Source organism: Hypomesus nipponensis, chromosome 14 (genome assembly GCF_054491055.1).
Source record: "Hypomesus nipponensis isolate SF chromosome 14, ASM5449105v1, whole genome shotgun sequence".
NCBI classification, from domain to species: domain Eukaryota; kingdom Metazoa; phylum Chordata; class Actinopteri; order Osmeriformes; family Osmeridae; genus Hypomesus; species Hypomesus nipponensis.
The window spans coordinates 19,145,001-19,392,677 of record NC_140374.1 but is presented as its reverse complement, the minus strand read 5'-3'; the positions used below and the strand labels follow the sequence as shown (position 1 = coordinate 19,392,677).

At 44.8% G+C, this 247,677-nt stretch overlaps 21 protein-coding genes and 1 long non-coding RNA gene across 33 annotated transcripts in view; 12 read left to right on the top strand and 10 right to left on the bottom strand.

The window, feature by feature from the left end:
• The first annotated feature begins 18,693 nt into the window (after positions 1–18,693).
• Positions 18,694–58,766, top strand: syt7a (synaptotagmin VIIa). The gene is made up of 14 exons (XM_084671875.1): positions 18,694–18,733; positions 22,140–22,243; positions 30,223–30,302; positions 32,668–32,802; positions 36,804–36,971; positions 39,682–39,866; positions 39,918–40,089; positions 44,519–44,647; positions 54,189–54,297; positions 56,595–56,859; positions 57,072–57,241; positions 57,530–57,644; positions 58,212–58,411; positions 58,662–58,766. Exons 1-14 carry the CDS (start codon positions 18,694–18,696, stop codon positions 58,764–58,766), a joined length of 1,977 nt encoding a protein of 658 aa, XP_084528001.1.
• Positions 58,767–70,012: 11,246 nt separating this feature from the next.
• On the top strand, positions 70,013–73,086 carry saxo4 (stabilizer of axonemal microtubules 4). The gene is made up of 12 exons (XM_084672674.1): positions 70,013–70,121; positions 70,426–70,614; positions 70,791–70,908; positions 71,017–71,161; positions 71,337–71,397; positions 71,492–71,592; positions 71,728–71,793; positions 72,087–72,173; positions 72,304–72,375; positions 72,520–72,614; positions 72,699–72,800; positions 72,904–73,086. The coding sequence occupies exons 2-12, from the start codon at positions 70,500–70,502 to the stop codon at positions 72,920–72,922; spliced, it is 981 nt and encodes a 326-aa protein (XP_084528800.1). The 5' UTR covers positions 70,013–70,121; positions 70,426–70,499; the 3' UTR covers positions 72,923–73,086.
• Positions 73,087–75,066: 1,980 nt separating this feature from the next.
• On the bottom strand, positions 75,067–76,537 carry lrrc10b (leucine rich repeat containing 10B). The gene has a single exon (XM_084672296.1). The coding sequence runs from the start codon at positions 76,417–76,419 to the stop codon at positions 75,211–75,213; it is 1,209 nt and encodes a 402-aa protein (XP_084528422.1). The 5' UTR covers positions 76,420–76,537; the 3' UTR covers positions 75,067–75,210.
• A 4,732-nt stretch (positions 76,538–81,269) lies between these two features.
• Positions 81,270–85,492, top strand: fads2 (fatty acid desaturase 2). 2 transcript variants are annotated; one of them, XM_084672294.1, is made up of 13 exons: positions 81,270–81,360; positions 81,776–82,091; positions 82,318–82,428; positions 82,611–82,808; positions 83,019–83,120; positions 83,260–83,385; positions 83,685–83,745; positions 83,844–83,920; positions 84,017–84,114; positions 84,218–84,314; positions 84,402–84,481; positions 84,742–84,867; positions 84,995–85,492. In XM_084672294.1, the coding sequence occupies exons 2-13, from the start codon at positions 81,876–81,878 to the stop codon at positions 85,044–85,046; spliced, it is 1,344 nt and encodes a 447-aa protein (XP_084528420.1). In that variant the 5' UTR covers positions 81,270–81,360; positions 81,776–81,875; the 3' UTR covers positions 85,047–85,492. The 2 variants fall into 2 exon arrangements, with proteins under 2 accessions (XP_084528420.1, XP_084528421.1); XM_084672295.1 differs by lacking the exon at positions 81,270–81,360 and having other exon boundaries at positions 81,762–82,091.
• Positions 85,493–90,808: 5,316 nt separating this feature from the next.
• eps8l2 (EPS8 signaling adaptor L2) lies at positions 90,809–108,299 on the bottom strand. Of its 3 annotated transcripts, none has more exons than XR_014729822.1 (22): positions 108,021–108,299; positions 104,006–104,056; positions 103,324–103,370; positions 98,383–98,447; positions 97,504–97,665; positions 97,062–97,100; positions 96,763–96,912; positions 96,589–96,668; positions 96,372–96,481; positions 96,119–96,195; positions 95,818–95,944; positions 95,414–95,502; positions 95,074–95,148; positions 94,036–94,184; positions 93,702–93,864; positions 93,573–93,607; positions 93,348–93,453; positions 92,956–93,087; positions 92,746–92,809; positions 92,469–92,549; positions 92,107–92,239; positions 90,809–91,985 (listed from the first exon to the last, which is right to left on the bottom strand). XR_014729822.1 is itself a non-coding variant. In XM_084673194.1 (22 exons), exons 2-22 carry the CDS (start codon positions 104,038–104,040, stop codon positions 91,908–91,910), a joined length of 2,103 nt encoding a protein of 700 aa, XP_084529320.1. In that variant the 5' UTR covers positions 104,041–104,056; positions 108,021–108,296; the 3' UTR covers positions 90,809–91,907. The 3 variants fall into 3 exon arrangements, 2 of the variants coding, with proteins under 2 accessions (XP_084529320.1, XP_084529321.1); XM_084673194.1 differs by having other exon boundaries at positions 92,363–92,549; positions 108,021–108,296; XM_084673195.1 differs by lacking the exons at positions 97,062–97,100; positions 104,006–104,056; positions 108,021–108,299 and having other exon boundaries at positions 92,363–92,549; positions 103,324–103,432.
• LOC146259038 (uncharacterized) lies at positions 97,854–98,216 on the top strand. The gene is made up of 2 exons (XR_014729657.1): positions 97,854–97,964; positions 98,061–98,216. It is a non-coding gene; the product is annotated as an uncharacterized LOC146259038 (long non-coding RNA).
• Positions 108,300–109,129: 830 nt separating the features above from the next.
• tmem216 (transmembrane protein 216) lies at positions 109,130–111,720 on the bottom strand. Its single transcript, XM_084672511.1, has 6 exons — positions 111,601–111,720; positions 111,222–111,238; positions 110,975–111,068; positions 110,788–110,880; positions 110,221–110,422; positions 109,130–109,625 (listed from the first exon to the last, which is right to left on the bottom strand). The coding sequence occupies exons 1-6, from the start codon at positions 111,617–111,619 to the stop codon at positions 109,613–109,615; spliced, it is 438 nt and encodes a 145-aa protein (XP_084528637.1). The 5' UTR covers positions 111,620–111,720; the 3' UTR covers positions 109,130–109,612.
• Positions 111,721–113,679: 1,959 nt separating this feature from the next.
• myrf (myelin regulatory factor) lies at positions 113,680–132,782 on the top strand. The gene is given in 28 exon segments (XM_084672171.1): positions 113,680–113,725; positions 120,994–121,084; positions 121,194–121,451; positions 122,264–122,325; positions 123,258–123,321; positions 123,323–123,478; positions 123,754–123,854; positions 124,039–124,153; positions 124,803–124,998; positions 125,096–125,172; positions 125,275–125,385; positions 125,545–125,635; positions 126,460–126,660; positions 126,865–126,973; positions 127,167–127,276; positions 127,358–127,518; positions 127,677–127,749; positions 127,854–127,936; positions 128,102–128,170; positions 128,313–128,396; positions 128,652–128,707; positions 128,892–129,002; positions 129,079–129,309; positions 129,503–129,593; positions 129,679–129,741; positions 129,882–129,987; positions 130,105–130,179; positions 130,264–132,782. Coding segments are annotated over 28 exon segments (3,081 nt in total). The 3' UTR covers positions 130,354–132,782.
• Positions 132,783–133,210: 428 nt separating this feature from the next.
• On the top strand, positions 133,211–134,832 carry tmem258 (transmembrane protein 258). The gene is made up of 4 exons (XM_084671591.1): positions 133,211–133,367; positions 133,889–133,998; positions 134,343–134,471; positions 134,678–134,832. The coding sequence occupies exons 1-3, from the start codon at positions 133,365–133,367 to the stop codon at positions 134,467–134,469; spliced, it is 240 nt and encodes a 79-aa protein (XP_084527717.1). The 5' UTR covers positions 133,211–133,364; the 3' UTR covers positions 134,470–134,471; positions 134,678–134,832.
• Positions 134,833–135,208: 376 nt separating this feature from the next.
• On the bottom strand, positions 135,209–138,656 carry tmem138 (transmembrane protein 138). Its single transcript, XM_084671590.1, has 5 exons — positions 138,505–138,656; positions 137,220–137,799; positions 136,829–137,000; positions 136,426–136,501; positions 135,209–136,316 (listed from the first exon to the last, which is right to left on the bottom strand). The coding sequence occupies exons 2-5, from the start codon at positions 137,345–137,347 to the stop codon at positions 136,204–136,206; spliced, it is 489 nt and encodes a 162-aa protein (XP_084527716.1). The 5' UTR covers positions 137,348–137,799; positions 138,505–138,656; the 3' UTR covers positions 135,209–136,203.
• Positions 138,657–138,791: 135 nt separating this feature from the next.
• On the top strand, positions 138,792–146,069 carry cracr2b (calcium release activated channel regulator 2B). 2 transcript variants are annotated; one of them, XR_014729674.1, is made up of 19 exons: positions 138,792–138,995; positions 140,667–140,917; positions 141,006–141,117; positions 141,245–141,401; positions 141,507–141,653; positions 141,754–141,844; positions 141,975–142,070; positions 142,261–142,448; positions 142,532–142,603; positions 142,719–142,773; positions 143,610–143,689; positions 143,789–143,915; positions 144,087–144,219; positions 144,301–144,382; positions 144,481–144,595; positions 144,937–145,044; positions 145,164–145,240; positions 145,343–145,839; positions 145,929–146,069. XR_014729674.1 is itself a non-coding variant. In XM_084671579.1 (18 exons), the coding sequence occupies exons 2-18, from the start codon at positions 140,669–140,671 to the stop codon at positions 145,428–145,430; spliced, it is 1,977 nt and encodes a 658-aa protein (XP_084527705.1). In that variant the 5' UTR covers positions 138,792–138,995; positions 140,667–140,668; the 3' UTR covers positions 145,431–146,069. The 2 variants fall into 2 exon arrangements, 1 of the variants encoding a protein (XP_084527705.1); XM_084671579.1 differs by having other exon boundaries at positions 145,343–146,069.
• A 136-nt stretch (positions 146,070–146,205) lies between these two features.
• On the top strand, positions 146,206–150,812 carry cd151 (CD151 molecule). 2 transcript variants are annotated; one of them, XM_084671586.1, is made up of 9 exons: positions 146,206–146,369; positions 147,584–147,665; positions 147,835–148,026; positions 148,771–148,845; positions 149,215–149,235; positions 149,608–149,712; positions 149,849–150,004; positions 150,089–150,175; positions 150,273–150,812. In XM_084671586.1, the coding sequence occupies exons 2-9, from the start codon at positions 147,585–147,587 to the stop codon at positions 150,330–150,332; spliced, it is 777 nt and encodes a 258-aa protein (XP_084527712.1). In that variant the 5' UTR covers positions 146,206–146,369; position 147,584; the 3' UTR covers positions 150,333–150,812. The 2 variants fall into 2 exon arrangements, with proteins under 2 accessions (XP_084527712.1, XP_084527713.1); XM_084671587.1 differs by lacking the exon at positions 149,215–149,235.
• Positions 150,813–150,918: 106 nt separating this feature from the next.
• Positions 150,919–153,346, top strand: gatd1 (glutamine amidotransferase class 1 domain containing 1). The gene is made up of 7 exons (XM_084671588.1): positions 150,919–151,142; positions 151,515–151,591; positions 151,702–151,807; positions 151,954–152,061; positions 152,199–152,290; positions 152,594–152,687; positions 152,776–153,346. The coding sequence occupies exons 1-7, from the start codon at positions 151,094–151,096 to the stop codon at positions 152,889–152,891; spliced, it is 642 nt and encodes a 213-aa protein (XP_084527714.1). The 5' UTR covers positions 150,919–151,093; the 3' UTR covers positions 152,892–153,346.
• Positions 153,347–153,429: 83 nt separating this feature from the next.
• chid1 (chitinase domain containing 1) lies at positions 153,430–156,633 on the bottom strand. Its single transcript, XM_084671585.1, has 12 exons — positions 156,191–156,633; positions 155,845–155,988; positions 155,522–155,654; positions 155,376–155,420; positions 155,147–155,253; positions 154,960–155,021; positions 154,790–154,879; positions 154,585–154,686; positions 154,335–154,484; positions 154,155–154,235; positions 153,989–154,031; positions 153,430–153,885 (listed from the first exon to the last, which is right to left on the bottom strand). Exons 1-12 carry the CDS (start codon positions 156,296–156,298, stop codon positions 153,787–153,789), a joined length of 1,164 nt encoding a protein of 387 aa, XP_084527711.1. The 5' UTR covers positions 156,299–156,633; the 3' UTR covers positions 153,430–153,786.
• Positions 156,634–156,637: 4 nt separating this feature from the next.
• ighmbp2 (immunoglobulin mu DNA binding protein 2) lies at positions 156,638–162,555 on the top strand. 2 transcript variants are annotated; one of them, XM_084671572.1, is made up of 16 exons: positions 156,638–156,722; positions 157,135–157,217; positions 157,326–157,495; positions 157,634–157,829; positions 157,925–158,019; positions 158,224–158,387; positions 158,800–159,000; positions 159,132–159,279; positions 159,389–159,563; positions 159,674–159,856; positions 160,159–160,277; positions 160,419–160,513; positions 160,609–160,732; positions 160,970–161,839; positions 161,968–162,167; positions 162,269–162,555. In XM_084671572.1, exons 2-16 carry the CDS (start codon positions 157,141–157,143, stop codon positions 162,461–162,463), a joined length of 3,012 nt encoding a protein of 1,003 aa, XP_084527698.1. In that variant the 5' UTR covers positions 156,638–156,722; positions 157,135–157,140; the 3' UTR covers positions 162,464–162,555. The 2 variants fall into 2 exon arrangements, with proteins under 2 accessions (XP_084527698.1, XP_084527699.1); XM_084671573.1 differs by having other exon boundaries at positions 156,657–156,722; positions 157,139–157,217.
• Positions 162,454–164,683, bottom strand: LOC146259027 (zinc-binding protein A33-like). The gene is made up of 6 exons (XM_084671583.1): positions 164,221–164,683; positions 163,951–164,046; positions 163,617–163,847; positions 163,498–163,520; positions 163,268–163,386; positions 162,454–163,176 (listed from the first exon to the last, which is right to left on the bottom strand). The coding sequence occupies exons 1-6, from the start codon at positions 164,620–164,622 to the stop codon at positions 162,617–162,619; spliced, it is 1,431 nt and encodes a 476-aa protein (XP_084527709.1). The 5' UTR covers positions 164,623–164,683; the 3' UTR covers positions 162,454–162,616.
• Positions 164,684–164,925: 242 nt separating this feature from the next.
• Positions 164,926–171,750, bottom strand: rapsn (receptor-associated protein of the synapse, 43kD). Its single transcript, XM_084671584.1, has 8 exons — positions 171,112–171,750; positions 169,969–170,307; positions 169,086–169,244; positions 168,131–168,229; positions 167,895–168,017; positions 167,732–167,785; positions 167,225–167,424; positions 164,926–167,016 (listed from the first exon to the last, which is right to left on the bottom strand). Exons 1-8 carry the CDS (start codon positions 171,334–171,336, stop codon positions 166,944–166,946), a joined length of 1,272 nt encoding a protein of 423 aa, XP_084527710.1. The 5' UTR covers positions 171,337–171,750; the 3' UTR covers positions 164,926–166,943.
• A 200-nt stretch (positions 171,751–171,950) lies between these two features.
• On the bottom strand, positions 171,951–175,564 carry kbtbd4 (kelch repeat and BTB (POZ) domain containing 4). Of its 2 annotated transcripts, none has more exons than XM_084671580.1 (5): positions 175,515–175,564; positions 174,748–175,229; positions 174,447–174,588; positions 174,222–174,328; positions 171,951–173,961 (listed from the first exon to the last, which is right to left on the bottom strand). In XM_084671580.1, exons 2-5 carry the CDS (start codon positions 175,207–175,209, stop codon positions 173,101–173,103), a joined length of 1,572 nt encoding a protein of 523 aa, XP_084527706.1. In that variant the 5' UTR covers positions 175,210–175,229; positions 175,515–175,564; the 3' UTR covers positions 171,951–173,100. The 2 variants fall into 2 exon arrangements, with proteins under 2 accessions (XP_084527706.1, XP_084527707.1); XM_084671581.1 differs by lacking the exon at positions 175,515–175,564 and adding an exon at positions 175,375–175,514.
• Positions 175,565–175,726: 162 nt separating this feature from the next.
• On the top strand, positions 175,727–176,922 carry LOC146259024 (protein FAM180A). The gene is made up of 3 exons (XM_084671589.1): positions 175,727–175,977; positions 176,171–176,250; positions 176,354–176,922. The coding sequence occupies exons 1-3, from the start codon at positions 175,875–175,877 to the stop codon at positions 176,687–176,689; spliced, it is 519 nt and encodes a 172-aa protein (XP_084527715.1). The 5' UTR covers positions 175,727–175,874; the 3' UTR covers positions 176,690–176,922.
• A 136-nt stretch (positions 176,923–177,058) lies between these two features.
• Positions 177,059–180,136, bottom strand: ddb2 (damage-specific DNA binding protein 2). The gene is made up of 11 exons (XM_084671582.1): positions 179,984–180,136; positions 179,723–179,851; positions 179,524–179,639; positions 179,232–179,423; positions 178,959–179,125; positions 178,685–178,784; positions 178,312–178,489; positions 178,018–178,163; positions 177,754–177,909; positions 177,621–177,666; positions 177,059–177,511 (listed from the first exon to the last, which is right to left on the bottom strand). Exons 2-11 carry the CDS (start codon positions 179,844–179,846, stop codon positions 177,255–177,257), a joined length of 1,482 nt encoding a protein of 493 aa, XP_084527708.1. The 5' UTR covers positions 179,847–179,851; positions 179,984–180,136; the 3' UTR covers positions 177,059–177,254.
• A 141-nt stretch (positions 180,137–180,277) lies between these two features.
• On the top strand, positions 180,278–188,315 carry kif23 (kinesin family member 23). 4 transcript variants are annotated; one of them, XM_084671575.1, is made up of 24 exons: positions 180,278–180,429; positions 180,674–180,740; positions 180,914–181,042; positions 181,123–181,228; positions 181,320–181,456; positions 181,556–181,668; positions 181,914–182,084; positions 182,341–182,385; positions 182,667–182,779; positions 182,885–183,006; positions 183,128–183,230; positions 183,496–183,575; positions 183,695–183,814; positions 183,930–184,089; positions 184,349–184,507; positions 184,607–184,773; positions 184,898–185,071; positions 185,188–185,373; positions 185,662–185,991; positions 186,334–186,567; positions 186,676–186,764; positions 187,417–187,498; positions 187,595–187,665; positions 187,766–188,315. In XM_084671575.1, exons 1-24 carry the CDS (start codon positions 180,416–180,418, stop codon positions 187,779–187,781), a joined length of 2,988 nt encoding a protein of 995 aa, XP_084527701.1. In that variant the 5' UTR covers positions 180,278–180,415; the 3' UTR covers positions 187,782–188,315. The 4 variants fall into 4 exon arrangements, with proteins under 4 accessions (XP_084527701.1, XP_084527702.1, XP_084527703.1 ...); XM_084671576.1 differs by lacking the exon at positions 182,341–182,385; XM_084671577.1 differs by lacking the exon at positions 185,662–185,991.
• A 44,774-nt stretch (positions 188,316–233,089) lies between these two features.
• The window catches only part of tle3a (TLE family member 3, transcriptional corepressor a), a 20,718-nt gene continuing 6,130 nt past the window's right edge, over positions 233,090–247,677 (bottom strand). The window contains exons 6-21 of one of the 2 annotated variants that reach the window (XM_084671495.1): positions 245,681–245,743; positions 245,359–245,463; positions 240,426–240,630; positions 240,011–240,018; positions 238,256–238,378; positions 238,105–238,155; positions 237,788–237,940; positions 237,194–237,326; positions 236,907–237,076; positions 236,684–236,757; positions 235,674–235,923; positions 235,283–235,530; positions 234,946–235,093; positions 234,706–234,856; positions 234,474–234,550; positions 233,090–233,644 (exon numbers count right to left, since the gene is read on the bottom strand). In XM_084671495.1, the coding sequence (XP_084527621.1) occupies positions 233,537–233,644; positions 234,474–234,550; positions 234,706–234,856; positions 234,946–235,093; positions 235,283–235,530; positions 235,674–235,923; positions 236,684–236,757; positions 236,907–237,076; positions 237,194–237,326; positions 237,788–237,940; positions 238,105–238,155; positions 238,256–238,378; positions 240,011–240,018; positions 240,426–240,630; positions 245,359–245,463; positions 245,681–245,743 (2,067 nt within the window). In that variant the 3' untranslated portion in view covers positions 233,090–233,536. The remainder of the gene's footprint in view (positions 233,645–234,473; positions 234,551–234,705; positions 234,857–234,945; positions 235,094–235,282; positions 235,531–235,673; positions 235,924–236,683; positions 236,758–236,906; positions 237,077–237,193; positions 237,327–237,787; positions 237,941–238,104; positions 238,156–238,255; positions 238,379–240,010; positions 240,019–240,425; positions 240,631–245,358; positions 245,464–245,680; positions 245,744–247,677) is intronic. The other variant, XM_084671496.1, reaches the window with a different exon arrangement.

Here is a 247,677-nt window from a genome sequence, read left to right as displayed (position 1 = left end):
AGAGAGAGAGAGAGAGAGAGAGAGAGAGAGAGAGAGAGAGAGAGAGAGAGAGAGAGAGAGAGAGAGAGAGAGAGAGAGAGAGAGAGAGAGAGAGAGAGAGAGAGAGAGAGAGAGAGAGAGAGAGAGAGAGAGAGAAAGAGAGAGAGAGCAGCTGACAAACTGGCTGCCTACCTGCTCGATCGTACTGGGGGGATAGGCTATAGAAGCACGCGCGCGCACTCTCGCTGAGCAACAAGACAATAAACAGCTACAACAAACGAATTCAGGAGTTCACAAGACGCAAGAGGAGTAATACTTATTGACACAACGCCATCAAATAGCCAAGAAGTGAATTTATAGCCATGTATTTAAATAGGGAAGAGGACGATAGCAAAGGTAAGATATTATAAGAATGTCCACTCTTTGCAAAGAGCATCCTAACAGTTTGAAGGTGTGCGTTTGCCTATACGGTATTACCCCGTTTATGAGGGTGGTTAACAGTTTTTCTTTTCTGTCTTCATCATTGGAGGGTCATTGTCACGGACATTTGCCGATTTAACATCCAATTGTCAATGATATTAATGATATAGGCCTCGGTGGCGATTCGTGAGTTACTCATTGTATACTCTTGTCAGTGGAAAATCATTTTGGGGATGCTTTCGCAGTAGCCTAATTACAGCATTCCTTTATTGGTCTATGATAATAATTCCTAAATATATACTAGCTACTTGTTGTTCGGAAATAACCTACCCTTTATGCTGTTGTGTCCTTTGAAATGGTGACATCTGGCTATCCAATTGTAAGGGCAACAAAACACAAGGTCACAGCCTCAACAGTAGCCTAATGACTTTCAATGTTTAGACTATCCATGACTCCTCAACAATCAACATTCGCCAAATGTATTATGTATTCCGATATAGGCTATTGGGGGGATAGTAGGGATACTAGTAGTGTGGGGCAAAGAGGATGGGCGACAGGCATTTATTTGAGAAATCTCTCCCACGTGTTGTTAAGGCATGATTGGGTGTCCAATGCTATACCCTCTACTAGTGTCCCCTGCTGTTCCTATAACATGAATTCGCTCTGGGGCCAGGGGTGATTGTAATTACCACCTAAACCTCCAGGTTACGAATAACACCTGCTGCTACCCAGGGCGATGGAAACGAAGAGGAGGGGCGATTTTTTTTTTGTTCATTTCCTCCTCCTGATGTGAGATAATGGTCCCTTGCAATATCATGGATATAATACGTGTGTGAGCAAACACCGGGCGTGATAGTATAGCAAGGGTCTGTGGATTCTATCTTCTATCAACGAATGATAGTATATCTTTGCCCGACTCGAAACCATTGTGGGCATGTGCCAGATACCATTGTTAGCCAAGTAGTAGAAAACCCCTCGCGGAAATGTTTGAGCGCAAGTGATAGAAAGACTATTAATTGTACTATCATTAAAGCAAATTGTATCTTATTTTAAACTTTTAAATAATACAATACGATACTTGCCATAATGCACATATAGTCTTTGCACCTGTGGCCAGCGACGAAATTAGTGACTCCGGATTGGATAAATATGTTAATGATCCTACGTGGGTGATCGGTGGTTCCCAGCCTTTCCACGCGTGCTCTGCCTTTAAAATGATCGGTGCGTCTCAAGGTGGACTAGGGGAGAGGTGTGGGGCATATCGATTATGGCCCCGAGAGGATAAAAAGGGGCTGAGGACACTGGGGTTGGTCATGTGTGAGACTGACAATTTTCTCTCGACCAGTGACAAAGAAGTAAATGAAACCTCCATAATATGTTTGAGAGAGTTAAACAGAAAATCATCATTGAATTCACAGAGACAAGGTTGGGGTACACGAGAAAAGGAAGCTTATTAAACTTACATATTTTATGAAAGGATTTGAGTTAAGGAAAATATTCTTACAAAACATCTTAATCAAGGAGATTATCAAACAAACTGAAATAAATTGGATATTATCAGAGATAGCCTTCAGAAGCCACAATATAAAAACTATAATTACTTGGAGCAAACTATTAATATTCAACCTGTAACTCAGGGTTTTAGAGTAATGGATTTGCTGACGATTTGATGCATTTGTGTGGTCTGATGTCTGTTATAAGTATGCTTTTCTTTGACATCAATGTAATGTGTGAACATTTGGAGTTGTCTGGTACGCATTCCCAAAGGAGAATGCCTCTGTTCCACTGACAGCCAGATGGTGGTACAGCTATCAAGACCAAGATGTTGAGCTCGCAAACAGCTGCAAATGTGCTGCTGAAGCTCTCCAGAACCATCCATTGATGCATTTTCACCAACCGATTAAGATGGATTTGCTTGACAAGAACAAGTGACGTGAGGGAAGACAGTAAGGGTCATGGAGAAGGACGTTCAGGAGGACAAGATGGGTCAGGGACGTTCAGGAGGAGAGCCCCCCTTGTCACTTGTTGAGGCGAGGGCAACGCAAATGATTGACTGATCATGTTTTATTTATGTAATCACCTTGATCCTTGTGAGTGAATGGTGGTGTTGTCCAGAGGGACTAGTAACAACTTTATAGCCTCTCAGAATGGAGGCTGATCAAGCGAGAACTCAAAAGTAGAGTTAGCCTGAAAACCAGACTAATCTGTGAGCTCATGGATTATTTGCGCTAGCAGATGGATCTGGCCACCCTCCAACTTAAACAGATTTCACTCTGGCATGAAAAGTGGCGGGCCAATCACAAACTGTTTATCTGACATGAGGCGGGTTTAATAAGATTAATATACAGAGGAGCATTGGTGAGACACAACAACCAAGAGGATGTTTAGTTGCTCTGCTTGGTTGTGTACAATTTTTGTTCTGCGCCTATTGATAACGCCTCTTGGACTAGTGTTTGAAAATGATAATTCTGTGGTTAGCCTAGTCTAACCTTGAATCAACATATTGTGTTTTAACTGGCAACAATCCATCCTACCCCAACATCAGTTGGCTCTCTCTTTCGAGACTGATTGCCTGGATCAAGGATCAAATACCCTGCACTCATGGATGTCAGTAGTCCTGTGTTTTCAGTTTAAAGTCTGTCAGTCTTAAATCAGCTTCATTCACTACCAGAGAGTTGTAGAGTGATACTGCGTGTAATAACAAGGTCAGGTGGTTCAGCACTGATCTACTTTTATGCTGCGCTTGGGTTCAGGCGTGCATTAAAGCTTTGGCCTAAGCCACTAAACAAAATGACAAACTGGTGTGTAGAGCTATTGTAAATTTGCAGCCTCTCAGGTATGTCGGAATGTTTTTCTTAGATGGGTCTTAAGTGATTCAGCCAGCTTTGTTTATGACTGTATAGGCTATATAATGTGGACCCCCCCCCCCCCCCCTCCCCGCATTTTTTTGTTTGTTGAGTAGACGCAACAAGTAAAACATATTTCTGGATTCAAAGCAATCATGTAGTATTTGCTGTGCATGATTACAATAGCATGGTGTATTTTGACTGGTTATGATGATGTCAGTGTACAACCAACACATCAAAGGATCTTTCTTGTTAAAGGAACAAAATGGAAAAGAGAAGAGAATACCGGAGGAGCTTTAATACAGTGTGAAGCCAAGTGTCAGCATAGTGTCAGCTGAAGATGAAGAGTCCTTAACCACTTAGTTATTATTGCCCTGTAGAAATTGATGACATCTCTGTACTTCATGGTTATTTTGCTAATGTGGAAAAGGAAATAATTTGAGGGATAGCAGTGCCGGTCTTGTAATGTCCATGTCTGTTTGGACAAGATTAGTTGAACTGGGGCTGAGGGGACAAGAGACGGGATTTTGACTTAGAAACTCTCATTCACTAGTAATTATGTGGTTGAAGTTCAAATAGTAAAAAAAAAAACCATTGTTATTATTTAGATATTTATAATTTACTATATATATGAATGATAGAATGATTAGGTTGATATGTACTGGAGTGTCAATGGAGGATCCAGACCATTCAGATTCAATATGACGGTTTGACAGTTGTTAAAAATTGAGTTTTACAATTTCATCATGATTTATCAAGGCAGAAGAGTTAATGTGTTGGTCCCTAGCTAGTTTTCCTGTGACATTGGTGAAACTATAGTGATGGTGCTGGCCTTCATGGTGTGCTGCTTCTCTGTGTCTAAAGACAGACAGAGGAGGAGAAGTCACTCACTTTTCCTTATTCTGCCATCTTCTGTCCCTAGCACATCCTTTGTGTCTTCTGGAGAGGAGAACAGGATTGTACCGTAGAAACAGCAGGAGAGGGACCAAACAAGGCTCGAATGAGAGAGAGAGAGAGAGAGAGAGAGAGAGAGAGAGAGAGAGAGAGAGAGAGAGAGAGAGAGAGAGAGAGAGAGAGAGAGAGAGAGAGAGAGAGAGAGAGAGAGAGAACGAGCCCTGGAGTGCTAGCCTGTCAAGGTCACACAGAGGAGAAGAGGCCCCTGCGTGTGCGTATCTGGATGTGTGATGGAGGGAGAGGGAAAGACACAGAGGAAGTGAGCCCTACATAGTGAGGGATAAAGGGGAGGTGACAGCTGATTGGTTTTGGTGTGAGATATTTTTATGGAGAGGGAGAGAGGATGAAAAGGAGAGAAGGTGGGGATGAAAAGGGGTTCGGTAATAAGGTGACATAACACTGCCATAACGCTTCATATTACGCTATTACACCTTTTTATTGAGACAAAGAAGGAATGCCCTCAATATGGACTGCCTCAACTGTCATGCTGAACATATTTGAGTTTGAAGGATTGAATGAGGCAGGGGTATTGTAGATGTGTATGTGGAGAATAAATGTGGGCATGTATGCTGTTACGTAACTATTCATTTCCATAGCGCTCCATGTTCTCCTTGCCTTCTCTTAGACTCTGTTGTTGATTTTCTTCCTACTATTCTTGGACTTTGTCAGTCCACTGCACAACATTTTCACTGTTATAGTACATTGCAACTTATTTCGATACATTTCACTGCGTATGCATGTTGTTTTTAGCAGTTGAAGGGTTAGTTGTTGCTGAATTTAACATAAGACCTGGAATCTGAATGGAGTTAACTTTCAGCAAACATACTGTCAACATACAAACATAAGTCTAATATAGGCTACTGTACATTACAGAGTTCAACTAATAGGCTTTGATTAGGAATATCGTATCAAGCAGAGTCTGGCAATCGTATACTCTTGCCATGTTAGGATCAAGAGCTTTTGGAAGAGGGATCAAGATAGGCAAAAAAAATATTGAAATCAGTTTGCGTGGGGAAAGTGCAGGGATGTCTAGAGAAGTGACTGATCCTGAAGGGTCCCTTTGAATGTGGAACTCCAGCTGCGTGCATCTCATGCCTTCCAACTTGATAGGCATGTGATATATAGTGGCAGTGTGGAGCAGGAGGGGGATGATATCCACGATCTGGTGTGGCTCCAGTGTAATCTCTGTTGAGCAGAGTTGGGTCGTGAGTTATGCCTGAAGGGGCATTTGTGGGGGCGGGGGATGGGGGGGGGGGGGGGGGCGTGTGCTGACTTATTCTTCAGGGGGTTAAGGGTTAAAGCTGTTGGTGGTAAGCACAGGTCATAGCCTGACCTTTTTGTTCAGACTGTTGAAATTTAGAGAGTGTGTGTGTGTGCAGTATGTACAATATGGAATATACAGAAGTAACTGCTGAGGGTCATTATTAATATATTTTCTTTTTTTCGTTTTGACATTTGATATTGTATTTTGACATAGTACATATACAGTAGAAGGTAATGTCCTCCAATCAACCAGACACACAAGTAAACTGCTTGTTTCGGGACTGTGTGTTCAAGCATTTGGCTTGTGCGTTTGTTTCTTGGTATTTAGTTTTTAAAAAGTGTGCAGATCTGTATGTGTACCGGTATCTGGCAAGGTAGTGAGACTGACAGATTGTGCTGTATGAATGCCATCTCAGCTTGGCCTCCCTCCCTCCCTCCCTCCCTCCCTCCCTCCCTCCCTCCCTCCCTCCCTCCCTCCCTCCCTCCCTCCCTCCCTCCCTCCCTCCCTCCCTCCCTCCCTCCCTCCCTCCCTCCCTCCCTCCCTCCCTCCCTCCCTCCCTCCCTCCCTTTCCCCTTCCATTTCATCTCTCCCCCATGCCTCACTGATGACCAGCAGACCAGGGGAACTAGCCCCTTCTTCCCTCCTATCTAACAACAAAGCTTGTCTAGGCTACCTTCTTCCTGACCACAAAGCTACCTGATACAGGCGCCTGCCAGCAGTCTCCTCTGTACTGTGCCTGTCTGAGAGAGGGGGTGCTGGCTGTGACAGTATGAGGCTGGTCCCCCCCATAGACAGCATCCCAGAGCTCTACGTGGCTGTGCATCACACCCCTTCATTTGGGTTGTCTTGAGCTCAGATCACGAGTGTTTTTCGAAAAGAAGAGACTGGGTAGCAGTGGACATAGTGGAAAGCCTGTTGGCGACGAGAGCTTTGAAAGAGAGTGGGTTCATGGAAAGGTGTCAATTAGGGATGGGTGGAGGTGGAGGGGGGTGGAGGGGTGTGAGGAGACGGAGTGAGAGGGGGTTGTCCAGACGGAGCGTTTTCACACTCAGAGCTTTGATCAGAGCCAAGATGGCCGCACGAGAAAGAGAACAGAATTTCAGTTGAACATTGTGGTAGGCTACAGTATATCACAACCCCTGCATTCTAAAGTAGATGTTTTTCAAAATAATCAAATAAACAAGTGATAGATGTTAAATTATATGTTGAATTTAGTTAATATTAGGGGAACAACCAGCTGTCTTTTTTCTCAGGCGGTATCATAATCACAGCTTGAAATTTAGATAAATGAGGATTTTTTGCCTGCTGCCAATCTGGCTTTCTTGTGGGGACTTGCCAGAGTTCCTCTGAGAGATATGGATGCAGGAACAAAGGGAGCGAGGAACGGATGGATGGAGGAGGAGGATGAGGAGGAGTAAGGTGTAATGCTCCTCGGCTGGAGGAACAGATGATGTGTGAAAAGCTGACACGGGCGACAGCAACACAGTCACACGTCTACAAGCACATACGGATCCACATCACTAGCCAGGAGGAGGAGATTGTACAGCTGGATGGAAAACCCACACCTTTTACAGGGATCTGGGAATCTATGGGGGTCAGATGGCTGAGCGGTTAGGGAATCGGGCCATTAATCAGAAGGTTGCCGGTTCAATTCCCCGCCGTGCAAAATGACGTGTCCTTGGGAAAGGCACTTCACCCTACTTGCCTCGGGGGGAATGTCCCTGTACTTACTGTAAGTCACTCTGGATAAGAACGTCTTCTAAATGTCTAAATGTAATGTAAATGTAAGTGCCTACGGTGGGGAATCAGCCAAGGCAAACCTGTGCGTCCAAAGCTTTTCTGTTGTGCGGTGGGTAAAAACATGTCCTATCATGTACCATCACAGGCAGTAAGGGAATACATGAACAGACGTTCTGTCACAGATGCATGCAATGGAGGGGGTGAGACCTGGTGTGCTATGGTTAAAGCTTATAGCATCGGACCCTTGCACCTCAACACAAGAATGAAAGATGTCAAATATAGTAGCTTGGTTGGTTCTTCAGGAGGATCAATGGGAATAGTCTTAAACAATGAAAACACATTAAATCAATGAAAGCAGGGGCTGCCATACTGTTGAATGTACCAAAACAAATGGCTCTGGCCAAAGAGCAGTTTCTCAGTGATCCAATGAACCAGTAAAATGCACCTGTAGCATCAGAGATTGGGCTCTCTCATTGTCCATCTCCTGTCCCTCCCATCTCTGACACTGTTCTGGATTGCTGTTTTGGTCGCCCTACTTGATCCCCCCCCTCACTTATCATCTCACTTGCGGGGTTTCAAGCTTATCGTCTGGTGTTTGCCTTGGCAGCCGTGTGACTTGGTGCAGCCGGGAAAGCACTGTGAATTGGAAGCTGAGCAATTGTGCATGTATGAGAGGTAGCCGAGGGAGCTTAGCCGCGGACCCGGTCGAGGCGAGACACACCAGATTGGGCTGGCTCGCGCCAAGCTGTATATTTTTGATTGGTCTGGGTTTTAAAGAAGAAGCATGCCTTTTGTAGTACCGTTCCACACATCTGGTGTAAACGAGACATCCGTCATGAGTGTGTCTCTGAAGGCTTCCTTACGGCACGGCTCCTAGGCATGACGAGGATCAGATTTCACGTGTGCTTATCTGTATCCGTTGATTAACACCAGCCAGGCTTTGACCCAGCCCGCTGATTTAGGCTGCTGTTCTCTGAATCCGCTACTGAAACCGTCAACAAGTCACAAGGAGAAGAATAATGCGTTCGGACAGCTTTGACATCGGGGGCAATATTTTACTATTTGGTCATTCACTGTGGGGTCTATTTTCCCCATGAGCTGACACAAACTCAACACGTCCACGTAGACATGCTTGCACAAGCAAACCGTGTAGTCTTGACTCTCCAGTCCCATGGTGTGTTTCACTGGCTCCGGATGTTTGGAGACAGGCTGGATCCTGCTGCACAGGCTGGAAAGACAAATAGACACGTCAAACATGGAGCTCCCAGCATGCTCTGATTCAGACCGACTCCCTCGCCATCTACATAGACGCTTGGATTACATAACCACTCTGAAGGATGAAAAGCCTGAATCATTCCATGCAAATATTTTTGGGGCAGTGACTCCTCTGAACATTCTCGTGTTGTGGCTTTCCTCGTAGTGGGACAATGATGTGTGTGTGTGATGGTTTAAGATGGATGGTTTGTTGTTTATGCGTAACGTAAAGTTAATGTAGTTAAATATACATGGACAATGTTGGACAAGGAGTGCTTTGTAAGTGAATACTGCACTAGCTGTGTGTCAACCACGCCCTGATCATGTAGGCACATAATCCACACACAGAAAGTTGGAGGTCAGAGCTGCTTCTCTTATTCTCTCCTTTAGGAATACACATTCCTCTCCTGTCTTTCAGTCCATTGCATTCTCAACTACTTAATTACGGAGAAAAAAGGAAGAAGACGGAAGGATAAAATGAGGGAACCAAGCAAGGCAGAGAAAAGGATGGAGAGGATTAAACCCAATGGAATGTCTGGGCAGGGATAGAAGGAAGGCTTATAGCCGGGAGAGAGAGGGAGAGAGAGGGAGAGAGAGCTAGCTAGCGAAAGAGAGAGTGGAGGAAAGCTTTAATTAGGAGTGTTTTTAGCAAGTGTTTATTCTTAAGAAAACACAATTAATATTTGATGATGACCGCACTATGAGAGCCTCTATAGAATAGCGTGGCTGACAGTAGACGGCTACACACCAGACGGTGCTGTTGACGTGGTTGACAGGCATGTGGCTTCCAGCTCCTCTAGACAACCTTCTCCTTCTCAGCCCAGCTGACAAAGCTCATTACAGTTTACATGCATAGGCTCTCCACTGAGGCCTTATGGATGCAGGACATACTCAGAACAGTCATGTATTAAACATTCATCGCCCAAGGTCACACCATGGACCATATGGATCTAAATTTAGCTACGCACAAGCTATAGGCTTTTGCTATACTGTTCAAGTAAAGTCACTGTTGCACGTGACATCCAGTATTACTTGTGTAGTCCTTGTGTTTAATCACACCAGATGCTAGGTCTTCTAGATAACTAGACATAATTAGCTTTCTCTTTAACATCCTTTTTTTCTCTCAAACAATTAGCTGACTAGTGAAGTGCCCATGGTATATATTTCAGACTGTGACTGGTTGCTAGTCCTTCTAGCTCTTGTCAGTTGTTGTCAGTTAACTGCTAGCCCCTACTACAGTTATCTAGCTAAACAACCTGTGGGTAACTAGCTAGCAAACGTTAGCTTCTGATATAGGTATAGTAGCTGCTGATGGATGTTTAGCTGACCCATGCTTTTCAATTGTAGCGGTAGCCTATTTGTTGTAGCAGTGTTGCTTGCATCTAAATGTCAGCCTGGCATGTTTTACCCTTCTATGATGTTTTAATCTGAAAAGGTAGCAAACTTTGGAAAAAAAACATTGACTGTTAATTTGCGCAATAAACAACAGCCCTGGATTCTCAGAATAATAGTTAGATACTAGTCTATGACCTTGCTGTCACTTTAGTGAGTAATCTTTTCTTTCCAAAGGTTGTGCTTAAGAGAAAAGCACCCTTCTTTAATGAGTGGAAATATTAACATTGAGTCAGACAGCTTTTTGCTCACGGCTCAAGTGCTGGGAGCTAGAGACAACCCCCACACAACATTTTATTTCCGTCCAAATCCCAGATTCTCGTCACCCCCCCCCCCGCCCCCCTCTCTCCTTCACTGCTCTGAAATATTAATACATTGTAATAGGGCCATGTGTATTTAATACTTAACGCCAAGGTAATATTTGCACTTTATAAAGCCTTGATCAGCTTTAAGCTCTTTCGCCTTTAAAAAAAGAAATATTAAACCTTATTTTGTCTGAGCATGGTAGACTGAAGGATGGCTGTGGGTGGGAGTGGGGTGGGGAGACCCGAGGTTGGCTGGAGGAAGAGAGCTAAAGGACAGATGGGAGGAGGGGAGGTAAAAAAGAGAGAGATTCCTAAAAGGCAGTTGGTGCCCTGCTGGTTGTTCCACTTTCCTCTTAAAGCATGCTTTTATTCCCCTAACTCTTTATCACCGCCTGCTCCCTCTGTCTGCCACTTTCTGCCGATTACCCACTGTTTTTAGAAGCGTGGTTTAAAGTACATACAGACAAAGCTCCATCCGCCACCATAAAAAATCTGATTTGAGCATTCTCTACTGCCATGAACACCATGACGACCAGGAGCAAACCAGGAGAGACAGGAAGTAGACCTGGAGGAGACTGGAGAATACACTAGAGGATACTGTTGAAGTGGAGGAGGTTGTAGAAGAAAACATGGCGGGGAGTAGGACTACTTAAGATAGAAATAAAAGTGGATGTTGTAATTAACCTATGGAATCGTTTGTCGGTAAATGAACAGTGTGACATATGCGTGCATGTGTTTCAGGGACGAGGCATAAAATACTCCCGTCTTGATTGTGTGTCCTTGGTTGAGTGGCAGTATACCAGCATTCCTCTGATCATCTGGCCTTGGTGTGGAGCTAATAAGAGCTGAGCAGCCCTGCAGGCCAGCACGTTAACGCCCCCTTCCACCCACCCACCCCCAACAAGCCATCACAGACACAGCCAGTGGTGCTCACAGTCTCCCTTGTCCTCTCCCCTGTCCCCAGCCAACATGGCCTGGAGGTTGAGCACATCGGCACTCCCCTCCGCCTGTTGTATTTGTGGATGCCCAGGACTCATCTTATTCCAGGGTGCTGCTCATAGAGCAGAAGTATGCATAACTGCTCAAACCCAGCTGTAAGGATTGAGGGAAATGTTTTTTTATTATTTTTCTTGCCCATCCCCCTTTTACATTATTGCATCATTTGTGTGCTGTCGTCCAACCGTACATCATTCAGGAACATTGTGGTAGTATCACTGGTGACATCATTTGATGAAAGAGGATGAAGATAGTATGAATGGGTCAAGTCGAACCCAATCTCCCTACGGTAGCATGTACTCTCCTCCTTCCTGTCCTATCCGTCCTCCACACACAGTGAATCCTCCGGAACAGCCGGGTGAATCACCCTGCATTCATTGGCTGAGCATGCTAACAATTACACATGCTTGGGGCTCTTGTTGTGTCGCACTGGTACACACACACACCCACGCACGCACGCACACACATACACACAGAACATCCAGTTTCCCCTGTATATCACTGAGTCTTTAGAGGTATAATAGAGTTAGCCACATTACACATCCCCATTAAACTTGAGAAGGGGGGACTTGGCCCCAAAAAAGGCCATTAGCCTGAGAATTGCTGTCTATTTCCAACCAGAAGTGGTGTATATAGCCTCTATATTGCCACTCTTTGTTAGCATGAAGTGATGTGTTTGACCCAAATATTTACCCGTCAACGTTTTCACACACGTTTAATTTCATCAGGGACATTGTTTCCCTGGCAGCGCCAATGACTTGGTGTTTGCTGTCCCCAGAGGATAAGCACTGTCTTCCTACTGTGGCCACATCCTCCTGGGTGGTGAATTGGCAGCAGAACCCTAGTCTCCAGAACCACAGGTCCCGCCTGCTGGTGAAAACAGAGGAAATCTCGTCTATTGCAGATACAGCAACTGCAGCATCTGTTTGGAAACATTTCCCAGATAACTCCATGTTTTAGAGACCCCTTCAATGGACTTAAAGGTCAGGCTGCATACAAATCACATGACTCTCCCTGTTTGTACTGTTTGTGGCTGAACAGGTGTTGAGGGCTGGGTGAAGAGACACCCCCTCAATAGGATCATAATTCTTTGCTAATTCCATTTGCTCCATTACACATGGTGAGAATTATAGCTTTTAGGGAGGCCGATTAATCAATCGACAACCAGGTTAGTCCTACAGTACAGTAGATCTTTTTTTTTGTTGGTTCAAATCTCAATCTGTTTTCATAACCTGCATCATACATCATGGCAGCATTACTGATTTATAAAAGGTACAATTTAGAGTGTAGGACGGTTGGGAAGTGTATGCCACCATTTTTCTTTTTTAGAAATGGCGAGCTTCCTGAAATGACATGTTTTTAGCAGACATCTTGAATGATTCCATATGACACCTAGATCTTGACTTCTGTTCTGTCGTCTCTCCCAGTCGCTCTCCAGAGTCCATCGCCAACCCCCTCCACCTAGTCCACTCTCAGTCATGTCCACAGCAGTTAGCCAAATGACATCCTCGCCTGGATGCTGAGGTGAGAATGTCAAGTAGGTGTGAGAGCTGTACATGTGTCACTCTGCCTAATGGTACAGGCGAGCCCTGCCACTAATTCTCCTTTGCCCCGCCATCCAGACAGATGGAGTATTTCAGCAGGTTTGTCGAGGTGAGCCCAGCGACACGTTTCTGCTTCATGACTGCTACATGCATGGGATGCCGACTGCGGTAACAGCACGCTGGCATGAACGACGCGCATGTGTCCCTTTTTCCTTTTCTTAATGTGCTCGTGAGGATGCAAGAAAAAATCCATTGTAGTGTGGAGCCGGGCTAACATGTCCTCAGGTTGAAAGCGATTGAGTTCATGTGGACGGAAAATCACTGGCTCCTACCGAACATGCAGAAGTGTAGACTATGGGAGGCAATGGAAGGTAGGTAGGAAATGGAAAACTATGTTTCCCATGTGTACTGTACCTATCCTGCTGCAAGCCACTAGCTAGGCTGCATTGTCAATAACTTTCAGACAGCTGGGTGTTGCCCCAGCCCAGCTGTATATTTTTTGACAGTTATACACGCAAACATATCAAAAGGCTGGGAAACCATATAGGAATGAAGGGCAGCCCTGCTCCAAGATGGCCGTGTCTTTGTTAAGAGCACGCCACGTTGGGCTGGCTGCCCAGCTATACTGTCTCCTAAAACCAGGGTCGATTTTGCATGGTGCAAGTCCAAGTCGGAATGAATACATTTCTGAAACATAATTATGAGTCACGCACAGGGAAAGGGGGGAATATAATTGAGGAAAAAATGATGCCACGTGTTTCCTTTAACCTTCCTTTGTCCTCCCTGTGACATTAGCCGGTTTAAATGAGGGCTTATTTCTGTTGCTCCTCTCCTCCTGGAGCCAGGGCTGAGAGGGGTGTAAATTTCTCCCAGATTGGGAGGCTGAGTGCCGCTGCCCCTGGGGGGGACAGGACAGGAGAGGACAGGGACAGGGTTGACCATAGGGGAACTATACTGTTAATGCACAGACACTGGCATGAGAGGACACCTGAAGGGAGCTGAAGGGTCAGCACAGATGTGTGTGCTCGGGTGCATCAGATGGCAGCGCCACTGAACAAATATAATGCATCACCCGAGCAGATAGACCGGAGCTCTGCTCCTAGCTACAGTTCTGTGTCAGAGTAAATTACAGTTTTGCTGCCTTTTGTACAGACAAAGAGCATGAGCACCAGGCCTATCATTTCTTCTCAAAAGAAGCTTCTCTCCATCCCCCGCAATAGCTGTCACACACACTCGCACAGTCTCACTTTCTCCCCCGGCTCCTGATGCCAGAGAGGGCTCAGGGTGGATATTACTCTCACACCGAAAGCACTGTGATCCGTCTGAACACTAGTGACAGGAGCAGGTAAAACATCTGATCTGTCGCTGAAGCCTTCTCCGCGGTCAGGCAGACCGACGGACAGAGTCGCAGACAGAACCACAGACACATGGAGTCACACCAGAAGGGTGTGCCTTTTACAGGCTGCTTTATGGACTGAAGAGGCAGGCAAGTCGAGTTGGGCTGTGGCCCAGTCAATACTCCATCCTTTAGCTGGGGGCCGGGGTTAACTGCATCCTGGGTTTTTACTGCCTAGCCTGTCCGTCCCAGTAATAAAGCGGTCTTTACAGGGACTCTTTAATTGAATGAGGGAGGCAGAGGTAGGGGCCTCCAGGTAGCCATGAATCTACAGTAATTTGTTTATGGCAAGTGGAGTCTGTCTGGCTTTGAAGTCAACTCTGTGGGCGTGTATGTGTGCTTGTATTTTTCAGGAATTGAAAGTGATTGTTTGTGCAAAAACACATTCATGATTTCAGTTGGCAGTGTCTGGGGTGACATTGTTATGTATTCAGTTGGGGTAGAGAACTGGGAATTTTGTTCCACCGTCCGTATGCCCAGACCGTCTGAATCTCATCTCAGTCTCACTTTTTTAACGAAAAGACCTGCTATTCAATTAAAGTTGCACTTGTGCTGCCAATATTTTAATTAGTTGCTCAATAATTGTTTTTTCCGTTTTTTTCTGTGGAGGGGAGGAGGGTTGGGAGGAAGCATATTCAAGGAAGACCCTCCGGCGTGTGTATACAGTGTGTGGAAGGACGAGGTTCAGAGGAGCCACCTAAACATGCGCTTAGCCACACAGAGGCCCGACTCTGCCCAGGCCTCTCCGATTGACTTTGACTGGGATTAGATTTCATAATGCCACCCACACCATACATCTGGAGCACCAGAGACATCTTTGTCTTCGTTGATGTCACCAGCGCTGAGCTGTGGATGTGGGCAGATGGGGATGTTGGCCTGTGTGCATATGCACAAGCTTCACAAATTGTTCTTCAATAGCATTACGCTTGACTCTCTCTTCCTTCACTCCCTCCGTTTCCCTCCTCCCTCGCTCCTTCTTTCCCCTCTCTCCTCCCTCGCTCCTTCTTTCCCCTCTCTCCTCCCTCGCTCCTTCTTTCCCCTCTCTCCTCCCTCGCTCCTTCTTTCCCCTCTCTCCTCCCTTGCTGCCCCAGGGCTTCTGTACAGCGCGTGTTCCCACACACACACACACGTGTCCCTGTGAAATCAGTGTCAATGGGTAGAATTTATGTGTTTGTGGGTGTTTGTCTGTGTGTGTGTGTTTGTGTGTGTGAGTGTGTGAGTGGGTGTGTACTCCATTTGGAGAGGCAAGGACAAAAGTATCAGATACAACCCAGATAAGAGAAAGAGCAATGAGGTAAGTCATATGCAGTCCCAGAATAAGGCCGAGAGCACAGATAACCAGAGAGAGCCAGACACGGATGAGGCCAGGGAAGGTGAGGCGGGGAGGAGAAGACGTGGACCCTTCAGCACAATGACAGATCGTGGCCATTTCTAGACCTTTAGGATGCAGACTTTTGGAACAGGCTTGAGAGTGGAAGAATTGTGACCTTTGCAGCCTCCACTAATTAGGGCGCTAATGGCCGTAATGATTGCCATGGACAGGAGGAGGGGAATGGCTTTGAGAGACACACCATAAACACTGAGGTTTATCTCTGTAGTGTTGGCATGTGACCAACGTCCTCAGAAGCACACGTCCGTCGACATCCCTGTGTCTTTGACCGGAGGCTGGACGTGGTGCGGTTAGTCCTGGTACTGTACCCTGGCTTAGGTCTGACTGATTAGCGTTACTTAAATGCTACTTTGTGACACACATCCAGCTGCATAAACAGACACCATGTGGATGCTAAGTCAATAAAGTCAAGGGCGTGAGGGAGGCTGGGGAGTAATGACTTGTTTGCTATGGTGGGAAGCAGACCTTCCACTGCTGTGGGCCCGCTACACTCGTTCAGCTCAGTCAGGTACCCGCATGACACGTCTCCTAGTGAGCTCCTACTGAGCAGCGTTGGGTTTGGCCCAGGACTGGGATTAACAACGGCAGGGCAGGAGAGTTGTTCTGAAGACGTTGCTCATTCCCTGAGGGACTGAGCTCCAGTACATTGACAGAGACACAGAGAGGTCTGTCTCTGGGAGCACTTCAATCACCGATCATCTGACACAGCCAGACCATAATAGAAATCCTGTGACACTTCATTTTTCCATTCTGGTCCTATCACAATAGTCTCGACATGTAATTATCTGACCGGGCGAATTGCCATGGTAATGACCGGTATATATGGAACTTGCATCCGCATCTACTGTAGGCGATTTGGTAGCAGTTCAGATGAGCTAGCTTTACTCAGAGGAGAGCGTTTTGGAATCATCCAGCTTCCTATGAATATCATCCATTATTAATATCGGTTTTACGGTAGAGTGGGAAAGAGGGATGGAGAGAGATGTATAAACTGGAGGCACGGCTGTCTCAAGACAGGGGAGACTGTCCTTGGTAAATGTGTTGAGGTCCTCCCATGGCTTTCATATGAAAGTCATCCATTTCAATCTGACCAGTTAATTCAGAGTGTGTGACTATTGGCTTGGTAAGGGAATTACAAGCTGACAGTGACAGATTGCAAGACACATGTAGACCATACCTACTGTTTAAATTCTTCATCAGTGATCTCAGAGGGAAAAGATGTAGCAAAAATTGCATTTTTATTGCTCGTTTAATCAAATAAAAAAAGTGGAAGAAATGAAATACCGTTCAATCTCCCTATGAAATGATGAAATGATGGCCTTTAAAATTGAGGAATATTTTCAATCTTTCACCGGCCACATGCTGTTATGTACGACAAACACATGCAGTGTAAACAGCTGTGCACGCATGTTCTACAGACAGAACTCTGGGAAACTGTGATGTCATCACACAACCTCTCACAGTACTGGGGGAAGAAGTCTCTTGTGTGTGTCATGGATCTATTCTCGATGATCAAATCATGATTTACACAAAACTATATGATGCATCGAGGATTTTTGGGGTGATTACTCTGGTAAAAGGTGTCCCGGCAATAGAACCTTAACTCAATCATACATAACAAAAAATCCTCTCAAAGGTAGAAAAGTAATAAAGCTGTTGGATGAAAATAGCCTCTCTTCCATCACGTATTTATTTTTAAATTTGCCATTTTCTGCACCATGTGGATGTAACAAGGTTTAGTGCTGAACTAATCACAAGATCACTCCTCTGCAACACGTCTTTGTTGATCGGTAACAGCAGCAGGAAACCTGAACCTGCTTCTAGGCTAACATCTCCATTAGACACACACACATTTTGTTGGCTCTGGAGGTTTGTTCCTGGAATGTCGACGGGCGTAAGATGACAGTGTCATTACGATAAGTGACACCAGCCATGTGTCATATGCGGGGTTGTTCCTGTAGCTTCAGCATGGCTGTCACGAGGCAGGACATGGATGTACTTCCCGGTCAGGCCCCACTGACCCCCTGGGGTTCCCCACAGAGAACAGGCCATGTGTGGGTGGCAGTCTTCTCACTCTCCAACTATGACCCATCCACCCACCTATCTATTGGCCCATCCAGCCAATGGATACAGCCCTGCAGCCTGGCCACAGAGAACCACAGAGCTGCAGTGTTGTAGCCCCAGAGACCGGTGTTGGTCTTGAGACCGGTCCCTTTTGAAGGTCTCGGTCTTGCCTCGGAATCGACTGCATTTTTACTCTGCCTTGTCTCTGTCTTGGACAAACAGGACTTTATTGGTGTGGCTCTAGTAAGAAAAGTTGAAAATATATTTGCGATTTTTTTCAAAAATAGTTATTAAAGTCTACTGTACTCTATTGTACTCTGCTCGGCTTTACTCTACTCTGTTTTAGGATTCTCTGTTCTGCTCTCCCCCTCCTCCTCACTGTGTGGAAAAAAAGTTTTTAAAAAAGTTTCTGAAGGTTTAAAAAAAGTTTTCTGTAAAAACCTTCAAAAGGTTAAAAAAAGATTTTCAAAAAAGTTTTCGAAAATTGTTTTCAAAGATATCACACAACACCCAGACATATTTGTAATTGTCACTGGTACAACGGGACACCGTTAATTTTAAAGCCCTTGAGGTTCACACCACCTGGACCTGAAGACCCCTGTGGACTGCTGTGCATCACAGTACGGTGATCAACCATTCACCATACACCCCCCTTTAACCCTTCCACTGGCACCGCCACTAGTAATTGGCAGCCCTCTGTTCCCTGTCCCCTGTCCACTTGCTGTAAACACAGTGAGATGGAGGACGAGCAGATTAGACAGTTGTGTGTCTGCAGCGGTGAAAGGCCAGGCTGCCTCTCAGCTAGCTTTGGGGGCAGACGGCTAAGCGGTTAGGAAATTGAGCTATTAATCAGAAAGTTGACGGTTTGATTCCTGGCCGTGCCTTTATGACATTGTGTCCTTGGGCAAGACACTTCACCCTACTTGCCTCGGGGAGAATGTCCCTGTACTTACTGTAAGTCACTCTGGGTAAGAGCATCTGCTAAATGACTGAATGTAAATGTAAAATGTAATGATCCTGGAGGTTGAATGGAGACTCCCTGACCCCAGTGGAGCCTGGAGCCCGAAGAAAGCAGAAAGGAGTGGTGTTTGATGTCTCCACCACCCCTCTCCTCACCTCAGCCTGGCCCAGTTCTGTGTAGGAGCAGGCATGGGATCCTCCGTGGTCTACAGCGCTGTGTTACTCTCAAGTAGACAGACACAACAGGCTGACACTCCCACTCTTTAGTCAACATAGTCTCTCCACCACCATCTAATAACATCTTTCTCCTCACACCATGAAATGTCACAATGCCGCATATTCCCCCATCAATTGATTAGACAGTTAGACTATTTACCTGGAACCAAGTTATTATCTCTCTCCACGTCGAGTCCCTCCTGCTCCTTTTGTCTGTCTTCTCACTCTCATTATTTTGCTTGATTAATTATTTTTAGAATGAACTGAAAAGAGAAATGGGAAATATTTTCTGCTCCGTGACTTGCCTACCGTACAGGTACTGCAACAATAAAGTATATGAAATCTCAAAATTGACTCAATAAATGAGTCAATGAGCAGAATAATGCATATTTATTGTCAAATTGAACATTTGTCATATCAAAAAGGCCATATCAACAAGCTGCCACTAAAGCCAACATGGTATGAAATTACCAACACAGTCCACTGGACAGTCCAAAGACGGTTAGAGTGACCCGTGGATTAACCTTAGGCTGGTGACAGAAGCAAGTACCTGGCTATAAGCCTGGGGAGTTGAACTCTGACTCAGAGAGTCTATGAAGACTAAACTTCTCTGGCCTCCCCAGCTCAGGTGGATCAGAGGGATGTGGCGTGGCAGCTTTGCTGACTGGACACTGCTCCAGTTACGCCTGTCTCATTAGCACTTTGGTTTCGCCCCCGGAGGACCATCCCCCTTTCTGCCCGGCTTGACTCTCATTGCATACGGGCCAAATCACCTGCACGTACAGTACGTCCTGGGTCTATATTGGGTATGATGCCCCCTGCCTCGCAGGCTATCCATACTGATGTCCCCCAGCCCTTGCCTTCCATCACTACTCCTGCCGTCTCTCCTGCTCAGACACCAGTTTCACGAGAGACTCTCTCCCATTTTCATCCAATCCCGAGACAGTCTTTGTTGTTCTCTTTTCGCGAAAGGGCATATTACAAGCTCATTTACACACTGAATCTCCTAGCTCTGCTTGCTCCCTTGTGCCATTTATTTTCTCTTTCACCGCAGATAAAAGAGATAGGCATAGAAATCTAAAACAAACAAGCCACTTTCAAGTTCAAGAGTGCTCGGATTTCTGAAGGCCTCTGATCAAAAGCCTCAATGGCTTGTTCAGCTCTGTTGTCAGTTTTAATGAGCGCTGCCATTTTGGAAGAAGTGCTTTTCCACTCTCCATTTTGAAGTAGTTTTACTGCTTTACCTGCTACAGTTGATAACGATACATGAAAAATATTTTTGTCATTTACATTGCCTTTGTTCATGAATAAATCCATGATATAAATGAAAGAAATGCATGCCACACAGAAGTAAGGCTTCTCTCAAGTGCAGCTATTTTGGGCCATACTCATAATACATGAAGACTCTCCCTACAAGGGCTGTTACAACTGATAATCTGCATTATGTGGTACTCTACTACACAATACATCTCAGCAATAAAACCTATTTATTTTTATCCAATAACGTTGTATAAAATGGGGGTGCAGTCTTGCCTGTTGTGTCTGCAGCCAGAACAGTATATCTCCCTTTGACTCATTCCTATCCATTCCCTTACTGTTCTATGGCCAAGCCCCGTTGCTGCTCATGTTGCCTTGGTGAAGCTCAGGGAAGCTGTTGTGAGCGTGTGGGTGGAAGCCTCTATTTATCCATTCCTCCGTGTCGTAATGTGGCCTCTGTGGATGCCGCTCTCTGTTTAGGAGCTTTTTATCCTCCCCAAGCCCCTCTGACTGACACAGATCATCAAACACACTTTGCCCCCCCCCCCCCCCTCAACACCCTCCCCTTCTCTGACCTTCAGAGGGAAGACACGAGGTGCAGCTTTACATCATCCCACCCCCCAACACTACTCTAGAGGGGGTTAGGCTGCCGTTATGGTCTGTCATGGTCATCTGTTTGGGCTCCGCTACCTGAATCCTTCATCCTCACTGAGCTCCTGACGAGGTATCCATCACTGACTCAGCGTCTCCTGACCTGAGCTGCCATGGTCGCCCTTGGCTGGACACCACTTCTTTGCTGCTAGGTTCCATCGCATGCCAAGCCATTGTTTGTGACACCTCTTATCTCATGCCACACCTCCACGTATAATATCGCCATCTTCATTTCGGAAACGGCTCCGACTGAAATTACTCTGTAACTGTGGAGCTGTAGGTGTCCCTCTGACCTTGTCATCAGCGTGTTTATGAATAGCAGCAGCTTGTCCCTCACCACTAGTGGGCACCAGTAGCCAATCAGAGCTCCGGATCTACAGCGGCGGGAGCTCCTGATAGGGTCTGGTGTTTAACACACAGGTCGACTGAGACACTCGGGGAGAGGCTGCCAGCGGATTCTAGGAAAGCAATGTTGATCACTTTCCAGTTTTACATATGAAACAAGCCTACCCACTGTTTCCCATCTCTGAACCAGCATGTTCCCTGGGGATATGGTGAGGCAGAGTACGGAAAACAAAAGTAGGTTGGAGAGTGAGATAAAAAGGTCTGTAATGACAAGGGGAGGGATAAAGACAGGGAGAAAGTATAATTGGAAAGAAAAGATGTGTTTTTGTCATATGCCCATTGTATGTGTCGTTGTTTTTGTGTCACCTATTTATCATTTCATACTCGGGGAAGAGAATGGTGGGAATCACATCAGAGATATGAATATATTAATGTATTTTCCTTGCGGTGAATACGAAGGCTTCATGGTGCTTTATTTAGTTATGTTGACTGATTGGAAGAACCCAGCGTGCCTCAGGGCATTCTCTCTCTAGTGACGATGGTGCCGTGTGAACACACATACATGCGTTGTGTCTCTCCACACGCAAACACAAACACACACACTTATCAGATAAATAAATCCTTATTTTACCACCCTCCCACTTCTCTCACTGGGCATCCAGTAGGATGCCCATTAATCATAGCTCTCATGTATAGTCAGCCTATCCTCCTCCCTCCCTCCCTCCTCCCTCCCTTCACTCCCAGTCTGTCAGTAAACAAGCTGTGACACCATGACAATGATATGTGTGAGTGGGGATGTGAGTGATGCCTGCCACCCTTATTGAAAATATATTGAAATGCCCGAACTCCACAGTGTGCTGGAGGAATTGTATTTTATTTACACTCACAATTGAATAGGTTTTCTGAGGTTTAGATGTGACAACAGCATTTTGTATGTCCTTGGGCAAGGCAGTTTACCCTACTTGCCTCGGGGGGAATGTCCCTGTACTTACTGTAAGTCGCTCTGGACAGGAGCGTCTGCTAAATGACTAAATGTAAAATGTAAAAATGTATGGTTTACGAAAAAATTGCATATAGGGCATTATGGGAAAAGTAAATGGATGTGATGTGGTGTCAAATGTTACTCACTTTTCTGTGTGTGTGTGTGTGTGTGTGTGTATCCCCAGGCTCAGTAACCCTCAGCGTGTTCCTGGTGTCTCTAGCAGTGACAGTGTGTGCTGTTTGGCTGGTGGCTCTGTGTGGCGTCTGTGGCTGGTGTCAACGCAAGCTGGTGAGTTTGAAACATGCAAACACTCACACTCTCACCCACACACTCTCACCCACACACACACCCACACACACCCACACACACCAGACACACTCACACACACACACCAGACACACACACACTCTCACCCACACACACACACTCTCACCCACAAAAACGGACACACACACACGCATCATACTGCATTATTCCATTATGTTGGCGGATGAAAAGTATAAACACTGAAGAGTGGATAATAATAGATAAAGGCACATTGAAAAGAGGAGAAAATATGTTCATAATTCACTCTAATTTGCTGCGGAGAGCTGGGTCTGTCATACCACACATCAAGAGACATGGCCCGATGATTTTACCAAGGCATTTTAGTAATGACATAGAAGAGAGCCAGTCCAACAGTCAGAGTGCTTGTTGGTGGACTAATATGAGGAAGATTGTGGAGTTATTACCACATTTTATTATATGGCAACGACGGCTAATGGGTAGTCATGCCAGCCGCGTATTGACTGCGGTCTGATAAGTATTCTTATTGCCCTCTGACGTCATCTTCAAAATGAGCGATATCGACGAGTCAGCTGCTGAGTTTTACTATCCAGATGATGCTGAAAAGATTTGTCATCGAAAGTGAGGATGAAGACTAGACTCTTTGAATCACTTGTGTCGTTATTTTGTGTTGAAATTAAAGCCATTTTAGCAGAACCATGTTGTCCGCTTTCTATCAAAAGTAATGAGTTGCTAGGCAACACATGAAACACACTGTGAGAAGACTTGAGAGCTAGCTACAATTATTCTAGAGGTACCATTTATTTTCGTTTAAAAAATGGAAAGAAGCTAAAAATGCCATATAATAAACTACTTACTAACCTCGACCGTTTGGTCATGCCGGGATAAAATATATATCAAACCCCGGCTTTGCCGTATCAACCTCGCTATCGCTTGGTCGATACGTTCCAGCCTCAGTTTGATATTTCCCGGCATGACCTCACTCTCGGTTAGTAAGTAGTTAGTATTCTCTCTGTGTGCTCTCAGAGCCTGTGTTGTCTCTGTTTAACACAGGGGAGCAGGCAAAAGAATGACTGGAGTGACCTCTCTGAGGGCATGCCCAGGCTGATTATGTGGTATGAAATGTGATTGATTAAAGGGAGGCAACCACTCATTAGGCAGATAAAGCCATACAGCCGAGTGCCACTTCACTTGACTGATTCTTTTAGATTTGCATGCGTTCCAAGTTAATTGATTCCTGATTCATCCTGTGCTTGTAAGATACTCAGGAACACAGATCAGTGATTCAGGTTTATTTGCGGTATGACAAAGCTAGCCTTCTGACTGAACGCCCCCCACCCCCACCTCCCTCTCCATCTACCAGTGTCAAAAGTGACAGGACTAATGATATGTTAGAGTTTCTTAGTTAGCTAAAATAACAGTTATTTGTGCTGAGAGATTCATTGTCTGCTCTGGATTACATACTTATTTTAGAGTCAGATACACGCGCACACGCGCGCACACACATGCCCACACACCCACGCATACACATGCATATGCAGTACACACCTACACACACTCATTATTCTCCGCAGAGCAGACCCACTGAAGACTCACTATGTCCTTCGCAAGATTCATTAGGTTATCATAAGTGTTGACCCTCGGTGGACTCACTACTTTGTAATTCAGTGGGAGTTCTCCGAGTCCTCCTGGTGCAGTTGTCTTGACTCACCGAGCAGCTCCTCTGAGTCTGACTGGGACAGTACAAATGACCGGTCTCCTCATTACAGCCAGCTGCATGCACTGGGGTCTATTTAGACTCACCCTCCGTGATTTATCACCAGTTAGGCTTTTCTCCACCCTTGATCAACTCATTTATGCTCCCAGAATGTCAAACAAAGCAGGCATGGGGGGGGGGGGGGGAATGGTCTGTGTTGAAATGGACACGGGCCACAACTCAGTCCCAGACTGTTTCCTTCATCGAAAAACATCTGAAGTTACATTTGACATTCCACATTAACGTAAATGGAGCAGTGAATCCACCCTGGTTCCACCTGTTGGGAGGAAGCTGGTTCTGGTGCCAGCCCCTCAGAGGGCCCCTGAGGTCTCCGCTGTAGCCGCAGCGTAACGGGATCCTCTCTCCATCCTGTGACAGGCCGGGGCACAGCGACAGGGGCTGACACCAGGATATGGTGACACTGTAGTGGCTTAATGACCACGCAGAGGCCTCACTGTATCAGAACCACGGCCACAACCGAGATGACGTCCTCTAGTTCTATCTCCCGATTGGCTTTTGTTTCGACCAATGTAAAAAATACTTTTGCATTGATTGATAAAATATTTGAGTACTTAGGTGTGGTTCTTGTGGAAGGTCTTAAGTGCCAGCAGAACTTCAGTTAAGAGTGTGTGCAGTGTCCAGACTATCTAGCTGTGGAGAGATTTCAGCCAATCAGGGTGGAAAAATACCTTAGATTACTCAATTAAAACCATTGGATGTTATTAAAAAAGGATATACATGGATTGGTAGTTATTATTTCAAACCATCAAATCTGATCTTGTCCAGCGTATTACTGTAGATGCAGATTCAATACGCCTATTTCATGGACATGATATGTTTTCAGCAGTCAGCTCTGAACCAGGACCACAGTGCTGCAGAGGCACGTTCTCTCCTTTCTTCCTCGGATAGAGAGAATATGGAGGAATACAATCACTCCATTTCCTCCCTCAGAATTCTCCCTACCTCTTCATCCTCTTTCTTCCATGGTAACACAATCTATTCCCTCTACACATGATTAAAAGGGTATATACTGTTTCATTTGCATAAACATGCCTACCTTCTCTCTTTGTTCATTAGTTACATCATACATTGATACTGTAATGCATATTCATATATGCTGATTGATTGTGCACCTGTAGAAGCATGGGAAGAGACGCATGGTACTGGAATGGAACCTGGTGAAAGTAGATTCACCATAAGCTTATGTGTACATGTTTGAAGTGAGGATTGTTTTTGGAATTTCAAACCAGTCTTTGGAATGAGCTTATTACAAACACTTTGTTGCTCCAAACTGCACATGCTCCTTCCCTGAAGCAAGTGGGACCATGCCAGCTCTGGCTGTGATTCATAGGTTAGTAGATGTATGACATTCGGATGGTAAGGCATTTGGGAACTGGTAACAGGCACCTCAAAATTATTTAAAAAATGGGGACGCTTGATTGGGACTAATCATGTTGAAGCCTTGCTGCTGCTCAGAGGTATTTCCTTTAAGCCCTTTTAAGTATGAGTACCAGAATAGCATCTATCCCTTCTGCTCTCTGCCATGATGGTGATGTCACTGCGCTCATCGCTGGGAGGCATGCCTCTACCTGACTGGGATGAGAACATTGGCAGTCAGTGAGTGTCTCTCGTCCCGTCTAACCGTGCAGTCAGTGAGTGTCTCTCGTCCCGTCTAACCGTGCAGTCAGTGAGTGTCTCTCGTCCCGTCTAACCGTGCAGTCAGTGAGTGTCTCTCGTCCCGTGTAACCGTGCAGTCAGTGAGTGTCTCTCGTCCCGTCTAATCGTGCAGTCAGTGAGTGTCTCTCGTCCCGTCTAACCGTGCAGTCAGTGAGTGTCTCTCGTCCTCTCTCTCCTGCTGCTTGTCGAGGCACCAGGAGTGCCTGTGACAACAGCTGTCAGAGCAGCAGCGTTGAAACCCACCCGTTCGGAGGAACCTGCATGGTCCGCCTGGTTCTGAGAGTCCTTCCTGGTCCGTGACATACAGCTGTGAGCGGGGAGGAGATTGGGCCCGGTGAGAATCAGGGTCACGCCTTGACGCCCCTCTGCAGATTTATTGTGTGCACAGCGTTCATCACCAGCTACAGATGTTTCTTTATTCTACCAAAATCAAAGGTTCAATGGTGTTAGAATGATGGTGATGATTACGTTGATGAGCGGCCGTAACTGAGCAGGATGATGGCAATTATCTAATTTCAAGAGGACGCTGCCGCCTGTAGCCAGTCTGTAGTCAGTCTGTATACGGTCTGTGCAGACACGTTGCATCATCAAAACACCCTGCATTAGCAACACTTTGTGCAAGTGAACATTTCCATTCGGTGCACTTACGCGTAAGTGGTTCACAATAGTGAATAATGCCATGGATACAGGTAAGAAATTGTTTTGACTGATCCTAAAAGGGACGTTAATTTGAATGATCGGTTGATGATTTAGTTGGACGATGATTTTAATGGAGCACTCTTGAGTAATTAGGGTGCGACGCGGGTAATATTGAGAGAGCTTGGAGACCCCTGATGCCTGCTAATTCACCACAAACAAACACAGCTGGGTGGTAAAAGCCTGAGCGCTGCCAACTGAGAGTGCCAGTCCTGTTCCCCGTCTCCTCTCTGCCGTTATCCTCGACGTCACCTGACGCAGACTCTCAGAGCGGTACCGTACAGCACCTCACCAAGCCTCCCGCTCCGTCTCCCAAAACTGCTCTGACTGTATATTGCAGTCATGTCTCTTCATAACATGCTCCATTGGGCTTGTGATTGTTTAAACATGTGAGAGGATTTTTTCGAGACATCGGTAGCTGCAATTTGGTTTTGTCTTGTAATTGGTTTATCGCGGGAGCTATTTTGAAATGGATGGCTCCCGGCCAGACGGGAGCGAATAGTAATCGTGTGAAACCCTTTGTCTCGTGACATGAAGACGACTGGTTTAAATTAGACTTAAGTGGTTTCAAGGGTATTGGAGGGGAGGATAAGGGAGCAAAGCGGCGTCTATATCGGCTGAGCTGCAAACCTCTCACTGTCTCGTGTACAGAGGTGACTGTCCCCTAGCCAGTTTCCCCACCTTCCTCCACCTGGTGACCACTGTCAGTTCCTTCTCTCCCGGTAGTCCATCCATACCTCCCTATAAGATAAAGAGACAGACCCTCCACTCACATTCATCAGCTGTGAACCAAGCCAGAGCACAGGTGTGAGTTTGTGCTTGGGAAGCTGTCTAGGCATGTGCAGCCGTGCTGAAGCCATGGGGCTTGATGCCCATCACATTGCGTTTGAAGCAGCCCCCCCGAGCCCCCAGAGAATGGGTCGGTTTTCACAACCAAACCACCTGGGACTCCCTGTCACTCATCCTCACTTCCTCTCATCACCAGCTCACACACTCCGTACCCCAGCTCCTCCACTCCTCCATCCTCTCCCTTTGTCTCGCCAGCCATCCTCCTTCCTCCTCGGATTTCTCCTTTCGTCTGTCTCCCTTTTCATTTGGAATTCTATTTTAAACTCTCTCACTCTCTCTTTCATTTCTCTTTGCCTTGGACTCCCGCTCATTTTCTCTCTCTCTCTCTCTCTCTCTCTCTCTCTCTCTCTCTCTCTCTCTCTCTCTCTCTCTCTCTCGCTAAAAATTTGATGATGGTGTTGAATGATACATGAGTTTCCCTTGATAGCTTGTTCTTGCCTGTCAGAAATTGAGCCTGTTTTGTCTCCCCTGGAACTGCTGTGTGCGAAAACAGCCGAGTCTGTTGTGCGCCTATGCATGTGCGTGTCCATGTGTGCATCTTGTGTTGAAACGTGTGCAGCCACGTCCACGGTGAATATCTTAGCGCTCAAATGAGACTGTGCCATTGCATAGGTGTCATGTATGCATCGTTGACTACGCATGATCAAATATGAGTGATGATTGGCCGCGCCTACAGCAAAATGCCATCCACGACATGCAGTCAATGTGTCACAAATGCAAAACAAATGCAGCGAGCAAAGCATTGAAATGGCATATTGGAGGCCACGTGTGTTGCATATGGCATGTTGAAGGCGTGTTGCGTGTGCATGGGAGTGAGATGGCTGAGCGGTGAGGGAGTCGGGGTAGTAATCAGAAGGATACCCCGGGGTGCCAAATGACGTTGTGTCTTTGGGCAAGGCACTTCACCCTACTTGCCTGGGGGGGAATGTCCCTGTACTTACTGTAAGTCGCTCTGGATAGGAGCGTCTGCTAAATGTAATGTAAATGTGCAGCCATTGAACAAATATATCACTACCAGTCTAGTTTCAGTCTGACTGCCTCAACACAACTGAGAGAGTTCGGTTTGAGCTGAATCATTATGGGCTGTTTAGGAAAATATGTTTTTGACATCGCTCACACTCCTGAGTGCTCATGAATGTTTTATGAAAAAATGTATTTACCACAACCATTTCGCAGCCTGATTTAATCGCAGACTTCACAATGTTTTTTGGGAAAGAGCAGATAACAACAGCCTGTCCGTGCAATACCCATGAGAGGCATCCGTAGCACACTGCTTTCTGCTCCTGAAAGTGAAAGTCATTGTCCAAATATGATATATTAGCGATGGTTCTCAGTCTGCAGCTGTTCTACACTGTCCATTGTGTGCTTTCCCCTGGGTTTGTGTTGACTCATTTGTTGACTGTTCTATTTCAGGTTAGTTCTGATTAAACAATTCACGGTCTGCTTCCTTGCTTTGTCTGTTCGTGTCAGATGGATATCGTTTTTGCCAGGCTGCACTATTGTTAGCGTTGGTCTGTTTGGCAGGTGGCTTACCCACAAGCACCCCGAGCTCCCATGCAGCGCGTGGGCCGTGCTGAACAGGGAAGGCAGGCGTGTAGGCCTCAGTTAGCCTAGCGACTTGGGCCCCTCCCCGCAGGACTCAGTGGGACCCACGGCAGGCGGGAGGTTGTTGGGCACCTGCACCGCCACATCGCCCACTTTCATTATCTCCATGTGGAATCAGGAGTGTGAATCACCACCGAAGGATCTGAGACGCAGTCTCTTGTCTAAACACACAAACGCCCTTGAAAGATTTCCATATGTCTCGCTCTGCATGCTGTCCTGAGGTTGTTGGCCCTACCAAACAAAAACAACATTTCCTTCCTGTTTGTATTTATGTGTGTGTGTGCCTTTAAGTTTGTGTGTACACGAGTTGTTGCTTGTGCAGACTGTCTGCGTAAAAGCCACAAGGAAGCCCCTTCCATGGATCACACTGAATGGACTTGTGTTGGGTCGAGCTTTTTGTGACGTTGGGTTTGGGTGACCGTTAGTAGCAGCTGATCCACGGTAGCTGGCACTAATGGAGGGGCAGAGCCTGCTTGCTTCCTGCTGTTTAGTGCAGTCAGAGCGAGCCAACCCCTCCTTCATAGCTGCCATCAAGGCGGATCACCTCCAGGCCTGCCCAGTCTGTTCCACAGAGAGAGAGGCGAGGCAGACAGGGCCATACACAGCCCGGCCTCCAGCCCCCTGGCCCCAGCTCCCAGGCCTGCAGCCTCCCCTCTCCAGCCTCCAGGTCTGCTCCCAGCTTCCTGAAACAAGCAGCCCCTCAGCAGGAAATATCCTCTCAGCCAGGAAAAAGATCCAATTGGACAAGCAGAGCCGAGGGAGTCGCTCAGTGTGTGTTTTACTTCATCTATTTTCCGAGATGGAGGATCCCAGCCAATCGTAGATGTGTATCAGAGCATCACTTTCAGCGGGAGGAGCGAGCAGTAGACGGGGGCAGGGCAGCCTAGGAGTGAATCCTTGCATGCTGTCCTCCTTGTGTGAAGTGTCAGTCGAGGCCCACGTGAATCACCTGGATCCGTAATGAGATGGTCTTCTAGAACGCCCTCAGCGGAGCTCCCTTCACACCAGCTCCAAATCACCCTGATTTCCATGGTTACAAGTCATGCGCTGGCTGTTTAGAAATCAGTATGACAAAAGAGCTTTCCAGGGTATTCTCCACAGAACCAGGCGGATCGCCTTAAATAGTCAATTGCCATCTACATTCCAGGGTTGTGTGAATGATAATCATAGTCAGGAATGACTCTCTGCAGCAGATTTGATTTGACTTTGATGAGCATAATCAGAAGAGCATGAGGTAAAGTGCTTGTGGGAAGGCACGCAATTCTACTGATAATAGGATAGGCATTTACACTGGAAATTAGTATAGCACAAACACAGCTTGGTCTAAGCTAACCTTTTCTCTCTCTCTCTCCTTACCCCTCTCTCCCCCCCCCCCCAACCCCTTCCTGTGTGAATCAAGGGAAAGAGGAATAAGCCAGGGGTGGAGACGGCAGGTACTCCAGACTCTGCGCGTGGCAGAGGGGAGAAGAAAGCCATCAAGTAGGTGCCTGGTAAATGGTTTTAGGTGGAGCCGAAAGCTCCCATAATGCTTGTCTTTGTCTGGTTCTCCTCTCAACCCTCCTAGAAGTGGGAACTCTGTGCCCCCGCACCAGGACCTAGCCATTTCCCTAGTTCGTGTTGGAGGAATGCCCCCTTTAAACACATCCTAAAACACAACGAGAAACTCGTTATTATGGTTTTGACTCGTTTTGTCGTGCTGTGTTAAGAGCACTGGGAAACCAGCAGCGGGGGTCATTCCCTGTGAGATGTCCCTTCGAGGCCAAACAGCGGGAGTCATGGACAAAATGTTTAAATGTGATCTAATCAGTATAGATTGGCCCTGCATTATCTTACCTGTGCAAGTTAATTTTTGTCTAGGAAATTGCACAGCACACTCCTGTTATCTCTGAATGAGATATCTCGTGGCGATAGGACGTGCCCCTAAGTGCAGGCCGTCAGCCAAAGGTTTTTATAATGATGGGTCCTCAACTTAAATCAGTACTGGTGCAAACTTGGGGTAAATGCAGGTCTCCGGTAGAGCATGTTTGAACTGAACTATAGTAAGGTTTTCATTTGATAACCTTCACTTTGGAGTTCCTCATGTGTTATGTAGGTCAGTAACAATGAATCCCAACACTGCAATGTTCCTTGACTTTGTCTATGCTAGACCAATTAACCCACAATAACCTGTCGAACCAGCCTTCCTCGGAACACTGGTATCTAGCAACCACAGATATCTAGTGATGTGTGCATATACTGTGTTTACATATGATTTGAACTCCGCTATGAGAACGTCTCAAGCCTCAAGGATGGGTCTCTGTATTCATGAATGTGTGTTCACTTGGCTCCCCAAGTCCCCCTCACATGTTCACAGTTCTTCCTCACGGGTAACAGCAGCATGATCTGCTCCCTCATCATCTCTCCAGCTTACAGCCCTCTCTCTCTCTCTCTCTCTCTCTCTCTCTCTCTCTCTCTCCCTCTCTCTCTCTCTCTCTCTCTCTCTCTCTCTCTCTCCCTCTCTTTCTCTCTCTCTCTCTCTTTCTCTGTCTTTCTTTTTTCTCTCTCTCTCTCACTCTGTCTTTCTTTTCTCTCTCTCTCTCTCTCTCTCTCTCTCTCTCTCTCTCTCTCTCTCTCTCTCTCTCTCTCTCTCTCTCTCTCTTTCTCTGTCTTTCTTTTTTCTCTCTCTCTCTCACTCTGTCTTTCTTTTTCTCTCTCTCTCTCTCTCTCTCTCTCTCTCTCTCTCTCTCTTTCTCTGTCTTTCTTTTTCTCTCTCTCTCTCACTCTGTCTTTCTTTTTTCTCTCTCTCTCTCTCTCTCTCTCTCTCTCTCTCTCTCTCTCTCTCTCTCTCTCTCTCTGTCTCTCCCTCCCTCCCTCCCTCCCTCCCTCCCTCCCTCCCTCCCTCCCTCCCTCCCTCTCTCCCTCCCTCCCTCCCTCCCTCCCTCCCTCCCTCCCTCCCTCCCTCCCTCCCTCCCTCCCTCCCTCCCTCTCTGTCTCTCTCTCTCTCTCTCTCTCTCTCTCTCTCTCTCTCTCTCTCTCTCTCTCTCTCTCTCTCTCTCTCTCTCTCTCTCTCTGTCTCTCTCCACTGTCTTTCCTTCTTGCTCTGTATTTCTGCTGTGGACCAAGCTGCTGTTGTGAAGTGGAACGTGCACTAGGGTACATCAGTGATTCGGCGCAGTCGTCCTCTTTCCTCCTGTCTGTAATGTGTTGCTCTTCTTCTGTGCCTCATGTTCTCATGCTTTCTTAATCCCTGGGCCGAAGAACAGGGGGACTAACTTTTTCATCTTGTAAAGCTGTCTTCATCGGTAGTGCTGTTAAATACTGTATATAAACTGCAAGGCACATGCTGGATGTATTCATTACAGTGTGACTTGTTGCCCTTCCTTTGTCTCTATCTCTGTTATACTCTTCCTTTTTCTCTCTAGTTATTGTGTTCTTATTCTTGTATACCTTCGCTCTTTCTCACTGCCTCTCTCTTTCTTTTGCTCTCTGCATCACACATGGCTTCATGAATAGCTGTAATGAATGTATGGACCTGCCTTTTCCCCCAGGCTCCCCCTGTGTTATGTGAAAAACTCAACCAACTTTGACAACTTTCTGACACAGAAACGAGCCGTAAACAGGATGTTTTGTTTCAGAAAAGCCACCAGGTGCAGCTCTCAGATCCGCTGCCTTCCAAACCACAGCCAAGTTCTCACCTCTGATAGGAGGCGCATCTGTTTTCTCCTTCTCTCATCCCTTCCCCCCCCCCCCCCCCTCCCTCTCCCATATCTCCCTGTCATGAGATGGTGGGTGAGGCAGCCTGGTGGTTGGTGCCCTGCCTGTACCTGGTTGTGTTGCTCTGACCTGTCTCTTTCTCTGGCCACAGCGATCTAGACAGAGACTTTTGGAATAACAATGACAGCAGCACAGTGCAGCAGAGGTGGAGCTCCTATCCGCCCAAGGAATTCGTACTAAACATTTGTCCCTATGCCCCATATGGAGATCAACGCCTCACGCTCAAGTGAGTCTTGGTCAAAGGCTGGTAAGAGACCCCCACCCACCCCCACCCCCCTCTGAGCAGGGCTGTAAGGATGCGGGGGGCACCCACCCTCCACCCACTGGCATGCAACCTTTCCTCTGCATATTCTGGCTGGTCAAACTGTATCCCTAAAGGACTCAGATATTGCAGACACACTACAGTATTGGCTGGGTGTTGGTTTGCATCTTTCTCTTCATCTGCCCCAATTTCATCGCACACTATCGCACAAATTCCCCCACACAGCAGTTATTTGTAATGGTTGACGGTTAATACTTTTTTACTTACATGGATCCGTCAAACAATGAATATGAAAGATTAATATAACAGTAGAAGCACATCCAGACATCATGAACTGTGTGGTTACTGTTAGTTGCGTAATTTAGCTGAAGCCAACAGCACATCACGTAATGCTTGTGCAGAGGGGTTCCACTCATCGACACTCATAATCTACCCAGCCACGTGGGTGCAGGAAATGTCACACATGCACATTACGGCACCCCCCCTGACAGACATAGGACTATTACTGCTACAAAACAGCAGAGCTTTCTCCCTCAGGCTAATGCTGCTCTTAAAGTTCCTCTCCTCTTGCCTTCCTCAGATAGAAAACGCCCACGTCAACAAGGCCCCCCCCCCCCCTCCCCATTCCCTACAGCCCTGCCAGTCCAACTAACCCCTTCTAACCTCTAACCTGTCAGCTTTCTCCCATGGAGTGTAACCATGGAGACGGACAACCCTCGTAGCTTTCCCTTTGCCAAATAACCTGGTCACACCTTAACCCAACCTCTCTGCCCCTTACCCCCCTCCCATCCTCTCCCCTCCCTGTGTGAATCCCATTCCCGCACCTAGTCAAGTCTTCTCAAGGAGGGTTGACCGTTCAGCCTGGTTCTGATGTGGTTGCCTGTGTTAAAAAAAAAAAAACTCTGTTCTACAGTCTGCCTTGTGTTCCTGCTCTTCTCACCCATGTGTTTATCTATGTACTGCAACGCTACGCGTTGTAGCCTTCCCCTCAAGCTCCCTCACTTAATCCAGTAGGTTTTGTGCTATCAATGTTTTCTCAATACCAGTTCCATACATGTTGAATTATACTGTGTTGTAAGGGGCTCCTGCTCCTTCTAAGTTACTCACTGCAGCCTTGGGGCATCAAGGCTTCCCTTCATGTAGGACTGGACGTGCTAAGCTGTCTGATGACTAGACCTAACCATTAAGGGCTCTGTCTGGGAGATTGCCTGGGGAGAGGGGGATACTAGTGGGATTAGGAAGGTACTGGGGAGACACTGGACTGTGGCAGGATTACAGTGAAAGCTCTGCCTGAAGATGGTGGCTGCTGAACTCCTGAATTCCTGCAGCACACTCTTTCCTTAGACCTTGAGAAAGTTCTTTTTTTATTTTATTTTTTTAAGCCTCAAGATTTGCTACTTTTAGCTTGCTCTTAGTGCAAGCTTGTCCTCAAAATTGGTGCCTTCTCTTGCAGGGGAGAAACTGACACTGCTGTTGTTCAGTAGCAGTCACTTATTGCTGGATTCATTTCAAAAGTCAACATATTGAAATATGGAACACAATCTTAATCCCTGCCATTGCTTAAGTGCAATATCAACCTAAACTCCTGAGGTAGCACTGTACCTTACCGTACATGCATTAGTGAGATGACTTACCTCTGGATTCATTTCAGATCTGTAGTTTTCAATTTCTGGAATGACTGCAGGCCTCATTTATCAAGGTTGTTAACAACAAGGTATGATCAATCACATGAACATTTCGAGATTTATTGACATTGTCCTGAAACTTAAGGTCAATAGAGAATATATATCAACGTTGACCTCATCTTCATATCTGTATCAGCTACGTACGGCATGACCTTTAGCTAAATAATCATTCTGACGTAGAGCAAATCTCATGACGGAAGTCTCCTTCCTTCATGTTTTTATTTGGTTAATTACACACCTCTATATTTTTGCGGTGTCAGTATTAGCATTTGGCTTTGGAACTCATTATCGCCAATTGAACAAATGGATTGTTCACACAGTTCCAAAAACCTTCAAATCATGAGTAAACGCGCTCGATTGATTCCTGCCCTCTTTCTTTCATGAGCATAGTTTAGTCTGCAGCTAGTATTCTGGTACACAGCTCCATACTCACTGGATATGGAGTTCCTACTGTGACTGTTGTTCTCCCAGTGTGAGCCCTGTTCCCTTGGTGAGTGATGTATTCTGTACGTGTTCAGACAGGTCAATTGGTTAGGATTGGATGTGAGAATAGGACAGTGACCTTCAGGAGGGTGCAGTGCAGTACACACAAGTGGTGTCCCGGTTTACCTCAGAACCCCGGCAACCCTGCTCCCACGATGTTCCTACTTAGTCTCCGCTCCCACCCCCCTCCTCCAGCCCCCCACCCTCCACCCACTCCCCTGCGCATGGCACAAAGACGTGCGTGATGCAACACCGATATGTGCGTGGAGATGTGCACTGCATGTTAATGGGTATGTATTAATGGTCATGTCACAAGAGGGCACCACTGTGCTTCATTTTTGATGATCGCCACAGTCATGGGGGACACTGCTTGGGTTGGGGTGATGCTAACATCTCGGCAACATGTCTCCCTCTCCTGTGCTGACCCAACATGTCTCCCTCTCCTGTGCTGACCCAACATGTCTCCCTCTCCTGTGCTGACCCAACATGTCTCCCTCTCCTGTGCTGACCCAACATGTCTCCCTCTCCTGTGCTGACCCAACATGTCTCCCTCTCCTGTGCTGACCCAACATGTCTCCCTCTCCTGTGCTGACCCAACATGTCTCCCTCTCCTGTGCTGACCCAACATGTCTCCCTCTCCTGTGCTGACCCAACATGTCTCCCTCTCCTGTGCTGACCCAACATGTCTCCCTCTCCTGTGCTGACCCAACATGTCTCCCTCTCCTGTGCTGACCCAACATGTCTCCCTCTCCTGTGCTGACCCAACATGTCTCCCTCTCCTGTGCTGACCCAACATGTCTCCCTCTCCTGTGCTGACCCAACATGTCTCCCTCTCCTGTGCTGACCCAACATGTCTCCCTCTCCTGTGCTGACCCAACATGTCTCCCTCTCCTGTGCTGACCCAACATGTCTCCCTCTCCTGTGCTGACCCAACATGTCTCCCTCTCCTGTGCTGACCCAACATGTCTCCCTCTCCTGTGCTGACCCATGACAGGGACATCCTCTGTGGACATGACCGGACTCTCTTGCAGATTCCTGTCTCTCAATGAAACACAAGCTTATAGAGTAACGTAGGATCATAGCACGATCCACACCTCACGGAGAAATAGACATTTTCTACAGTGAGGCTATGTGTCTTCTATCACTGTATGACCTTCAAGTTCAGAACTAGATTTGTTATACTCGAGTGGTTGCCATTTACTGTGCTGCTCTTGGTAGACATAAAGTGCTGTCACCTCAGGTGTGATGTCAAATGGTTTGTTTGTTTGTGGGCAAATACAATACAATTGACTCTTGCCTCTTGTAAGATGCTACTGAAGATGCCACTGAATTGCTCTGTTGGATAGCACATCTCTGGCAAAGTGCCCACAAATTGAGATCCGAAGAAGCCGCACCCCCCCACCGGTGTGAATGCAGCCACCAGTCCTCCTCCTCCTCCAGCCCAGGGAGACGGGCTCCAGGGTGGTCCTCTCCCCTCCACAGGCTCTCCCCTCCCCACCGCCCCAGCCCGCTCCCCCTCCCCTGTTCCCTCCCACTCCCTCACTGGACCACCGATCCTCTTCGTCCACCTGCCTGTGTCTCCTGACCTGGAAAACCAGTCCTCCCCCATGGCTTCACACACTACACTGATCTGCTCTGCCCCGCTTTACCATGTGGTTGCTCAATCTCTCTCTCCTTCTTCTCTCTCTCTCTCTCTCTTTCTCTCCCTCTCTCTTGTTGTCTTTTTTCTCCACTCCCGCTCCCGTTTCTCTCCTCCTCCTTCCCCTGTCTGCTGTGTTATCTTTTTCTCTCTCCTAGCGGGGCTGTGCCGGGGGGGCAAAAAGGGGCTGCGGGGGGGCGAGGGGATGATGGGGGGGGTCCGTGTCGCAGCGACAGCGTGAAGAGCATGGTGACGGGGGGACACAGGGCGGGGAAGTGGCAGACGGTCCAGAGCCACATGCAGTCCGGAGGATTGAGGCCCAGCAAGTGAGTTATCAGAAGCTTAACAGAGAGTGGAGGAGGACAGGCCTGCTGCCGGTCCCTCTTGCCAATTTTTTCAGTCGGTCAAAAGTCATTACTGTATTACGGAACCATGCCTTCTTATAACACATGTTCATGTTGAATTCTGTTCCGCAATATCCAGTTTCAGGCTTATATTTATGTTGTGAAAGTGTGACAGGGTGCTCGGAGGCAGGGAGACTGGGAGGGAGGTAGGGAAGGAGGCAGGGAGGCTAGGAGGGAGGTAGGGAAAGAGGCAGGGAGGCTAGGAGGGAGGTAGACAGGCTGGGAGGGAGGCTGGGAGGGAGGCAGAGAGGCTGGGAGGGAGGCAGGGAGGCTGAGAGGGAGGCTGGGAGGGAGGCAGGGAGGCTGGGAGGGAGGCAGAGAGGCTGGGAGGGAGGCAGGGAGGGAGGCAGAGAGTTGGGAGGGAGGCAGGGAGGCTGGGAGGGAGGCAGAGAGTTGGGAGGGAGGCAGGGAGGCTGGGAGGGAGGGAGGGAGTTGGGAGGGAGGCTGGGAGGGAGGCTGGAGGATTGGGGGGCTGGGAGACTGGTAGGCAGGAGGCTTGGTGACAGGAAGTGGAACTAGGTGTCAAGGTGAGTGTGTGGGCTCTGAGAGGCTGGGGGAACGTGTTGGAGATGGGGGGTGAACTATGCACACACGAGGAGCTAACAATAGCTACTTTACCATACTGACTCACTCACTGTCTTCAGCTGACACCACCTAGCCTGGCTTACAGTCATATGCTGAAGGAAAATGAATTCTATAGGCATATCTGTCAGGGTTCTCGTTTTTACACATTTAACAGACTGTCAACATACATTCTCCGCTTACGTATATATTGATATAATATCAGACGAAATAGGATCCCCTGTCTTTGAGTTAACCAATTGGCTAAAACCCTTTAATGAGGGGGCTGCAGTTTCATGTGATATTCCCCCTACAGTGTGTCACTGACGGGTTTAGAGCCTCATTTTGAAGTCACAAATGAGGAAGTTAGTTTCTTTTTTTTTTTTTTTTTTGGCACCTCTCTCTCACACCTCACGTCTAAAAAAAAATCTCCCCCCCGCAACACATTCACTCCTTCACTACCACAGTTCTCTTCCTTCCCTCTTTCTCTCCTCTTCTCATCTTTCTCTTTCCCCATCTGTCTATAATTGGATTCTATTTTCAGGCTGCTATAAGTGTCTGTCTCTAGTGTTTGTGTCTCGCACCCCATTTTCTCTCTGTCTCTCTTCCTTCATCACCTTCTCCCTCTTCCTTATCGGTTCCATCTTCCTGCTTCCATCTTTCTCTCTGTGAAGCCTCCATTTTGGTCTGGATGCAGCTCAGCTGCACGGCCTCCTTACCCCCCATTTTACCCTCTTAAGTCGCCAAAGTGATTGATCGGGAGCACTAAGATTAATGTTCGGTCCTGTGGCGTAAACGAATGCAAAAGTAAACTGCATATTAGCCGACGTGAACGCAGAAGCTCTCCGTCGTGACCTAATTTTGATACCCTGGATCGCACAGCTCTCTGTGAAGAGGAGGATATATTTAGAGAGTTGGGAAACTGAACTGAAGGAATTTAACTCTGCTTAGAAACAGTGTGTGTTAGACTAGATACATTGACCAAATTGACCAAACAACGATTGACCAAATAGATGTATGTCTTGCTTCGATCAAAATAAAAAAGCATTGTTTGGAGTAGGAAGTGGACAATTCTTTGAACAAATTCCACCAAATTTGGGAGGGGAGGAGTGGAAAAATGAGTGCATGAGGAAGGGAGGGACGGAGGGATAGAGATGGTTGGCTGCTGTGTCTCTAGGGGTACAGCATGTATTTCGATGAGGGGAAAGACTTGGAGAGAGAAAGGGAGAGAGCCTAATGTACAGATCGGAAAAGTTGCGAGCAGAGAGGAGGACATGGTGCTCTCTCATCAGACCCAAAAGCCCTCGGCAGGACGATCGAGCGGCGGCCGACCGCCGACGCCCGCTCCCAGACACACCCGCACGGCCGGTCGCTCCCGCTCCACACCCGGACGCTGCGCTCTCCTCCGCCCGCTGTCCGCGCGGACCACGCCCACACGCAAACCGCAGGCTCCGGCCTCCCAGCCGCACGCGCCGCCCGCTCACCCGACACCGTCGCACGCGGCACGCTCGCAGGCCGAGCAGGGCTGTCCGTCGCCAGCTCCCGGCGACCACGCGGGCTGCACCGTTTACTGCTACCTCTGCTACTGCTGTTACTGCTGCTGCCTGACCTTGCTCTCCTTCTCTCTCCTCCTCCTCCTCTCCCCCCTCCCCGCGGTCCTGCCTCTCGCTCCTCCTCCTCCTCTCCCGCCTCAAACCCTTCCCCCCTCCCTCTTGTTTTCCCCCCACCATCTCTGCTCCATTCCCTGGGTGTTCCATTTTGCACACATCTCCACCCAAATGGGACTTCTCCTTTGGCCTCTCTGTCATGTCCCGTCTGTACTTGCCTCTCCCCTCGTGATTCATTGATTGACCCCGACCTCTTCTGTTCCGTCTCTCCCGATCTCACCCCTCCCGACTCACCCCTAACCCCTTGTGACGGCGCCTCCACTCCCCCGTCTGTGGCGCCTTCCTCCCCCCCTCCCCCCTCCCCCGTCTGTGTCTCCCTCTCCTTTCCTCCTCCATCACCCTAACCTGTGTCGGCCGCGGCCCTCCCCGCGTTCCCTCCCCTCCCTGCTCCTCTGCCCTCCCAGCTTTGGGGAACCGGCGCTCTCCTCTGGTGACACCCTGGAGCACATCCCTTCCTCCGAGTTGGCCAGGCCCCGTACCCTGCTACGCCAGCAAAGCCTCCAGCAGCCCCTCATCCACCCTCCGGCCCCGAGCCTCACCCAGCTCCCGCCCACCTCCCTGAGCCTTGGTCAGCTGCACACCGCACCGGGCCAGCCGGGCGGGGCCGGAGGCACGGGGGGAGCAGGTGGCACCGGTGGAGGTGGGGGTGGAGGCAGAGGGGGGCCCCGGGGTGTCCGGGGCAGCCCTGCAGGGGCAGGCGCCGCACGGTATAGGGGAGGCGGAGGAGGAGGGCGAGCACGTGGCGATCCCGGCAGCTGGGATTACATGATGGGCCAGATCCGCAATCGAGGTCTGGATATGAAGTCCTTCCTGTGAGTCTCCTGCCTTTCCTGCTCCATGTCTGTTGAGTCTCTTGTGCTGTCAGTGTGCCCACGTTGCTCTACTTTGCTTGGATGTCTTACGAGTTATCCTGGTTAGCGTCTACCTCTCCTTTTGTTGTTTAGCAATTCCTTACCTACTTGCATGCTATTTTCGTACTGTAGCGTTCTGTTCCTTTTCTTCTTTCAGTGGTGTAGTCTTTGACTGTCTATTGGGATTTAGTGTCTTTGTATTCATTCTATTTCCTTTTTTCTTTTTTTGACTGTGCCTCTGCTGCCCAGGGAAGGATATTCTATGTAGTCGTTGCAATATGATGCTTGTGGTTTCAGTAGGTACACGCTACACTAGTGCATGTGTATGTGAGTGTGTATTCAGGCGGGTGTGTATGGGTACGCGTGATGAATTAGTAAACAAACCCAGTACAGAACGAAGTGACAAATGACTTCTTGCACAACATATTGATGCTAATGTTCTCATATAGATGCAGTTGAGCTTCCAAATTCATGCCCCGGCTTATCCCGGCTCTGTCACAGGAAGATGATGATGCTGGGTGCAGGTGAGGGGGGGGTCATAGGTCAGACTTTAGAGCCTGTTTGAAAGAGCCATTCCGTATGTAAATAAGAGCTGGAGAGAAGTGGCTGTCCATCAACCCAGGCCTTAGTGGGAGTGTGTGGGTGATGAATACCCCTCCCATGTCAAATACCTCCAATACATCACACTGATATGAATAAGATTAGATAGTGATGATTTTATTATGAGTGGGTGAGAACATTTGTTTACTTAATACATTTTATGGTCCCTTTTAAATCCCTGGTATTACATCAGAGTGGGTATGTGGATCACCAGCAGGGATACTTTCCTTCCATACTTAATGGAAAACCACAGCTCTGTGTTAAGTTTTAATTACAGCAAGTATCTGGATTTGTAGAAAGTTTGACACCATCTGTCAGAGAATGGCAGTTTCACTCCTAATTTTGAAAAAAATATAAATATATCATGTCATGCCATGACAAAACTGACAGACTGCAGCATGAGTGGAGTTCAACATACTGTCAGCTATTTCCATCTCGTTCGGGGATAAATCGTGCGGTGTTTGAATGCTCTGCTAAACAGAAACATATGTTTGGATGGCATTTAGCCCAGGTTCCGCAATTGTCTTTCCAGGAAAGCGTCTGGTGTTGGTGTTGTAATTTGAATAAGATGGCTCAAAGAGTCATGATGTCTCTGACATTCCTACAGAAACATTCCCCTCAAACACACACAGAATATTCTTATTGAAAATAGAAAAACATGGAGTGTTAAACACCATGCTTCCACATGGCTGGGATGTATATTTCATCAACAAAATGTTTGTTTGTTTTTTTCTGCACCCTTTCGTTCCCTGGTTGGTGAAGCCCTTCCTGTGTGGACTGCGTGTCACTGTGTGTATATCACTGCATGCATGTCACTGTGCATCAGTATGAGAACAAGGGTTAAGCAACTGTGTGTAGATTCATGTTAACCCTGACGCATTGATCTCCTGTCGGCAGCACCATTACTCCCACAATAGATTGTCGCTACAGGCCAAAAGAGGAGGGAGGATGAAGGAAGGTAAAGGGAGAACATAAGAGAAGGAAAGAGAGAAAGAGAGAGAGAGAGAGAGAGAGAGAGAGAGAGAGAGAGAGAGAGAGAGAGAGAGAGAGAGAGAGAGAGAGAGAGAGAGAGAGAGAGAGAGAAAGAAAGAAAGAAAGAAAGAAAGAAAGAAAGAAAGAAAGAAAGAAAGAAAGAAAGAAAGAGACGGTTGGAAAATGAAGAAGGACACTACCAAGGTGTGACACGTGTTAAATGTCCCTTCATACCAAGTCTTTTTTTGCAATTGGTTTTCAACGCTGGTAGTAAACAGCATCAGTGAAAGCTTGTCCCAGCTACGCTCCTTCTGAACTGCTACAGGAGGGAGACACAGATGTGGCACTGCTTGTGGAAGCACACACGGCACCAAGGTCAATTGAACATAACATTTCTTACCACATAATGACGGTAAAAATCTACCAGTCTAAATGTCGAATTGAATTCATTGTTAAAATATTTACTCTAGCACAATAGCAAGGCTGCCGATGATTGATGACAGAGCGGGCAAGTAATAGACATGACCCATTGTTTCAAGCCAGTTAATTTCAATCTTGGCCAGATTCCCTTTTCGGGTGAATCATTGCTCAATGAATCTGTTGGAGATGTCATTGACACAGATAGCTGGCCTTGAGAACCATTTGACCAAATGAATCGCTTGGGAGTCACTCAGGCCTTTTGGCTTAAATAAGATGTTTTATGGTTGCATTGTTAATATACTGCCTCGTGCCAGGGGCTTGAGTTATAGAGTTTTTTTCAATGTTCTCTTGAGTAAACAACAAATGTCCATATTAAAAGAGAGATTAGAGTATATCGGACACATATATGGCAGATGGTGACAGATTGAAGAGGAACGAAATAACGAGATGAATGAACACGGACATCTTAAATGTGAGTTTGCGTCACAAGACCGAGTGTAGGTACAGGTGTACCGTGTTGATAGAGTTAGAGCAGAGGAAGTGTAGGTACAGGTGTACCGTGTTGATAGAGTTAGAGCAGAGCAAGTGTAGGTACAGGTGTACCGTGTTGATAGAGTTAGAGCAGAGGAAGTGTAGGTACAGATGTACCGTGTTGATAGAGTTAGAGCAGAGGAAGTGTAGGTACAGGTGTACCGTGTTGATAGAGTTAGAGCAGAGGAAGTGTAGGTACAGGTGTACCGTGTTGATAGAGTTAGAGCAGAGCAAGTGTAGGTACAGGTGTACCGTGTTGATAGAGTTAGAGCAGAGGAAGTGTAGGTACAGGTGTACCGTGTTGATAGAGTTAGAGCAGAGCAAGTGTAGGTACAGGTGTACCGTGTTGATAGAGTTAGAGCAGAGGAAGTGTAGGTACAGATGTACCGTGTTGATAGAGTTAGAGCAGAGGAAGTGTAGGTACAGGTGTACCGTGTTGATAGAGTTAGAGCAGAGGAAGTGTAGGTACAGGTGTACCGTGTTGATAGAGTTAGAGCAGAGGAAGTGTAGGTACAGGTGTACCGTGTTGATAGAGTTAGAGCAGAGGAAGTGTAGGTACAGGTGTACCGTGTTGATAGAGTTAGAGCAGAGCAAGTGTAGGTACAGGTGTACCGTGTTGATAGAGTTAGAGCAGAGCAAGTGTAGGTACAGATGTACCGTGTTGATAGAGTTAGAGCAGAGGAAGTGTAGGTACAGATGTACCGTGTTAATAGAGTTAGAGCAGAGGAAGTGTAGGTACAGGTGTACCGTGTTGATAGAGTTAGAGCAGAGCAAGTGTAGGTACAGGTGTACCGTGTTGATAGAGTTAGAGCAGAGGAAGTGTAGGTACAGGTGTACCGTGTTGATAGAGTTAGAGCAGAGCAAGTGTAGGCACAGGTGTACCGTGTTGATAGAGTTAGAGCAGAGGAAGTGTAGGTACAGGTGTACCGTGTTGATAGAGTTAGAGCAGAGCAAGTGTAGGAGGGACGGGCAAGAGCAGAGGGCTGGGCAAAAGCTTAAGTGTGAGAAGCGGAGGGGGGTAAGGAGGGGTTGTAAGGGGGATGAAGAACAGGGGATTTGGAGAGGGATGGTAGCATGAAAAGGGAGATCAAACGAGAAAGAGCCAAGGAGAGAGTGAGAGAGCAGTGACCCAGAAAACAGTGACATACACCAGGCACCTCAGGATACTCTGACACTCAAATAGAAACAATTAGTCCAGATCTTCTTAATGAGGCATAATTAAATCTTAACTCTAGAGAAAGAAGACAGGGATGTTGGATGGGAAAGGTGAGTCTTGAGGGAGGGCAGAAGGCAGAGATTAAATGAATAAACTGAATAAATGACTGTGTATGTGTGTGTGTGTGTGGGCTTTCAGAAGCTTTGGTGTACAGTACCTGTTGGTGCAAGAGCTGTTGAATGCCACACTCATTAACAAAGCATCAATTACTAATTAAAACTATTTGACGTGCGAGTGTGGGTACCTGTGACAATCATCAACTTCATTATAATTAGCACATTATTAATGAGCCGGCCTTTCATCTGTGGTCGTATTTGATATCCTTCCCCACATCAGAGCGCTCACTGTTGTACAGTAATAGGTTTGTGGCTCTGCTGTTCAAGCTGAACTAATGTCTCAGACGACTCTTACATTATCTCCTCTGTTTCCCTCTGTCTGTGTTTCCCTGTTTTCAATCTTTTGGTCCCCTCTGTCGCCTTATAAACCTCTGAGTCTCTGACTTTTCTCTCCCTTCTCTTTCCACGCTCCACAACTCCTGACTCCTCGTGTCCCTTTACTTTTCTATTTCTCTTTCTTCATGTCCCCTATCTTCCTCCTGTCTCTTCTCTTTTTCCTCTGCTTCTTTGTACGTTCTGATTTCCGGGGCCACAGTGAAGGAAAGATGGTGGTCCTGTCTCTGGCTATCGGACTGGCTGAGCAGGACGACTTTGCCAATATCCCAGATCTGCAGGAGGGAACCCAGACAGCGCCGGCCAATCAGGAGCCCCCTCCTGAGAAGAGGTACCGGTCAAAGTGTGAGAGGAAATGAGTGTGAGAGAATGGGGGAGGAAATGAAAGGAGGGATTTGGGTATCAGTTGTAGGACAGGTGGTATTGGATTAGAGGAAGCAGTATCTTTCTGTGAGTTTTTCGTGAGATTAGTGAGTTTCTGCATTGTAGGGGTTGTTTACCATTGGCTTGCTTACCTGTAGACACAATGGCAGTTTTTTTATTTTTTTTTATGGCAGTTTGGCGTAGACAGCAGGACAGTGAGAGTTGACTCTGTCGGCAGCCAAAGTCAGGTAGAAAATGTTAAAGAGAATAAGATAAGCAAAGGGACAAAGCAATTTAGGTATTAGTTGTAGAGCAGTAATTAGCTCATAAATCATTATGGTGAGTCTCTCTCACATATCCATGTCACTCCAGCTTTGTGGTTTCAGGGAATATATGGATCTCCCACTCAGATTTCCTCATGCCAGTGGCTGTATTTACCAATCGACGCTACCTAATTATTTCACCTCATGTGATGGCTTTCCCTCCGCCATTTTCATTCTCCATTCGTTTTTTCCTTCCACCGTTTCCCTCCTTGTTTCTTTCCCCACGGCATTTGTAGTATTGCTTTTGGATGTTCATGGCTCCTGTTTGTTCTCCAGCTCATTAGTTTCTACGATCCCCCCTCCACTGCTCAGAGAGTCCCATCTCTGTAGCTGCACCCAGGTTCCTGAGAGAGTCCTCATTATTCTGGAACATGCTAGTCACTTACGTAAACATGCTGCTATAAATAGGCCTTTTACTCTGCTTCCACCTTACACACTAAAGGCACCCAAATATTTTCCCACAGATTTCCAGACATCCAAAGGTAAACACGCTTTCTGTCTCCCCAGTCTTCCACCTAATACAGCTGGTATTGTAGTCTTTTTGTTGTAAAAACAAAAAGCCCTTTTCTGTGTTATTATTCAGGTCTAACACATAAGCCATGTGTCTCTCTCAAAAGTGAGAACAAGCACACGCCGCAGAGCGCGTCTTATTTTTCACCATTTCATCTGTATATCCTGGCTTGGATTTGATTTATTGCACCAGCGTTTCACCATGCGGTGCCTGTACAGAAACCTGAGTGTGGCACAGCCCTGGCTCCTGCGACACACATGACTCCCTCCACAGTCCAATTAGGCCCTTTCAATCTCACTTTGATTCCGTGGCAAATTGGAGATGGGAATGACATATCGCGAGGAAAAATAAAGGTAGGGCAGTTATACTTTACTTCCCCATCAGGGGTGTTGTTGTTCATGCAGATAATGTACATCATCCATCTGACACGTCACTAATAACTTTGAATCTATGAAGATCACCCACGTCTCTGCTACTCCTGAACCTGTCATTTTTAGTTTTAACCATATTTACATTTAGTCATTTAGCAGACACTCTTATCCAGAGTGACTTACAGTAAGTACAGGGACATTCCCCCCCCGAGGCAAGTAGGGTGAAGTGCCTTTCCCAAGGACACGTCATTTGGCACAGCTGGGAATCGATCCGGCAACCTTCAGATTACTAGCCCTACTCCCTCATCGCTCAGCCATCTGATTCCCAGATATTTCACTTCTTCCAGTCTCCCGTTCCCCTAGGATTTAATCAAATATAATCCTAAAGGCAGCCCCCTTCAAACTGCACGGTCAATTGTTGTTCAGGTTTTAATATTCACTTTCATTACTCATAGACGTATCTCTGCTTCAGCGCGTTGCTACGTCATCCACTACTGAGCCGTTCATCTCGGCATTTGTCTTCTTCATTTTAGTCTCCAGCCCCAGAGCCTCTTCTGGCCTTTATGGAGAATCAACACTTCAGACGAAGGAGACTAACACAGAGTACTGGACCAAATGTTTCTGTTCTTTTAAACACACAATTCATGTCTCATAATGACAGCCGTTATTATTCAGAGTTTTCAGATTTTGCTGTATTTACGACTCTTGGCTTCCTACCTTATGCTAAACACTCACCCAAGATCCTTCTTAAATACTCTGTACATTATAACCAACAATAGAAAACACACATAAAACTGGCACCCAACCACCACCAATCCACTAATAGCGGCTCAGAGAATTCTTCAGATAAACCTGAAGTTCATAAGAATTTTCACTCAAAGTTCGAAAGACTGGCAGCTAAAGATGTATTAAAAGAAAGCTAGTGAAAACGATGACGTGGAAAAAAGAATCAGATTTAACTCTAATGAAAGCTCTGATTATCTCGCACTTCTGGCAACCTCTGTCCACCTGTCTCCTCAGCCGTAAACTAATTTCACTTCAGTCATTTATTGTTTGTTTCACGACAAATTACACATTTAAATGTAAATTAATTATTTAGACGTTCTATAATTGGATGCAAAATGTAGTGACTAAGGTATAAAGTCTAAATCCTCTCAGAGCATTAAAAATGCACCGTATGAGCTGGCATGGAGGATTCCATCCGCTGATGGTTTAGTGCTGACTTGACAGATGTCTAGCCGCGATGTCATCAATCACATCTGTGCAACTGCTTATTCCAGAAATGCCTCAGATGTCTTCTTTTAGCTGGTCCACCCCCTTGGCCTGTTTATTTTCCCTCCATCCTCCTACAGTACATCCCTTTGTCGAACATCCGCCCCAGTTCTGCTCATCGGTTACCTCCCTCCATCTCCTAACCACTTCTTAGTGTCAGAACAGCACAGGGCAGACATGGTTTGTATGATATGGTCTACGGACTAACCCTGTCATTAGATGTATACAAAATAAGTTCTCTCTAGTCAGATAGAAGAAAGTAATTAGTTACTGTATTTTGTCTGTAGTGACAGTGAGTGTCAAAAGGAGCTTCCTTCTCAACCTTTTTGAAATACATATTCATGTGTATTGATGACAGTTACCCTTTAGGTTTGTACAGAGTACAAATGACTGATGTCCCATGTTAACCCAAGGTCTCCTGAACAGAAATACGGCTGGCCTAGCACTGCAATTAGATTCAAGGCTTTGGAGACCGTTTATTTGTCAAATGGAGTACACAGGAACATGAGAGTTAGCTAGGGAGAGGGGTGCATATTGCTTCATTATTCTTGGCAGGCTAAACAAACACATATTTATCCCAAACACCAGGACAAGGGTGGGAAAACAGGTCTTGTGAGAGGGAGAGCGGACCTGTGCCCCAGAATGCCCCTGCACTCGAGTGCCCCGGTGAGAGGTCAGAGGTCACCCCCTGGCCATTGTGAGGAGCAGAGGTCAGAGCAGAAAGGGTAGGCACCACGCCAGAGGTTTGGATTGATTGCTTACGGCATCAATAGACACTCTTGTCTTGACGCTTATGTCCACGCATAATGGGATGTTTACATTCAGGCAGCCATAGGTTGTGGATGTTGGACAGCTTAATTAGGGTGCTTGAGTGGCTTGTTAATGCCTCAGTGGGCTTCGCTGATGGGATTCGGCTTCGATTCAGTGAACTTATAGTAGCTCTCACTTCCTGTTACTATAAAGAGAATTCAGTCAGAGTGCATTCTAGACCTCCCCCTCTCCCTAGAACAATTGACAGCCCTGTGGACCAATGAGGGGCTTGGCTGAGTTGAAGTGGGCGGGACATATCCCTGTTGCGCATTTTACATTCAATACACTCGCCTGTGGTCTTTTCAATAATTTAGGCCTGTCAGTGAGGTTATTTTTTTATAAGCTAGTGGAGCGTTTGTAATGTTCTGTAATATTTGTAAACTGACATGTAATGTGTTATTTAATGTGTTATGCCTATTATATATTGCAACATTGTATTTGTATGGATAATATGTGAAGATTGTCATTTGTATGTTATGTCATTGGAGCAACAATAGATGGTGTTACATAAGTTATCTAATTTCAAGACCAGACCAGTCAGTGTTCTAAACACTGGAACTAAGGAAAGAGTGGATGTTTTTTTTTTCTCCTCCGTGGATTAGAACATATATTTCCCCAGTCTTTCTATTTGTGACCATGTGTGACTCAGTGATGGATGAGTTAATCTTAAGTATATGAAAGGACATGGTACTGGGGGACTTGATGTTGGGTCTTTATGACAAACTAGATCAGATGACGGCATACAAGCCCACAGCACATGCGTCCACTACGAATAACCCTTCAGGAGGAAAGGTTAGATGTAATATTTGTCATACTGTCAGTGGGGGGGGGGGGGGGGTCGGAACCATGAGTCTGTTTCTAGGCATGGTTGTTTTAGATGTTATGTGTTTTTGCTCTTGTTAACATGTAAGGAGATTATCGTTGCTTCGGTAGCCCCCACCCCGTGACAGGAGCTTTGCAGGCCTGAGTGATCAGAGGAGCCTCTTGGGGGGGGCTCTCTCTCTAAGCCTGGTCCCTGGAGGGGTCCCCACAACCACGACACACATCAACATACTAAAGAGAGCAGGGGGGAGAGAGCAGGGGGGAGAGAGCAGGGGGAGAGAGCAGGCAGGGGGGAGAGAGCAGGGGGAAGAGAGCAGGGGGGGAGACAGCAGGGGGGAGAGAGCAGGGGGGAGAGAGCAGGGGGGAGAGAGCAGGGGGAAGAGAGCAGGGGGGAGAGAGCAGGGGGGGAGAGAGCAGGGGGGAGAGAGCAGGGGGAAGAGAGCAGGGGGAAGAGAGCAGGGGGAAGAGAGCAGGGGGGGAGAGAGCAGGGGGGAGAGAGCAGGGGGAAGAGAGCAGGGGGAAGAGAGCAGGGGGGGAGAGAGCAGGGGGGGAGAGAGCAGGGGGGAGAGAGCAGGGGGAAGAGAGCAGGGGGAAGAGAGCAGGGGGAGAGAGCAGGGGGGGAGAGAGCAGGGGGGAGAGAGCAGGAGGGGGAGAGCAGGGGGGAGAGAGCAGGAGGGGGAGAGCAGGAGGGGGAGAGCAGGCATGGGGGAGAGAGCAGGGGGAAGAGAGCAGGGGGGAGATAGCAAGGGGGAGAGAGCAGGGGGGAGATGCTAAGCCTACGTGTTCATCAGACTCCCCAAAGTGGGGGGTAGCATAGTGCCCTCATCCACATGTTGAGAGTGGGGGTGAGAGAGTGCCCTCATCCACATGTTGAGAGTGGGGGTGAGAGAGTGCCCTCATCGCTAAGTAATCGTGAGTTGAGTACTCGTCCACAATCAAAGTGAGGTTACTTTGAGTGCAAAGCAATCTCGATCTGCAGAGAGAGGTAGATAGTCCTTATGATGGACGTATAGATCCATTCATGCGTCACTAGAGGCTGAAAGCATATAGAGAGATCCCTAAGAGAAGAGGCTGTCATCTGTCTTGAGCGTAAACATACAAGTAGGCTCCCTTTGTCAGAACAGCAGGTGCAACATCAGCAGCTTATAGACATATCTAATAGACTTAAATATTTGAAGATTTTGGCTTTTCGTAATACTCCATGAATATGGGGTTTAATTGAGTTTTCCGATGACAAAGGCACAGTTGCTAAGGAGCTTAGAATTCTATGAAAGAGAAGGAGAATTGTAGCATCTGAAAAATGTGTGACCTCAGATTTAGACCTGTCATATTTGTTAGACGACAACAGGTTCCTAATTTGAGGCCTGTGAGTCCATTACAGTTTTTCTGATCTCCAGGTGACATCCGTGCATGAACACATGCTTCTGCTCCCCAGTGAATCATACGTCTTTTCTCAAATTTTGAATTTTACTGGAAACTAAAGCAAGATACAGTAAATGATTCTCCCCAAATTGGAGACAGGAAAGTAGCCTCAAACAACCTTCTAAGAGACAAATAGGATTTGAGAAACCAACAGAGTTTTCTGCAGCACCAGCAACATCAACAAATGATTAATTAGTGAATATGATTTGATTTGGTTTGCTTACAAAGCAAGAAGTCAGGGTTGACAGGAGATGGACAGGATGGTGCATACATGCATGATTTGCCAGTGGAGGGCTTGTTATGTAAGCTGCACATTGTTAGAATACTACATCTTCTCTGCTTATGTTAATGTGAAACGTACTGCAAGGCCAGTGAATAGTGTCGGATGTAGTGGAGTGCAGCAGGGATGTGTCCATTTATAAAGTGGTTAGGGGAGTGTGTGTTACTTGTGTGTGTGTGTGTGTGTGTTTCCATTGGTGTGGGGAGTCTGGGTCTCTGAGAGAAGGTGTGTGTGTTGGGGGAGGGGGGAGGGAGGGAGGGAGGGAGGGGGGGGGGCTGTCTCTCTCGCGTCTCTCTTCAGCCTAGAAGTGGAGTGTCTTTTCCCCCCTACCCTCTCTTCGAGCCGCTCGCCCTCGGTCAGGTAACACAACAGGATAGTATCACAGGTCAGGGTGAAACCCAAAGTGGCCCCGCCCGCCTCTGTGTGTGTGTGTCTGTGAGTGTGTGTCTCTGCGAGGCTCTCACCCGTACCTGTCATATATCCTACCTTATCTGCTGTGTTCTCTGTGTTTCGTGTTTGCTGCCCACCCCTCCCCTCACACCCTCACCCCCTCACACCCTCCCTATCTTCCCTCCTTTCGCCCCCCCACCACCACCACCATACCCCCTTCCTCCACTCCCCTCCCCAAATCCCCATATCTATGGTCTATGTTTCTAGAGCCGTTGCTATGCCAACAGCCCACTTTCATTGCTGGAGCTGTGGGAGAAGCCGATCATCCAATAACAACTTTAGTCCACTCTGCCTCCCACTGGCTACTATAGACAACTGCAGGCAACAGCGACACATCCAACTCTGGGTGTCAACCCCCCCCAAGAGTAGGTTACTTCAAAGACAGGATTGGCATGATGAGTAACAGTCAGAAAGCAGTACTAGTATTCTGCCACAAACTCAATTCAGCCCTCAAATCAGCCTCAAACAATGTAATTTAAAAGTCTGTCTGTCAGTCAGTTGCTGTAGAGCAGGGCTGGTAGAAAGGCCATTCCCCTGAATGCACCAGCTCGTACCTGAGAATGTAGCGGATCCCCTGAATGAAGCATGAAGGAGAATGAATCCTAGAAAACTCTCACTCTCCATCGACAGTGGAGCGGAGGAAGAGGGAGGTTCCAGGTGTTCTCTTAGATGTTTGGAGTTTCCCCTCGGAGCCAAGGCTTGTCTCTGTCAAGGCCGACCCTCTCCTCTCATCCTTTCAACCGCCAGTTTAGGGTGTGAATCCGACCAAATGGGCTGTGTCAAAGCAAAAACCCTTCCTTTGAAACTAACAAAACTAACCCCAATTGACAAAACAGATGCTTTCGACTTTTAGAAGTGGTTAACATCCCTCCTCCCCTCTCTCTCTCCGGTTCCCTCGCTGGTCAAAGTGATTGTCTGCCTATCTGTCCGCCTGTCTTGCTTCGCTTGCTTTTCCCGTCTGTCACAAGTCTATGTCAATATTTCTTTATCTGCGTCTGTCTGTGTCTTCTGCAAACTAGCTCACATCACTAGTCTGTTTGATCGTAAATTGTCAAGCTTATACACAAATTTTCCAGTCACTGCACACGTAGTATGTCCTCTTCAAGAAAACACACAGCATTTATTCATTTTTGCTGGCCAGACAGACAGACAGACGGTCATGGGCCTCTTGTGTTCAGCCTGTCATAGGCATTGCCTTCACTCTCAGAGTGACAACTACTTGCATATGTCATATATGCACATGTAGCCAATGCCAGATTTGTGCTTTGGCCCCCTGTCCCCAAACCACACCTTTAGAGTGTTATACTAAATGGGTAAAGTAAGAAGTATAAGTACCCCTGATACATATTTAGTATCTTGTCATGACTGTTACTGTATCTCCCTCTTCTGTAACACTCTAAATGTGTTAATCCTTTTGATTATTATTCCCCTATTATTTTGACATATTATGTTATTGTATAGTATATCTAAATCTCTTCCTCTCTCATTCTGTACCTATCTTTCTAATCTTCTGCTCTCCTGCTGAGGAGCAATGCTTTGAGTTCTCTTTTTGTTTCCGGAGACTAACGTTATTACATGTATTTTTCTTTTCACTCTCGACTCTTTTTCTTTGACATGCGTCGCCCTCTGTCTCCCGTCGGATATACTGTGTGTGCGTAATTCTGTCGTCTTTATCGTTTGATACTTATCAGACTGACCCAACAAAGCTTCTCTTGTGTTTCCAGGCTTTCTCTCCTTGTCTCCTTCCTTGCAGCTCTGTCGTTCTCTAACGTGCTTGGGTGTCGATTGATCTCTCTCTCCTTGTTGTTTTTGTTGGTTCTGTAACCTCACTTTGTTCATGCTATTAATACTTCCTCTTTTCTTATACAGATACATGTAGCACTCTCTCTCTGTCTCTGTCTCTGTCTCTGTCTCTCTCTCTCTCTGTCACTCTCTCTCTCTCTCTCTCTCTCTCTCTCTCTGTCTCTCTTGCTACCCCTATCCCCGCTCCCCCTCTTTCAAACCTCTGCCTCCTCGGCAATCTTACGTATCTGGCGTCGTTGTGAGCTTCTTCCATTGCGTGTCTGCTCTCTGCATCCCCTGTCTGTCTCACCTCTTCTTCTTCTTCTTTTTTCTTCCACCATGTCTTTATCTCTTTCTGTCTGTGTTTTCCGGCCACTCCAGTCACACTTCATTAGTGTTGCCTAACACTGTATCCGTGTTTCTACCTCTCAATGTGCCTTGATGAGTCGTCTATGGAGTGCTCTGTATCCAGTAACACGTGACATTGGCCGGGTCCCCTCGCTGTCTCTCTCTCTCTGTCTCTCTCTCTCTCTCTGTCTTCTCTTTCTCCGTTTTGAAACCTTTCTAAGTTTATATTTCAGTTTTTACCTTATCATTTGGGAAGCGCCCTTTTGTTCTTTCACAGAATGTTTGCCCCTTTCTAATCTTAAAATAGTGTATACTTGTATTATCCTGAGCTAACTCTTATGTGCCGCAAAGGCACTAACACTACCATCTGCTGACATTTGCACTGAAATATCTCCCCTGCCCTGGGAGACCCATGCACTCCAAGACACCCCATTTCATATACAGCATTGCTCCTGAGCCCACACACTCAAATCAAACACGCCCAATCCAACCGAACACTAAATCCGAATCACTAAGTGTCCGAGCATCGTTGACTAGCTGGCCTCAGTCCTCTTGGCCCACATGTTGCTGTACATGTCTGTCTATAAACGTTACTATACATGTTTATATGTGTCTGTCTCATTTCTGTGTATAGGATGGATAGGACATGTTCTATGTGTGTTTTGTGTCAAAACAATGGAAATCCAGGCACATCTATGATGTACCTCAGTTGTGTGACCTGATATAAAAGGCTCACAGTGTGTCCTCTTTGACGTGTCTGTTCTCCATATTGGAAGTACTGCACCTTGCATTTCTGCCAGTAGATATTCTGGATGCTTACGAGCCTTGACATTCCAACTACTTCACTTTGATTGTGCCTATTTAACCTCAGAAAGGCCGAACGTTCAACAGACTAAATCCTGGTGCCGGTATTTCACAGATTGTCTCTGCTTTTTTCTAAAGCGTATATTTAAACCTAGCTTTGCCTTGAGCCCCTCAGTCAGTCAGCCCTGCTCTTGTACCATAGGAAGCCCCCAGGTCCTCAGACTGTGTCCACGCCTGCAGCCTGCCCTGGGCCCTCTGCCTGCCTGCCTGCCTGCCTGCCTTCACCCCTGGTCACCCTGCTCTCTTCCCCACAGGGTTGGGGGCAACAAACCAGGCAACAGCCCCAAGGGCCATCCCCCTGACGCAGATGGCCACTCCTCTGTGACTGACCTGGCCAACTCCCTTACTGGTGACATGGTGATGGTAAGACTACATCACAACCACAGAAACACACACACACACACACACCATTGGGTTGGCCAGCTGTGTTTGAGCTGACCCTCCATCACTGGGGGGAATTGCTTGCCTGTATCTCTCTCTGTCTGCCTGTCTCTCTCTCTCTGTCTGCCTGTCTCTCTCTCTCTGTCTGCCTGTATCTCTCTCTGTCTGCCTGTCTCTCTCTCTCTGTCTGCCTGTCTCTCTCTCTCTGTCTGCCTGTATCTCTCTCTGTCTGCCTGTCTCTCTCTCTGTCTGCATGTCTCTCTCTCTCTGTCTGCCTGTCTCTCTCTGTCTGCCTTTCTCTCTCTCTGTCTGCCTCTCTCTATGTCTGCCTGTCTCTCTCTCTCTGTCTGCCTGTCTCTCTATCTCTGTCTGCCTGTCTCTCTCTCTCTGTCTGCCTGTCTCTCTCTCTGTCTGCCTGTCTCTCTCTCTCTGTCTGCCTGTCTCTCTCTCTGTCTGCCTGTCTCTCTCTCTGTCTGCATGTCTCTCTCTCTCTCTGTCTGCCTGTCTCTCTCTGTCTGCCTTTCTCTCTCTCTCTGTCTGCCTGTCTCTCTCTGTCTGCCTTTCTCTCTCTCTGTCTGCCTCTCTCTCTCTCTCTCTCTCTCTCTCTCTCTCTCTCTCTCTCTCTCTGTCTGCCTGTCTCTCTCTCTCCGTCTGCCTCTCTCTCTCTCTCTCTCTGTCTGCCTGTCTCTCTCTGTCTGCCTGTCTCTCTGTCTGCCTGTCTCTCTCCCTCTCTCTTTCTCTGTCTGCCTGTCTCTCTGTCTGCCTGCCTCTCTCCCTCTCTCTCTCTCTCTCTGTCTGCCTGTCTCTCTCTCTCTGTCTGACTGTTTGCCTGCCTGCTGAGTCACACTGCCGACCATCATGTCTGTGTTGATTCAAAGGCCCACAGGTACACTAGAGAGCCACTCAACACAAGCACATAGGAAGCCTTGTCAGTCATGCGAGACCACTCATTCAAGGTGACTCACTCTGCAGAGCTGTAACTCATAGTGTGGAATCAGACATGCAATATGTACCCGCCTGACCTGGCCCAATCTATTGACGAGCACAAATACGCTGAATGTGGATGACTCATGATGAGTTATCTCTTTGTTTTAATTCATCTGACATTCAAGTCTAAAGGTCACTTTGAGAGGAACCTTGCCCTAGCAAACTCAATGCTGTAAGTGTGTATTCGTATGCACACATCTATGGCAGGCCAGTGAAAGCATTATTACACCAGAGGTTCTAGAACCTGCTCTTCTCAGCTTGGCTGGATGACCTGCTGCTTGTTCTTTATCTCTATCACACTCAGCCCCTCTAAACATCTGCCAACCTGAGAAAGAGAGGGAGAGACATGGGGAGAAACAGAAAGAGCGGCTGCGAAGGAGAAACAAAGGGAGATGGAGAGAGAGAAAAGAGAGAGGAGGAAAGGGTGTAGGGAGAGCCACAGGGAGAATACAATGTGGGGATAATGACGACTGCAAGTGCAGGAAGTCAACCTTGGGCTCTGCCTCTCTCCATTTTCTCTGTGCCCCAAATGCATTGCAAAAGAGAGCTCTCTCTCTCTCTCACTCTCTCTCTCACTCTCTCTCTCTCTCTCTCTCTCTCTCTCTCTCTCTCTCTCTCTCTCACTCTCTCTCTCTCACTCTCTCTCTCTCTCTCTCTCTCTCTCTCTCTCTCTCTCTCTCTCTCTCTCTCTCTCTCTCTCTCTCTCTCTCTCTCTCTCTCTCTCTCTCTCTCTCTCTCTCTCTCACTCTCTCTCTCACTCTCTCTCTCTCACTCTCTCTCTCACTCTCTCTCCCTCTCTCTCTCTCTCTCTCTCTCTCTCTCTCTCTCTCTCTCTCTCTCTGCCTCTCCCTCTCTGATTCTCTCTGCCTCTCTGTCTCTCACGCTCTAGCTTTCCTTCTGTTCTCTCCTGTTTCCATCAGATAGCAGCCTTTTAGGGCTCAGCAGTGATAAAGCTGCTTGGGGAGTGGCTGAGAGAGTGAGAGAGACTGGGGGCACTAAAGCTCCCTATCTCCAATCTGAGCACCTCCTGCCTCTAAGTAAGAACATTAGCGAGGAAATTAAACTCCTTCAGTTTGCTTAATGTCAAATGCATCTCTCTCCATGGGCGCCTCCCACATGACCACCAGAGAATTACAGTCCCCCCCCAAACAGTCTCACTGCTCCCCTCCATCGAAGCGTGTGTGTGCATGTGTGTGTGTGCACTCATGCGTGTGTGTCGGGTCCAACAGGGGGTGCGTGGTATGTGTGTGTACCCGAATCAAGCCCCGGGGCTCACTTCTCCCCATGTACAGCTATCTCCAGGCTCAGACGATGACCACGAAGGACCAATCAGTGAAAAGCTGGGCCGGATCCAGTTCAGTGTGGGCTACAGCTTCCAGGACTCCACCCTCACCGTCAAGGTCCTAAAGGGCCAAGAGCTGCCCGCTAAGGACTTCTCTGGAACCTCCGACCCCTTTGTCAAGCTCTATCTGCTTCCGGACAAAAAGCACAGGCTGGAGACCAAGGTCAAGAGGAAGAATCTCAACCCTCATTGGAACGAGACTTTCCTGTTTGAAGGTCAGTAGTCAACTTTGAAATCAACTCCCAAATGGTAAAGAGTTATTCCTTCCTTAAACACTGTACCGCTTGCTTGGGGTACCTATCTGTGTGTCTCACTGTCCATCCGTCTGTATCTATGTCTGTATCTCTGTGTGTGTGTATCTCTGTGTGTATATCTGTGTGTGTGTGTGTGTGTATCTCGGTGTGTCTCTGCGCCTCTCTCCCACCAGGCTTCCCCTATGAGAAGGTGAGGGAGCGGACCCTGTACCTGCAGGTTCTAGACTACGATCGCTTCAGCAGGAACGACCCCATAGGGGAGGTGTCCATCCCCCTGAACAAGGTGGAGCTGGGCCACATGCAGACCTTCTGGAAGGAGCTGAAGCCCTGCAGTGATGGCAGTGTAAGATACTCAGGCCTGTGGGCCTGCTTGAATGAAACATAAAGGGGCGAGTGCCGACGTTCTCTGGACACACTGGGGCCATGTTTAGGCATTTTAATGGATATCAAGTTCTTTGAATGGGAAAGATGTCACAGTGTTGGATGGTGTTTTTAGACGCTAGGCCGTCACAGAAGGGGGGGGAATTTGATTACCCTGTAGAAACGGGTTATGATGATCGTCAGTCGTGTTGCTTTGTGTGTTTGTGCAATATATAGAGATATATGTGTGTGTGTGTTTGTGTTTCTTCAGGGGAGACGAGGGGACCTGCTGCTGTCCCTGTGCTATAATCCCACTGCCAACATCATCACTGTGAACATCATAAAAGCACGCAATCTGAAAGCCATGGATATTGGGGGCACCTCAGGTACATCTTCCTTTGTTTGCTTAGTCTGCTCTCCTTCACCCTCTCCCCCCTGAGTCCCCCCCCTCCAACACTGGGAGGATCTGGTCTTCACAGCCTACTTTCAGGAGTGTGTTCATACATTTGTTGTCCTGTCCACATAGTGGAAGGTTACCGTCTGGGGCACTAGCTGAATCACGCCACTGACAGGTCCAACAGCAAGGTGACCTTTCATCAGGGTACCCTGCTGCTTATCTACCAGGATCTAGTGCCTCAAGGTTACTAGTGTGTGGCTCAGCTAAACTCTCTGCACAGCCCAATTGCCTCTTTACAGTCCTGCCCGCGTCCGTGTCATGCTCTATCCGTCCTCGTTTCACACTTCCTCCACATAGTATGCGGTAAAGTATATTGTGTTATCGAAAGCATTACTTAAGCGTGTCGAGCCAAGTTATTGTAATTATGGAGAAGAAGACGCGTTGTAATGCAGTGTGTCCGAGCGTAGGGTTGAAGGGGTGCGTGTGTGTGTCTGTGCACGTGTACGTGTGTGTGTGTGTCCTCAAACTAACCCGTGCGGTCGCCTGCCCTTGGCAGACCCCTATGTGAAAGTGTGGCTGATGCACAAGGACAAGCGCGTGGAGAAGAAGAAGACCGTGACCATGAAGCGCTGTCTGAACCCCGTCTTCAACGAGTCCTTCCCCTTCGACGTGCCCGCCCACGTGCTGAGGGAGACCACCATCATCATCACCGTCATGGACAAGGACCGGCTCAGCCGCAACGACGTCATCGGCAAGGTAAACGCACCAGAGACTTCCTGGGTTTGTTCTAATCCGCAGCTCTGATTGGTCGTCTGGGACCTGAGGGGGCCAGCCCTTCAACTTTTCCTGAAACTTTTGGTGTCTCCTCCTCTCCGCTGCCCCCCCTCCCTCTGTATCTCTTCCTCTTTGTCTCTCCCTTCTTCCCCCCTCTCTTTATTGCCCCCACTATGTCTCATTCCCTCGCTCCACCCCTCTCTGTGTCTCCCTCTCTCCCTCCATTTCTCAGATCTACCTGTCATGGAAGAGTGGACCAGCAGAGGTGAAGCACTGGAAGGACATGATGGGACGGCCGCGTACCAACGTGGCCCAATGGCACGCCCTCAAGGCCTGATCACCTCGCCTACTCTCCTTGACGTCCCTCCCCCCTCTGTCTCCAATGTTAACCAGCCCTTCCCACCCTCCCCGCCCCTCCCCCCCACCCCCCACAACCCCTGTCCTTATGCACAAGACTGACTTGCTGCCAGGCTGCGAAACACGGGTACAATTAGCCATCCGCTCTCTTAACCTTTAAACTCTATCTCCTTTCCTATCTCCTCTGTCCTTCTCCCTCCCTCTCCTCCCCTTACTCAGTTTCCTCACCTCCGGCCAGTCTTTCTTTTTGATGTCTGCCACCTTGCCAATGGTCCCCTTGTTTCTGACTGTCTGTCTGTCTGTCTGTCTGACTGCCTGTCCTCATGCGTTCCCCCTGTGGATGTCTGATGTTCTGTTTCTCTTCTCCTTTTTGAATCCCCTTTATGAGACCACCTGATTGAGAACTGCCATGCAGCCCTCTGCTTGCGTAAGGTGCCATTTTGGACACTACAATGATGTCCCTTGGAATAGCTCTGCATCTGAAGTATAATAATTATGGTCTAATCTCATGTAATCCTGCATTATGAATACTCCAGGTGGTGAACTGTCCTTAAACCATAGCCTCCAATCAGTAGCCCCTTGTACTACAGTACCATCGATTTATGTCTTAGGACGTCCTCCTGCCCATTTTTTTATCTGTTGGATTTATCGTTGTCATCTCTCTCTTTCTCTTGTACCATATTCTTTCCATCCTCGTTTTGAACTCACATTTTCTGGAAAGTGGTTAAATGTTCAAGCTGAAGTTGTATAAAGCAATCAATACTGTCTGAAATGACTTACCTGAAGACAGCTTGATGACGAGAAAGGGAATTGTTGAGACTTCATATAGTGGTCTCTCTATCACTTTTCCCCTGTACTTGTTCTCCCTTTATCTCGCACAACATTAGTGAATCCCCCTTTCTGGACCCCTTGTTGTCTGTGTCCTGTGGATAATGTGCTGTAACTCCAACAAGAGTAGAGATTATTTTAAAAAATGACTAACTGAACTGGGATGGCAGGAAAACAATAAACTTCCATAAACGGATCGCTCCTGATATTCCCAGACGAAACCCCTAATGTGGAGAGAGAAAAAAGAAGATAAAAATCTAAATACTATGATGTCATTTTTCATAAAAATCAACAACTGAAGAAAATATTATCAAAATGTTCTTCCAATGACGAGAAAAAGAAGCGAAAAGCAAGCTTCTTGAGCCGTGCCGCGTGTGTGTGTGTGTTGGGGCTTTTGATTCTTTGTGCCGCCCTTTGCTCTTGGGGTCGCCCACTCTTGCTCATGGGAATGTTCTCCAGCAGGAATCCTTGAATTCCGCCTCCAGATCGGCCTTGATCTGTGTGGAGCGTGTGGAGGTGTGCTTATGCGTGTGCATTCACAAGCTCACCCCATTCAGACTGACGCCGATATCTTCTCTTTTCTCTTTCTTATCTGCCGCTTTTGATCTCTCTGTTTACTGCCATCGTGTCCCCCCCCTACCATGTCTCTTTACCGCCCTCCTTCCCTATGAGGGCACGGGAGGAGGGGGGGGGGGGTTATCTGCACTTTTTGAAAATGTAATCATTGATAATGCTAATAGTTTCACTGATGATAATAAGAACGACAATGCTGATAATAATGGTGACAAAGGGAGGAGTGTGTGAAGGGATGAGCAGGACTGTGGGGAGGTCAGGTCTGCCTTGGGGCCCGGGGCCTGGAGATGGAGGGTGAGGAGGACCGTGGGGAGGTCAGGTCTGCCTGGGGCCTGGGGCCTGGAGATGGAGGGTGAGGAAGACCGTGGGGAGGTCAGGTCTGCCTGGGGCCCGGGGCCCGGGGCCTGGAGATGGAGGGTGAGGAGGACAAGGAGGGACTCCAGGGCTCTCGACTTCCTCTCTCTGCTCCCCCTCCTTCTCCGACCTGTGTGTGAGTGTGTGTGTATAGTAGGATCCTGTCTGGAATGTCAGGTCAGGACAGGAAATTGTGTTTTGGGTTGGTCAGCGTCAGCGCGCAATGTGGCCGTCAACATCCCAGAGTTCTGCTACGGTATGGGGTTATTTGACGATTGAGTCTGTTGGTGTTGTGCCGCAGAGAAAGATGAGAGAGAGAGAGACAGAGAGAGAGAGAGAGAGAGAGAGAGAGAGAGAGAGAGAGAGAGAGAGAGGGAGGGGAAGACGGAAGGGAGGGGGAGCTCAGTGTTTTTTTGTTGGGTGAGTGAAGGAAGGCAGCGAAGCGAGGGATTGTCGTACCGAGTCTCCTCCTCCTAGTGAAATCACTAAAATCGTGACATCAGGGTGTCATCCGAGGAGCTGCGCCGTAGCGAGACAGTAGCGGTACAGGACAGGAGGAGCACAGGTATTGCTTTGTTTACGTGTGTGAGAGAGCTCTGGGAGAGGTTCTAGCTCTGCTGGGGGCATTGTGTCCGTAACCTGGATACATGGAACCTATATCCCAGCAATAACAAACTAAAACTACCTTTATGGATAACCTAAGTGCAAGGCAATGGATTCTGTGAACAAATAAACTACAATACCCATAACCCTGCTTTAAATATTAAATGATGACAACTTGTGAATATGTTGTCATCATTTAATATTGTAGTCTTCTTTTTTTTTTTACATAAGTAGCACACAGATTTAGCCCCGTCCCTCTGATATAAAGATTTGTAATTGGCCACACATGACATTTAAGGGAGCTCATGCAGGAATCAACAACCTGGTCTGGCAACTCGTAAGCCAGCCAGACGTTTGTCTAACATGCCTCTTCTGGGGAGTTTGAGGGGTGTCAAGCTGAATCGGTGAGGTCTCCCATGCCCTTACCCAGGGCTGGGATTGGCCCTGCCGCAGTGTGCTAACTCGAGGCGGGAGCGCCCGTGCTCCTTGAGTCCCGCACCACAGCAAACATCCAGGAAATATAGCGAGGACATGAGCCATAACTTTGACTCCAATGGCTGAAACGTAAACAATAAATGTTTTTTTTATATATATATATATATATATGTAAGTTGAAGCTTAAAAATAGGATGGATTCACCAAGTTGCCACTCAGTTAGAGTAAATAACAGTGCTAAGGACATCACTCATTTTGATCATGAGTATGTAGCTTTTTCTGCAAAGTCTTTGTTTCTGTGGTGAGCATTTCCACTTCCTCTGTGCTCAGCAAATGAGGGCTCCCCAAAAGCTTTTCTGGGCACGTTGTATCCTGAAAACACCCCACGGGTATAATTCATGAGTGGGTCGGACAATATTCCACTGAACTTGCTGTCTGTACCCAATTAGAGTTTTCCCAAATGGAAGTGTAGAGACACAGACTCTTAGCATGCACAGTGTGTGTGTGTGTATGTATGTGTGTGTATGTGTGTGTGTGTGGTTGTGGGTCGCATGAGTCTGGAGATGCATGCTGTAATCTGCTAAGGTTCTCCAGCACCCTTCAGAACAATTGGCCGGCCTTGGAACAGGACCCTGTGTTTTGACAACCACTGCCTGGGGTGTCACAGTGCATTATTCTCCTATTAGGCTGTCAGGGCAGAGCGCTTCCTACCCCTGGCCTCAAGGGGTCACGTTATTTTGGAGAGGTGATCTCAGCTAAAAATAATATAGAACAAGGGCATGCTCTCATTACTCATTGGGGAGCTGGGGATCTCTTGACCGGGGGTGGATAGAAGTTGCAGATGCCCAGTGGTTAAGCTACGCAACTCTGAGATTTTCATGACCGATAAAGAGACCTTCATTTAGAATGATAGACCACCAGAGTAATTGCCACTGGGCTCTCCTTATTAGGCTACAGCTTGTTTGCAGTTAGTTTGTAGTTCTTTGGCTGCCCTAAATTACTTGTCGTTTTTCTTATTCTGTGATTATTCTGTCTTTATGTCAAAAGGTACAGTGACACAGTAAACAAAGGAGGATGGCTTTCTTTAGCATTTTGCTGATTTCGCTCGGTCCTGTAATGTATCGTGGTGTATTCTACGGTCAACACAGCCTGACTACTGTATGTACAGTACTAGGAACTTGGACAGAAGTATAGATGAGAGAGATTATATAGTGTTGAGAGTGACAGGCCCTCCCCGTAGACTCCGTTGGCATTGACATGATTATTCACGACGTCCCCCCCAACTGCATCGCTGCCCTTCCTGTCCAAATAACTGAAAGATTTATTGGCAGAAGAGGTCACACCAGTTTGCCAAAAGGATATTATTCTCGGCCTGACTTGGTAGTATGTCCTTGTCATACCCTCTGTCCTCATGTTCTGTCTTTATCGGTGACACCCCTCCTCCTGATTGCCATGGCGATCTTCAGGTGAGTGGCCATGAATCACTGCTCTGGAGAGGAGCCTGACAGCCCTGCCTGCGGGAAACTATTGGATTGGAGGTGTACTGTACTTTGTCCTGCGTGACGATGTACTCTCAGTACATGCTGACTACAGCGGAGCAGTGTGTGTGTTGACTCCAACCTGATGTTTGGAAGTTTTGTCTGTTGATATGTTTTGTGTTCAGCTGGCGACACCTGTTGACATTGAAGTGGATCTGGGCCACAAACGAGCCAATCAGAGGATGTGAATGAGTTTGGGCCATCTCGGTTAGACACTGCCTCCCCTTGCTCATCCGTTCAATTGTTTTAAGCATCTGGTTGAAGACAACCAATGTGACTCCTTCCAATCAGGGTTCAAGTAAGCATTATTCTGAATGATAACAAAATGATTATGAAAAACAATAACAAGTAATAATATTTTTTGTTTACATTTGACTGTTGGTCTGTGTGTGTGTGTGTATGTGTGTGTTTGGTGTCATTGTGTTGGGGTCATCTCTTTGCAAAAACAAATGTGAAAAGAAACCCCTTATTCCGTTTCCAATACTTTTTTCTGTAAATATTGTTGGTGAAAAATTATGAACATTTGTTGTATGCCGAGTTTTCATTTGTCACTTGAAATGATGAAGAAAACCTATATCCATGAAAACCATGGTGTTGACAAAGCTGATTATACCTGCCCTTCTTGAACAAGGGCTTTTGATGTCTGCTGTACTTTTGTTGGAGGTAAATTAAGGGGGGCGAGAGACCAAGGGAGGGAGTGGCATCCACCCTGCAGCCTTGCTGGAGACACAAACACCACGAGTCAACAGATTGCATCACTTCCTGTAAATGGCTGCTGTGTAGAACACCACTTGAGGATTTATGGCACATGACAGGGGAGCTCCCTGGGTATCTAGCTAGAGAGGAAGACAGAGTGAGGGGAGACTATGCCCTCCTCATACCGCCTCGGAAGCTTGGCTCTGCTTCTCAACCCTGTCAGCTCATAGGCTGGGGGGGGGGGGATTTGCTGTAATGCCATTGTGTTAGTGGGGATTGGCCCTAAATTGACACTCTAATATGATGCATTTCCTGTGGAATTTCCCCTCATTCATGGCCGCTCTAGCTCATAGTGCCCTGGCGGTACGCTTCGAGTGGAATTAGTATAGTGAAACCAGTATGTTACGACACATAACCCTATGAAAAGTATTTTTAAACAAGCAATATGAGGTTCTTTTGAAAGTGTGGTTGGTAGGACTGGTACAACTTAGATTGTGCCACGCCTCCTACCTCTCCTACGTAATACATGGTATACAAGAACAGCATAAAATATGTTTCATGCCATTATCTTCCAACAGAAGCTCCCTCTTCTCTGTCTCTGCCTGCTCGCTGGGGACACAGAGGAGTGGAAGTCCCAGTTTATCAGTTCCAACATGTCCCGGTGCTTGTTTACCAGTCCTGTTTTGAACCCAGATTTGTACCCCGAAGAAGTGAAGAGCAGCACTTCAGTCATTTGAGCTGCATACCGTATGTCTGCAGTTTTTTCTTCCCAGTGTAGTGACAGCCGGTGAACAGGAGGGAGTTTATCAATGTCAGACCGCTTGGAGACACTGCTGGTCCAGACCAGAACACACACGCTATGACCCACACAGCAGCTACCCCCTGCGCTTTCCTACAGGAAGGTCAGTGTAAGCAGCCCCTCCCCCTTTACGTAAACTCAACTTTGTGAGCGAGTCCAAGTACACATGAACACGCACAATGACAAAATAACTTTGTCATTGTTATTATAAAATCTGTAGTGGGTTATGGTAAGGTTTCAGGGAGAATAACATCAGCAAAATAATGAATTAGAAAGAACATTATGAAGACATGTACCATTGCTACACAGAGGTGGTATCATCCAATTAACATTTAATTAATGAATTCAACTTCAAGTGTGTTCCTTCAAGCATTTGGGATGTATAACATAACACTCCTGTCTCTGCCCTTTCTCTCTCTTACCCTGACCCACCTCCTGAACAAAGAGTGCTCTAACTTTCAACACAATTGTGATGTGAACAATCTGATTTCATGTATTTATTTATGTATTTTTGCCAACTTTGTATAGTGTATAAATATCTATAAATATATGAAAATGACAGTACTGTATAGATTTTAGCTGCCTGGTAAAGGTTAATAGTATATACTTGGTAGACTAAAAGAAAAAAAAGCGTATAGAGCCGTTCAAAACCCAGTTATTGAGAATATACGTTCTGTATAGTCTGGTGCCACCGGTTCTTTTGCAATTCTATTTTTTTGTTGTTGTTTTTTTTTTGTATCATCCAGTGGCAACAAAAGTGTTTGTTATTTCCTGTTTTTGTTGGTTTGTTGTTTTTTCTTGAAAAGACACAGCGAGGTTCTGGCAGCCAGGAGAGTGCATCGGAACGCAGAATGGAACCCTGTGGCGTTGTTACTGTGGAGGTCTGTCTGTCTGTTGATCTGTCTGTCCATGGTAGTGCTAGTGCTCGTTATAGCTGCTTGTACCTCACCCTTAGTTCTCACTAGTGCTAGTCCTGTCATGTGATGCAACAAATGTTAATATGTGGGTTGACTGTGTGCTGAAGCTGACAGATGCTCTCTCTCACTTCCTGTCCTCCTCCTGTCCGTCCTGCTCCTGTATAATCCCACCCAGTTCAGTATAGATTTACACTTAGTACGTCTCACTGGTCATTTGTTCTCCCACTGAACTGTAACTAAACATATATTGCAGTAGCCCTAGCTAATTATTGAGTCATCCATGCTTTCTCATCTGTGTTTGACCCTACGCATCCTTTGACACTTCCTGGTTGCCTCCCCTCCTCATCCCTAGCCTGGGATTAGAACCCTATCCATTAAGATTCGCAGCACACAATGAGGGCCCCTTGCATTCTCTGACAACATGCGCCAGAGAATGATTAAGTATATGGAACTATTTACACTGGGAAAGAGTTGAACTTAACATCACTGCACGTTGGTACGTTGTCCAACCTGGTGCCCCGCCCCAGTGTTTGTCTTCCTGAGTTATGAACCCATATAGGACCCAGCCCAAAGCTCTTCATTACCCTTCTTCTCTACTCTATTTCCTCCCAGGAGAAAGGCAGCTGTCAGCGCTATGTGCATAAACAGTAAAAGAGGCCACAAAAAGATGGCAAGTGACGCTTTTTGACTCCAGGCAAAATGTTGTGGCGCCGCACGATCATTCCCAACTTTCCACATCTTCTCATAACATAACCACAGCCTTAATGATTGGCCCAATTATGTCAAACACTCCGGAGTGGGACCTGGTATTTGCAATTAAATATCACTCTCCTCTTTCAAATTGCTTACACTGAGCTCTAGTGTGTTGCTTGGTTGTGCTGTACATATCAGTGTAGTGGTTTGTCCATGTCTGTGTGTTAGGATTAGTACTGGGTTCTTGCTGGGCTGGCCCCATAGACTTCTTACCCCCTTCTTTGTCTCCACATTTTCAACAACAAACTTCAAACATTCCATTCAGTAACTAGAACCATGTAGAGGCGTTTGGGCTTTTACACAGATCGGGGAGGAAGCTGGACCACAGCCATACATCGCCACGGTGATGATAATGAACACACCTCGTTGTGTTCATCCCCGTTCCCTTCTGTCATCCTTATGACGAGCAAACTCAGAGGAGCCGTAGACACGCCTCTCCGGTCCTCTGACCCCGCCCTTGCCCTGACCTCCTTGGCTCCGCAAGGCCACTGTGTCACCTGGTTTGGAGGGTCAGGGGTGAGGTAGGGGTGTGAGAGCCCTGGGAAAGGGGGGGCGCAGAGAGGCCTGTCTCTATGGCGACATCCTTCGACAGGAAGGGGGTGTGGGAAAACATCTTGAGGTCAAGCCCGGTAGCACTTTGGTTTTGCGTTCCATGTTTTAGAGCCTCTCCTGTTTTTTTGGCCGAGCGGACTGTGATCTTACTAGTTGATTTCCCTGTCCACCTACACCCATCTGTGTGATTGGGTGAGCCATGTGTGGGTGGAGCCATGGAGCTGAGCTCTGATTTTGTTCCATATTAAAGAATCATTTTTACTACTACTACTCTCACAGAGTCATTCATTTGGTTTGTGTGTAAGCTTCTCAAATACTTACGACATGAATTTATAACATCAACTTGTCAGCTCTCATTTGTTGTCGGCTAAAGAGTTGAATTTCCAAGGCTCACTGCCTTAATCTTCAGTGCAATCTTGCACCAATAATTTATCTGTGGCAGAAGACTTGTGGCCTATAATACCCCTTCCAGCAAGCTGGCAAATGAATCAGACTGTTTAACATATTCAAATGGGATTCACATGCACAGCCAATACAAAGATAAATACAGATATAGATAGACAGAATGGAATACATTTTCACATTTACCATCGTTTATATGGCATTTTGCAATCATCTCAGTAACTGTGTATGTTCATTGTTTTAATCCATTAAGCATCCATTATTATGTTCTTTTTTTTTTACTGATTCAGCGTGACATTCTCATCCTGTCTGGACATGGAATAATGCACATGAAATTTTACACTGAAGACCCAGGTTACCCCTTCATTTTAGCTTGAACATTCCCTCTTTAGTATGGCATGCACAAAGCAAATTGAAAGCCAAAAGGGGAAAGATGACTATGCAATTTACTCCAAGCTGTCTGTGCATGATTTGCCTATTAACTACAGGAGCAACGAGGGGAAGCTTCAACATGATAAGTCTCCGAATAGGCAGGAGAACTGAAAGTACCCCCGGGACCTACTGCTGCTGTAAAGAAAGGCCACTTTACCCAGATCACTCTCTTTACGTTTCCCTAAATGTTAATTCTCCGGTGTTCAGAAAGATGAGGTACCAGAAAGCCTATTAAAGCGACAGAGAAACCTGATGGTTTTGTGCCCAGAGTCAGAGTGTGTTAACGGCCCAGTCTAGAGGGCTGGAGCGGTCACCCGACTGGCTCGCAGACGGAGAGACACCCAGCCAAGCTCCTGCTGACAGGAGCGAGGGTGTTGTCCTTCTCTGAACTGCAACAGACGGCTGCAGGCAAGCCAAGCGCATCACTCGACGGGAGACCCTTGCTTGCATCACGTCAGGCTATTTTTAGGAGCGCTCTGCCCACCTTTTTCATCTCCTACACTTTGTCGCATCCTTCTCTCAGACCTTGCAGGTGTGAATGAGCACATAATAGCAAGTTTAAATATGACCACAGGGTTTACTTGGAACAATCCCTGGTCTGTCACAAATCCATCAACTGTCCATTCTGAGTTAGACCATGATGTAAGTAACAGTGGCGCGCATCAAAAATATTCAGACAGATTCATGTCTGAATCTATAATATTGACATTGAATACGCTGGGAACAATGGGGAAAACCTTTGTCAATCTCAATAATCCAAACACTTCCATTCCAGTGATATGAAAGACATAATATGGATATCCAAGTATTAATATTTAAAGCGATGTTTGGTCTCTTGCACACCGGGAAAGAGAAAGCAAGGATGTCTTCTTTTATGGTACGGCACTGTTCAGTAGAGATTGGCACTGATGACTTGCAGTGCTGGAGGACTGATGGGGAAAGCAAAGAGAAAAGGATGTGACAGAGGCAGAGTGTCACAGTGAATCTGAGGGATAGAGTGGTATGAAAGAAAGAAGTGGAGATGACAATCGACCCTGCACACGTGTGGACATGTCCACTGTAGGCTATAGCTGAACAAATGATGTATATTTCCCATTAATCAGTCAGGTAGTCACCTAAAAAGATATCCCTTATGTTCAATTCAGTGGCATAGGATAAAGAGAATTGTACTGTGTGTTGTGTCCCTCTTTGCATTATGTCTTAACACAATAAATGCTTGACTTGGGACTCGTATTTTGAATGAATTCTGTTTTCTGAAGATTTCCACCTGCTGTAAATGATTTATTCTCTCCACTGTTAATCTTATTTAAGCCCTTCTGTGTAGATCAAACATAGGATTGTTTGTGAAAAGGGTTTTGTACTGTAGTTCCTGGCCTCAATGGCCTTCAGGCAAGGTCTGTTTGTGGTCTGGGTGGGTGGGTGAGTAAGTGGGTGGGGGCGGGGTCTAGTGTTGCTCTCCTATAGTCAGGCAATGAGGCTTTTCTCCAGAACATTCTCTCTGGCTCAGAAGAGGCTGATGTCACCTCTCATCAATCTCAGACAAACCTCAATATGCCATTTTCCATAGAGGGGAAAAAGGGGAAAACTGCCTTGATTTCCAAACAAGCAGTAATGAAACATATAGGCCTGAAATAAATTATTCGATCCCAAATCAGTTTTTCTATAATTGTGGGACTGTTTATGGTGATTGTTGTTCATCAGCAAATAAGCAAACAATTGAAATTATTGGATTTGGGATTATTCTGCTATAACTGCAAATGCAGTAGCACAATGAGGTTTAATTAAATTGTTAATTTAAATTAAATAGGTAAGGTGGGTAAAGAGTGGACCAAGCTTGTTAAATGCAACTGTGGTAATATACTGCCATCTAGTGGTCATGATTAACCTACAACGTGTTTATGAGCACACGGTGGGAGTCTAACGATATTTGATGTCATAAAATAGTATCCATAGTGACCTAAGGAGCAGGGGAATAGTGTTGCGCACATTATTGTTCCCCATTGTTCTGTCTATCAACGTCGTTACTTTAACACACCTACAGTTTTATTGTTTGTAAATGTTTTATTGTTGTTTGTTGTGGCTTTCTTTGTTATGCTGCTGTTTCTATATTGTCTTGGTATGTTGGTTACAAAATGGTGAACAAGGCTTGATTTTTATTATTACAGGTTTTGAATTACAGGTTTATTAATAATGTATTTCCCCTACTTTATATAATGAAAAAGAAAAGGTCATCTTTTATTTCAAGTTATCTTGAAGTGCAAGCAAAGAGTAGCAGTCAATATAAGTTATTTGGTTCAAGCAGTGGGCACGTTCTTGACCCTCACTTGTGACCTCATCTTGGTCGCATGCCCTCAAGTAAAATCTCCGTGGCAACAGTATCACTGAAAAACTTCGTGCCAGAAGCCCAAGCGGTATAGACAGGTGAGATATGTCTCTACCGACTTTAAAGCCAGGTAAGGCGGATGATGAGTGCTTATTAGAACAGCATGATAGGCTCGGGGTATGGCTAAATGTACATTTTTATTTTATTAAAAAAATATTACATTCATTTATCAATTACAAGAAAATGTAGCTAGTCTAATGACTTTAACCTATACAGTATTGGCTACTGTACAAAGTCGCAGTCTTCATAAAAGTAGCTAGCTCTAGCCTCTAGCTACAACAATTCACGATGCCCGTTGGTTGTTTAAAGTGTTTGCATTCGTCAATATGTTACAAGACATGTTCAGTTTACTGCTACTCTCATCTTATTTACAGCACAACCCTAGTTCCTAGGGCTTTAAACCATCCATCACTGTTGTTAGAGGTGGTTTCCATCACACCAGTCACAGATGGGTGGCCAGGTGGAGATAGCCAGTCTTTCTCTGGGAGGAGCTGGCAGCCCAAGGGGCAGACTGACCAATAACTCACTCAACCTTTACTGCACTTCTTATAAAGACTCCTATGGTGAGGAAATAGCTGGACTGCAATGACTTGTGTTACAATAACACCAGTTTTGTAGCTATCTATAGTCACAAATGGATACTCACTTATTATTATTGTGCTTTCACTTTGCTCCATCAAAGCTAAGCGAGTTAAGCTAAGCTAAGAATAAAGTATACTTTCTTCATGGTGTGACACAGACAAGGAAGGATTTGTCCCAACTTTGGGATGTAGCCATGGAACGGGTTACTCTGCTAATCTAAGACCAGCTGTTTCCTACAACCCCAGTCTGGATCAGACTGACAATCCTCAGCTTGGGTAAGACAGAGTCAGGGCTGTGTGTGCTGGAAAGAACTTCTGGACATGAACTGATTATCATCTGTATTGAATGTATCAACACGATAATAGTATGTTTTCATTTTACAGGCATTCTCTGTTGAACAGTTTTCAATCACAGACCAAGCGGCATTTCAAGCCTTTCATTGGCCTCACTGGGTGTGAGGCTGTGCCTCGCCCTAGTGGCAAAGTAAGAGAGAGTGGCTACTTGCAGCTCATGACTCATCCAAAACAGGTACATTGAGAGAGAGAGAGAGAGAGAGAGAGAGAGAGAGAGAGAGAGAGAGAGAGAGAGAGAGAGAGAGAGAGAGAGAGAGAGAACAAGCAGGAGAAAGATTGAATGGTTGGAGAAAAAAAAAAGTTTGAAACACATTCCTAATTGGCTGTGCTTTTTTGCACTTTTGTCCCAGAATGCATTTCTGCAGACAGAATATGAGAAGTGCTTTGTGCCTTATCGTCCTCAACGACCAGGTACACTGAAGGGTACACTGTGTTTTAAACCTTGAGTCAGGTTTCTTTAGTGGCAAAGTGTAAATGACTCATTTCCAATCCCTGTCGGCGTCAGTTTCTCAGAAACACCAGATAGTGGGTGTCAAGGAGGAGAGTGGCTTCACCGAGGCAGTAGATCTTCAATTAAACACGTTTCTACCTCACAACTGCTCTATGGTTCGTAGTGGGCTTAAATGGACATTTTTGTGTCAGTTAATGAAATCATCCAGACAGAATTTAGGTTTGTGGTCAGAAAAAAGCATAGCCAAAAATTACCTCGCCCTGTTGTCATTATACTAGCTTTTCTAACAGGATAATCCTCGCAAGACCAAACAGTCGGTGATGAAAACCGACTTCCTGCCGACAACCTTTCTTCAGGTCGGCATCTCATTTTCACCAAAGTCCTTCTTATCAACCTTTATCTTAGAGGATATTTTTTCACACTCACAACTGCATTCTTGTAGTATACACAGGATATACAGTATATATATATATATATATATATATATATATATATATATATATATATATATATATATATATATATATATATATATATATATATATATATATATATACAGTATGTATGTGTATGTTTGTCTCAATGAAGGTTAAGGTCATTGGTCAGCCTCTAAAGGTTTATATCATCTGTATCCTTGAACATGCCCCAGGGCTCTGATGCATTACCCGGGCTGATCAACCGAGCCCAGAGAGAAACAGCCTTCACCCGAGACAGCCTGGATCCCTTGGCCTGTCCAGTATGTCCAGCAGTCAATTTTCCGTCCCTGATCACACTGCTCCCTGAACTTGTCTACTTGTCGCTGGTAATTGGAATTACAGAGAAAATGTAAGATATAATATTACTTGTGTCCCTCACTTTGCAATCAGGCCTCCCTGCTACCGTCGTCACAGACTCCGAAGGCAAGTTCACCAACTCAGATGAAGTCCTTTGGGACTAAGGTAGGAAGGGTTTACGCAGCCTCCATGTAAATGTTTGGGAGAAGCAGCATTTGCACTTGCAGCCACAATATGAATCATTCAACATATGCTTTTCAGTGGCTGGTCAGAATCCTGAAACATTGAATTATATCATTTTGTTTACAGGAGCCATCTGGGTTTATCCTTAACCCTCCTGACTTAACAACGTTGCCACTCACACTACGTGATTCGTCACGTTTCCTAACTCACTACCAGAGCAAGTGAGTTTTTGTTCAAAGTCAATTTCTTTTTTCCATGCAGTTGGTTAAAGTAAGGAATTTATATTATGGCTATATATTTTCCAGGTTTTGTGACGTTTCTGCATTGAGAAATCAGAGGACTGGCTGGATGACAGGAGGCATACAAAAGCGTAGAAGCGATGGCTATACAGGGCGAGACACTGACAGGTGCTGTGGTTGTGCGTTAATGCTCACACATATTACATCTTTAATTTAATCCACTCTGTCCTATTTATGTTTTCCTTGATCTAATATTACATCTGTTTTACAGGTTCAACCTTTGGGGATAGAGACACATCAGACCAAAAAGTTAAGAAATTCATATCAGGCCGCCATTTTAGTTTGTATCATCAACGGCCTATTGAAGATATCCATACTTACGTGTTCTCAATAAAAAAATCTGTTCTCCTTCTATCACATTATAAAGCCCATTTTGTTCTTAATTTTAAAGTCATGCATGTAAAAGTTAAAAGAAAAAAGATTTCAAATATTTTTGTCTTAATACCTCGAATGCAACTTGAGACCTACTTTAAGATCGGATTAGTATTGTTACTAATCAGATCTTAAGATCTCAAGTAACAAACTAACATTTATAAAGTTTTTGTTATTGAGCAACTGTATGCTTTCTTGTAACTCTTGTGATGGTGAATGGTTATTTCCGACAGCTTACTGACAGACCATTCTTTTCAGTGGACCGTGTGGCAGGTCAAACTGTGTGAGGCAGTCATGTAAGAAATGAAGTGTTGTCGTTTCTACGGGCGTTACGTCCTTGACCTACAGAGAATGAAAGTGTAAACTAATGAGCAAAATTAATACATTGAGACAGAGTTGCAGCATAGATTCTCGTACTTGTTTGGTATTCGTCAAAGTGTTTGGCCTCTCAGTCACAGCTATGGAATGAAGAGCAGAATGCCAACCCTGCTTAGTTTCATGCTTTAGCAGCATCATAGCATGTGTCAAGCTCTACACGTTGACATGGCATTGATCTCATTCTCAAACAGTGCAGTAGTTTTATGTATCTACTGAAGTAAAACAAACGGAGTCCAACTGTGTCAAAACACAAGAAACATAAAACCTAACTCAAGGCTTGCACAGCTTTGTTTCCAGTCAGCTGGTGTTGGACGATAGATCATTTGTTTAATGAGTTTCTGCAGTGCCTTTCTAGACATGAAGTAAGGACCACGAGGATAAATCATCCTGATTGAAACATAAGTAAACAAGACAGAAATCTGAGAGGACCCTGGTCATTGAATTGGGAGTGTAGGTTTCCAAAAATAGTAAACATTTCTATTATGAGCAGATAAAGACTTTACAATTGTTGTCTGAGGACAGACACTGACTAGAGACTCTCGAGATGACTGCCTCGGCTGACTCACATTACTCTACTCATTAATATTTCATCTATTGGATAAATAGTTTACACTTCCAATGAGATGTGAGACACTGAAGACTGAAATAAGGGAACAGCAGGACACAGTGACTCGTCATAGATATGAATACACAGAGGCAGAGAACAAGGTGTAACATGGGACTGAGAGGTTGAACTAGAGAGATGCGTGAGTGCTTGAGGGAAACAATTATGACACAGTAGTTGAGAAAGGTACTGACACAACTGAGGTCGGATGTGATTCTAGCTGACATAGGAGTTCTCATGCTCCTTGGCTTTACCTCCAAAAGGGATTTAAGTGACATTGCAACTTGTGTTATAAGCCTGTCCGTTGACTTGCCTTTTATGGCCTGTTCCATCCCCCTACTTCTTTCTCACTCTCTTGGCACTGACATGCTAAGAGGTCTGCTTACACTCCACGCCGACAAGAGAAATAGGTTGACTGTTTATGGTGTAATGATAATTTACAAATGATTGCAAAACATGCTCCAGTACAACAATCGCAGTTAGTGTGGAAATTATACAATTGTAACACTTACATTCCTAAACATATTCATATACCTAAACAAGTGATAAGAAATATAGAAATCCCTACATTGTGATTTCTACCACTTTAAAACATTTTGAATAATGTATTTTTCCCTTTTTATAGCAGAATTGTTAAAGGTATCTTGCCAGCGTCGATCAGACGAATGATTGACACACACCTGGTAAACTCAATTACTGTTTAATGAGGCAAGATTAAGTTCCCTGTGCACACATCATGGAATTGACAAAGCAGTATCACATTGCAGTGAATGCATACTCTTTGTCCTCTTTTCAAAACACACACGTGCACACACACAGCCACACACATGCAGTCACACACACACACACACACACACACACACACACAGTCACACACACCTACAGAGTCATCTGAGACTGGATCTGACATGCCAGTTTGTATCTGATTGAAATGGCAAAGATGTCCAGTTAAGAATTATTCACAGATCAGTTAAAGATGTCAAATAAATTAGTAATTCCCAGTTTCCATGCAGTCATTCTGGCTCTAAAATATTTTCTACATAGTGTATTGCAATAGCGTACCCCAAACCAACAGTCTCATTTGATAATTACTGGTCCTGTATACTCTGTTCTCTGGGAGGAGGGGTAGATCATATCGGGGTGAAAGGTTTTGGAGGGGAGGAGTCACTGCTGTACCCGCCTCTCTCGATGTTGTAGCTCCTCCTCATACTCATACTCATAGTCCATCTCACCTCTTTCATATTCCAGCCCTCCTCCTTCAAACTCAAAGCCCTCCCCCTCGTATATGAGCTCCTCTCTTTCATATTCCAAGCCGTCCTCGTCATATTCAAGTTCATTGCCGTCGTAGTCCGTAGACGGCCTTTCAAAATCCCCTTCGTCGTCCTTCCTCTCCGAGTCCCCTTCTTCCTCTTGTCCAACCTCTACCAGTAAGTCATCAGCAGTACGACTAGGAGCCGAGCAGCTGTTCTTCAGGATGCCGTGAATCACTGGCTCCTCCTCCCCCGCCAAGGCCCGCTCCTCCGCCTCTTTTGCTTCAGCTAGCGCCTGTTCCTTCCAGTATTCCCGGTCCTGCATGGCCTCCTCCGCCCCCTCCCCCACCAGGACTACCTCCTCGCCCACCCTGGGAGGGCCCTCAACTGGGTTGTGGTCGTAGGAGAACAGGCGAAGGGCAGGGAGGCGCTTCAAGCTGGGGAACTCTGTGATCTTATTCTTATCCAAGTCTAATATCTCCAGGCCCTCCATGCGCAAGAGAACTCTGGGGAATTCGTCAAAGCGGTTCCCATACAGCCATAACCCCCTTAAAGCCTCCATGCGCCACAGGTCCGAAGGTAGCGAACGTAACCGATTGTCCCCCATCTGAAGAGAGCGGAGGTGGGGCAGGTCAAAAAGCTGACGAGGGAAGCGTTGGAAGTAGTTGCTCTCCATCCACAAGCAGCGTAACCTCTGGAGATTGCGCAACTCTGGGGGGAGGCTGATCAGCCGGTTGCTGCCCAGGTAGAGGCGTGTGAGGTTACTCAGCTGACAGACAGCCAGCGGCACATCCTCCATCTTGTTGAAGTCCAGGGCGAGGATCCTCAAACCCTTCAGCTGGGTGATGCTGTCGGGTAAAGTGCGAAGCCTGTTGCCGCAGACATACAGTTTCTCCAAGTGCTCTAGTCCACACACACGTAAGGGTAAGCGACGGAATTTACGGTAGCTCAAGTCCAACACAGGGTCTCCACTGGTCAACAACTCCTCCACTCCAAGGGGCAGCTCCACCTCCTCCTCTTCCTCCTTCTTCTTCTTCTCCTTCCTCTCGGTTATGTGGACTGTCTCGCCGTCCGTCTCCTCCTTCTCTTCCTCCTCCTCTTCCTTTATGGAGGAGTTCCCCATGGTGTGACCTGCCAGCTCCTCACTCCAGGGTGAGTCAGGATGGGGTCAGGTGATGAGGCAGTGCCTGTGGCTGCTCAGCCCTGAGTCTGCAGGCTTGGATCTGGAGCAGAAACCCTGTCACAGGACTAACAGCACTGGAGTGCATGGTGGTTCCAGAGTGCCTATCACTCTCAGAACAGCCGTGGAGCCATAACAAGTCTTCTCAGCACCCACATTTGAGCTATTTATGTTTTAAATTCACATTGTTTTTATTTTACTTCTGACTATGTTCATTAGAATTGATGACAACCTGAGTAATAGTTTACGTAATGTCGATAATAATAGTAGTAATAGTAGTAGTAGTAGTAATAGTAATAATAGTTGTAGTTGTAGTAATAATAATAAGAAGAAATAAAATAGAGATCGATTTTGATATCAAAAACAGTCTGTTGATGTGTGCCTGGAAGCCATCCGCTACTGTCACCGGCAGAAGGTAATGCTTCCCAAGCTCTGATAAAAACTTCGAACTTCGCGCATCCTATTTTTATCGGGCTCGCGTTTGTTTCTTACCCGATACAACTTTTGGATATGTTTGTCAGTTATCCTTACAAAACAGGACTGTAGCAGACCCAAAATGTAGTTTATATTTTCCAATGTAGTTTTTCCACGCCACTGTGTCACCTGTTCCCTAGGCTCAAGACGATCTAACCAAAAAGGCGACGGATGTTCTGCGCATCCAGCTGACAGTTCTCCTCTGTGTCTGTCGAGGACGGCGCGCAGGCTACGCAGCTCAGTGACCTGGCCAGCGGCAAAGTGAAACAGTAAAGAGAAGTCCACTTTTGTAGCGTAGGCAGTTGTGGCGCTCTGGTGACGCTGTTACGCACTATCTCGTTCAGTTGATAATATTTATTTCTCGGTTTCCTATAGTCTCTTCTCTTTCAATTAAGTCGTTTTCATCTTCCGGTAAACTGTTCGTCACTGTCCACTCTTCGCTGATGGGCAAACGAAAGGTTTCACCTCTTCGCGGTCGTAGATTTGCGTAGGCTACAATGTTGCCTAGGACTGTACCCCTTCCCTAGCAACCGGAACAGGGACATTTTCAGACACGTAAATCACATGATACAGGGAGGGAAAGGGAAAGTGGGGGCCGAGGAGAATTGGCAGCCCTGTCATGAGATCTACAGTAGCTACTGTAGGAAAGGGCATCAACCACATAGTTTAATGACGAAATATATTTTGGGGCCTATATAGAGTCTTTACAACGAATTTTGCATAGTCACTATTCAATATATTAAACGATTGCCTGTTTAGCCTATGCGATAAGTTGGGTAAAGCCTACGTCAATTTATATCAAATATAAGGGCAATATCATTTTATACAACAGAGTGGCAGTGTCGCAGTAGGCAATAGGACAAATGAGGTAAAGACAGTAGACATTGACTCAACTGGTTAGTTTTGGCAACAGTTTTGTTTAATAGGCATCCTGTAGCCTACTAGAATTTGCATGCAGCCTTTAAGGCATATGGAGCTATGAATTGTGATATACTTATGCCTTTCAAAACCACAGAGAGTTAGACTATGTATGTCCTAGAAGATTACAAGAGAATGGGATCTGATTCACAACAGAGGCTTTAAATCCACCAGCTGGGGATATTTGTTTTTGTTATGAATCACAAAATTATTTAGTGGCATAAATATTCTCATAATTGTCAATTTATTAACAACAATACTAGTTGCTTGCTATGTGCTATAACTTTCAGCTTACCAGCTCTGCTGTAAGATGGGATGTAATAACTGCACATAGAGATGGTAAAACTTCTGATAAGCACTTGTGATGACACATGTTCAATGCATTTCATTCCTAAGTCCCTCACCACTTATGCTGCAAAATGAGAGTTAGGTAATGCGGATAAGCCTAAATTCTTTGAACAAGCAGTTCAGGATACAAAAAAAGAATGTGATTTGACAAAAACGAGGTGTGTACCAGGTGATTCAGATGTTCTGTGTATTGAGACTTGCATATTCAAAATACTTGGTTGTAGGCAATAACAGCCTTGTAAGACGTCTTCCATAAGGTTGATGGTGAAGTTTTAAGTTTAAAGTTTTCTTTGTCGACAGTATCCATTTCAACGCTGCAATGTTGCTTTACTCATGACTTTAATGTTACCAATGCCTTTGTTGTTTTTATGCTTTGCTTTTTTTGCATGTCATCTTTCACCCAATTTGTTTACCAAGTCCTGTGCATCTGTATGGACTAATGGCCAACTATGGACGGGTCAGTATGTCTATAGCTGTGTTTGACTTCATATCTTAGATTAGGAAGAAATGCATCTGGACCATATATGACAAAGACCGAATTTTTGTGGTTATCTGCTTGCTTTTCTGTATACCAGCTGTTGTATCTTGTCTCTGTGTTTTAATCTGTGTTCACCTTTGAAACCGAGTTGTCTGCCTTAAAGAGACTGCAAAAGACCTTCATGCCTCTGTTATCTTGTCATTATTTATGTTTGATGTTACATCTCACCTCTCAGTTGACTGACAAACTAATAGATCCCAGAACCTCAATGCTACACCATTGGTGGAGACAGAACACTTTCATTCCACAGTGACAAGTGGCTATGATGAGCTTATACCAGATATAAGATAGTCCATTAAATGCAAGGTCAATACTCTCACAAAGCTTAGCACAGGGATGCGGACTAGCAGAGAGACAGTCAAAGACAACACAGAGGTTGAGTATAATGCTGTCTGATATGAAGGGAACAAAAGTGCTGATTTGCAAATTGCGGCAATGGACTGAAATGACCCTGAAAGAGCAACACGAACTGTGCTGCAAAACAAGCTGGGGACTTCAGGGGACAAACGAATGAGGGGGGAGAGTGGAGTGTTGGGTTCCCTTCCCCCTCCAAAGCTGCAATGTCCATCTCTCAAAATGACTCTCACATACTGTACAGTACAGCACTGCAGATGTTACCCATTCACATGACTTGTTGTATATTAACAATGAATTGTTTTTTGATACAGGAACGTAACCAATTTACATTTGTAGGCTTGTTATCCTAATCTTTTCAACACCCATTGGACCAAAAATACCAACATTAGAAACAGAATGAGTAATGCATGATGCCTCTGCTTAACATCACTGATAATTTGACTGACGCCCCACCTTTTGAACAGCTTTGACGCCATCTGCTGGTGAATCTGAGGATTACATTATTTCAGGTACTAAATATTAATGAGGACCACACCATTTCTGTCCGTTAAAGACCGAGGGTGAATGCGGGTTTTATGTGCATGTCTCATAACCAGCAAAAACTGAAACTAGTTCTGGTTAAAAAGGACAGGAAGCCACTGATTGGTTGGTGGACCATGTGATGGGGTGTGTCCGGGATGAATATCAGTGTTCAAATCCATTGTCATCCACCAGACAGACACACCCCTCTCTCCATTGTCTGTGGATCACAAAAACTCACACACATACAGCATACAGCTGAATGTCACCATGGTACATATATTACCTATATGACTAACACCCTCACCCAGACATAATTGCAAAAAAGACATAAGCTCAAAACTAACTTTGGTTAAAGTATTTTACAATAACTATATCCACATGTCCTAGACATTGTAATAATAATCAATAGGCATTTTACTAACTTAGATTTGGACAAATCCAGTCCAATAAAACAAAGAGACGAGCTTGCAGGAAAGTTTGCAGGTTGTGTAAGTTCATTACCAGATGGCCTGAGATACAAATACATCATCCAAAAGCATTGTGAGGAAAAACAATAGGACACATTGACTATGTAAAAGTGATCTTAAAAAAAAAAAAACCCTGTACAGAACAACATTCAAAGGACTGCTGAAAGCAACTGCTGTGATTGTGCCACTGTGATCTTACAGGGTTAACAGATAAGTCACCCCACACCAGTACTACAGTACTTCACCTCCACTATCGCCACAACACTTTCCCAGTCACTCTGAAACTCTACACAGCAAAGTGACACTGACACTGTGAAACTTTAATCTTTGCTATACCATATGAACTGTATCAGCTGTTTACACTGTGTTTCTGTTCATTCTATTAATTGTTGGCAAATCTATCCTTTTATGTCTTTATATAAGCCTACATTAATTTTCATGTTCATTTATGTTTTAGCCCTTGTCAAAGTCGCTCAAATCCTTTGCCCACTTTCCAGTTTTCAAACACATCAACTTTGAGGACAAAATATTCTCTTTCATGCTTATTTCAATGACTGACAGGTGCCATGATAACGAGATAATCAGTGTTATTAAATGTTATGGCTGACTGGTGTTTACAGATGTCCACTGAGTTATTGCTAGTATTGCTACAAGTTAATCATCACATTAAATCTGTTTTCCTTTTGTCTAGGACCACACCTGTCCAGCCTACCTGCCAATTCACCCGTCTATGTGTTGGCCTGCCTGCCTGTTGCCTACCATACCCCATTGCTGCTCATCACTCACTCACTCACTCACTCACTCACTCACTCTATTGGAATATAGCCCTAAAATTATTGTTACAAAAATAGTAGGCCTACTATCTGCCTAGTATCTCATTTACATTTCTTACTAGTACAACCAGTCCAAATTACTATTCAAAGAGTTACTTGTAACAAAAAATAGGAACAAGTATAAATAATTGTTAGCGTACAAGTAGGCAACATTTTGAGGATTAAAGATGAAAACGACTTGCCATATGCAATAGTTGGCTAAAGTTTTAGAACAGCCCATCCGCATGCACGTGCGTATCAACTGTATAAATTCGGAAGGTTTGTTATAAGCCAATTGCAATTGCCAGCAGTGTTGGAAATACGCTGATTGGACCAGGGACCCTCGAATGATCCGCTTGGAATTTAGATAAACTGTCCGTGTACGGTGCACGCTATGAGACACTTATGCTGAAATTTGAGTGAGAGACCGTTCTCCAAGAATAGCGAGGCAAATCTTTTTAAATATTTCTTGTATATTTGTGTAGATTTAAATTCAAAGGCGTTGTGAGAAGTGCTAATATATTGTTCTGCATGTATAGCCCAAATTACAGCATCTGTATTTGTTGAAATCGTACAGTATTGGCATTTTTTTCTTGAGGCTTGATTATTTATCTATATAACGGATAGCTTAAAAGTTATTTTTAATTCGGCTCTATTTTACCATTGGGCTTTTTTTTTTAAAGAAGAAAGTATTTAGTTAAAAACTATCCCATCAAAAATGTCGCGTCTCATTAATTGATGGATACCTTTCCCTTTGTTTATGTTACAAGAAGTCGATAAAGTACAACAGACTGTGAGGACCATAAATGTCCGTGAAAAAACTCAGACTCTGTACTCACATCACGCCATTTCGTCTGACATAGGTGAGTCGTGCAGCTGCATCTGAAATATCTTGACTGCGCCCTGCTGAAGACTGGTCTTAAGAGTGCACGTTACCTCAGACCTGATCCAATACCAGTAAGGATGGGTCTCGGGAAACATTTTAAAGACCCAGACCCCACAGACAATGGCAAGCAAGGAGGTGGTAATGTCTTCACCTGGGAGGAGATACAGAGGCATACGAACAAGAATGATCAGTGGCTCGTCATTGACAGGAAAGTGTACAACATCACCAACTGGACCAAGAGGCATCCCGGTGGAATAAGGGTCATCAGTCACTATGCTGGGGAGGATGCCACAGTAAATATGCTTATTGGTATTTACAATGTTTTCATGCTTTATGTTGTGACCTGACATAGTTATTGGCATACAAGGTTAGTAAACAAATCTTCCATAAAACTCTTGTCCTGTTTGCAGTCTATGTAAAGATCAGTCTTTTTAGTCTGCAAATCTGTTTCGATGTCAAAGCTATAGTATTTTAAACAGGATTTACCTGTGTTTTAATATATATATCCCTGTTCTCTAGGAAGCATTCACGGCTTTTCATCCTGATCCAACCTTTGTGAGAAAATTTCTGAAGCCCTTGTTGGTTGGTGAGCTGGCAGCATCTGAACCTTGTCATGATCACGAGAAAAGTGTGAGTCAATGAAATACTGTAGATTCTCTACTGTATTAAACCTGTGAAATTGCCCATGATTTATATCTATAATTCTCTCTTTCTGTCACCTGTTCCTCTCCCTCCTTAACCACTTCTTAACCCCAATCTTGTTTCCTTGATCCTCACTCAAACACTTTTTTTCTTTCTTTCATTCTATGCAGGCAACTATTGTTCAGGACTTCCATAACTTGCGTGACCATGCAGAAAAAGAAGGGCTGTTTCAAGCCAAGCCTCTTTTTTTCTGCCTCCATCTGGGGCACATTCTGCTACTGGAAGTCCTGGCTTTGCTGCTTCTGTGGACCTTCGAAACCAACTGGACTTCAACACTGCTTTGCTGTGTCATTCTGGCCACATCCCAGGTAAAATGTCTCTATTATAGTAAGTCAGTACCATAGATAAACCACAAGCCATACTGTTATTTGATTATTTTCAGTCCCAAGCTGGATGGTTGTAGCATGACTTTGCTCACCTGTCTGTCTTCAAGAAGACCAGATGGAATCATTTACTTCACAAATATACCATTGGTCACCTAATGGCCATGGACAATAATGGATTTATTTTATTTTCAGTGCCAAGCTGGATGGTTGCAGCATGATTTTGGCCACCTGTCTGTCTTCAAGAAGTCCAGATGGAATCATTTACTTCACAAATTTACAATTGGTCACATAAAAGTAGTGAACAATAACAAAGTTCTTCCATTTTATTAATGTCATGCATAAATGTTTATTTTATTTTATTATTCACCATTAACCATTAGCATTGCGTCCTCTAGCAGACAAAATCTAGTGAACAAAACAATTGTGTTCAAAGGGAGCTTCTGCCTGCTGGTGGAACCATCGTCACTTCCAGCATCATGCTAAGCCCAATGTGATCCGTAAGGATCCCGACATCAACATGCTCCACTTGTTCGTATTAGGAGACACACAGCCAGTGGAGGCAAGTATGAGTGACCTAATAGATTTAATAGGGAGTCAGGTGGCTGAGCGCTTAGGGAATCGGGCTAGTAATCTGAAGGTCGCCAGTTGAATTCCCGGCCGTGCCAAATTATGTTGTGTCCTTGGGCAAGTCACTTTACCCTAGTTGCCTTGGGGGAATGTCCTTGTACTTACTGTAAGTCGCTCTGGATAAGAGCTTCTGCTAAAAGACTAAATGTAAATGTAATAAATAGGAAAAAATGTATCCCATAATACTTGGGCAGTAGAAAACGTGACCATCTGATTCTCCTTCCACTTTAGTATGGAATAAAGAAGCTGAAGTACTTGCCTTACAACCACCAACACAAATACTTCTTTTTGGGTAACCTTCATGTTGATGCTGCATGATTATATATATTTTAGTGTCAAATATTATCAATTTTAAAATATCGACATTCAATTGTTTTCTCTTTCTCTTAGTTGGCCCCCCTCTGCTTATTCCAGTGTTTTACCACATACAGGTTCTAAAAACTATGTTTTCACATCGTCTCTGGGAGGTGAGATTTAATGGCAACTGCTGGGGATCATCATTTTATCATAGTTAATAACTGATTTTCTATAAAAATGTATGTCTCTCCTGCTCCCCTATCAAGGACTTAGCCTGGTGGATAACCTTTCAAATTCGCTACTTCCTATGCTATGTTCCCTTCTTTGGTTTTCTTGGTTCAGTCCTTCTATTAAGCGTTGTCAGGTAAAGAATAATCTGAGATGTTCATCATAGAATATTTAATACATAACATTTCATATAATAAATAATTGTGATGCAGTAATGGCCACATGCTTGATGTATGCAGGTTCCTGGAGAGCCACTGGTTTGTATGGGTGACACAGATGAGCCACATTCCAAAAGACATTGAATATGACAACCACCAAGACTGGCTGACCATGCAGGTACCATTATCAATGAACCCCACATCTATCAGTCTAGGTACATAACGGTGCATGTACATAATGTGTGCATTTCTCTTTCTGGTGTAGTTAAATTCCACCTGCAATATTGAGCAGTCATTCTTCAATGACTGGTTCAGTGGGCACCTTAACTTTCAGGTTGAACACCAGTAAGTGACATTTTTGACACATTTCCATACCAATATCAACTTTGCTTGAAATGAACCTTATTATGATACAGCTTGTCATGTGGATCAAACCTGGTGTCCTAGGTCATATATTGCTAATAATGTCAGATAAATAATCTTTAACCCAGTTTTGTTTCGTTTGTCTGGGAATCTTATACTGTAGTTATATCTAGACACTATAGTGTGAATGGGGTGCACATTTTGGATGTCATGTGTGGTCTCACTTTGTCTTTTTCTCTTAGCCTTTTCCCCACCATGCCCCGTCACAACTTCCATCGGATCGCTCCAATGGTGCATGCTTTGTGTAAGAAACATGGCCTTTCCTACGAGGTCAAGACATTGGGACAAGGTTTTGCGGATGTTGTGAGGTAACAGTTTTACTTTTAACATACAGTACATATTACTGTAGATACAGTATGCTTTAACAATACATGCACAATGCCTGTTGGTCCCTTGGACTCGAATAAAACAGAACTGACCTTCTGCCCCTCCCAGATCACTGAAGAAGTCTGGGAGCCTGTGGCTTGATGCTTATCTCCATAAATGATGAGGAAATAACCGTCTGACAGACTTGAGTTAGTCACCAAAAAGTGCATTTTGTCATTCACTTACTACAGTTGATATTCTTATGCACATAAATGTGCTTTATTTTGTCCCAAAATTGACAGGGTCTAGCTTTCACTTGTATCTGTGAACTATTAATAGTTACAGTATGTGTGTAATTTTGGAGTGGCAATTTTTCAGTTAGAAAATGTATTTTTTTGAATAGTGGTCAAAGTGCAACCAATAACATAATCCACAGCATGTTATTTAGCAGAAAACATGGAACTCTCTCTGTGAGTCTATATGCTTCGCCTAACTTGTATTATGGTCTAATTGTGGGGTGAGTGTGATTCATTCTGTCTGTAAAAGGGAATCTCATCTTTTAATGAAACTCAACACTACTCCCATATTAATCTTTGTTCCGACAAGAATAAAACTATTTCGACTGATTCCTTTTGCTGTTGGCTCATTATTGCCATTTCTTCCTGCAGAAATGCCTCCTCAGAAATGCATGTATGACTTGAAGTAAACATCACATTATATAATTACTTTTCAGATGATTCTGCATTGACATTCACAATTGTTTGTGTTCCTAACTAGAACAAGAAAGCAAATGGTATAATGCACCACATCACAAGTCTTGTTTGCTAATTTCAGTGCTCTAAACTTTTTTACTTGGTAGCTGTCATGTGATGTGATGTGATGCGTGATATTGTTTACGTTCACTCGATGGCCCCTATGCGCATGAACGCGCTTCCACCATTTTGGTTTACATTAAAGAGATGTTCCCGCATGAGTAGGATCCATTCGTTGTTGAACACGATAGGTGCATTCGACTTCATACAGCGCCGGCGTCGCCAGCAGCTCGGCTGACTTGAAGCAGCCAATGGCATTCTCAGCTTTAACGCGGCCGGCTGCAGCCGCCTGTTGGCGGCGCCGGTGTCGCATGAAGTCGATCACACCTATTGACTGAGTCCTGTTATTCATCCCGGCGACAAACGGCACAGTAGCAGTGGTGCTTCCAACTTTTAAAAGTGGCAAAATATATAAGAGCACCCACCACCCAAAGTTGGTCCTAATTCGCGCCAAAGAGTCATTGACGGCTAATATTCCCCGCCGTGCCAAATGACGTTGTGTCCTTGGGCAAGGCACTTCACCCTACTTGCCTCGGGGGAATGTTCCTGTATTAAGTCGCTCTGGATAAGAGCGTCTGCTAAATGACTAAATGTAAATGTAATATCTAATATCTGCATGAAAGGTAAGAACGTAAACAGGCCCCACCGTAAGACTCACGCGTTTCAGCCATTTGATTTGTCACGCTCTCACGCAACAACTTGTTCACACGCATTTTCAACAATTTAGGAGGTAATTAGGGAACTGGTCCCGCAATATACAATTAATGGACGAGGCGCAGGCATAGGCCTACTTAGTTGTCTCAAGTTAAACAGAGTTTAATGCCAATCAGAAAACATCACCAGCACCAAAATGGTGGCAAAATCGAGCCCTGGATTGTTACTGAATAAACGTAAAATGACCGTTGAAGGGAGAACAATATGCTTAAGGGGTACCCCTTGAACATATACGTGTTAAAATGGGTCACAAACAAATATTTACGCATCGCTTATTGATAGAGACATTGCCCTTTGCTTGTGTGATGCAATAAATCGCGTGGTTAAGGAAAGGGTACAACAGGTGAAGACCATTTCCATGAGCCACCTTTTAGACTATGCACTCACATCACACCAGGGGCGTAGCCACGGCTAGGCCTGGGTAGGCACAGGATTACCCAATTTGTTCTAAGGCCTACCCAAAAACATTCGACTTCATACAGCGCCGGCGTCGCCAGCAGCTCGGCTGACTTGAAGCAGCCAATGGCATTCTCAGCTTTAACGCGGCCGGCTGCAGCCGCCTGTTGGCGGCGCCGGTGTCGCATGAAGTCGATCACACCTATTGACTGAGTCCTGTTATTCATCCCGGCGACAAACGGCACAGTAGCAGTGGTGCTTCCAACTTTTAAAAGTGGCAAAATATATAAGAGCACCCACCACCCAAAGTTGGTCCTAATTCGCGCCAAAGAGTCATTGACGGCTAATATTCCCCGCCGTGCCAAATGACGTTGTGTCCTTGGGCAAGGCACTTCACCCTACTTGCCTCGGGGGAATGTTCCTGTATTAAGTCGCTCTGGATAAGAGCGTCTGCTAAATAACTAAATGTAAATGTAATATCTAATATCTGCATGAAAGGTAAGAACGTAAACAGGCCCCACCGTAAGACTCACGCGTTTCAGCCATTTGATTTGTCACGCTCTCACGCAACAACTTGTTCACACGCATTTTCAACAATTTAGGAGGTAATTAGGGAACTGGTCCCGCAATATACAATTAATGGACGAGGCGCAGGCATAGGCCTACTTAGTTGTCTCAAGTTAAACAGAGTTTAATGCCAATCAGAAAACATCACCAGCACCAAAATGGTGGCAAAATCGAGCCCTGGATTGTTACTGAATAAACGTAAAATGACCGTTGAAGGGAGAACAATATGCTTAAGGGGTACCCCTTGAACATATACGTGTTAAAATGGGTCACAAACAAATATTTACGCATCGCTTATTGATAGAGACATTGCCCTTTGCTTGTGTGATGCAATAAATCGCGTGGTTAAGGAAAGGGTACAACAGGTGAAGACCATTTCCATGAGCCACCTTTTAGACTATGCACTCACATCACACCAGGGGCGTAGCCACGGCTAGGCCTGGGTAGGCACAGGATTACCCAATTTGTTCTAAGGCCTACCCAAAAACATTCGACTTCATACAGCGCCAGCAGCTCGGCTGACTTGAAGCAGCCAATGGCATTCTCAGCTTTAACGCGGCCGGCTGCAGCCGCCTGTTGGCGGCGCCGGTGTCGCATGAAGTCGATCACACCTATTGACTGAGTCCTGTTATTCATCCCGGCGACAAACGGCACAGTAGCAGTGGTGCTTCCAACTTTTAAAAGTGGCAAAATATATAAGAGCACCCACCACCCAAAGTTGGTCCTAATTCGCGCCAAAGAGTCATTGACGGCTAATATTCCCCGCCGTGCCAAATGACGTTGTGTCCTTGGGCAAGGCACTTCACCCTACTTGCCTCGGGGGAATGTTCCTGTATTAAGTCGCTCTGGATAAGAGCGTCTGCTAAATGACTAAATGGCTAAATGACGCATCGCTTATTGATAGAGACATTGCCCTTTGCTTGTGTGATGCAATAAATCGCGTGGTTAAAGAAAGTGTACAACAGGTGAAGATCATTTCCATGAGCCACCTTTTAGACTATGCACTCACATCACACCAGGGGCGTAGCCACGGCTAGGCCTTTGTAGGCACAGGATTACCCAATTTGTTCTAAGGCCTACCCAAAAACTAAAGTATCTCCAAAAAATTATATACTGGTTGCACATCGCAAAGCTAATAAGTAAAAAAAAAACTGAAAAAATGCATATCCGTATCTTTCTAGGCCTACCCAAAAATATTTTTCTGGCTACGCCCCTGCATCACACCATAATTTCATGTGACAGATGTAGGGCCTATTATTTAGCAATTTACGGTCCGGTAGGCCTATTAGCCTACTACTCTACAATATTGTCATTCAGTTTATTTTAATAGAACATTTCAAAATTAGTGTGAAGGTGCACGCATAGGCCTATATAAAAAGATATTATAGCGTAAACATATCAAAGCTAAAGAGCACAATTAATTAAAACGTAGCCTGTATAAACATTGATATGTTGGCCTATTGCACCATTTTCTATCGCCAGAATTTGCGTTTTTGTACATGATATACATTTTTCTGTGCAAATGACTGAAAAAAGATATAAAACCCTTGAACATTAATACACTTATAAATGTACTGCTGTACAGGGGAAAATCTGATAAAGTAATCTGTAGAACCATCAAGATAATCGGGACATTACCGAGGATTGTCGGAAGGGGGGAAATCTGCCCAATTATCCTGTGGTGTGTCCCCAGCATTAGCCAATGTCTATATTGAGCTTCAGTACTGTGTATACCCTCTGGTTGATTCACAGTCCACCATAGCAATCCATCTTTCATGAATCACAATTTGTGACATATCCTACTATGATGAACACTGGTCCTTTAAGCTGACTTCTTGGGTTGTGTCTACTGTACTTGGACAGAAAACATACCTGCCTGCCTAACTTCCTCTGCAGTGATGGTCTTTATCCATTGGCTAATGACATCCACCACTTTATTGATTGTGTCTATTGACAGCAGGGTAATTAGGGGTCATCTGGCCTTTGCACCAGATTCATAGTGCTTCTTACTATTGTCTATACAACTGTTTACATGCTGTTGGAAGCAAACATCATATTTGCTAAAGAGTACCATCAATAGGACATTGCCTTGATTAACAGTAGCGTTTTCTAAGCTATAAGAAGCTTATATTTTATCTTTCCTGTAGCTAACTTTAATGACATCCATTGACCTCATGTTTCCTCTTTGGCTCACTATGTAATGGCATTTGGTTGCTGGTGTGGAAGGAAAAAATAACCACTCAGTGTCTTTCTCGTTTGTATCCGCACACAGTGTTGGCAATAATCAGAAACCTCCGTCCAGTCTTGTGGGTGGGGAGACTGGAACCCCAGGTCCTGGAACACCCAGTTCACCTTTTCTGAGACCCACTTTAGTGATTACACAGAATAATAGTTGTACATACCGAATTTGATACACATTGATCACAGCAGACAAAAAGTCTATGTCCGTAAGCTTTACAATCACACTTCTACTAAGTTCCATTACCTGACCTTTCATGCCTCATTTTCTAAAAGGTGGTCTAACCAAAAGTGCAAATGCAAAATAGACAGAACAGTTATCATTTAGTTTTTTTCACAGCAAGTTACCTGTTTATGGTTGGGTATATCTTTGCTGTTGAAAACCTTTGGTAATGGAAGTTTGGTGTTTGTTGAGGATGACAAAAAACATCTTTATATCCGGCAAATGGGGGGAAGCAAAGTAACCAAAACAATCAACACGTGTCTTGCTTGTGGTTCAAGGGTCAAGCAGCTGAGCTGTTGTTGCCAAGCTGTTGTGATCTTAAACTAACGTAATGCTAGTCATGATACTATGCCAGACCATGGTATAAAGACGCTTGACTAGCAGCGTTGATAAAATATATGGTGGGCTATTACTGATAACACTTTAGTGCGCTAATAACATGACTCTTGATTGGACGAATGTCAATCCACTTGGCTGCAGTGGACCCAGTTCTCTTAGTGAACAGTCACACACCACCACCTGGTGGCTCCACTGGAACGTGCTGTGTAGGAGACATGGCTTTTCTTACAAGGTCAAGACATTGGGAAGGGATTTTGTGGATGTTGTGAGGTAAGAGTTGACACTGATATAATATATTACACATGCTCCTACGTGCACAATACCTGTTGGTTCTTTGGACACACCCAACTCTCACACATAACTGGCATTGTGCTCTCTGCTCTGTTTTGCCTGTTTAGTCTGGTTCTTTCTGTCTGTTAAAAAGGAACTCATCAAGTTGACTGTTTGTGAAAACAGTTTATAAAAATATTTTGAATGTTACCTGTTCTAACTATAATTTGAAAAAAGCACTGAAGTTATGTCTGCATGTCTGATGTCCTGCAGGAGGATTTTTGTCATCTCAGTTTAAAGTGTTCCAAGAATTGCTTTTTAATAATACAGGAAGACAGAAAGGTTCTATTTTAGAAAAGCAAGTATAAGAACAGTATGCATTGGTATTTAGCAGGTATATATTTTTTTTATTACCACCATTCAAACTCGATCCCATATTTGTATTTACACCACTATGTGAACTCATTTTACATATAAATGAAAAAGACATTGCATGTAAAATTTATATTTTTCCAAAACTGGAGTAATCATTTATTCTCTGGTTTTGTCTTATAATTAATGAGTTTCAAACATTTATCACAAGGACAATACAGTCATATTGGTAATAAGATCTTACGGACGATTGCATTATACAGAAACTTTTATGGTATAGTATACTGACAGTACATGCAAAGCACTGTTGTCACATTAGTGTGATTACACTGAAATATGCATATGTTTATCAGAGTTTACTAATACATATGTGTATGACATATTTGTAATTACAAAGAACATTTAATTTAGTAGATGCTTCAATCGGATTATAAAAACAAACAAAAAAACGTTGATGCAATAAACAACATTATTCATGTGCGAAGGTATGGTTGCACTTCTAGAGTGACTGTACACATTCTGTAGCAATGTTATGAAACTGATTCATTACATATGTAAAAGAGATTTCATAGAGTCTGGCACAGAGAATTAGATTTTTAGGCTGTTCAGGGTAAGTAAACAAGTTATCAAGTAAACAACTGTGATGAAGACATTATTGAGTGATCATACCCCTGCATGCAGGCACACATACATACACAAATGTATAAGTATATACACACAAACGTTTCCATGCACTAATGAGTTCTCCAATTAAAAGGCTTCTCTTTCACATAGTGCACATTCCATATTGTACACATATCCAGATGCATTGTCAGACAAAATAACAAAAAGCCACAGTTCAGAAAACAACTGAACAAGAAATTACATTTACTTCATTTAGCAGACGGTCTTATCCAAGAAATAAAAATACAAATGGATTTGAAATATAAATAAATATACAATTAAAATGCATATAACAACAAAGCCAACATTATCTTTAGATTTTCAGGCTAAAAAGCTACTTTTGCTGATGCACTACAAGGAGGAGGGGGTGTTTCTGGATAGGCTGCACTGGTTGAATGGTGACCAGCTATGAAGGACGATGATTGGTTGAACGTGAGAGAAAGGATGTTCAGTCCTCGCTGGATGACCCCACCTTATTTTTTCTCTGTTTCATGATCTGTTCCAACTCTGATTCTCCACCAGTCTTCTGTAAATGGAAATTCAATTTTGATCAGAATTCAATTTTATTTAAATAACACGAGGAGAACACAACCTTTTCCCCCATTGTTACTGTCATGTTTTCAGCTGGGTGTGTGTGTATGACTCACCTCTAGCTGAGCTTTCTGCACAGTGACCTGGCTGTAGACACGAGGCCCCTCGTCCCCACACACAGCCTTCAGTTCCTCCTTATTGAGAGAGAAGAGCTGAGCCCCTGTTAGGATGCCCAAACACTCCACAGTCCTACAGAACAACAGACAAACACAGAGACACATTGTAGATTCTTAAAACGACTCAAATAACAACACAGCCTGCACACAAACACACACACACACAGGCAGTGATGTGAGAACCAGAATGACTCACGGTTTGGAAAACCCTTTGGAGTTGAGCCAGACAGAGACTTGCTGGGGATTGGAGTCAAAGGTTAGTGGCACAGTGCTGCCTGAGGGTCGCTCAACACGGAACTTACGGCCCGGAGGCTGAGTCTTGTCAGCGGTGATCATCTTCAGAAGCTCATCATTGACCTCATCCATGGGGTTATTCCAAGATGCTACAGAGCGATTCGGAGACGACAGATTGTTACCAAAGGCTGTGATAGGAGCCGGCTAGATGACAACCAAAGCTGTTCACATGCACGCCTTTCTGTGCTGTGCTTGTCTTAGTTAACATGAACATAAGAACTCTTGGAATCGAATGTGTCGTGCACTGATGAAATGAATGCTGAGGGTGCAGCTCATGTCACTCACAGTGGTTTGGGCGGGCCATGTCAAAGCTCTCCCCGTGGCCCAGGGAACTGCTGGGATGTCCAGGCTAGACACACACACAATTATACCCACGCAGGTCAACATGTGCATGCATGCACACAGGAACAAACGTAAGAAATGGGCAGGGAAGGAGAAAATGAACTGTGTGTGTGTGTAAAGGTATGTGAGTCTGTCTCTGGCTGTGAGGGTCACCTGGCTGTAGAGAGGCTCCGCCATGTTGTGTGGTTCCTCGAGCTTGACCACGTCCAGCATGTTGTACGGTACATATCCTGCCTGACCGCTGCGGTTCCTCAGCTTCCACCACTGCTTGTCATCCTCGATCACCTGCAAAATGCCCCACGCAACGCCCAGGTCAGGTCTTCATCGAAGGTAATCAGCAAACGTATTCTAGTGATCCCTTGGTACAGATTTATGTGCGTTCTGTGTGGAAATCATCAGAATTATCCTTCCTCCCCGCCCCCCCCCTCCTCCCCCCCCCTCCTCCCCGACCCCCCCCCCCTCCTCCCAGCCCTCCCCGACCCCCTCCCCCCTCCTCCTCCCAGCCACCCCCCCTCCTCCTCCCCCCCACCCTGGTCCTGTTTTACCTCTAGAACTTCGTCCTGCAGTACCGACAGCTCGTTCGCGTTGCGGGCCACAAAGTGATAGCGTATCTTGGCGTATTTTCGAGAGGTGGCCAGACCATTGTAAGACCTATTTGAAGACGGGAGGGTTATGTAAAGTTGGACAATGACACACGTTTACGAATGCTAAGGGAAGACATTTGTTATCAGCGAGCAATGGTTGAAATAAACAATGCCATTCGCACTCACCCATTGGATGAGCTGGACGACTGAGTCCCATAGAACTAATAGAGAAAAGACACAAAGGCAAATGTTAGAAACCATGACGACGCTACAGCCAATGAGAAACGAGCCGAGAAACGTGAAAGAACCTTGCACCTCTTCTGAGGGTTTCCTGTAGCTGGGACCGGTGGGGGACATGGGGGGTCCTAAACACTCTGTCTCCCACGGCGATGTCCTAAACATCTCCGCTGGGGGCTCCCAGCCATTCCGAAACTTAGGGTAGTAAGGAGGGGCACACTGTTCCCTGGGCCAGTCCGCCCTGCACAGAGACATAGACCATGTGACCTAGGCACATCCCTTAACAGACAATGGATTGACCATTCATATACAAAAGCCCTGAAGGTCCTGCATTTCCTTCTGGACGAGACCCAATTCATGCCCACACAGTCCCAAACCCTTTGACAGTATAACACCTGGGACCATGCGCTACCTGGGTCTGGTCCAGCCATCTCCGAGCAGCTCAAAGATGGTCATCTCTTTAGGGGAGAGGTGTCCCCTGAGGAAATCCACAGTGTCTCTGGAGAGGTGAGGGGAGATGATGGAGCGAGGCAGCTCAGGACTACCACAGCTCTGGAGCACCTGCAGGTCACAAGCACGCACAGCATTCAAGAGTTATGGAAGATACATCGGTCGGATATTCGAATGCCAGGCCGTTTTTTTAGAATAGACACTGAACAGACGTTTCCTTGTTTCCTCTCTGGGAAACACCTGGGAAATACCTAAAACAGTAACAACGAGATACCTAAGATACCAAAACAAAATACCACAACAAAGGATATCAATGAAAATCACACCCAGACGGTGTTGTGATCAAGTTTCAGTTACATAAACGTACGACGAGCATTTAACATTCCATCCCACTTCCTCCCATCCATGACGCCTGACTAAATGGCACCTTCTGGGGAACATTTCCAGTCACAGTGCTCAGTGTTGCGGTGATGACTTGCAATCAGCCCATGGCCAGCCTGTAGTAGGCAATTTTCTATCATCATTATGTAAGTTTGGCTGCACCTGCAGTGGAGCTGAAAACCACATAGCTCCGGTCTGGTTAGGGCTGAAAGGATTGTGATGACTGTGGGTGTGGTACATCATGCAAAACAATAGAGGGTATATAGGCTATATGACGTCTGATCGGTTCTCATTCTATCAACTTTTACTGATTGTTGAATGAGGAATTAAATGAATGTAAGTATTGGAGTACCATACACACTTTGTAAAGGGGTTAAGTCAACAAAATGATTCCCTTTTCACTTTAGATTTTGTATTGCGTAACACAAACTTACCTTTTTGTAAAAAAAATAAAAAAAACTGTTGACATAATTTCTAGAATCGTCATTCATTCTCATGACAATATAAATTGTCCGTTGAGGCCGCAGAACCCAGAATCTGCCTCTGTTTAATACATCGGCTGTTTGAGGTCAAACACTTTGGCTGCAATGCAACATGTATGGGCCTGGTGGTGACTCACCAGCTCCAGGGGACCAAAGAGAAAGTGAACCAGCTCAGATGCACTTGGATTCTGGATGTGCTTCTTCAGTTTGGCCTGCAGAGGGAGGAAATCCAAACTAAGTGTCAGAGCCAGTTCTCAAGGCACAACAGGTGAGTCAGGTGGCTGAGCGGTTAGGGAATCGGGCTAGTAATCTGAAGGTTGCCAGTTTGATTCCCGTCCGTGCCAAGTTACGTTGTGTCCTTCACCCTACTTGCCTCGGGGGGAAATGTCCCTGTACTTACAGTAAGTACTTACTGCTAAATGACTAAATGTAAATGTAACAGTCCACTGGGCAAGCAGCTGCATAGGGGAAACTCACCAGCAGGTTGAAGGCCAGCTTCAGTTTCTGTAGGCTATCGATGAACTCGGCCTCAGAGGGGGGTTTAGCCCTCAGGGTCAGCATGCCCTCTGTCAACAAGGAGGTCAGAGCAACAGCAATCACCACACACAGCCTCCAGAGTTACACGTCCACACAGTCAGTCCAGTGGGACACAATCAACCCAGTGGGAAACAGTCAGCCCAGTGGGACACAGTCTGGCACGTTTTGCGCCAAACACAAACATCCAAGAGCCTTATTCATTCAACAATCAGCTGCACACATGCGAAGATGGAAAGGCGTTTAACCGTGGGCCTGAAAGAGGAGAGGTCAAACCGAGGCAGAAACAGACAGTGGACAATAACAACTGTATTGTTCCACCTCATAGAGAAGAAAGGGAGACAGACCTGCTGGTCCTTTCTTCTTATTCTTCTTACTCTTGTTGCGCTGGTTTAGCTGAGAGAACGCCTCTGCGGCTTTCTGCAGCCGCGCCACAAAGATCTCGATGTCGTCCAAGGCACTGTTGAGGATTTGCTGTTGAGGAGAGGGTCCGAACGAAAAACACAAATGGACAAGAAGCGGGAAAACCGTGAAAGAGAAAAAGAGACAGAGGTGATTTTTTTAATCAACCCCTTCAGCTGAGCAGCACCGATTCTGGTGCACGGTGAACCAATAATGACAAATCGTCGAAAACATGACAAAACTCACCACGTCCTTCTCAATACGCTGAGCCAGCTTGTCATGTGACTCGGCGTCCTGCTGCGCTGAGCCTCGCCTCTCCACATCTACACAGAGTACACAGAGCCAACCTCAGCGGTTAACAGGTACGTTACCATCGGTCATGTGAACAGAACCTGTACGTTGCAACATTTGCATGTGTGCCTGTATTTAGGGGTCTTTCAGCCAGCATGTGTGCCTGTATTTAGGGGTCTTTCAGCCAGCATGTGTGCGGTGGGCTCACCCTGCGTGCTCGTGGCAGCCACTCGCCCCTTCCCCCTAGGGGGCGGGCCCTTGGGGACCGAGGGAGGGATGATAGTTTCTCGATGCCGTTTCATTTTTTCCTGGTTCACCCTGTGGGGGGGGGGGGGGGGGTGAGGGGGGAGAGGGTGTCAAGAGGTGTCGAGAGGGTGTGCTCACACGTACAGCAGGCAGGTCACTGTGGGAATAACGGTACTCACCTCAATGTCTGTGGACGCATTTTCTTTCCGTGCTTGTTGTCACCCAGAGCACTGTCTATGTCTGCATGAACCATCTCAGCCTGGGACGACAGAAGAAGCATTTAACACCTTCAGACAACCAATGCCCTCCAGCGTGTCCATCTGCTCCAGGGACCCACCTGCAAAGGGACTCACCTCGACCTCGTCGCAGTGGAAGAAGTGGATGTCAGGCCTGTGCTGCTCGCTGTCCTGACACAACAGCAGCAGCACGGAGGGATAGCGCGTCTGATTCAACACGGTCTGACTGTGGTGTATGGTCGCGAGAGGGAAATTTTCCAATTCTTCCTAAAGATGTAGAGAGCGGGGGTAGGATAGCGATTTAGAAAGAGTGGGTAGAACAAGGACATGAAAGATAGAGTACTTGTACCCTTAAAGGCTAAAGGTCTAAATGTAATGCATTGGTTATACATATCTTTTTGCACTACAATTTTTACCCTTTTTCTCCATTCTCCAGTATTTAATTGATGTATTCTCTAAGTTGAACGGACATGGAGCACAAAGTACATGAGCACATGAGTATATGATAATAAACTTGAACTTGAAAACAATGGCATCATCACAGTGTGCTGTTGGATATTATCACATTGCAATAAAACTCTATATTGAGAGAATTGAGGTTGTATAGTGTATGGTGCAACGGCAACCTTGGGTTGGCCTTCGAACCTCTGGGGTCATCTGAACTGGCCGTTGTCATATATTTGAATAGATAACCATTACCGTGTAAGTTATTCACCATCTAGTCATTTACCAGTGAGTAAGTCAGATGGGAATTTTCTCTGAACTATCAAGCGGAATACAGCACTGGGTTCTTTATTCAAGGTCAGTAGTTAGCAGACGAGCTCAAGTCCAAGGCGTAGACAGCCGATTAAGCCTTACCTGCGTGTCACAGTCCAGCAAGCGGACAGCCTTGTCGCTGACCTGTAGCAACATCTCCTGGGTCCAGATCTTGTCTTTAGAGTCCAGGAGGGCCAGCTTTTTGATGGCGTCATCCACTGTGGCGATAGATTCCGCCTTGTCCATCATGAAGGTGGAGAGATGCTGAGAGGGGAGAGATGTTATTGTATATTGTATTTTAATTCTAAATCCCATTAGCATTGCTTGACTATGTACCTTAGTATAGTTAGTCCATACATTTAAGTTCTTAAGATTCCTATATGTTTAATCTATGCACCTTTCTACCAAAGTAAATTCATTGTCTGGGCAAATTTTCATGGCGATTAAAACCCTTTCTGATTCTGAGATGCTGAAGGGCCTTGAACATGGAGGGAGTACTGGTTGACACTGCATTGGTAAAACCCCATCCCAGGGAAGCACTGAAGGCACCTAAAATACAAAAGGTGCTTGTGTATATGGCTGTGTCTCTGTGTGTGTGTGTTCCCAGAACATTTCTGTTATCTATTATTACCGGATTATTAACAACCCTTTCAATTAAGTCTGAACATCAAGTGTGCACAGAACCAAGTTCAACCCGGCGGAGCAAAGACTTGATCTCCCAACCCTGGACTTCAATGTATCCGTGGTAGTATGATCACCCGGCATCATGGCTTTTTTTTTATCTGGAGATAATTAAACATTAACCTGACCACCAACCTTTGTGTTCATGGATCCATACTCGCATTAAACAAGTCCAAGACGTTGTTAAAGGAATGTTAAAGGATACATGAAAGACATTCTTGCTACTATAAGTGTTTAAGTGAATCAAAATGTTTCACTTGGATTCCATGCATCATGACAGAGAGAACTTAAGAACCTTACCTCCACATGGTATTGGGACGTCTCCTGCATAATAACATTAGAGTTGGAGTATTTCTTACGCTGCTCTGTGTGGCCAAGAAGAGAGAAGTTTATGAGCAGCAGTTTAAACAAATGACATCCAAGACATCATTTCCACAGTCCCCCAAAAAAACCTGTACAATACTACAGATTCCGAGTCCGTTCTCCAGTTCTCAGGAGAACAAATATATGAGATTAACTTGGTATGACATTATATGAACAGGAGCAGCAGCCAAGGACAATAAGGAAGTGATCCGAACTGCTCATGTGCGCATGTCCAAGGACAGACGTGTGTGTGGATGCACGCACACACACACACACACACACACACACACACACACACACACACACACACACACACACACACATGCACACACACAGCTAAGTGTACATACACTCTCAGAGAAGATAAAACACCACACTTCACCAGTCAAATGGGCATCCACTGTAACCCTAAGCAACTACAACTAATGGTTCTAAAATGAAGGTGCTGTTGGTACTTTAAAAAAGCTCTTTGGGAGGTTTGTTAGACCTGTATCGCCACATAGACTTCTACTGCCAACATTTTACAAATATCTTTTTCAAACTGTCCAAATCAAACATGAACATTAATCTCCCTTCAGTGGTCCAACTTAAGAATCATTGATATAATGTCAGATAAACCCTTCAGAAAACAGAGGGGTTTATGACATCATGGCTGAAGGCAATGATCCAGTCAGTGCACTGCCCACACAATGACATAGGGATCAAAGGTCACTTTTTATGCACATTCACTTCCTTATGTACTTGCTGATTGGTGTGCCAGTGGGTCAAAGGATCATTGTTTACTTTATGGAGACTTTAAACTAAGGTGAAAGGTTTGATTATGAGCTTTGCTGGGTCAACAGGTAGGGTAGAGGAGGAGAAACAGCAACCGAAATGATGGATTTCTTTAAGTTTCCATAGCAATGGTTTCCATAGCCCTTCCTGTTTTATGCTGTTAAATAAATCTGTTGATAAAAGCATCTGATAAATGTATGAAATATAAATGTATGCTGTTACACTCAAAGAAACATTCTCATTGTGCAAATGAGCAACAGCATCAGTAATGATTACCACCGTCATAGTTGAATACTATGCAATTGAGATACAAGAAATTGAGATTAATTAAAAATACAATTACTAAAATATACATGCATTAAAAAAAATGTTACCTGTCTCTCACTGCAACAGCTTAAGCTGAGGTAATTGCTTTTATGTAGCCCCAATGTTAAAAGCACGTGCCAGTGCATGTGTGGCTCATTGACCTATTCTCCAGGTGAATGGTCTGCAGGTAACAATTACGGGTAAACGAGAACTTGTTCCGATCAATTCTACGGCCAGATCTCATATCACAGCTCTGGGTTCTCTCCCCATACCAACTGAATCAACATTTTTGTAGCACGCTCTGCCCATCTCTCTCTCTGCCTCTGGTAAATAGGGGACTTCAGAAAATTGAAATGTAAAGCTCTTGAAATTAAAGCATTTTTCACAAAATGTAATACATTTTACAAATGCCATGCCAGTCTTTTCATTTGGTTTTCAATCTAACGTCTAAGGACTCAAAAACTTGAGGAGATAAATTAAAATAATAATGTAAGTTTGACAGGATGCAAAATAGATTCCCCATCTAGATCTGAGAGCAACCTAATTTTTATTTGTGTGCCCATCCTCACTCCCAGAATGAAGAAACATGCAGATACTTTCCTGTTTACTCAATTTCTCTCTCTCTCTCTCTCTCTCTCTCTCTCTCTCTCTCTCTCTCTCTCTCTCTCTCTCTCTCTCTCTCTCTCTCTCTCTCTCTCTCTCTCTCTCTCTCTCTCTCTCTTTTGCTCTGCCATTCTCTATCTCTCTCCCCCCTTGCTCCCTTCCTCCCTGGCTCTCTAGTCCTGCTTGGCTCCCTGCAGGTGAAACACAAGCACAGGTGTCTTTGTGAAAGTCGAGCTCGCCCCATGTCTTATTAATGAATGACATTTATGCCAATCAATTCACAGCGCTGTGACAGCTTGCACTGAGAGGCACTTAGCAGGCAGATGGGCAGATCCAAAGACGTCTTCTAAGACTGGGGCTGATAACAAACATGACTGGCTGGCAGAACATCAGTATCCGGATCGTTAGGAGGATTTTAAGTGGCCTGACAACAACTGCCAGTTTAACAATACCCCCAGAGACTCTCAAAACGCACAACACTAGGTTCTCTCTTCACTTTAAATAACCACTGTGTACTTTGTAGATAATGTTCTAGGTATAAAAAAAATGGAATAAGTTCCAACAGTGATACAATCTTGTCATTAATGTCTTCATATTTCCCAGGCTCGGGGAATCAGATCACACATGAGTGTTTAAACATTAACCGATTTTTGGCAAGCTTATGTTGCATGACTGTTGGGGCTCATTGTGTTGTCCAAAAGAAAAACCTCTGCTGTTTGGCTTGGCAGTACAGCAATCAGCTGGAATGTACAGTATGCCTAAAAGAAATGCAGCTGAATCCATGTCGACTTTTATCCACAAAATTTCTGAGCTTAATATCAGCATGAGGGATCCAACATTTCAGTTTGATTTCAAAGGTGTTTACACTGGCCATGATTAACAAAACAGATGGCATTATGTGACAAAAAAAAGATTACAAAGACAGAATGTAGTAGGTAGAACAATGACAAAAGATTACAAACTAAAAGATAATTTAGTAATAGAAAAACATAGGGCTTTACTGGCTTGAACACACATTCAAACAAATAATAAGAAAGCATGATTAAACATTGACAAATACAGAGAGTAGGAACAGAAAGCAGCTTCTCATCAGCCAAGCCTCCTATAGACACACTGAGGTCCCAGCTAACTTTCAATTAGTTGTAGTACCTGATAAAGACATGCTCCCCCCTTGATACCAAGTGATTTAAGAAGGTCTGTTGGTCGTCCGAAGCCCAAGGCAGCTGGGTTCCTTTGTGGCCCCTAAGTCTGCACCCCTTCATCCTCTATTCCGCCCCGATGCTCCTGATAACAGAGCAGGTGGGAGGAGGCCTGTTGCAGATTTGCATGACTTGTTTCCTGCCCTAAATCATGAGTGATTGGAAGATTTTTGCATGAGAGAGGAAAGTGATATAAGCATGGCAGAGATTGGGACGGAACTTTTCCTGTTCCACCTTTACCCTTTGGATTCAAGAGTACTACTACATTTACATTTAGTGATTTAGCAGGCGCTCTTATCCAGAGCGACTTACAGTAAGTACAGGGACATTCCCCCGAGGCAAGTAGGGTGAAGTGACTTGCCCAAGGACACATCGTCAATTTGCACGGCCGGGAATCGAACTGGCAACCTTCTGATTAGTAGCCCAATTCCCGAACCACTCAGCCATCTGACTACTGACACAGTATCAAAATAGCTTCACCGAGGGGCGTTCTACTGCCACAATACCCATATAGATTGACCAAGGAGAGAGTAATACTGACACAACCTCCCTTTAGATTAAACAAGGCACTGACCAGATATCTTTCTACCTCCACAGCGAGGTGATCATGCTGTCCCTGGCCACCACACAGGGAGACTGTCACAGTGACCATCTGCCACACAGGACAGCAGGAGCCAGGGAACATAGCTCCAGTTCCTCACACATACAGCAAGGGATGTCAATAGCCAATGAAAGCTGGATCACAGTGCAATATATAGTAGAGATAGTGTACTATTCATGCTTAACACAAGACACTATGTTATATCCCAATACTGGCAGAACAGTAACAGGGAAAATATTTATAATGAACACCATAACAATTAGGCTATTCTAATTTAAGATGGTGAGGCCAGATATACTTGTCATCCTTGATTTAGTTTGAGTTTGTGATTTGTCCAGTCTGGTACAAGGGCTCTTTATTCAGTCAAGCTGGAAGGTGGTGCTGGAGGTGACCAGTGAGCTCATGTCTGAAGCCTAGTAGGGAAAGGCCGGGGTGGGGCTGTTCCAGACTGACGGGTACAGACCATGCCCCTCGCTCTCCCCTTTTCAATGCCTCTTTCATTCACCTGCAAGACCAGGCTGTCCACACCCTGTTCCAACCACACACTAAAAACAGACACACCCATCCATAGCTGCTAATGTAATATTGTATATTTGGTAACACATGGACATGGGCAAACAGTCTCACCACAAAGCTGTAAAGTTCACAAGCATTGACATTATTTCTGGAGCAATACAGATCAATAGGGACCAGAGACATAGTCTCTCTGGCTGACAATGTAGTACACATGCACATCTACAGCTGCACACACACACACACACACACTAAAATCATCTGATTACATTTTCGACAAGCCCCTAGCGTGTTTTCTCAACCTAGCCCCCTCTAGACCCCCCCTCAACTGGATCAGGAAGCCCTCAGATCTCTAGTCCCTTCCCCAGAGAGACCTGTCAAGCCTATCAGGGCGCTTCAGCGGGACCCCTGGAACCTTGGGCCTCTCTTATCAGCGTGGGAGGGTGGGGTTGGGACAGATGTGGTTGTCCAGTGAAGCCGTGATGGGGCTACGACACCACAGTGCCAGATAATCATAACAGGGAGAGAGCTGTATTTCCTTGCAAAGTCATTTGCCTAGCAAATTGACGATTGTTATGATTTGCCTTGATTACAATACTGTGTGAGCTTGACTTTTTTCAATGAATGGTGTTGCTGCTTAAGAGTAGTACCAATATTATGTTAAGCAATACATCAGACTAATTTATACCAGGTATCTACAGTCCTGTGACTTGATCATTTTTATGAAAGCACTATGAGACAATGGTACACACAGTGTGCATAATGACAGATAGGCATACATGGGTATAAGGAAAACATGAAACATAAAAACAAGAAAATGGGCCCACGTCATACACATGGACTATAAAACAAATATCTCCTCCCCACATTTGTAGAACTTACCGTACAAGGCCTTAGCACTTATCTTGCTGTCCGATCTGGCCACTCCACTGCAATGAGAAGAAGAGGAGGCATGGTTATGTTGCCTTCCCTTCATATTCGCTTGGACTTCCCTAAATGTCAGTGTCTCACTGGACCGCAAACACTGCCAGTGCCTAAATCCTAAGCATGCACAGAGCTGAGTGTAAAATAGTAAATGTGTTCGACCGGACAGGAGAAGACTGGATGAGATTAGCCTGAGATTTGGAGCATATGGACAAGTCTGAGAGAGGGAGGGAGAGACAGAGAGGGGGGAGAGAGGAAGAGAAAGAGAGAGGAGAGAGAGAGAGAGAGAGAGAGAGAGAGAGAGAGAGAGAGAGAGAGAGAGAGAGAGAGAGAGAGAGAGAGAGAGAGAGAGAGAGGGGAGGGGGGGAGGGAGAGGGACAGAAAGAGAGAGGGAGAGAGAGCATGTGGCTTGAAGCAGAGGGGGAGATAGAAAGACTGGAGCCAGGAACGCAGGCAAAGCAAACATTCACCAACAGAGCAGCTCTGTACATGGGGACCCTGACCCACACCACCTCTCACACACGGTTAGCTATTTCTTCCCTGTTTCCCAGTGAGTAACCCAAGTGCTGGCTTAGGACCCTGGGTAATTGATGAAAAGGTAAACGTGCAAGGGGTTAATGCAGTAAGGTGCACCACTTACTTGGCCTGCCTGGTTTGAGGTCCCAGGATACTCATGTTTTAAGACATGCACCTGTAAGAGAGGAATAAGATGGAAGGAAGCGGGGTTAGAGAGGGAGGGCAGGGGGAGCGACACAGTCTAACAGCACAACAAGACATGATGCATTATTTATTTCAAACTACCTATAGACGCCAGCAGTGACAAATCAGCCATTGTTTATTTTACTTTTCCACCTTACCAAATGATGCATCTCTCTGTACTCTACACGGGCAAAGTATATTGGTTCTGTGCCTTAAGGTAACAAAGATATTCTAGAAGTTGCTCGTCTGGTTCAGAGGAGAGTCAGGTGTTTCGCCTGTATTGTTGCTATTTAGGGGCCTGCGGAGGTACAATAGCAAACAGCAGGCTACCATGCACAGGGTAATAAGATCCAGTCTATTGAGGAATATATGAGAATAGCCCCAATTAATTAAAATGTAAGCAGTTTTATACACAGTCTGGTTAACAATTAGGTAATTACTGCGCCTCACAAAAGACATTGTCTGTGACAAACTAAGGGGTAGTAGAGCAGGGCATTGGAATCAGAAGCGCGCAGATTAAAAGTCAAGAAATTTCCCAGAGGAAACTCCTTCTAGACACTCAAGATATTCCCATTTTAGGTATGGTGTGTGAACTATGGCTCACTATGATGTGTTCAAGCCTCCTACACACAAATGAAGGATTATGTAGTGAGAGAAAGAGAGAGCGAGAGAGAAAGAGAGTCTGTTTAAATGATGTTTAAAATATCCCAGTCAGTTGCTAGGATATTAACTGACATGAATGGTCAGTCCTGTCAGATATTGAATGATTGGTATCCTCTGTAGTTCTGGACAAGGAAAATAGAGGGATTCCTGACAATGGGATCAGGAATATTGTATGACAGTATATATTTTTTGAGCAATTAGATCTTGTGAATGCACACATTACATTTAATTACAAAACAATGTTTCTCGTAAAATTATGTTTCACTTCTAATAACCAAAACTGTAAAGTTACAGTTTAGGTAGCTTCAAGTGAACTGATGATAATAACTCCAAGGATTATGCTTTATCTATCCATATCCATATCTACATAGTTAAGGCGGCAGGCGTGTGTTGCTTAGGCGGCCGCCTTAACTGAAAAGTGCTGCGGGAATCCCTGTATAAATGATATCTAAATCATATCTAAGTTATACATTAAATCGAGGCACATAGCTCCACATGATCTTGTAGGACAGTCATTCAGATGAACAATTCCCATTTGTGGTTCTAAAGCATGGACAGCAACAACATGAATTACAAGGTCAAAGGACCCAGGACAGTTGAATACAGCCAGGCGGCACAAATACGGCATTTCCTCTTTTGGTTCTTATCTCTCCAGCCATTTTCTCGGAACCATTGTTCTGGGCACACCTCCAGGTTTCAAGAGGAAGGTGCAACAAGAGCTGCAAAGGGTGTCATGTGTTGTTGCCCCAATGGTGGCAGTGTGTCCCCTGGACAGTTCTGAACAGGTTTGTTGACTATAAACATGTAATTTGTCCATTATTCACTGCCACACAATTGTCATGGTGAGATGATTAGTACTACCCTGGAGTAGCACGTCGTTTGCTGAAGTGGATAACAGCCTTGCGTGACTCTCAACCTCATAAACATCTATGGTCATATTAATGTCTGCGGAATGCCCCGTAAGCATACTTAATCACGCTGATATAAGAATGTAAGCAAACAATATGTAGTGATAAGATAATGATTACTATGCAACTTTGTTTTCTCTGAACGGTATTCAATATAGACTTTGACCGTCAACCACAGTCATTTTACATTACAAGTTGTTAAATTAATGTATTTTTTGTCAAAATACTAGTCATAGTAGAGCATCCAAAATGAATTTAAGGTCATTTACTACCAACGAATCACACACACTAATCACAACAATGGGGGAAGATTTCAAAAGATAGACCTAGTTAAAGAATCACTTAAATGGTTATACATTATTATAAGCACTTTGTATGTCTATCATGTATATTGTGTATATGTAGTATAAGCATACAAATGTACAATAACCAAAGAAAAATTACCAAAGTTCACACAGGTGTCAGCAAGATGTTTTTAGCCCTTTATCATGCCCTTTCTGAAGTAACTGGATAAGCTAACAAGCCAGTTCTGAAGTCACCTCAAATGACACCAAAGTTCAGTCTGAGACTGTAGGGCCTTAATCTTTATAATCAGCTCTGAAGTACTGCATGCTTATTAGAAGCACTGTAGAAATCATTTCATGCGTGTCCATTCTCAGGATTTCTTGGTGTTGTATTGACTTGGCAAATCTACATTTTCAATAAACATTCCCCTGATACCAGACCAACCTACTCTCGTCTGAATTTCCAAAACATTATGACACACCAAACACACGCACGTGGACTGTACACACACCAATGATTTTCTTGTACTGTTATTAATACTAATAGTACAGTTTAACTTTAGACTGTAGATAGACAGAAGTATATTTTCAGTATGTAAATGGTAAACCAAACAGACGAGCTTGTTGTGATAAAGGCCACCTGAATGTAGTCCTGTTTTTATGAATGCACATTTTGGAATAGATAAAATATGTTATTTGGTTCTGTATCACATGTAAGCCTACCCCCATCCAGACTGCAATTGTGTATTTGTGTATATAGAATGGAAAGTAGCCTATGTTTGTGAATCAAGGCATAATGGCCTGATTGCCTTTACTCGATACTAGGTCACATTTCACTGGTTGGGTCAAAATGTTATTGATTTACTCCTGGGTTGGTTGGCACACTTTTCACTGTCTGCTATATTTCTCTGGCATCATTCATGTTAGAATGTTCTCACCAGCAGCAAATCAAATGTTATGGTCTAAGCTATAATTAAATATGTCTAAATATACACAAATATTTTCTAAAATATGGTGACTTGTGATTAAAGTCATGTTGTGCATTTGTGCCATCCAGCCCATCAGGAGATGGTTGCCACACAATATGGGGTTGGTTGGCACAATGTTAAAATGCTATTGAAGCAACCAATAGTAACCATTTGAACATGTAATAGTATATTTTAAGCAATTAATCATTTAATAAAATGTTTTATGCAATTCATTAGAAAGAATGTATATTTGAACCCTAACCCTATCCCTAATATTCAGGATTAGGCAACAAGAATTAAGACCGTAATGTTGACAACATTGTTCTTATTAAACAATATTTAAAGGGACAGTAACCACAACAGGAGCCACACATTAGCCCTCCTAGTAGCCCCCTCCCCCATCACACCTATAATACAGGTTTTACCACTTTTTTATTAAATTCCTATATCTTCAAAATCACGGTGCCAACCAACCTCACTCAAATTTAACCCAACTTTGTGCTGAAATTATGTTGGCCAGCTACCATATCCCTCATTACAGATTTTTACATTTTAAATGAAAATTAAACTCTATTTAACTACACATAACACATTTCCAATATCTTCATCTGACACCATTTTAATACATGTTAGTCCACAGACCACTTGGTCTATCGATTACTTTTGATATTATAAAAGTGAAATGTTTGTGACTTTCAGATGTTTTAACATAGTAGATGAGTGCGGGTTAAGAATGCAAACATTTTGATGTTACAATTTTGTTTCTGTGACTTTCAAAAGAACCGAAAAATGCTGTGTGCCAACCAACCCCTTTTGCCAGCCACTAACACAATATGTCAGTGATGTAATTCCCAAGATAAGTAAAAACATAAGACAACCATTACCATGGCATGATGGGACAATGCTGTCAAAATCAACTGCCCCACTTGGCACATGGATAATAGTTCATCCTTGTGATACGCAAATAAGCATGAATTCAGATGGACCTAATCCTATATTGATGAGCAGGTCCATTCCATTCAGCATTTACTGCACAACGCTGACCCAAATATACCTTGTGAAATGCGTGAAAATAAAAATACATCAAAATATAACACAACATCTACAACGTCGTTCAAAAGTGTCATTCTTACCCAGCGCCGAACTCTACACCGGTGTTTTCTTAGTTTGATGCTGGCAAGGTTACAAAGGTTTTAAGTCCAACGAATTGACTGAAGAATCAATCTTCCATCTCACGTATCACTGTATGTTATTACTAAACTTTGACGCGAGCACTTTTAAGTCAAAAGAATCCAAATAAATGGAATTCAAATAGTTCCTAGTTGATTTTATCGATTCTCTTAATCGCGCGTTCGGGAGACAGAACAGGTGCGGGTATGTGACAGGTGACAGCACAGGCAACGTACACAGCCTGTAGAAAAGGGGAGAGGCAGAGGCAGTGAGATAGTCTGCTCCTGCGACAATCTTCAAGTTTGTGAGGATTTCATTTTTTCAAGAGACCTTTTGCTGCTTTTCTTTTCCATTGTTTCTTGATATTGTTAATTAAGACTATTGAATGTCTGTTATACCAATTATTTGACCAATGACGGCAATAAGACGGCAATCTGACTAGACGACACAGAATATCATCCTTTTTTTGTAAAATACACACAACATCTCAAAAAACATCCTATAAAACTTTTCTATCAGTTGTATTACTATGGGTGGCAATCATGAACTTTAAATTTCTACTATGGGCCATGACATGGGCCTTCCCCAAACATGCACGTTATTGAAAAGTATTGTTCAGAGTTTTGGGTTTAGACAGGTGTTGTCATGTATCACCTAATCACATGTCAGTCCATATGCAAAAACAAACAACCCAGGGTGCATTTTTTTCATACTTGCTCACACACTAACTTAACCTGTGCTAGTGATGCAAAGGTACTTACAGGGATAGCTTAAATACAGGCACAGTGGATTTTAATGTGTTTAGTCTGGTTACTTTGGAAACCTTGACTTTGGGCTGATCATTAACTGCACCTGTCACTGCTGAGAAATTAGTTGTTTAAAGAGGGCATTTTAGAGGGTAGCCGGGGAACATGAATAGTAAACAAAGAATAACTTCTGACACCATTTCACATCTGAAATGATCTGCCCGTTATATCATAGTTGAGGGCTTATGCTTACCAACAAGCCCTTGAGAAGCATGGTTAAATTGTGTACTTTGAGACGATACAAACTTTGAATTTCACACCACCAATTATAAAATTACTTTCACTTTATATAAAGTAAATTAATGTACAATTTTACAATATCAAATCACAGTTCCTACCATTGAAAATGTCACCTTTTCTGCCCTCTACTGGAGAAATTGTATTTTATTGTTAGACAGGCATCTGCTGTCTGCACACACAAAGTCACAAAACAAAGTTGTTCAAGTATAAAATATAAAGGACTCAATGTTTAATAGATCTTTCATGTTTACACTTAAACTACAGTACTAAGGCATACTCATTTTCCTGTTACTTACACCTCAAACCTTTGTATCTTTTAATATCACACATTTAGTAATGTCGTATTCCTATCCTGTTCATTAACCTGAACATCTTCACTGATTTTCAGTCAAACACTGTTGTGGAAAGAATGACCTTCCATTGGGAACCATAGTGACAGTTGTCCTGGATGTGTCCATGGTACAGAGTTGCTGTTATGCACACACAGAGTTGTCCTAGAAACAGCTCCCTCATGTATAGGCACTGCAAAACACAAATCAACATGGAGACACGGGTTAATGTTATACGTTTTAACTTTGAATTCACAGAACATATCCAACAAGTCTTCTCGTCCCTGCGTAATTGAAAATTCTACTTTTCCATGAGCCATCAGATATTTTTAGCAGATTTTTCTCTGAAGGAAATTTTGCAGGCATGACGGCATTGGTCCAAGTATACAGTAACCCTTTGATGAATGAAACCCAAATCAATTATTCAAACAAGCCCTGAAGAACCTGGGCTTATTCATTCATCAACAATGGAGGGTACAAAAGGGCTGTTCAATGCAGTCAGGCCAATCAGAACAAATGTAGACGAGACCAATTACTTGGACAACTCATGTCAATATATAATCTTTTTTTGTTACAGTGTATGCTGACATTCAAACAGTATTCAAACTAAAACCTATAAAAGTACAAGCACCCTAGTCTTTTGACACCCAAGTAATCAAGACATCTGGACCATAAGATTGTAAATGTCCATATAGCCTAAATAATGAATGTGGATCACTGTTTACAATGAAATATGATAGGAAAGGATATGATAAAGGGTAGCTTTAGCTCTGGTATGAGATTCTAACCTGGTGAAGCGAGCCAATGTGATGAAAGCCAGGAGTCCACCTAGCCCATACATACTAAGCAGCAAAGCATTGACTATGACGTCAGCCCGCAGCACGTAGGTTTGCCAGATCAAGAAGTAAACAGACAGCATGACTGTAGGAACAGTCAAGACCATGTTTATCCCGACATAGCCCTCCCTTTCCTGTAGGTTGCCCCTCATACCTGGACGAAGACAATTGACAACAACAACAAAAAATAGGAGGTGGAGAAATTAAGTCATTTTCAAGGTAGTTGTAAGGCAGTTTGTTCAGGGGTATTAACTGATTGAGATGGCATGGTTGCAGACAAGGGCGTAGCCAGAATAATATTTTTGGGAAGACCAAAAAAAATATGGATAGGCATCTTTCCATATATTTTTTTAACTTATTTACTTTGCAATGTGCACCCAGTGCATAATTTTTCGGAGATATTTTCGTTTTGGGTAGGCCTTAGAACAAATCGGGTAGGCCTGTGCCTACCCAGGCCTACCTGTGGCTACGCCCCTGCTTGCAGATCAGATAGGTGACAAACCCCGGTCCCTGGTTTACCAGAGTACAAGCGCAGCATCTCCAGACCAGCCATGAGGAAGAGTAGGCACACTTCTAGGGTGAGGTTGTCTCCAGGGTAGCTGAGGACACGGCCTGGAAGGAACACGGACCAGTATATTGACAAAGGACAAGAAACTGGAGTACAATAAGGTTGAAATGATTACACATGCAGACCACAGGTTCTCACTTTTATAGATGAGCATGCCGAGTGTCGACAGGAAGTAGAAGACATAGTAGACTCCTGTTAGGTACAGTATCAGCTGGAGAGGGGCAGATGATAGCTACAGGGGCAGTTATTAAGGGATATGTGTTATGGTGTTTGACAGTGGCCACTGCTTTTGGTTTATAGTGTAGGTTTACAAGCAAGTAAGAAAACTCTTTGCGTTGTAACTGTTCAGAATGCTTGAATCCCAAAGCATGCTGTCAAAGGATACCACAATAGCTGATTTGCCTGAAAAAGAAACACATAGACATTTACCATGACTACAAGGATAAGAGAAGTTCTATTTTACTTAGCCTCCCTCTTCTTCCCATATTTTCGCACACAGACATACTACAGACATACTGTACAGTACATAGTACAGATTGATAGAGTAGTCTGGATTGCAAGTTGTACTAACAGACGTCGACGCTAGCGAGATAGGCTAACTGATTCAAAAGTTTTGTCACTCATTTCGAGTTTAACTATATAGCTAGATAGTTCTGTGGTCAAACTGTTTGTTAGGTAGCTATGAAGATAGTCAGCTCTATATCCATTTTTTATTAAAATGTACGTTCAACTAAACCCGTGTCTATGGCAACGCGTCCACCAACCTGGTCTGTTCATCGCCATCTTGATTGTCCTTCTTCGCCTCCTCTATGCACGGTCAATAAACCCGATATCAGATATCGCCACATAGTGGATTGGAATAAGAACTACAGACCGAAAGCTCGAGCGCACAATGCAATTGCGCACAGGCAGGCAAACACACAGATGCATTCACACACGCCACTTTCATATTACATACCAGGCCACAACGCACTGCATATTATCAAAAGATAACATACTGAAGTTATCTTTTGGAATGTAGTATGTCCAAAAAAAGGGTTAAGAGCAAAAGCTTGGAGGAAAGTTTGGCTACACAGCTTAAGTCCATCGTTCTGTTGTCAGTCATTTTGAGAATGCAAAACAAAAGAACAGAGAAAGGGCTAGCCACAGTTTTATAATTTTCTGTTGTATTGCAATGTCAATCTAAATATCCACCTTAAATCACATTTCAAACAGAAGATATAGGCTTCAGTAAATAGTTAAAACCAATGTTGTCTTATAAGATGTTCGTGAAGTGTCAACTGACATAAGCATTAGGTATATCGTGTTGTCTGTCGTTCCACAATAAAGGAACTCTACAGATATTATGGACATACAAAATACCAAATACCAAAATGAACCTCATGAACATGCCCAGCTGTTTCATTGTCACTTGCAGCCTCGATTTCTCTCTCTCTCTCTCTCTTGCCTCTGTCCTCGGAAACAATCTGCATAGTGTGGTAGAAATAACGGAGGCGTTGTTTGGGTTGAACAGAGGAAAAGAGGGGAAGACAGGGAAAGAGAGATGCTCCAGCTGTGGGGGGACAAGACAACAAAACAGCATCTCACACGCAGAGAGAGGGACAGGGGGAGGGTCGGGGGGAGGGTCGGGGGGGGCTGCACACAGTGGCTTTGTTTGAGGGGGGTGGGTTGTAGCTGATAAGGATGAGAGAAATGGATCGTCCTTTCCTCCCATGGGAGATCTCTACAAACCTTCTGGAGAGGTGCATGAGTGTTAGAACATGAGGAATTCAATAGACACACATGACCCTGTATGTAAGTTAAATATGACTGAATGTGACACCAAGCACAGTTCCGGGGAGTTAAATGATCTACATGTCCCTCCCATTATTAGACGTATAGCCTACAATAAACACGACTTATTCAAATGTCTGAAGATCTATGGTCACATACAAAAGCAAAGTATACTGTAGTGTAGCTGACTCTTCAATACAATAATTTTACCTGTTTTAATTGTCTTGCACCTCGAAGCGTCAGGACTTGCTTCTCGTGCTAGAAAGAAAAACGATTGAATTGTTGGTGACAAAAAGTTTGAATTTACCAGTTTACTTCCAAGTAATAACTTCCTCACACAGCTTCTCAAGAAGCCAACCATTTAATGAAAGTATGGCACGTGGGCCTAGCAGCATTTTTTTTAAATACACATTTCTAGAGACAATTGATTTGGACCAGTGATTTCCCTCTTAATCAGCTGACGTGTTCACGGCGGGGTACATCTCCATCAGTGGAGGAGGTACACCTGTGCTGTCCCAACTCCTCTACTCCAAGTCCCCCGGAACTCATTGTATGACTCAGTTGCGCGTTACGTCCCATCAACAAGGGAGAGGCGACGAAGGGAGGGAATTGGTAAAGTCGTAATAGTCTTCCAACGAATTACTTCAGTTAAGAACCTCAACTTAAAATATAATTAACCTTCAATACGAAATTGGATAATTAATTGATTAGAATAATACTTGAATGATTTTCGTACGATGTATTTGACCCAAGTGTCATGATGTCAACATAACCTACCTGTTGGGTTTCAGCTAGTAAAATTGTTTTTCTAAAACACCTAACATAGGAGGCGTTTTGTTTCAACACTATTGTAGAGGACGGGAATATTTAGCTCGAAATCGTGAAGCCTATTCATAGGACAAGTGGTCGCCGAGTAGGCTAGTGGATTTCTTTAAGATAATAATTGCACATAAGTCCAGCCACGGAGCCATTTGAATCCGGGATGGATCTGTGAGAATTTCCCCGATACGAAACTATTTCGTTCGGACAAGGGGAGACGTTCATGGATTTTTTAAGTGGGACCCGCTAGGATGGACGTGGTTGATGAAACTGAAGCGTTACAGAGATTTTTTGAAGGTAAGGAAAGTTTCTATTTCTTATCACACATTTTTACTAGGGCCAATGTTAAAACATTGGTAAAAGTGTGCGTTGAATACTGTTATGCGCCTGAATACACACCCTTCTCCCAGAGACTGTCAGTACATTTCAATGTTAAGAAAACGTAGTTTTTTTATGTTTTCTTATTATACAAATTATTTCGATACGTTCTTCATTATTTACAAATCACGAAATAACGGTAGGCATACTATAGGTCAATTCTCTCAATTCTGTGATTGTTCAAAAGTAATTTTTACATTCTTAATTGTTTATAAAAATGTTCCCCCTATTTGCCTACAACCCCTTCATCTGCTCTCAATTGCATTTGAAAGTTGTCCTGCCATTCAAGAGTTGTAGAAGCCTGTGTTAGATTACTGTGATTTACTACTTTGGACCACAGGTGGTTAGCAGCATGGATAACCACTCCAGGACCTCGGTCCATTTCTCCGTGCATGATAAGTTTATTAAGGCATTTGACCTCTGGCCTTGATAGGACTACCACGCTATTGGTCTGTGTTTCAGTTACACTGGGGTCACAGAAAGTTGGGGGTCCCTGAAAGAATTTCTTAAATGCTGAGAAAAACTAAACGAGCGAAAGGAGAGAGGTTAACGGGTAACCTACATGGAGCAAAAGTGATGGTGATGAGTAGCAGAAGTTGGAAGATGGAGTGACTGAATAGTCTTGCATGAATAAGAGAGTGGAGGAAGAGAAAGGGGGCAGGGATAGGAATGCAAGTAAAGATAAATGGTGTGTTTTAAGGGCTATGTAGAGGTACAAGGGAGAAAGAAAAAACCTGAGCCATTACAATTTTGTATTGTCCCTATACATCGGCAGGAGTGTCCATAGGTTGGACACCACTTGTGGTTGGACATCAAATGTGGTGGGTTACACAGCTGTCACCTTTGTGTGTGTTTGTGCATGTATGTGTGTGTGTGTGTGAACAAGTGTTCAAGTGATGGATGTAGTGAATTGGACTGTCTTGACATACCAACAGTGATGGTCTTCTTCTCTGTTTCGTCTTAAACATCCTCCAGAAAACTGGTGCTCCACAGCTGAGGCTAGTAGTGATGGTGCACACCTGAGCTGCCATTAAAATCGATTGTTGTCGAACAAAAAAAACAAGGCAGTGCCACTAACCTTTCCTGATTTATATCACCAAATCATTCCCGTTCTCATTATTTAGTGCTTTGTTGTGACTTTGGATGTCAAGTGTTTAGGCAAAGTCAAGAGCACATAAAGACTGACATTGTGGCCTGCATGAAAAAAAAATGACCTGTGGTGAGACTTAACACTTTGGTATCGTATACACAAACTGTTGACTTGGAATATACACAGCAGTCCATGCCTGTCAAGTGTTCTGTTCCACTCTGACAAGAATTTAGAGTGTTTACATTCTTCCTTTGGGAGTGAGAGAGATGTTCTTTCTTTGGCTTTATTTCAGCCACTCTGCCCGGACTACATCCACGTTCGGAGACTGGCAAATGAGACAGGAGCAGTTAGTTTAGGTGCTGATGTGTGCTGTTTTTTGGCGATGGATGTACTGTCCACGCTTTGATTTTGGCAGGTTTCCTTTGGTTCTTCTGAGTCCAGGAATCAGTGTCTTGATGAGCTTCTTTGTGTTTGTCATGTGTCATCCCACCTTCATGTTTCCCATCATGGTGTCATGCTTCCTTCAAAACTACATGTATTATTTGTTTGGAACTTCGTACTAAAAAAAGCTTACTAGAAAAGCTGACCTAGATGGTCACCTACGTCCTACCACAGTCTCTGCCGGTAGGGATGGGACACCTCACATGAACTCAGAGCTGCTCTCTTGGTTGAGAAACACTGTACATCATCAGTCAAACACCTCTCAACGAGATCACTTAGCTTAAGGTACAGTTCAGAGAACATGTATTGGCTTACTTTTCCCTAAATCCGATGTTGTAAAATATTCTGGAAAACAATATAAGGCCTGAATTACAGAAACTCATCAAGGTTTTACATTTTGAGCAGCACCATTATGCATTTTGCCTGGGACACCAATAAATGTAAAACAATGTCATGTATTGCACTGGTTAACAGTAGTTTGCAAGGATTAGTGAAATATATGTACACTCACGCTAATGCACGGTGAACATTCTTGGCATACCCTTTAGTGGCCGTTAAAACACAAAGAGGTGAGACTGGTGTTTTTCTCTGTGTCTTTCCCTGTTCCTGGGCTCTCTCTCTCTCTGAGTCCATTAGAGTGACAATGTGCAGACAGGGCGAGGAGGAGAGATTGCACAGACACGCTGGGTGGAGGGAGCCTGGGCAGCGGAGAGAAAGACAGCAAGCCCTGGAAAACATGACCTCTCCCTTTCTCACTTGTGTCCTCACGCACACTCACACTCGTTCATTCACTCACACGCACGCACACACACACACACAGATGCCTGCATAAACACACACCACGCAACAATCCACTGTCTGATTATCATTACGATAGTGGCGCATATCTGTCATTAGCATTTTTCTTTGTGAGAGTCCGTGCTATAAGGATGGAGTTTCCTTTTTTCAGCATCCATTTGCAGGCATTTGCATCGGTGTATATCATTGTCACAATGTCATCTGACCAAAGAGAGTTGAAAGTGTATTGAAAGCTTCATGTATGGATATTCATAATAGACTAAGGTACATGAGCTAGCTCCTCAGTAGTACTAAATGACCGACACCACCTTTCAGAATGACCTACACCACCTTTCAGTAGATGTGGTTGGAGGACCCCACCCACACGATGAGTAAACCTAACCCTGAAACGTTGAATTACTAAACAGGGCATAAACCGATACATCATCGTCATCATAACATGTCAGTTTGATCACTGCTGACTGCAGACGGTACTTCGCTGATTTCATGTGGACTTTTACTGGCTCAAACACGTCATCTCATCCAACTGGATTGAGCCTTTTTTATGATAACAACAGATCTTCTGTGAGTTTCTGTAAACTCCCAGTTAAGTCCCACTGTACTCCCAGTGTGTGCTAGTGGATAGGAGATCTTTATTCCAGGCGGGGAGGGGGAGACGTTCTGATGAGGCGGGGGTAGTTTGGTTTAGACACATGATTTACAGCTGTAACAGTGTATTGCTGTTACGGGAATGCATTGTTTTTGACCAGCCAGGCTTACGACGCTGCTCAAAACTTGTTTTATTTTTCATCGTTCCGCCCTGCTCCCATCAGCACCTCATAATCCCTAGCTCACAAACGTTGTTTGTTGTTCTGTATAAGGATGTTGGAATTTACACGTTAATGTCCTATATGGCAACTGATGTGGTTTATGTAAAGTTCTTGTTGCCCTTGTTCTGTGGAGCACTCATTTGAGCAGCGGGCTCTAGGTTATTCAGGGCTCTCGTGTAACCAAGTCAAGATTAAATAGGTCACATCAGAGTTTCCCTCACTAAAAGTAGGGTACTCACTCTAGTTATTTTAGGTTTGAGTTGCTTGGTATTGTTGCTCAGCCACTACTTTGTGGCTTACATACGTTTACTCTCAGTTGAAGTAATCTCAAAAACGCTTTTTTTCTCCTCTATAAATAATAATATTGGATGTTGATTTCTCCAAACCAGTGTTCTTCTTAGGGTAGGTCTTTACACATGTAGACCACAGGTGATGCCTACGTTTATTAATCCGTTATTCCGTCCCCTCCTCGTTCCCTTTATTTCCCTCCTTCAACCTCCATTTCTGGACTGCTCCCTCTCTCTCCCTCTTTCCCAACCTCTCCCCCAAGTGCCAGCCCCAGCCCCATCACTCCCTGTAATCTCCTGAGCTAGGTCTCTCGGTGCGTCCAGTGCTTGTGGGCGACAAGGCTGTGTGTGGTAGCCTGGTACAGCCCTGTCTCATGACTGGGGAATAATCCCCATTACAACACACACACACACACAACTCTACACACGCACACACGCACACCTGCTTGCACATACACAAACACACAGATCGGTAACCCCTACCGGCAATTCTCAGGTCCGAAGAAGAAAAGCATTACGGCCACAGTAGGGAAACATGTGAAAATTAGAGAGGGAATTGCTCTTCTCATCTTCTGGTTCAGGTACACCCACCTCCAGGACTTCAACATGCTGTGGCTACGTGCAGGTACTCTGTTCTGCTGTCAGCTGCCCTGTTCTTCTTCTTTCTAGATGTTTTTCTGCTCCGTATTTAACGTTTGATTTCTCTATGTCATTTCAAAGCAATTCTTCACACACATTCAAAGGATCGTGAAAAGTCTTAGCAAACCTCTCATTGTATCATTTTCTAAATCATATGTTAATGTTTGTAGTTATACAATTTGGAGGCATGGGATAACAAAGTAAGTCATGAATACCTTGACCTCATATTGCCACTTAAATTCATTCTTGTTGTAGACTTAGTTTTTGCGTCTGTGTGTGGACCTGTCTGCTGCTAATGGGTCTCCATGTGTGAAAGGCTTTGTGTGCACCAAAGAGTTGCTAGAGGAAATAGATAGCATGCCAGTGTGTATGTAGTAACAACTGAGCAATTCAAATGGGATTCAAATAAACAGATTATCAGTTTGTCCTACTAAAACTTCGCGGTAGTGAGCCTTATTTTCTATTTTTCATAGTTTACGTACGTGTAGTAGTATTAGATGAATAGAGACCTAGAGTCACTGAGAATTGGGCCTTAAAGTTAGCTAGCTTACCCACAGTCTTCTTAGACATCTGGTATAGCTTCTGGTCCAAAGCCCATAGGTGGCAAGAAGCAACGTTGTCATTTTATGTATAGTCGTTTTTATAAAGTAAATTAAATAGTATAACATTAAAAAAAAAAAACATTATTTTAGCATTGTGATGTTTTGTAGTTGCAACAACATTATTGTCATGTTGTGATTGTATGTGTCTGTGTTGGTGTACTGTATGTGCGGGTGCTTTTGTTCACACCTAAGTGCATGCTGGGTCATATTTACCATTTGATAATTATATGGACTTTGTCCTATCACACAAAGTCACAAAGTGGCACTGTGAGTTTGATTAATTATTAATACACCTTCATACACACACGCAAATGCACACTTGCCCTCGCACACACACACACAAAATAAACAGTTGATTCCATATTTTTTGGGCAGCATTGGTATGTACTGTATAGTCAAAAACGGATCCTTAATTGAAAATAAATATATATCCTATGCTGTTCTCCCATGCATTGGTAACGGCAACAAATGAAAGCATCATATGTGTGTGTGGGGGTGAGAAATGTACAAATATTGGATTTGTGAACAACAATGATACCCATTAGATATACTGATATGAGTCAAACCATGATTAATGAACGTTTTGTCATACACACCCCTCTGTTTGTGTTCATCTTAGGTTATTACACTGCAGACAACTCAGGCATTGAGATGGTGGCATAACACACGCGCGCGCCCTCAACCCCTCTGCCCCCCTCAGTCCCTAATCTCTCAAAAGAGCAGTCTGTATTGGAGTTGGCCTGACAATCATTGTACTGTTCCCTGACGGACACAGCTGGACAGAGCAAGACATAGGGAACAGGGATATTTACACATCCCAATACAAAGCAATTCAAACTCAGATAGCTGTTAAAGTTATTCACTTTCTGCAATTACTGCAGTTTAATTCATAATTAAAACGACAGTCTTTTTTGTTCACAAGTATGGTTTTTCTTCCTTGCAACCTGCTTCTGTTTCCTTCAGTCTCTTTATTTCTCCTTCTATCTCCCCCCTTGCCCCCCCCTCCTCCTATTCTCTATGTATCTCCTCTTCTCTCTCTATCTTTCTCCTTCGATCTCTTACTTCCCCTCTGTCCTTATCAGTCCTGCCAACCTTAATTTACTGCCTATTTGGGTGGGGTGCCAGTGCACATCTGGACCTTATTTAAGGAGAAGCCATCCTTCTCCTCTCCTTTTGGCTCTGGCATGTGTTCACAAACCTTGACTTGGCCAATGTTGTCTGCCTACTAGCACGTATAGTGACCCTTGGAGCCTAGAATTATTTTGGAGGACAGAGGCTCACAAGAAAGAGGACTTTTGGGAATAAGAGAGATTGTGGGCAAAGAAGGAAAATAAACAGAAACTTGATTGATTGATAAGCCACTGATTGCTACTTTTTGTGATAATCTCAGCTGCATGCTGTTATTGCATTCAAATAATTTCATACAGAGGTTTATATAATATATAGTTCAACTATATGATAGAAAAAGTTACATTGAAACATTTGAAGGTTGTCATCACTATGATGGACAAAGTTGCCTACCAGTTGACTTTCCAAGCAGGAACATTCAAGGAAATAACAGGCAGAGAGACGGCGGAAATCCAGACCGTGATTTCATGCCGATTTTCATTTGGAATTTCAAAACGTAGAGCAAAGTTACAGAGATGAGAGAGAAAAAGAGAGTTTTTCCAACACTAACACTGGAATTCTTGGCATTCCGAACTGAGTAGCTGCTTAATCTATCAAAGAGCAGGGAGAGGTTGGAGCCTGAGTCTGGGGGTAACTTGCCCACCCAGTGGATACTTCTTCCTGACCTCCTACCTAACCCCCCCACACCCCACATCTCTCACACCCACTCTGGTAAACCCCCCTATCTGCAGTTTATTCAGCTTCATCCCTACGAAGAAAAAACATTCTATCATGCAGCATACCTTAAATGTCATTTTCTAGCTAAAAGAAAAATGCACCCCTAGTTGACCGTTAATGTGAACGTGTCCTCCATGTTAGTATTTGTGGAGCTTACAGGGGTCATGTGTTGGGGATTGTGGGAGCTTTGCCTGAGAAGGGGTGAAGTTGGCCCAGGGGTGGAGAGCACAGAGAAAGGGGGATTACTGATTTCAAAGAACAGACATATAATCAGAGTTGCAGCCCAAATCATGGACAATGTAAAGATTCACATGTTAAACACAGTTTTATTGCAATAGTTGACAATGATGTCGATGATAATGACTCAGATCGCTTCTTGTAAAGTCAAACTTTCCCAGTGAGGCATTGATTGCCAATGTTTACAAGAAGCCGGTGTCACAATGTTCATATTCAGGCAAGTTTTTTTCTTTGACTTTGTGTCCAATCGCATCATTAAGGATGATTTCTGGTTGAACCTGAAAAACGGACATTATCCAATATTGCCAGATAAAGTTATCCTACAGAAAACCAATAGAACATGTGTCTTTGTTGAAATAAGAGCAGCTGTTATCAAAGTCGAAACACTGAGCATGGCTCCCACTTCCCCTCTACCCTCCTGGCCCCCTCTCAATCTCAGGTCATGATATTACCAGCTCTCTGGAGCCAGCTAACATCGACACCAGTATTCTGGAGGAGTACATCAGCAAGGAGGACGACAGCACTGACATGTGAGTAATGCCTCGAAAAACCACATACCATAACCTAATCAGAACATGTTACTTCACCCTTATCCTAAGTGATGTGTGCCAGTAAGATTCTGCCTCTGTCTATGCCCAGCTGTTTTTCAGAGGTCCACAGCGCCCCACTACCGAATTATTCATCCCCCCAAGCCGGAGTGTCCACATCTGGGGGGCTGCTGTGTGGCGTGAGCCCCCCCATCCCGTTGCGCCAGGGAGCCCCTCCGCCTGGACCCACTCCCTGTCAGACCCCCTACCCCCCTCCTCCACCCCTGGGCCTCCTTCGACACAACTACCCCTGCCTGGGCCAGCAGCAGGGCCACGTCAAGCCGGAGCACAGGGGCCACTACGCCCCCGGGTGAGCAGGGTGCAGGGATGAAGGGGGATTCCCAGAGGGCCTGGGGAGGATCTGGGTATCTTATACACTGACTGATGTGGAGATATGGAGAAGAGTGGTGTGCTAGGTTATCCTGTATGGTATAAATGTATTGGTAGGGACTTTATGTGATACAGTACAAGCATTTAGTTTGAATGAACCAATGAGAACAGGTTTTTAAACAGGGATTGGATAAGCCTCTTTAATGATGTGATAGTTATTCTTTGTCACACAACAAAGCATGATACACACCCAGGTCTGTGCTCAATCCGTGTAGCAATCAGAACTTGATTAAACAGTGCCTGATCAAATAAACACTGGCTGACTGAAGAGAGGGAGATTAAAAGCAGCTACCAGAGTCAAGTTACAAGAAGCACAAACAGATACAAGCTGTAGAAGACCATTACATTTGCAGAGTAAGAATACATACAAATATGAATGCATTTATATTCATCCACATGGAGAAGATAACAAGTAAGAAATAACCTAAAATCATTTTATGTCTATTTATGTCTTTATTTATTATAGTTATGAATGTAATAATAATGTATTAGTTTAGCCAAGACTTTTGTTTTGAGTGACATGCAGTACAGGGGGGGGTTTGAACCTGTGACCTCTTGATCTGCAGTCAAACACTCTAAATACTTCTACTCAGTGGTTAGAGGATCTTACTATTAGTATTAATAATAAAAGTAGTAGTTGCTTTAGCAGTGGTAGTAGTAGTAATAGTAGCATTGCTATGTGCAACCAGAAAAGATGTGCAGAATGTAACCAAAGCAACTGTGTTGTTGCAGGACACTACCTGAGTCTCCTCCAGACTCCAGCTCAGAGCCCTATTCTCCCCAGCAGGTGAATGGTAAGTCACCCAGCCCACAGTGAGAGAGCGCAAACGAGAAAGAGCGAGAGAGAGGAAGAGAGCTAGAGGACGAGAGAGAGAGCTATAGAGTAAGGGAGAGAGAGAGAGAGTAAGGGCGAGAGAGAGAGCATGACTAACAGTCATGAGTAATAACATCTGAGGTGGTTGGAACTTGCTGAAGAACTCTGTCTGACTGAAGAGTCAGACAGAGATTAAGTCAGGGAGGCCGTAAATTGGAGGGAAGGGTGACAGATATGATGTGGATGTACATGACATAATCACTGAACTTTGAGGGAAGGAGGGGGTCGGAACAGACTTTCAGATGCAGTATCCTCAAACAGGTAGGTGTGCTCTTGACTTCATGATGTCCATCCATCCATCCATTCTGTTCTCTGCTTTGTAGAAATCAATAGATGTTACACATTGCCTTCCAATTGAAGAGAGAATGGTAGGAAAAGCATGGTTAATATGTAAACCAATCAATACGTTCTGTACAGTGTACATAGGAAGTAGGACCAGTTATTTATTAAGCACAAGTTCCTTAAATGTTCCTGTGCGCTGATTCAAATTAGAAAAAGGTTTTAACAGCTGCGAAAACCTCTTAATGTTTTCTACAAACGTTCACAAAAAGAGGTTTTGGGATCCTATGTCTCAGCAGTCCAATATAATTTGTACACACACTCACAATGTCCTGTCCCCTTCACACCTGTGTTGGTCTTTCCCATTAGTGAGCAAGGTGTGGAATATTCTTAACTGATTGGCCTTCATCCAGTTTCAAACAATGAAAAGTACCATTAGCTAAGGGTGGAGGAAACTGAACAGATTGTGTACAGCACTAGACATTTGATAGCATGGTGAATAGCTACTTGTAATAGAACGTGGAGAGTGTAAAACATGATGAAGCCATGAATCTATACCTTCCTCTCTTCCAGACACGCACATGCACAGGACCATGACGCCAGAAAACATGTGTCACATGACTCCCCCACCACCCCTCCCCCCACGGGCACTATCCCAGCATGCATCGGGACATGTACCTGAAGCCAGAGCCCATGATATCGCAGTACCCCATTGGCCCAGCCACGAGTGGGAGTGGCGACATGCAGCAGAGTCAGATGATTCACCAGCTACTGCAGCACCCTCCAGGCCAGGAGTGAGTGATGGAGGGAGGGAGGATGGGAGGGAGGATGGGAGGGAGGTCTAAAGAAGTGTATGTGTGTGTGTGGGGGGGGGGGGTGTAACCAAAAACCATGTCAGACAAAAATACTCAGATTCTTTCTGAATGACTGTATCAGTGTTTGTCTTCACTTTGATCCAAACATCTCCAGGTAAATGTTTTTCTCCTGTGTGTGTGTGTGTGTGTATACACACTCTTTTTAATTTCTATGTTCGACTGCGTGTTCGTGCGGTGTGTTCGCACGTGTGCAGTGGCATCCCAGCCCACCAGGCCAAGAAGAGGAAGCACTCAGACTCTCCCAACAGCACCCTCAATGCCCAAATCCTCACAGGTATCATCAAACAAGAACCAGGTAGGCAGGAATCTGTCTGTCTTGATCTCTCTTGCTGTCTCAGTTCCCACTAACTCTCACACTCTCACTACCATGACCTGAGACTTTCATGAGTCATGAATGATGCGCATTCTCATTGGAATGAGGTCTTCTAACCCCGTCTTTTCAATGAGTTTGTGATACTCTCTATCCCTTTTTGGTGCAGGCCTGATGCAGGATGCAGAAAACAGCTACCTTGATCCCAACTACCAGTGTATAAAATGGCAGCCCCACCAGCAGAACAAGTGGACTCCTCTGTATGACTGCAACTGCAAAGAACTGTGGGTGTTGGTGTTTCCAGATGAACTCCATTGATAATTCATATTGTTTTTTGGGGGGGCGTCAGTCGTGGGAGAAAGCATTGTTACAACTCTGAACACGGGCAGAGAGAAACGAGGGAGGGTAAAGATTTATAACGGGGTTGAGGGTATAGAATGATAAAGAGGCAGAAGAGAGAGGGAAGAGATGAGTTGTAGAGGTCCAGGAATTCCTGCGAGGTGAGCTCTGCGGAGGAGTGACTGGTTTTCAGGGTTTCGGTTAAGAAAGAGGCTGAGGGGAGGGAGGCGGATGAGAACACCTACCTATGCACATTGCTATGCCAAACGGAGAAATATGAGTTGTAAGGTCAATAGGATAGGGGAGATTCCGAAAGGCTGCGAAACATCGTATTATAATTTTCGCTTTGTTACCTAGCCTGGCTCTCACAGTCCAAATCAGAGATACATTATGAACTAGGTGAAGAATCTTTGAAGTGTTTTTTCCAGAGGATTTCATAAATTCGGCCTTTTGAGCTTTAATGTGGTCTGTGGATGCACCGTGGCTGGGGCAGAGGCTCCCTCTAGTGTTTCATAATGTAAATAAAGAACCCACTTTTGCTTTGGATTCACATTTACTGTCCAACCCCTCTACCCCTTTCTCCCTGCCATGCAGCCCGATGCCCACCTATCGCGTTGATGCCGACAAGGGCTTTAACTTCTCCCTGGCGGATGATGCCTTTGTCTGCCAGAAGAAGAACCACTTCCAGGTCACAGTGTACATTGGCATGCTGGGGGACCCCAAGTACATCAAGACCAGCGATGGCTTACAGCCAATCGACTGCTTCTTTCTCAAACTCAACGGAGTCAAGGTGAGGGAGGAGAAGTTGGAATGGCACTGTCAACGACTGACTATAACAGACTATATCAGCAGGGGGTGAGCTGACTGGAACCTGTCCTTCCTTCCAGCTTGAGGCCATGAACCAGTCCATCAACGTGGAGCAGTCCCAGTCGGACCGCAGCAAGAGGCCTTTCAAGCCTGTACTGTGAGTCAGAGTCGATGGGGGTGTCAATAATGTCATGTGTGTGACTGTACGAACACATATATGACATATGGGGGGTCTCTGGCTCGTGTGGTTTTTTTTCAGGGTGACTGTTCCGCCAGAACAAGTAACCAAGGTAACGGTAGGACGGTTACACTTTAGCGAGACCACGGCCAATAACATGAGGAAGAAGGGCAAGCCCAACCCTGACCAGAGGTACGGTATGGTGGCCTGAAACACCCTAACGCGCAGTTCTGTTCACAGGTGAATATACAGTCGAACAGCAACAGCTTGAATGTGTTTTGTGTGTGTATATGTGTGTGCTGTCTGTATGTGTGTGTGTGTGTGTGTGTGTGTCTGTGTGTGTGTCATCAGGTACTTCATGCTGGTGGTGGCACTGCAGGCTCAGTCCCACAGTCAGAGCTTCACGGTGGCAGCTCAGGTGTCCGAGAGGATCATCGTCAGGGTAACCTCTGTCAGTCTGGCCGTGTCTGTCTGACCGTCCTCCTCCAATGATTGCCTTTCTCATTGTGACATCATGTGTCTTCCTTCTGTCATGGTCCATGTCTCTAAAGGTCCTCTCTCAAGTTCATCCTGTGTTCATTTGTCAGGATGCTTCGTCTCTCCATCACTGTGTGTCATTACAATCCATTGTTTTGACTGTAAACTTTAATATACAAAAGTATGTCGGATATACAGCAAATATATATTTTTAGGAGCTTCTTTATCTGGTCAGTTTAAAGAAATGTGGCAAAATGGCAATTCACTTACCTTGAATATGTGACATGAAATGCAGAATCCCTTGACTGACTCTCAATTCACATTATAGTTTATAGGTGTTTCACCTGCCTTAAATACAGAATAACATTATTATTACTAATTATATTAATGGTTACTTTTGTAATTATTGGTTGTAAAAACTCGTATTTTTCAGATCTACCATGTCGGAATTAATTTGAAAGGCATCAATGATGACATAATCCTTACTTCTGTGCTTTAGCACTAGATGAAATGCAAACTCAAATTTGCACATTTTGTAGCTCTATTTAGTTGCAATTCAATAATTTCAGAAAACTAAATCGAATACTTTTGGTTGCCTACTCCCATCTCACAAATGTATTAAAAACAGCCTAGTTTCAATTTTTGAATTCAATTAAAACATAAAAAAATGTGGTCCTAGTTGAATGAACTGCAACTAAACTGTTCCTATGTTGTAGCTCTCCATTCAGTCACTGTCATCAGTCCATCTGAATGTGTCCCTGTGTCTCTGCACCCACCCCTCCCCTCCAGGCTTCTAACCCAGGCCAGTTTGAGAGTGACAGTGAGGTCCTATGGCAGCGTGGTCAACTGCCAGACTCTGTCTACCACCACGGCCGGGTGGGCATCAATACTGACCGTCCAGATGAGGCTATGGTCATCCACGGCAACCTCAAAGTTATGGGTTCCCTGGTGCACCCTTCTGACATCCGGGCCAAAGAGAACGTCCAGGAGGTGTGTGTGTGTGTTTTCTGTCTGTTTTGTGTTGTCATGAATCATACAGTTTGCATGTTTGTCATGTCTGACCAACATTTTCAGTATCGCATACAACCGCATATAGTTCAGTAATATGATCATTGATTCATTCATTTCCTGGCCTTTCATGACCCTTCCCCTACACCTGCATGCGTGTCATTGTGTGTCATCCTTTGTGTGTAGGTGGACACCACTGACAATTTGAAACGGATCTCTCAGATGAGGCTGGTTCATTATCATTACAAGCCAGAGTTTGCGGCCAGCGTCGGCATAGAGAACACTGCAGAGACTGGTAACTTAAACAAGAACAGAGTTGTTACTGACAGCCAATCATAGGTTCTCATCTTACCATTCATGCGTGATCTGTCTTACGGAGATCCTTTCATTGTTTGTTTCTCCATATCGTCGTGTTTCTATATATTATTACTGTTGTGGATGTAGAAAACCTGCCTGGTGATCTTGTATGACCTATTTCCTGTCTCCAGGAGTGATAGCCCAGGAGGTTCAACAGATCCTCCCCGAGGCAGTGAAGGAGGGTGGGGATGTGGTCTTCGCCAACGGAGAGACTATCCCCAAGCTGCTGGTGGTCAACAAGGTAGCATATCCCTCGTTGAGTGCCTGAACATGCAGCACGTGTTGGGTGTGGGTCCTGACACCCAGGCCTCCTCTGTTCTAGGATCGTATCTTCATGGAGAACGTGGGGGCTGTGAAGGAGCTGTGTAAGCTCACAGACAACCTGGAGACCCGCATAGATGAGCTGGAGCGCTGGAGCCGTAAGCTGGCCAAGCTTCGCCGTCTGGACAGCATGAAGAGTACTGTGAGCGGAGGGACCGTCAGGTGAGAGGAGGAGGGGGATGGAGGGATGACATGAAGGATGGAGGAGAGAGGGGCGCGGGTCGGAAAGACCCGGAGATTACACAGGGAGGCATTAAAAATTTAAACATTAAAAAAAAAAAGTTTATCACACAATTGACTTGATGTTATTGTCTTTGCAGCCAATCAGGAAGTCAGTTTAGCAGGACAGGAAGCGGCCCACTGAAGAAGAAGATGGTTAAACCAGACAGCAAGGTCTGGCTCTCAACGCTGTAACACCGTGGAGCGCTCGGAAGACATGTAGCCTTGCTGTGTTGTAAAGAGTGTGTTTGATCACTGTGTTTTTGGTGTGGTTGCAGAGCCCTTCTCCAGAGCAAGGTTGCATCAGCCACAGGTTCATGCAGGGAACCATCCTGGCTCTGGTTGTCGTGATGGCCTTCAGGTTAGAGTGGGTCAGGACGAGGGGGAAAAGCAACAAGAATCAGAAAACAGCGTCTTGTTCTTAAAGTGCTTTAAAAATGCATTGTTCATTGTGAAATGGCAGGTACATTAGGGTTGATTTGTGGAAAGGAATCGCTAGAGATGCTCTCTTTGTGTTTGTCCTCAGTGTCATTTCCATGTCCATACTGTACGTGTTGACCCTGCACCACAGAGGAGACGTCACAGAGAAAGACGGGTATATGCTCTTCTTAAACACACACAACCGGACTCTTCTACTGTTTTCTATATTGTCTTTGTGATCTTCACTACTTTACGTCTTACGTCTACTTTACTTTTTCCTTTCTCTCTCTTTTTCTCTTTCTCCTTGTCTGCTGTAGCGTTGTATCATCCTGTTCTCTCTACATTTCCTGGATGCCTATCTTCACTGCTACTGTCACTCTCTGTCCCCCGGTCTGTCCGTGGTAGGCTTGCTCGAGGTTTTTCCGCGGTTCTCTTTGCGTTTTCAGTTTCATGATCTTTCAGTCTTTCTTATCTGTGATTGAAGGATTTGTTATTAAGGTGTTTCTGTTTCTGTGGCTTAAATAAGGTCATGACTCATCTCAGCATAGAAGAATTGGGCTAGAGTTGTTGGTACATGTTAAATACTGATGCTCATCATGTGCATCACTGTCTGTCTGAAACTGTATGTTTCTCTCACTGAGTTCTCTGGTTCTCAGGTCCAGAGCTGCATTGGGATCCTCTCATCAGAGTTCTTACGAGTCCACAACCTTCAGTCCACAAGGTCCGAGGACATTTTACTGTCACATCATTTGTTGCATGTTTGGATAACAAACCATGTTTGTAAGGGGATACTGGGTAATACTGCTAGTAATTGAGCTACATACGTCCAAAAGAGCCCTGGCTCTCCATGTTTCTTGATGAGTATTTATCTCTGTACCTGTTCTGTCCAGACACAGTCCCTTCCTCTCCTTCCCTGTCAGATCATGGGGCCTGCTGCCCACCCACAACTGCCACAAACAACCAATCAGCTACAGTTCTGTCCCCAAGTAACAACCAATCCACATCAGGTCAGTCACTCGTCTAATATGATGGTTAACTATTGTGAGACATCCATGATGCATTACTTACTCATCTCTGCTCCAGATCAAAGCAGCATGGTCCCCACACCCGGAACCATTAACAAGAAGGCCAAGTCCCGCCTGATGGATAAAGATGGTCGCAACAGGAACCGTCTGAGTCACACCTCGACTCCTCTGTACCTGGCCAAGGCTAAGAGACCCGCCCCCTCCGACCTGGGGGGAGCGGGGGCCACCAACCACCTCCCCCGGGGGCAGCAGCCCCCCCCGCGCAGACAACGCAGCACACACACTGCGGGTGACTGGACATGCACAGACACACACACATGTCACAGACGTGCCACCGCACCCCCTGTAACATATCAACACCATCCAGACATTTTCTAGCTTGATTATGGTCATCGCCATTGGGTCCTTTGTATATTTGACGTGGAAATGAATACTCAAAACAAATGCTCAAAATGCCATGACGTATTCTGCCACTTTCACAGGGGAGAGCTTTACTCCTTCTCTTGATCTGCACATCTTGGAAAACGACCAACAGATAACAATGCAGGCCTGTCAGTCTCCTGGAAGATGCAGGTGTGGATTCATTTCATGTTTATTTGATTTGTTTCACACCACTCTGTTACCTAATGTGTTATTTCGGCATTTGTTTTGTTTCCAGCCACATTATATCACTTCTTGGAAACAAGAACTCTTCTTTATCACAAATAACTCTTCACATGAGGTGAGTAGTATACATGGAATCTACTCCAGTAAAAGGGTCTGGATACACACATGGAAACCTTAATCATCCTCATGTTCAGTGGCAATGAAAAGTCTCACACACTTAAAGAATAAATTTGATTGGCCCCCTTACATCTGCAGGTCCAGTGACAGTGTTTGGGTGCGTCAGTGTGGGGCCACTAAGGGCCGCTTGTGTCCTGACCACAGCGAAACAGAACTCTATGGTGGACAGAGCAAATCTTCCAAGGTAAATTGAATTAGCTGCCAGAACACCCATTAAATCATTACTGTAAGCGTGTACCAGGATGAGTAGAGCTAGATTGCTTTACTGATGTATAGACTGATGTATTTTCTCTCTTCAAAGGGGACAGACCATCTGTGGTCAGTACCAGTGCTCACCTTCCAGGATGTCACCTATCACTTCCGTGTCTCTCAGTCTGTGAGTAAAACTCTCTCTTTTCACTTGAAAAGATTTCCTCAAAAGGGTGAACTTTGAATGACCTTTCCTGTTTTGGCTTTACAGAGTGAGATGAGCTGTGTCACAGAGGGAGAGAGTGAAGCTGCGACGTCATATTCCGACTACCATTTTCTCATCCAGAGCAGCTGTGTATGAGATGGGAGCATGTGGAGCACAGTAGTGTGTTCTGTTCCTACTGACCAGGGCCCAAACACAACCCTCTTTCTCCTCTACCACTCCTCCCCACCTCTTCTCAGTAAGGGGGGGGGCAGAAAAAGTTGTTAAGGCTCTCTTGAACTTCATTTTTAAATAGGAACACAGATATATACAGCTCTTCGTGAACATCTCTTTCTATAACTGGATTCATTGTATCCCTGCTCTATGGGTCCTGTTCATTTTATAGCACTGTCACTGAACATGGCTTGCTTGGATGCCAGTGGAAGTCATTGAAAATGACTGATGATCTATCTTACTGCTATTGTAAACAAATAATGTCCTGTGCCTTATAACTCAATGTAATGCTGATCCCACTATGTTTGCCACGTATAACACAAACTATTACTAGATTTTTTTGTAAAGTTTTATTTGTTGGGATTTTTTTATTAGAGTTGGGAATGAACACAGGTTAAGGAATACTGTAGCAATGTCCATTCTACATTATTACAATACATTATCCATTCATTTAACTTTTGATCTCTACACTGTAACTATTCATTATTGACTGTAAACAGTCTCTTCGGATTCACCATTTTATACACTGGAAATTGTCTCAGTTTCTATTGAAAATAATTATAGGTTATTGACTTACCTCAGTTTGCACACAGTCCAGTGTATAATAGAGAACAGTGTGTACCAGGCTGCTGTAATCAATGTCAAACTGATTTACTCGCTGTCTTCAACATTCATTATGGGGGCCACTCTTTGTGGGAGTGACCAACCGTATATAAATTGTAACACAAACAGACTTGTCTGACTGCCAAACCATAGAGCAGAGATTTCAAAGGCTACATCAGTGTAAACATATCTAAAATGCAGCAGCCATTATAGGAGGTCGCCATTTTGAATACATTAAATCTTAGTAGTGAATCCACTTAAATTCAGACTCAGTGGCTGGTCATATAAGACTGAATGTTTACTCAAATGACTGGAAATCATGTGTAAACACTGGATATAACACTGGATGCTGTCAGATGCTGCCAACTGAGTTGCTCATGTTTAACACTGACTATATTTCAAAAACACTGGAGATTTAGTTAATAAACTGTATCTTGTCCATATGTTACTTAACAAAAGCAAAAGTGTACTGTATGTGCACATCATAAACATGTCAAGTGTCCAGTCATTCCTTTCCAAAAGTCAAAAGTAAATCATCTCAAGACCAAGGCAACACTTGGGCTTTAATTCTGTTCATCTAAATTGTGCAGGCATCTTAAGCCATGCACAAACTTCTGGCTCATACACTCTGGAATTTTAGCCTCACTATTTGTTACCTTGAATCCTTTAACTCTCTTATTGGACACCTCTATAAAGTACATGCAGACTGCACACTTTCCCTGCCACATGTATAACATTTTCACTGGAAAATACTGTATTTTTTTTGTGTCTACTTCATCTTATTTCCCTTTCTTTGCTATACACAGTCAGCTTCCATATGTTCCATAATTTGTGATTATTCAGTATTTTTAAATTGCATTATTATGAAGTGATAGAGGAACATTTGTCATGAATTGAATTTCTTTTATTATGATACCCCTTTTTGCATTCAGAATGCAAATTACTTACTTAAATGCTGTTATTTGAAATAGAGTATTAGGTATTAGGAAAATATCAACCCAAAGTGAATACATCTAAAATGGCGATATATGAAACCACTGTATTATACTTTCAATATGAATTATAATTTTTTTCTTAACGTGTACTGTTTTAGCTTATTTATAATGCACCAGCCAGCATAGAGAAACCAGCTTAGCACTTCTAGTTTTGCACTGTATATATGAACTGCTTTTGTTCTCTCCGGGGGATCCAACTGGTTTCAAATACTCTGGTAGGAATGCATTACATTTGACTGTATAGCTTCATTTTGTAACAATCGATGCTCCTTATTATGTTGTTTATTTTATCACATAATTTTTACTGGTACTATTGTTGTATAAATAATATGTTAACCTTGTTTTTGCAATGAAATTCTGTTCCAATCAAATGAACGAATAGGCTTTCACTTTTGTCTTTTAGAAACACATGCTTGCACACACACACACATGCACACACACACACACGCACACACACACACCTACACACACACAGACACATAATCACACACACACACTCATTCTATATTTCATCAAACTATTGTTTGTCTTATCACACCAATCTGCATAAATAAAACATTTCAGAATACTAAATAGCCTATATGAATATCTCATCAATTTGCCACCATCCACACATACAGTTACCTCGATAAACTTACTAAAGCATCCCCTTAACAAAAAATCCTTTATACTTTGATTAGGTGATCATAACATATATTTGGTTGCCTATTTGGTCTTGTTTATTTGTGAAGCGCATGTTGTCATAATATGGGTGCATGCAATGAATAAAAAGAGTGATTCAAATGAACTTGTTTATTTTGGTATGTGAAACTACCACTACTTCACCGGTTGACTTCATAGGGAAACAATAGTTTTACATGCATGTACTGTGTGTGCTATAAATTATGGAACCCGAGATTCATGTAAATTTAACACGCTCTGCACGTGGATTGCTTCATTGCTGCTTTATTCCAGTCCACTAGATGGTAGCAAAGGATTTACTTTAGGACCTGAGAACGTCGCATGAACAACACGGAAGCGCAACACAAAGCTCATTTGTTTTGTATGAAAGCGGAGACTATGTATCACATGCAGGGTAACCTGCGATTTTTTTTAAGTAATGCATTATGGCATTCACAGAAACATTTGGTTATGAAAACAAGAAGCTTTGCAGTTTTGCTCTGTTATATATCAAATTGTCCTTTAATTAAGGTATATACGCACATTCCAAGAGTGCATTCAAAACCGGCGACGTATCCTGGTGCACCGCGGTACGGCCTCGATAATCTTAAGGAATAGACCCACATATCAGTACGTGGCTTTTTCCTCTTGGTTCCGAAGCTGCAGGATCTCATCAAAATGGTAAGCAAGTCGCTGCGTATAATTTCATTCAAACATTCAAACACAATACGTATTGTGTTTTTTTATTTATAATTTCTAGCGCTGTCTTTGATAAACTAGCGTAGGTAAACTAGGTATCGTAGGGCAATTCAGATGGGAGTTACCTTGTCTCAACACAGTACAGCTAGCCTCTAACTCAGTCTTGCTAGCAAGCCCATGATGAACGAACTAAACCTTACCCGGTCTGTATTTCTATCAATAGTGTTTTGGGGTAACGTCATTTGCTAACTATTTCAAGTTGTGTCTTTAGTTAGCTAGCTGGATGGTTTGAAGTGGTGAGGTAACAATTTCACCGTGCCTTGCTGACACAGTGTGTAGTTAGTTAGCTAACAAGTACTAGTTAACAAGCAGGGGTCTGTAGCAATGCAAATGAACCAACATATCTTTTTTTATGTAGAAGGTCATGTCATGAGGTGTATAATGTGGCATGAAAGAGAATGATAAGTGTTATGCTTACTCAACTTTATTGCAATTACCCGCAGGAGCTCGAGGCAATGACCAGATACACCAGCCCGGTGAACCCGGCTGTGTTCCCCCACCTCACTGTGGTTCTGTTGGCTATTGGAATGTTCTTCACAGCTTGGTTCTTTGTGTATCCTTTTCAATCTCTTGGACCTTTGAAATGTTCCGCTTAATTATACAATTCAGTTATGTCTTAATTTGAAGAGAGTAAATCATTTATACAAATGTGTTATCATGTTTCGTGCTTATAAAGTTCTGGATTGTATCTGTTAAAATGTGAGGTCCGTAAATTTGCAAATGAGTGTTTAATCATCGATAGATAAGATGTTGGTGATAGATAAGATGTTGGTGACAGATTACAAATGAATGTATAAGAAGCTGCTTACGTTGTTGGTATATAGGCTAATGATGGTGCAGGACTCAAGGTTGGTAATGCGTTAGACTGGTGTGTTCTGGTCCCTAACGTTCCCCCAGATACGAGGTAACATCGACAAAATACACCAGGGATGTGTACAAGGAGCTTCTGATCTCTCTTGTGGCTTCACTCTTCATGGGCTTTGGTGTGCTGTTCTTGCTGCTCTGGGTCGGCATATATGTATGAGGGTAAGTGAGAAAATGTTTAGTTTTTCAGACCAGTGTGCATTTCAGACTTTGATCTGTCAAATGTCTGAAATACTTTTATATGCTTTATAGATCTGCTGCAATGAAACTAGTCAAGTCAAATCAAATGCACTTCAAATACTTTAATGTATTTTACAATGTTCTTATAGAGTAGCCTAATATCCAATTATGTCTTTTTTTATGTTTAGATTGTGATATGAACAGATGATACAGATGAACATTCCGATGCTACAGATGTCGTGGGCTCCATAATACAAACCTGGTTTGGGATTTATTTACTGCACTGACAAAAGGTCTCAGATTGGATTCTTCATTCACCAATAAAGATGAGTTTGTAAGAAAAGTCATTGACCCATATGGTTTTGTATGAAGCAGTTGGAAATCTGGCAGGACTGGGAAAAGACACTGCTTAGATCACAATAAAGGCAAGTCTAAGATTGTTTTACACGTGCAGCAAATGTTGCCTAGGGGGTGCTATTTTGATTTTCCCTGGTTAATTGATAGCACTGAATACCTAAATAAATCAATGCATATTCATTTTAAATACATTATATAGAGGAGTAGGATTTCAACAAGCTGTCATATTTTCAACCAATCCTAATCGTACGGGCACATTCAACCTTAAATATCTTGATTTCCAGGTTGCCAAGTGTACATTTACTGTGTTTGAATGAAATGTGGCACAAGACACAGCTTTGAGACTGCATTTAAAGCCTATCTTGTCGACTGTGTCCATTTTAATAATGTAATGAAAGACCACTGTACATTCTAGGGAAGGTACTTTGGCTTATTTTGAAACACTTGCAAGCTATTTTCAGATGGTATTCTACTAGTGGTGCCTAAAACCCCAATCCCAGATTAATCTTGGTGAGTAAAAATAGAGTAGTCAGACACTTACACATCCACCTAGTGAACAGGGACACCTTGCCCCGGTGTGTTGAGCTATGTAACTACCAAAAACTGGAAACACAGTGAGGGAACAGAGCAATAACATGGTAAAACCTGGATACAATTTGAGTGATTATCAAAAAAACAATCTCATTATGTAAACAGTTTATTTGGTCTCCAGCATACAAGGCCAACTGAACTTTGACTTTTTTTAAGAAACAACAATCCATTTAATAGTATTCTTTTCTATTCTAATTGCTAGTCTAATTTCAACTCTTAATATATCTGATAATGCATCGCTATGATACAAATAACTGAATAGAAAGACATCACATGTATAAAAAAGTTACATTCCATGGGAAGTAATAACTGCCTTTGAGGTGTCAGAATTACAGTAAGCACAAATGGTGTATTCCACAACTCAAAAAGGGAACATTTCCACTTATGTTTCCCTTGTAAGATGACTTGACGAATTCAGATAAAGATACTGTATCAAACAAACATTACTTATTGTAAAACATAACAACAAAACGTGCAGTACAATGTTATGTATTGCATCATGGGCTGCATTTAGAATTTTTTGACAAATCTGTATTCTACATTCTGGCTTCTAGCTGAGTACAATAGTGTTGATAATTTCCCCTTACTGTAAGAATATGTAGTGTTGCTATAGAGAGTAACATTGTAGTGCAGTTTTTGGTTGATGTCTATCTTGTTAACCCCTCATAGTGTTGCCTTTTTCCTCTTGGTTTAATCCTGGCCAACCTGTCCATGTGGCCTCTTTAAGCAGCACCACACCGCAGGGATGGCTCTATCATCCCCACCGTCACTGACGTGCTCGAGCAAAGGCATCACGTAGCCAGACAGAGTCCTCGTATAACCTCGGGTCTCCCAGGTATTCTGTTGTACGCTTGTAGAAGTAGTAATACAACACGGCAGCTGCAAGAAAAAAAAAAAAAAAAAAAAAAATTTGACTGTAGAAATTGGGAAACGGATTCTACAACCATATTTGTTGTTATGAAAATGGTGAAAGTAAGCTACTTTTTACCGAGTCTCTGAAAGATGAAGAGAACTTGCAGACCGCTGGTCCAAATGAATCGATTGGATTCCAGCCATCTCAGGTTCTAACAAATGATCATTGATTATAATTATCACAATCTACCTACAACATATCATGGATGCAGTGCAGCAACAATTGGAATGTCCCTGTACTTACACATTTACATTTAGTCATTTAGCAGACGCTCTTATCCAGAGCGACTTACAGTAAGTACAGGGACATTCTCCCCGAGGCAAGTAGGGTGAAGTGCCTTGCCCAAGGACACAACGTCATGTGCACCGCTTGGGAATCGAACTGGCAAACTTCAGATTACTAGCCCGACGCTCTACCAAATGACAATGTAAACGTAATGTGTCTGTGTGGCGTGTATGTTCAGTGGTTGAGTGCGTACCACAATCCAGCAGTGGAAGCTGATGCTGAGGGTCAGGTACACTGCAGAGAGCAGCAGGAGGGCTCTGAAGCGCTCCAGGAGAAGAGACACCAAGCCCACCTGGAACACGTAGGTGTTGAACATCATCAGGAGGATGATGATCACATTGAACAGGATGGCAATGTCCTGGATGCTGGAATCACAGCAGAGAGATAGAGCACAAGTCAATGATTGGGTCCAATCCCATTGTACATGAAACTTTCATGCTATAATTTATGAACACCGATAACATGTTAAAGAGCATGACATAAGTTATAAAAGGTACTAAGTAATTAGGTAATTCTAAGATCTAAAATGCACGTCATGAATTTAAGAACACATTTTCAATGACTTGCATGCCACTATAACTTACATGAAAAGCACTAACTGAATGACGGGAGCTGCCCTCAGAAGTTCACTAAAGGAGTTGACAAAGAGATCATAAGCAAGCAGAGCCAGCTGGATCAACAGCACCAACGAGTAGTTGTTGGTCTGGAGCATCTTAGGGAAAAACTTTGTTCTCAGCCACTGGCACCAGCAAGGTCTTAAGGGCTCTTCTTGTACTCTGGATAAACGCACTGCAATTTCCTGGTCCCTTTAAATGACTCTTAATCAAAGTTAGTTAACTTGTTAGTTCCCAGTCATGGTCCTTGTCCAGAATTATATTTGAATGGTCCGTTTTCACACTTCAGGTTGTTGATCGGGTTTAATTCATTTCAAAGTTTGAAATTGAACACTGCTTCTGCTATATGATTTGCCTGGGATATCGTGCCTGTTAGGGAACATAGGCTGTGTTTGTTCTCAAGGAGAGCATCTTATTCCTGGTGGCAGGCATTCTTTGATGATAAAATGTAGGTCTTCGTTTGAGGAACGAGGGCAGAAGTCCTGAAGTCTCATTTCTCGAAAAGGGGCAACTCAGTCACATGATGTCATTCCTCGTCTTTAGAAATATCCTGAGAAAAAGGTAGTTGAAACAAAATAGTTTTAGACCGTTAATAAGTGATGTAGACAGAATGCACAAATTACAAGTATACTGCGTTCCCATTTAGGAATTTATCAATAGGTAAAATATGTCGCGGTCATCATCTTGTCGTGTTGTTGTATGGTACAAATGCGCACAACTGGTAGCAAGTGTCTGGACAATCTGGAGGCTTTTAACTACACCGTATAATGAGCTAAAACTGTTACACATGCAAGCATGGAAAGGTCAGCCAGGCAAAGGGGATTAACTTTAGAGATTAATTCAGTGAGTTTACCCAGCTAGTAGGTCACAAGTTAGCTAACACTACTTAGCTACACTGATGCTAGCTAGCTAGAAAGTCTAACAGAACAAAATATAAGTGAATGTCGCCTTCCCGTAAAACTGACACATTTTAAAATCCGACTTGGGTGTCAGGCAAGGTAATATCGGCTGGCGAAATAACTAGAGCTTGCTCTATACTTGGCAGTACTCAATATGTTGGCGTAACACGTTGTCGTAACTACCGCTCCCACCACAGTAGCTCTAGCTAATACCACAGTACTGTACTGTAGCGAGCTACGTTGTAGCTACTAAAAACAATTAACAAATAAGTGCAAAGCTAGTCTAGTTGGCTGGGTAAGTAACGTTAAATAACAACAATCCGATTAGAGGTTTATTAAACAGCGCTGTTTTATACCTTGTAATATGTGTCAGCAAAAAGAAGCCTGCTGAGTGTACTTTGTTTTCATCCTGTCTTCTTATGTCTTAATGTGCTTGTTGCTAGCTAACTAGCTAGCATGTTAATTAGCGTTGTTTCTCTGCATCCCATGGTAACAGATTTTACCGCAGTTGTTCTAATACAGGACACCTAGGAACATTTGAAAATGAATTCGTGTCATATTGTGGGATTGCATGACATTGAGGGTATACAATTAGATTCAGAAACATGTACTATTAACTTATTAGGTATTTTTTGCACAATGATTACAATTTGAATTCAACAGATTTGTTATTTTTATGAATGAGCTTTTATTTCAAACAGTTCGGTAACACCACTTGCTCTTCATTGACATCTAGCGGGAGACTTTAGCTAGAAGTAGAGTAAGTTATGGGGAGGTGAGTAAACTCAAAGGTGGGTTGACGGCTGGCTCTGTCTGTCGGTGAATTTTTTGGACCTAAAATGTACAGGTATTTATCAAACCCAAACATATTCACCATCAAAGTTGTATTGTAATATAGTTAAAGCTTTTCTTAAGTATATATGTATATATTTAGCAATAACAGGTGAACTTTGTTCTGGGCAATTGCCATGCAATAATGTCATTGGTGGCCTGTTTTGCGTTTTAATAATACATTGTAGCCTACATTGCTTCATGCTACCGTATCGGGTTTCCTTAAGAACAAAACTGTGGTTACTCATTAACTTGGCCCCAAATGTACAGTGCATTTAAGAAATCATTGCTGTTTCAATAGACACAAACTATGTTTCAATACAAGTTTCAATTTCTGACTGACACATTAAGATGTTTTAAATATTTATGGTTGGATGTGTTTGCATTTAAGGATGTGTTGACATAGATATAATATGTTCATACATACAGTTCCTTTTGTATTGGTGTTATCTTTATATCTTACTATAAATTCATACCACCTTGATCCAGTCAAATGGTTGAGAATTTATACCAAGCTGCATGGGAAAACCGATGTTTTTTTTTAGAAGTAACTTCCTAACTCTGGACTGTTGGGGGTATGAGAGCATTAGGCTCTGAAAACATGTTTATCTGAAGGATAGTGATGCCCTCCTCCTAAATTAGGTATTTGAGGTAGTGTTGGAGAGTGAGGAGCCATTTTATCATCAGTCAGAACACCACAACAGTCTACAATATGGCAGGTCTAGTTCTCACTATAATGTATGATGATGCCGTGTCAGGGTTGTGGTATAATCCAAATTATGTTTTTTTTTTTTTTTTGTATTATGTTAAAGTTCTAAAATCTATTTTAGAACAAACTCAAATCACTTTGCTTGTAATGTGTCCTTTATTTCTTTACACCATAATCTCAGGCAGTTGTGGTGGTTCTGCCAATGCAAAACATCTCAAATGCTGCATTTGCATTCAACTTTGCATGTCACCACCACTGACTGCTCACAGGGATTCTCATCACATGATATGATCCTGGTCTCATATAATCCACATCCTGGTGCAGTAGCAGCATTAGGGAGTGATGATGTCAGAGAGCAAAGCAAATACCTGACCAAAAAAATATCACAACTGGATTTTTATGAGAAATTCCCATGGATGTGAACTACAGATTGTTTGTCTAAATCAATGAACATTATCATTGAGTATAATTTTTAAAATTTCAGTTTTGATGGCATAGAATTGAAAAATATAAGGCTCCTTTATTGTTTCATGCAAAGTAAAAATAAATAAATGGAGCGGTTCTCACAGGTTACAAATCCAGTACCCTGTAATAGGACTGGATATCTGAACATGGCCAACACCTGTTGACCACCTCTTCATGCAAGCTAGCTGAGTATCTGTTCTCTATGTTTGTCAAGGGAGGTCCAGCGTTTCCAGCTACCTCACAGTACTACACACACGTAAACAGAGTTGTCAAATAAACCTCACATGACATTTGAATCTGTGTAAACTTGTTGAGGCAGAGAATATTAATAGAGGTTGAAATACACCTTTACTGGAACATGGCTTTTTTTTTTACTAGGTGACTTCTTGAAATGATTAATAAGATCAGTACAACATAAAACAGAAAAACACCCTTTAATGATCAACTAAATATGTGCACAGTCCAAGTAAAATATTCTTATACAGAAATTGCACTTTCTCTCTTTTTCTGCAGTGATGTCTAAGTGGCTGAAGAAAGAAGAGGTGTTGGTGGGGAAGGGCAGTGGCGAGTCATCGCCATGCACCCCCAGGCAGAGGGGAGCCCTGGCTGCAAGTCCAAGGTCTGGCCAAGGCCGAGGACTTATTACGTCACCCAGAGAGGGGCTGTTGGGACTGGTTCAACCACAAACCATGGGAGAAGCCAGGGAGCTGTTTGTTCTGTGTGATAAAGAAGGAAAGGGATTCATTACCAAAAGAGACATGCAGGTGAATCGACAACAAGTGGAATCTAATTATATAAACGCCCCACTGAAAATGGATCCTAACTTTCTTAGTCTCTTTTCCTGGTTGTCAGAGACTACAAGGGGAGATGCCGCTTTCACCTGATCAGCTGGAGTCAGTATTTGAGAGTCTTGACAGAGAAAACAATGGTTTCCTCACTCCTGTCGAGTTTAGCATGGGCCTCGGTATGTAGAGCTTATTTACGTCACAATAACCTGTTTACACTTTGAGACTTAAAGGAAATTGATACAGGTTATTACCTTATCCCCTCATTTGATTTTCAAGGAAATTGTACCTCTCTCCATTTTCTAGGTGAGTTGATGGGTGAAGAGAATGTTGAAGACAAATTCCACGAAGAGGAAGAACAAGAGACCATGGAGGAGGAGGCAGGGGTGGAGGATGTGGATCCAGGGGGCCTTAGATTCACCCAGACGCTATCAGAGTTAGGAGCTGATAAACTATTCAAAGAGTATGTCTATGCCCTACTGAGTTTTATTGAGAAGACATGAAATTCATGAATTCAAATTAATTCAACGTTTCTGTAGTAATGAACTGGTGTTGTGCTGTGTGTCAGTCAGCGGGCGTTGAGAGCTCTATGGTGTGACCTCCAGCAAGAGAGGCCAGACCTGCTGAACATTCTAGAAGATGTTCTGGTCCACACCCTGTCCCAACTGCAGGACTCTCTGAAGGAGAGGGACAGTTTGGAGCAGGCACTGCGCAGGTTCATTTCTCTTTCGTCCTTCTCCAAATCACACATAGTTGCTTCATACCAAAATCTTTCACTCCAATACAAATGTGTGTATCCCTGTGTTTGGTTTCAGACGGGAGAGTGAACATGACATGGTTGTTAGATCAATGTATGAGGAGATGGAGAGTCAGGTCCGAGAGGAGAGAGAGAAACGGTTAGCCCAGGTACACAATGTACTATTTTTCTTTTCATTCTTTAATTGAAGGGAACTAATGGGTAGTAATGGGTATGGATCAGATCTGTCTTTTCATGTATTGTAGATATGATGCTTACAGTAATTCCTATCAACTCAAGGACAGTATTAGACAGTGGGACAGAAGACAACAGCTACAGGAGGAGCTGAAGGCCCGGGAGCTAGAGTTGGAGAGTACACTTGCCAAGATGAGAGAGGTGAATAGAACTGGGACTGCAGTCACAATATAACTGTTGCTGTCTGTAGTAGATATTCACTGATGTACAATAAGTTATCTGTCTCTGTTTGTCTGTCTCTCTCTCTCTGTCTCTCTCTCTCTCTCTCTCTCTCTCTCTCTATGTCTCTCTCTCTCTATGTCTCTCTCTCTGTCTCATATAAATTCACCAGCTGGAGACGAGGGTCCAGCTGCTGAGCGGTGAGCATGGGGACATCAGGGAACACAATCAGCAGCTGCAGAACCTCAACCTGCAGCTACAGGAGCAGCTGGAGGCCAGCAGGGAGCAGCTGCAGAGGGCCCTGGACCAGCTCAACTCCATCCAGGCCAACACAGCGCAGGAACACATAAGCAGACAAATGTACGACAGGGAGGAGGGAGGCGGAGCTTGTCAAAAACTGTAGATGAAATGAGGGTCTGATGTGACTTGTCTTAATCCTCCAGAAATGTGATGAAGGTGTCCAAGAACATGCAGAAGGAGAAGGACAGCTTGACAAGACAACTGGAGCTACTGAGGTTAGTCTGGTGTGGTGGCGTCATGTGTGGAAGCTTGTATCAGTATCTACAGCAAAGTCAATCAGTCATAAAGACAGGGTGCATGTTTAAATGTGTCTGCTGTCTCTCCTCACAGAGATATGAACCAAAGGCTGCGGGATGAGAAAGATGCACATCAGTCCCAGAAGAGGGTTAGTCAAAGGCGATCTGTGCGATCTCCTCTCCCACTCCCGTTCCCTCAATACTTCTGTGGAGACACGAGGTCCTCCTGGACGCACTCCCTAAACCCATTCTAGGTCAACGCATCTCTCAAGATGAAATGGTTTTTATTGACCATTTTGAGGTTTGGTACCCTTCAGGTCTTCCTCTGACCACTTCTTGTTGTTGATGATGGTTATTGTTTGGAAGGATGATGATGTTTACGACACTGTTTTTGTAGCATTCATTAAAATGTCAGTGTAAAGCAGCACTACAATACCATGTGGCTGTACTGAATACATGTGGCCGAGGAACTGGAGAATTTTGCAGAAACTGTAGGTCAATTCAGCTGTAATGTTTCATCAGAAAGGGAAATACTATTTGTAAGTGAATGGAATGCAGCGTTATTTATGGAGATTGAGTGTTTGAAGAATAATATTTTGAAAATTAGAATGTAAAATGTTAATGCTGACACAATTAAGCTCAATTTGCAAGAGCTCGCAAGCTTGATCTTTAGCGGATCAAGAAATTGTTTATTATGAACAAAAAGTCTGAAAATACACAATACTATGCGATGTAGCAACAGTGATACCGACTGAGCTTGTTAGTTTAGTTCTTAGCGAACCTAGTGATTTATCAGCATGTTTTTGAATACTAGTTTGGTGCTGAATAAACCTTATCAACTGTTAATGTCGCTTTTGTTTTACGCTCACCCTTCTCTCTCTCACACTCATACTGCACACACTCACAGAAACAAAACGATTTGTAAACAAACAAAATGACTAATGTGCAACATTTTCTGTCTCATCTCCCATTAACACTTGGATAGATTCCTAATATCAGAAAGCGCTTGCAGAAGAAAGGCTCAATAATAGGTAACTACTTACAAGAAGACAAGCCAATAAAAAGGTCTGTATAAGGGAGGATCTGTTGAGTTTGAGAGTATATTAAATGTGAAAGGTTGGTCTTATAGTAAATAACACATTTTCTGTCCCACTGATTCTAAAGACTGCTCAGTTCATCCAGTCAGTCGGAAAAGGACACAAGTGACATGCCAAACACATCCAAGAGAAGACTACCAGCTGGCAATATAACCGACAGCTGTTACAATGATGTGCAGACTGGTGAATTGCAGGTACATTCTTCGAAACTATGATGGGACACTCCAGACTCACTAAAGCCACTGAATGTCATGAATTGGATCATGGTCTAAATTCTTTCATCAAACGTTCTTGTGTTTTGTGATGACAGTTCAAGGATGTAAACTCAATAATGTACCAAACCAATGTTTATTTTGTTCCCATAGAACCAGGCCAGAATCACCTGCCCTCAGCGAGTATTCAAGGTGGTCTTCTTGGGTAACTCAGGAGTGGGAAAGAGCTCTTTCATCCAACATTACTGTACAGGACAATTCTCCAACACAATGAGAGCTACTGTTGGTAAGTAACATTATGAGAGCAGCATAGTGTGTTCACTGTTGTAGATGGACACAATCTCATTCTGGGCTGTGCTGATCTCAGGGTTAGACTTCCAAATGAAGAGTGTGACTCTCGGTCCGTCCAGCATTGTCCTCCAGCTGTGGGACACCGCGGGACAGGAGAGGTTAGAACCCAATGCACCTCAGAAAGGGTCATGTGACATTTTTTATCTCTTGTCTAAAACCTTTGATGTTACACCGCCTACGTCCTTCTGTCTTTTAGATTCCGTAGCATCACCCAGCAGTATTACCGCAGGGCTGATGGAATCCTCGCCATGTATGACATAACTCACTTTCCCTCTTTCACGGCTGTCAGAGGGTGGCTGGACGAAGTGCAGGTTAGTGTCATGGTGGTCAGATTTAAATAGCTGATTGATGTATGGGTATGTGTGTCTTATATACAGTGTACTCTATAGGTATAATATATCCCTGTTGTTTATTTACTTTAAAGTGTGTGTTTTCGTTTGGCACTTTCAAAGAAAACCTAATGAAAGTAAAAAAAAATTAAAAAAAGAATTAAAAAAATCTGATTAAAGATAAAAATCCATAAAAACAGCAACCCAATGTATTTTGGCATATTTTATAAACTTTTAAATTTATGATTGTTTTTCAAGTTTTGAAAAATGATATTTTGTCATTATACATTCAAAACAATTCTCCCCAACTCCCTCCTCTATAGGAGAAGAAGTCGGAGGGGGCTGTTGTGATGCTGCTGGGGAACAAACTGGACACAGCAGATGCTCACAAGAGAGAAGTTAGCACCAGAGAAGGCCGGCGATTGGCGGAGGTGAGGGGGAACTCGATGAGTTTACGATTTCATTTACTCTGAAGGCCTTTCCTGAAATACTGTCTATACACGACACTGCCTGTATCCTGTTCATCCTGTGCATGTGATGCCTCCTACAGCAGTATCAGGCAGTCTTCTATGAGTGCAGTGGCAGGAGTGGATACAACATGGAGGAGCTTATGACCCGACTGGCTGGGTAGGGCATCCATGCACCTCTATGCAGATGCTTAGTGAATCAGCTATGTGGGAACATTCTTACGTTCCTCCATGAGATGATATATACTGTTTGTTCCTTCAGGTTGTTGGCTACCCAGCAGGATCGACAGTGTCAGGACACGCTTCTGCTGATAGACCCCTCAACCAGCAGGGGGGGCTGCTGTCAATAAGAAAACTAACTTTATAACTCTATTATTTTCATATGGACTTTTTATATTTATATCGATGCAGACACTACAGGTTAGGTTCATATCTTGAGACCCACTTATTCTCCCTAGCCTATGAGGCTATGTAAGTACAGCAATGTTATCATATCCTGTATATATCTGCGTATAAATTGTTTTTATTTTGGTGCCTTATTTCATATCAAATCAAATGTATTTGTATAGCCCTTTTTACACGCATGCATGAGGGCTTCACAGAGGGCTTCACATGCACCCATAGAACTGCCCCTCAACCAACCTGAACCCTCAAGGAAGACAAGGAAAAACTCCCAGAAAAACTCCCAACAGGAGAAAAAATGGAAGAAACCTTGGGAGGAGCAATTCAGAGAGGGATCCCCTCCTCCAGAGACAGTTGGTGAGAGAGAGGAGCAGAACACAAGCTAAACATAGTCATACAGTGTCAATGGGTTTTGAAACACCAAAATCCATTGTTCAACTTTATAGATGTAGGACAGAACCGGGAGACTCGCTGTTGGCCGTCATGGAGACTGGTTCCGGTTGACCCTCGGCTGATTGTACAGCACTTTGTATAAAACTAATTTTAAAACGTGCTATAGAAATAAATTTGACTTGACTTCAATCAGATCTTACCTTTCACTTGTACTTTGCTTGGCCTTAGTTTCTGGTGAAAAGTCAATTACAGTATGTACACTGCATGCCCTGCTGATGGCAGCAATGCACCAGTTTTAGCTTGTGAGACTTGTCCCACTGCTAAAAGCAGAAAGCAGCCCAGGCTTGGGTCTCTGTGTCAGCAGAGAGTTCTCACTGTTGTCCATAACCTTCAGGGAGAGCAGCAGACCAAGCCCCGGGGTTCAACTGAGACTGGAACACTTACTCTGATAAGTTACGAGCTGTTAGGGGTCAGGGCCCACGCTGTGACTGCAGGTAAGAAGCTCATATTTTGGGACACGGAGGTTCAGAGGATTTTCCATGACACAACAGTCGTTTCAAGTTATATTAAGAATATGACGTAGTGAAGTCACTTTGTTTTGATTAGTAACCTCAGTCGTCATTGGAAGTCTTTGTGTTATATTTTTATATTCTCTTGAATAATTATTTTAATCTAATGTCAGACAATGATCCCTGACCAGTAACTTGTGGCACTTTTGATGTGTATTGGAAAATAAAATTGTTGACTGCCATGGGTCTCTCAGGCCCACCATCTATGCTAACTCAGACCATTAACATGAATAGATTTTTAAATAAACTGTTGGTAGGGACATAGAAAAACAATCAAACATGCAGAATTTGACTAATCTTCAGTTAGGACAGGTGGCTGACAGTGTGTCTTCATTTAGTATAAGAGCGTTGGGATGCCAGGTTAAGGTTACTGAGACAGCAGACATATATATATATCGCTGCTGGTTGGCATATGAGACAAGTTGTAAATGTATATATTCCCCTTACAACATGCAATTTATCGGGGCTCACTCCTTTGCACAATGACAACCTTTTGCATGCTTTCAAATACTTCTGATTATGTTTACGGTACGCTACTTAATGATCATGCTGTTAGATGTTTAAAATCAAATGTAATTTTTGTATTTTCACATCTGTGGTCTTCATGTACCATAAATATTTTGCTAATGTATCTTGAAGGCTCTGAGTGCATTCTTGGTTAAAACGTGGTTTCATTTTCTCATTAAAATATATCACTTACAATGTAGATATTGTAACCCAAGAACCACCGTGACCAGATAATTAGACTATTTCAAATAGACTTCTTGTCATGTCCAGGGTAGTCATGCGATCATAATCTTAACTCTACTGTGACTGAACTGGATATGGGTAGAAATTAAAGCATCACGTGTTAAGTCTCTAGAGTGGGCTTCAATATAAACTCAGGTCTGTGAACTGTATTCATGTACCCATAGGCATATGTCTTGGGGTAGACTTAGGGTCCCTATCAGTGACCAGTCAGGGCAGGGGTCATGTTAGCATCCAGGCTGATAACATATATTTGTCTCCACCATCATTCAAACCAAACCTATGCCCTTGCATGTGCCTATCTTTAATTTGTTCTTTGCAACCAGACATTCTGTATATCAACATGATAACCTGATTGTAGTGACTGCTAATGAACATTCTCTTCCTTTCAGGATGGTGCTTGAGGAAAAAACTAACAGCTGTGGGACAATATGTCTAAAATATCTTCTGTTCACCTTTAACCTTCTTTTCTGGGTAAGTTCGCTTCTTTACACATTGCCTTATGCACAGCCTTATTTTGTGTACTTTTAGTGGGGCCAAGAACTGCATGTTCCTGTTATTGCAAACTTCTCTGTGTTTTATGGTGCCTTTCTTCGATCATCTGGTTTGAATTGAACTGAGAGATAGCGCTGTGTTGTGTTAGCTGGCAGGTGGTGCTGTTATGGCAGTGGGAGTGTGGACTATGGTGGAGAAGAGTGACTATATCAGTCTGCTCAGCTCCAGCTACTACTCAATTTCCGCCTACATCTTGATAGCTGCTGGTGCCATCGTTTTAATGACAGGGATTATAGGGTGCTGTGCCACTCTGAAGGAGATGAAGAGTCTTCTGATAGTGGTAAGAAAGTACTCACATGAAGTGTAAACTGTGTGTACCCCAATAATCCCCACACAGTGACACATGTCACACAAACATGATGAAAACAAATACAATTTAACTATCGGAAATGCCAACAATTTAAAGGTATGTGTGTGTGTGTGTGTGTGTGTTTTTATGTATGAACGTATGTGTTTACATGTACACAGTCTGGTTTGAGTTTATACGTATTAAAGGTTAAGCCTTTGGGGATTTTGGGATCCTTGTTGTTCAGAAGTCATTGCTGTGTTGGCTGGTACTCTTGTATACAGTACAGGTAATGCCCCTCAGGTGAGCACACAGTGGGCTCAGACATAACAGAGTATACTGGGTGTATCTTTAAGAGGTCAAATTTAGAAAGTGACTCACGCCAGAGGAATGACCGGCATCACAGGCAGCCACTAGTACTTCTGGGTGGGATTGTGAGAGACAGAAAGAGAAATAGTGATATAAATACTCCAGGCTCTCTGTGATGAATTGTCTATTTTAATATTCCTCATGCCCTTTTGGTGCACATCATCATTTCTGCATTTTTGTCATGGTAGGTACATAATCACAACTCCAAAAAGTGCTCAAAATATCACTATTCTAATTACAATGCTGCAACAATGTTTTTGTGCGTCATTCGAGTATGACTACTTCACTGACACAAACAAACATACAGCTGCTTCTTGATATCGGCATGTTTTATTCAGATCTGCCTGTCACTCTCTCTTTCCTTCACAGTACCTTGTTTTGTTGCTCTGTATTTTCCTGTTGGAAATTACAGCTGGGGTGCTGGCATACATCAACTACCAGGAGGTAAATAAATACAAAATCTCTAATATTCACTATAAATTGCTACATTCTGTCAAATATCACCTCACATCAAATATCACCTCACATCAACTATCGCCCTACATCACTAACTATAAATGTATATAAAGGGTATATAAAATATGGATGTAATTACCTAATTCTACAATCCCTTTGATGTTTAGTACCTAAGCATGTACCTTGCATGCACGAGTAACGATGAAAAGATTCTTCACTCTCCCACTCTAACCCATTGAGAATGTGACATCACAATTCATATGTTCTCATTCCTTCTTGTATGTTTGCATGTTCTCCATTCTCTTTGTGTTCCCTTATTTTCATTATCTTTCTTTCTTCCCCCCTTTCTTACTCCAGTGTTTCCCTCTATGCCATCAGGTAAAATAGTCTGCTGTCACCTCTTTCAACCTGGTGTCAAACTATTTTCTCTGTCATATTTCTTTCTCTTTTTTTTGTGTTCTGTCATTTGAAACTGTGCTAAGAATGTTTATGATTGATGAGGGGTAGGTAGGGGAGGGGAGGGGGAGTGGGATATTTTTGTGTATATATTACCTCATATATTCTGACCCTTTTGTAGTCATTGGACAGGTATGGTGGGTGGAATGGAAATAATAGCAACTTGACCATAAACAATATTTACAAGAGGGAAGGGATGTTGCTTTTACCACTGGAAGGAACATTCAGTGTCAGTATGTATGATGAGTCTTGTTATCAGTGGTGGTAATCGGACTTGTGCCTGTGTCTGCATAGTTGGATGAAGAGCTGAAACAAAACCTGAAGGAAACAATGGTGATGAAATATCATCAGCCCGGTGAAGAGAGCATCACCCAAGCAGTGGACAAGCTTCAACAAGAGGTACAGAGTATTTCACACTATAATTCTTTCAAATTTGAATGTTGAGACCTTAAAACTGCCTGTTTGGCATTTGTTAATGCTAATGTTAATATTTAAATCTAGATATATTCTATCCGTTCTGTCCCATGTTTCTCAGTTCAAGTGTTGTGGCAGTAACAACTCTTCTGACTGGTCCGCCAGTCTGTGGATTCAGGCAGCACCGAATGACAGGCTGGTCCCGGACAGCTGCTGCAAAACCCCCAGTGACCACTGTGGTCGCAGGGACCATCCCAGCAATATCTATAATGTGGAGGTGAGTTGACCATTTGGGATCTGTCAGGTGTTCAGCTGACTTTGAATGTCCTTTTTGACAGTTGTGATTTTTGTTAACTTTTAGGGAGGTTGCATCACCAAGTTAGAGGAATTCATCCTGAGTCAATTGCAAATCCTTGGTGCAGTGGGTATAGGAATTGCTTTTCTTCAGGTAAAATTCCATGTATTGCTTTCACTGTTCTGTATGTGTTGAAATGACAGCACAATTAAATGATAACTGTGGCAATGTGTATCTCTCTGTCTTTCAGCTTGTTGGGATGATGTTTACTTGCTGCCTTTATCGAAATCTAAAGGAGGAGCCGTACTAAATCTGGAAGCATTCAAATGTGAAAATATTTTTGCCAAATGTTTTAGATATTTGTGCTATTGCCAACAGATGGGTTAAGATCAGCAGTGCGTTCCCTGAGTGAATTAATCTCAACCCCACCCTTAACTACATCATCAAATACTGTTATAAAATGATCAAGGTAACCCTAGCTGGCTGCTGGATAGCCAGTGTTCTATCGTGAAATACAGTAGCATTGCATGTTTTCTTTTCCAAAATGTTAGCCCCAACTATCTAATGATATTTTAAGTATGATTAAAAATTGCTTAGTTTTTTCTTGCTCGACGCCTGTTGTGATTTGTCACTAATGATTTATTTTGCAAACGCCTAACCACAGTTTCAAGCAAACCTCCACTTCTACTGGAGCGCCTCAGTTTGAAGCAAAAGGTTAGATTGCATTTCCGATTTGGCACCTGGCCCGTTCCGGTGATGTATTTTATATTAAAAATGTTCTGAACTCGAACATGACTCTTTTTTTTCTGAACTCTGCTGCGTTTGAAACAAATCTGTAATGGGTAAAACTAGCACCTAACTTTTTTTTCTTCTTTTTTTTCGTATGGACTACGACTTTCGTTCCTTACAACCTCTAATCCTCCTTAACTCTAATCCTAACCATAGACTGTTAAATACTTTTATTTTGAAAGGATTCTGAAATTGTTGGATAGTCATGCGACTTCCTGTTTAGTTTCACCTCGGGGGCCTCGTTTGAACCTAGGTGTCCAAAGGGTTTGATAAAATATCAAAATGTCCTCAAAACCCACTTGCTTAATAGTAGGAAGTGCTGCAGCCCAAGGTAAGATTTGCTTCGTAATACGTGCATGATAAGCAATACAATACCTTGCGTGTCACTGTCCCTTATACGCAGATCCATCAAAACTGTTGGGTGGGTGCTTGCTCCTAGCCACATAGCTTTAATTACCCCGAAGTGCTTTTAACTAGATGTATACCGTATATGCATTGTAGGCAAAAGGCATGTATCATGAATTATGGTTCAGCCGGGCTTAACCACTGCTATTATCTTTTGTCGAAGGTCTGATAAAAGCTCAACTGCTTGCCACTTTCAGCTGTTGTTTATAATTGAATACAGTGGTGCAGTTAAATGCTCCTGGACTAACAGATCTTTGCATGTTTTATTCCTTTGATTACCATAGTTCTTTGTCTTTAGGTGTGTCAGCCCGTTCATTCCTTCAGTCATTCAGTCTTTGCAGCCCAGTTTTTAACATACAGACGGCTACACCGGGGGTGAGGACATCACAAAAATAATGCGTTCATTTAACAGCCGCTTTAATCCAAATCAACGTAAATGTATAACAATGTAACAATGAAGTAGTTTCTTGTTGTCTTTGCTACAGGGGAAGCCCATTGACTTTGTTGGGATAGATGAAAGCACAGCTAGATGGGTGCAAGACTTCAGTGCAAAGTCATACGCAACGCCAGCTAAACTAGAGTCAATAGATGGTGAGATTCTGTTTTGATAGGGACTAGTGCTTTAGGAAAGCGGATTTCCGGTATTGATCATATCAATCAGCGTTAAAATCAGTCAACATGGTTTTCGTATTTAGAAGTCAGTGTCCTGATGCCGTGTTTCTGATGCCGTGTTTCAGGTGCCCGTTACCAAGCCCTACTGATCCCAGACTGCCCTGGGTCACTCAACGACCTGGCCCATAGTGGCTCCATGGCAAGGATCCTCACACACTTCACCTCTCAACAGAGTAAGTTTAAACACTGAATGTAACTGTAATTTTAAGAGGATAATATATCCATTCTGTAAATGAATTTCAATGACAATTTCATACCAACAGCTGGATTAAACTACATCATGAAACTGTCCAAACTTTGTGTCCTCCAGAGCCTGTGTGTGCAATTGGACAGGGGGTGTCCTCTCTCTGCTGCGCCACAGAGGGTCAGAAGTGGATCTTCAGCGACTACAGTCTCACTGGGGTTTGTGTTTATGGAATGGGTTGGATCATTCACATTATGTATTTTCATGTGATTTTTGTTTGTTTTTGTAAAATACAGATGTTTTTCCTAGATATTGTGAAGAACAACAAGGTTTATAATGATAATATAATGTTAAAGTGGGTCTTTCTGTTTGGATTATTTTGTGAAACCACTGGAAATCAAACTTGAGTTGGAGAAAAGCGACAAAGTTATAATAAGGAATAATTGGGGGTGCTGTTTCTCATATTTGAATTTGATAATGTTACCTATTATAACTCTTATTGTTCTCTATCCTTTCCACAGCCCTCTGTGTTTGAGCTAGTGCGTAGTCCAGACTTTGCTAACTTGCCACTTATAGTGGAGGACTTTGTCAAAGACAGTGGTGGATCATACACAGGTAAGATAGACACTGCTGGTTTGTTTTTAACTTTGATTATAAAGTTGAATAATTCTGAATATTAAAGCTAGTCTTTTTCCCCCCACAGCGAGTAAAGAAGATGCCATACATGTAGTTATAGATCGACACCTGGTAACTGGTCAGAATATTCAGTCAACATCACTTGCTGTAAATAATCTTATTCTGCTCTGTAATTGCAAGTGAATTTAGTAGCAATATGTAAGGCAAGTTTTAACAGCTAAAAACAAAAGCAACGCATTGTTACATTCCGATCATGTGACAGACACCCATCCAGGAAGCTCCGAGGCAGGGTATATAGTAAGACAGACATCATTGTTAATGGTTGCAAGCAACCCATGGAGCACATTTTGTCACCTTTCACAACCTTTAAATAGATAATTATAAAACAAATTCAGCACTATGAAGAAAAAAAATTATAATTGCAATTTCTCAGATATGTTATGAATGATTCACAATCATGTGCAGCAGCCGTATATTTTCTATTTGTCTTGTACATTTCCTAAATTTCCTCCACTCATAAATGTGTTGCATCCGGTCGCATTTTGCATGCTGACCCACATCAGTGGCAGAAAATATAGTACGCTCGTTTCTGGTTGCATTAACTTTCGTGAAAACTATGTTAAACCATATTTTTAAAATATTTTTGTCAGAGTAATTTTTTACATCCTTTAAAGAAATGACTGTAGAGGAACATAACATCGATTTTTTGGAAAACTTCTAGTTCTGTATTGCTTATTTATTTCCATTGTTTTCCGAAACAAATCCAAGCAGCACGCTCACATTACACAGAGTACAGATCATGAAACTCTTCCATGGCACAGTATAAGAACAGCAATGTTGATTGATAATTAACTGGCCCAGCCTGTTTCTGATTCCAGAGTTCAGTTTCATCTTTTCAGTAAGGACTACCAGCAGAGGTGCTGTGTATAACTCAAGACTCCTGAGATTTTCTTCTTTGCTGATGGTTTAGTAAAAACTACTTGATAGTTGAGAAACAGTAGAACATCCACATGCTAGTGTTCAATCGACCAGGGATGTGGCCATGAACTATGTCCATTTTGAGTACTTTTGCTTTTTCTCATAAAAGGTCATAGAAATAGTCCAGTCCTTGTCCTAATTCCCACATGGAAATGCCCGTGCCTAGTTCTGTGGCCAATGCGATCCGTAGGTGGATAGACTGTAAAGAAATAGAAAAGCCATTAAAGTGTAGAAATCAAGGTGTTACTGTTGGGAGAGAATATGGAGGGGAGTGTATATGCATGGGGTTCAAACAGTCCTACCTTCAGTGTTGGATAATAGACGATATGCTTAATTCCATTGCTCCTGGAATATGTTAAACATTTGTCACATTCAGTTGATATCAGAAATTGCTCGCTCTGCTTCATTACAAATGGGAATGCTACAGTTTTTTTTGTTATATACAAAACGTAATGGAAGTGCACACACCTCTTAAAACTGAAGTAATGCTCTCCAGCCTGCTCATCCCAAAGCAGCCTTGGCTTTAGGTCTTTCAACATCTCAATGTACCTTCGAAGCAGACAAAGGATCAAGAGTCAAATTCAGGTGAGACTTGCTCACAAGAAAAACGGCAAGGTACTACATGGTGTGGTACAAAGTTGTACTCGCCTGCCCCCCAGGATAGGTTCTGCTCCTTGACTAGAGAAGTCCAAGCCATACAAGTTGAGTCCAAGCAGAATCTTGTGTCTCCACTGGGAGCCTGGCGACAACTGGAACACACAATCTCTCATCCAGGGCAGTGGTGAACTTGGACCTGGACTAAGAGATTGAGCAAATCTTAATTTAGCTGCAATAGGTTTCCAAATGCTAATATTTTGAACACTGCATGGTGTTCGGCAATAACATGTGTTTCTCTTACTGGCCCGAAGATGAGTAGTCGTAAGTCATGAGGCTGAATCCATCCACTACAGGAGCCAACTGGTCAAACTCAGCCCTGCCAAACATGCCTGGCTGTCCTGAACTGATTACAGTGGCGAGATCAAACCAAGGTCAGAAATGGGAGACAGGCTTTTGAAGTTAGGTTATGTTAATCAGGCTGTGACATCATTAATGGATGGGTGTACCTTGTCACTCCAGGTGGGATGACAAGCACACAGTCTAGTTTCTTAGCCTTCAAAGTCTCACATAAGTGTGTCACCAGGTGAACCAGCTCCCTGTAGGGGAAGATATTTATAGTTTTACCTGTATGTTCTATAACTTCTGAATAGAGGGAGATCAGATTTATGTTACATACTTCCTCTTGTTTCCACCCAATTGACTCCATAATTCAAGTGTATAGCCATCGAAGCCTTCCGTCTTCAAAAACAAAGTAATTAGGATAACAAATAGCATGAGCACATTTAAGTGACTGAACTGTAACATAATGGATGATTCATTTACTTGGACATGTATCAACAAATGAAGTTTGAGTCCCTCATTACCTCTGCCACATCCACCATTTCACTTCCAAGCTCCTCAATTTCATCCTCGCTATCTAGCACACTCATGTAGTCGTCGTACGACCACCCATCAAACAACAGACGGGGAACTAGAGTGAGGGACAAGGAGAGCCTGAGACAGGGGCTGAACATTGAGTAGGTCATTGACATGACCACTGGCTACCACTGGTGATCGTAAGAAGTACAGGAAATATCCAGAAAATCCACTTACCCATCTTGATTTTTCTATTAGACTTTTTCACTGCTTTGACCCAGCCTATGGGGTAATTGATGTAGAATATGGGGTAAATCCTGTTCTAGACATTAATAGTTAGAAACACTGTACAACAAAACGTTGAACAACACAATATTCAATACCCGGGTCATGGTCGTGAAGGCCAGTAATATGAAAGCTTTCTGGTCCCCGGCGTCGAAGTTGTAACCAAACAGGAGAGACAGATGTAAGCTTAGGGCCAAACGTCTTTGCCAAGTCATACCCATGAGAGTTCCACTGGAAGGGAGAAATATATAAGATACGGGGCAAACAAGTTATTTTAGTAATGTTACTATGTTGTGCAATACGTTTAGACAACACACCTCGTGTGGTCATCGTCAATACAACAGTTCGGAATTCTGTTCATAACTGTCAACTGGATGGTAAAGAGTCAGGTAGTAGTAATCAGATGTGATTACAGACTTACAGGGGTTATGAATCCAAGAACTGGTCCTTGGAATGAACGCTTAACCTGGGTACAGTATCTCTTCTCCTCCCTCACGATGTCTCTCCATTGTGCGTCTGAAACAACGAGGCCTCTCTCCAATACTGCATACTCAGCTGTTGATGTCTACAACATAAAATACCTATATTGTTAACACAGCATTTATTAGCATTACGAGTAAGTTGAAACACAACTCATGGACAAGTTGGTCATGAATATGAATGGCCTAATTTTCCATTGCTGTTACCAGTTTGCAGCCCTATTACAGAATTAAATGCAATCAACATTTTTGTAATTGTTGTGCTTAGTTTAATGTTTAGTACCTCACCTCTGGTTCCTGAGTTTTGGGGGGCTTCTTGGCATCTGTTTTTGACAAAGTGGCACTAACCATCAGAATCGATGCTGAAGTGTACAGAAGGATGTATGCAGCTTTCATTTCCACTATTGTCTGCAGTGAAACAATTCGAGTAAATCTAACAGTAGCTAGCTAGCTACCAACCCAGTTCAAACCAATAATAACTTGACGCATGTGGCTATTGCAGGAATCACTTTGACAATTCGCTGACACAACCACGCAAAATAAATATTTTCGCCTTTGTAAGTTTTAAGAAAGACGATATTTTAAATAACGCATGACACCAAAATGGCAATGGATAAATGCATTTACAAAATCCTCGAAGCAAGAGACAGGTTGACTGTGTCACTCTTTTGACATCTGCTCGATGAGCTCCAAGAAGACACTTCCTACTTCTATGACATGCTTTAGCTGGCTTTTCCACAATAAGAGTCTGCACGGTTAGAATTGAAGTACGTAACGCTGATAAGCACGTAGACTACCTGTCAGAAGACAGATCTCTCAGGTAACATATGTTCTTGCTTAAGGGACAAGCAAGACCATGTGCTGTTAATCAGACTCTTTTAGCTAGCTATATAATTCAGAGACTTCAGCTTATTAACTAGCAAAACTAGCATTATTGTTTTCATAGCATATGCTAGCTACTAGCTACAAACACAGTAGTTAGTAGCTAGCGATAAACTAGCTAGCATTAACTAGCCTGCTGTGCCCATGCACTTTATCAAGTTACTTCTACGTAAATGTATTTATCCCGGGCCACACAGACATTATTATATTGCATTACATTGAACCGTCTAGCTAGCTAACACATCTCAGTTTTTAGCCTGCCATTCAAGGTAGAGCTACTTGGTATAGATGTGTAGTATCAGCAGTTGCTATTATTGTCAGATGTCAGAGATGCGTCTTATTCTTGTTAGGAAGAAATGGAAGTTGAACGTTTCGTGACAAAGACCCTTGAGCTCCTGCAGGAGGAGAGAGAAGCTGAGATTGAGGAGACAAGGTAATACACCCCCCCCCCTCTCTCTCTCTCTCTCTCTCTCTCTCTCTCTCTCTCTCTCTCTCTCTCTCTAATGAAACGCCAAATTATAAACCATGGTTTTATCTGAAGGCTATGGCAGGAGAGTGTCTCTCTGAAGGATCTTCAGATCAAAGGAGTGTGTCTGCTGAAACTTCACATAGGAAGTCAGTCAACGGGCCTATATGGACGGTCTCTTCTGGTGCTTGAGCCGAGGAAGCATGTTGGTAGCTCAGTTCTTCCCAGTAACAGCTTTGGGCCTGGTAAGAAAGTTGAAAACGTGTTGTCAGACATGCTTTTGTTCTTAAGATTTTAATATATTGATTAAATATATCAATGTGTTAATTCTGTTAATTATGAAACAAATGCTAGATTACTAAATTACTGACTTTTATTTACAGGGGACATTGTGGGTTTATACGATACGAGTGGTTGCAGTCCATCCTCACAAATTGGTACTGGGGTGGTGACACGCATCAGCCAGACATCTGTTACAGTAGCTTTTGAAGATTCCCAGGATGGTCTCAACAATGACATGGATGGCCTCTATAACCTCCTGAAGCTAGCAAATGATGTCACCTACAAACGCATGAAGAAGTGAGTAAACAGTGGACCATGAATGCGTATTAATGAATGGAATATGGCTGTGGTTTTGAAAATATTACAATGACCAAAATCCGCTTTGTTTGCAGAGCCCTAAATACACTCAATGGATACGGCAGTGGACCAGCATCTAGTTTAATAGGTGTTCTCTTTGGCTACTCAGAACCTACCCAGCTACAATCCAGTAAGGCTGCCTTATCCACATACTCTGAAAATGCCTCGTATTTCAGTTATACTACATATTATTATTATTATTATTATCTCCATAGATGTAATGTAAACTTTTTGGAGAAAAAACCTAGATCTTGAGTTGTGTTGGTTACTCTCGAAAAACCAACATTCTAAGTGTTTTGTACGATGGTTTAGTTCACATCTCTCCTTTGCGCAGGTGATGTAGCTTTCTTCAACCAGGGCCTAGATGACTCTCAGCGAGAGGCGGTGTCCTTTGCGTTGTCTCAAAGGGAAGTGGCTGTGATTCATGGGCCACCAGGGACTGGGAAAACAACCACAGTGCTAGAAGTCATCCTCCAAGCTGTAAAACAGGGACAGAAGGTATAGTGGTGCAGCCTCAGAGGCGTTTTCTGTAAAGCTTGTCCTGAATCTAGAAATGTGTATCCTGATGAAATGTGTTATCTGTCGTTAAGTGTTGTGTTTGTGACTGGGGGGGAAAATAAATCCGCGGCTTTGATACATTGGGAGTCAGATGGCTGAGCGGTTAGGGAATCGGGCTACTAATCAGAAGGTTGCCGGTTTGGTTGCCAGTTTGATTCCCGGCTGTGCAGAAAAATGACGTTGTGTCCTTGAGCAAGGCATTTCACCCTACTTGCCTCGGGGGGAATGTCCCTGTACTTAATGTAAGTCGCTCTGGATAAGAGCGTCTGCTAAAATGACTAAATGTAAAATGTAAATGATTAACTGTGTTTTTAATCAGGTGCCCGTTGATTCTCATTCTGTGTGCTTGCAGGTCCTGTGCTGTGCTTCCTCTAACGTTGCTGTGGATAACCTGGTAGAGCGCCTGGCTAAATGCAAAGCCAAGGTCCTGAGACTGGGACATCCTGCCAGACTGCTGGAGTCCATACAGAAACACTCCCTGGATGCTGTCTTAGCCCAGAGCGACAACACTAACATCATAGCTGACATCCGCAAAGACATCGATAAAGCCTTTGTAAGTTTAGTGCTTGGACCAGCATGTGGTTTGCATAGCTGAATATTCCACACTCGCAGTTGCTTGTTCTTCACTGTAGTAAGTCAGTAACTTTTGTTACTGACTGTGTTCTCCTTTACTGTACCATGAAGATGGGAATGAAGAAGATGCGTGACAAAGGAGAACGTTTTAATCTGAAGCGAGAAGTTGGGGAGCTAAAGAAAGAGCTAAGGACCAGGGAAGCAACAGCCATCACTCAGATACTCAAGCGTGCCGATGTTGTTTTGTCAACCAACACGGGTATGGGATCGCAGCCATTGCTGAGAATGTGGGTCTTAACATGGTAGCTGTAATCGCATGAACAGGAGTCATGTCAAAGTCATTCTGAAGTCACTTCCTGTGTTTCCAGGTGCCTCTGCTGATGGGCCTCTGAAGTACCTACCAGTGGATCACTTTGATTGGGTGGTGATCGACGAGTGTGCCCAGGCACTGGAGAGCAGCTGCTGGATCGCTCTGCTGAAAGCACGGAAGTGTGTTCTGGCTGGAGACTACAAGCAACTGCCGCCCACCATCAAGTCACATGTGTAAATAATACATTTTCTTCTGTTGGGACTTTTTCCTTAATCAATGACATTTCAAATACATTTAATCTGTTTTGGATCAAAACTGCTTTCCTTACCGTTGCCTCTTATAGAGCTGCAGCTAAAGGTTTGTCTGTCAGTCTTATGGAGAGGCTGATTCAGAAGTACGGGGACTCTGTTGTCCGGATGCTGACCGTGCAATACCGTATGAACAGTGCCATCATGGAGTGGGCCTCAAAAGAGATGTACCAGGGGAAGCTAACTGCCCACTGTTCCGTTGAGAAACACTTGTTAAAGTAAGAACTTGCTCATTATGTACATTCAATTATGTAAATCCAGTTAGTACAATTTAATAACTTTTTCAGTAAAAAAAGGAGGTTTTGTATTCACCTCAAAAAAAAAAAAAAAAAAAAAATCTGATTCAGAAATTCAAATAGAACAAAAGTGAGGCTGCTCAATTTCAAATGATGAAATTCAGATCCATATTTTTACACACAAATACAATCACATTCTGTGGGAAACACTGTATAAAATATATGTATAAAATAACGAGCGTTAAATAAGATGTCAGTAATGTTGTTGTCTGTCTTCTTCTCAGGGATCTGCCTGGCGTTCTCAGTAATGAAGAGACCAGCACCCCTCTTCTCCTGATTGACACTGCAGGCTGTGGTCTGAGTGAGATGGAGGTGGCCGATGAGCAATCGAAAGGCAATCAGGGTACGTTTTCCCTTCGACAACAACCCACCCCCCCCTGCGCCAAACTACATAATTATGTCTCAACCGAGTAGAAATCTAGCCCAGGGACCTTTCGTATCACTTTGTCAATCCTCTACCAAACTCATCAGCATGAATCCCCAGGTGAGGTGGACATTGTTGACTTGCACATAAAAGCCTTGACCACAGCTGGGTTGAAGGCCAGGGACATTGCTGTTATCGCCCCGTACAATTTACAGGTACGTCATTGTGGTGTTGACCTCAACTAAAAACACCAATCTGGAGAAAGAGGATTGAGAAAGAGGTTCACTGTTTGGTTGCTGTTTCTCTCCAGGTACACTTACTGCGTCAGAAGCTCTCAGCCAAGCATCCTGAACTGGAGATCAAGTCTGTGGACGGCTTCCAGGGAAGAGAGAAAGAAGCTGTTGTACTTTCATTGGTGCGGTCTAACAGGAAAGGTAATCCGTTTTTCTTAAAGCCATATTTGCATATTGCTAAAGGCTTTCTGTGATGAAGTTGAGCGAAGATGGGAATCGTAGTTCCGGCAGGTTTGGCTCCTTCAGAAAGCCCTCGATTTGATCCTTGATCTTGGTGTATTTGTTCTTTGTCTGTTCTTCCTTTTCTTAAAGCCATATTTGCATATTGCTAAAGGCTTTCTGTGATGAAGTGCTTTCAATGTGTTCATTCTATCTCAGGTGAAGTTGGATTTCTCGCTGAAGACAGAAGAATCAACGTGGCTGTGACCCGGGCCAGGCGTCACCTGACTGTGGTGTGTGACACTCAGACAGTACAGAACCATGGCTTCCTCAAGTCCCTGATTGACCACATGACTGAATGTGGAGAGGTCCGGACAGCCTTCGAGTACCTCCAGGATATTGTGCCACAGAACTACACCCGTGACCACAAAGAGACCAAAACGAATGCTAACACTAATGGCTCCTCCTCTGCTAAACAGAAGACCGAGGCTCACCCAGGGGGCAAGGTCGGGGGTCATCCAGGGGGCAAGGTAGAGATGCGACACAAGAACCCAACTGTCAGTAAAAGCAAGGGAGGAGAGGCCACCTCAGGATCTCACATCAAGGACGGCTCTTCCACACTCACAGAGGAAGAACAGACAAAGAACAAATACACCAAGATCAAGGATCAAATCGAGGGCTTTCTGAAGGAGCCAAACCTGCCGGAACTACGATTCTCATCTTCGCTCAACTCCCATGACCGCCTTCTGGTCCACCAGATCTCTGAGGAGCTGGGGCTGAGGCACGAGAGCCAGGGGGAGGGCAGGGACAGATGCATCACTGTGTCCAGACCACCACCATCAGGACCGGGGCCTGAAGAGGGGGAGGCGGGGGACAGGCCCCCACACCCCACAGCGAAGGAACTGGAGGAGAATGATCCAGAACCTAAAGCCGAATCTTCAAATAAACCCCTACTGGACCTAAAGACTCTCCATCTGGAACGCATGAGAAGGGAGCGAGAGAGAAGGGAGGAGAACATGGAACTGAAAAAGCAGCAAGATGCTGTCCGTAAGATGCAAAGTCAACCCACTAAGAAGGCAAAGTCCAAAGGTTTGTCAAATTTACACACACACACACACACACAGTATACATATATCAACCATGTTCCTTGGTGAACAACTTAAATGTGCTCCATGTTCATGCTATGTTGTAAACTGTTTTATTCCTTCACCGTCAAGGGAAGAGCTGTACAAAAGCAGGTGCCTCTGACATCGCAGCTGCCGCTACTGTGGAAGATGACTTTGATGCGCTAATCAGTGCTGTGGTGAAGGCGGAGAGCGTGTGCAGTTTTGTCAAATGCAAGGCCTCGGTTCTTTTACTAGGCCAGCTCTGCCAGTTTTGTAATAGACAGTACTGTCTTAGCCACCACATACCTGAGGTAAAACAACGTGTATTCTTCTAGTTGGGAATATCTTAGATACCTACAACTGATCTCATTCCTGATACATCTGGTGGTGAATGGTTGTATGTGTTATTCAGGTTCATGGCTGTGGGGACAAAGCCAAGTCCCATGCCAGGATGAGGATAAGCAAAGAGGGCGTGCTTTATGCTGGCAGTGGACAGAAGGACAAGTCGGTGGATCCTAACAAGAAGGCCTATCTGCACAGAAAACTGGATTCCAGACTTAAAGACATGGCCACTCAGAGGAAAACAAAACCAAAAGAGAAGGAATGAGTTTTTAATTCAAATGTTTAAAATCTCTACAATGTTCAACAGTAATAATCATGCTTGAACCACAGTAAATAATTATTTCTTGCTGAATGAAATGCATCTTTCATTGTTCCACTGTCGCTGCGTTAACATAAATACTGAGCCTAAGTAACCGGCTCAGTGAGTTTTGGCCCATTGTACTCGAGATATCGTCAGCGGACATATTCTCATTGGGATGCAACTTTTTCCACTCTGACTCATGCCGGGTGACAGGTAGGGGAACATCCTCTCAGTGAACTTGTCCTTAAAAGTATGTATTGAAGTTAGGTCTGCAGCATTGAGGAACGCCACTCTGCCTTTATCATAGTCCAGTTCCACAAGGATGCGTTGAGGCCTGTTCTTAACAGACAGCTTGGTCCGTGTCGAGGTCTGAGCCCAGTACTCCCCATTGCACAAGCCTATCACCCAAAAGCCCTCTGATGGGCTCATAAAAACTGTGCTTTTGCGTTTGATGGACTCCCGGGCCACCCCTATGTACCAGTCACTGCTTAGCCCCACCTCTACAGTCCAGCTATGTTTACCAGAGGTAAACCCCTTGGCGGCCAGCACTGCAATTCGGTGAGTATGACGTTCTGGGTTGTCTGGAAGGACTTGTCTAGAGCAGTACTCCACACAGGTGAATTCTTCGGAGAAGCTCAGATTGGACTGTGCTGTGTTAGGGTCCAAAGTGATTGGATCTGTAAAAATGAACGTATTTATTAGTGTTTACGGGTATTTGAGTTGTTTCTGTTCGATGGGAAGGACATTTTGTAAAAGATGTGAACTCACGACACTGCACAATATCTTTCATTTTTCTCCAAGTGTGAAACTTGAGGGATCCGACATGTCCAGCTACGTCTATCAGAATATCTCTCAAGCACTCTGGATTCCTCAAGGTGTATTTGCTCCTAAGACATGGTGAAAAGAATCATCCAAATTATATTTATTAATTATTTTGTTTAGATTGTAGAACTAGAAAATCTTTGAATTTTTCATTCATTGGACTATACTGCACACACCTGGTTTTGGTCTGCTTGTAGTCCTGTAATTGGAATACAGGTACCAAATCAAAGTAAATAAAGATTTCTAAGTATTTTTCTAAACATTTTAAAGATCAAATGTTGAACAAAAGACACACCTTTAGAAAAAGCAAGTCATTTTTTCTCATAGTCTTCTCCAAATCAGCTATGATGCCTGATAGGTCTGCTATCTGCTCCTCAATGTTCTCTAGCTTCCCAGAAATCAGTGTGGTCTTCACTTCCTCCTCCTTTCTCAGCTTCACCAGCTTAGCCTTCTCCTCTGCCTGTAGAAACTGGTGTAACTTTGCAAACTCTTCTTTGATTTGCTTCTCAGTTTGATCTGCTTGAGTCTGCAGATTCAAAGTAAAATTAGCTTTTTTATTATTATTTTTTATATTTTATTTTGTTGTGATAGTTGCCATTTATATACCTGATAAATACAAAAATACATACCTTAATGTACAGTTTGGTATGACCCCAATCTTCTTTAGTCTTGATCAGTATTTTTAGATGTTTGTGAAAGGAATCAAGCTTTGCCGAGACATCTTTCTGAAATATTAGTTAAAGTCTAAGTCTTTATGAAGTTGATTCAAGCTGTGGGCAGAGGCCTTTGCTGAAGGGATGCGGGTATCAAAACGTGTTGCTAAATTTCCACACCTGCTGGCCAGTATACGGACTGCTGCTTGTTTTCCTAACCACCAAAGTGAACCGTTTTTGACTTACCTTTTTATCCAGAGCATACTCCTCCACAGGGAAACATTCATGAACGTTGTGCTGCTTGGATGACTGACAAACCAAACAGACTAACTCGTCATCGTTGTGACAAAATAGCTTCAGTTCCTCTTTGTGAAGAAGGCAAAGTTCCAATGTGTTGTTGTATGTCCTTCGCTCCCGAAAAGATTCTGCGGCTATCTTTAGTGCTAAATTGATCGGAGGCTTTTCTACCGCTGACACGATGCGACACACGGGGCATTCCCGAGATCCTTTCCGTGCCCAGAGTTTCTGTAGACAAGCTTTGCAAAAGAAATGTCCACAACGTAGTTCAACTGGGACATTGAACACCTCACAGCACACTGGACAAAGAAGGTCCTCCTCAGAAACTGAAGGTTCCAGGTAGTCCGCCATTAGTATGACCAGTCACTGTAGTCTCTTTTCTTTGACACAGTCTTTGCTCTTACCGATAATTAAGGTTTGGTTCATGCTGACATTCAAGTTGAACTGGTTCATTATCAATGGCTTGTCAGAGAATATTTTTTCCTCATTGTTTGGACCTGTCTGCATGCTTTGATTTCATACAGTTGTGACAATACAATCGTTACCATTGAAGATTTAAATACTTTAAAAGTAAAAAAGTACTTTTCCTTTTTCTATGGTGGTGTTTAGAAGGAAACAGCACGCACTTGTTTTGTCGATAAAATAGAATACAAATAAATTCAGCCTTTTATTTCAACAATCCATAGAAAATAAGCATTTACAGTACATATGAGTTTCACAAGTCATATTGACTACATAACTATTGGTATTTGGCTCATTTAAATTGTTAGGTGTTCTTTACAATGTGCTGCTGGCCACAAATTAAGATTTTGACTTAGTCAAAATAGTCTTAGTCTACATTACCAATAGGACTTGGTTGACCTTGTATTTGTACAGCATAACTCTTCTAAGCAAAGAATGGATTAACAACCCGAGGTAGTAAACCACTGAAAGGCAGCTTTTTTACCATTATAAATTTACTACACAAGATTATTGTATCAATTGTTTTAGGCAAATCAGGGAAATATTAACATATTTTACTCTGTATCAATATCAGAGACATTGGCTCCAACAATATCTAGCATATTAGTTTCAGCAATCGAGTTGAACAATCATACTAAAGGTAGACAACAAAAGGAAAAAAGGTAAAAGCTATACTTGGCAATACTTGATAAAGTGATGGTGATAATGCAGTACACAAATTGGGATTTAATGGATTTCATCATACAAAGTTGCACTGTCAATATTTTGATATAACTCAGGGAAGACCCTAAGCAAAATTGTATGTACAGTAAATCTACAGTTTGATTTCAAATCCCATAAAGTACAGTGTGCTGAATGATAAATTCATGCTGAAAACTAGGATTAACACCACCTAGAAAACATGTTTGTACTTCTCACAGTATGAAATACATACTTCTCAATATATGAATGTTAAAATATGCCTTAACATTTACTTAAACATGTACAAAATATTGATATAAATAAATAAACAGTCATCATGTTTGTACAGTTTCACTTTGATCATCTGGCAGTTGCTCTACATGTTATTGCCTGCTTCCTTCAACAAGTGTTGAGTTATTGCTCTTTTTAGTATCACTTCAATCCGAGAAGTTCTTTAAATTTCAACATTTTAAGTCATTCCGGCTGTTGTCCTCAAAACAGTAAACATTCATTAAGCTAACTAAAGTACCAGTTATATTTACACATAGCTACAAGAGCACCACCAGAGAAGTAGATTCATCAAATAAATATCTTTACAGAGTTTTGTTCATGCAAATGATTGGTCAGGTAAGATTGTTTCCCAATAACATAAGGTTTCCCTTAACAATCTTTTGACTTCAATCACAACACTTTTCTGTTAGAGTTAAACACAAGGGGAACTTTTCTCCAGAAATAAATGCTGGACAGGAATTTCTATGAATAACACAATGTGTGTTGAACAATTCCTCATCACTAAGAATAAGGAAAAGAGCTGCTTAACCATGTTTTACAGACATACTAGTATTTGTTTTCTTAAGATTAGTTAGTTTTACCTAAATACAATTTACAGTTTAAATCAAGACAATTGTAACAGATAAAGGTACTGTAAAGTATTAACATTGATCTGTATAAGCTGAGGTACCCAATTAAAAGCCTTCATGTTATCTTGTCTACCTGGATATGACAATATGCTCCTACCAAACTACAAAAAAGTCTAAATACAGTATATAGTATCATAAGAATTAAACAGTGACATTAAAATCAAAATCAGCTGGTCATTTCTATACACTGATATGTGAATGCCATATGTTGTGGCCGGAGATATAAATAAAAGTTGAACAATTGTCGTTGAACATAATTCTCTGCCACATACTTGCAATGTTATTTCAAACTATATCATGTTAAATAATCATGAGGTTATTCGACGGTCTTCGAAGTTGGTTTCTTTCCACAAAAAAAGTTAACTTGTCAGTTTGCAGTTTTTCCTTATCTCGGCCAGGACAGACATAACGTCTGTACAGAACCAGTCATGACAACAGTCTCCACTGTACTAGAGGTCCCCGTCCTAGTAGAGTCAGAGCTGGCGATCTGCTCAGCGTTCTGCCCCTCCAGAGGCAGCTTGCTGTCTTACTTACACCAGGAGTCCAGGGGTTGAGGAGGGGGATCCAGGAGAGTCCTGTAGATCCCAAGCAGGCACATGTCTTAGACCCTCACACAAACCCAGGCTTCATAGAGGACCGACGGCATTTAGGACAGCCCTTTGTCCCATTAGTCTGCAGGCACCTTCGAAGATAAAACATGAACTAACATCAAATGCTCTATTGAACTCTGAAGCTTTAGAACAGACAGTTATGTCAGAACTATTACAAAGTATACAATCACTCTCCAGACGTTGGCATCTTTTAATACACAAATACACTGGAAATAACATTTAAAAAATACAGCTAAACAGAAAGGGTTTCAAGGTACAGATAAGAGCAAGAGCACCTACTTGAGGTGGAAGATGTGGGAGCACGGTAAAGCCTGCAGCTGTTGGTCCTTCTCCCCGATGGACTCGCCGCACATTCCACAGTACAGCTCCAGCTCCTCCACACACTGCAAGAACTTCACCACCTGCTCCCTGAGTTCCTCCTGCTGTTCCTTACTGCGGAAGATCCCCTCGCTGAGGCAGTGCACCCTCAACGAGCACAGCTGAGGGGAAGGCCATGCACAGGAAAGTCAGGAAAGTCTATTTGTATTGCACCTCTCACAGATAAAAAAAAAAGAAAAAAGAAATCACAAAGCACTGAACAACAAAATGCAATAAAACACCACAAATTAAGATACAATAACATTTTAAATAGCATAACAAACAACCATAAAGTTAGAAACCACACTGTGACACTCAACAAGGGGGCACTGTTAATACTTAAAATTCAGACAAATGTATCTTCACGTGAATGCACGTGTCGCCCCTGTGTCAGGGTCATTAAAGAAAGTATGAATTATTGGCGCAAACCTTGTTTCCTAAAGCCTCAGCTAATTCCTGTGTTCGCTGCAAAGACTCGAGGGCCTGGTAGAGGAAAACACGCATTTGTCATCAGGAATGTATCTCACAAGACAGCTGTAACATTCTTGAGGGAAGGAAACTGGGAAGGAAAAGTTGGAAAGGTAATATCTACCCTGTCTAGTTCTTTCTGTTGGAGCCAACACTTTGCTACTCCCAAGTAGACCTGTGCTTGTCCAAGGCGATTTCCAATCTCTGTCATGATGCACATTGAGGATTCGTAGCGAGGGAGTGCTTTCTGGAGACACGAAAAAGATTTCAAAGGGAATATTCACTGTAAAATACAATCAATGTAAGATGAACAGTTAACATCTTATGATACACGTTCCTAGCTTAACAATGGCACCTTACATCAACGTCATTTCTGCAGCGGTGAATGTCAGCAAAGTTTAGTAGGCACAGTGCTTGAAGAGGACGATCTCCATGTTGCAGTGCGATCTTCATGGACTCCTGGAAACAAATTAGGTTGAGTTGTTCATACAACGTACAATATAGACTAACAATACACACACATAAAGACCACTGACACTATCACCAAGCTCTCTTTTTTTTTTTACATTGCTGTTGCATGACTTCAGTAAATTCTAATTCTAACTGACCTTTAGAAATGGAGCAAGAAAGAACATAAACCACTGTGAAATCCTCGCTGGTGTGGGCATAGGTAGTTGTTTAAGGAAAATATCAATTAGGTCAAAAGCATGGACAATGTTTTGCCTACCCATCCCCTTCAGTATTTTCACGGTCTCCAATCGCAGTGATGTATAGTCATGTCTACTAGATACAGTACGCTTTTGCTACAGATGGAAATACTGTGACTTTGTTGCCACTGATTTAACTCCAGGATTTTGTATGTGTACAATGGCATTCTAGGTATGACAGGATGAATGAATTGTGCGGCTAAATGTATTCTGCAGAAGTAATAAATCTGAAAAGTACCTCTCTGCCTTGCTAATACTAAGTCCTCACTAAGTCCTCCTGCAGTCCGAAGCAATGACATCAAGTTATTTTCTGAACAGTACATAATTAGAACAGAGTTAAGACCAAAGCCACTCTCTTCATTAACACCTTAAACCACCACCTAACAGAGCATATTTTTGTCAGGGTCTAAGGTCCAGTACAACAGATCAACTGCCAGCTGCACCTGTCAGTATCACAGTGGTCTATCTCCAGCCTAAATATCCCATTCTGGGATCCATACACTTCAAGGTGGTTGGTGTCAGAACCATCTTGATATGATGATTACAATACTTTTCACACAAACAAACCTAAGTTCCGGGCTTGTCTGTAGGACACTAATAGACAATACCTCACAGCATTCCATGGCATCTGGCAGGCGATCCAGTTTCCTGTAGGCCACTGACATATGGTACTGGCTCATGGCACGGTACTTCAGGCTCCAACCCTTGCCATAGTCGTTGACCAGCTCCGCCGCTTTGCAGGGGAAAAAGAGGGCTTTCTCATAGTCCTGCCAGGAGATGGGGATAATGGTTTAGTGAGGCCTAATTCATCTCCTGTAAGAAACATATAAAAAACAGAAACGTCCATATGTATTGTATATTGCATCAATATTGTGGTATTAGTATCAGCTTTAGGGTATGGTCATGCTTGAGCATTCCTACTTTGGGTGTAGTCGTGAACAACTTGGCTTGCCTGTACTGTATGAACGGAAGATTCTAGACTGTAGTAACAAATAAGCTGTCAAGAGTGTTTGTTGACTGTGAAAGCTTTTCTATTTTTTGTTTCACGAAAAAACTCGACATGCGAGTGCATTCTTTGAACACCACCTCATCACAAACTCATTGAAACCAATCCTCCCTGGGAAGCCAGAGGATTACTCTTACAAATCTCTAGTGTCAAGGGTACCTTGTGTGCCTGCGACAAGCCTGCCTTTCTCTGTCATTCTATGTTGTAGACACATAGTGTAGATACAACCCTGGACTTAAGTCATGTCCAGTCAATCTCTGGATACAGTGGTCATGTAAAACAGAACAGCTTCAAATGAAACGCAATGATAAAGTACATTTATTAAATTAACTTTGATTATTTTCAATCTAACCATGAGCTAAACCAATGGACTGTTTTCTGTCATGCAATGTGTGTTTTCAGTTTAAGACAATTTCATGGGAAGCAGTTTACATTCTGCAGGCTTATTGAACTAATAATCTCAAGATGGGTTCCTGAAACCATACCTTGAGCTGGACGTAGAAGTTTCCGAGACTGCAACACACCCTGCACTCCAGCATCTTGTCATCGTTATTGTGTGCGTAACGAAGGGCTTTCTCATAGCTTTCCAGGGCTTTCTGGAAAACACTGAGGCCCAGGAAGGCATTGCCCATGCTCAGACACACCTGGCCGTTGAGCTGTAAGCTCACTGTGGTGCCCTGCATGTTCAAGCAGGTTTTGCAATAAGAGACCGTTTTCTGGAAATCACATAACTTCTCATTGCTTCGTGCCAGGTTGAGGTAGCCCTCGGTCAGGAAGTCTGGGTCCTCCATCTCTCTGGCTGTATCAATCTGGGCCAAAGCATACTGAAGAAGGGAAGGCAGTGTGAAGCGGAGGAGCAGGATAGAAACACAAGGCCTTGGTAGTAGCTAAAACACATTAAAATGGTGTATTTAATTGAAAACTTTATTTATAGGTTGAGGATTTAAACCTAGCTTATTCATCATATAGACACATTTTTCCCTCCATTGACACAGTGTTTTTGAGTCGCATGGATGGAAGATGGTGGTTCTCTAGTTTCTGGGGCTTGGTAAGTTGTTAATGAAGTTTTCACTACGCTGTGGGTGAGTAAGGAGGTTTATGTCAACAAGGAGCGCTGCATTGAAGCTCCGGTTGCAAGGCACTCACTTTGTCCTGCATCCAGCGGAAGCCACAAATTAACCAACCAGTAGTCCTCAAGATTCAATCAGGAAGGCCCTACTAAAAACATGTTCAGCAGTCCTATTCCCAGTTACTCAGCCAAAGGTGAATAAAGCTGTAAAGGTTGCAACAGGAGACCTACAAAAAGGTACTTGTCCCTGACACATTTGATGACACATTAAATTAATGAGAGCCCTAGCACCCCCTCATCAGATTTCTTATATGTTAACTCCCCCCCCCCCCCCCACACTTCAAAAGTGTTCTGTTTTCCTATTGTCTCCAACTCTGTCATGATCTACTTCACACACAGATTAGAGCAGTTTATCATTTTAAAAATCCTTTTCCCCACCCATCAACAGAAACAACATCATCCATTAGAAATAATAGTTTCCCTGAACAAACTTCATTACCTAATTTGTATAGGTACAAGATCACTGGGCAGTATTCAGACAGGATGTTAGTAGGCTTACCTTGAGCATCTCTTTATACTTTCCCATCTCTGAGTGGGCAGTAATCAGACATCCCAAAACTCGAAACTTCCCTCCAGGATCCGAGGTCTTTTCCAGCAACTTGGTCCAGACATGGAGGGCTTTGTCTGTGTGGTTGGACTGATACAGCTTAAGGCCCTTTTCTATCTGCTGCTTGGTTTGGTCCTGGCCCATCTCTGCTGCAAGGTGCCTCATAAAAATATTCATCCGCTGAGGTGTTTTTACGCTTTCAGTGGGAGAGCAAGAGCGTATATCCTTGCCATGCACAGGTTAAGTCTCAAAAGATCCTGTAAAGACAATCCTCTGAGAGTTCCGTGCCAAAAGGCTTCCTAGATCCAGACCTTTCAGCTCCGGGTGTGCTGGGACAGAAAGGAAACTGGATCCACCATATTAAAGGGCCAACAAACCAAGACCTTCATTGCCCATCCATATCTTTAGTGAAATCTTTAGAGGACAACAGACCTCCCTCAATCCAAAGATCCAATTCACCTTTTAGATGTTTACAAGTTCTCCCTTGAAATTCTGGTGTGAAATACGCCAAAAGGAACACCTCTCCCTTCGAAGTGCTGGCAGTGGTATCCCAAAATATCTACTCCCTCCACACCCCAGCGAAGGAATTCTCAGTGCCCCTGCGTCCGCCCCCCCCCCCCCCCCTCGGAGCTGGCGCTAGAGCAGATGGCCTTGTCACTCTGGACCATGTGTCCCTGTAGGAATCCTGCTATACCCTTTGAAAAGTCCTAAGGTCACTGCAGCTCGTACACATCTACCCTCACACAAATGCACAAGACAAACACCAAACCCTGGAGTAAAATGCAAAACTCTTCAGAAGGTTTTTTTTTGTTTTTTTTTTGTTTTTTTACAACAAAATCCAAAAGAATCTGACCCAAGTCTGTCACAAGGGTCAGTCTGCCCTGAGAAGGTCCCATAAACAAGAGTTATTTCACAACATTGGCAATCTGCGAGTCCATCACTGCTTGTAGTGGCTGGCTATTCTAGTGGGCTGGCACATATGTGCCGCCCACAACCCCCACCCCTCACCTTAGCGTCAGCATCTGATGCTCAGAATAGTTCACAAAGTTAGACATGTTACTGGGCTTAGGTTTCACCTCCACAGCCTCCTGAAAAACATCAATGGGATCGCAGCACTTGCCTCCCTAGTGGGGCGCGCTCTCTCCCCTCGTACCCCTTTACCCTCTACTGGGATACAAATAGGTGCTTTTTTATCACCTTGCCATTCCCAAGATGGGACACCTTTCCCAGGTTATAGGTCATGTCTATGTCACTGCATAACCCCTTGTTTTAATGCGAAGCATCATCTGGGAACAATACTAATTTTGTATTAATGTGGAGTTAATATTAAACATGGTCAACATCCAAAATGATACAGAAAGGCTCGTAATGAAGCACGCAAAACAATTTTAAACTAAGACACTGCTGGTGGTCCTTCGTGTGTGAATTATAACACCCAGCATCAACATATATTTAAAACGTACAATAATACTGAGTTATTTCATGCACAAGTACAGCAAGAAAATGAATAGATAAAAGAGCAGCAAAACAACCTAAAGCATTGACAATGTACAATAACTGGTTTCACACAAGTTGCACTCAATCACAATATAGCTACACACTGCTGTGAGAACCTTCCAGAGCCAACACGGGTGAAGCAATAATAACACAAGCGAAGATTGGATCTTCTGGATCTTCGACAGTAACGATGCTGTGTATTGTAGACAATGGTTGAAATATATGATTGGGTGTCAAACTAAAAAACCATCCCATGCATAATCCAAAACCAAACCACCCACCTGTGACTTGTTCAGGAAAAGGAACTACAGCTTCATTAAAACCATTTACAGGCACAAATCAACGAGTCTCACAATGTTGTCAAAATGAGTCCATCCCCGATCCTTCAAATTCCATCGTCTCAAATGATTTCAAACAGTGAGTCGGCGTCCGGGGGGAAAGAGTTTAGGCCAACACAAACTGCCAGTTGGTCAGGAGGATTTTAATGCCACTGATAACAGAGACTACAGAGGTGGCAGGGTTGAACTTCAACGTGGCGGCGTCGCCTTTTTTACACTTGTCCCTGAAAACGTAGACGCAGCCGTTACAGCTGGCCACCTTCCACAGGGACGGCACACAGCTCCACATCTTTGGGAAGCGCAGACGGGTGAAACTATCCAGCAGGGGGTTGTAGCAGACCAGGGAATCCCCCTCGGCCACGATGAAGATCACGTCCATGTGGGTGGCGGCGTGCATGCAGCCCGCGAAAGGGAGCACGTAGGGCTTGATCCGGCACTTCTGACTGGCCGTGTCGAAGCACTGGATGAGGCGGGACGGCTTGGTGAAGAAGTCCATGTCGTTCTCCTCCCCCCCCAGCAGGTAGATGGTACCTCCCAGGTTGACTCCGGCAGCCCCCGACACAGCAGTGTCCAGCTGGCTGGTCTCGGTCCACATGTTGTCTTTGACAGTGTAGAAGATGACGGCATTGGAAAGGGTGTCCTGTAGGGTCTTGCCCCCCAGGGAGTAAACGGCGTCCTCGCTCAGGACAGACACCATGGTGTGATGGAGGCGGTCTCTGGGCAGAGGGGCGCAGCGCTCCCAGTCCATGGTGTGCATGTTACACTTCCACATGCGGCGAGGGATGGAGCCCCCCACCACGTAGAGGTCTCCTCCGTGCTTACAGGCCGCGGTGATCTGGTGACACAAGCTGTTCTGGCCGCTCACGCTGACGGTGTCGTCCTCGTCGCAGTGGAGCGACACAGCCAGGGAGTGTGTCCGAGCCTCCTCCTTCCCGATCAGGTAGATGTGGACCTTCTCACCGATTTCCTGCAGAGACCCAAAAATATATGGATTTTTTTTTTCCTCCTATTTGTACTGCAGAAACTGCATGCGTGCGACACGGGTGTCGTTGCGTCGTTCGAGAGTATCGTTGACGTACTGCTGTTTAAAGTGGCGTTTCTGTAAGGATGTCGTAGCGTTCATATGTCACAGGACCTGAGTTTGAAACCAGGTGTGGGGAAGAACAGTCGGAGGAATTACAAACGGGCGTCGCAACTACCGCTGTAACAAATCTAATCACAAATCACCTTAAGGTTCTCCTGGAGTAGACCGGAAAACTCCTCTCTCTCTACCTTGTTGTGGTTTATCCAAGAATTAATGGCCACTGTTGGATTCTGGGAGCTCAGAACACCATCTGCAGTGGAGAAGCGGTGAGAAAATACTCTGAGAGAAGATGCCACTGCTTATAATCACTTCACTGCACAATGAGTGTGTTTAAACAAACAGCCAAGAAAAGCTCTGAAAAGCCATACCTTTGACAATATCCAGGAGCAGGCCAAGGGGCAGATTGAGGAATTCGTCCGTCTGATGCAGCTGAACCAGGTGAATTTTAGCACAGTGTTTAGCAGCTGTGTACAGTTCCTGATCGCTGTGTCTGTCTGCCAACCACATTACCTTAGAGGAAGGAAAATTAACAAAACAGAATTAACTTGAGGACGTTACATGACGACTGTCAGTCCTTTGTATTCAGAGCTCACGTGGCGTGTACACATTAATGGCCTCCGGTATTAACATTTGCTCTGCTGGTCCATAACATGTAAACATCGCTGGCACCTGGAGACAGTTCTTGACCTCCACTGTGCGTGACAGGAAGCGGGAGCATTCTTCAAAGAGAGCAGTCAGCTGGTACATGTCTGCCATCTCGTAGGTGTCCTGCAGGTCGTCAACCATCAGTTTGATGGTACCATGGTAGATGTAGTCCACAAGCAACTGAAAGACCTTTGCGCTCACGTCCTTTAGTTCTATACAGCGGTTATGTGACTCTTTCAGGTTCGAGGTAAACATGGATCGGAAGAAGCTGCTCTGGGCTGAGAGCACCAGGCGGTGCAGGTTGAACTCCTTTCCATCAACGTTGATGGTGACATCGGCAAACAGGCCATCCTCTAAGCAGAGGTCCATAATGCTCTTCACCACGCGGCTGGAGTGGGAGCGGTCAGTGAAAGTGTATCCCAGGAAATAGTTTTCTTCTCCTTCAGTGCCACGTGCACCGAGCCCCCCCTCTTCACTGGACTCCATTTCATCTGTTAGTTACCTGTCTGGAAAGAAAAATACATGTGAATCATGAGAACTTTGTGATACAAGAGTGCAATCGATTTGTTGTTGTAAGAACTGTAAGATAATTCCATTGAACAGGGTTATGAAACTATTAACCTAAAATATTACAGTACTGTTAACGCTAACCTATCAATACAGCATGGTTGCAATCGGGCAGAGAAAAGCTATTTTGAGGCGGCAGGTTTGTGCGCCTCTTCGTTGCATAGCCAGTTTGTGACCATGTGAAACTACATGAGTTTTGTAAACAAAACTACTGAAGAAATTACCTTTCAACTATATTTTCATGCGGACGGTCACGTCAGACTGTTCTCCGGAAGTAAACAAACGTTTTCATTGGCTAACAGTCAGAGGACATACAATCTTGAATTTGTGCTACTGCCACCGCGTGGTTAAGGTACACTCCTGCACAATATTTCGATCACTCTTTGGATCACTTTTATTGTAGTCGAAAGAGGTAAGCAGCAAATAGAAAAAAAGGATCCTCTTGGCACTAAGAGTACCGATACACACAAATCAGCCAACTGGCCCGTGTACTTTTTCCAAGTTGGAAAAGTGTATGGTATTTCAGCCTTCACTCTGTCTGATCATTTTCAGCAGTAGTTTAGGTGAACCTCGAGATAGAAGTAATGCGCCACAGATTTAAGTATAAGAAAAGAATGGCAACAAAACTGCAGTTTGGAATCCTTATCCATATGCTTTTGGGGCTGTGGATTTACGAACTCTTTACAGGCAAGTTAAATTATACTGTAATAAAGTCTAATTACCTGAATCCATGCTATGAGACCGAAGTGGAAATACAGTGCTTGCATGTGATACTTTACATTCATTATGCATGTTGATTGGTATCCGTACTGTCTGCTATCTTAAATGAATACCAAGTCCATAATGTGTGAATACCAAAGTCCAAATACATCTTTCACAGAGGAAGCAGCTGCTCAGCATGGTGGGCTTGCTTCTCAGGGATTTAGCTCAACCATTGAGGACACAAACCTGATGTTTGAGGTACTAAATATTAAAACATTCTAAAAAATATATTCAAAGACAAAGCTAATTTAATATATCTACACCCAAGCACTGATTAACTGATCTTCCCCTGAATATGCAGCTTTTGTTAGGTGGATTGGAGATTGACCAGGATAACAACATCAGGTTGCTTGACCAGGAGATGGCATCTATGAGACAAGGACGAGCATTTCTGGCTTTGGTGAATGACAACATACCCAAAACCCTGCTTTCCATGGAACAGTTGTTGGACACACTTGAAGGTCAGAAGAAGCCACTCTCTACAGCCAGCTTCCAGAGCCTGGTCATGGGAATGATCTACACAGCTCACCAGACCAAGCAGCAGGAGAGGGAAGATAAGCAGCAAGCTTGGGGCAGTGTGCTGTTTCGCCTTGCTAATGTTACAGTCAATGCTCTACGCAGACAGGATCATTCATAGATTCTATTGCTTTCATTTATTGGCTGTAAGACAGTTAAAAAACATTGATAATACTCAAAATAGTTTTTGGATCCCTCTCTAGTCAAATGAATAATAAACTATATATGGTCTGTAATTAGTAGATGAGAGTAGCATGATTAATACAAAACAACACTAGATAGGTACCACATTCAAGCAAGCATAAAGATGTTAACCGTCTCTGGAGGAGGGGATCCCTCTCTGAATTGCTCCTCCCAAGGTTTCTTCCATTTTTTCTGGGAGTTTTTCCTTGTCTTCCTTGAGGGTTTAGGTTGGTTGAGGGGCCGTTCTATGGGCATATGTGAAGCCCTCTGTGACATGCTTGCGTGTAAAAAGGGCTATACAAATACATTTTATTTGATGTTTATTGAAATATATAAAATTGTAAAAAGACCCATAAGTGGCTCTTAACATTTCTCAGAAAAATAAGTACTTTCATACCAAAAAACAACAAACAAAAACGTACATACAACAGTTATAGAGGCTTGAGTGACCCATCTTGACTATTTTAAAATGGTCTAGTTATTCATTTTGTTTACCATTTACATCACTTCTTTTTGCCTTTCTGTGTCTTGCTATTCTCCAATGGTTTGGACTTGGTCTTGGCTCCTGGTGACTCCAGGGACGCCAGTTTTTTCTTCAGCTTTGCATCCTCAGCTGCTCCTCTCCTGTCTCTGGTGGAGCGCTGCAGACGAGTCCTGGGCTGGCCTCTGAAGCGTCCTCCATCACCTCCCGCCTGCTCCTGTGGCTCTTCCTGCTCCTTGCCAAGCATGTTGTCAGAAGTCCACATCAGGATGTTGACTCCTGCAATTGAACAAAGACAACTTTATTACATGAACATTATTTTCAAATTCTGCATGGGACGGGTATTAATCAAGCTCTCCGTTCACTCATTTCTACAATTAAAACTCACCCATTCCAGATCCTAAAACATCTCCCATCGGATTGAACTTATTGACCTAGACAAAACACATTTCCAGATTTGAACATGTTTGTTTTTTCATGAACCTCCAAAAACAACGAGTGACCCTTCCAAAACTACTTACAGATATGATGCCAGGAGCACTGGCATCATGCAGCTGACACACAAGCTGTGCAGAGTTGGCATCATAGACGTCAATGGTCCTCATGTCACCAGTACACACATTATCATCAGGATACCGACCAGCCACTATGAGGTCATACATAGGGTGCCAGGTGGCCTGAGGACCAAAAGACAATGTAAAGACACAAGTCAAGGAGAAATGAATCAAATGCATAGTTCTCTTGTTACACGTTGACATGGGGGCTAATACAGAATGATCACCCACCTTAATGGGTGTGAGGTGCTGAAACTGTCTGTGTGGGTGTTGAATGATATGTTGAGGGCTTGACCAGTCAGCGGAGGAATACACTCTGATTTGGTCATACTGGTCTGTGGTTAGCAGCTTGGAGCAATCCAACGGGTTGAAATAAGCTGTGTTCCAGGAACAAAAACATAAATTAGGAAGCACATTTTTTTCAAATAGGTCAAACAGAACCCTTTGACACTAGTTACAAATAGTTGGTTTTAAAAGAACAAGTAAGTCCAACCACAAACAATAACTGATGCAGTTAAAAATTACCTGAGTTGACAGCTTTGTCATGAGGCATATTATGGAGAAAGCTGCTCTTATCTTTGATGTTACGCAAATCCCATAGCTTGACTGTGTGATCGACAGATGCTGTTGCCAACAACCAATCACACCGAGGGTTCAATTCAGCATGTGTCACTTTTGCCTTGTGCAACTTCTCACTGAAGATCTGTTGGGGAAAATACAAAATATATATATAAATGATATGCAATTTAAGCTAACTGCTGTTGTGTTACAATAAAAAATAAAAATGTATGATATAATATTAGCATATGTTACAGTATAGAAAGTTGTGTGTACATTGTTTGCCGAATAATATATTTTTTAATGATGCTGGAAGAATCATCCAAGTTCAAACCCAAACCTTATGGCCATCTATGCCCAGCAGTTGGACATTTCCCATATTGTCCCCTGTCACAAGCATCTGTCTGCTTACTGACACATCCACACAGCAGTACCAAAAACTGGATGGGGAAAAATAACCATACATGAGTATAACAGAAAGTAAAATGTGCAAATCATTTTTTTTAAAGAGGAAAAAGCAATGTTCATAACTACATCAGAAAAGTCTATAATTTCATGGAACATTGGACTACATGCTATACTGCCACATGCATTCCCTCAGCATGCGTTCTCACCAAAGACTATGGTGGCTGTGACCACAGTCTGAGGTTCTGGACAGAGTGGTGGCCTGATGCCCCTCAAAGCTCTGCACAGCCAGTGAGCCGTCTCCAGAGACAGTGTAGATTTTTGCCAAGTCGGTCGGACAAAACTTGATCCCACCTATGAAATCCCCGGCTCCTTTCTGCAAATACATTTACAAATGCAATGCAACAAATAGGTCATATTAACTGTACGGTTATTATTGGGTCCAGTATACACAAATATAGATACTTGGAAATTATTCTCACCCCTTGAATGAAGCTCATCTTGTTGAGTCTATTGTAGTCCCACAATACTATGTCTCCACCTTTGGATCCAATGGCCAGTGAGGTGGTATGGGTTGGATGCCATTCTATGCAAGTGATGCGGCGGTTAAAAAGGGATGTAGTGCGATGGAGTTTATATGTTGCAAGAGAGCGAAGAAAAGGTTGCTGGAGACACTGGAGTAACAAAACAAAAAGTTTACAGTTTATCAGCTGGGCTGTGTCAGTGTGTTTTGGGAATCTAATGCAAAAACACTTGCTTTGAAAATGCCCACACCTGTCTCATTTGTGAATGAAAACTTTGGCCCAGAGTACATTTGTAGATAAAATGCAAGATACTTTCGCGTCCATTTCTGTTATGAATTCGAGTGAATATCCGAGGCTGTTTGGCACCTGAAAAGGACAGACATTAGCCATAATATTAATAGCATTAAACAATGCATCCGATGTATATGGAAATATTTGAACAGACAGACATGTTTTGAATGATGTGCTCCCTTCCATCGTATCCTGCGACTTTTTGGAGGTCGTTCGCCCAGAAGTTTTCCCATTCTGTTTTTTTGACTTGGCTGCATCAACAACTGCCTTGGCCTTTGCCATTTGACCTGTGAATCACAAGGTAGCTACTGACAAACTTTTCTGCACTTTGATTTTACACTAGCTAGCTAGTTAGCTAGCGGTATTATACAACAAAATAATCTTAGTCTAGACAACAAACAACAGTTACATCCACTTACCGTATTGGACGCGTATTAGTTAGCAAGTGTTGGATTTCAGTCTTACGCTCCGTTTTTTATTATGTCTGGCTGGCTATAATAGCTACATTTCCACGTGCATGAATACACATATCATGAAATGCATGAAACACAAATACCTGCTCTGACAAAAATGGTCCACGTGACAATTGTTTTGTAACGTTTTGTTAGGCTTCAGCTTGACAGTAGGTGTCAGCATCGCCCTCTGTACGCAGATGTGGCTTTTATTTTGAAAAGTGAGGTTGGACCGGAACAGGAAAAAATATATAGACTCGATGGCGCTTTCTTTGTTCTGATTGGTCCATTTGAAAAATCCGTTGTCCTCGAGACCGGAGGGAAAGTTCGAACTTGGAACTGAGGAGAAGGATCTCAGAAAAGAAGAGTTGAAATAATAACAAACAACAACAATTCACCATGATAAGACCTACGTGAGTACTCATTCAAAAAAGACAATTTAGATGTACTGTATTTGTAATTAACTGATACATTTGTTAAATTAGCTTATTGAGTAAATGACTACCTGATAGCTGGATTGGAGAGAAGTAGCTCTAGCTAACCTAGCTGACTACAGTACAGTAGGTCGTTAGCTCCAGCTATCTAGCTACAGTACTCCAGCCAGATTCTTTAGCCACCTGTGTAGCTAACACTGTTGTTACGTCTTGTTATTTTAAGTAAGGGCAAAACCCCTCGTAGACCTGCTCCCAAGAAGCCACCCAGCAACCAGAAAGACCCGGTTGGGGTGAGTATCTAACAGTAAACGATACTGTATAGTAACCAATGTTAGGGTACTGAAGCTTTATACTGTACTGTACTGTACTGTACTGTACTGTAACGCTAGGTAGCTACTGTAGCTAAGCTACTGTAGCTAAGCTACGTAGCTCTATCTTAAGCATTATTTTTGATTCTCGTCAGGTGTACTGCCGTGTACGACCCCTGGGTGTAGAAGATGAGGAATGTTGTATCGAAGTAATCAGCAACACCACCATTCAGTTGCATGCCCCTGATGGGCTGAAAGCCAACAGGAATGGGGAGTTCAAAGAGGTAATTGTGAAATACCACCACAATCAGTCTTTCAGCATTGTCCAAAGTACTTATTTGACTAAATCATATGTCCTTTACAGACACAGTATTCTTTCAAGAAGGTGTTTGGAATTAGCACATCCCAGATGGAATTGTTTGAGGACGTTGCCAAACCTCTTGTGGATGACCTCATTCATAGTAAAAACGGTGAGAACAGGAGAGACAGGTTTTGTTTGATATTCCAAGGTTAACCCATGAGTACGCAGAAAGGTTTAAAAAAAATGTTTTGTATTGGCAGGCCTATTGTTTACTTACGGTGTCACAGGAAGTGGGAAGACTTTTACAATGACTGGTTCTCCAGGGCAGGGGGGTCTTCTCCCCCGGTCTCTTGACATGATCTTCAACAGCATAGGTCCATACCAGGCCAAGAGATTTGTAAGACACTCATTTTGGCTTGATTTTAGCCTTGCATCTAATTTTCATCGATTGTTTGTTGTCTCGGTTGTAAGTAACAGTCTGATTGTGTGTGTCAAGGTTTTCAAGACGGACGACAAGAATGGTATGGAGGTCCAGACTCAGGTTGACGCTCTGCTTGAAAGGCAAAGGAGGGAAAACCAGTCATCTGTTCCCAAAACCCCTTCCTCCAAGTACGTTTCATGCCCAGTTTCAATTATTTCAAATAAATACATTATAATATGCTAAGCTAGTATTAAAGGAATAGTTCACCCCAAAATCAAAAATACATATTTTTCCTCTTATCATTTATCAGTCCAGAATGACAATGTATAACATTAGCTAGCAGTGAGCAAGATAAGTTTTAAATGTCTTCCTCGTAGTCTGACATTGCTAGCTTGTAGAGCTTTCATGATTGGCTTTGTTGTAATATCTGTAGACAGAGGCTGGATCCGGAATTTGCCGACATGATCAATCCAGAGGAGGCGTGCAAAGCTGAAGGTGTTGATGAGGATAGCAGCTACAGTGTGTTTGTGTCCTACATTGAGATCTACAATAACTACATCTACGATCTTCTGGAGGAAGCTCCATTTGAGCCAATCAGACCAAAGTAAGCTCAAGAACATCAAACCAAGTTACAAATGCAAGAATTTCCTAATGTGTTCACTGTTCATTAATGGATAATATATTATGAACTGATTGCCAACAGTTTGTACCTCATCCTCGTAATGTATCACAATCTGGTTTTATTTGAACTAAGAAGCCACTGTTCATGCAGGATGGCCTACTGACTGATATTCTGTGGTACTTTGTTTGGAGTCACTGTAGAGTAGGTTGCAGATCAAATGTTTGTGTTCCTTTGCTAGGTGGAATGGTGGAGGCACTCCTCTGAGGCAGAACACTGAGTTCATGTGCGTGGCCAGTGAGAGTAGCTCAAATAAGCACATTGTCTTACCGTTGCATTTGGCTGTTGTATAGTTTACTAGTTCCGTTAGATGCTTATATGTGCTTTGTATTGGCACAGCTATTTAATGCTTTGTTTGCGTTGTCATGGTTATCTAATAGCATTTTGTGTCCGGAATGCATTCACCCAACACTAACAGAAATGGTCCTTGCTGTAATTGTATGCTCTCTTTTTGTTGTCATTGTTGCACTTTATTTCACTACTCACTTGTGTATTATGTGGCTGTAGACCTCCGCAATCCAAAATCCTCAGAGAAGATCAGAACCACAACATGTATGTGGCCGGATGCACGGAGGTTGAGGTGAAGTCCACAGAGGAAGCATTTGAGGTTTTCTGGAGAGGTGAGCTCTGTTAAAAGCTACAAATCAACCAGTACTTCAGATGTTACCTCTCTTGTTGCCCGTCAGTTTCAGTTTGCTAAACACTTTTACACGTGTTTGTTGCAGGCCAAAAGAAAAGGAGGATTGCCAACACTCAGCTAAACAGAGAATCCAGTCGTTCCCACAGTGTGTTCATCATCAAACTAGCACAGGCCCCCCTGGATGCAGACGGAGATAACATCCTGCAGGTCAGACGACTCTATGACCCAAACTAACAACCTCAAGGGTACTGCACTTCAATGGGTGGAAAAACTCTAGTTTGTTTATGAGATGTGTAACGTTGTTTATGTTTGACTGTTGGTTGGTTAGGATAAGAGCCAGGTGAATGTGAGCCAGCTGTGTCTGGTGGACCTGGCAGGCAGCGAGCGCACCAGCAGGACACGGGCCGAGGGCAGCCGCCTGAGAGAAGCAGGTCTGGGACCTCTAGACTGTCTCTTATTTACATTTAGTCATTTAGCAGACGCTCTTATCCAGAGCAAGTACAGGTTCTGTACTTACTGTACATTCCCATTGAATTGCCTTGCCCAAGGACACAACGTCATTTGGCACAGCGGGGAATCAATCCGGCAACCTTCTGATTACTAGACTCCCTCACAGCTCAGCCATCTGACTCCTTGACTTATGTAGGGTCACCTTCCGCCTGGAGCTGAGGCTTTAACAACAATCTGTGATTGCAGGTAACATCAACCAGTCCCTGATGACTCTGAGGACTTGTATAGAGGTTCTTAGGGAGAACCAGATGTGTGGCACAAACAAGGTGGGTTTTTAATCATTGTTCTATTTGTTGTTCTTGCCCTTTTTGTACCTTTTTGGCCGGTACAAATGTGCAAAAAAAAAAAAAAAAATGTGCAAAGACAATTCTACACCTTTTTACAGATGGTTCCCTATAGAGATTCAAAAGTGACACACCTGTTCAAGAACTACTTTGATGGAGAGGGAAAAGTCCGGATGGTGGTCTGTGTCAATCCCAAAGCTGATGACTATGAGGAAACCATGGTATGTCTGCTTAATTCGGTTTTTAATGCCAGTGTAAATCAAAACCATTCGTCATCATTCGCATGTGAAACACTCGCACCACTGTACTTGTGAAAGCGTTTTTCTGTGTGTGCAGCTGGTGATGCGGTTCGCTGAGATGACCCAGGAAGTGGAGGTGGCGCGGCCGGTGGACAGACCCATCTGTGGCTTTGCTGCCGGGCGGCGGCAGAAGAACCAGGCCTTTAAGGACGAGCTCTCCCGGCGCCTGGAGGAGAGGGGCGGCCCTGTAGACGGAGGTGACTGTCTCGTCTGCGCCACAACAGAGACAAACCCAGAGCCTTTATGCAACGTCAACGTCATTCATTGGGGCTGTCACCAGCAGTTTAATAATCATGCATTCTCCTTTCAAACAAGCTGTCCTCGTCACAATGTACTCGTATTGTGTTTGTTCTATCCTTTGGTACCAGGTGGAAATGTCATACATGTTTATGGCATGGTCAGTTGTAATGCATGTATCCTCTGTCATCTTTGACTTCCTGTTGTCGTTCCCTGCAGCCCCCTCTGTGATGAACGAGCTGCTGCAGAGCTTCCCCCCACTGCCCGCCTGCGAGCTACTGGACCCCCACGATGACGTCACCCTGCCCAGGATCATCCAGGTGCTGGAACAGAGGCAACGCATCCGGCACAGGATGACCGAGGAGTACCACAAAGCCGGTGAGACAGAGCGTCCGAGTTCAAGCCTCACCTCTTAAGCTGCTGCCTGGGGTTGGATGCAGTGGGTCATACCTTTTTCTTTTTTTAAACCCTGTTCAGCCAAAATGATGAAGTCCATGCTGCAGGAGTTGGACAGCAACCTCGTCACCAAAGAGAACTTCATCCATGATCAGAGGGGCAAACTGGGAGAGAAGGACAAAATCATCCAGAACCAGAAGGCTGAGATGGAGCGTCTGGAGAAGAAGGCCAAGATGCTGGAGTACAAGGTAAAGACATCCCCCCCCTCCTGCCCCCCGAGTCCAGTGAGTCAACCTCCAGACTGCTCTAGTGTGCTGCAACTGACATGGCTGTAATGCTCCTGTGTGTGTGTGTGTGTGTGTGCGTGTCCAGATCGACATCCTTCAGAAGACCACCAACATCTACGAGGAAGACAAGCGCTCGCTGCAGCAGGAGCTGGAGAGCCGGGAGCAGAAGTTCCTGAGGGAGCTGTCTGAGAAGAAGCGCATGGAGGCCCGCATGCAGGGCATGGTGTCGGACACCAAGCAGAAATGGGAGAAGGAATGCGTGAGTAGCCCTTCGATGAACTGTACAGACGCGCGCGCACACACGCACGCACAACCTTCACTGCCCCCGCATGAGGGTGTGTGGGTCTTAACGCCAGGGTCTGCTGTGTGCAACAGGAGAGGCGTGTGAACGCCAAGCAGCTGGAGATGCAGAACAAGCTGTGGGTGAAGGACGAGAAACTGAAGCAGCTCAAGGCCATCGTGACTGAGAGCAAGTCTGAGAGGCCCGAGGCGCCCCAGCGGCCCTCCCGGGAGAGGGACCGACTTCCTGCCAAGAGATCTGCGTCACCCTCCCCTGTTCCTGTACGTTACGCCGACATGCGCTTCTAGAGCCCTGCCTGCCAGCTGTCCTTCCTCCTTCACTAACCTACTGACCTGCTTTCTTAGGACCGGATCACTTTATAGCGTGATGTTTTTGTTGTTGTATTTCTATCCTGTTGAACCCTCGTCTAAAACTGAATGCTGCTGCCTCTAATATTGACTCATGCCTCCAATCGAAAATTCACCTCATTGCTCTTTACCCATAGCCAGTCTTGTGGTTGATGTTTGTGTGCATGCTGCGATGGGTGACTAACTGGGTGTTGTGTGCAGTCTCTGTACTCTGCTCCTCAGCCGTGCCCCCCCAGCCAGGCCCCCGTGTACTACCCCTCCCAGTTCAGGCCAGGGCCCTCCTCCCCCACTCCTAGCGCTAGCTCCCTGTCTGTAGCCTCCTGCATCTCCGACTGGGAGCTGAGGGCCTCCCAGGACAGCTGCAGGCAGGATAGCCACTCCCCCTTTGCCCCAGAGCCAGCCTATCAGACTAGAGGTGTAGACCAGGTCCAGGCCGCCAGCCTGGACAGGAGAAGAGGCAGGTGCTGGGTCAGGGAGGCAGAGACCCGCCCCCAGCCATGTGACCTAGACGTAGGCGAGGAAGCGCACAGGGTCAGTGAAGCTTGAGGTGGTAAAGATGTGCGAGGAATCACACTAACATCTCAGTTGACCTAAGGTCTTGTTTTGTTCTCGTGGGGTTTTTTGAAATGTGGGTTTGAATGGCTGTAGGGGAAAATGCTTTAAAATATATTTCCCCTTGTATATGTTTTTTTGCACTTTAGACATAAATAAACAGATTTTCTTACTAACAACATGATCCTCTTTAATAACTCCTGACTGATCATGGATTGTATCTTATCTGTTTCGAACGGGCCCTTTTACGTGGATCTGATTGGTCATCAGCCACACAGACCACCCTCTGACTTGTCGCCGACTCCTCCTCCTTCTGAGCAGACTGCAGCGCCGGTGCGGCCGCTGCACCGGCGCTCCCACTCGGCCGGAGGGGAGAGGTGGGTGGACCACAAGCCCTCCTCCAACGTGGAGCTGGACACGGTCATGCAGCCCATCCTCCACAACGCCATCAAAGTGTCCACCCCCAGCGAGAAGGCCTTGTCCAAGTGTGACAAGTACGTGCTGACTCACCAGGAAGTGGCTTCCGATGGGGAGATCCAGACCAAGCTGATCAAGGTACCCCCCACAGACTCGCTTGACTCACACCGCGCACCGATCGTCTTTTCTGGAGGGTGCAATGAGGGTGTCTGATTTTTGGGGTTGGGTTATTTTCTTTTCATTCAGGGCGAGGTGTTCAAAACCAGAGGCGGTGGACAAGCAGTCCAGTTCACTGACATTGAAACTCTGAAACAGGAGCTCCCATCTGGCCCCAGGTAGGTGTTTAGCTAACCGGCTGAGCGGTTAGAGAATCGGGCTAGTGATCAGAAGGTTGCCGGATCGATTCCGCGCTGTGCTAAAAGGACGTTGTGTCCTTGGGCAAGGCACTTCACCCTAAGACTAACTTCACCAGGGAATCTCCCTGTACTTACTGTAAGTCGCTCTGGATAAGAGCGTCTGCTAAATGTAAATGTATACACCCTTGGGGGCAGGGAAGTCCTTCCAGGCTTGGTTCCCCTCTTCAAATTGCAAAAAAAGAGTTTTGTATATGACTGAGTTTTTAGTTAAATGTGGGTGTGAATGTAGGATAGTGTCCTCTCCACTCCCACCCCCCAATATGTGCAAGAGAACACAACGTCTGAGAGGAGGGTCAAAGCAGCAAAACCACACATCAGGGGCATAAGGTCACATGGTCTGTGCATCAGGTCACATGGTCTTTGCATCAGGTCACATGGTCTGTGCATCAGGTCACATGGTCTGTGCATCAGGTCACATGGTCTGTGCATCAGGTCACATGGTCTGTGCATCAGGTCACATGGTCTGTGCATCAGGTCACATGGTCTGTGCAGGTCTCCCCGGATGTGTTCACCGTTGCCCACTCTGTTATCATCCACCCTTAAACGGAGGACTGTTTGTGTCTCCATGCAGTCGCAAGAGGAGGTCGTCTGAGGGCAAACCTGCCCAGGAGAATGAGCATGTGGAGGGAGACTGGACGGACGTGGAGACCAGGGTGAGAGCACGACCAGCGTGGGTGTACATGTGGGGTTTAAGACCTTAGGTTAACCTGGCTGTTCTCACACTGTCCTCTCCCTCTCTCCTCCCCCAGTGCTCTGTCGCTCTGGAGATGAGAGCTGGGTCAAACATGGGGCCAGGATACCAACACCACGGATACCCTAAGTGAGTTCTACCTTGTTACTTCACGCAAAAAAAAAAAAAAAAAGTGTTTTGTGAAGTCGATGTTTGATTGGGTTTTCTAATAAATGTATTTGTATTGCAGGCGCAGGAAGCCTTAAGCAGCCTGGCCAAGTTCCTGCAACACACTCCATGCCTGACTTCCCACGTGCAATACCACACATTTAACTTTGAAATATTGCTGTAGTATCACTATTTAAACAATTTTCTATGCTTTTATATAAAAATGTATATATTGTTCACTGAGACTTTTATCACATGTTTTATAGTTTGGTGTGGTCACAAAAGTGTTAATGTATCATGATTTAGCCAAAGACTTGTTAAGTTGTATTGTCCAGTGACCAACAAAACGTTTTGCATTTGTATACTTGTGTGTAATTTTAGGGTTGGCAACCTAACGTGGTTGCATGGCACATAAGTAGAGTTGAAGGGAGGTCAATAAGATGACCCCTTTGTTTGTGTGTTATTATTCTCCTTGTGTCAAAATTAATGTTCAGGTTCACTTTTTGAATCAGCAGGTGTTTCATTTTTACATTTTCTCTGTTCATGTGTGAAGATTTGATCTTAGGAGCTGAGCTGCACAGCCTTTACTGTACTCTACTGTAGGAATTCAATAAATTCCTTTTGTATCACCAGTTTTAGTTGTCATTATACATTTGCTCAATTAACTTTGAACATTAGGTGGCAGCAATGTACTATAATTGGTATCAACAGGGTTCCTACAGGGTATTAAAAAAAATCTACAATTCTGAACTTTAAGGCCTTAAAACGTCTTAGAAACTGACAGGTTTTCCTCCGAGGTCGTAAATTTAATTTTGTCAGGTGTAAAAAAGGTTTTTCCCTCGTTCATTTCCAGAAACGCTGGCCGCAGAAAGTTATTACAAAGTATCAAAACAGTACTGAGTCGTAGCCTACAAAGTGGAGCACTAGAGGATGTATTGTCAATTAGATTGAGCGAGGTTTGAATCAGGGGTATCGTATTTGGCAATAGATTCCATGGTACACATGCTTACCCACTGAGCCACAAAGGTTCCTGCTTAGTTATCTTCTACAAGACAGTGTCATTTTCTATATGACACTATTAAATGCCAAAGGACAACATACGTTTAGTTTCTGCTAATGCCAAGTAATAAAACAGAATACTCTGCCTTCTAATCAAACTTACAAAACAAGTGAAAGTTTGCTTAAGGATTTCTAAGAACTTGTTCACAAAATACAGTGACGATAAGTAGACTTTTCTTGAATAGACATTAATTTCTGCAACACGGTTAAATATTAAACAGAAATGTACAGCTACCGTCTATAAGGGGTGGGAATCTTTTGGTACCTCACGATTCGATTCTTGGGGTCACAATTCGACAAAAAATTGATTCACGAGTTTTTCGATTTTTAATCAAATTGCAATTCAATGCTTACATAAAAAATAAAATTGTGGATTGATGTGAATTGCTAGAAGACTGAATCGCGATTCATATCTGAATCGTTTTTTTCCCCCACCCCTAGTACTTAGTGCTGAATGAAATGAAATTAGGTTACTTATGTGATTGCTTTATCTGTAAATTGAATTCATGCTTTTTCATTTTTTTTCGGAATTTCTTTGATTTGAATATTTTTTTGGGTGATGCGTTGTTTAGGTCTTAAATTTCAATCTTTATGGTCTTAAAATGTCTATAAAAGATCTTCAATTGGACTTACTGAAACCTGTATCAACTAATATTCTAATGTTGGAACACAGCTTGAAGCTCAGAGGACCAGATCAACTGTTGATATCTGATGCATTTATTCTGCAACATGAGAGAACCATCAATATTTCACCTCAAAAGCTTCTCCCTCTGATGCACGCAGAAATATTTGTGTAAGAAACATACAATTGTAGATGAATATGCCCTTCATTACACATTCAGTAAAGTTTCACTTTCTCCCCCTGTTTTTTTAGTTGCCTGTCTCGTCAAGAATCAGTAATTGTTCAGAATGGAGAAAATATTGCGACATTTCAACAACCCACTGTGTTGCAGTATCCAGTGCAGCATCACCAGCTCTGAAGTGGAGCCCTACACCCCTCTTTATCATCACAACTCACGTCAGCCATTGTAGCGCCACGACTCAAGGCCATCCAATCAGTGATCAGCAGTAGCCAGGCTTCCACTCACTCATTCAGGCTTGAGCAGAGAGTTAAAATCTCATCCACCACCAGACTGGCACTGTTTCAATTTGAGAGCACTGGTGAGTGACTAACACAGGGGCTCTTGGAAAGGGTCAAGGGGCTAGAGCGACGAAGCTGCCATTAAACTCACTCCTGTGTGATATGGAGTGCTCTGCGTTTTGACTGGTCTGTCCTACTCACACCCAGGCCTATCTAACCTGGGGAGATCAGAAGCTGTGTTGTGATTGCTTTTTCACATGATCATCATTTCACAAATGATGGAACATCGTGATCGCGTTTTTAAACCTCTTCATACCTGCATATCATACTAACATCCTGACATTTCTGTTGGATGAATTGGACGTCCAAAACATGTGCACAATATTTGTGTATAGTGCATATTCTCTCATAACGACTGGCTAAAAGCAGAGATGGTTATACAAAGTGTCAGTAACAGGTACATTAATAAACATGGATTCATTATTAAATGTAATTACTATCAGTTTATTTTCTGCTAAAACTCAGCCAGTGGGCACTCAATCACTGTAAACATTGCATAAGCACATCTTTAGGTCCTTCCAAAAACATCTCAACATGTCAAAACTGCGACGGTCTGACAGTCTGAAGTGTCAATCAATCACCATCCAGCCCATCTCCCTGCCTTCTGGAAATGATCCAGGGCATGTGGGGCTTCTCTCCAAAGAGTGAAGGCAGGTCTGAGCTGAATCTTAATTTACATTTAGTCATTTAGCAGACGCTCTTATCCAGAGCGACTTACAGTAAGTACAGGGAAATTCCTCCCAAGGCAAGTAGGGTGAAGTGCCTTGCCCAAGGACACAACTCAATTTTTCACGGCCGGGAATCGAACCAAGCGTCTCTCACCCCTCCCGGTGTGGCTGTGATGAGGAAATGGGTCAGGGAATCACGAAGAGGAAGTGAGTCCCCAGGTGAACTCTGTGTGGATGTGATGTGATGGCTGGGACCATGAAGCTCAGGTCCTTCCTGTCAGACACATCTTTCTCACAGCTGTTGTTTTATTCTCACAGTTTTGTATTTGTATTTTGTATTTGTATTTCCAACCAGAAGAGGGCAACATGTTTCAGTGTATGAGATACTTCAACAATACTGCTTCTGAACAGAATTATTTCATGCATACCAAGTGGCTTATAATACTGTCTAGCATGTATTTGTTGTGTTGATGTGATGATGTTCAATGCATGGTATTTCACATGTATGAAACTGAATTCTTTCAAGTCAGTTTTTCCCCGATCAGATGTAAAAATCCACTAACTTATGGTGAGCTGTCACTGCATAGATAACTGCCTTAATATCGTAATTCTGGTTAGTCCTATCAATTGAATGAATGGACAAAAGCAATTCATGCCATGTGTAATTTTCACTGAAAATATTGGAAGTCATTGTTGTGTACACTCATTATAGCCAGAGTGGGCAGGATTGTGTTTTCTCCTCTGGCTTTTGTTCCTGGCAGGCGTCTAAGTGTTTGCAGCTGTCAGTTGTGTTCTTTCTCTAGGCTCATTGTATGTGGCTTGGCCACACTTTAACTGGCGGTGTCCTCACTGTGGTGACAGAACGCCATGACGGATTTCCACCGACTCCCTTTCACTGCAACCACAATGTGTCGCTCCTGGAAACACCCAAGTCCCTTTTTACAAGTGGTTGATCTCATCCAGTTACTGTTGTGGCAGACCTTGGCTTTGTGTGCTGTTGGCTCGTTGTTTTAGTGGTGCTCTGAGACGTTTGCAGGATGCAGGGAAGCAGGGACATTTCCAGATCATACTATGCTGTAACAATTATAATCGCAGCAACAATTCTAATCAAAACACGACCGCTGCTCTTTAATACTATTTGGACTCAACCATGTGTTGTACAGTACAAATTCTGTTATGTTATGATAGTGAGACTATCTTCAATAACCTACAGTATACTAAGACCAATAAACGTAAAAAGTAAAAGCAACTGTTATTTTAACCTTCTGGACATTGGCATTTGTCAGGATATAACCCAGGATGAGATAACAGAAACCTCCGTGCTATGAAGTCATCCAAGCTTTCATATGCAAACAAGCAAAACCAACAGTGGAACCTCAAAGTTTTAAAATAAGCAAAATCTGGGTTGGCATTTAAAGTGGGTGAAATGGCCCCCACGTGATTTTCATATGTACATAAAGCTGAGCTTGCTCACTACACACACAGACACACGCATTCACAAACAAAGCCGACTGTGCACACAGTCTATCAATAGTTTATCTTGAAATAGTCTTGTGTTGGCACTTTTCACTCATTAAAGCACAGTTGTCTTTGTACATTGCACTTTGTAAACAGTAGGCAGGCAGTCCAGGGTTACAGGAAGGGGTTATGTAATTTTATGATTTGAATGGTTAACCTTGTTTCTTTCTAGTTACTTTTTGAAAGAAGATGAAAAGCTTCTATTCCACAGAACCAGTTGAATTAAGGGTGGATATTAAGATTGAATCATTCAGATTTTATTTTTATTTTTTACAAATCACATAAATATGATAAAATACATTAACTCATGTATTTAATACAATAATGAATGACTGTTGTGCATTTTTTGTGATAAGCAGACAAGATCATCGTTTTAGACGAGGCAGTGTAATCCCCTAGGCAGTTTTACACTTCCATTTGAATCCTATCAGTCCTGTGTTCATACTGGAGCCATGCTCTAGCCATGATTTATGACTGGTTTGATTTGCATTGAGCATTACCTATGAAGCGCATATCTGCATCAGCTTTATTGACTGCTAATGACCCAACACCGGGCTGATCAACTGGAGACAGAATTCAAATGAGGCTCAACCTTCCTCCGAGGCTGGTTTAAGCAAACACCATGGCAGCTGGCAGAGAAATCATTGTGACTAATGGTCTCAGTGTGAGACAGAAGCAAGACTGTGGGAGGCTGTTCTACTCTGTTAGCGGCCGACTTTGTTTATCTTTCTTCAGACTACAGTGTGACGATGTGATTCCGGTGGTGGCAGTATTTGTTTGCTTTGCCTTGTTGTCAATGTGCCACAACACCAATAATCCCTTAATAGTCGTTTCATAGCATATGGTTTAGACAACATGTACTAACAACATGTTTCAATTCCTTAGAAGAAATTCAGAGTTGACCTGCTTGCACATTGTTGGTCATGTGTAGGTGTGACTGCTACTCATATCTTTATGACATGCTAGTCTGCTGCTCTAACACGGTTCACGTTCTGTTTCTCAATAGTGCTACCATGGTCATAGTTTATAGACGCTCTGGGACGTTACCAAGAAAGACAAATGTCATTTTGTCTTTCGCTTCATCCATATTTATTGTTTCACCTTGGTGATATTTCACAGTCTCCCCAGTATCCCCCTCCCTCCCAGTCCTCAGCATGACCAATACGCACATCAAAGAGTGAGTGGAGGCTGCAGCATTCTTTGAAGCGTGTTTGTGAAGCTGGATTTGCTGAGCTAACATGGTCCACAGAACCCCCCCTTGAATCCGTTTGTTTGGCTAGCATCCTCATTGTTTGCTGAGGACCTGAGCAGATTCTAATGGAGAACTAGGTAGGCATCTTCCTGGTCTTCCTTCTGTCTTTGAGCAGTTTAACGCATCAGTAGTGCCAATGCGTTTACTCATCTGACATATGCTTCACTGCGTGCCAGCGCAAATATTTATCTAATATTAAATTGGCTGGAAAATTTGGAGGCGGTAAAAAGCCAGAAAATGTTTCTCAACATCACACAAGGACAAAATAACATGGGCCAATGTTGTGCAGTGCCAAACACCAAATAAGTAGAGTAATAAATGAATAAAGGGAGGTGGAGTGTGAAGATAACAAACAGTGAAACTATTGTTAATGGGTTACTTTGTGTCATGTTGTTCTCAGAACACGGGACAAGAGTTTCCAGCGGTGATTATATTCTACACATAAAACACTGGCCATGTCCCCGGGAAGTCATTAACTATTTACACAAGCACTTTCCATCTACAAAATAGCAACTGTGCGTTTGAGACAGTAGGCTGACCGAGTGTGGTGGAGGGGGGGGGGGTAAAGAGGGGGAAGTACACATAACAATCTTGCAGTCAGCAGTGTTGTATTGTGCTGCGTCACTCCACATTCATACCAAGTCTTGACCTGCGCATGCAGCATGTATTTCATTCAAAGGGGATCATAAAATCTTGAAAATGGCCATCTCTTAGAAAGTATCGAACGTTTCCAAGTTAAATGGATAAATGCTGTACATCTGTTAATCGCACGGTGAAGCTGGAGAAGTGGTTTCGACCCGTCAGTGAGCTTTAGACTGTTTCAAATTTAAATGGGAATTATATTATTCCACTCCCCTTCTCTCTCTCTCTCTCTCTCTCTCTCTCTCTCTCTCTCTCTCTCTCTCTCTCTCTCTCTCTCTCTCTCTCTCTCTCTCTCTCTCTCTCTCTCTCTCTCTCTCTCTCTCTCTCTCTCTCTCTCTCTCTCTCTCTCCCTCTCACTTTATACATATGGATGGTTCATTTAGCCTACACGAGTCAGTGAATACATAACATTCAAAACACAGCGAGGGCCCACAGGGATGGAATGAGACCACAAATGCAGAGGACGTTGCCGCAGCAACCCCTCCATGTGTTTAGCATCCAAACTACCTCTCTGCAAGTCGGCTTGAATGACATGCAGCTAACATGACCTCAGTGTGAACTCAATGCACCAACTTTACAAGGTGAATGATCCTGAAACTGCCCCACAGACCAAGATGTTAAATAGTGTGACCTGAATAAATAAATAAACACCTCACAAGTGCTTGTTGTCATGCCTTAGTCGTAAAAAAAAAGGTCCTAGTTTGACTACGACAGCAGTGTGGAGACTTGTGTTCTGTCTGCCTGACGCCTACCTACATCCTACTGAAGCTGTCAGTCATCCCCTCCTGTTCTGCTTTTCATTAGCACCATACCTTCAGCATGGGCAGGTCCATGGCTGTTATCTCAATGATGTTCTAATGCTAGTCAAACAGCGCTGTGTTTGACTCAATAGAGGCCGTGTTAGTCAGGAGAGTCAATATTAGCTGAGCACACAGAGTTGGTCTGGAGGAAGGAGAGGAAGGGGGGGGGGGGGTTACAGATGCTGTGTGGGGAGCAACATTTATAGTGTGCTCTGTTGGTGAACCTTGACCAGTCTGCTCAGCAACAATAATAAAGATGCTAGGAGATAGCAGAGCTTCCTTGTTTGACAAGAGTGACATTTCTTTTATTGTCAGCCTTTTTATGTGAATGTTGTTGTTGGACTTGAAGTTTGGCTATTCTCTCTCTCTCTTTTCTTCTCTCGCCCAGGCTTGCCCTGCCTCATCCCCAGGCCCTGCAGGACTTGTTCAAATGCTATTGTGCAAACTCCGGGTTTCAAGGGAAGCTTGCATTCCTGACAAACATTCCTGAAGAACTAGGCACTTCTATTTGTGGTCAGCTTCTTTTCAACCTACAAAATAGCTGAAAATATCCACACCTTAGTTGACATCATAACAACGCAAACACTCATGCACACAAACAATACATCTGTCTTATTTCATTCACTGAACAGAGCGGAAAACAGATTAGTTAAGAGATTGAAAAAGAGGAGTAAATAGGTTGATCAGGTTGTGCTCATTCAGGAGAAATAGAATTTCAACCAAAGGAGGAAGTGGCCCACTACCTCATCTGAGAATCTGAAGTAAGACGCCAAGATTAAAGGATCAGTTGGCAGAGTCTTGTTTGTGTAAGGCTCGGTCTGGCCTGTTGAATCCATATGCTGCTCTTGGAAGCCACCAGAGATATTGACTGTCTGTGCATCTGCAAAACACAGATGCATTAGAACACACCGCCATCGGGGTTAATTTATCGTGTGGGAAACATGGGTACATTCGTTTCTGTGATTTTCTTACTACAATGATAATGCATTCCGTGGAGTACTTTCAAAGTACTACGCAGATTAGTTTGCTTAGTAAATTACACATCTACCATGCCTACCATGCCATGATTAAGACAACAGGTTTACAAACTCGACCAGGGATGAACAAACCAAAGAGGACAGGAACACTGAGGTCACCGCGAAACATAAACCGAAACCTTCTAGTCAGCACAACAGAATACCTCTGATGCTACAACATCCTCATCCCATTCACATCTGCTGACAGGTGAAAAAGCAACATTAGCTAATGCACTACTTAAAGACCATAATTGCTCTTTCCCTTACTGTTAATGAACGCTAATTAGAAGTCTGGAGCATTTTTTTCTTTTTTGGGTGTGTGTTACTTCTGCTTTAATGTGCCGTATTGTTCCTGTTCCAGCTCAATGCTAATGCTGCAGTGGGGGCTTTTAAAGCGAGATTATCTATCCATCTTTAGCATCTATTTCCAACTAAAAACCCACTAATAGCTGAGCCACAAAATTGCATATTTTCTTGATGTTATTTTGTCGTGCTGTTCTTTAGCTGGTAAATGTGTGCGCTAAAGTGGTTGAACAGACAAGCCTAGAAACTGCCAGTGCCACTAAAGTATGTGAACCCATCCTTTCTTTAACCTTCTTCAACGGCCTCTCCCCTACCACAAACACCACTTCCTCTGGGGAACAGCCTGCGCTTCACCTGCATGGGAACTAGTTGACTACAACCCTGCCCCTCCCAAAGCCTGAGTCAACATGCATAGGTTTAGTCACATAAGCTTCCCTTTTCACTGTACCCCAAATAGAACACAATAAGAACCTGATTTAGTATGTCTTGTTATTGTATATCTAGGGCAGAAACCTAAAACATCATTTTGAACAGCTAGATCCTGCTAAGACGTTCTTTGTCAAGCCTATTTTCAGAAGGATAAAGACAGTAATAGTGTAGTCTCAATCAGTTGAATGGGGTGTGTAATAGTAAGGTTAAGATTTGTTAGGTTGTTACAGTAAGGTCAAGGTTCACTGTCATTCACTGTTAGCAGTGTCACCTGTGTCACCTGTGTCCACGTGTTATCTCTCTAAAATCAGACCTTTCACTCCAATAATCCCAAGCAAGTAATTTCAAGACCAGATAAACCATTCCTCCAAATTGCTGTCACCCTTCTAACGAGATCCTCAGTGAAAACATCGTGGAGCTCTATTGGTTAGAGTCTTGAAGGTCAGACATCCAATTGGAATGGAATATTCTCTATTCCTAGGGTTGCGGAACAAGCTCATGAACATTCTCTCCATTGATTGATTCTAAGAGAAGGGTGAGATGTCTCAAGGAGTGCTCGGTTAGCAACCTGAAAGTGGGCCTCATCTTGTTAACCAGACTCATCTCTAGCATTAAGTTTCAAGGCTTGAAGAAACTTAATGCTGCATTTATTGTCTCGCTGTGCTTTTTAATAATTGTGTTATGTCCACTGTACTGTCCTGTCTGCAGTGTTGAACGTATCTCAGTTTTTAATCTCTTGGTGCAGAACAAATTCCCCTCGAGGCAATAACGGTTTTCATTCATTCATTCAAAGTGAACAATTTCACATTTTCGTTTCAGCAGTTTTTTTCTCCAAATTTTGAACTCTCACTTGTGTAGAGGCAGATTTTGATAGCTCTTGCTACTGAAACTGAATCCATGGACATCTGTTAGGAATTGAGTGTTAATATATATAGTGCACCCAATAGATTATTTGCCTTTCTTCAGATTTTCTGACAAATCGCCGTACAAGGGATGTTATTAAACCTTGCTTCAATGTCTCCTTGTTTTCTTAACAGCGTAGAAAATAATGGGACGATGATCAACAGGCTCCTTACACAAGTATGTGACGTGATAGGCAAACCATATTTAATAACCCTTTTGAATGAAGATTCAACCCCATCTGTCACTGAGGAAGATGATGGACGAGCCCCAGACAGAGGTTGTATTTTCTGGTTGAGTAACCATGCTCTTAGGCATTAGCATGTGGGAGAGATTAAACAGTAATGTTAAAACCATTCATCATGTCATTCTGACAGATATGAAGCCTGGCTTTGCATGTCCCCTGATGCCTGTTGGCTGATGCTCTAAACAGATGATCCCATTGTTGCTGAATGACGCTCTTTCATCTGTCAATAGCACCGTTTAACTGGCGAAACCACGTCACAATCTCCTTGGCAGCCGTATTGTCTTGAAATGTTACATTGAATGTTTATTGACCTTATTATTACAGCTGCTTGCTTCTTGCCAGAGGCCACTAGGCATACCACAGACAAATTAAACCCTTCAACATGTGATTTACAGTAATGGTTGGTTGCAAAACAGGAAAAAAGCAGTCAGAGGACACCGTGCCCATTTTGAAGGATTTCACACCCACGTACTTCTGAATGATGATGTGTTGGCGCAGGTAGTGGGTTCGGATTGCTGTGTTCTGTCATGGCGACCTCTTGCACAAACCGCAGGTTTACTGACGTCAGTCAACCCCACACCCTGTACTTGGCTTAGCCTTTGGTTCTATGAGCTAATGTCGCTCTTCACAGCATCTCTTGAGGCTTGTGAAGGGGACTTGTGACTGGTGATGTGGCCACAGAATAAAAGAGTATAATGAAGTATAGCAGTGGACACCTGTGGTTTAACATTCAGCAACACGTACAGCTTCTCTCCCCTGGCAGCTTTGTGCTCCCGAGGCTGTTCACGTATTTGTTGATTGTTCAACCTTGATTGCCTTTCATCTTGCACAAACCTGTAAGATGTTCATGACCCCACATTTGCTGTTGCAATATTTCCATAGGCTAGATGACAACAGTGCACATGCTGGAGGTAGTTTTCCTCCCTGCCCTCCTCCTGACCCCTGTCTGTCACTCGTCTCCACAGCCATGGGGGGGATGACTGTGAAAGCAGTCTCTAACAGCAGCCCCTAAATCATGAACCTGATGTTTCTGGTCTGACAAAAAAAAGAACACCAAATGCCTGGAGAATAATCCTATGTTCTCCCTACACAAATACTGTAATCAAAATGGCAAACTGACCACAAGTATCCCAATCTCGCAGGGTGGGTGTGGGGCTAGGAGGGTCTCACAGGGGAATCCTGTTCGATCCTGCGCTTTCCTAAGCTCCTGATTGGCAGCGTGGCTCTGAACAAACACACACACACACAACGTCTGTAACAGAGTCAACCCACACTACTCATGCAAGAGACAAGGCTGTGTGGTGGAATGTTGCCATTGGCTGAACAAGACAGGGAACGCGTTGTAATAAAACTGGGATGCCAGCGCCTCCCACAACACTCCTTATTATCATTCCTGCTTCTTTTTTTTTTTACTCCCCTTTCTCAGGTAGCTGGGCTGTCGCAAAAACAACAGCTTGTAATCTCCCCCGTGATCAGCTCACTCTAGCGAAAGGCTTGGCCCCTACTGGCTTCCCACACCAGGCTCATGTTTATGGGAGGTGTCGCAGGTGTGAGCCCTCCCTGACAGACTTGAGAGGACTGCAAACAGTGAGCCTGGGAAACCCATCTGGACGTCCAGCCACACCTTGTAGAGCCAAGTTGGGAACATTCATCCGTTAATAGGACATCCACTTACGCTGTTCCTAGGCCTTTGTACTGCTGTTTGTTTTATTCATCATTGTAGTTCACTGTAAATTATGACTTACTCACTGTTAAACAGCAATTATGAATGATGACTGCTCTTGAAGAAGTACAAACAAGTTGAACTTGAACCGGTTTTCCAAAAAGCTATTCCAACAGTTACATTCAAGACACAAACGACACCTTAGTAATTCTCTGACAAGGACAATTCAATGGCTTGTTACACCTCTGGAAGGATTAATCACTACCTGTCACAGGTTAGGAATGTATCATTTACGAGGCTTGTAATAGCTGCAGGCATCATTCTTCATTGTGGTGCAACTCTTAACTACCCAGGGGGTTGATGACTGATACGGCAGATGAGAGATAAGAGAAATAACCCTGTGTGGGCTGAGAGAAAAGAAGATTAACTTAGCCGACCAGTATCCGTGGGGTCAGGATGATGGAACAGATAAGATGCTAGTGCTGTGGGGGCTGGAGGTCAGTCAGGAGCACATCAGAGGAGCCAGAGGTGGAGGGGAAGGTGAAGGGGGAGGTAGAGTTGAAGGGAGGGAGGGAGGGAGGGAGGGAGAGGGGGAGAGGGGGAGAGGGGGAGAGGGGGAGAGGGGGAGGGGGGGACCTACTGGAGTGGGACCACCAGACCTGACAGATGTTCCCAGAGATGCACACTAGGGCCCAGTCCTTGTCTATGTGTACTGTTTGTATTTGGTGTCAGCCGCCCATCTCTCTCTCTCTCTCTCTCTCTCTCTCTCTCTCTCTCACTCTCCCTCTCCCTCTCCCTCTCTCCCCCTCCCTCTCTCTCTTTTCAGCTCATCCCAGGACTTCAGAGGTGAGTGATTTATAAGGCAGCTGTTCCCCTGTGTGTCATTCAGAATGCCCATGCCCCATGTTTAACAGCTGACAAACACATGCTTTTTCTGTCACGGCTGTTTTTACGGCCCCACACACACAATTCTATTAGTGCAACTTCTACCATACATGGTTATACAGATTTCTGATTATCATCCTACTACATCCCTGTGTATGTCAAAGAGTGAGAGGGCGCAGGATCAGTAACTCACTGAATGGATCAAATCAATGAATGAGACCAAATTTCCTGTAAGGAAGACCATTTCTGAGAGCCGTCTCGGTTTGAGGATAATAATCGTAAAAAAAAAAATGTTTGTGCGCATGTTTCAGAGGAGAACAGGTCTCAGAAGAGTTTTCCAGTGTTGCCTGATATTTGAAACCTCTCCATTAAACCACAGGAGCACACTGAGAGAGTGTAACCTTATTTCATGCTGGCTCTCAAATAGTGCGGGGAATTTGCGAGGCAGTTAGTGTCCGTCATTAATAACCGCCCGGGCTGGGCTGACAGCTGCTGATTGGAATGAAGAGCCACGGTAGAGCAGACAGCTACAAATTTCCCTGACAGCCAGGCCACCATTACTGGGAGTCAGCTGCCAAAACAGCAGTAATGAGAGAGGGAGAGTGGAGAGAAAACATGCTTTCTCTCTCTTACCACCTTCCTCATCCCCCCCCCCGTACCCACCTACCCCCCCACCCACACACACACACACACACCACACAAACCACACAAACATACCTTCTTTTTGTTCCTCAGTGTTAGATAAAGCCTCCTCCGGCCTCTCTTCCCCCAGCTGAGGGCTTTGGATTCTCAGGGGAACATGAAAGAGTTGAGCCGTGTGCGCTGCGGCGGGACCTGTCCTTTCAGTACCTGTGTCAGCGAGGGGGCTCGTGGGCACATCCACAACTGCGGGGATATAGAGTGAAAGTCTCTGGCCTTGGACAGTTTGATCCCTGTAATGACAGAGGGCTTTGGTGCGGGTCACCCTGTCAGCACACAGTCATCCTCGCACCAGCTCCAGCGCTCAAACGGTGTGACGTGCGCATAGCAGTGGACCTGAGAACAGGGCCGTCGCATGCTGTCACACGGCCAGCCGGCGGGCAGGCCGGCCTGCGCTCCTCAGGAGGGACAGCCCCACAGACAGGGCCGGTGAGGAACTGTGGCTGCTTACTAACGTTATATGATTGATATTGCTTTAATTTGGACTGATTGAGATCGCTTACCATCTTTGTTGATATGTTGCTTCTTTCTCTTTTTTTTTATAGACGGGGCTCACTGGCTCATTGTGACAAAATATTTGGGTCACTTAATTTTAGCCAAAACTTTGTCAGCCCTAAAAACAGATGTGACAGCACATTAAAATGAATGATCCTTCAGGCTCACCTCACTGATCCTATACACGCATAAACTACTGTGCACTTTGCGGTTGGGGTATGGGATACAGGGAGATTAAGTGTCAGGGCCACATAGCTTACAGCAACGCATGCCCAGAATTATCTCTGATGAGTTTTTCATTTCAGGGGCTCAGCTCCAGTTCTCACACCCCAAACACACACATACACCACACACACCCTCGCACACACATGTAAACGTGCCCACATCGAACAGTAATACAATCTCAAGCAAAGGCACATGCATAACAATTGCCGTGCTTTTACAGAAGGCAATAGGGACTTGGAGGCTTCAGTTTACAGCTGCCTCTCCCCTGACTGTGTTACTCCTGACAGCAATAAAACACTCCATAATAAAAGGCAGCATCCCAAAGCACTTCCAAGACTGCGGCTAAGATAATCCAGTTGGATCACAACTCACATAGCTTTCGCATTTCTGGCCCTACATCTTATTCTACACGGTTATCTCAATGTTCTCGAGTCTGGAAATGCAGCACCAGGCAGCAAACAGCTTCTCAGATCAACAGGAACAGGGCAACATCACAACATGAGTTGCAGAGGAAGTTGGAGATGATGAATTGTTTTCCACAGCAACCAAACTTATTAGCGAACAGACGGATGAAGCAGACAGGAATTGAGGGATTCTAAATGTTCTGAATCAAGAGGGATACGTCATTTAAAAATGTTTCGTCAAGCTGGGAATAACAACAGAGGATTCCTAGTCACAGCACTCTGCCAATGTACTAATACAATATTGCATGCATTGCATGTATGCCTACAAAACCAACATGTACGTAAATGCAACCTTCACATGCTGTTACATATATCTTTACTGACAGATGTGTTTACAAGTGTTCTTGCTATAGACCACTGAGAGCATAAACCAATATCTATTTCCATCCAGTTATGTGGCGAAGGATGGCTACACAAGGAAATAGGGAATGATATGCCATTCATGGGCAAAACTCCAGACATTAGCTACATGGTTCTATGAAATACCCTCCCCCATTTATAAATCATTCAGCAAGATTTATGTTCCTGCTTGTAAATCATTAGTCAAGGTTATTTCAAAACAGTATAAATAGCCAGGGCCATTATTATGAGGGCAATTCACGCAATATTCATGAGGCAGGATGTCCCACCTGCAGGCACTTCCTGTCTGCCGGCCTCTAACAGGATGTGCTGCCTGGCGTCAGAGATTGCAAAAGTACACACATCCTTCACTCAAGTAGAAGTACAGATAATCATGTTACAGATAATCATGTAAAAAGACTAGGGTAAAAGTTGAATGCACTTTTTCACTCAAGTTAAATTAAAGAAGTATGAACTGACATATACTGAAGAAAAAAGTAGTTATAACATGTAATGTAACAACAGTGTAACAGTGTAATAAGTGTGTTAACAACTGTGTTATAACTGTGTTACAACTGTGTTATAACTGTGTAATAACAACATAATAACAGTGTTACAACAGTGTAATCAGAGTCAAAAATTGGTTTTGTTCGCCATGTAGGTTTACACAAACACAACATTTACTGTGGCCGGAAGGTACGAACAATAAACATATAAACATATATGGATCTTTAATCCAAAAGTATAAAGTACAGTAGTCAACAGCTAACAATCTAAAACAATAACTTAATTTAAAATGTAAATTCTAAAATACAAATAAAACATATCTAAAAATAAGAATAAGAAAATGAATATGATGATGTCACTGTCATCAACATCAACTCCTCAACACAAACTCAGTTCAATGTTTGCACATCCTCCAGTCCTGTGTGTCTGTGGAGCATGAGTAAACAGTGTGAGAGGAAGACGTCTACATCTCTCCAGGAAGATTCTAGATCGTCACGAGGAGACCAGTATAGAATCAATCCTGTGTTCCCTACGTCACAGAACAGTGTGTGGCCTGAGACACACTATAACACGGTAACGGACCTGGCTCAACACACCGTGAAACTACCGTTAGTCATAGATTGCCATGACAGCCGCTCTCATTATCACTACCTGGATATGCATGGTATGGTTGTCAGAGCAGCACAGGAACAGGGGACGGCCATGCCAGATCAACACGAATCAAGCGTGAGATGGAGGTCTGATCATTCTGATCAATTCCGATGTTTCCAGAAAAGATTGTCCCCAGGGGTAGACAATTCAATGTTAATATAAACTGGCTTTTTTAGCGCAGATAATACAGAAATAAGCTCTCAGAGATACAGCACATCATCCATTGCAAAATGTATTTTGTCACCAATACACCAAACCAATACATTTATTTTGTAAATTGAAACTGAATTTATGAGATAATCCATGGTCGTAGCGGACCAGCAGTTGATTTCGTAAATCCTCTACACATAACAATGAAACTGCTCTCTCTCTCCTGAATGGGCTTTCTGTGTGCATCCATACTCCTCATTGACCATCACCAGTCTCCAGACTAAATGCAGTTTAGGTCCAAACCTGGTAGAGCAGGAAACAATCGAGTATCGGATGATGTCATGCATTTTTTATTCTACTGAACACTGGATTGGATACAATGATTGGGCATCTGCTATGAGCGATATTCCCTTTGAAAGTAGAACTCTCTCTCTCTCTCTGTCAGTTAAATAACAGGATGACAGGATTCCCTCCGGTGTTGAATACTGTCAGTGATGTGGAGGGTTTGTCTGTCAGGTGTTCCCGTGACCGCCCCCCGCCCCCTGCTACACTCCACTGAGGGCTCGAGGGCTGCAGGTGCAGGGCCAGTCTGCCCGCTACAGGTGCCCTCTCCTGAGGCGACAGACCTGCCATCTCTCACCCCTCAACTCATTAAAACCCCCCAGCTGTCCCTGCTCCCCTCACCTCCCCTCACCTCCCTCGCCACCGCAGCCTCATTCCCACACTCATCACACGCTCCGGCTCCACGTCTGCACCAGACACTCCTCCTCCTCGTGTCTAGAGAGACCCAACTTCCCGATGCCCAAATTTGGTCGCACGACCTAAGCATGGTCATCTGCTGGCAGCATCCTGCCAAACATGAGCCAATCGGTGTTGGGAAAGGTCTGCCAAGTCACACAGGCCTCCTTCCCCTTGGCAGCGCTCCCTGTGGTGGCTCTGATCACAGTGCGGTGTTAACAACACGTGGCCTGGTCCCCCAGCCCACAGTAATTGAGGTTGCATCCCAGGCGATACCTTGATGAATAATTAAAAGGCCAGAAAACAGAAACAGAACTCGAAGTGACTTAGCCGGCGCCCTGGGGTATAATCACGCGCTTGGATTGTATTGGGTAATCTATCCACTGGTGCCAGTGTCACCCACACACACACACACACACACACACACACATGCACACTCAGCCACATAAGCACATAACAAACAAAGTAACGACAAGAGAACAGCATCAGTCAATGTGCGGTCAGTGTGGATGGGGGTGAAGGCACAGCTAAAACAAATGAAGACATTGTTCATTATTTCCTGCAGAGTATTTATTCAGCCTGGAGTATGTGTCGCTGAACACAAGACAGAACAAAAATTGTATTGTCCATCATGTGTTATTCAACAACATAAACAACGTTAATTTCACAGAAAGCCCAGAAATCAAATTTGAACTCATGGTTATGATAACATTACGAACCAGATGGTAACAGTTACATTATGGAAATAATATATATTTTTCTAAGAAAGTAACATTGAATCTTTTAGTGTTTGGTGTGTCTGTATGTGATTGGTCCCTGTTTTTCACCACAACTGGAACCAGACTGTGGTCCAGCTTTGGGCCTGTGGAGATGTTGCCATGGTGATGAAGTTTCACCTCCATGCCAGCCCTCAGCATCAGTCACCGGCCGCCAGGAGCCAATCACGCCATGTTAGAACATTCCCTGTTTCCTTACGTACACACATCTGTACATCTGCAACTGTATATTGAACGCAGCACCATGACAATGACATAGCGCTGCTGCCTCGGGGAGTTTGGGAAGAACATGTTTTGTTTACTTGTTGCTTTCGACAGTCAGAAAACGAAAAAGTCGACAGGACACACGCGGGGCATGATCCTACCCGTTTGTTTGCTGGTTTTCCGAGTTAAGATGATTCTTTGGGTGGTAGAGACTCTTAACTAGTTCTGCCACTCCATGGGTCTGTCCAGCCAGTTACAGAGAACAGCGGGGGCCTTCCCTGTCCTGGGGTCTGGTGTGTCTGGGCTCCTGCAGGGCGCAGAGGGGAGCTGCCACAGGGCCATAATGAAGACCTCTGTGAAGTGACAGGGGTCTCTGGGAGGTATGCAGGCCGGCAAAGCTCCTCTGCTCAGCTGCTTCCTCTGTGAGCTGTCACGCCCGCCGCGTATTTATAGCAGCACGGCGCGGCGCAGAGAGGCGCGCTCTCTCTCTCTCTCTCTCCCAGACAGATGTCACCTTGAAGCCGTCGTCTCCGGGGCTTAAACTCAGAGCTCTCGGCAGGCTAACAAGAGCCGCCGAGGAGTAGAATCAACACAAACAACTGGAAAATGAGGAGCCAATCAACAGCCTGTCTGTGCCGGGTGGACTGGGTGGATAAACAGCGCTGCCTCCCAGGTGGATGAGGTGACTTCACGTTACAGCACAAGGCTGCCACAACAGGGGGGGCTTTCTTCACGTTCCTCCCAGGCCCCGGGCCAGAGGGACGGTTTGAGCTGTGGAGGTCGGTTGTGGTACAGCTCTTTCGAAGCCACACCACGATACCAGAGGCCACAAACATCCCCCAACGTTCGCTGTAAATAATTCATCTTGATGCAGATGGTTTTGGACAGAACTATGAGTCTTTTCATTCAGTGTCATACATAAGTAATGCGATTCAATTCTTTTTTAATATTTGTACATTGCAAGTTGGCCAAACATCTCCCGGCAGCAGACAATAAAAAGATTGTGCTTTATAAACGCACTCAGTTCCTAAAAATTGAAAGCCAAAAATAGCATTTTGATGATACGTGAGAAAATGTGAATAACTGTGTGTGTGTGTGTGTAATTCAGCTGACTGTGAATGTGTCTCTGCAGACAGAGGAGATGAGCAGGAGGACCTCTGAAATGTAACCCTGTGTGGCTGAATGTGTTGACATTGCTTTAATTCAACCTGCTACCAGACACCAGTAGTCTGTCTGGCCCTCAGACCAAGGTTGGTTTCAACCTCTCAAAGATCCTCAAAATACACAAACACTGGGCAGTACTGGCTGGGGAGGATTCAAATAACTTTTACGAGTGCTTATATACTGTTATTTCCACACTAGGCTTAACTCGGGAATACAACTTACTTCGACATAGTAAATACAGACTGGGTTTGATGATGAACAAACATTTCAGGTGTGTGTGTGTTATAGTTGATACGTATCTGCAGATGAGAGGATCTTTGAGACACTGCTATTTTTGCTATCGTAGGAGCCATAAAGTTTGATGAACGGGAACAAACACATAAAACACCTTGTACCCAGTAACATATGTAATTTATGACAGTGCCTCTAGGGGAACCCTTTAACCCAAGCCAGATTGCTAATGTGTCAGAATATCTGTCCAGTGGTGTGTTTTGCAGGGGTGGGTAGCACACCCTGAGCTCTTGGGTGAAGTGTTGGTTACTCAATACGAGCGTGTCACGCAGGTCATAAGGCTGTCAGAGCCAGAGAAGGGTCATTTTACTGCCTCACTGGCGATAATCAGCTGATGCTGGCTGTCAGGGGCCAGGGGACAGACACGGAGGGGACAGACACAGAGGACACACGATCCCCCCGCTGACAAGTGCCACCAGCTCCAGCTGCTCCTCTCTGACGAGGGAGGGGGACAGGGGGAGGGAGGGCAGGGTGGGGGGAGGGAGGGCAGGGTGGGGGGAGGGAGGGCAGGGTGGGGGGAGGGAGGGCAGGGTGGGTGGGGGGAGGGAGGGAGGGCAGGGTGGGTGGGGGGAGGGAGGGCAGGGTGGGGGGAGGGAGGGCAGGTTGGGGGGAGGGAGGGCAGGGTGGGGGGAGGGAGGGCAGGGTGGGGGGAGGGAGGGCAGGGTGGGGGGAGGGAGGGCAGGGTGGGTGGGGGGAGGGAGGGAGGGCAGGGTGGGTGGGTGGGGGGAGGGAGGGCAGGGTGGGGGGAGGGGGCAGATAGGAGGACGGGGGGGGAGGTGACAACAGGGCCCTGCTGAAAAGGGGAGAGGGAGAGAGTCTCATGAGAGTACACATTTCAGCACCCCTACATTCCGGTGTGCCTGCCTCCCAGCATGCCAGGGCCCCTGGCTGCAGTGCCGGGCTACTGCCCCATGCCCGTCGTACTCACAGACCCTGAGATAGTGTCCTTTAACCACAGGCTCCGGGATAAGCCAACAATCAGGTGCTACATTGTTAAAGGGAGATAGCTTACATTAGACAGCCATTGTTAAAAGTCACAATATCTTCCCAAGTATTCATCTCGGATTGCAATCTGTTCATTTTATTGTCATGTTATTTTTACTTTGATTTACTTTTATCTGGACTGCTGCAACGCAGCAATTTCCCCTTGGGATTTATGTATCTACCTACGTGCCTAGAACCACAGCAACAAACAAACTGTGCATAATCTTGGAGATCTTTAGAAAAAAACCTGTTCTCTGTGATCAGATGACAGTTTTTGTTTGGATTCTGCAAAGTGAGGTGTTGGACAATGTTTCTGTCTATAAATAACCTACATCCACTACTTATTTAGAAATGGGTTCTGATGTGTGAAAATGCATGCTTTGGAACGTTAATTAGTGTAAACTTAACCGTGCCTCTTTATAGAAAAACCGCACTGGCTGCATGTCAGTCAATACTCTGACATGCTCAAATGATCTTACATCAACACACTTTGTCTTGAGCCACACACACAGGGTTCAGTGAGGCAAGTCTGTGTGTGAGAACTGTTACCCAAGAGGGCTGACCCCTGTCCTGTTTGATTGACATGGAGATGGCCCAACGGGCTTCGCTCAGGACACATCCTACCAGGAAATGTGCTTCTGTCTGTCAGAGTTAAAAGCAGCTGGCAGAACTGAGGACTGGGGGTCATGTCAGCCTCAAGTGTTAGAATAAGATCCTTCTGGCACTCTATTTAACAGCACACCAGCAGAAGCCTGGAGTACAGAGGCCCATTAGTGACCGACACCCCACGGAGGGTCTAGTTACACTTACATTCTTGCCCTGTGAATGACTGCTGGTCACAGGCATGCTCTTGAACCTGAAAGCTTCTCAATTGATTTAAACAATGCAACTTTGAAGTTGAGCGTACTGCTTCAAGGCCCTTAGGATGTTGTGCTTGCCAAGCTTGGATTGACAGACAGTAAATTACAGTTTGGGTACGGCCGCACATTTTTTCACACATCGGCAACTGCAATCTTGTTATCTAATCTATCGTCACCCATCTCTTACACGGCGGAGGATAAAAATCTCATTTTGAAGCGTCCCTGTACAGACTTAATGGGATCTCTTCTGCGGCGCTGAAACCCCCCCCCCCCCTCTCGTTGTGGAGGTAGAGAGGGTTGAGGTGCGTTGAGAGGGTTGATGTATGCATCCGCTCACGTATGGCAGTTGAATTGCCAGTGAAGAGCACTGCAGAGCAGCGTCTCTGCTCTCTCTTCCCCTCTCTCCCTCGCTCCCTCGCTCCCTCGCTCCCCTGCCACACTCACACAACACCTCTGATTAAAGAAAGCTCATCTTGGAGAGATTTGTAATAATTTGTGTGTAATGAAATTGTAAAGCCCTCATCCCCAATTAGCTATGATTACTACTGCGTTCAGACTGAGAGAAGTTGAGACAAAGAGAGCAAAAGCATATTACAAACATTAGTCTAGCTGATAATTGTTAGATACATGTGTTCTATTTTAATCTTGTGGACTGTAATTTTACTTATTGCAAAGTATTGAATGTACCATATCTAGTATTATTCTGCAGTACAACAAAATTTGTCATGACAACACCAGCTGCATAGCAAGATCTGACAAATGTTGCATATCTGCCAACTGTACACTACAAATGTACATTTACTTCTCGACGACAACCTTCCTATTTCGGTATATGTACGTCTAGATATTAGAGGGTACCTACTTACCAAGTAACCACACCTTAGATCCGCAAACTTTCCTTTAACCTTAATCTATCACCTCCATCGTCCTGTATGATTAATTAAAGTCCTTAAATAACCCGTGCTGGCGTGATTAATCGAAGGGGGCGAGGTGTTGAGTCTGGTCCTACGGTGAATGTGCCGAGCCAGCATGGGCATACTGCTGCTGTGACCACTGCCATCTGTCTCCCTCTGGGACCTCCTTCTCCACAGTGCCCCCCCGCGCCCACCACACCTCGCTGGCTGTCGCACCGGCTCCGATCTCTCCGGGCACCTCTCCCCCTCTCAGATCCACGTGTTAAAAGCATCACACGGAGTATAAGACGACTGTCAATAAATAGCCGTCACGCTAGGCACGACGATAAAACATGCAATCAGTTGACGTGTCGTCTTCCGTGTTTGGACTGAGGTGTGGAGTGTGGTTTCACTAATGGCTCCTCCAGGACTGTGGTCCTGGTGGCGGAGCCAATCTGACAGGTGGGACACATTTGGCCCAGACACAACCAGGCAGGCAGGCAGGGAGCGGGCTCAGTTCGCTGTAAATGTCAGCTAATATGCCTTTCACTCTGAAGGCTAGCGGAGGAACGGGACCCCAGAGGGGGCTGGGAACAAGAGGGTTTCCTGTGCAGAGGCACTGCGCTCCCCAGGGTGCCTGTGTCTGAGTGGGGGCAGATTCTGGGCTGCTGCAGGACGTCCGGGCCGTGGTGTGCTGAGAGCAGCCAGGAATGTCGCTAACGCACACATCCTCTCCACACTGGAGCCTTCTGATGATGAGTGAGCGTGCTGAGCGCATTACTCAGCAGTCAGGTGGCCCTGTTCCGGGGAGAAAGCGGGGTTTTGTGTGTATTATGTGTGTGTGTATGTCTGTGTGTGTGTGTGCCTTTGTGTGTGTTTTCATGTGCCTGTCTTAGATGAGATCTGACTAACAAAGAACACTCCAGGCAGGAAGTGAACTTATACACAGTCTGGCCTGTGACTGTCTGCTTGTCATGTGTGACTGTGCACCATAAAGGTCATGGACACACATTCACACACACGTCCAAACTTACACACTGGTTATTATTGCCTATTTCTAATCCTCTTTAATACTAAATGTTATTATACATTTTCAAGCACTCACACTAAATCTCTTCCCAAAATCTCATCACAATCCTTAAATTGAGGGTGACAATCATATTCACAATAATATCTACAAATAGCTGGACAGTTAAATAATTTAAGTCCTTGTCGAGTAGCACCAGTCAAATAAATCATTGTATTAATTTACTGTAAAATGTTCCACCCCACTGATAATGAAACTTCTTATTAATCTAATGACATAATAAACAGTGAAGCGCAATTCTATGGCAGCAAACATAACCACAGAGATGTTTGGAACTTGTCACATTAATTACACAGTCACGCTTACATGGAGAAAGACTGTCAGAGACATGCTCCTGGGGTGATCTATAGTGCGCTCCCTATGACAAGTGGACCAATTACAATGATTCAAAACAATCACTAACTGACAGTTGTCTCTGCTGTCCAGGCTGTTTTGTTGGCGGTTGCTGTTCAGTACTTTGTGCCTGGCTGGTCATGCGTGGTGGACTTGGAACATTCTGACGGCTTCTTTCACAGTAACAGGGACAGACTTGGTCCATTTCCATCAATCCCCTGGCTACAGTTGCTCGCAGTGACAAAGACAAGACAAGCTTGAGTAGATCTGCAAACAGAGATTCCTTACTGCTGTTTTGGCCTGGCTAGCCAGAGCCTTCCTTAGACAGCAAACATCATCAGCTATCATATCTTTACAATATGTGATAGGAGAAAGGGTATGACTGAAAAAGGTTCCTTTAATTATTTCTTCTCTTCTATTTTCTTTATCAAATTAAAGAATCCCGTTTCATTTCTGAGGTAGGGTAATAACCCTGGTCGGTAGTAACAAACTAAACAAAATTTAAAAACAAAAGTTAAAACAAATGCTTCAATAAAGAAAGAAAGAAAATATCTTCAAAATAAACTAAGCCTAAGCGTGTTCCTTGTTTGGATTTTGAATTGAATCTAGAGTTATGTCAACAATGGAAATTATTACATATTACATACAATACATATAAAATATGATTGTTGTCTTCCCTTCAGCCACACAACATTGATAAAGGCATACCTTGGACCATAGATTCAGTACATAACCTTGACTTGTGGTCAGTATGATGTTAGCTGTCAAAGAGCAGCACAAAGGAGAGATGAGAAGGCAGTGGAATGAGAGCGAGAGAAAGAGAAAGAGAGACATAGAAAGCAGACTGTTAACTGACAACTGAACACTGAGTAAGGAGGATAATGAACCTTCTTTGGTCTGGTCATGGTGAGAGCTGTATCAGCGCTGGAGCAGGATTTGAAATGAACAGAGTTATAATTGACCATGAGATGAGCAGCTGTAGTCGTTCTGACTGTGACGGCGGAGTCTTCTTCCCCTCTTCTCTAAGAAAATCAGCTCAAGATTCTAAGCCTCGGGAGGAATATTACACGTCAGAACCGACAATGACGGCTAATTTGAAACCATGTAGGCTCTATCTCTCCTCCCCTAATCCCCCTTCTTCTCCCTCCCTCCCTCCCTCTTCTTTCTTGCTCTCTCTCTCTCGCTTTCTCTCCAACAACTCACTCATCCTAAATATCAGTCTTTCAGTCGCCCCCTCCCCCCACACACCATTAGTTACACTCCCTCCCTCCCTCCTCCCCTCCCTCCCTCCCCCCCACCCCCCCACCCCCCAAGTGCTCTTGCGGCCAAATGCATTTCCTAGATTTTCTCTGGCGACCCCTTGTTATCCTGGAGCTAATGTTTTAAATTCAATTGGAGCGATCCATAAACTCCCCGATTGTCTGTCCTCCTTTTCGAAAAGGGTCCCTCCCAGCACAGGCCGTACAGAGCACGTCTGCTGAGCAGAGATAAAAGTAGCCAGCTTCCCCGGATGTGGGCAGCACGCACTGCACCCCGGCGATCCACGTCCAATGGAAACCAACCCCTATGTTGATGCCTAATCCATACACGTACCCCGTAATAATATGCAGGCGCATGTCCATGCACGCACTCACTCCTGACGTTTTCCTTCACATGCTGCCGGGAAAACAGCGGCAATGGCTATTAATGTTTCAAAACATACAGTATCTGTGTCTGTCTACTTTTCCCTTCCAGGGGCAGGCTGCCAGAGGCAGAGCGTGGGAGGAGATGGTGGAGGGGTTAGGGTGTTCAGACACACAATATTCCCCCCCCCCCCCCCCCCCCCACCCCCACACCCCCCGCCATCTCTCGTGCATCAATGCTTCAGCGCTCGCCAGACTCAATCACATGTGTGGTGTGCTTTCATGAATTAATAACAGGCACTTTGGAGGCCTGGCAGGGACATGGTGACCACACGCTGATGGAAGTTTAATGAGCAGCGCAGGGAGCCCGCTGCCATGGCACCAGCAGCTCTCTCTCTCTCTCTCTCTCTCTCTCTCTCTCTCTCTCTCTCTGCACACCACGTCGTGTCCCTGGCCTCCCCACAGAGCCGCAGTGTTTGGGCTCTCATTACCTAGATAAATATGTCTGCCCCCTGGATCAGCCCACAGGCCCCCAGCCCCACACCCCCACACCCCCCCACCTCACCCCAGAGATGCTATCAGAGCCCTGATTACTCCGCCCTGCCCCTGGGACAATGGCCTGGCTCACATCACCATAACACAAACATCACTCCTCAGTTCGCTCCACTGCTAACTATCAGGCCCAGGCATGGAAGCAGACAGCAGGTAGGCAGGCCTGAGAGGGACTGGTTCAGCAGGCCTCGGACCGAGACCACTCAGGGCGATGATTGGAGCAGGGGTCCACGGTGTTTCCAATAGGCAATTATCTCAATCGGATCACATTTGGATTCAGGAGGCAGCCCCGGGTAATTATGGAGGTCAGTAGCTAAGAGTATGTCGTCCCTCCCTCCCTCTCTCTCTCTCTCCCTCATTTTCTCTTTTTCATTCTCTCTCTATCTCCCTCCCTCTCTATCTCTCGCTATATCCGCTCCGCTGCTCAGGCTCTCTGGGGGCTGCCACTGATGAGTGTCTGAGATGTTACACACTCATCGATTTCAGCCCCGCCACATGCATTGATTTGAAATGGCTGAGGTAGCAGGCACAGAGAGCCCTGCCTCTGCTAATGACCAAATCAAATGCCTCACGCCTCCTCAACTGCCTGTTTCCATACCGACTAGGTTTCACCCCCAACACGGCTGACACCGATAGAGATCTCTGAATTTTCACTTCTGATGTTGGTTTTGTTTTTAGTTTTTTTCTGACAAAGTAGGGATTTTATCATTTTTCCAAATGCTCCAGAATGATAGGTTTTCCATGCGACACATCGATCGCTCACATAACACCAATATATTTTAGTGGTCCGTATCGTTTGTATTCAAACTGCCACAGATGGGTGTAGATGCAGGTGTAATATGCGCTTGTAATATAATGGAAAGTCTTCTTCAATTCCCCACTGTGGAGGGGTCTCTTAGTTTTCCTGTCTCTTGTACCTTTTGCTCCCATGTTTATATAACAGCATAGTCTCAATCATTCTCTCCGGTTGGTTGAAGGTTACCGGGGGGCAAGAGGGGTAACAAATGGGCTCTGCGCACCATCTGAGAGCAGGCAGTCTGAAGGCTAGATAATGGCCTGTCATAATGGACAATATAGGCAGAACCCTCCGGAGACCAGGAAACCAAAGAACAAGTAGGCTGAATTATTCATGGTTACCATGGCGGCCCGCACAGCTGCATTACATTACGCTCTTCATTAGCCTGCGCTGTATTCTATGAAATGCTCGAATCTAAAATATGACCAATATTTCCCATTGAAGGAGAACATTATCATAAGCTCTCGAGGGGGTTTAGTCCTGCTTAAATGTGCCTGAGTGCTGACCTTCCTCGCCGCACTAATAATGTGGCGGGGATTAAAATGTGATTCCATCGACGACAAGAGCTTCTCATGCTTATTCTAATAATGGCCGCCATATGACAGCTCCAGCTACTCCGATCCAGCCTTCATTTAGCCTTAATAAGACACTTAACATAGCACTTTTCTCTCCTCTCCTCTCCTCTCTCTTTCTCCTGCATGTTGAAACGAGATAAAGATATACTGCCGGATGTTAGTTTGTTATGGTGCCCTTGGCAGGGATTTCGTGGCTTCATACTGTCCACCTACATTTCCTGATTTCCGAGAGAAAACAACGTTGCTGACAGGTCGTTCGTGGGGTTCGAACATCCTGAGGTAATTATTCTCGCGCAACAAATAACCTTTCCGATTTTTCCCCAGATGTTTCTTCGCTGTCCCAGTTGCAAATTGTGACTTTTTATGGAAATCCTCACCCACTTATTGTGGGTGTTTTCTGCCTGTCTCTCCACAGTTTCTCCTTGTTTTCTTGTTTCCATCAAACACAATGTCTCCCATGAAGCCAGGCATGGGGATGTGGCAGCCTGCTGTCTCTCCTGCTATTCCAGTCAGGTTACTGCAGGTCTGTACCAGCACATCACACAGCCCATCATTTATTTATTTAGTGCAGTCAGCCAGAACAGGGTGAGTCGCTCTGTGCTCTAAACCTGCACATCACTGCCAGCTGGCTTGGCAGATGCTGCAGGTTTGTATGACCAGACCATGATCCACCGCCTCACCTATTTGCTGTTAAATATTAAACCTTATCATGGAATTACAGGAATCTTATTCATGAGTAACAGAAATATTTGACTTAAAAAAGGGTCAAATCTTCACTTTAATTTATTAAAAGGTCACACAAACAGAGAGGGAAGCATGTGTGGCACGCACACACACACACACACACACACTTACACACACACACAAGGGTTAAGGATCCCTTTTTACGGCAAAGGCAAAAGTGATTAGTGATGCTGAAACATGAGCGGTTATTAAAAAGTCAATACATTGTCATTATACACAAAGATTGTTCTCTCAGAGTGGAGCTATTGATCTGTTCATGTGCTTACTGGCCATCGACCTGGCCAGTAATTTGCTTCCAAACAGATGTGAAGTATGAGGTTTCTCTGCCATGATGGCTTTCTGTTCCTGCTTTAGAATTACTCAGCCGGCATTACATTACTCAGCCGGCATTACATTAATTACATAGAGCTGGGCTGTGTGGGCAGTCCAGGACATTCACTACGTCTGAAATTATACTCTGCTTTGTGATCCTGTATCAAAGTGAATAAAAAAAAGAGAATAAATCACAGTAACGTAGCACGGTTATCCTTTCAACTGCAACATCCAACTCCTGAGACATAATGATCATGTGATCAAAGTTTCTGGAGCTGTTTCATATCAAAGCTGGGGGGATCGGAGAGGCCTTAGTCTCCTGTGATTTCACTCCGGATCTCGGATGGGATGTTTGTTTCAACAATAATGCATTATTTAACAGAAAATACTAAGAGGCAATTTAAGAACAGCGGCCTTGAACATTTCTGTTTGCCTAATCCTTGTGTTTTGTATGCTATGTTACAATTCAGCGCACAAGAGCAAAACCTTGTCATTTTCTTTCGAAAAAAATGCCCTCTTTAATATTAATAATCTCTTTGGAAGTGTAAACTCCATCTGTGGTTTGAAGTGATGACTCATTCAAAGCAATAATCTTTAATCCTTTTTCACACGGCTTAGCTCTGAAACCAAGAAGAACAAGGGAAGGGGGAAATTAAAAGCTGCCCTCGATACAATAAACCAGAATCAGTACAAGGTCAGTAATGCCATTCCTCTAACATCCTTCCAAGGCATAGAAAATAGATGGCATGCAAGCTTGTCCGAACATATAATCCAGATTGTTTTACACAAGAAAACAATGAAATCCCCTTGTGTACTAGAACAAACCCTATGAGGTCTGACACTATGCTAAGAATTGTGTGTAGATAAAACAATACAATACAGAACAATACAAATACAAAACAATACGGACTTCCAAAACTACCCACCACAGGCCCTTGACGACCCTAGCCAATAGGTCCCATGCGTGGTTCATTCGTTGTTGGCTTCACCTAACCCAAGTTTCATTCACAGTATGGCTCTAAGCTATTTGTGAGTGCCAACTAAAGAGGCACAACCATAGCACCATAGAGACCCTGAGAAACCCCGGCAGTCATTTTCCTGTCTGAACCCTCCCTCCTTCCTCCATGGCTCCCTGTTAGTGTCTGACAGGAGGGACTCCTGCTGGCTCTCTCATTGTAATGGTTGTCATGCATCTTGAGATCAACGCATGAGCATGTCTCTCGGTGATACAGGCTGTGGAGGGAGTCGTGTCTGAGCCCCATCAAAAGGAGACAAGCAGGGAGAGAGGGAGAATGTTCTGTCTTGAATATGTGTCGAATATGTGTGTGTGTGTGTGTGTGTGTGTGTGTGTGTGTGCTTGGGATGTGCTTGTCTAGTGGCCAGGGGGTCTATGGCTTTCACCAATTAGTAATTGGATTATAAATTGGACGTCAGTAAACTGCCATTTTTTCCAACACAGACTTCTGCCTGACCAGTAGTTCACATAAGTAGTGTCAGCTGCACATTAAATAATATGAGAAAAGTACATACATTTATGAAAAGAGAAACGTCAGAGCAAGTCTTTGAATCATGGGGGAAAGGTGAGTGGTTTTGGAAGGGTACATATTACACACAGATGCCAAAAATTGTTCTGGTATTTCGACTAAGTAAATTTGCCACTACACTTGTATAAAACTACCATTATATACTTCAATTACACAGATGGGGAGCCAAGCTTGAGTGGCTGTCTGCAAGTGGTTAGACTGGGTATACTTCTCCATGTAACAAATAAATAAGGAAGTTGTACGCTTGTTCTGTTCATTACCATTTAAATATAGAAATGAGCTAATTTGTGATCACTAAAGATAAGTCAACACCCTCATAGACTGAGCTATGCAGTGTTTGTTTACGATGAAGAAAATACAATTCAACATAATGGATTTAATGAAGAAGTCCCAATCATTACCAAGACATTGAGCTGAGCTAAACATTTGTCGGCCTTATCTGTTTTCAATTAGCTGTGTATGATGATTAATTGAGTGCTGCGTTTCATGGATGGGTTAATTAGCAAAGAGAGCTCATCTCATTAGCGCAGAGTGGCATTGCTGCTGAGTCTCCAACATGCCGTCAGAGTGCTGAGAACACGTTCCTTTCCAGCTCACTCTGCCTCCGACGCCAACACTGTGTTTTCCTCTGTTTTCACCAGTTAATCATCAACTGTGCCAACGCAGAGACCACAGGCCCTGAAAGATCTGCTCTAGCAGAGCCCTTGCTGCTCACGGGAACAGTCCCTGCCTCCACAATTTGGGTGCAACCATGTTCAGGTACAGTTGGTGTACCCAAAATGTGTGTAGGGGACAGTACTGTACACTATTTATACTAGAAGGGGGTGAAATACTAATTGTCAGCCCAATCGCTTTAGAAAATAAACACCCCAAAATCTAAATTGAATCGTTGTTGACTTGCCACAACTGAGTGATTTAGTAGTTAACTGTCAAAGATAAAGTAGCAGTATGTCATGCTTCCCTTTAACTTCCACAGACCTTTTTTCCTCTGGCTTCTTTCTAGCTGTTCCAACACCACCTCTATGCCTCAATGATTTGATATGATGTGTAAAGCCCATCGTTGCAATCTGGACTCTAATTAAGCTTGATGTAATTGATTCAGAGAACAGGTGTGAATCCCTCTGCTCTCTAAATATCTTTCTTCCCTTCCCTGACAGAGAGACATAGGAATGCTCAATACACACATACAGACTCCTCCGGCACCTCATTAGTACAGTACTTAATAGTGATGATATTCTTAATAATTATTGTAGAGTTGCTTAATAATGGAGTATGCTGGCACGTGGCACGTTTTCTTTCCTTTATAACAAGAAAGCCCTCAGGTTGTTTCTCCATTTGGGTGAAATACGCTCAATTTGACAAATCAGCCCCCCTGAGCTGGCTTAATGCCTCGTGCATATTCGTGGCTTTTTTCACTTCCAATCAAAGTGTCTGGCAGGTCCCTGGGGTGAGCCGTGTCTTCTCTCTCCTCGATGAATGATTCATCCTGTTTAGCTCACAGTTGTTTGGGTGCATCTGGCGCGGGGAGGTATGGGGCTGGCCAAATGGAGGGGCCACATGGTAGCTCCAGATGTTGTGCTTTTGTAGATGCACAGCTCATCAAAAACAACAAGCAGCACCACCCTAGAGGCCCTGCCATCTGGGGGGGCGCCAGACAGCCGCTCTGTGCCTCTCCTGGTGCATCATGGGACAGTTATTTTGTGTGGGGAATGTGATATCACTTTCAGACAGGCTCTGATGCCATAGAAAATAGCCCCCCAAACAGCCATCTCATGCTCAGTTTGTGTCTTTATCAAAAATGACAGATGATCATGTATAATTTTTGAGGGCCTCAAAAGATGATGAATACTATTAACGGATCTTCAGGCAAAAAACTTTCATTTCATCTCTGACATCAGTGGGATGGCATTGCATTGTGGGAAAACGTCTGTTCACTACAATGCAACTTAAAATATGTTTACATCCATTCTTGGGTCAATCAGAGAGTTGCCCACCATATTCCTACTACATCTTTAACTTGAGGTTGTTATATCCCTCAGAAGGCTGTTGGAACCATGTGGTCATCCTACCTTTGCACATAAATCCATCTCCCACATTTTACTGTCGCTCAGTGTACAAATATTATTTAGTCCTTTTGTAACCAAGCCGTGTCCCAGATCAAAATTAATCTTTCATATGTTTCCAAGATCTAGACTTCTGTAATCCCATCTGTACAAGACACAACAAAGCAAAGCAAAAGAGAACTGACATGAATAATTCATTTATTTCTCATGAAAGCCTTTGGTTATGTCTGTCATGTTTCACTCCTGCAAGGCGAATACCATTGATCCTTGTCTTTCGAGAACAAACGAGCAACATCACATCGCTGCACGTTCCCTCACTAACAAACAGCTCCGGAAACATCCAAAGACAATCAGAGGGTCTACATGTGCATGGTCCATAATGTAAATTATGCTAATATGTGGTTTTCATGCTTATTCATAGGTACACACATCATCTACACTGTACATACACACATACACTCTAACAGTGATATATAGTGCCTCAGGGAATATTAAATGAAATGTAACACTGAAAACATTGTTTTAGAGCTGCTCAAAATCATTTATCTGCAATAGTGATGGGAAGTAATGGTCAGGTCTACAAAACAGACAAGTTAGCCTCATAACTCAGAACAGCAGAATACAGAAACACTGCATGGTTAACAAGAAAAGGCTTTAAATCACAAGAGTGGAGTACATTTCTGGTGAAATATTAATGTGGAAAGTGTGTTTGTGTACAAGGAACAAAGGCCAGAGTGTTGTACATCAATGACCTGACAGTGCTGAAGGCCCCACAGAACCAGCTCTGCTTACTCCAATTGTGCAGGGTGTGTGTGTGAGTGTGTGTGGGAAGGGAGGCTAAGGGAGGTGGGGGTGGGGTGAGACTGGTGCATGAAGTAGAGAGAGAGAGAGAGTCATTTATAATGTATGTGACTGCTGGATAGGGAGGTGTAGGGCCTGCCCTGGTTCTGTGCTTAGCTTATTATTTACTTTAAAAGCTTCCCTCTGGAGCCTTGTTTGGAAACTTGGAGGGTCACTGGGCAAGACGCATCCAATTGGCTAATACCTACTCCTTCCCAATCGGCAGCCTATCGCCTTACGGGCCGGGAGCAGACACAACTCTCCATTTGAAAGTCACAGTGAGCCATGTAAGGCTACATTAGTGTCTTGTTACCTGGAATGTAATGAGGCCAGGCAGGGGTTTGTCTGTGGGGTGCAGTAGTAATACTCTTGGCTCCAACGTCAGAGGAGACTCTCACAGGATCCTATTAAGGATCCCTGCACGCGTCTGTCTGTGTCCCACTGCATGACCAATAAAGGTTATTTTTCTTCTTCCAAAAAACACAGATAGGATTCTTCCTTCTCCAATCACAAGAATGAGACAGATGCCAGGAACAAACCTGGATCACCAGCTCATTATGAGGCGAGCACAACCAGCACGCGCCACAATACCATCTCAAACAGCTCACATTCACCGCAGCACACTCGATGTCATTCACAACACTTCAGCCGGTTACGTTGCATGGATTAAAACAAATCTTATCGCTTTCTCAATAAATTACATTTCTGCAAGTGATCCAGACACGCTTCCTGGTAACCACACAGCAGGACGCCTAGAAAGCAGTGCTGTTGTTAGCCTGTATCCTCCCTGCTTCCCTGTCAGCGTGTTAGCCTGTATCCTCACTGCTTCCCTGTCAGCGCCGAGCAGAGAAGAGCCGCAGCCTGCCTGCCCGCCCTGCTCTGTCTGCTGTTAATCCTGCCTGTTCTGCTTTGTCAAAGCTGCTGTTTGAACAATGGAGCTGTCTTCTTGTCTGCTAATTTAGGAACAAACATTTGCCTGCGTGGCAAACAAGCTCTCCCAGGAAGTGCTATTAATAGGATAATTAAGCAGCCGGTAATGAGCAGGATTACAGCTAATTATGACAAGATTTGTTTTGGCATTTGCCTAAGAGGCAGCGGAGTGTTAAAGTCTGCACAGGAGTTCATCACTGTGCCGAGCAGGCACCTGAGTCAACAGACTGAGAGTCACTGGGGGGGTGAGTGTGTGTGTGTGTTTGTTTGTTTGTTTGTGTGAGAGAGAGGGAGAGGAGAGATAACACAGGAACCACAACAACAGCTCTAAAGGTGTTGTCAGCCAGACAAGGTAATCATTATGATATAACCAAGTCTCTCCAGTCTGACTGACGCCACGGTAGGCTACAGGTACATCTAGTTGATAATTATAAGAAGTTGTTTTATATAGCTGGCTACATACAGACCTGTACATCCGGTGTGTATTTTCAGAGCCGACTAACATTTACTCATTGGGTCACATAGTAATTAGATCTCTGCTCGGATGAAGAGCTTCCCAGGAACTGCCTGGCTGAGGAAAAAAATAGCTTGGGGGTGACTGGATCTGCTTATCCACGATGAAACGTTATTCACTCAATTCAATCAGAGAGAAAAAAAACAAAAAAAAACAAGCCCATCCAAGGTGAAGCCAAATCTTAATGCGATTGCAGCTAAAGTGCGAGACAGGGAGCCGCCTCCATTAAGGCATGCCACACGGCCCAGCAGCCTCAGATAAGACAGCTGAGTCTGGGATTTACAGCTTTGGCTTATCGTCATCTTCACACCACAGTCTTACCAAGAGCACGGACCACAGCCACAAATCCTGTCAGATGGAGAGGGGAATGTTTGTCAACAGTCTGGTAGGGCAGGCCATGGAGGAAGTTCGACAGGTGGGTTAGTGGGAGCTCTGAAAGGCTTCTCCCCCTGTAGGCCCTTTTGTCTCCTGGACGCCTACGAACACTCAACCCAGCGCTGGCACATCAGCCAGACTTTTCATTTACTTGTGAAGGCCAAGATGGGATTATAGAGTGAGCTGTGAGGACTCGGGTTTCTGAAATAAAATTGCTTTTATTCCTCCCAACATGTGTTCGGTGAGATTAAGGCATAATCTTACAACGTTTAATAAGAGCCTGTTTGTGGCCTGCCGACAGACAGAAAAGTGGAGCATGCCTGCTCTGCTTTTAATCCTGTTTATTGAATTATAAAGAACCTTAAAGGATCAGGAAAATGACTCACGGATTTAAATATTTCATGGTATTTCCATGTCAAAGCACAACATCAAGGGAAGTCTGTAATGTTTGAAAAAGTTTCATATGCAACAGATTAATTCTAAATCTTCTTGAACTGCATTAATAAGGTCGGGGACATACACTCAGGGCCCGAAACCTGGATACCTCTGTGGCTGCCCCGAAAACAGCAACACAGGCTCAGATTGATCTAATAAGTAAAATAGTATGATCTGTAGAATTCCAACGACAACATCATGAGGTGGTGACATGATCTTAATGATGAATGACAACCCATCGCTGATGACGCTAATTAAAAGCTGTAATCAAAACAATTATTTGATGTACCCACAAACACATGTACATGCCGTTGCAGCGACCCCTGCCCACTCTCCAATCCCTCCCCACCCTTGCGTCAGACATAAGATCGCTTTGGAAATCCCTAACCTCAATTTATGTCATCCAAAGCCCTAACATGAACTGCAGCGTGAGCTCTGCCTTTCAAGAGGTATTGGGAAGTTAAAGTCTCAGATCAGATTTGGATAGATTAGAATTAAGTTGGAAGTCTGGGAGGGGTGGATATGAGGATTTGCAGTGTTCCACGAGACGGCCTTGTCAGTGATAAGTTATACTGAGCCACGGGTAAGAGGATTGCCCAGACTAATCCAAATCAAAAGACATACCATGTGAATTACATCCCGAAACAGGTTCGCTTACACAGATTAAAAGCCCCAATGTAAATCCTGTCATACTCTACTTGGTGGTGGGGTGATGTGCCTGAAAGAACAAACACAAACATCTGCTTCAGACCCTACTGGTTGGCTACCTGTCAGTTTCTTTGATGACGCTCTCCTTGGCTTGGGTCCTTTGGATGATTAGATTTCCATTGATGAGGGGATCTGGGGCAGCCTCACTAATTATTCACACCACTTCTAAGAAAGTGCTTAAACACTGAGGGCTGGGAATAAACCGCTGTCAGAGAGCTGACACCCACAGGCATGTCCTCCCTCCCTCCTCCATCCCTCCCTCCTTCCCTCCATCCCTCCCCTACACTGCTAAGCTAAGCTCTAGTTCAATGAAGCATTTATTTCTCTTCCTGTTTGACGTGGGTGATTCTATCGAGGTATCTGGCAGCAAATGCTGTAACACAAGGAATTCCGCTGTGATGTCAAAAAATGTAACACTTTGCAGTACAAAAAAAAAAGAAGAAAAAAAAAAAAGAAAAAAAAAGAATTGCATGCATTTTCCTCTATTTTCTTTTTCTCAAGAAGCACTGAACAAACAAAGCTTGCATCCCTGGCCCAGAAATGCTTCAAAGAGCACATGTCTGCAGGGAATGCCTCTGAAATGTAGAGCAGTGTCGGCTGCTTAGCTTTGCATTTCAGCCAGGGAAAACTCAGGAGGACTCCAGATATCTGGGCAGATCAGAGAGCCCGTGGGTACAGAGGTCGATGCAAAACCCTCCCCTCACTGCAACATTTATACTTTGGATACATAACAACACAAAACCATATCGCAGTGTTTCTGCAGCAATTTCTTCTCTCTCATTCTCGCTCGAGATTTCGTCATCCAGTTCCTGCACGGATTTAGAAGAGTATGAAAGCATGCATATTCTTTTAGTAATCACACGATACTCCCAAAGCTTTTTGAATTCAGAAAATAAGTGGTATTTAGCTCTAGACTGAATGGATCTCTGCGCTGTCAGGCCCACTGTCTATGAAGAGCAGTGAGAGAGAAGCACCAGAGCCCTGAATAAGAAAAACCATCAAGCAGCGGTACACTAACCCTCCGCTGCGCCATGAAGCATGCCGAATAGGGGTCTCGCGCTGCAGTAAAACGCCTCATAAAGCCGCAAATGGTATTTCCGCTTCATTCAGTCTCAGGGCCAGGTTCCAGGCAGCTCCTCCACGATGGAATTGAACCCATTAGCAATCGATTAAAAAGCCAGCAGGCAGTCACCACTCAGCCAGCGGGAAAGGCGGGTAGGAGCGGGAGGGGGGTTATAATGCGGACGGACGCTTGCCTGCAATGGAGGCCCTTGGGGATTGAGGTTCAAATCTTTGTTTATGTAAAAATACTGGTGAGCACTTTAACCCTGGAGCCAGCCCTTGTAAATAAGATTACAGAAGTTGGCTGAGGTGGGCAGGACTGACACATTAACACTGCACATCCACAACACCCAGGCCTACAGTGCGAGGCATGGTCCTCCCGAGACGTCTGACGATAGGTCTGCTCCATGAGGTCATGGGTCACCATATTCATAAGCTTTATAGAAAGCTCCAGCCATGGATGTTTGCCAACAGCATGTGTTATGAATGATGAACAATTTGACCTTTGGAAACCGATTAGAATTTCAATCAAGTGACCAGCGACCAATCCATAAACCACATTACAACAGGGTAATGCGTCATGCATGAAGATTGCCTGAGGCTGGTATATAAAAAAAATAAAATAAAAAAAATGCTGCTTTGTATTACCTTTTTAATTACAATTTACAGTGAGGTTGAGGAGTCTATAAAGACATTATTTATCTATCGGTCTGTCTCTCTCAAACTCCACCTCGCTCTCTCTCTCGTCTCCACATCAGCTTGTCAGCTTTTACTGTTGGTGTCGACCTTTCCCTGCGTGGGCCTCATAACTGACATTTTCAATTACACTGCAAACAACTTATCAATATGCATGGATTTCACAGCCAATATCAGGGCAAACAGGGTTGTTGAGAGACTGCCAAGGGAGAGAAATAGGGCAGCCATGTCAAGGTTGGGATTTTGTTAATGAGGGACGGGCCGCTGAATAATTGAATGGGCTGAGCAGTATTGACCGTTGAAGCAGAAGCGTTTAAAGCTTTGGCGATCGTTAAGGAAAATCCTCCCAGCACTTTATGTTCCGTGGCAGTAATTTATGCACAAGCATCCAAGCGGGCGCCCTATGGTTCACAGCACTGAATGCACAAAGCAATGAGTGGATTAGCCAAGCACACTTTAGAAACAGCAGCCAAGCATGCAAGTCATTCCTGTGGATGAAGAGATGGCTCTGACAGTCCAATTATTCAGCTGTGCTTTTAAAAAAGAAAGAAATAAAGAAAGAAAGAAAAAGGAGAGGAAACCATCACAGCAGAAATATCCACTACTGGGGTACCGGACAGCAAAAACAGCACTGACAGGAGAATTGAACATCTTGTTAGCCTGAAGCTGAAATGGATCAACACTCATGAAATAACAGTGATTACAGTTTATCTGGTGGATTCTGGCAGAGATACAGTGTAAGCCATGGAAGGAAGGGGACCATTCAATTTGAAAGGGTGGATGTGTTCCAAGAGGAAGCTGATCTACTTGGCCACCTCATTCAGAGACTCAGAGAACATTGGCTGGTGTGTCACATTCCCACCAGCCAGCCAGCCCACAGTGCTGTAGTATTTGGCCACACACAGGGAATGGATTGATTCTGAGGAAAGCACCACACGTTAAGTTTAGGAAGCACCAGATGTGATCTCTTGCCAATACCAGACCAATTGACAAAGTGCTTCCACTGTTGTCAGAGCAATCCCAGCCATGTTTTATCCGTCGAGCAAGCCTCACAGGCTACTTAGAGCAACGGAGGAGGCTGTGGTTGCTGAAACATACTACCACTTCCTGAGAGACCTGTTCTCATCCTCAGCCTTCCTCCCCTCTATCCTCTCCACCCCTCCTCTCTGTAGGCTAGGAGCTCTGGGGGCTTCTAATCCCTCTATGTAATTGCTGCTCCCTGCGATGGTCAGACCATCTCTCTGTAAATCAGATTAGCTGACCTAAATCACTCTTGTTTCTCTGTACCCCACCAAACAATTCCTTATCTCCACCCAGAAAGCTAAACAACACCCAGACACCGCTCCTCCAGCCTCCCTCCCCAAAAGACATGGCCTGTTTATTTGATCAGCGAAGAAAAGCAAACATTTTATGCATGATACATAAACAGTGGGGGCAAGGGCCGGGGAACCAGCATGGGTGGGCTGTCTGAGGGCATGGCCAGAACAGGGGATGAGGCTGGGGCTGGGGCAGGGGCTGGGGCTGGAGCAGGGGCTGGAGCAGGGGCTGGGGCTGAGGTCAGGGCTGGGGCAGGGGCTGGAGCAGGGGCTGGGGCTGGAGCAGGGGCTGGGGCAGGGGCTGGGGCTGGGGCAGGGGCTGGGGCTGACTTCCTGACAATGCTGAATATGGAGATAACCAAGGCCATCCCATTCACAGCTCCCAGGCATTAAACAGGGAAAGAGGCAAGCAAGGAGCAGCCACAACATGAATAATGATATTGCTCAGTGCTTAGTAAATAAAGGTCACTGCACATCATAGAGACATATTACTCCTCTCTGGGCTGCCCCTGTCCCTCCTCCAGATCCAATTTCTTCTAGGGGTCATACATTTACAACAGTGGGGAAGGAGGGGAAAGATGGAGGAAACACAGCTCTTCAATGGGAATAGAGACAGGCTAAAGTAAAGAGGGGGAACAAATGAGGTCTGTGATCCTGCCCCCCACCCTCCCCCACTCCCCCTACCCAGCCCCCCTTCTTATCCCTCCCCAGCCCCAATCAGCCTGAACCGCGGCTTTCAGTGCGACAGCCAGGCCTTTGTTGCTGTCTGAATAGAGGTTAAATATCCCTTGAAATCAGAGCTCTTTGGCTTTCTGGACGCATAGTCAGAGTCCCAGTGCCTTTCACATGCTAATGCAAGTGTTTTTTATTTCCTTTGTAACCATGGTTAGACAGCGGTATCATGCTGAAGGGCGATGAATAAAGCTGGTGAAATTGGGCTTTTTCACTGCTTATTTTTTTTCTCCCCCTTCTCGTCTCTCTCTCCCTCTCCCTCTCCCTCTCCCTCTCCACTCCTGCTTTGGTCTCCCAGTTTCCCGTCTCCCTCCTTCTCCTTTATCACCACCTCTTCGAGCCAGGCCGCATTCCACCCCCTCCTGCAGGGGTTTAAGAAAGCACAGATGGTCTCTTCTGACCTGCTATTCATCATTGTGTCAAAAGCTTTGTCAGAGCACTGCTCCTGAACAACACGTTGAAGCATTTTGTTTGTTTCCATTGACGAGGCCCGTTAATTTCACAGCCGTCTCATTAGGCTTAAACCAGCCCTTAATGTCTTTTGTTCTCATTAAATGGCTAATTCTAAACATGAACAACCCTGACAATGACTGCTGCTTTGAGCCAAAGCCAGAAAGCCCTGCTCCTGACACAGATGTACTGGAGCATGAAACAGGCAGGTAGAGAAAGAGAGAGCATAGTGGAGAGAGAGAGAGAGAGAGAGAGAGAGAGAGAGAGAGAGAGAGAGAGAGAGAGAGAGAGAGAGAGAGAGAGAGAGGGGAGGGGGTAGGCAATAAAGGGGGGGAGGGGTGAGAGCCAGTGAGAGCGAGGGAGGGAAGGGTAGCCATGACAAAAGCCTCTGTTAATTTGTAGACGCCCTTAACACTAGGCATGGATGGCAACTCATTAACTGCTTGCAGTTTTATTTTTCAGCCAGGGGATCAAGTGGTCCTCAGGAGAAAGGTTGCAATCATCTGGTGCTGGCAGAAGCCAGCACTCAGCTCTGAATAAAAATGAAAAGAAAAAAATACCATACTAGAATAAATCAAAATACAAATTGGAACAGAGGGGGGAAAATGAAAAGCCAAGACGACTAGGCAACAAGACAGCAATTTTTCTATTGGAACCGTGTTCAGACACCCCCAAAAAACATAATCTTGTTCCTGCACTCCATTATTGCAGTGCAAGCTGTCATTATGGCTGAGGATGTATAGGAGCCTCATAATATCCAGAGATTGGTAGTTTGTTAGACAGGACTGTACAATTTGCTGCAGCCTTGAAGGATCCTTGAGCTTCTCTTGACAATTTGCCGAGGGAATTGCCAGAGCGTTGCCTTTGTCTTCTGGAGACACAGGGGCAATTATCCAGTCTCCAGTAATGTTTCCCTGACTTTAATCTCCTGGCTGAGAGCGGAAAGCAGAATGGCTAAGGTTTCAGAGTGCCTCTGGGCTCTATTAACACACAACTGCTGTTTTTGTTCAGGCCAGCCAGCCAGGCATGCAGGCAGGCCGGCCGGCAGCAGAGAGGGGTGCAATCTGACAGGCAGGCCTCCCATGGGCTTTTAGAGAGAAAACATGATTATGTCATAATACATTTTCAAAAAGAGATCCATTTGAAAGATTGCCCCTCTGTCTTTCCAATCTAACATGATTCAGCTCTAGTCAGACTCAGTGGTAACACTTGGAATGACAAATGCATCATTGCACCAAACAAGACATGGATATACATTTTTTTTTACCTCAGCCAGGAAATGCTATTCCTAGACAGGTGGCTTCACGGATAATGGAGGATGAAGAAGAAAATAAATCATCACAAGCTACAAGCTTGAGAATATTTGTTTTCAATGTTAGCATTTTTACTTTGTATATTTATGTCCGTAATGTTCCAAAAATGCAATAATTAGCACTTGAACATATTACTTAACGTCGGGCACACTAACAAATGTATTCTTGAAAAAACTAGACTGAACCTCAAGCAGTATAGTAAGAATTGTAGCTTCACCGAAAGTAAGCATTTTACTGTGTGGATGAGGACAGCACTTAGTCTCACAACAGAGTATTTGGGGTGAGCCCTTCAGGTTCAAGATCACACACCCACTCCATCTACTCCTATGTTCAAGAGGTCCCTAGAAGCCCGGAGACAATGATGGGCAATCTTCTGATCAAAGCACAACCCTTCACACAGCGGGCTGTCTGCACTAGACCAATGACAACTAGGAGGCCCTAGGCTAACATCGCAAATTGAGAATTGATCTCTTTGTATGAAGGGAGAGGCCCAGTGTATCCTTCAGAAGGCTGAGTTGCGTGGCTCACTGCCTAAGGATAAGAACAGGTTGTCACGTGTCACCTCCATTCTGTCACTGAGGCATGTAGAGACAAAGGGCTATTCGAGAAAAACTGGTTGCTTGCTGAACAGAACCACCTAATAATAAGGCTTAATGACCAGAATGTACTTTGAACACAATTTCTGTTGCCTTTTAAGTGTCTGCATGTAGACATAGGGGAAAGAAAAAGGGAGATTCTTGCTCCAAACATTTAAACAATACACATTTCCTTCTGTAATTAGTCTTGTAGCTTTTAGACCTCCAGCTGTGCCCAAATCAAAGAATGTGTGAACATATCATTAACATGTTAGTTTAATGCACATAATAAAACGGCACGTGTCTTGATCTTAACATTAGAGAGAGTGCTGTTCCTTTCTCAGGGTATACGTATCACACAAATCGAATTACTCTTGATATTCAATTACTGTGATTCAGAAACTTCTCGGAATGAATACAAAGGACAGCACACGGACCTGACTTCTCTCAAACCCATTTGTCGAAGATGGTTTTATCCAGAGAGGCAAAGAGTAGTGTTGTGTAACCTTGTTATAATGTAATAATGTAGTATGTTTGGGCCTCTGTTTTGCCAGAAGTGACCAGACGCAGAAGGAATGTTCCTGTGTCATCCATACTACCGCACGCCAGGGGCCCGAGCTGACCAGTGAGGTCCTGTGCCTCGCTAGCATGTCCATTCCTCTGCCCGTTGCCCGAGCTCCCTGGAGCTCATCTGGGCGAACAACATCAAGTCTCCATGTAAAAGGTCTTGTGAACATCAGTAGTCTGAACACTGAGGCGGCGGCAGCAGCAGCAGCAGCAGCAGCAGCAGCCATGGCGGCAGCAACAATCCGGTCCTAATCCAAATGAGTCGTGGGCTCCCGGGTGTGTTCATCCTGGACAGGGGTGATGACTGCTCTGCTCTGGTGTGCTGCTTATCTGCTGTCAGTGGCCCGCCTGCTGTACAGGCCCCGCGTTATCAGGGCTCAGCCTGCTCAGGGATTGGAGGGCTTGGAGAAAGTAAACATAGAACCTGTCCTCTGCTTATCTATGCCGGGAGAGTGAGTGAGAGAGAGGAGGAGAGGGGGAGGGAAAGGAGAAAGATGAAGAGAGTTCGATGGAGAGAAGGAGAGGAAGAGATAGAGAGAGAGAGAGAGAGAGAGAGAGAGAGAGAGAGAGAGACACAGAGGATCTGTCCGTTTCCATGACAACGCCCTCCCCCTCTGGAGGAGGAAGAACCCTGGTGGTCTTTGTGTAATGCGATTCCACTAGAATGCACTGTGGATTAGAGCTGCACTGCCTCCAGGCCCCAGGCAGGGCAACAGTAAAGACATTATTACCCAGATCAAACGCTGTAATCACTAGGCACTGGGGGCTTTCACATCCATTGCAGATATAATAAAAAAAAAAAAAAAAAATGGGACTGGCAATACTCAGGTGATTAGGGGATTATGATTCTGCATTTCAGTGCCAGTCCCTCTCTATTCAACCCCCCCCACCCCCATCCCCCTTTCTGTGTTTATTGAGTGGAAGAGATTCCATCGTCCAAACGAATCTGCCAGAATTCTGGGGAGGGGGATCCATTCCCAGCTCGCCGATCAAGGACACCGAGACGTCGACAGACACGGGAGTGCACTTCAGCGTGATAAGACCCCGCGACAAGTAAGGAGGTGCCGTGTGCCGTGGTTCATAGAGTGCCAAATGAGATCTCCCTGGTCTGGGTTCTTCTTGGATGTAAACCTCTTGGGCCACTCTTAATCCCAGAGAACACGTCCCTAAAAAGAGCAGACCGCCGTGGGCCTTCACACGAGAGCCCGATGAAAGCTCTCCACTCAAACGCAGATCCGCAGACGGCTGTACAATGACCTCCTCAGTGTCGTCCGGCTACGGTGGCTCTCGAAAGCGCCAACCTTTCATCTCCAGATATTCCACTGTTTGATTAAGTGAGGAAGAGAAAGCTCGGCCCGGGCGGCGAAGGCTGACAACCGAGGCACTCAGGAAGTGCACACTTCAGAGATGTGGGAGGGGGGTGGAGGAAAGAAAGACTATAGTCTGTAACAAACGAACCCGTGAGAGCAGAGCACGGCAGCAGCCTCCATGCTGAAAGCATCCGGTCCAGCTTTTATAATCCAACAACAACATCCCTGAAGAGGCCGCCAGCGCGAGGAGCTCATAGAGGGACCTTAAGAGCCCGAGTGGAGGGACAGGGGCATTCATCTCAACCCACCCTAAAGTACTCAACCGCCAAAAGGCCACTCGAGAAGTGAAGAGCGGTATTTTCTTCTTTCCATGTACGAGTTTCCTTTTAATCGCTACCGTTCCCCTCAGAACAAGGCGCGAGTTTAATATTAATGCCACTATGCCGAGGCGTTCCAAGCTGCCGGTAAGCAGGTGTGGAAAGCACCGGCATCATGACGGCTGACAGTAATTACACCTCCGCCAGTGACAGTTTTTAAAGTTATATAAAGTTCAAACCTCAAATATGAATGGAGACGCTCCATTAAGTGCCAGGAAGGCTCTGCCCCTCAACCAGAACCAGAAGGGCTCTAAACCCCGGGGAGATTCCTCCTGTGCTCCCCCTGTCCTCTGCTTACCCCAGGAGGTTTGTATGTTTCTGGATGCACTTACAGCCATTTACTGCTTCACTTCCATGTACGCTCAGCATGTCTGTGCATCAGCGCTGGAGCCAGGTCCTCTCGCAGAGCGACCGGAGATGTTTCCTGTTTTCAAGGGAACGGAGTGAAGCGGAACCGTTTAGCTCTGTGGACACACAACACAGGGCGCGTCCTCTGTAACTGGTCTATGACAGGGCCTCTCATGCACAGTCACCCACGACGCCGGCTTGTTTTTTAAACATACCAGCTTCTCTGAGGCTGATGTAAAGTGCAGATTATCAACCAAACCGGTCATACCGTCTTGCATGCTCGTGTTGATGTGTTTGAAGAAGCTACCAAAAGACGAATTGTATCACCGGAGATGCTAGAGACCGTTTCTGAAGAGAAAGTCTTTTTTTAAATTTTATATCAAAAACAGTTTATTGAAATATCAACAACTGTACATATCCTCAGTGATGATGACAGTTTGCTACATGATCTGATGTGTCTACGAATAAGAGATCGTTCAAGCCGGCCCACGAGAGGCCGGGACACAGGCGCATCATGGAGTGGAAAAAAGTAAACAGAGCATATCAAACAGGAACAAAGTTGTTAGACTGGTTTGACTACTTCGGTGTAACCTTCGCATATCAGTTACCGTACAGGCAGTCAAAACAGCTAATCAAACTATTAAAGACTGATGACTTGGGATGAAGCCATGGTGAGCACAGAACAATTTGCACAAGCAGGTTATTGGACAGTCAATTGAGAGCATAGACCCTCCCCCCCGCCCCCTCCCCCACCCAAAGCACACCAATGATCTTCCAGAGGGCCACTTGTGCAGAGACGCACCATTTTTACAGTCAATCTAGCAGCTGTGTTCCTTGGTGTCCTTTTTTTTCTCTAGGATTCATTTGATCAGCGGACCAGGGCCGTCAGACACAGATAACTGACAGGCCTTCCCTCCACCCATTCCTGGTCCCAGATTTCAGCTTCTCCGATGGTTCAGTCTGAAGACATGGGCATTTCCCAGAGTTCTCCACGGTTACAATCCAGAGAATCTGTACAAATGTCCCGGTTACGTGGTTTAATAAGCAAAATCGTGTTTTTTCCAGGGAGAAAAATCCAAATTAGATTTCCGAAAAGGTCAGCCTGGAAAACGAACTTGAAAAAGGCAAGAAAAAAAAAGAAAAAAAAAACTGAAATAGAATATCCTTTTACAAAGTCCTAATCTAATTTCCATCCCCCAGGGGGAGAACTGAGAATCAAGGAGAGAACAAGAAAGAACCATCACAAGCGTAACTGGACACCAAAATATAAATCTATAAAAGGCCTTTTATTACTCCATTATGTACACTTTTCACAGGACCTCCGGAGAGAAGCTCCAGAGCAGAGAGCCGCCGCTCGTGAAGTCACGGATCTGTCCCGCCGTGTTCAAAAAGACACACACCCAAAAAAACAACAACAAAAATCCAACAAACAGAAAACAGTGAGACAATATTTTCTTCACTAGTGCCTTGGGAGCTGTGTTAGTCGCATGAGTGACGGAGAACAGAGGCGGAGAACACAGCTATCCTGGGCCATAGATGTGCAGTCTGGTCCGGTCCAGTCCAGTCTGGCCCAGCCAAGCTTCGTCTCCAGTCAGTTCACCCAGGGGGCTGCAGGCCACATCCATGCTGTCTGTGAGGAGGGGGTAGATGGGGGGGGGGGGGGGGAGTGTCCTGTTCCTGAGCAGGACACGCTCCAGGCCACGGCAGCTTCCATCTAGTAGATCACCTCGTACACAGTAGCCTTCTTGTCACCGGAGCCCGTCACAATGTACTTGTCGTCCGCTGAGATGTCGCAGCTGAGGACCGAGGAGGATTCCTTGGACTGAAACAGGGAGAAGAGCTTTAGATGGGACGCAACCTTTTCTCACAGGTCCCATGGCATGCTGTTTTTGGATGCATATAGGCCTTAGTGGTCCCCTAATACTGTATCTGAAGTCTTCCGAAATTCAGCATTGGTGCAGAATTACAGCCACTACGAGCAGGACCGCAATGACGTCAGGACGTGCCATTTCTGTGTCTGTAGCTTTACATGCCATGAGGAGGAGAGAGGCGGGGCTAACTGCCATGCTTTGGTCGTTTGCGAGCCATGACGTCTCGAGAAAAAAATAATATTGCGCTTGCATGGTCTTAGCTCATTTTCTCATTGGCGGGCCCAATTCTCTGGGCGGGCAAAGCAGAGAAAGGGGAGGTAACCATTCCTCCTTATGACGACATAAGAGGAACATTTTCAAATCGGAGCGTTTGAGCTTTCATTTTCTCAAAGATGGAGAAGAATACCCAGGGCTTGGTTTACACCTATCGAAACCACTGGGGGACCAAAGGCAGGCTAGGGAAACTCATATTGATGTTAAATAAACTCCTAAAGTGAAATGTTCTTGTCATGGGACCTTCAAGACCTGGGCATGCTCCATACGTATTAAGTTAAACGCTGACTGCAAGGCTATGTTAGATTCTAATGACATCCAATCTCCACCCTGATTGTCCTCCTCAAACTGAACTCGTCTGGTCAATATTTCAGGTTGGGTTTTCACTGATAGCACAGGGCCTGTCAGGGCAGCGGTCGCCGTGCCCTTCCTTACAGAGACTATCTGGGCCCCGGGCTTGAGCCTGTCTGCATCCCCTTCACAGACAGACTGGATCGATCTGCATACCTGGAATATGCTGGCGCCGTAAGGAGTCCTCCAAGCGTTCAACAGGTTGTCCTTCCCAGTGCTCACGAACCATTTACCTGGAGAGGACAGAACACGGAACATCATCAGGCCACCTTGGCACGGTAATGGATCTAAGAGCTGCACTGCCTCCAGTGACCTTTACAGGAAGAAGACACCGAAGCAAAAAAACTAACAGCAACTAGGGGAGGGAGGGGGGAGGGGCAGTCCTCACCGCAGTAGGCGAACTTGAGGGAGAGGACGCAGCTCTCGTGCAGGTGCAGCTGGTACTTGTCAGGCTTGGTGTGGTGGAGCACCTCCACGTTGCTGCTCTCCATGCCCACAGCCAGCCACTCGCCCGTCGGACAGTAACCCAGGGAGAAGATCTGGCCAACGGGACAGACGTTATTGAGCGGGATGGACTATTGCTGTGTGTGTGTGTGTGTGTGTGGAGGAGTGGGACGACGACAGGTACCTGGGAGGTGAAGTCGTGCTGTTGCAGCTGCCTGCCCTCTCTCAGGTCCCAGGAGCGCACCGTGTTATCCAAGCCGCCGGTCCACAGCTTGGTGCCGTCGTGGGAGATGTCGATGCAGCTAGCACCGTCGGTGTGGCCCTGGAACTGCCTGTGACACACAGAGAGAGAGATAGACACAGAGAGAGATAAAGAGAGAGAAGCCTCTTAACATGCTCAGACTCACAAACGCCACATGTGACAACTCTGCACTCCATCAGTCCAGCGTGAAGCCTTCATAGCACTGCTCATGTGGACGGGGGGGGGGGGGGGGGGATGGGGGGGGAGATGTGGGACCCACCTGACCAGGGTCTGGTTGTGGAGGTCCCAGACGGCGATGTTGCCGTCGGAGCAGCAGGAGAAGCAGACCTTGGCGTCGGGGCTGATGGCCAGGGCGTAGCAGGCCGGGGCGGAGGAGGTGAGCTCCGCCTTGATGCGCGGCGTCTGGGAGGCCAGGTCCCAGATGGTCAGCGTGCTGGCCTCACCGCCCACGATCAATGTGCGGCCGTCTGGCAGCAGCTTGCAGGAGCGGATGTAGTTATCCCGGTTCTGTGGCAGAGGGGAGGCCAGTGGGTGGGGGAAGGGGGGGGGGGGAAATCAATACAGGTACATGAGGTCTGGGCATAGATACTGGGGTTCTTCCATATCCTGTTCAGCCTGTGTGGAGGCGTGCAGTGAAGACGGCTCCTCACCAGACAGTCCAGCTGGGACACGGGGCTCTTGCTGCCCGGCTGGCTGATGTCCCAGATCTTGACGCAGCCCTTGCCCCCCGTGTAGACGTGGCGCGTGGGGTTGCTGATGGTGACGGCGCACACCACCTCGCCGTGGCTGAGCGTGTTGATCTGGCGGGCGTGGCGCGGGATGCCCGGGCCAATCAGAGCGTCGGGGGGGAAGGGCACGGGCTGCATCTGCCCGTCAGCGCTGACGTGGAAAGAGTAGGCCCTGGAGAGAGGAGAGAGAGGAGAGACAGGAGAGACAGGAGAGAGAGGAGAGACAGGAGAGAGAGGAGAGAGAGGAGAGAGAGGAGAGAGAGGAGAGACAGGAGAGAGAGGAGAGAGAGGAGAGAGAGGAGAGACAGGAGAGAGAGGAGAGACAGGAGAGAGAGGAGAGAGAGGAGAGAGAGGAGAGACAGGAGAGAGAGGAGAGAGAGGAGAGAGAGGAGAGACAGGAGAGAGAGGAGGGAGAGGAGAGACAGGAGAGAGAGGAGAGAGAGGAGAGAGAGGAGAGACAGGAGAGACAGGAGAGACAGGAGAGAGAGGAGGGAGAGGAGAGACAGGAGAGAGAGGAGAGAGAGGAGAGAGAGGAGGGAGAGGAGAGAGAGGAGGGAGAGGAGGGAGAGGAGAGAGAGGAGAGAGAGGAGGGAGAGGAGAGAGAGGAGAGAGAGGAGAGAGGAGAGACAGGAGAGAGAGGAGAGACAGGAGAGAGAGGAGAGAGAGGAGAGAGAGGAGGGAGAGGAGAGAGAGGAGGGAGAGGAGAGAGAGGAGAGACAGGAGAGACAGGAGAGACAGGAGAGACAGGAGAGAGAGGAGAGAGAGGAGAGAGGAGAGACAGGAGAGAGAGGAGAGACAGGAGAGAGAGGAGGGAGAGGAGAGAGAGGAGAGAGAGGAGAGAGAGGCCTTCAGTTGGCTGACAGGGGACACGGGACTGAGACCGAGAGAGAGAGGGTGACACGCGGGGGCCCCAGGAGAGGGGGGACACTTACGGCTTGCCCCCAGAGATGGAGGTGAGGCTGGCTGGCAGGCCGGGAGCTCTCATGTGGGTGTGCGGATCGAAGCCCTGGAAAACGGAGAGAGAGCACAGCTGCCGTCAGCTGCACGCACATCTCCCCTCTAACATGGCGATGCATGGAAGCCCAGAGAGGTGTGCGAGGTGTGCAGGAGGAGAGGATAGGAGGGGGGGGCGGCAGCGTGCGGGGGGGGGGTTACCATTGGCGATCGTCCGTAGGCGGCGGCAGCGGCGGCGCTCATCTGAGGGGAGATGTGGAGGCCTGCGTACGGGCTGGTCAAACCGCCGTTCATGTCCGGGTGGCCCATCATGGCAAAGGGGGTAGGGTAGGAGCCCGCGATGGACAGGGGCGTCCGCAGAGCAGGGGCAGCTGGCGAGAGAGAAGAGGGGGGCGGTCAGTCCAATACAGAGTCCAGCCACAAGCAGATGAGACGCAAACCAGGCTGCGAGCAGAGTTCTCGGCTTGGCCGGCTGTGAGAGGACTCACCCAGAGCCTCCATGCCTGTGGGCTTGCCCAGGATGGGCCGCAGTCCTGGGGTGGTGCTGGTGCCAGGGGTGGGGCCCTCGCTGCGGGGGGTGGGCGTGTTGGACTTGAGACCAGGTGTTGAGGACTTGTCATTCTGTACCGGGGGGGGTGGGGGGAGGGGAGGGGAGGAGAGGAGAGGAGAGAGAGAACTGAGGTCACAAACCAAAAGCCAGACACAAACAGCACTTAATCCTGTCTCTGACAAGTCCTGCTGAGCTCTATACTGCTATTTATTCCAAACCCTATTACTTCTACAATAGAGATTTTTTTCCCCTCATCCCTTGCTGCCTTTGGTTTAATCTTGTTTCTAAGGGGGGCGGGGGGGTAGATCCTGGAATAGTTAAATACACTGAGCTATTAAGAGACAACCTGGCTGATCCTGCTGCAGGACATTATTATCCCTGACGGTTAGTCATGTACTTAAAAAGCGGCCGAGGGAACAGACAGTACTAAAGCCACTGAAGGGCCTTGGTTGGCTGTCCCACATTTGCACCACGCCCCCTTCCATTCCCCTCCCCCCCCAGTAGTAACCCAGTGCTGGGGGGCTGCATGTACTTGGCTGTGCTCTTTGGTCTTGGAGGACGGCGTGCTGCCAGAGGAGGCCACAGACGCCGGGCTGGTGGGCGTGTCCTTCTTCGGGGGCCGCGGTTTGTCGATGCCGTTCTCCGGGGGCGAGTGGGCGGGGCTGGCCCGTGGGGTGGCGGGGTCCTGGGGGGGGGGGGGGGGGGGGGGGGGGGAGACAGACACACAACGGGGTGACTACACGGCTGTATGCTTGACGTGGTGCACTGAACGCTGACATCTTCAGGTGGACAACGTCCTATTTCAACCCCGCCTCCCCCCCCCCCCCCCCAATCAAGTGGCGCCCTCACCTCGTTGGACACGTCGACGACCAGGTCATCGCTCTTATCGCCGTCGCTGTCCTGTGGGAGGGGAGAAAGGGGAAAGGGGTCAAGAGATCGGACTTCCATCGCCTGGGTCGCCGAGCTCGTGTTCAGGGCCCGTGTGTTGGTGGGGACGTACGTATCGACTCATGCTGTCCTTCTCCTCCACTTTGCGTTTCTTGGAGTCCATGTTGTAGTCGGAGGAGCTGCGGTGTTTCTCGCTGGCCGTGCGCAGGCTGTCCGAGGGGGATATCGAGTTGTTCTGCGAGGACAAAGCGCACACAGGGTTTACTACAGTTCCAAGAACAACCATGGAGCAGTATCCCCCCGCCATGCCAATGTGCATTCAGGACAACCGGCTCCAATCCAAAACACAGGAAGCATCCAGTCCCAGAACCAGAGAGATGCCACTGATTCTTAACAAGCCCAACTGTGAGACCGCTCCAGACAGTACCCTGACACCAGCCAAGCTTCGTCTCGCACACAGGCCTGGCCCTATACGGCGGGCAGAATGAGCCCTTATCTGGGCTGAAGGGGGAGCTTGTTTTCGTGGGCTCCTCTCCCTCCTCCCCTCTCACAACTGGACAACAAACAGCCTCACAGGGACATGAGCAGTGTGTGTTGGTGCTGAACAGAGGCTCTTTCTCTAGAGCCAGCGCCGCAGAGCGAGACAGAGAGGGGGGGGGGGGGGGGTGAGAGAGAGAGAAAGAGGGAGACAGATGAAGAGAGCGAAAACAGGAGAGACCCGAGAGAGGAGGCGGAGAGCGAGAGAGGATACATAGAAGGGAGAGAGACAGAGAGAGGCGTGGGCAACGGCCATTGATTGCTGTGGCGTGCTTGGGCACCATGTCAGCTGCACTCGGCTTTTAACGGCAGGCCTCTGAGCGGAGAGATAAAGAAGGAGGGGGAGGAGGGGGGGGGGGGGAGGTCTATATCCTGCCAGTGGGCACAGCAGCGTGGGACCAACTGGTGCTTCTCCTCAGAGCCGGCCCACACAAGCTGGGACAGCTCACTCTAAAAGTCAATATGCTGGAGGGGACCAGGCAGGTGTCCAACAGGCCTTTACGGGAGTTCAGCTGGCCTGTCAACAGTCCAAGTCTTCTTCCCGAGTCCCTTGTCTCTTCCTCTGAGGTCCAGAGCTCAAACGGCAGCCCAGTGGAGTCGACAGAGGGCGATGGGACTTGCTGTCTGGGCAAAGGGCCACTGTCTCTACAATGGCTGACCTTTTCAAGAGATGCTTAGCGTGACTCATTAACCAAAGTCACCACTATGCTATCAGATGACCTGCGCGGCAACAAAACAGTCCTGCTAATCGCCCCAGGAGTTCCATTTCTTCAGACATGACTGCACCCATTCAGCAGGCTTAGCCGACAGAAACACAATCTCGCAGAGCCCCATCACGAGCCATCAGAGATCACAGCCATTCAAATAAATGCTTTAGCAGGTGGGGGGGCGCACAGGGTTGGAGAACCAAAAAGGATAAATAAAACAATTCTGCATTTGTGCACATAAATATTTATCAAAATGCCGGAGAGGAGATGGAGGACTGGTAAACAAGGGAGACACTAGAAGGGATCAGATCAATCTTTTAAGTCCAAGCCTTTCTTTAATTGTGATGAAATTACAGAGCTGCTAATCTCTCCAGCGTGATACAAGTCATTTCCCCTCTGGATTAAATGCACATGGGCTTATATTGCAAACCTCATTTCCCATTAATCATTTTATTGAGCGCAGATTAGGATGCTGGCTGAACAGGGGGCTTTAGTGCGTTTTTAGCAAGAAATCTCACTTGACATTAACGGTGAATTATGAATGGAAATGCTCTTGATTTTGAAAGCATTCTCTTACATGCGACACAAACACACACACACGCACACACCACTGGAGGACTCACCGTGCTCTCTTATTACAGGAACCAGCCATGGAAGGGGGAGAAGATGATTAGCCAAGTCATGCAAAGGAAAACACAAGTCAGTTAGCATATCATAACAGATGCTGGTGGTTAAGTGAGAGATTTGCCTACAGGGCTTTCTTATCACGGTGTGATTGGAGCCGTTGAATAGCTTGTCCAGTCATGGGCATGAGTATGTACCAGCTCATTACCCACACAGAATGTGAGCAGACAGGATATAGCTCTTACCTAGGGGACCTTGGAGCATGGACTAACTCAGTTTCTCCAGATGAATCATTCCACCCCCCCACCCTCACCCCTTCATGTTTTTACACTGTTATCACGCTGTCAGTCACGTCATCATGAAAGCTCTAAGGAGTCTGGAGAAGGGCCCCTCCCTCCCCCCCCTCGTCCTCACCTCTGTGCTCCAGATCGTGGTGGTTCTTCTCGTCCTTCACGGGCAGGTGGGCCTGGCTGCCCAGGGCTCCCAGGGCCAGGAGGCCGGAGCCCGCCCCTGTCACCGGGGGGATGCCTGGGGGCTGCAGGCCCGAGGGGTGAGGGGGCAGCTGGATGGGAGGGCCGTGGGCAGCGTGGGAGAGGTGCTGTGCCTGGAGCTGCTGCTGCTGTAGGGGGGGGGGGGATGGGGGGGGGGGGGGGAGGGGGAGGGGGAGGGGGGGGGCGAGACGACACGAGACACACCACAAGTGGGTCATAGGGAAAGAAAAGAGAGAGACGCCATGCACTAAACGCCAGCTGATCAGTTAAACCCCCCATTTGCGCAGCGAGGGGTGGGCGAGTATTAGCACATTCACACATCTATTAGCGTCAGGATCAAGAGAGCAATCCCTCTCAGAGCTATTTTCATACCAGGGGGGGGGTTTACCAGGGGAGGGGGGGGGGGCAATAAGCCTCAGATGTGCTATGAGGAAAATACAAGTTCTAACTAACGACCGTCAACTGCTCAACACGTCGGAGGCAGGATACTGGGGGACGTTGGCGGGGATGCCGGGGAGGAGAAGAACTCAACTCAGCAGAGCTAGTTCAAGCTTGGATTAATCACTGCACAATGGAAGCCAACGACAGCCTCCTCAAGCCAACCGTGCTCGTCAAACGAGGAGGTAGCATTCTGCTCCATGTAAACTAGCATATTTCACGGTGCCTGAGCTGTCAGTGAGTTGGTCAGTAAGCTGGGGGGGGATTTCTGACAAGCGAGGGGGGGGGGGGGGTCCCGGAGGAGGCACGGAAATCTGTCCGTCAGCCTGCGGGGGCTCAACAACCACCCGCTCTTTAAAACCCTCCACAAAGCAGCCGTACATGTCAACTCCCTTCACATTCACTCGGGTGGAATCGCAGCACGTGAGTAAGCAGCCACAAACCCAAACTTCGACAGATCAGATGGTGGTGAGTGCCAGCAGCAGCTGCTGCTGTAGCGGGTACATGTGGCTGGCCGGCGCATCAGGCAGCCGACACCAGGGCCGGCCCCCGCCTGGCACAGAGTCAAGCCTCCAATACTCCCCCATCAATATTTGAAAGGCACAGGAAAATGGATGGGAGTTAAAAGGCACTCAGTATGGAAGTAAGCAGTTTAAAGCAAGGTTAAATAATACTTAGCCAAGCCACCAATAAAGACATCCACAATTTATTACAGTCTACAAGCCAGCTGAATAATTCAGATGCTATTATGGCTCGATGCCTCTCTCTCTCTTTTACGAGTCTGGTTTCAAAGAGTGACCATTTCTGGTCACGTCCAGAACATGGGGGCCGTCGTAATGGATGGAGGAACCTATCAGAGACGTGTCATTGTGTGATGCATTGGCCTTCACTTGGTTATCAAACCCACTTCACATGTGAGACGAGGAAATATTACTTTTTCATCAAGCTTGCACACATACTGGGCGTGCAAGCTGACAGGGCACAACAATACCAATATGTCCATCAGCTGTCATTCCAGAGGGAGGGGGGAGGGGTAATTGCTTCTAGATTTTCACATTATCCACACCGCAGGTAGGGTTGAGAATGGCTATAGAGCAGGGTGTCACAGGGGAGATGAACTTGCAACCTTCCCCTCAACTCCGGGGCTGCCAATCCAATTATAAAATGTGCATACAAGATTTGTGTGTGTGTGTGGGTGTGTGAGATATGATATTAGGTCCATGAGGGAAATTAAGCAGCCAGTTTGTTGGCAGGGGAGCCCCATCCCTGCTCATTGTGCTTAATGAGGCACTGATGGGTAATATGCATGGCTGATCAGCCACAGCCCTCATTATAGGGCCACAAATAGAGACAATAATAAAGCAAGAAAGGGAAGCCTATTCCCTCTAATTCAATATTCCTAGATAAAGACCAGCTCTTTGTGCTCATCTTTATTTCACTGTGTGAATATAGCAGCCAGGCTCATTTGTCGTTTTTTTGCTCAAAACGACTTCACTTCGGGCCAAAAAATGGCGAAACGTCATGGGCACTTTAGCAGTTCCTGGAGGAATAGCATGCAGCATGCACAAGCCCCTTCAAGTTCCTCTCTGTGCTAGCAAGCCCAATAGCTCCAGCAAATGCTACAGGGGGCCATCTTTGTGTAACACTGACCATGAGAGCTGCTGGGTAGATAGCCTGCTGCTGCTGCTGGGGAATGGATGGATGGACGGACGGACGGACGGACGGAGGGAGGGAGGGAGGGAGGGAGGGAGGGAGGGAGGGAGGGAGGGAGGGAGGGAGGGAGGGAGGGAGGGAGGGAGGGAGGGAGGGAGGGAGGGAGGGAGGGAGGGAGGGAGGGAGGGAGGGAGGGAGGGAGGGAGGGAGGGAGGGAGGGAGGGAGGGAGAGTGACAGGTTCAGTCCTATGTGTAACAACCACAGATCAGGCTACATGCATGACAGACGCTAATGAGCTAGAGGTTCCAAGTGCAATCATCACTGTAAAAAATGGCAGCCCACTGAAAAGCTCGGACTATACTTCCATGGGTAGTAATTATGTTTAGCACAGGACTTATTTCCCTATAGCCCCGTCAGCCCAAAATAAAATGGTCGTCAACAGCTAAATGCTAATGCTAGCTGAAAATGAACTCAACAACGGAAGAGGATACTCCAAACGCATCCTTCCCCTGACGAGATAAACATGGCTGGTTGACAGCCATGTGGCCAGGTCCATGCTAGCAGGTCGCTGGCTCTCCACCAATGAGAGAGCGGTCTGATGTGGAGGTGCCCCAGCGGCAGCCCCTCACCAGCACCAGCTGGCCTAGATGCATCCTATTACCGGCCCTCCCGTCCCATCAATAAGACATGCTGCTGGCTCCGGCTCTCTGGCTCCTGCTCTCTGGCTCCTGCTCGCTGGCACGCTCCCTTCACCCCACCTTGCTCTACAATATGCATGAGGCCTTTGGCGTGTCTACAGAGCCACTCCTTCATGAATTACTAATGGCTACTAGGCATTCGCCCCCGCCCTCCCCTCCCCCCACACCGGGGTGTGCAAACAAATGTACTCAATGTTTCAGAACAAGGGATACAGACAAATTGGGCCATATACTGGGAAATCACTGTGAAGTTACCCCCCCCCAACCTTGGACATTAACCTACATTTACCAATAACCGCTGACAGTGGGCAGATAATGACAGTGGTTACAACTGACTCGAGCTGTTCAAAAGGTTAAAGAAGAATTCCAAATTAATTGCAGATCAATTATTTCACCCAATAACAACACGACACAGGTAAATTCCATGCGACAGCCCTGCTTACATGGTGAAGGTGTAATCAAGACATTGCTCTGTAGGATTTAAACTAATAACACTACATCACCTAGGACAATCGAATCAGAGCCATTTCTGGAAGCCATTACCCAGGAGTATAAAGTCACGGGGGGGTCATTGAATTTCAATATGGGCCCTCCGACAGGCAGTGCAACATGCCTCCTGTACGTGTTAGCGAGCTCAATGAGAAGGCAGCTAAGGTCAGAGCAGGGTGAACTGGTGTCATAACAAGATCGCTGATAACATGAGCTTTGATTGGGGGAGGGGGGTGGGGGGGGGGGGGGTGGGACTAAAAGGGCTGGTGTTGGTGATCAATGAGGAGCAGATGGCAGGTGAGCTCTGCACTAGGCTGCACGCTGTGTGCTGCTAGAGAGATGAGCTGCCCCAGTGATGGCTGATTACTGACTGCGTGAGTGTGTGTGTGTGTGTGTGTGTGTGTGTGCGCGCTTGTGAATACTGTCCAGGGCTCCAGCAGTACATTGTGTTGTTCACCTCTACCCCCTCTCCCCTGCCTTCAATTCCCACAGCTATCCAGGTCAGCAGTGAGAGATGAGCCTCCTGGTTAAAACCACGGCCAATTAAAGCAATACATACAGCAGGGGGGAATCTCCAGAGATCTCTGGCTTACGTTTATAATTACACAACCAGACAGTGACGATGCCACTGAGACAAGAACAAGAGCCAGCAGGCCTGACCCGCCCAAAACCCTTGCTCTTCAGACAACATAACGCAGTACAACAATAACACAACCTTTTAACAGTCAAATGAATCCATGACCAGGGAAAACCTGCACTTTGAGGAAGGCTGACCGTGTTCCGTTTTCTCTGGGTAGTTGTTGACTGTATGTGGTCTAAGTCATGGAAACATAAACAGAATCAGGGGAGTCATGCGAGCCAAAACGCTGGTGGGCACATTTAGAACGTGGGGCATCAGGGTCCTTCTCCAGGTCAAGAAACAATCATGTCACAATGTCTATACATAGATATATAGCATCAGTAATCTCCCACTTTATATGGGGGTAAATATTGTCTATTTATTTAGAGATGTTTGACCATTTCTGGTGCCGTTATGGCTGTTGAAGACGATATTCGCTCATTCCCTCTCGTTTACACTAATAATAATAATAATAATATATTTTATTTGTAATGCACTTTACATTTACATTTAGTCATTTAGCAGACGCTCTTATCCAGAGCGACTTACAGTAAATACAGGGACATTCCCCCCGAGGCAAGTAGGGTGAAGTGCCTTGCCCAAGGACACAACGTCAGTTGGCACGGCCGGGAATCGATCTGGCAACTTTCTGATTACTAGTCCGATTCCCTAACCGCTCAGCCACCTGACTCCCTCACCTGACTCCCACATTTAAAGCAAATCTCAAAGTGCTCCAACACTAAACCATCTCCGACACTGCTGCCCCTTCTCCTGAAAAGGAGCTAAATTTGTGGTTTTGTGACTTTCATTTATCAAACCACTTCATTTTGTGGAGCCCCCAACCTTGAATGGCATAACGCCCCTGAGCAGAATGTTTTCAATCTTTGTGCGTGCGTGTGTGTGCAGGTTTTCCACAGGCCATGGAGGTGTAAAAAGGTATAAAAGGAGGTATACACACGGTGAGGGGCAGATTGGGAAGTCCACGTACCCCGATGATAGCATTCAGCTCAGTCATAGTCACCTGCTTAGCACGCTCAACAGCCTGGGCAACCTGCTGCTGGTGCTGGAGGAACAAAACACAGCTTAATGAAGGACACTTCAGAACTGACAAACACACATTGGATATTCACTGCATTCCTGCCTTTAAGAGGCCAACACTTGGCATGCACAATTATTCATTCAAAACTAACCTTACATTTTTTGGGGTGTAACTTTAAGACTACATAACCGCCACCTTTGGCGTGTGTGACATTGAAAAGTTGACCACTTGAAAAACTCACCTCTTGTGACAGAAAAGGCATAATTTGAGCTAAAATTGCGTTAAGCCTTTTGGCAATTTCCGTCTGGAAAAAAAAACAAAAACACAGAAACAGAAAAGCAAATTTAGATCTTCAGCAGAGCGACTTCATACAAACCACCCCCCCCCCCCTTTAAATGTTTACACCCATTATGTCAATTACTGCGGCAATCAGAACTGCTTGACTCGACATCCTCTAAACAGCATGATATTGACATTTGAAATAGTTAAAACATTAGGAGAGCCCAGGGGGATGGAGCACAGCTGTGTGGAGAGTGCTCTCCAAACTGAGCGGATATGAGCAGAGCAGAGTGTTGCTGTGTTAAGAGCATCCTTTCCTCACTGCTTCCTCTTATCTCAAACTCCACTGTCTGCTGCAGTTAACCTCAGAGTCAAACCACGGGGCACCCTCTTCAGGAAATAACTCAGACCTACGCCAGACTGCACGGTCTGTTTATTTACATGGGCTGTCTGAAAAATGATGCCGTGGGTTGTAATTACAAGTGCTACTATTGATTAAGCTAACTGTATAGGCAGGCTACGATGGGCTTTGGGTCACCCATCACCGGTCTGGGATCAATAGCACTGTAACCGTATTGTGGTGTTCCTCTGCTTAAAGCCTGTTTCCTGTAGTCCCTGAATTTTCTTCAAGCCCTCCACCCCCCCCCTCCCTCCCTCCATCTCTCCTCCACCCACTCCTGCCCCTCAGGGCTCCCATCAACACCAGCAAAGGGCTCAACCTCCATTCTTCTGTCTGTCTCCTCACTGCCATGGCAACAGCGGCAACCCTATCTTGCTGGGATCATTATGCAAATCGCACCTCTGCTTGACCGTAACAGGTTTTAAAATCATATTACGTGCTTGGAGGCCGGTCATTAAATTGAATTTTCAGGCTGTCGATCAGATGAACACTGCAGCTGAATGGGGGGTGGGGGTACAGGGAGCAGGGAGAGAGGCGAGCCCCCCTTCCCTCAAACACCAGCAGGCCTAGCCCCCTTCCGGAAGCTTCACTTGGAAGCTGGAGAAAATGAAAAAAAAATGAAAAAAAAATGCCAAAGCTACATCATCGGTGGAATTTATGAGCTGCAGTTCAACGCAGGGCCACTGCGGAACACAAACACATCACGGTGATTCTCTCCGATTCTTCATCGGAACGCTATGCTCAGTGTACTCTGCAGGGCCGGCACACATATTTATCACACGTGGCGCAAATGCCTGGCGCTTCTGGCAGCAGGATATACTGCTTCCCTGAATACAGCCATGGAGATGGGAGGGCGGAGGGTGGGGTGACGCCCAACAGAACAGACCCCTCCAGACCCAGCCTGCAGCAGCCAGATAGCCATCACAGCTCTGGGACTGAGCTGGACATAGCTTCAACAACAGAGCATTTGGCAGGAGCCTAAAGCTACCGATATTATGTGATGTATCACTGGCAAGGTACTTATCAACTCCAGACTTAATACATCGCCTGCTGTTGGAAATAGACAAAAGTCCCTTGTCTTCTGCCATAAACCAAACAAACCCAAAGCTCTAGATCTCATAACGAGATGAAAGGGATGGATGAAGATATGTAACAAGCACGAGCATTAATGCTATACTGTGAGTGCTCCGATAAGAGCTCTACAAGGCTCTTGGAAATGGTTAAAAAGCTGCTGGCTTGCGTAATCCTTGTTTGTTGAGATAAGCCATGTCAATAGCAGTCGAACATTTGACAGGATTTGTTAAAAGGCCTCGACCGCACAGAGTACATTCCTCTGGGACTCGGTGTCATGGTGACAGCTGGCTTGGGGAGGTCATGAGGTGACCCGTTCAACAACTGTGTTTTCCTTTCCACCCCTCCCTGGTCACAGTTCAAAACATGCAAATATACGTGGAAAACGTCCATAAAACTCCTCACTCCAGTGAGCCGAGAGATAGACAGAGAGAGAGACAGAGAGAGAGACAGAGAGAGAGACAGAGAGAGAGACAGAGAGAGAGACA

Bases quoted from the DNA above. Each gene is read 5' to 3' on its own strand.
- gatd1 (XM_084671588.1), top strand. From the start codon at position 151,094: ATGTCCTCAAAACCCACTTGCTTAATAGTAGGAAGTGCTGCAGCCCAA. The intron at 152,062-152,198 runs GTAAGTTTAAAC...TGTGTCCTCCAG, and splicing joins ACACTTCACCTCTCAACAGA to AGCCTGTGTGTGCAATTGGA. The intron at 152,291-152,593 runs GTTTGTGTTTAT...TCCTTTCCACAG, and splicing joins GCGACTACAGTCTCACTGGG to CCCTCTGTGTTTGAGCTAGT.
- fads2 (XM_084672294.1), top strand. From the start codon at position 81,876: ATGGGTCTCGGGAAACATTTTAAAGACCCAGACCCCACAGACAATGGC. The intron at 82,429-82,610 runs GTGAGTCAATGA...CATTCTATGCAG, and splicing joins GTCATGATCACGAGAAAAGT to GCAACTATTGTTCAGGACTT. The intron at 82,809-83,018 runs GTAAAATGTCTC...TTTTATTTTCAG, and splicing joins TCATTCTGGCCACATCCCAG to TGCCAAGCTGGATGGTTGCA.
- kbtbd4 (XM_084671580.1), bottom strand. From the start codon at position 175,209: ATGGAGTCCAGTGAAGAGGGGGGGCTCGGTGCACGTGGCACTGAAGGA. The intron at 174,589-174,747 runs GTGCCAGCGATG...CCTTCCTCTAAG, and splicing joins AGGTCAAGAACTGTCTCCAG to GTAATGTGGTTGGCAGACAG. The intron at 173,962-174,221 runs GTGATTTGTGAT...GGGTCTCTGCAG, and splicing joins TACTCCAGGAGAACCTTAAG to GAAATCGGTGAGAAGGTCCA.
- lrrc10b (XM_084672296.1), bottom strand. From the start codon at position 76,419: ATGGGGAACTCCTCCATAAAGGAAGAGGAGGAGGAAGAGAAGGAGGAG.
- kif23 (XM_084671575.1), top strand. The intron at 181,043-181,122 runs GTAATTGTGAAA...TGTCCTTTACAG, and splicing joins GGAATGGGGAGTTCAAAGAG to ACACAGTATTCTTTCAAGAA. The intron at 185,374-185,661 runs GTACGTTACGCC...TGTTGTGTGCAG, and splicing joins CGTCACCCTCCCCTGTTCCT to TCTCTGTACTCTGCTCCTCA.
- cracr2b (XM_084671579.1), top strand. From the start codon at position 140,669: ATGTCTAAGTGGCTGAAGAAAGAAGAGGTGTTGGTGGGGAAGGGCAGT. The intron at 141,654-141,753 runs GTTCATTTCTCT...GTTTGGTTTCAG, and splicing joins TTGGAGCAGGCACTGCGCAG to ACGGGAGAGTGAACATGACA. The intron at 144,220-144,300 runs GTAAGTAACATT...TGCTGATCTCAG, and splicing joins CACAATGAGAGCTACTGTTG to GGTTAGACTTCCAAATGAAG.
- tmem138 (XM_084671590.1), bottom strand. From the start codon at position 137,347: ATGCTCCAGACCAACAACTACTCGTTGGTGCTGTTGATCCAGCTGGCT. The intron at 137,001-137,219 runs GTAAGTTATAGT...CTGTGATTCCAG, and splicing joins ATTCAGTTAGTGCTTTTCAT to CATCCAGGACATTGCCATCC. The intron at 136,502-136,828 runs GTACGCACTCAA...ATCATTTGTTAG, and splicing joins GCTTCCACTGCTGGATTGTG to AACCTGAGATGGCTGGAATC.
- saxo4 (XM_084672674.1), top strand. From the start codon at position 70,500: ATGGGTGGCCAGGTGGAGATAGCCAGTCTTTCTCTGGGAGGAGCTGGC. The intron at 70,615-70,790 runs GTGAGGAAATAG...GGTGTGACACAG, and splicing joins TTCTTATAAAGACTCCTATG to ACAAGGAAGGATTTGTCCCA. The intron at 70,909-71,016 runs GTAAGACAGAGT...TTCATTTTACAG, and splicing joins ACTGACAATCCTCAGCTTGG to GCATTCTCTGTTGAACAGTT.
- rapsn (XM_084671584.1), bottom strand. From the start codon at position 171,336: ATGAATATTTTTATGAGGCACCTTGCAGCAGAGATGGGCCAGGACCAA. The intron at 168,018-168,130 runs GTAAGGTGCCAT...TCGTGTCTCCAG, and splicing joins GCTGCAGAAATGACGTTGAT to AAAGCACTCCCTCGCTACGA. The intron at 167,017-167,224 runs GTAGGTGCTCTT...TTATCTTCGAAG, and splicing joins TCCCACATCTTCCACCTCAA to GTGCCTGCAGACTAATGGGA.
- tmem258 (XM_084671591.1), top strand. The intron at 133,999-134,342 runs GTATCCTTTTCA...ACGTTCCCCCAG, and splicing joins TTCACAGCTTGGTTCTTTGT to ATACGAGGTAACATCGACAA.
- syt7a (XM_084671875.1), top strand. From the start codon at position 18,694: ATGGGATCCTCCGTGGTCTACAGCGCTGTGTTACTCTCAA. The intron at 39,867-39,917 runs GCCAGCCGGGCG...GCACCGGTGGAG, and splicing joins TCAGCTGCACACCGCACCGG to GTGGGGGTGGAGGCAGAGGG. The intron at 56,860-57,071 runs GTCAGTAGTCAA...CTCTCCCACCAG, and splicing joins CGAGACTTTCCTGTTTGAAG to GCTTCCCCTATGAGAAGGTG.
- cd151 (XM_084671586.1), top strand. From the start codon at position 147,585: ATGGTGCTTGAGGAAAAAACTAACAGCTGTGGGACAATATGTCTAAAA. The intron at 148,846-149,214 runs GTAAATAAATAC...TTCTTACTCCAG, and splicing joins CATACATCAACTACCAGGAG to TGTTTCCCTCTATGCCATCA. The intron at 150,176-150,272 runs GTAAAATTCCAT...TCTGTCTTTCAG, and splicing joins TAGGAATTGCTTTTCTTCAG to CTTGTTGGGATGATGTTTAC.
- chid1 (XM_084671585.1), bottom strand. From the start codon at position 156,298: ATGAAAGCTGCATACATCCTTCTGTACACTTCAGCATCGATTCTGATG. The intron at 155,254-155,375 runs GTAAGTGGATTT...CCCTCACTCTAG, and splicing joins TAATAGAAAAATCAAGATGG to TTCCCCGTCTGTTGTTTGAT. The intron at 154,032-154,154 runs GTGTGTGCACTT...AACATATTCCAG, and splicing joins CATTACTTCAGTTTTAAGAG to GAGCAATGGAATTAAGCATA.
- LOC146259027 (XM_084671583.1), bottom strand. From the start codon at position 164,622: ATGGCGGACTACCTGGAACCTTCAGTTTCTGAGGAGGACCTTCTTTGT. The intron at 163,521-163,616 runs GTGTGTCTTTTG...TTCCAATTACAG, and splicing joins ATGACTTGCTTTTTCTAAAG to GACTACAAGCAGACCAAAAC. The intron at 163,177-163,267 runs GTGAGTTCACAT...TCATTTTTACAG, and splicing joins GAAAGATATTGTGCAGTGTC to ATCCAATCACTTTGGACCCT.
- ddb2 (XM_084671582.1), bottom strand. From the start codon at position 179,846: ATGGCAAAGGCCAAGGCAGTTGTTGATGCAGCCAAGTCAAAAAAACAG. The intron at 179,640-179,722 runs GTCTGTCTGTTC...TGTCCTTTTCAG, and splicing joins GAGCACATCATTCAAAACAT to GTGCCAAACAGCCTCGGATA. The intron at 177,910-178,017 runs GTGGGTGATCAT...TTTGGTCCTCAG, and splicing joins AGCACCTCACACCCATTAAG to GCCACCTGGCACCCTATGTA.
- tmem216 (XM_084672511.1), bottom strand. The intron at 110,881-110,974 runs GTGAGAACCTGT...TGTTCCTTCCAG, and splicing joins CGGCATGCTCATCTATAAAA to GCCGTGTCCTCAGCTACCCT. The intron at 110,423-110,787 runs GTAAACCAGGGA...GTCTTCGTCCAG, and splicing joins GATGCTGCGCTTGTACTCTG to GTATGAGGGGCAACCTACAG.
- eps8l2 (XM_084673194.1), bottom strand. From the start codon at position 104,040: ATGAGTATCCTGGGACCTCAAACCAGGCAGGCCAA. The intron at 95,503-95,817 runs GTCTGTCTCCCT...CCTTGTTGACAG, and splicing joins TAAGAAGAAAGGACCAGCAG to AGGGCATGCTGACCCTGAGG. The intron at 91,986-92,106 runs GTGAGTCATACA...TTCCATTTACAG, and splicing joins TGCAGAAAGCTCAGCTAGAG to AAGACTGGTGGAGAATCAGA.
- ighmbp2 (XM_084671572.1), top strand. From the start codon at position 157,141: ATGGAAGTTGAACGTTTCGTGACAAAGACCCTTGAGCTCCTGCAGGAG. The intron at 157,496-157,633 runs GTAAGAAAGTTG...TTTTATTTACAG, and splicing joins CAGTAACAGCTTTGGGCCTG to GGGACATTGTGGGTTTATAC. The intron at 159,280-159,388 runs GTATGGGATCGC...CTGTGTTTCCAG, and splicing joins TGTTTTGTCAACCAACACGG to GTGCCTCTGCTGATGGGCCT.
- LOC146259024 (XM_084671589.1), top strand. From the start codon at position 175,875: ATGCGCCACAGATTTAAGTATAAGAAAAGAATGGCAACAAAACTGCAG. The intron at 175,978-176,170 runs GCAAGTTAAATT...CATCTTTCACAG, and splicing joins GATTTACGAACTCTTTACAG to AGGAAGCAGCTGCTCAGCAT. The intron at 176,251-176,353 runs GTACTAAATATT...CTGAATATGCAG, and splicing joins ACACAAACCTGATGTTTGAG to CTTTTGTTAGGTGGATTGGA.